The sequence below is a fragment of the Lathyrus oleraceus genome, chromosome 2, assembly GCF_024323335.1.
Source record: "Lathyrus oleraceus cultivar Zhongwan6 chromosome 2, CAAS_Psat_ZW6_1.0, whole genome shotgun sequence".
Lineage (NCBI taxonomy): Eukaryota > Viridiplantae > Streptophyta > Magnoliopsida > Fabales > Fabaceae > Lathyrus > Lathyrus oleraceus.
In genome coordinates, this window is record NC_066580.1 from 157,602,464 (window position 1) to 157,890,821 (window position 288,358).

Sequence of the window (288,358 nt, forward strand, 5' to 3'; positions counted from 1 at the left end):
TATTTAATGAAACACAAATCAGAGTCTTTTGAAAAGTTCAAGGAATTCAAGAATGAAGTACAAAACCAACTAGGTAAGAATATTAAAACTCTTCGATCAGATCGAGGTGGTGAGTATTTAAGCCTAGAGTTGGATGACCATCTGAAAGAGTGTGGGAACCTATCCCAACTTACTCCTCCGGGAACACCCCAATGGAATGGTGTATCTGAGAGACAAAATCGAACCTTGTTGGACATGGTCCGATCCATGATGTGTCACGCCGATCTTCCAAACTCCTTTTGAGGACATGCACTATTGACAGGAGCTTACACACTTAACCGTGTTCCATCCAAAAGGTTGAGAAGACACCATATGCGATATGGAGTGGTAAGAAACCACATATGTCTTACATGAAGATTTGGGGTTGCGAAGTTTATGTGAAATGACAAATTTCAACTAAGCTTGAGCCCAAATCTGACAAATGCTTATTTGTGGGGTATCCTAAAGAAACAAGAGGGTATTACTTCTACAATCCTTCTGAGGGCAAAGTGTTTGTCGCTCGAACTGGATTTTTCCTAGAAAGGGATTTTATTTCCAAAGGAACCAGTGGGAGGAAAGTATAGCTTGAAGAAATTCAAGAATCACAAAGCATCGATACACCTATGGAGGAACTAGAGCAGGAAACACAAGTAGTTGTGTAAGAGCAACCTGCTCAAGTAGAACAAGACCAGCGTAGGTCAGGCAACCTACCTGAGATATATGGATATCTGATAAAGGTGATATATTACTCATGGATCAAGATGAGCCTGTGACCTACTCATGGAATCTTCGTTTTGATGAAACAGTAAAACAGTATGGATTCATCAAGAACGAAGATGAGCCTTGTGTCTACAAGAAGGTTAGTGGGAGCATGATCGTATTCCTGGTATTATATGTAGATGACATATTACTCATTGGAAACGATATCCCTACCCTGCAACAAGTAAAGTCTTGGTTAGGGAAATGCTTTTCTATGAAGGACCTAGCTGAAGCAGCCTATATAATAGGAATCAGAATCTATAGAGATAGATCATAAAATGCTTGGCCTAAGTCAGAGTACATAGACAAAGTGATGAGACACTTTAATATGAATGATTCCAATGGTTATGTGTTTTGCTTAAATGGTGGCGCTGTGAGCTTGAAAAGTTCAAAGCAAGATACAATTGTTGATTCTACAACCGAGGCCGAGTATATTGCTGCCTCAAGTGCAGCAAAGGAAGCTGTTTGGATCAGGAAGTTCATTAGTGAACTTGCAATAGTCCCTAGCGTTGTGGATCCCATTGGTCTCTATTGTAATAACAATGGTGCTATCGCACAAGCTAAGGAGCCTAGATCTCACCAACGATCCAAACACATACTTAGGCGTTATTATCTCATTCGAGAGATAATAGATAGAGGAGATGTGAAAATAAGTAAAGTACCTACACTTGACAATATAAGTGACCCACTAACAAAGCCTCTTGCGCAGCAGAAGCATGATGGCCATACTAGATCAATGGGCATACGGGGTATGCCTGATTGGCTCTAGTGCTAGTGGGAGATTGTTGGTGTAAGCCCTAGAGGCCAATACTTTTGGTACTTGTATCGAATTATTTATTAATAATAAAAGATATTTTCTTTATTATGGTTGATTAATAAAGTCCCTGGAATAGATAGTCCGTTTAATGTATTAAGTGTGACTTAATCATGAGAGCACATTAAACATAAGGACACTATTCTTAAAGTATCCGTAGTCGAGCTTTAGTGTGAAGTGGGATAACATTAAAGCATTAAGACTATTATGTTTGTAGACTGATGATCACATCTCATGGATCATGGATAAAGAGTTATCAAGTCTTAAACATAGGTATGAATATTAGGAGTAATATTTATACCGGATTGACCCGCTATGAGAATACTATATAGAAAGTTATGCAAAGTGTCATAAGTTATTCTCATGGTGATAATAGTGTATACCACTCTTCGACCTGAAACGACTATGGATCCTAGATGTAGAGTCGAGTGCTTTATTGTTGATCCAACATTGTCCGTAAGTGGATAACCATAAAGATAGTTGATGGGTATTCCACGAAGCATGCTGAGGGACATGAGTGACCTAGATGGAATTTGCCCATCCTGCGTAACAGGATAAATGTCTATGGGCCCAATATTGAACTGGACAAGGATGACACGGTCTATACGTTGTGTTCAATATAGACATAAGGGCAAAGGGGTAATTATACACATAATTATTATCACAGGAGGTTTTGTCAGATCACATGACATTTTCGTGTCTTGGGTAGCAGTGATGTGTTGCTAGATACCGCTCACTGTTTATTATGTTAAATGCGTGATTTAATATAATTGCCAACATCGCGAAAACCTACAGGGTCACACACAAAGGACAGATTGATGAGAGATAGAGCAACTAAGGAACATCGTAAGGTACGATGTACTTATGTAGAATACGAAGTAGGGTAAGGTACCAAATACTTAAGTGATTTTGGCATATTATGAGATATGGGCCAAAACACACTTAAGTGGGCTTTTTGGCTTGAAGCCCACACAAGTGGTTCTCTAAATAGAACTCTTGTGCATAAGCATTGTATGGGAATACAACACAACTGAAGAGTTGGGATTTCTTATCTCTCTTTCTCTCACTCAAAGCCTTCATTCATAACAGCTATGATTGAAGGAATCCGTTCGTGTGGACTGAGTAGAGATGTTGTCATCGTTCAACGTTCGTGATCGCCTCGTGGATCTGTATCCAAGGTTTTGATCGTTACAAGAGATCTGCACCAAAGGTTTGAATTGCCACAAGAGGTAACGATTCTATCACTGATCATGCCCATTCGTAAGGATCACTAAATGGAGAAATTTTTAAATTCCGCTGTGCCTTGGATGGCCATTCTCCTTCAATAATGACATCTCCATCTTAGGTGTTTTCCTTTATGTTGTCTTTCTTGTGATGTTGAGACACCTGATGTGACATCTTTTGTTTGCTACCAGTGTGACTACACTCAGGAGTGGATTCATTGAACCTAAGGCCAGACTTGTCTCCTGCCATCTTTCCAGTCTGAAGGATTTTGTCTAAGGTGTCAGATCCACTGTTTAGCATTCTGACATACTTTATCATCTCATCAAGTTTGGAGTTCAGGAACACGACTTTGATCTTCAACTTAGATATGGTTTCTAAGTGTTCTGTCTTCTCATCCTCTAGTTGGGTTATCAATTTCTTCTGATTCTCCACTTGTTGACACACTTCTTCACTTCTGTAACACAACTTTCTGTAGGTAGTAGCTAATTCATCAAAGGTTACTTCTGAAGGTGAGAAAAACAAGAAAGGGGGGGTTTGAATTGTTTTGAAAAATAAGCGCTTTTCAAAAAGAAAATCACACAAGGATTTTATACTGGTTCGCTTATAACACAAAGCTACTCCAGTCCACCCGGCCAAGGTGATTTCGCCTTCAACAAGGACTTAATCCACTAATCTTGAAAGATTACAAACAACGTCTAAGAGAAAAATCTCTTAGTCCTCTCAAGTTTACAGACTACACTAAGTCACTTGAGGAAATCAACAAACAATAAATGAAAGATTTATGTAATCTAGAGTGCTTCTAAGAAAGCAAATATTACAATAGTATGAACAAAGTGATTCACGTTATAAGCAAAAGCTTCGTGAAGATTTAGAGAGCAAGAAGGTTTTCTTGTGTTGATGTTTCAGTATAATTTTTCCTTGTATGTGTAGTGTTGCTGAATGTTGATTTGCAATCCTTTATATAGATCAGTGAGGTAGTAGTTGAAACTGGTGGATATTGAGATGAAGTTACGCCATCACATAAACAGCTTCTGCAGGATAACTTTTTCTCCTTGAAATGACTACTTACCACAAGTAGTATCTTCTTTATTGAAATTGGAGATTAACGTCTCTTTCTCTATTAGGAAATCCATTTTGCAAATCTTTTCTTGACTTAAACGTTACTCTTTCATGATTAGCAATTCCATGCTCAGAGTATTTTGTGTTTCTGGAGAATCTTGAAATCTTGCTTCTGATGTTAATCTCTTTTGAGTTCTGATGGATTTCTTCAGATAGCGCTGAGAATTTCTGGAGTTAGACAACCGTTGTTCAGAGTCAGAACTTCTATAGCGTATTCTTGTTCAGATGCTACTAATGTATTGCTGTTTTGCTCAGAGTTAGACTTTCTTGAACGTGTCTCCACTTCAGATGCTTCTGATCATTTGATAATTTGTATCTGATCTAGTTTTGTATCTGATGACATCATCAGATTTCTTCCTTCTTTCTTTAGAATCCTGCACACTTAGAAACTTTTCGTTAGGGTGCCATTTTTGGTTTCATCCTTTGTTATCATCAAAATCAAGGAATCTGTTGTAGAACAATTTTGGTTCTTACAATCTCCCCCTTTTTGATGATGACAAAACAACCTTAATTAGCAAATGAAACATGAATAATATTAGATCAGATAGACAGAAGCTCCCCCTGAGATAATGCTAGGGAGTTCAGAAGTTCTTACCAGAGTTTCTTAAGTACAGAGGTTTCTGAAACTTTCTGCAATTTCTTAAGTCCAGGTTAGATAAATTTTATTTTTAAAAAAATATGTTGCAGAATGCTTAAGGTATTAGACAATGTTTTCATCAGAGCTATTAATGATTTCTCCCCCTTTTTGTCAGAATCAAAAAGACATAGTAAAAATAAATAAGTAAAGAGAAAAACTGAATTCATAGATAGAAGCACAAAGGCAACAAGAAAAAAACATCAGATTCAGAGAGATAGCAAAAACAAAGACAACAGGCAAGCCAAAAAATAAATCCTAAGTGCCTAAGGGTTTGGAGGCGGAGGCATTCTCTGAAGCAACATTGCAAGCATGCTCTGGATGTTTTCGTTGACAGTATCTTGCTTGTCCATTCTGGCCCGGAGTTCATTCTGATCTTGCTTGAGTTCTTTCAGAGTCTGAAGAACCGTAGGAATCACAGAAGAGGACTCCCCCAGAGTCAGAGCCTTCTGAGCTTCAGCTTCAGCAGCAGCTTGAGCTTCTGCATCTGCCAGAGCCTTTGCTTCAGCTTCCTTTTGCCTTAGGATTTCAGCTTCCTTAGCAAGTCTTTCTTCTTCTATCCTTCTTGCTTCTTCTGCTTCTCTGGCAATTCTCTCTTCCTCAAGCCTTCTGGCTTCAGCTTCTCTGGCAAGTCTCTCCTGGAGTCTTGCCTCAGCATCTCTGATGTAGCCATTTCTGACTTGTTCAGAGATGCCCTTCAGTCTAAAGGCCTCAGATGTCATCCAGCCAATGACTCTGTTCCAGTGTGTCCTTACAGATTTAGGATCATCACTGATTTCAGAGTTAGTGACCAGAGAATCGACCTTTTGAACTGAAGCCTCTGCAATCATCAAGATGGCTTCCTTCAGGGTAGGTTTAGAAAGGTCAGGTTCAGGTTCTGGTTCAGAGGTATGAGGTGGAGAGTTTGGAGGGCTGAGATTTAAGGTTTGAGGTGCAGATTCTGACTCAGGTTGAGGTTCAGATTCTGCTTCTGGTTGAAGTTCAGATGTTTGGGGTGAAGCATAAAGAGGGTTTAAATCTAAAGGTTCAGATTCTGGTTCTGGTTCAGCGGAGATGTTTGGTGGGTTGATATCAGAAGTGGGATGGTCAGAGGGTTGGTTTTCAGAAGGTATGGTGGTTGTTTGTTGTGGTGGAGGTGAAGTTGCTTCAGATTGTGTTTGTGTTTGCTGTTGTGAAGCAAGTCTATGAGCATAAAGTGTGGCTATGGTTGGGGAATCAGGGTCAGAAAGTTCTTGGTCAGAAGAGAGGGAGACATATGGAGGTGATTCTGGTTCAGAGGATGATGAAGATGAAGTGCTTTGGTGAGTTTGTGCAGGTTTAGAGGGAGGTATGAAGGTACGGGCTATATTTAGAACTGGTGTAGGTTGGGAGGTTTTGGTGATTGAGGGTGAAATATCAGAGGTGGTATAAATAGGTTGTGAAGAGAGAGGGTTAGAAGAAGCCATCAGAGGATTAGAGGTATTAGGAGGAACAGACTTACCAGTTGATATATTCAGAGGAGCTGAAGATTTGCTTCCAGAAGCTTCTCCAAGTCTGGCCTTCTTTGCCTGTGGTGCTATCTTCTTTTCAGAAAGACCTCTCTTGTATCTGACGAAGTCTTCTTCAGAGTCCAGACAGTCGTCGAGGCTGAAATCAGAGACGTCAACACCTTCTTCCAGCAGACGATGAAGATAGATAGCAACAGCGTCTCTGGGTTCATTCTTGAAGAATCTGGCAAGGCCATGAGGCATCTTCCTCTGATCTTTCAAACTATCCCAGGATGTATCCAGAGTTGGCCTGACTTGAATTTTCTTGATTATCCCCATACTCTTGAGGTTTCTGGCATTCAGAGGCTTCCCCACATCTATTGCCAGATCATCCATCAGTTTTGTCTTTTCCAGATGGTCTACCAGTCCATGCTCAATGAAGACATCAGATAGCAATCTTCCCAGAGGAATGTAGGATCTGGGCTTCATGTTGTTTCTGGTTTCTCTGACCGAATCTCTCAGATATCTGAAAAGGAGAACAGGGAGAGAGATCTTCACAGCCTTCTGAATGCAGTACAAAATGCATTTCTGGTCTGCATTGATGTAGTCAGAAGAGTTAGAGGTTGGACGGTGGTGAATGGTTCCCAGAATAATCTTCAGCCACACTCTGAGGTTCTGGTGTAGCTCTTTGTTTTTAGAAGGGTTTCCTTCAACGTTGGGTTTGAAGATTGTTGGGTTGATAACATCAGTAATGCGCTTTGACCTAGGAGGAATGTTGTAAATCCTTTTTCCTCCACTTCGCTCCATGTTCAACAAGGAGGCAATAGACCCTTCAGTAATAACAATCTTCACCCCCAGAACATATGAGACGATGAAGTTGTCATCTGCATCAGCATGTCTCCAGAACTCCTTGACGAGAAGTGGGTAAATAGGACCATAAAGCCTTTGGAAATAGTTTTCCCATCCTTGTTTACGAAGCTCTTCAGTGAGATCAACGCCATTCCTCTTCAAGTTTTCGAAATCAACAAGCGATTCGCACAACACATCCAAACCTTCAAAAGGAGTTGAAAGGTTGATATGGCGTTCTCGGTCAAGAACGTGAGGTTCTTTGTAAACAGGGGTGATGGTGACGCCTGTAACGGTTGGAGTTTGAGTGTTTGAGGTTTGAGCGGTAGAACTTGATTCCATTTGTTGTGAAAAGTTAAACACTTCTTGTTGTTGAGCGTCCATGGTGAAGAAGAAGATGAAGATTGCAGAACTTTCAGAGAATGCTTTGAGAGAGGTTTAGGGTTTTAGAGTGAGTGAGAGTGATAAGTGTGAAATGTGAGAAAAGTGTTTATATACTCTAAGTAAAACACATGCAAAACGACACACATTCCAGCGTTAGCACAAAAATCAAAATAGCACGCTTGGGGGGAAAAATGATTACAGCTAATTAATGAATGTCTAATCCCAACAGTATGCACACTGCTCTAGGAGATTTCAAACGTTCTGACCTTTGATTTCTCTTGACAGCTGTCTAGAAGTTCTAGGGTTAGACGCTTAGAGCTCCACGTGTTGATGTATCTGATCTTCAGGAATACCAAAGGATTGGTTTCTGAAGATTTCTAACTCAGATATCTTCTTAACTTGGTAGAAGTATCAGAGTCAGAGGCAGAAGTACATTTGTCTACATCAGAGTCACATTTTACATTTTCAGAGCCATATTTCACTCAGGGCAATTTTTAATGTTCAGATGTTCTAAGATAAAAAGAAATCTATCTTCAGCTAGAGGCTTAGTAAAGATATCTGCCCATTGATGTTCTGTATCAATGAACTTCAATGTTACTATCCCTTTCTGAACATAGTCTCTGATAAAATGATGTTTTATTTCTATGTGTTTGGCTCTGGAATGTAGAATGGGATTCTTACTTAAACAAATAGCAGCAGTATTATCACAAAAGATAGGAATGTTACTCTCAAAGATTTGTAGATCTTCTAGCTGATGCTTCATCCAGAGCATCTGAGTTGTGCACAGTGACGCTGAGATATATTCTGCTTCTGCAGTTGATAGAGCAATTGTTGATTGTCTTTTGCTAGCCCAGGATATCAGATTGTTTCCCAGAAGCTGGCAATTTCCAGAAGTGCTTTTTCGTTCTATTCTATCTCCTGCATAATCTGCATCACAATAACCCGAGAGTCTATACTCTGATGTTTTCTCATACATCAGGCCCAGGTTAGGAGTTCCTTTCAGATACTTAAGAATTCTCTTAACTGCTGTTAAATGAGATTCTCTAGGATCTGATTGGAATCTGGCACAAAGACAGACACTAAAGAGAATATCAGGACGAGTAGCAGTTAGATAGAGGAGAGAGCCTATCATACCTCGATAGAGCTTCTGACAAACCTTGTTGCTTACCTCTTCCTTTTCCAGAATGCAAGTTGGGTGCATGGGAGTTTTTGTAGAGTTGCATTCAGTCATGTCAAACTTCTTCAGAACGTCTTTAATGTACTTGCTTTGATGAACGTACGTGACTTCTGGAGTTTGATTAATTTGAATTCCCAGAAAGAACTTTAATTCTTGCATTAAACTCATTTCAAATTCTGCCTGCATTAACTTAGAAAATTCTTGGCAAACAGAGATATTAGCAGAACCAAAAATAATATCATCAACATAAATCTGGCATATCATGAGATCATTATTAAGGTTTTTACAGAAGAGTGTAGAATCAACTTTCCCTCTGATAAAATTTTGTTCCAGAAGAAAATTGCTTAATCGTTCATACCAAGCTCTGGGAGCTTGTTTGAGTCCATATAAGGATTTCTTAAGTTTAAAAACATGTTCTGGAAAATTTGAGCTTTCAAAGCCTGGAGGTTGATTGACATACACTTCTTCTGAAATATAACCATTAAGGAATGCACTCTTGACATCCATTTGATATAATTTAATAGAATGATTAATAGCAAAAGATACAAGAAGACGAATAGATTCTAACCTCGCGACTGGAGCAAAGGTTTCATTATAGTCAATACCTTCTTGTTGACTGTAACCTTGAGCTATCAGTCGAGCTTTGTTTCTGACAACTTCTCCTTTCTCGTTCAGCTTGTTTCTGAAAACCCATCTGGTTCCAATGACGTGAGTGCCTCTGGGTTTAGGAACGAGATCCCAGACATCATTCTTTGAGAATTGATCCAATTCTTCTTGCATAGCTGCCACCCAGTTGTTATCCTGAAGTGCTTCATCACAAGACGTAGGCTCAATCAGAGACACTAGTCCCAGAGTGGTATCTTCAGACGTTCTGAAGGTAGATCTGGTTCTGACAGGTTCGTCCTTGTTTCCCAGAATCAAATCTTCAGATACATTGATACGACTTTTGAATTTCTTTGGGATTTCTGGAGATTTAATTTCTTCAGAGTTTTGAGTGACAGTTGCTTCTGGAGTTTTATCAGATTCTACAAGAGTGATTTCCAAATCTGCAAACTTTTCAACTAGCTTTGACTTTTCAGGGTCAAGCTTATCATCAAATCTGACATGAATTGATTCTTCCACAATTTTGGTTTCTGTGTTGTATACTCTATAGCCTTTAGAGCGTTCTGAGTATCCTAACATAATACCTTTCTGTGCTTTGGAATCAAACTTGTTCAGATGTTCTTTAGTATTTAATATAAAACAAGAACATCCAAAAGGATGAAAATATGAAATGTTTGGTTTTCTTCCTTTACACAGTTCATAGGGAGTCTTTTCTAGAATAGGTCTTATAGAGATTCTATTCTGAATGTAACACGCTGTATTTACAGCTTCTGCCCAAAAGTGCTTTGCTACATTAGTTTCATTGATCATGGTTCTAGCCATCTCTTGGAGTGTCCTATTCTTCCTCTCTATAACTCCATTTTGTTGTGGAGTTCTAGGGCAGGAGAAATCATGGGATATTCCATTAGAATCAAATAATTCTTCAAAATCTTTGTTTTCAATTTCTCCACCATGATCACTTCTGACTCTAATAATTTTAGAGTCAAATTCTTTTTGCACTTTGGAACAGAAACTTGTGAATACAGAGTGAGACTCACTCTTGTGCTTTAGGAATTTTACCCATGTCCAGCGACTGTAATCATCAACAATGACTAGTCCATACTTCTTTCCATTAACTGATGCTGTTTTCACAGGACCAAATAAGTCAATGTGAAGAAGTTCCATAGGCTTAGAGGTAGAAACAACATTTTTCTTTTTAAAAGATGTTTTTGAAAATTTTCCTTTCTGACAAGCTTCACACAGAGCATCTGAAGAAAACTTCAGTTTAGGTAGGCCTCTGACTAACTCGAGTTTAGTTAGCTGAGAAAGTTTCCTCATGCTAATGTGTCCCAAGCGTCTATGCCATACCCATTGCTCTTCGTGAACTGACATTAGACATTTAACATTTTGATCTTTTAAATCAGAAAGATTTATTTTGTAAATGTTGTTTTTCCTCTTGCCTGTGAAAAGGACAGAGCCATCGTTCTGATTAATGGCTTTACATGTTTTTTGATTGAAGATTACATCATAACCGTTATCACTTAATTGACTTATGGATAACAAGTTATGCATTAATACTTCTACATAAAGAACATCAGATATAGAGGGAAGAGTACCATTACCAATAGTTCCGGAGCCTCTGATCCTTCCTTTCTGATCTCCTCCGAAGCCTACAAATCCAGCGTCTTTAAGTTCCAGACTTTGGAACATAGACTTTCTTCCCGTCATGTGTCGCGAGCATCCAGAGTCCAGGTACCATGACTGGTGTCTGAACTTTGCTGCATAGGATATCTGCAACATAGATAATCTTATCTTTCGGTACCCAGAATCTCTTGGGTCCTTTTAGATTAGTTTTCCCAGAGTTTCTTATAACTTTGGGTCTTCTAGCATTTTTAAATTTGTGTTCTTGTGTGTGTGTGTAGTGATATGAAAAAGGAGATTTAATTTGATCACTTGTAGAAGTTTTATCTTCCTTAGGATCATACCCAATTCCCCTTTTATTGTTCTGACTTACTCCATAAATCATGGATGCCATAATACTCCTATCTATCCCATTCTTCAGAAATTCTTGAAAGGCTTCTTCATATTTATAAATAATTTTATTTGAAGTTTGTGGTGCTTGAGACAACGCTTCTTCTAATTCTGAGCTTTTTGTTTTTGCTCCATCTCTTTCTAACGTTAAAGATCTGATTGTATCTTCATGTGCTAGAATTGTTATCTCAAGTTCATTACATTCTTCAAATTTTGTTTTAAGACAGCCTTTAATGTTTTTAAACTTTTGTTTTAATTTCTGATAAGAGGTAAGAGTTTCTGACAAACATGATTCTAAGTCAGATCGAGAAAGTTCAGAAAATACCTCTTCAGATTCTTCGTCTGAGCTGCTGGATGTGGTAGCCATAAGTGCTACGTTGGCCTGTTCATCAGAGTCAGATTCTGATGATCCAGATTCACTGTCGTCCCAGGTAGCCAACAGTCCTTTCTTTGTTCTGAAGATGTTTTTCTTGAAGCTTTCTTTTCTAGGGTTGTCCTTCTTTAGCTTAGGGCATTCATTCCTGTAATGACCTGTTTCTTTACATTCATAACAGGTAATATCTTTGTTAGCTTTACCTTTTGAAGTTGACTCTGATCGATCCCCTCTGGGTCTTGGTCTTCTGAAGTTGTTGTTCCTCTTTTTCCAGAGTTGCTTAACTCTTCTGGTTAGTAGGGACAACTCTTCTTCATCATCAGAGTCTTCAGGTTCAGAGTCGTCAGTATCTTCAGTTTCTGCCTGGAGAGCTTTGGTTCTGTCAGGTTTCCGTCTTTCAGATCTGGACTTTAGCGCTACGGACTTGTTCCTTTTCTGAGGTTCATCCTCCTCTAGTTCTATCTCATGACTTCTGAGAGAACTAACAAGTTCTTCAAGGCTGATATTGTTCAGATCCTTTGACAGCTTCAGAGCAGTAACCATAGGTCTCCATTTCTTTGGCAGACTTCTGACTATCTTCTTAACATGATCTGCAGTTGTGTATCCTTTGTCTAGCACTTTAAGACCTGCAATAAGAGTTTGAAATCTGGAAAACATAGCCTCTATAGCTTCATCATCTTCCATTTTGAAGGCTTCATATTTCTGGATAAGCGCCAGAGCCTTCGCCTCCTTGACTTGGGAGTTTCCTTCATGGGTCATCTTCAGAGAGTCAAGTATATCTTTGGCTGTCTCTCTGTTGGTGATCTTTTCATATTCGTTGTATGATATAGCATTTAGAAGTATTGTTCTGGCCTTGTGATGATTTTTGAAGATACGTTTCTGATCTTCTGACATCTTGTTTCTGGGAACTTCAGCTCCATTTTCCAAGACTGGAGGTGTATATCCATCTGTGACAATGTCCCAGAGGTCAGCATCATAACCCAGAAAGAAACTTTCGATTCTATCTTTCCAGTAATCAAATTTCTCTCCATCAAAAACAGGAGGCTTAGCATTGTAAGAATCTCTTTCATTTCAGTGGGCCATTGTTTTTCTCGTACTGGATCTCTCTACACGGTTAAGTGTTTGATTAGAAAATCAATAACAGAGCCGGAGCTCTGATACCAATTGAAGGTGAGAAAAACAAGAAAGGGGGGGTTTGAATTGTTTTGAAAAATAAGCGCTTTTCAAAAAGAAAATCACACAAGGATTTTATACTGGTTCGCTTATAACACAAAGCTACTCCAGTCCACCCGGCCAAGGTGATTTCGCCTTCAACAAGGACTTAATCCACTAATCTTGAAAGATTACAAACAACGTCTAAGAGAAAAATCTCTTAGTCCTCTCAAGTTTACAGACTACACTAAGTCACTTGAGGAAATCAACAAACAATAAATGAAAGATTTATGTAATCTAGAGTGCTTCTAAGAAAGCAAATATTACAATAGTATGAACAAAGTGATTCACGTTATAAGCAAAAGCTTCGTGAAGATTTAGAGAGCAAGAAGGTTTTCTTGTGTTGATGTTTCAGTATAATTTTTCCTTGTATGTGTAGTGTTGCTGAATGTTGATTTGCAATCCTTTATATAGATCAGTGAGGTAGTAGTTGAAACTGGTGGATATTGAGATGAAGTTACGCCATCACATAAACAGCTTCTGCAGGATAACTTTTTCTCCTTGAAATGACTACTTACCACAAGTAGTATCTTCTTTATTGAAATTGGAGATTAACGTCTCTTTCTCTATTAGGAAATCCATTTTGCAAATCTTTTCTTGACTTAAACGTTACTCTTTCATGATTAGCAATTCCATGCTCAGAGTATTTTGTGCTTCTGGAGAATCTTGAAATCTTGCTTCTGATGTTAATCTCTTTTGAGTTCTGATGGATTTCTTCAGATAGCGCTGAGAATTTCTGGAGTTAGACGACCGTTGTTCAGAGTCAGAACTTCTATAGCGTATTCTTGTTCAGATGCTACTAATGTATTGCTGTTTTGCTCAGAGATAGACTTTCTTGAACGTGTCTCTACTTCAGATGCTTCTGATCATTTGATAATTTGTATCTGATCTAGTTTTGTATCTGATGACATCATCAGATTTCTTCCTTCTTTCTTTAGAATCCTGCACACTTAGAAACTTTTCGTTAGGGTGCCATTTTTGGTTTCATCCTTTGTTATCATCAAAATCAAGGAATCTGTTGTAGAACAATTTTGGTTCTTACAACTTCATCATCACTTGAGTCTTCATCAGAACCCCATCTTCCAGTCAAGGCAGTCACAGGATTGGCAGACTCTCCTTCTGTTTCAATTTCATCAGACCAAGTAGCAGCAAGACTTTTCTTCTGTTTCTTGAGGTAGGTCCCACATTCAGCTCTAATGTGTCCATACCCTTCACATTCATGGCACTAAATTCCTTTGCCCTGTTTGGATTTTTCTTCAGATTTTGTTCTTCTTCCAGCATCATTGGACCTACTGATGTCAAATGAGTTGTTCTTGACATTAGACTTTGACCTTACATCCATCCTCTTCAGGAGTTTGTTGAATTGTCTCCCCAGTAATGCTACACCATTTGCTAGATCTTCATCAGTATCCTGACTGTAAGACCCTAATTTTGACCCTAAGATCCCTCATGGCATCATAACATTGCACTTACATGGCCTCAAGGATCATAAGCATCTTGGCTCCTTACCTTTGGGTGGGACCTCTTGTGAGTTGGTTTAAGATCACCAAGCATGCTTGAGTTATATATCATTGCTTTTCTCATTTTTATCTATTAACCAAAAGCACAAAAATATGTCACTAACATCTCTTATTTGTAGCTTGAGCAGTCACAAGGTCAAAAGCTTCTAGGAGATCCTATGTGCATTGGTATAGCCAAGAGAAGATGAAGGCAAGCATGGCTATGGTTCCTAAATATATCATCCACCAAATATGCCTTCCAAGTATCTCAATTCATCATTTTGACCAAAGCAAATCAGAGGGTTTGAGGCTTGTTTCCAGGAAACCCTAATCCATCTGTTCATCAACTATGCCTTGCTCATGAAGCAACCTCAACCCATGGTCAAAAACAATCAAGGGAAGTTCTTTAATTCATCATTTCATGCATATTTGAACTTATTTGAGTTTCCTCAATCATCAATTCATCAAGATATGAGGTTTGGACTTGAGAAGTTGATCAGTCAATTCATCTGACTATTTTGAAGTACACTGAGACCTAACTTTTTATGTGTTTGTCAAATGGAGATGAACCAAGATAAAATATGTTCTTAAGAACCATTTGAACAACATTCATGTTAATCAAAAATTGATTTGAAGCTTGGAAGGTCATCATCCATTCCAAGACATTATAAGTTATTTTGACTGAAACCCTAATTTTGGGTCAACTTCCCAAGGACATAACTCATTCATTTTTCATTATTTTGAAGTGAGACCAAATGAATTGGAAATCTTAAGATGTCTAATTCAAATGTTATGTTGAGAAAAATTTCAAAATCTCAAAAGAAATATATGTGATAATGCAAAACATTAGAGGTCACTTTGGACCAAATGCATTGAAAGGTGAAAAAGTCCAACTTCAAGTGCCTATAACTTCTTCATCAAAAATCCAAATGATGCAAAACTTAAGTCCAAATTGATTTCCTTGAAAATATCTACAACTTTCATGTTGAAGATTTTGTCATTTGGAGCTTTCATCCTTGAGACAAAAGGGCTTGAACTTGGGCCAATTTTGAAAATTCCACATATGCATGTTTTGCACCCTACACTTCAAGTTCAATTTTCATTAATTTCCAAGGCCCAAATGGAGTTTTGATCAACATAACATTTGTTCCTTATGGAATAAGATTTCCAACCATTACTCATAAGGTTGCATTTCAATTTTGGACATGGCATTTTCGAGGACTTGAATGTAATAGTGCATTTTTGGAAAATCATTTCAATTGCCATGCATGAGCTCATACAATCCAATCTGCACGTCCATTCTACTTACATCATGCATAAGCTTTCATTTCCAGTTGGAATTGGGCCCTCCATGCGCCTGTACAGGCCCATGCATGAAGGCCCTTTCCATTCATGCAAATTTGGATTCATGCATTCAGCATTGCTTCAGCTATAAATACAATGCCTTGGCCTCTCATTTTAGCAACCTGAAGGCGCCCCAATTGCTGCTGAATTGAAATCCTAGCCATCACTAAAGGAACTGTTTCATTTCTCTTCAAATTTTTCAGATCTGAATTTTGATTTCATTGATCAATCTTCAGATCTCAAAGTTCCTAAACCTTCCCCTCTTGATCCATAGTGCCTACTATTAGCAAAAGCATCCACATATCTTGAATCAAAGCCTTGCAATTCAAAGGTTTACTTCAACTGTTATTTGCTTTGAACCAGCTTGTATATTGCTCTATTTGCTTTGTTCTTGTGTGATCTGAAGTCCTCTGCATAGAGGCAACATTGCTATGCTTTCAATTTTTGAAAATCATGAAGTTCATATGAACACCACAGAATTTCCACTTCTGATTTCTCTCAATCTAGAGATCTAGAATGGAATTGAGTGGTACAGGGTGATGTACATCACCCCAGCTTTCGAATGATGTCTGGATTGTGCATTTTGGTTGCCATTTTTTCCTCTGCAATTTTTGAACCTCGCCGGAGCTGGCCGGAGAAGACGGTGGTGTTGGCCACCGTCTGGTCTCCAGATTAGATCTAGGCCTTCCATTTGTTTTTCCAGATCTAATCCTAAGCGCCCAAGGAGCATGGTAGGTGCGCGCGTGTGGACTCTCTGATCTGCCAGCTCAATTAATGAGCTCAGATCCAATTGCTCACGCTTTTTCTCTTTTTCTAATTTCTGATTTTAATTTCTTTTATTTCTTTTAATTCCATTTTATTTCTAAAATTCATATCTCTCTCATTATTGGTCCAAACATTATGGGACCAATTTCATCCTTCTCCTTTTAATTTCTACTTTCTAAAAATGATTTTTAATATTTTTTATATTATCATTTTAAATTTTTTAGTAATTTTCTCTTTTCTGGTTATTTTTAATTCATTCAAAATAGTTTTGGATATTCAAAAAATACAAAAATATTTTTATAACCTCTTTGAATAATGATAGATCTATGAAAAATATTCTCATCAATTTATCAATTGATTTTAGATTTATTTGAGATTTTAGTTCAATTAGGTTATTTTTATGCATTTTTAATTGATTTAAAATAGTTTCTGATTTTTAAAAATGCTGAAACTTTTTGTCAAACTTTGTTTGACCTTGTTGAACTTGGGATAATTCACTTGGACTTTTCAAAGTTGATTTGAAGTGAGTTTCAAGTTTGACCTTTCTTTATTATTTTAATTCAAGTTTTATTTTAAATATTAAAAATACCAAAAATATTTTATTTGTTTCTTGACTTCTAATTCTTATTTTGCTTCTGTTTTCTATTGTTTGACCTTGATCTTCTCTATCATTGGTCAACACTTGTTGATTAATACATACCATTTCCATTTATGCACTTTAATTCTTCATCATCTTCTTCTTCTTTTCTTTTTGATCAATGAGTTAAAGATTGGTGGTTAGCATTGATACATGGAGGTTTAATCTTCCTTGATTCAAATCTAATTCATCTTGATAATGGATCAAGTGAATGACTTTGCATTAAGGATAGATTGCTTCCTAAATCATGCAAAGAACCTAAATCAATACAAGATCATTTCTCACCTTCTTTTTGGCATGACAAGTTGTTGGAGTTTGATTCACTAATCAAGACCTCTAACTTGTGTTGTTGCCTACATTATTATTGACCGGCCTCAGATAGTTGTGACTTCTACATAAGTCCTATTACGATTGCTTAACATAACGCTAAATTTGCCTTATGGCACACTAACTACTAACATTAACTACTAACCATTAACATTTATTTCTTGCACTTTACATTTATGCAATTTACTATTCTTGTGCATATTATTCATTTGCTTTTCCCCCTTTCCTCATTTGAGCACATGTTTATGTTAATGCAATTTGCCTTTTGCTCACTTGAGCATATAATTGTGCATATATTATTGTGCTTGTGTTTTGTTTTGATTGTTGTGGACCAAATGCAAAGAAATGGACAAATGGACTTAGTTTCTAGGACATTCCCTATGCAAAATTGGAGTAAAAGGACCTTAATGTTGAAGATGGATTAGAAGGACCAAACCTCTAAACTCACTCTTGTCCATTCTTGATTTGCTTCATAAAACTCTTTGATGTGTGTGCTTTTGTGCTAGGGAATCCTATGTGAGCTCAAATTGAAGAAATATTGCCATGTCTATCCAAAGTGAAAGATACAAAAGCCATTGGGGATCTTCTAAGAGCTTGTTTGATTATGTTGATTGCTTGAGCTTACAATTATTTTGCTTGCATATTCCAAAGGATGGAAGCTACTTGGATCATCAATATGATCTCAAGAGAGGAACTCCATTTGTGGTCTTGTTTCTTATCCCTCATCTCTTGTATGATTAGGACTTTAGCCATTCTTCTTCTTCCCTCCACTCTAACCCAAGCCAAAACTTTTGTGAAAACATTTAACATTTGTTTTCAAACATTAGAAACCTAAGCCTTATGCTTTTGATTTTCAAACTTTTTTCATAACACTCATTTTGAATTGAATCTTTAAGTCAACTTTGACCATACTTTGTAAATACTTTTCATTGGTAAATATAACCCATTCAAATACTTTTGTGGTTTCAATGACCACTTTCTTAATCAAAACTTTTCATAACCTTTAGCTATTAGGTTTGAGTTATACTTGAGGTAAATGTAATACTCACCTATATCCTTAGTGATGGACAATGAGTCTTCCATACTTATTATAGGGTTAACCCCTCACTAGCATGTTGAAGCTATCCTCACATGGTGGATTTGTGGTTTTAGGTTGAGTTTTCTCCCTTGGATAACAAAAAACCTTAAGGCTTTTGGACCAATTAATTCACCAACTCATTTTGAGATTTTTACCCCGAACTACGAGGTTTTGATCCTAATCTTTTCTTAAGATGGTACGTAGGCAATGGGTTTATCCATCCAAACACAAAATGTAAATAATTTGTATATTCTCTTCTCATCTCTTCAATCATGTTTGCACAAACAAATTTTCACAAAATACCAACCTTACAACAAATGTGAAAAGGGCTCCCTAGGAGTACCTAGGATGTTTTGGGTGCTTAAAACCTTCCCATTGCATAACCAACGCCCTTACCCCGATCTCTGACATTTTTACTAGTTTTTGATTTGATAAAACTTTTAGGTTTTTGTTTGCTTTCTAACCATTCCTTTGGATAAATAGAAGTGTGGTGGCGACTCGACTTGTATGGTTTACCTTAGATTTAGTCAATATCTCTAATGGTAACGAATACCCCGCTACAAAAAAGTGGTGACTCTGCTGGGGACATTTGCCTAGTGGGTTTTGCCTACTTTTCATATTTGTTGTATTATTGTGTATACTGTTTTGTGACATATTTTTTGTGCAATTTGGGATTACTGTATTGTATGTAATGATTGAATTGCTTGAATATTAATTCCTTGTATGCTTGGTGATCTTTGTGAGATGAGTTCTACACCCGAACTCGAGTGCACTTAGGATAGGAGAATGGCATAGTCTTGTTGACTTGCAAGCCCATTCACTTGGTGGAGGTCATGTTGGGATCAATAATGTCACACAAGTAGTTGTGGTTAGACATTACTCTTTCCAATATAGACCTTAGAAGCCAAGGACCTTAGTTTACCAAGCCCATCTTGGCCTATTCTTAGGATGTAGTGCGAAAGTCATTCAAGTGTAAGATTTGATACGATTGTTACGCGATACTACACTCATAAGAGTCTCTCTTGAGAATATTTTTGGAATACGAGTAGTCGTTTATCTGATAATATCCGAAAGATGGGATAATGACTATGAGAACCTCTTGTAGAACATGCTTGGCAGGTTTAAACCCTAGTATACTCCCTTTGGGTGGTTCTTAACCGAGACCTCATGCTCGTGACTTGCAACAAACCCTTGATTCATGGTTGATCCGTTCTTGTATCCTTAATATCAATGGAACTTGGGTGTTGATAAGGTGTAAATTATAATCCATCAAAATGGATGATTGATATTAAGGATGACATGATCCGTCCCATGACCTTTGTTTGGTGTGCTTTGCTTGATCCTTGAGTGTGATTGTTGCATCCATGCATTCATGCACCCATTTGAATCCATATCATCAATAATGAGAAAATTTTCAAGGAACTTAAGAGGTCTATTTGCAAATTTTCAGACATGGAAAGACAAAGAAGGAATACAAAGAAGTACAGTTTCCGACAACCCGACTTGAAAGAGCTAAGGAATTTGACATCCTATGTATTAGATCCCTTGGGTTTCAAGGCTCGTTTTGGGAAGCTTCTATCTGTTCTGACTACTCAGGTGGACGAAGGTTTGATGAGTGTATGGGTGCAATTCTATGATCCCTTGTACCGTTGCTTCACATTTCCGGATTTTCAGCTTTTGCCTACGCTTGAGGAGTATGCCTACCTTGTGGGTATACCTATTCTAGACCAATTATCATTCAGTGGCTTAGAAAGTGTTCCTATTTATCAAGAGATAGTTGAGATGTTGCATATAGATGAATCTCTGATTGGTGCTCATATGACTACCAAAGGTGGAATTCAAGGTCTCCCTTCTGAGTTCCTCATTGCTCAAGCTACTATGTATGGGAAGGCCATGAGTGAGGACGCCTTTGAGGCCATATTTGTACTTCTCATCTATGGGCTAGTGTTATTCCCCAACATCGACAAGTTTGTAGATGTGAACGCTATTAGGATCTTCTCTACTCTTAATCCCGTTCCGACTTTGTTGGGTGACACTTACTTTTATTTGCATATGAGGAATGCAAAGGGTGGTGTTACCATTGTGTGTTGTTTGCCTCTGTTGTACAAGTGGTTTATTTCGCAATTGCCACATACGGTCGCCTTCAAGGAGAACAAAGGATGTCTACGGTGGTCCACGAGACTTATGTCTCTCACTAATGATGATATCTTTTGGTATAACCGTGTATATGATGGTGTGCAGATTATTGACTCTTGTGGTGAATTCTCCAATGTGACTCTTCTTGGTACATGTGGTGGGATTAACTACAACCCCATTTTGGCTCGTCGTCAGCTTGGGATCCCCTTAAAGGATAAACCCAATAACATTTTGTTAGAGGGTGTATTCTTTAAAGAGGGTAAAGATCCCCAAGGCTTGAAGGGCAGAATGGTTCGCGCTTGGCGCAAGATCCATAGGAAGGGAAGGAAGGAGTTGGGTTCGAAGAACTGTATCGCTTTGGAACCTATACCTCTTGGGTTAGGAGGAGAGCTTCCGAGTACCTCATGCCTTATGAGTATCCAAGACCTACACCTTTGGTTGTGGCTGGGCCTTCAACCATCCCTGACCAAGGAGTAGAGGAGTTGAGAGACAAAGACCATTCGCGTGCCTGGATCCGTGAACGAGAGGAGTTGCTTCAGCAGATCAGGGAGAAGGATGCTTTGATAGAGTTCCTTGAGCACCAAGTTATTGATGATCCTGATGATGCATGAACTTCTCTACTTCCTCAGTCTTCCAAGTTTTGGAAGAGGAAGTATGATCGACTCGCCAAAGAGAAGGCAATCAAGGAGGCAGCCTACGAGAGGGAGGTGAAGAGGCTTCGTGCATCTTATCTTCTAGTCTCCAGAGCTTTAGATGATTGCTTCTAGGGTTCCATAGGATGTTCATTTTCCTTCTCTCTTGTATTGTATTTGGTTACCAATACTGTACTTCTTTGGTGTAAAAATATTTCCATATGTGATAAATGTTCCAATATTTGCAAATAGAACTCTAAAGTTCCTCTGATAAATAAAAAAAACAAATCATATGCACAAGCATTGCATGCATCATGTGCATAAGCAGGTTTTGCTCCAGGCCTCTTGTTCTATGGTCTAACTCTATGTTCTTCATTTATTTTGAAGACAAGCTGACTCACCGGTACTACACCCGAGCCAACGCATCAAGACTAATGGATCATTTGGAACAAGAGAACCGTGAGCTTAAGGAGGAAGTAGCCAGATTGACTGCCCTGATGGAGTCATTCATGGCTGCCCAGAGCCAGTCGTCTCCGACATCTTCAACTCCTCCCCAGAGGACAGTCATCTATGAGATTGTCTCATCAACTGTGCCTGCGGCCAGCACCCACTTCGCACCAACAACCATGCCAGCCGGGTTTCCATGGGGGATGCCTCCCAACTTCATGCCTGAGGGTCCTGCACCCACCTTTGCTTCTCTGGCGGCATCTAGCCCGGTCCTAGCCGTTCCTCCTCCTGTCGTGCATACTATGCCCAGAGTAGACGACACCATCTATCATTCTGAGCCGTTTGAGGGCCCAGATGTCTATGAAAAGATGGATGCTATGAACGATTAGTTTCTTGAGCTCCGCAAGGAATTGAAAACTCTTCGAGGAAAAGACCTTTTCGGCAAGTCTGATGCTGAACTCTGTTTGGTCCCTAATGTCAAAATCCCTGTAAAGTTCAAGGTACCTGACTTTGAAAAGTACAAGGGAAATACTTGCCCTCTCAGCCACCTGGTCATGTATGCCAGGAAGATGTCGACTCAGACCGACAATGACCAACTTCTCATTCACTACTTCCAGGACAGTTTGTCCGGTGCTGCCCTAAGATGGTATATGGGTTTGGATAGCGTAAACATCTGATCCTTCAACGACCTTGGCGAGGCCTTCGTCAAGCAATACAAGTATAACGTGGATATGGCTCCCGATAGGGATCAATTGAGAGCCATGTCCTATAAGGACAAGGAAACTTTTAAAGGATACGCCTAGAGGTGGCGAGAGGTAGCAACACAGATTGTGCCCCCGCTGGAGGAGAAAGAAATGACCAAGTTCTTCATAAAGACCTTGAGCTTATTTTATTATGAGCGGATGATTGCCAGCGCTCCTTCTGATTTCACCGAGATGGTGAGCATGGGGATGCGTTTGGAAGAAGGAGTCAAGGAAGGGCGTCTGACTATAGAAGAAGGCTCTTCGGCCAAACGATATGGGGCGTTTGGAAAGAAGAAAGATGGCGAGGCACATGCTGTGACCTCTCATGCTAAACCAAGAAGACCCTCAGTGAGGAGGAAGACCGCGCGTCCTGCCGGTAACCAGCATCAGGTGGCTCACATAGCACCTATTTTCAGAGATAATCAGCAGTATCAGCATCACAACAATAATCAGCAACAACAACATCCGCAATATCAACAACAACAACACCGTCCTCAACAGCAGACCTACCATCCTCGAAACAGTAATCAAGCCAATACAAGCTACGAGAGGAAGAGGGTCACCTTCGATCCTATTCCCATGACATATGCAGAATTATATCCCTATTTGATAGAGAGGAAGTTGATTACTCCACGAGACCCACCGGTTATACTTACCAACCCTCAGTGGTGGTATAAGCCCGAATTACACTGTGTTTATCATTCCGATGCTCCCGGACATGATGTGGAAAACTGCTATCCAATGAAGACCAAGGTTCAAGACCTTGTGAGATGTGGTATTTTGTGTTTCGAGGACGTAGGTCCTAATGTAAAGAAGAACCCATTGCCCGAGCATGGGAAGTCTGTCAACATGGTCAAGGGCTGCCCTAGTAAATTCAAAGTCAAATATGTCAGCCATATTCGGCAATCTCTGGTCGAGATGCATAGACTGCTGTGTGAGTACAGTCATTACGAGCACGACCATGACAGATGCCGGGTTTGCACTGTCAATCAAAGAGGATGTCACCAAGTCCGCAAAGATGTTCAAGAAATGCTGGATGAAGGAGTCATTGAGATACTTCAGAACAAAAATGTTGATGAAGACGTTGATGAAGTCAATGTAATTTCTCCGGTGTTTCGGATCCCTGAGCCTGTTATTATCAAGTATGATGGTAGCAAGCAAAAGGCTTCTCCTTCTTTGATCATTAAACCGGCTGGCCCTGTGCCATACTCTTCTGAGAAGGTGGTAGCATTAGAGGATGGGAAAGAGGTGCCCTTTCCCTCTACCTCTGTTGTTAATATTTCCGACGTCAGCGGCCTGACCCGTAGCGGTCGTGTCTTCTCGGCTCCGCCAAAACCCCAAGCTGATGTTCGAAGGGATGATGCTGCTGATTATGCTGAACGCCCGGTTGGGATTGCTGTGAATGCTACGAATCCGACACTTGTTGTCAAACCTACCTCCGTTGTAAGAGCTCCTGTCTCTGCTGGCCAAAGTGGCAATGCGAAAGAAGACTGTGATGAGATGCCGAGGCTCATCAAGACAAGTGAGTACAACGTGGTAGATCAGCTTCTACAGACGCCATCCAAGATCTTTGTACTATCCCTGCTGATGAATTCAGAACCACACCGAGAAGCTCCGCAGAAGGTGTTGGACGTGGCGTATGTAGATCATGACGTCACAATAGAATAATTCGACAGTATTGTTGCAAACATCATCGCTTGTAAGAATTTAAGTTTTTGTGATGCTGATCTCCCCGAGGAGGGAAGAGACCACAACTTGGCATTACACATATCTATGAGCTGCAAAGATGATGCCATGTCCAATGTGCTGGTGGACACTGGGTCATCATTGAATATGTTGCCAAAGTCCACTCTTGCTAAATTGTCATATCAGGGGCCTCCCATGAGGCAGAGTGGAGTGGTGGTGAAAGCTTTCGATGGGTCCCGTAAAACTGCGATTGGAGAAGTTCAACTCCCAGTCAAAATTGGACCAAGTGATTTCCTGATCACCTTTCAGGTCATGGATATTCACCCATCGTATAGCTGTCTATTGAGCAGACCATGGATTCACGAGGCAGGCGCCGTGACATCCACCCTACACCAGAAATTGAAGTTTGTAAGATGGTGGTGGTAGGGGGAGAAAAGGCTCTCCTGGTTAGTCATTTGTCTTCCTTTTCTTACATAGACGCTGAGGATGAAGTTAGAACTCTGTTCCAAGATTTATCTATTGCTGAGCCTATTTAGAATGGAACTTCTTCATTTGCGTCCTATAAAGATGCTAAGTTGGCCATTGAGCATGGTACAACTACTGGATTGGGACAAATGATTAAGCTGGAAGACAACAAATCTCGGGCTGGCATAGGGTATTCTTCTGGCGTCTTCAATAAGCATGGGCTGTTCAAGAGTGGTGGATTCATCCATACCGGTCAAGATGAAGAGGCTGCTCCTATAATGGAAGATGATGAAGAGGAGGATTCTGGAAACTTTGTCATCCCTGGAGGGGTCTGCAATAATTGGGTCGCTATTGATGTTCCAACAGTTATCCATAAGTCAAAGTAATGTTCATTGTGTTTAAAAAACCCTCCTCCCATGCCAAAAGGAGGAGTGATGACATTGTTGGCTCATAAATACAATGATATTTTCATTCAATAAATTCATGTTAAATGTTTGTTTTTCCAATTGTTTTCACTTTTTGCTTTTTTGCATGAAATTGGTGATCACATAAAACTCTAAAAATAATAAAATTAAATCTAATCTTTTCATCTGCATAATGATTTGCCTTGTTTGAATTCTAAAATCTCTTTTATATCCAAAATCATTATGCAGGTTGATCAAACCCATTGAACATAATGATCCAACACCATCTCCCAACTTTGAATTCCCTGTATTTGAGGTGGGAGAGATGATGTTGAAGAGATTCCTGATGAGATTACCCGTCTACTTGAACATGAAGAGAAGATCATTCAGCCACATCTTGAGAATCTGGAAACAGACAACTTGGGGTTTGAAGATTGTGTTAGAGAAGTGAAGATTGGGGCACTCCGGGAAGAATCTGTTAAGAAGGGGTTGATTGAGTTGCTACGAGAATACGTCGACATCTTTTCCTGGTCGTATGAAGACATGCCTGGTCTAGATACTGATATCGTGCAACATTTCCTGCCGTTGAAACCTGAGTGCGTGCCTGTGAAGCAGAAGCTCAAAAGAACTCATCCTGATATGGCAGTGAAGATCAAAGAGGAAGTTTAGAAGCAAATTGATGTGGGGTTTCTGGTGTCTTCTACATATCCTCAATGGGTGGCCAATATTGTGCCCGTGCCTAAGAAAGATGGAAAAGTTCGAATGTGTGTGGACTATAGAGACTTGAATAAAGCTAGTCGGAAAGATGATTTCCCTCTACCACATATTGATATGTTGGTAGATAATACAACTAAATTCAATGTCTTCTCATTTATGGACGGATTTTCCGGATATAATCAGATTAAAATGGCACCCGAGGATATGGAGAAGACAACATTCATCACACCTTGGGGAACATTCTGTTATCGAGTGATGCCCTTCGGTTTGAAGAACGCCGGAGCCACGTATCAACGAGCTATGACTACCTTGTTTCATGATATGATGCACAAGGAGATTGAGGTGTATGTTGATGATATGATTGCAAAGTCGAGAACGGAGGTTGAACATGTAGAGCACTTGTTGAAGCTATTTCAGCGTTTGAGGAAGTATAAGCTTCATCTGAATCCTAACAAGTGTACATTTGGAGTCCGTTCTGGCAAGTTATTGGGCTTTATTGTCAGTGAGAGAGGTATTGAGGTTGATCCTGCCAAGGTCAAAGCAATACATGAGATGCCTGCGCCCAAAACTGAGAAGCAAGTCTGAGGTTTTCTTGGCCGCTTGAATTATATTTCCAGATTTATATCCCACATGACTGCCACATGTACGCCGATATTCAAGCTCCTCCGGAAAGATCAGTCTCATGATTGGACCGAGGATTGCCAGAAGGCCTTCGACAGTATTAAAGAGTATTTGTCTGAGCCTCCGATTCTGTCTCCACCTGTGGAAGGGAGACCATTGTATCTGACAGTTCTTGAATACTCAATGGGTTGTGTCCTTGGTCAGCAAGACGAATCAGGGAAGAAAGAGTATGTTATCTACTACCTGAGCAAGAAGTTCACCGAGTGTGAGTCTCGATGCTCGAGAAAACATGTTGTGCTTTGGCTTGGGCTGCTAAGCGCTTACGCCAGTATATGTTGAACCATACGACTTGGTTGATATCCAAAATGGATCCAATCAAGTATATCTTTGAGAAGCCTGCTTTAACTGGGAGGATTGCCCGTTCGCAGATGTTGTTATCTAAGTATGATATTGAGTATCGAGCTCAGAAGGCGGTAAAAGGTAGTATCTTGGCTGATCACTTGGCACATCAACCGATTGAGGATTATCAGTCTGTTCAGTATGACTTCCCAGATGAGGAGATTCTGTATTTGAAAATGAAATATTGTGATGAGCCTACGCTCGATGAAGGGCCAGAACCTGGTTCCCGATGGAGCATGGTGTTTGATGGCGATGTGAATCAATATGGAAATGGTATTGGGGCAGTGATTATTACTCCTCATGGCACACATATTCCTTTTACAGCAAGGCTAACTTTCAAATGCACGAATAATATGGCGGAGTATGAGGCCTGTATTATGGGTTTGGAAGAGTGTATTGATCTTAGGATCAAGCATCTTGATGTTTACGGTGATTCGGCCCTTGTTGTTAATCAGATTAAGGGTGAATGGGAGATGAATCAGCCTGGCCTCATCCCATATAGTGATTATGCGAGGAGGATTTCAACTTTATTTAATGAAGTTGACTTCCATCATATTCCTCGAGATGAGAATCGGATGGCAGACGCTCTTGCTACACTTGCTTCTATGATTGTGGTGAAATTCTGGAATGAAGTTTCCAATATCACTGTGATGCGCTTGGAAAGACCAACCCATGTTGTAACACCTCAAAATTTGCCCTCCTCTTCTTGGGACTAGTTTAGCATATTGCATTTCATTTTAGGACATTAGACATTGCATTTTGCACATCATATGAAAATAAGAAAGTCATCCTCCCAAGTCTTTTCAGAAGGTGGAGAGGTTGCCTGATTCAAGCCTGAGGGTTTCTATGAATTGATGACCAACCATCTGAGGGCATGGGCTTCAATTAGGGTTTTCTTGGTTCTTCAAGGAGGTTGAGCATTATCTTGGTTGCAAGGGTATATTATCATTATCATGGTTTTATCATCATCCAGGGTTTCATGATTCATGCTCAGGTTCCTTTGGATTAGGGTTTTGACCTCTGGTCAACCCTGATCATTGACATTCTTCCAGCCAGGGTTTCTCAAGAAGATGAAGCATTTTATTGGGATGAGGATTGTATGATCATTATAAAGATATTATATGAGCTAGGGGTTCATTTCTGAGCAAATTCCTCAAGTGGTAGAGCCTCAAGCTGATCAGAGCATTTCAAGGTCATCTAAGGACCAGAAAGTCAACTGTAAAGTCAACTGAGGGATATGAGGAGGGGAAATGAGTTTTAACACCTCAATCATGTTCAAAATAGGTTCATTTGTCATTTCAAACCTCTATTTTGAAGATTTTGAAGTCAGGGCAAAAGTTTCCAAAAATGGAAAGTGACCTGTAATTTCAAGTTTCCAACAATGGCAAGTTTTTGGTCCACATTCAACTTGACTTATCAATATCAAAGAAGCTTCAAATGGATTTTTGGTGAACATGAAAGTTGAATATATTTCTCTCCCCTTTTTAAAAAGTCCTATATCATGATCATCTGATGATTGGTTGAGAAGTTATGGCCAAATGATCACAAAGTGTACATGGAAGTTCAACATGGCATAACTTTTGATTCAAAACTCCAAATTGGACCACTCTTTTTGCAAAATGCTCCTTGTGACCAACACTTTCCAAATCAACCATTGCATTGCGGGAAAGAAGCTCATATGATCATGTGTTCATACATGTGCTTTTTGGAGGGAAAATCCATAATTTGAATTTGGTTGATTATAAAAGCAATTTAACCATTCCATGTTGATTTTTGGATGTTTTTAAGTGAGATTTAAGCCATTGCATGCACTGTTCACGTGCACATGTCCATGCATAACCTCATTTGCATGTTTTTTCACTTTGCTTCACATCTCCTTAATTTTAATTAACCAAGCCTAATTTGGATTAGCATTGTCATTAGCACATCATATATAAGCCTAATCATAACAGAATTTGCCATAACAACAATTCTAGATCTAGAATTCACATTTTCCCTCCAAAATTCTCTCTCCTTGAATTTCAAAATTCTTCACACAAACCTTGATTTTCCTTGCATATTCATGATTTTTGTGTAAACCTGAGCAAGAAGCAACCATTGGATTGAAGAATTTGATCAAGAATCAAGCCATTCAAGCACATGAACATGTCAATGGAAGTTTGAATTTGAGCAAGATCTAAGAGGATTCAATCATTCACTTTGGATTAAAGCTTCAAGGCAAGGTTATTGAAGCTGAACTGGATCATTTGGAAGCTTGAAAGACATGATTTCATCACTGCCATTCCAAATAGGTGAAATTTTCGTCCTCACCTTTTGATGTTTCATGTGCATGATTGTATAGATCCTGTTATGGTGATCATGCTGATGTGTTTAGATTTAGAAATGAGCAAGAAATGAGCATGTATGAGTGAATTAAAGTTTTGGTTACAATTATGTTTGCCTTCGATCTAGGAAATATAGGATGATTTTGATAGCATATTCGTGATCCTCGTTGCAAGGCGGTTCTAACCATGTATGGAACGTCCATTTCTGGGAAATTTGTTCTTGAGCTCCACCGCAGACAGCCGGAGAAGACGGTTGCTCCGCCGTCTGCAACTGGTTGTGTGGCTTAGGGTTTATGTCTACCTGGCTCCACGTGTATGCCTGTGTGTAGGAACCATTGGCCATTATACTTTTGACTGGCCTGCGTGTGCATGGACCACGCTGATTTGGACGCCAGCGCATTAGTGAAATGGTGCGTTTCACAAGCGCGCCTTGAACCTTCAACACCTGAGCTCGATACCTAGCGCGAGCATTTTTAATTTCCATTTGATTTCTCCTTTTGATTGAAACGGTGCGTTTCATGTTGAGCGCGCCTTGGACCTTGCTCACTTGTGTTCGATCCTGGCGTGCGTATGCTTTGGATTTAATTGTTGAATATTTGCTTGATCCGTCCATACCTGAGTTCGAGTCTGGCATATGCATTTTCTATTTCATTCAAATTTCATTTTTCACATGATTTTCATTTTTTATTTCATTTTGTTCATTCAACTTCAAAAAATCATTAAAAATAGTAAACATGTCCAAATTGATCCAAGTTTTTTTCACATGCTTGTGTTAATGTCTATTATTTTTTGATGTTATTTTCATGATTTTTGTGTTTCTGGATTTTTAATTGTGATTTTGTGACTAAACATGATGCCATGTTGATATGTTGCATTCATTTGATTGTAAAATGCTCATGGTTTATCTAATTGACTTGAAATTTGGCATGCTTGATCTTAACATGTGATGTGATTTTTTGGCTTTGGTGTGGAATTTTTATCATGTTCTATCACTGTTTTGGACACATGAACATGTAGTGTGATAGTTTGTGTCACATATTTGATGTTGCATTTGTGCATTTTCATTCCTATGCCATTTGAGCTCTTCTGGACCTAATATTTGGCATGATATATCTTCATAACATGTTGAATTCACATAAAAAATTTCATGATCATTGGATGCTTTTTTGTTCTAATTTGGATTTTCTTATTTGGATGTCCAACTTTGTGCATATTGATTGCCTTTGCATAACATTATTTGTTTGATGCATTTGCCTTATGAGTTAGTGTTGGTCCTTTTGAGGACTTTTTATTGATTGATTGAATGTGCTTCATGTGAGATATTGACTTCTGTTTTGGTCATTTGACTTGCCTTTGACCCTAGTCTTTGTACTAGTGGTTTGTACTCACCAATTGAGCTTTGTGTTTCAGGTTTGAGCATTTGGCACTAATGGTTGGTTGGGTTTCACTATTTGAGATGCAAGTTGCTTTGATTACTAACTCTTGTTGTCTTGTAGGTCAATTCATGTGATGAATTCACTTGAGTGCTTGCACTTGTGACTTGTATTGTGTAGATATTGAATAGTTCCACTGTTGACTGTTGGTTTTTCTGTCTGAGATACTAACTGGTTAGCTTTTGTACAGGTACATTAGTCGCTTGCTAGCTAGCTTGAGCTTTGCTTTGGAGTGTGGTTGATACACCACTGAGGTAGTTTAGCCTTCTCACTCCATGTAGTCTGGAAGCCCTGTCACTTTTTTGGCAGGCATTTGGCTGAAGTCCTCCTTAAGAGGCAATGTTTGTGTTTGTTTACATTTGTGCTAAAGACCTCCAAGTGAGGCATGTTACTTGTTAAGTCCTCCTAAGTGAAGAGGCAATTGACAGATAGAAGGGACTAGTAGCCAGTCCCCTGTTATTCAGTGAGTAATTCTTTATGCTCGCACTACGTGTTGATGCTCTTGAACATAACCCAAGATCTCTGTATAGAGTCAGTCAAGTGGAATAGGGTCCCTCTTTCTGGATCCCCATGCTTTCTTTGATTTGAGCTCACCCAGGCCAGGGTTAAGAGCATGAGGTGTCATCCTCATTACCACATTTCATCAGCTTCACCCTAACTCTCAATGTTAGTGGTTAAGAGCTTCAGCATACCCCTACAGTTTTGGCTTGTTTGTCGAGGTTGATATGACCCCTCTTGACTAAAGCCCAACCATTTGTCTGAGCCTCTTGTTTGTATATAGCGTGTGATGCTTGATCATTTGTGATTGGTGGTTATTTGTTGTTTGAACTGACTTGCTTCCTATGTGAGTTAGGTTCTGATTAGAGATCTCAACTTAGGGATTTGTTTGCCTGACCACTATTAGGCTCGAGTCAGGCTCCCTATTTAGTTTGTTATTCCCTGGTCTTTGGTTAGGAGAGAGTTTCTCCCCTGTTAAGGGGAACTACGTCGCCCTGATTCTCATACCAGATGAGATACGTAGGCAGGAGATCGAGCGAGATCTCTCCGGGCACCCTTTTGCTTTTTGTGTGTGTTCAACCCTTTTGTTTCTTTTGACGTCTCAGCGTCTCTTTGTGTTTTTGTGACAGCTTTTAGGCTCGAGTTCCAGACTCCCTATTAGCTTGTTAATCTGATAACCTTTTGCTTTGGTGTTCGCTGGTTAGCGTGTGCTATTGTTTGGAGTCGGATGTAAGTCCATGTATTGGCATTCTGTTTCCTTGTTTTTGGTGTTTGTTTGGAGTCGGATATAAGTCCATGTATTGGCATTTTGTTTCCTTTTGGTGTGTGTTGTTTGTTTGGAGTCAGATATAAGTCCATGTATTGGCATTCTGTTTCCTTGTTTGTTTGGAGTCGGATATAAGTCCATGGATTGACATTCTGTTTCCTGTTGAGTGTTTCTTTTGACGTCTCAGCGTCTCTTTTCAGTGTTTTGTTTAGGCGTGCGTTAGCCGAACTACGAGTGTTTTGATTCTTCTCTGGATAGAGAAGATACGTAGGCATAGGATGCGATGTCCTAGCGAGCATACTTCCCATTTTCCCGAACTACGTTGACTCTGATGTTTGTTTCTGACAAACTACGTAGGCCCAGGATGCGACATCCTGCCGAGTCCCCTTCCTCCATCTTCTTTCACCTGTTTATTCCAGTGCGTGCATTTTCTTTGAGCAGTTTATTAGCAACCTTTTCCTATTCTTTTGAGCGTGGATCCCGTCGAGTACGACAGACGTGAGGGGTGCTAATACCTTCCCCTTGCGTAACCGACTCCTGTACCTTGCAATCTCTGGTCGTAAGACCATTCCTTTCCCTTTCTTAGGCTAGTCCTGCGCTCCCTTTCCGTCATAGGATGAATAGCGCCGGTGGCGGCTCTGTAAACCTGTTTTTTTTTTCCGCCGGTTGTTTTTCGCGTTGCGATAGTTGGCGACTCTGCTGGGGACTTAAGTTGACCTCTTGCTGGTCCATCTTCCCTAAGCGAGTCAATCCTAGCGCTCTTTAGGGTAGTTTTGGTTGCTTTTATTGCTTTATTTATTGCATTTATGATTATTACACTGTGTATATATTTGCATATATGTTTGCATGCATCATATTATTACTGTGCTGGATTCTGGACAGGTTCGGTTCCTATGATTTGGGGTGGGTGTTCTGAGTGGGGCTAAAACCCAGGCCCGAGTATACACCTAGGATTAGCATGGTCTCACGTCTCCTCACATGTTGGATCAGTATGTTGTTGCGACGTGACATACCACAGCCGGACGAGGTTCATCTGAGAAAGCTCTTCCGGGTGGGGTATCCACTTTGGTTGGGTTACCTCTTTTGAGTTGTTGACTTCGGTGACCGTTCTTTCCCGGATCTTTGGTTTAGATGATCTTATGAGAGCTGCAGCGGCACACCCGAAAGGGCAAACCCGTTGAGTATCTTGTCCGATTGTCGAGACCATTATCCGCCTTAGGATGACCTTATAGAATTCACCTGTGAGGGGAGGGTTGATTCTTACAGATACAGGTTCTGTTTGTGACTTTCTGATGGTGACTTTGGTTCAGTCGGATTTATGGATATTTATTTCTGAGACGCCGGAATTCTGTCTGTGGTATTTATCAGCGGGTTCCGTTTATTTCGGATCCCTGTGCTGAATTTGGGGTTGCTTGTCCAGATGGTCAGTGATTTACCTGTGGTGAGGGTGGTGTATCCTTAGGTTCCATTTATTTCGGAACCCCGAGTTGGATTTATGGTTACTCAGGCCCTCAGATGGTTGTGATCAGTTCAGAGACCGGAACTCAGTGCAGTGGATGTTCAGATGACTTGGAGGATGGCACAGTGCATTGCATTCATGCATCAACATCATTCCCATTTTGCATTTATCCGCATCTAACTCATGTTTATCCATATGCAGGTGACATTCTTGATTGAGATCCTGGTTGAGAGACTTCTTTGTTCCGGATATGAGGGCCGGTTTGAAAGATGATGTTGTCTATAGTTTCTTTGATCCAGAGATTGATGTGCTGAAAGATATGATAGCATTGATTACGCCTGACCGTGTGGGGATGTTCCGTGAGACTTATGGTGGTATTCTGAAGATGGTTTTCAGGCTCACAGATTGGGATAGAAGCGCCCTACATACTTTTCTCTAGTTTTATGATCCTGGTTTGAGATGCTTTGTCTTCCCGGATTACTTGCTGGGACCCTTGATGGAGGACTATGCCGGTATCCTGGGTATTCAGATCAGAAACCATATTCCTTTCTACGTCACTAACGAAGAACCTGATGTTGGTGAGATATCTCGTGCTCTTTATTTGAGCCCCGAAGTGACTAAAGAAGGTCTGAAGGAGAAAGGAACATTGCCCGGTTTTCATCTGAGTTTCTTGGAGGCTAAAGCTAAGGAGCATGTTGTTTTGGGTGATTGGAAAGTTGTTTGTGCTCTGCTTGCTGTGAGCATTTATGGAATCATCCTGTTCCCTAATCAGAAGAACTTTGTAGACATTAATGCCATCCGGGTGTTGGTGCAGAGGAATCCTATTCCTACTTTGGTTGGGGATGTTTATTACTCTGTCCATAATCGGAACGAGAAGCGGCATGGGGGATTGATTAGATGTTGTGCTCAACTGCTATACAAATGGTTCATGGGATATTTGCCTTCTAGAGGTGCTTTTGTCTTTCTGGATCATACTGCCAAATGGTCAGTCAAGTTGATGGGTTTGCGAGCAAAGGACATAGCTTGGACTCACAATGGTATGGCTGGACAAGATTTCATTTGCAGTTGCGGGAGTTTTCCCAATGTGCCTCTTATAGGAGTTCAAGGTTGTATTAATTACAACCCGGTGCTTCTTAAGAGACAAATGGGGTTTGCTATGGAGGTTCCTCCTCTCAAGTGTGAGATTCAGGAGTCTTTCTACTTCCCGGCTGAGGGCAATCAGACATTGTTGAGGCAAGTGTCTGGAGCAGGGCGCCACATTCAGAGGAAGGGCAAGGTTCTTTTTGGTAGAGTTAATAGCAGTTCTTTTCCTCCGTTCGATGATTGGCTCAGAAAGAGGGTTGAGCTCACGCATCTACCATTTCCTGGGGGTGATCCTTGGTATCCGTTGATTGAGGGGCCACGTTCTTCTGTCAGTATGGAAGAGTTCATTGAGATAAAAGGGAGAGAGATCAGCTGCGAGCAGAGAAGACTGAGTTGGAGATGAGTGTTGCTAGGATTCAAATGGCTAATCAGGAAGTCAAGGGGAAAGCAGAAGACCAGGCTAAGAGACATGCTCTAGAGGTGAAGCGCTTTGAGATAGACACCGCTTATTATTGCAAGATCAGCCAAGCTTTAGAATCATCTACAAAGGAGCACAACATTACCAAGGAGAAGTTGGCTAGAGCTTTGAAGGTCATTGAAGATGAGAAGAGAAGACAAATCCTTGTGAAGACTCAGAGAGAAGTTAGAGCCAAAGCCCTTACTGTCGAGTGGGAAGCAAAGCTGAAGGTTAAGGGAGAAGAGCAAGTGAAGATTGTGGCTGAGAGAGATCATTATCTAGCTGAGAGGGACCATTATTTCCGACAGATGAAGATTCATCAGAAAGAGGTGGGAAGACTTCAGCAGGAGAACACTGAGCTCTGGTTCGCTGTGAAGTTTACTAAGATGGTTGATGATGCAGAGCCTTTTGTGGTACCTTCTTCAGTTTAGATTTTTATCGCAGTTATCATCATGTGTTGGATTACCGTCAGGCATGTTGACGGAATTCACTTGCTTGTATTTTCTTTCTGATTCTGGAGGATTGTAAACTTGAGTTGTATCAAGCTTGATGTATGACTCTTGCACGTGTTGTGCACTTTTGATATACAGTGGTTATTATCATTCAATGATTGATCTTCAAGCTTTATTTGCTTTTCTGCGTGCACTCACATAACACACACATGGTCGGGTGATATCTTTGCTAAATCATAACTCTCTGATCCGTATGATGAAACCAAGTGATTGATGTCAGAATGTTGCTGTCAAATTATTATCTGTCTCGATGAAACCAGGATCGAAAGACAGAGTGTTCCTCATATGGAAAGACATTGCATTCATGCACGAATCATAATAACTTGTCTTCTATTTTGCAGGTGTCGGTTTCTAACGTGTTTGAATGTTTCAGGAATCATTGCTCGCGCACGTAGAATCATTCCTTTGCACGTAGCTCGTCCGCACAGATACGCTACCAGGCGCAACAAATCCAAACTGATGGATCCACCCAACGCAGATATTCTCGAGTTGAAAGAGAAGATGGGAGAGCTGATCAACGTTATGCAAGGGTTCGCCTTGGGGCAGAAGGCACTTGTTGAGAAAGTGGAAAAGCTCGAGCGGGCTTCGACTGCCAACAGTGGTAATAATCTAGAGGGTGTTTCTAACAATGGTCTCGGTGGTTCTAGGGATGGTGGTGATCCCAGAAGGAAGATGACTACTGCTGGTGTGGTGATCAACAACGGTGGAGGTTTTGGTTTTGCTGCAGGCGGAGGGCTAGGTCCTGCAGGCAATCTGAAGGATAATCAATTTCCTCCTTTCTTTGGGGCCATGGAGGATAAAGAAGAAGATCAGTTCTCTGTGCTGAATGAGCAGTTTGGTCAGTACGATGTACAACCGCCAAACAAAGAAATTCAGGTGCTGGCAGAGAAGATCGGGGCTCTGGAAAGCCATGCTACTCCTGGGGCTATCAACATGACAAACATGGGGCTGGTTGAGGGGATTGTGATCCCGCAAAAGTTTAAACTGCCCACGTTTGATAAGTATAATGGGAGTTCTTTCCTGGAAACTCATCTCCAGGCCTTTGTCCAGAAAATTTCTGCCTATACTATGGATCAGAAGCTATGGATGTACTTCTTCCAGGACAGCTTGTCTGGCGGGTCTCTAGAATGGTATACCAAGCTGAGATCATCGGATATCAAGAGCTGGCAGGATTTAGGGGATGCTTTCTTTAAACAATACCAATTCAATGCTGACATGGCTCCTAGTCGTACCCAGCTGTAGGGTATGTCTCAGAAGCCAAATGAGGGGTTTAAAGAATACGCACAAAGGTGGAGGGAGTTGGCTTCCAGAGTTCAACCTCCGTTGGTGGATAGGGAAATGTCTGATTTGTTCATGGGTACCCTGCAGGGTACTTTTGCTGAGAGAATGGTGGGTTGTCCCGTCACTGGTTTTACAGACATTGTGGTGGCAGGTGAAAGAATTGAGAGCTGGCTGAAAATGGGGAAGATACAGGGAAGTGCTTCGTCTTCTGGGTCGAAGAAGCCCTTTGGTAATGGTCAGCGTAAGAAGGAGGGTGACACGAGTGCTGTGTATGCCCAGAGAGGACACGGTAGGGATCGTTACTACCAGCACACTGCTGCAGTAACAATTCCTGCTGATAATCAACCTGCACAACAACAACAACTGTCACAACAACGACAACCATTTCAACAGAGAACACAACGGGCCGTGTATCAGGTGAGAGGACGAATGACTGATGGTCAGTTTGATAGGCCGCCTGTGACATATTCATTTTTGTTGAAAAAGTTGAAAGATCTGGGGTTGGTTCAGTTGAGAACATTGGCTCCGTTGAGACCGGATCAGAGGCCTGCCAACTATGATGAGAACGCCAAGTGCGAGTTCCATTCTGGTTCCCTTGGACAGAATATGGAGAATTGTAAAGCTTTCAAGCATGTGGTTCAGGATCTAGTAGACTCCAAGGCCATTAATTTTGCACCATCTCCAAATGTTAATGTTAATCCCATGTCGGCGCATGGTCAGATGGGGGTGAATGCGATTTCGGAGGATGAGAGGATAATTGGGCTGATGAATGTAGATTAGTTGAGGACTCCATTGGCTGAGATCAAGAGACAATTGTTGAAGAATGGGGTTTTTCCGGGTTGTGATGATTGTTGTGCCGCTTGCACTGTCACTACCGATAGGTGTGTTTTATTGAGGGAGGTTGTTCAGAGGATGATGAATGAAGGAAGTCTCAGGTTTGAGAGAGTTGGTTTGGAGAGGGAGGATGTTTCCACCATAACCATCTATTTTGATCCTATCGACTTGTCAGCACTGGCAGATGCAGCTCCGGTTACCATCAAGGTACCGGGGCCTATTCCATATGAAAACGGTGATGTTGTGCCGTGGGATTATGGTGGAGAGGTATATTGTAATGGAGAGAAGCAGGAGGATCAGGCTGCAGGTGAAACCACCGTTTCAAAGGTGGATAATGCCGGACTCAGTGGTTTCACTCGCAGCGGAAGGTTGTTTGCACCCGACACATTGAGGAGTGGGGAGGCGGAAAAAGAAAAGAGAGATAAGGCCGAGGCTTTTGCCAGGGCAAGAGGGAAGCAGGTGGTGAGTGAGGGTACTTCTGTAGCGACACCGGTGCCTGTGGGGTCGGAAAAAGAACTGGATGATGAAGCCGAGGAGTTTCTGAGGATCATCAAGAAGTCTGAGTACAAACTTGTTGACCATCTGCAGCAGACTCCGTCTAAGATTTCGATCTTATCTTTGCTGTTAAGCTCTGAAGGGCATAGAGAGGCTTTGTTGAAAGTATTGAAGATAGCCTATGTCCCGCAGGAGATAACGATCAATCAGCTGGAGAGAGTGGTGTCTAATGTTAATGCCAACCATGGGCTAGGTTTCACTGATTTGGATCTTACGGTGGACGGGCGTAATCACAATAGGGCATTACACATTGCAATGGAGTGTAAAGGAGCAGTGCTCTCGCACGTTTTGGTGGATACCGGCTCATCACTCAATGTGTTGCCAAAGAAGGCCCTGGCAAAGCTGGATTGCGAAGGAGTAGTGTTGAGGCCTACTGACCTGGTTGTTAGAGCATTTGGTGGCTCTAAGAGGGCTGTGTTTGGGGAAGTGGAGCTCCCTGTGAAGATCGGGCCCGAGGTGTTTAAGTCTGTGTTTTATGTCATGGATATTCAGCCGGCATACAGTTGCTTGTTGGGTCGACCATGGATACACGCTTCTGGGGCAGTAACTTCGACTTTGCACCAGAAATTGAAGTATATCTGGGACGGGCAGGTCGTAACGGTTTGTGGGGAGGAGGACATCTTTGTCAGCCACTTGTCATCGTTCAAGTACGTTGAAATATGGGAAACACCGAGTCAGGCATTCGAAACCGTCAAGGTGGAGAATGCCATTTTTGCCAAGGGAGAGAAGAAGCCGTCTATTTCTTCGTACAAACAGGCCGCTGAGGTGGTGAAGAATGGAGAAGCCCCAGGTTGGGGAAGAATGATAGACATCTCCGCCAAGGAAGACAGGTTCGGGGTTGGTTATCAGCCGGGCCGAGGCTCGTCGGGACAGAGTAGAGGACGTCGTCAGCCATTCACGTTCACCAGTGCTGGAATGCTAGACCCAGATCACGTCTGTGCGGTGGGTGAAGAGATCAACAGTGACTACGAGCTTGACTCATGGATAAAACCGTGCGTACCAGGGATGGAGATCCAGAACTGGAAGGCCGAAAAGATCATCATTGTCACTCTACGTGAAGAGTAATATTTCTGTTTTTCAATTCTGTCTGCATGAAAACCATACGTTTTGCCCGAAACGTAATGGTTCATTGTAAGGGCCACCTCATGTTTTTCATTTTGCAATGATTGCATCATCAATAAAAGGATGTTTTTTCATTAAAAGCGGTGTTCCCTGTTTTTCATTTATTTTTGCAGTTTAATAAAAATGGCAATGTTTGTTTTCATTTTCCTTTTAATTTGCTTCGTTCCGGTTCTAAAAGAAATGCATGAATCAACATTCATGTAGATGCAATCATTCTCCGGATCTCATTGATAACAATCTTGTTACACCCTCATATGACTTCGACAATCCAATCTATCATGCCGAAGAAGAAGGCGAAGAAGATTGTGAACTGCCGGAGGAATTAGCCAGGATGTTGAAACAAGAGGAGAAGGTGATTCAATCGCACGAGGAGCGAGTCGAGATTGTCAATTTGGGTACCGAGGAGGTCAGAAAGGAAGTAAAGGTTAGGACCGCTTTGGAGGTGAACGTCAAGAGCAGAATGGTAGCCTTGTTGAAAGAGTATGTTGATATCTTCGCCTGGTCTTATCAGGATATGCCAGGGTTGGATACCGATATTGTTGTGCACAGGTTGCCATTGAGAGCAGATTGTCCTCCAGTGAAGTAGAAGTTGCGCAGAACTCGACCTGAGATGGCCATGAAAATTAAAGAAGAAGTGCAGAAGCAGTTGGATGCTGGTTTCCTCGCTGTCACTAATTATCCGCCTTGGGTTGCGAACATTGTACCAGTGCCGAAGAAGGATGGAAAGGTGAGGATGTGTGGACTACCGGGATCTGAATAGAGCTAGCCCGAAATATGACTTCCCATTACCTCACATCGATGTGTTGGTAGATAATACAGCTCAATTCTCGGTGTTTTCCTTCGTGGATGGCTTTTCTGGCTATAATCAGATTAAAATGTCGCCAGATGATATGGAGAAAACAACGTTCATCACACCATGGGGCACTTTCTGCTATAAGGTGATGCCATTCGGTCTCAAGAACGCCGGTGCCACGTATCAAAGAGCTATGGTGACTTTGTTTCATGATATGATTCATCATGAAATTGAATCCTATGTTGGTGACATGATAGCAAAGTCCCAAACAGAAGAGGGGCATCTGGTAGATCTGGCCAAATTGTTTGACCGATTGAGACAATTCAGACTGAGGTTGAATCCGAATAAGTGCACTTTCGGAGTGCGGTTCGGTAAGTTGTTGGGGTTTATTGTGAGTGAAAGAGGATTCGAGGTTGATCCTGCTAAAGTAAGAGCGATACGAGAAATGCCTGAGCCGAGAACAGAGAAGGAGGTTCGTGGTTTCTTAGGTAGATTGAACTACATTTCACGGTTCATATCTCATCTAACAGCCACATGTGAACCCATATTCAAGTTGTTGAGAAAAGATCAAACGGTCAGGTGGAATAATGATTGCCAAGCAGCATTTGAAAAGATAAAAGAATATTTGCAGGAGCCTCCGATTCTGATGCCTCCTGTGGAGGGACGACCGTTAATTCTGTACTTGACAATCCTCGAGGGGTCTATGGGGTGTGTACTGGGACAGCATGACGAGTTTGGTCGAAAAGAGCATGCAATTTACTACCTTAGCAAAAAGTTTACCGACTGTGAAACAAGATATTCACTGCTCGAGAAAACTTGCTGCTCTTTGGTATGGGCTGCTCGCCGACTGAGACAGTATATGTTGGTTCATACCACTTTGTTGATTTCCAAGATGGATCCGATCAAGTATATATTTGAGAAGCCAGCATTGACCGGACGGGTTGCGAGATGGAAAATGATTTTGACTGAATATGATATCCAGTATACCTCTCAGAAGGCAATCAAGGGGAGTGTATTGTCTGATTACCTCGCCCAGCAACCCATTGAGGATTATCAACCGATGAAGTTTGAATTCCCTGATGAGGACATCATGTTTCTCAAATCGAAAGATTTTGAGGAACCGATCCCGGAGGAGGGGCCTGACCTTGAATCCGAATGGATTCTGATGTTTGATGGGATCGTTAACGTGAATGGTAGTGGAGTTGGTGATGTTTTGGTTACGCCGAAAGGATCCCATATTCCTTTTGCTGCCCGGCTAACGTTTGAATGCACCAACAATGTGGCTGAATACGAAGCTTGTATCTTGGGTATTGAAGAGGCGATTGATTTGCGGATCAAGAACCTTGTTATCTATGGAGATTCAGCTTTGGTTGTGAATCAGGTTAACGGGAAATGGTATACGCATCAACCTCATTTAATTCCATACCGGGATTATACGAGGAGGTTGTTGACATTTTTCACCAAGGTGGAATTACGCCATGTGCCGAGTGAAGAAAATCCTCTGGCAGATGCTTTGGCTACTCTGGTCGCTTTGATTAAGGTGCAGTGGTGGAATCAGTTCCCTAGTGTTGAGGTGGGACGTCTGGATAGACCGACTTATGTGTTTGTTGTCAACACAGCGCCTGATGATGAAAAGCCGTGGTATTATGACATCAAACACTATCTGGAAACCCAAGAGTATCCCGAGGGAGCGTCTAAGAAAGACCGAAAGACTCTGAGGAGGTTGGCCATGGTGTTCTATCTAAACAGAGATGGGGTTTTGTATAAGAGGAATTTCGATTGGGTTTTGCTCAGATGCGTCGATGACAAGGAAGCAAGCCAATTGATGAAAGAGGTCCACGAGGGGTCGTTTGGTACCCATGCCAGTGGGAATGCAATGGTGAAAAAGTTGTTAAGGGCTAGGTATTATTGGATGACAATGGAGGCTCAGTGTTTCAACTTCGTGCGGAAATGTCATAAATGCCAGATTTATGCTGATAAAATGCATGTGCCTCCAAATCCGTTGAGTTTAATGTCGTCTCCGTGGCCGTTTGCTATGTGGGGCATTGATATGATTGGGAAGATCGAGGCTACGGCTTGGAATGGGCACCGGTTCATATTAGTGGCTATCGATTACTTCACCAAGTGGGTGGAAGCGGCGTCTTATGCTAATGTGACAAAACAGGTTGTTGCTAGGTTCCTGAAGAGAGACATCATTTGCAGATATGGGGTTCCTGAAAGAATCATTACTGATAATGGTTCTAATCTCAACAACAAGATGATGGCAGAACTGTGCCGAGAGTTCAAAATAGAGCATCACAATTCTTCTCCTTATCGTCCGAAGATGAATGGGGCGGTCGAGGCAGCTAATAAGAATATTAAGAAGATTGTGCAGAAAATGGTCGTAACCTATAAGGATTGGCACGAGATGTTGTCGTTTGCATTGCATGGGTATCGAACCTCGGCACGTACGTCTACTGGTGCAACGCCTTTCTCGCTCGTGTATGGGATGGAAGCCGTGTTACCGGTTGAGGTTCAGATTCCATCGTTGAGAGTCCTGATGGACGTGAAATTGGAAGAGGCTGAATGGGTAAAGACTCGGTATGAAGAGTTGAGCCTGATTGAGGAAAAGAGGCTGGTGGCCATTTGTCATGGACAGTTGTACCAGCAGCGGATGAAACGTGCTTTTGATCGAAAGGTACGACCCCGTGTGTATCACGTAGGAGATATGGTGTTGAAAAGGATCCTTCCTCCTTAGAACGATCGTCGGGGCAAGTGGACACCCAATTATGAGGGTCCATTCGTGGTCAAGAAGGTTTTCTCTGGCGGAGCCTTGTTGTTGACGACCATGGATGGCGAGGATTTTCCATCCCCTGTGAATGCGGACGCAGTTAAAAAATACTTCGTATAAGAGACCCGCTGGACGAAAAGAATAAAATAGTCCAGGCAAAAATGGGCATCCCGGCGAACCAGAAAAAAATGAAAAAGGTTCGGGCAAAAATTAGGGATAAAAAGAAAAAACTGTACACCCGGCAAGTCGAAAACCCCACAAGGGCGGCTTGGGCAAAAAAGGGTATCCCGGTGGACTGAAAACCCGAAAGGGCGGTCCAGGCAAAAGAGGGAATGAAAAGAACAACTGCGTCTAGCATGATCGTTGGTGTTTTGGTTAAGACACCTTGGATAATCCCCGACAGAGATCAGTCGGAAGCGTCTTGTTCAGAAGGCAGAAAGTGCGGAGAGTCTTGAGGACATATGGGGTGTAACCGAGTTGGAACTCGATGAGATCACGGTTTCTCATTGCCATTAGGATAGATTTTCCTTTTGTGCGCAATTACCTCTTTTCAGGGATTGCTTCCTTTGTATTGCTCAGTTAAGAGCCACCCTTTTCAATCAATAAAATGCATATTCAATCAAATAATTTTGTTTTTGTTTTCATTACCGCTTTGATTGCAAAAACATCCATTTATTTTGATAAAGAATCTTTGCATTTTAAGACATAGGGGTCCCTTCCAATGCATGTTATAGGATTAGAAACTTGAAATCTTATTTGGAAGGTTGAGTGACCTAGGTGTTGAAATTTTGTTACGCCTGGGGCACGTTTTTATCTAACGATCTCTTTTGCAGGTGCTGTTAGATGTTTTCACTCACTTGCAGGTTGTGATGTGAAGCTTTTTGACGAAAGATTCCTTTGAGATCCGATCAGGGACGAGGAATGGAAGAATGGTGTGAAGACGGCGAAAGAATTGCGACGATCCTAGAGGGTTAATCAAGAAGACTCTTCAAAGTCTGAGGATTGGAGAGTTGGCCCTAATCTGAGGAGATCGATTGTCTCGGAGTAGAGAGAAGTCGGGAATACAAGGTGATGAATCAGAAGAGACCAGATGAGTTTGGGAGCTCTCGAAAGTGTAAAGCCGACACTGTGATCAGATGGTGAATACCAGCGTTCGATGAGTCGATAGGTGTTCCGTGTCCAACATTCCGTATCTCCCCAGCGGGTTCGAGATCAGTATTTCCTCGGCAGCCAGGCCTGAAGGTTGTTGTTTCCCCTAGCAGGGTTGAGATTGTTATATCCCCAATAGGTCGGAAGATTGTTGTTTCCCCAGCGAAGTCCCCGAGCGGATCGGGTTCAGTGGAGGTCATCCTTAGTGAGGGTTGCTTTCCCTAACAACAGTGCTTTTCCCCAGCAGGTTGGAGATTGGAGAAATTTCGGGTTCCTCAGCAGAGTTGCTCGTGCAGTCCCCTGAGGGGGATACTTTTTATGCATTCATCATTTAAGAGAAGCATGGCATATTACATAACTCATTGCGTAGCATTTCCATGGTTATGGAGCATTACGCTATAAAAAAGAAAAAAAACTCATGCATTAGCATTGCAAGCATAAGCTAGTCTCAAGCCGTGGTTACCGTTTGAGAATTGGTTTTGTTGATTGGTGAAGATGTTACTCTGAGGAGCGCGACATCGTGATTCTGAATCAACGGTATTCCCTAGTAGTGCGATATTGGAGGAAGAATTTCTGTCGAGCGGAGATGGAAGTTGGAAGATGTTACTCTGAGGAGTTCGGCATCGTGTTTTTGAATTAGCAATATTCCCCAGTAGTGCGATATTGGAGGAAGAGTTTCCGTCGGGCGGAGATGGAAATGAAGAATGGAGAAAAGGAAGTGCTGGGCATTTTCTGGAGATCGGGGTTCAAATGGAGAAAAGGAAGTGTTGGGCATTTTCTGGAGAACGGGGTTCAACTGGAGACTGGAATTGAAGATTGTATCCGGGATGAGGTCCTCAGGATTGTCTTCTGATCATGTGTCACCTTAGACTTTGGCTGAGGCCGACAAAAGTTGTTATGGGTGTCTTCTGAAGAAGAAATGCACATGTTACCTTCTTTTCGTGAAGGTGTACCCTCTGGTTTGTCGCCATCAGAGTGGTGTTTGGTGTTATTTCTGGCGTTGCCAACAGAATTAGCACGGGAGAATGGAGAGCGGGGTCCAAATGGAGAAAAGGAGACACAAGGTGTTTTCTGGAGAATGGGGTTCACAACGACGATCGCGAGTTATCGTCAAGCGACTGGGGTTTCAAATGGAGAACGGGGTTCATTGTTTGGCAGGAGCGACATGAAGTTATCGGGGTTCAAATGCGGTGATTGGGGATCACTCGCGCGGAAAAATTCTGGGGTTCAAGAAAAGAAAAAAGAAAAAAATCAAAGAAGTTTTGGGGTTCAAGAAAAAGCAAAAAATATAATAATAATAATCCCCAGCGGATGCGGCATTCAGGCCATGGTTATTCCTGTGTTACCATTTATTTTGGTATCCAAGTTAACATTCTTCTCGGTATTCAGGCCGACTCTCACCATACCAGACGGATTTTTTCAAGATCACCTCTTTGTCGATTCTGACAGGCATTGTTAATTATTTCCCAGCGGAGCGCAAATTGTTCGTCTGTTCTTGGTATTCAATCACTCTTCACCCTGATCATCTGAAAGCCGAGGCAGTTCATATCGACAGGTTCACAGTGGATTGAATAGGGGCAACTGTAAAACCTCAAAACTTGCCCTCCTCTTCTTGGGACTAGTTTAGCATATTGCATTTCATTTTAGTACATTAGGCATTGCATTTTGCACATCATATGAAAATAAGAAAGTCATCCTCCCAAGTCTTTTCAGAAGGTGGAGAGGTTGCCTGATTCAAGCCTGAGGGTTTCTATGAATTGATGACCAACCATCTGAGGGCATGGGCTTCAATTAGGGTTTTCTTGGTTCTTCAAGGAGGTTGAGCATTATCTTGGTTGCAAGGGTATATTATCATTATCATGGTTTTATCATCATCCAGGGTTTCATGATTCATGCTCAGGTTCCTTTGGATTAGGGTTTTGACCTCTGGTCAACCCTGATCATTGACTTTCTTCCAGCCAGGGTGTCTCAAGGAGATGAAGCATTTTATTGGGATGAGGATCATATGATCATTATAAAGAGCTTATATGAGCTAGGGGTTCATTTCTGAGCAAATTCCTCAAGTGGTAGAGGCTCAAGCTGATCAGAGCCTTTCAAGGTCATCTGAGGACCAGAAAGTCAACTATAAAGTCAACTGAGGGCTATGAGGTAGGGAAATGAGTTTCAAAACCTCAATCATGTTCAAAAGAGGTTCATTTGTCATTTCAAACCTCTATTTTGAAGATTTTGAAGTCAGGGCAAAAGATTCCAAAAATGGAAAGTGACCTGTAATTTCAAGTTTCCAACAATGGCAAGTTTTTGGTCCATATTCAACTTGACTTATCAATATCAAAGAAGCTTCAAATGGATTTTTGGTGAACATGAAAGTTGAAGATCTTTCTCTCCCCTTTTCAAAAAGTCCTATATCATGATCATCTGATGATTGGTTGAGAAGTTATGGCCAAATGATCACAAAGTGTACATGGAAGTTCAACATGGCATAACTTTTGATTCAAAACTCCAAATTGGACCACTCTTTTTGCAAAATTCTCCTTGTGACCAACACTTTCCAAATCAACCATTGCATTGCATGAAAGAAGCTCATATGATCATGTGTTCATACATGTGCTTTTTGGAGGGAAAATCTATAATTTGAATTTGGTTGATTATACAAGCAATTTAACCATTCCATGTTGATTTTTGGATGTTTTTAAGTGAGATTTAAGCCATTGCATGCACTGTTCACGTGCACATGTCCATGCATAACCTCATTTGCATGTTTTCGCACTTTGCTTCACATCTCCTTAATTTTAATTAACCAAGCCTAATTTGGATTAGCATTGTTATTAGCACATCATATATAAGCCTAATCATAACAGAATTTGCCATAACAACAATTCTAGATCTAGAATTCACATTTTCCCTCCAAAATTCTCTCTCCTTGAATTTCAAAATTCTTCACACAAACCTTGATTTTCCTTGCATATTCATGATTTTTGTGTAAACCTGAGCAAGAAGCAACCATTGGATTGAAGAATTTGATCAAGAATCAAGCCAGTCAAGCACATGAACATGTCAATGGAAGTTTGAATTTGAGCAAGATCTAAGAGGATTCAATCATTCACTTTGGATTAAAGCTTCAAGGAAAGGTTATTGAAGCTGATCTGGATCATTTGGAAGCTTGAAAGAGACGATTTCATCACTGCCATTCCAAGTAGGTGAAATTTTTGTCCTCACCTTTTGATGTTTCATGTACATGATTATATAGATCCTGTTATGGTGATCATGCTGATGTGTTTAGATTTAGAAATGAGCAAGAAATGAGCATGTATGAGTGAATTAAAGTTTTGGTTGCAATTGTAAGAACAAAAATAGTTCTACAACAGATTCCAGGATTTTGATGATAACAAAGGATGAAACCAAAAATGGCACTCTAACAAAAAGTTTCTAAGTGTGCAGGACTCTAAACAAGAATAAAGGAATCTGATCGCAACATCAGATACAAGATCAAATCAGATACAAATTACCAGAAGATCAGAAGCATCTGAAGAAGAAACGCGCTCTAGAAGTTCTGACTCTGAGCAATGGTACATCATAACTCCAGAAGCTCTCAACGTCATCTGAAGACAACACTGGAAATTTAAAAGATCAGGACCATTAGAAGATCTGAAGCTATAGCTCAAGATCTCAGATTAACAGAGTAACGCAGACTCTGATAATGGATTTCCTTATCCAGAAAGAGTAACGATAACTTCAACTTCAAATGGAAAGAAACTATATTTGGAAAGAAGTTATTCAGGGAGACAAACTTGTTCTGGCAAGAAACAACGAAGTTATGGCATTAAACTCTCATCAAGACTAAATATCTGCCATTACTACAAACGGTCGTTTTTCACCTCTATATAAAGAACGGCGAACCTCATTGAGAGACACACCTGAACGCACAGAATTACTCTACCCTCTCTCTAATCTTTCACGAGCTTTTGCTCATAACATGAAACTTCTTATTTGCTCTAATTGTTGTAATACTTGCTTTATCCTAGAAGCACTCTAGATTACAAATTCTGTTTTTACCTCAATTGTTTTAATTCCTCAAGTGACTCTGCGCAGTCTGTATACTTGAGAAGACTAAGAGATTCTTCTCTTAGAGGTTGGTTGTAATAATCTTTCAAGATTAATGGATTAAGTCCTTGTTGAAGGCGAAATCACCTTGGCCGGGTGGACTGGAGTAGCTTTGTGTTATAAGCGAACCAGTATAAAATCCTGTGTGATTTTATTTTGTAAAAACGCTTATTTTCCAAAACAATTCAAACCCCCCTTTCTTGTTTTTCTCACCTTCAATTGGTATCAGAGCTTCGGCTCTGTTATTGATTTTCCAATCAAACACTTAACCGTGTAGAGAGATCCAGAACGAGAAAAACTATGGCCCAAACAAACGAAAGAGACAGTTACAATGCTAAGCCTCATGTTTTTGATGCGAGAAATTCGATTACTGGAAAGATAGAATTGAAAGTTTCTTTCTAGGCTATGACGCTGATCTCTGGGACATTGTCACAGATGGATACACACCTCCTGTAACTAATGCTAGAGTTGAAGTTCCCAGAAGTAAGATGACAGATGATCAGAAGCGTGTATTCAAGAATCATCACAAAGCCAGAACGATACTTCTCAATGCCATATCCTATAATGAGTATGAAAAAATCACCAACAGGGAAACAGCTAAAGATATACTTGATTCTCTGAAGATGACTCATGAAGGAAACTCTCAGGTCAAAGAAACAAAGGCTCTGGCTCTAATCCAGAAGTATGAAGCCTTCAAAATGGAGGATGACGAAGCCATAGAGGTAATGTTCTCTAGATTCCAAACTCTTATTCCAGGTCTCAAAGTTCTAGACAAAGGATACACAACTGCAGACCACGTCAAAAAGATAGTCAGAAGCTTGCCAAAGAAGTGGAGACCCATGGTCACTGCTCTGAAGCTGTCAAAGGATCTGAACAACATCAGTCTTGAAGAGCTTGTCAGTTCCCTTAGAAGCCATGAGATAGAACTAGAGGAAGATGAGCCTCAGAAGAAGAACAAGTCTGTAGCATTAAAGTCCAGATCTGAAAGACGCAAATCTGACAGAAACAAAGCATTCTAGGCCGAAACAGAAGATGCGGATGACTCTGAACAGGAAGATTCTGATGATGAAGAAGAATTGTCCCTCCTGACCAGAAGAGTTAAACAACTCTGGAAAAAGAGGAACAACAACTTCAGAAGACCAAGACCCAGAGGGGATCGATCAGAATCAACCTCAAAAGGTAAAACTAACAAAGATGTTACTTGTTATGAATGTAAAGAAACAGGTCACTACAGGAATGAATGCCCCAAGCTAAAGAAAGACAGCTCCAGAAAAGAAAGCTTCAAGAAAAATCCCCTCAAAACCAAGAAGGGATTAATGGCTACCTGGGATGATAGTGAATCTGACTCATCAGAATCTGACGCTGATGAACAGGCCAATGTGGCGTTCATGGCTACCACATCCAGGAACAGTTCAGAATGAGAATCTGAATCAGACAGCTGTCCAGAAGAAAATCAAGGGACAGACCCTTGAGATCTCCTCGAGCAGTGTGCGAACTGTTGGGATTAGACATCATTAATGAGCCATAATCATTTCTCCCTCTAAACGTGCTAACTTGGTTTTTGTGCTAAACTCTGATTTGCGTGTCGTTTTGCATGCGTTTCTGTTGGGTATTTATACACTCCTCTCACACTTTGCACACACTTCACTCTCACTCACTTGCTCAAACCCAGTTCTCTCAGGCATTTCTGCAAATAGTTCATCTTCATCTCGTTCTTCATCAACAATGGATTCTCAACAACAATCTGTGTTCAACTATTCTCAGCAAATGAACTCCAGCAACGCAGCTCAAAACACAAGCAATTCTACTCCAACCGTTACAGGCGTAACTACAACACCAGTATACAAGGAGCCTCACATTCTTGACTGTGAGCCTCATATAAATCTTGCAACTCCTTTTGAAAAACTGGGCGTGCTGTGTGAATCCCTGGTGGATTTTAACAACATGAAGAGAAATGGCGTAGACCTCACTGAAGAACTTCATCAACAAGGTTGGGGAAACTACTTTCAACGCCTCTACGGTCCAGTTTACCCAAATCTTATTAAGGAATTCTGGAGGTTTGCTGATGCTGACGATCATTTCATCGTCTCCTATGTTTTGGGTGTAAAAATTGTGATTACTGAAAAGTCAATCGCTGCCTTGCTGAACATGGAAAAAGCTGGAGGAAGAAGAATTTACAACATAAATCCCAGGGCGAAATACATTGCTCATGAAATCAACCCCACAATCTTCAAACTCAACACAGAAGGCAACCCCTCAAAGAACAAGGAACTACATCAGAATCTCCGGGTGTGGCTCAAAATCATCCTGGGAACTATTCATCATCGCCCAACATCAAACTCATCAGATTACATCAATACATATCAGAAATGTATTATGTATTGTATTCATAAAGGTCTGAAGCTTTGCCTCCCAACACTCCTCTTCAAATACCTCAGAGATTTTGTACGGGAAACCAGGAATAACATGAAACCCAGAACTTACATTCCTCTGGGAAGACTCCTCTCAGATGTGCTGATAGAAAATGGTCTCGTGGACCATCTGGTAAAACACAGACTCATGGAAGACTTGGCAATAGAAACTGGAAGGCCTCTGAACTCTAGGAATCTAAAGAGCATGGGGATTCTGGAGAAGATCCATGTTAAACCTACTCTGGACACCTCATGGGAATCCTTAAAAGATCAGAGGAAAATTCCAAATGGTCTCTGTATGTTCTACAAGGAAGAACCCAAAGAAGCAATTCTCCACTATCTCCAACGTCTAAAGGATGAAGGAGTGGACATCTCAGATTTCAGATTGAGCGAACTGCCAGAATCAGCTCCAGACTTTGTGAGGTTTAAAAGAGGTCCATCTGAGAAGACATCAAAGGCGAAGAAAGCAAAGCTAGGGGAATCCTCTGAATCAAGACCTCCAGCACCTCTGCAAGAGTCTTCTGATAAGTCTGCCTCTCCTGCTCCCTCTATACAGCAAGTTGCTTCGTCTTTTCCTCTACCAACACCCCTCTACACCACATCTGAAACCCCTCCTTCAACAACCAGAACCTCTCAAACACTACCAAAATTCAACCTTGCCAATACCTCCTTACCACTATCCGAAGCTGACGAAATGAATCAAACCACTTCCTCATCCTCAGCCCCAGAATCACCTCCCTACTTTGTCATCTCTTCTGACACAGAACCCTCTGATCCCGCCTCTCCCACTCTAACCCAACTTCAAACTCTAAACCGTGATTCACAACAACCACAACAACCTCCACCTGAACTTGAAGTAACTTCACCACCCACAGGAGAAACAACCGTTACTCCATCTGAAGTTCAACCCTCTGACCCCAATATCTCTGACATTACCCCTCCTAACACTTCCGCTGAACCTCCAACTCTCAACCTAAGCCCTCCAAACTCTCCACCTCAACAATCTGAACCAGAACATTCCCTGCCAACCCTAGAGGAAGCAATTATGCTGTTTGCAGGAGCATCAGTTGAAAAGGTCAAGTCTCTGACCATCAACTCTGGTATCAGTGATTATCCTGACTCTGTTAGGACACACTGGAGCAGAGTCATTGGCTGGATGACATCCGAGGCCTTTAAGCTGAAGCACATCTCTAAGCAAGTCAGAAACAACTTTATCAGAGACGCTGAGGAAAGACTACAGGAGCGCTTGGCCAGAGAAGCTGAAGAAGAAGCCAGAAGGAAAGAAGAAGAAAGAGCAAGACAAGAAGAACTTCAAAGGGTACGGGAAGCTGAAGCCAAAGCTCTAACTGATGCTGCTGCTGCTGAAGCTGAAGCAAAGGCTGCTGCTGAAGCCGCTGAAGAACAGCATGCTCTGACTCAGGGGGAGTCCTCTACTTTTTCCCCTCTAGTTCTCAAGACCCTTGAAGAACTTCAGAAGGAGCAGAAGGAAGTCCGAGCCAGATTGGATCAACAGGACACTGTCAACGCCAACATCCAGAACCTGCTGACTCAACTGCTTCAGAGAATGCCTCCTCCTCCCAACCCTTAGGCACTTAGGATGTTTGTTTTTGCTTGTTGTCTTTTCTTGTTTGCTTCTGATGTTTTGCTCTTATCTGGATATATCTATATACATTTTTTTTCTGCTTAAATTTTTTAAAATCTTTTTGATTCTGACAAAAAGGGGGAGAAATCAAATAGCTCTGATGAAAAATTGCCTAATGCCTTAAGCACTCTGCAAACATACTATTCTATAAATTAAATCTACCTAACACTTGACTTAAGAAATTGGAGAAAGGTACCGAGAAACTTCATTGCTTGGAAGCTCTGGTAAGAACTTCTGAACTCCCTAGCCTATCTCAGGGGGAGCTCACTTCTATCTGATATGATAAACTCTTAATTTTAAATGTTTCATCTGTCATTTGAGTTTGTTTTGTCATCATCAAAAAGGGGGAGATTGTAAGAACAAAAATAGTTCTACAACAGATTCCAGGATTTTGATGATAACAAAGTATGAAACCAAAAATGGCACTCTAACGAAAAGTTTCTAAGTGTGCAGGACTCTAAACAAGAAGAAAGGAATATGATCGCAACATCAGATACAAGATCAAATCAGATACAAATTACCAGAAGATCAGAAGCATCTGAAGAAGAAACGCGCTCTAGAAGTTCTGACTCTGAGCAACGGTACATCATAACTCCAGAAGCTCTCAACGTCATCTGAAGACAACACTGGAAATCTAAAAGATCGGGACCATCAGAAGATCTGAAGCTATAGCTCAAGATCTCAGATTAACAGAGTAACGCAGACTCTGATAATGGATTTCCTTATCCAAAAAGAGTAATGGCAACTTCAACTTCAAATGGAAAGAAACTATATTTGGAAAGAAGTTATTCAGGGAGACAAACTTATTCTGGCAAGAAACAACGAAGTTATGGCATTAAACTCTCATCAAGACTAAATATCTGCCATTACTACAAACGGTCGTTTTTCACCTCTATATAAAGAACGGCGAACCTCATTGAGAGACACACCTGAACGCACATAATTACTCTACCCTCTCTCTAATCTTTCACGAGCTTTTGCTCATAACATGAAACTTCTTATTTGCTCTAATTGTTGTAATACTTGCTTTATCCTAGAAGCACTCTAGATTACAAATTCTATTTTTACCTCAATTGTTTTAATTCCTCAAGTGACTTTGCGCAGTCTGTATACTTGAGAAGACTAAGAGATTCTTCTCTTAGACATTGGTTATAATAATCTTTCAAGATTAGTGGATTAAGTCCTTGTTGAAGGCGAAATCACCTTGGCCGGGTGGACTGGAGTAGCTTTGTGTTATAAGCGAACCAGTATAAAATCCTGTGTGATTTTATTTTGCAAAAACGCTTATTTTCCAAAACAATTCAAACCCCCCTTTCTTGTTTTTCTCACCTTCAACAATTATGTTTGCCTTCGATCCAGGAAATATAGGATGATTTAGATGATTTTGATAGCATATTCGTGATCCTCGTTGCAAGGCGGTTCTAACCATGTATGGAACGTCCATTTCTGGGAAATTTGTTCTTGAGCTCCACCGCAGACGGCCGGAGAAGACGGTTGCTCCGCCGTCTGCAACTGGTTGTGTGGCTTAGGGTTTATGTCTACCTGGCTCCACGTGTATGCCTTTGTGTAGGAACCATTGGCCATTATCCTTTTGACTGGCCTGCGTGTGCATGGACCATGCTGATTTGGACGCCAGCGCATTAGTGAAACGGTGCGTTTCACAAGCGCGCCTTGAACCTTCAACACCTGAGCTCGATACCTGGCGTGAGCATTTTTAATTTCCATTAGATTTCTCCTTTTGATTGAAACGCTGCATTTCATGTTGAGCGCGCCTTGGACCTTGCTCACTTGTGTTCGATCCTGGCGTGCGTATGCTTTGGATTTAATTGTTGAATATTTGCTTGATCCGTCCATACCTGAGTTCGAGTCTGGCATATGCATTTTCTATTTCATTCAAATTTCATTTTTCACATGATTTTCATTTTTTATTTCATTTTGTTCATTCAACTTCAAAAAATCATTAAAAATAGTAAACATGTCCAAATTGATCCAAGTTTTTTTCACATGCTTGTGTTAATGTCTATTATTTTTTGATGTTATTTTCATGATTTTTGTGTTTCTGGATTTTTAATTGTGATTTTGTGACTGAACATGATGCCATGTTGATATGTTGCATTCATTTGATTGTAAAATGCTCATGGTTTATCCAATTGACTTGAAATTTGGCATGCTTGATCTTAACATGTGATGTGATTTTTTGGCTTTGGTGTGGAATTTTTATCATGTTCTATCACTGTTTTGGACACATGAACAAGTAGTGTGATAGTTTGTGTCACATATTTGATGTTGCATTTGTGCATTTTCATTCCTATGCCATTTGAGCTCTTCTGGACCTAATATTTGGCATGATGTATGTTCATAACATGTTGAATTCACATAAAAACTTTCATGATCATTGGATGCTTTTCTATTTTAATTTGGATTTTCTTATTTGGATGTCCAACTTTGTGCATATTGTTTGCCTTTGCATAACATGATTTGTTTGATGCATTTGCCTTATGAGTTGGTGTTGGTCCTTTTGAGGACTTTTTCTTGATTGATTGAATGTGCTTCATGTGAAATATTGACTTCTGTTTTGGTCATTTGACTTGCCTTTGACCCTAGTCTTTGTACTAGTGGTTTGTACTCACCAATTGAGCTTTGTGTTTCAGGTTTGAGCATTTGGCACTAATGGTTGGTTGGGTTTCACTATTTGAGATACAAGTTACTTTGATTACTAACTCTTGTTGTCTTGTAGGTCAATTGATGTGATGAATTCACTTGAGTGCTTGCACTTGTGACTTGCATTGTGTAGATATTGAATAGTTCCACTGTTGACTGTTGGTTTTTCTGTCTGAGATACTAACTGGTTAGCTTTTGTACAGGTACATTAGTCGCTTGCTAGCTAGCTTGAGCTTTGCTTTGGAGTGTGGTTGATACACCACTGAGGTAGTTTAGCCTTCTCACTCCATGTAGTCTGGAAGCCCTGTCACTTTTTTGGCAGGCATTTGGCTGAAGTCCTCCTTAAGAGGCAATGTTTGTGTTTATTTACATTTGTGATAAAGACCTCCAAGTGAGGCATGTTACTTGTTAAGTCCTCCTAAGTGAAGAGGCAATTGACAGATAGAAGGGACTAGTAGCTAGTCCCCTGTTATTTAGTGAGTAATTCTTTATGCTCACACTACGTGATGATGCTCTTGAACATAACCTAAGATCTCTGTATAGAGTCAGTCAAGTGGAATAGGGTCCCTCTTTCTGGATCCCCACGCTTTCTTTGATTTGAGCTCACCCAGGCCAGGGTTAAGAGCATGAGGTGTCATCCTCATTACCACATTTCATCAGCTTCACCCTAACTCTCAATGTTAGTGGTTAAGAGCTTCAGCATACCCCTACAGTTTTGGCTTGTTTGTCGAGGTTGATATGACCCCTCTTGACTAAAGCCCAACCATTTGTCTGAGCCTCTTGTTTGTATATAGCGTGTGATGCTTGATCATTTGTGATTGGTGGTTATTTGCTGTTTGAACTGACTTGCTTCCTGTGTGAGTTAGGTTCTGATTAGAGATCTCAACTTAGGGATTTGTTTGCATGCCCACTATTAGGCTCGAGTCAGGCTCCCTATTTAGTTTGTTATTCCCTGGTCTCTGGTTAGGAGAGAGTTTCTCCCCTGTTAAGGGGAACTACGTCGTCCTGATTCTCATACCAGATGAGATACGTAGGCAGGAGATCGAGTGAGATCTCTCCAGGCACCCTTTTACTTTTTGTGTGTGTTCAAACCTTTTGTTTCTTTTGACGTCTCAGCGTCTTTTTGTGTTTTTGTGACAACTTTTAGGCTCGAGTTCCAGACTCCCTGTTAGCTTGTTAATCTGATAACCTTTTGCTTTGGTGTTTGCTGGTTAGCGTGTGCTATTGTTTGGAGTCGGATGTAAGTCCATGTATTGGCATTCTGTTTCCTTGTTTTTGGTGTTTGTTTGGAGTCAGATATAAGTCCATGTATTGGCATTCTGTTTCCTTTTGGTGTGTGTTGTTTGTTTGGAGTCGGATATAAGTCCATGTATTGGCATTCTATTTCCTTGTTTGTTTGGAGTCGGATATAAGTCCATGGATTGGCATTCTATTTCCTGTTGAGTGTTTCTTTTGACGTCTCAGCGTCTCTTTTCGGTGTTTTGTTTAGGCGTGCGTTAGCCGAACTACGAGTGTTCTGATTCTTCTCTGGATAGAGAAGATACGTAGGCATAGGATGCGATGTCCTAGCGAGCATACTGTTGGTGTAAGCCCTAGAGGCCAATACTTTTGGTACTTGTATCGAATTATTTATTAATAATAAAAGGCTTTTTCTTTATTACGTTTGTTTAATAAAGTCCCTAGAATAGCTAGTCTGTTTAATGTATCAAGTATGACTTAATCATGAGATCACATTAAACATAAGGACACTATTCTTAAAGTATCCGTAGTCGAGCTTTATTGTGAAGTGGGATGACATTAAAGCATTAAGACTATTATGTATATAGACTGATGATCACATATCATGGATCATGGATAAGGAGTTATCAAGTCTTAAACATAGGTATGAATATTAAGAGTAATATTTATACCGGATTGACCAGCTATGAGAATACTATATAGAAAGTTATGCAAAGTGTCATAAGGTATTCTCATGGTGATAATGGTGTATACCACTCTTCGACCTGAAACCACTATGGACCCTAGATGTAGAGTCGAGTGCTTTATTGCTGATCAAACGTTATTCGTAACTGGATAACCATAAAGACAGTTGATGGGTACTCCACGAAGCATGCTGAGGGACATGAGTGACCTAGATGGAATTTGCCCATCCTGCATAACAGGATAAATGTCTATGGGCCCAATATTGAACTGGACAAGGATGACACGGTTTATGCCTTGTGTTCAATATAGACATAAGGGCAAAAGAGTAATTATACACATAATTATTATCACAGGAGGTTTTGTCAGATCACATGACATTTTCGTGACTTGGGTAGCAGTGATGTGTTGCTAGATACCGCTCACTGTTTATTATGTTAAATGCGTGATTTAATATAATTGCCAACGTCGCGAAAACCTACAGGGTCACACACAAAGGACGGATTGATGAGAAATAGAGTAACTAAGGAACACCGTAAGGTACGGTGCACTTAAGTGGGAGACGAAATATGATAAGGTACCATGGGCTTAAGTGATTTTGGTCATATTATAAGATATGGGCCAAAATACACTTAAGTGGGCTTTTTAGCTTGAAGCCCACACAAGTGGTTCTATAAATAGAACCCTTGTGCAGAAGCATTAATTACGGTTGCATTATTTTCGTTTTCTCTCTCTCTCTCTCTCTCACTCAAAGCCTTCATTCGTACCAGCTAGCACTGAGACTGAAGGAATCCGTTCGTGTGGACTGAGTAGAGATGTTGTCATCGTTCAACGTTCGTGATCGCTCCGTGGATCTGCATCAAAGGTTTTGATCATCACAAGAGATCTGAACCAAAGGTTTCAATCGTCACAAGAGGTAAATATTCTATCACTGATCATGACCATTCGTAAGGATCTCTAAAGGAGAAAATTTTAATTTCCGCTGCGTTTTGGATCGCAATTCTCCTTCAGTGGTATCAGAGCCACTTACGAAACCATGACTCAGATAGCTGTTTATTTTCTGTATTAATATGATTAAAAGACAGAATGAATCAATTAATTAAACGAGTAAATAAATTTGGCATCATGAGTGTACGAGTTGGATGATTGATGTTGAGTATGCTTTGGTACCGACATTAGTATGGTGAAGCAGCGATACATCGATCGTCCAATAGGTTACGCAATTGAGACCGATCAACTTATATATGATATAAGTAATCCTAATGCAAAGTACGGTATATGTGATATACTGTTTCTGTTTCGTTCATTCAAACACTAAGTGGTTGTTTTCCTTTGAGCGATCAATGGTCATTAGCTTCGGAATCCGACATTAGTATGGTGAAGCAATGACCTGTTGATCAATCATACTGAATCAACAATCGAGGTGTGTTTGACGGTCTGAAATTGGCGCATTAGGGTTGGTGACGGCGCAAGGGTTGTGCCGTCAAAGAGTTGTGAATTTAAGGCTTTTTGGAACACGTCTGTTCACTGTTTCAAAATTTTGTTATTTTGGCCGCGTGACGTTCGTCACGAGCTTGTGACGATCGTAACAAGCTGGACGTGACGGTCGTCACGTGCGTTTCTGTTTTTGGCCCTGTGACGGTCGTCATGGGCATGTGACGGTCGTAACAAGCTTGTGATGGTCGTAACATTCTTGTGATGGTCGTCACATTCACAGAGTCAGAATTCTCGGGGTTTTCAGTTTTGTGACTGCGCAAGAGTTGTGTTGATGCAAAACAATGTCCATTTCAAAACAATGACCGGGCAGCGGAACCCCCGGCCAACTCTGCGTAGTATGATCGGTCGCCGAAATTTAATTTGGTTTTAATAAATTAAAGGAATTAAAATTAATAATAATAATGTGTTTATCATTATTGCCTTATGGTGATCAGTTATGGCCTTAGTCTTCCTTCATTTTGCTTTGGGTTTTTTTAAATACGACCTCCGTGTCATGCCTCTCCTTTTAATCTCTTAATGTAACTTCTTTTCTCATCTCAATCCCTCGTATGTTGATGCGTTGGAAAACTTGATGCGGTGTTCGCAAGTGTACGAACGCGTCAGAGTAATATAAAAGATTATCGAACCACAGAGACCAAGTGTCAATCTATCGTTATCTGTTGTTATGGTGCTTATCAAAGGCAATTAAAATAGGTGTTTTTGTAGTGTGCAATTGAAAAGTAAAGTTTTAAAATAAATTTAATTAATAAAGACAGGGTCGAATGTAATTCACATAATTAAATGATAATCCAAGTACTTGCTAATAGAACTACTTATGGGCAATGTTTCCTACTTTGAAAAGAACTAATTTAACAGGAACTGTCGCTTTCGCGTATTCAGAACCGAGTTGTACTCCCTAATCAAATCCTCTTATTGTCACTTATAAAAAGGCACGGATTGCGTTAGAGTAGTAAACCTATTTTTAAGAAATATAGTATCTTGACTAAGTTGAAAAGTATTATAACCTGGATTTCTTAACCAAAAGAGGTTCTCATGAACCAGACTCTAAACTTATAAACGCGTCCGAAAATAGTTTTAAAATCTCTTTTCTTCTTGATGTTAAAAACTCCTAATGAACTAAACAAAGCGCTTTCGCTGTTTTTGAAATAGTTAAAAACAATTAAGTTTATAAAGACGTTGGACGGATTTCGATCTTACCCAACGGAATTGAAGTGCGGGAAAACTTAAGTTGAAAGTTAAAATAGCCCTTTAAGTGTTCCTACGAACAATCGTACGGATTACTGGTTTAATTACGATCCTTACATTCTAGCCTTATAAATTTAGCTAGACATGGTAAAGTAAAAGTGCATTAAAATAAATAAAAGTAGTGCGAGTGCGGAAAGTAAATAATTTAAAGCGAGTGCGAGGAAATAAATAAAAGTAAAGCGAGTGCGGGAAATAAATAAAGTAAAGCGAGTGCGGGAAATAAATAAAGTAAAGCGAGTGCGGGAATAAATAAAGTAAAGCGAGTGCGGGAAATAAATAAAGTAAAAGCGAGTGCGGGAAATAAATAAAGTAAAGCCAGTGCGGGAAATAAATAAAGTAAAAGCGAGTGCGGGAAATAAATAAAGTAAAAGCGAGTAATAAAAACCTGCTCCAATCGGAGGGCTGAGTAAATTGCAATGCGGAAAAGAAAATGGCGGCAGGATTAACTTCCTTCCAAAGTGCTCCAAACTCGATTACAGACTCTATCACAGACTTGATGACACAATTGTGGTAACACTCCAATGCGAAGCGATTACCATTATAAAATACTGAATATATGCCTAAGTGAAACAAAGTTGCTTCTGAGTTTGCCTATGCTCTAAGTTTGGATGATTGTAAAACTGAATTCGTGTTTCTATTTATAAGCAAATAAAAAAGGTGGAATTTACTTGGATGCCCTTCAACTTGAAAATAGAGGAAACCGTTTCCTTCTTGTGGCGCCCGCCACAAGGCTATGGCGCCCGCCACAAGCACAAAGTGGGGCGCCTTAGTGGATGAAGTAGGGAAACGTGGGGGTTGAGGAAGTTGAACTTGGACATGTCATGGCTTGGTCTGTGGCACCCGCCATGGGGTAGGCCATAAGCACAAAATGCTGAATTTTAGGGTTTTTAGCCCTTTTTCGCTCCTTTTCTCGATCGGGGCTCCGATTAAAGTAAAAACCTGTAAACAAAGGAAAACACAGAAATAACACAACAAAATGACAATAAAACAACTAGAATGCATGTGAAATCGGAGTCAAAAATACGTAAATTTTAGTGTGATCAAACTCTCCCACACTTAAACCTTTGCTTGTCCTCAAGCAAAACATTGAAAAGCTCATAAAAGAAAATTTGTGAAAACGAGTGCTTCAGGTAAAAATTCTAAGTTACAAGTCGGGACGCAGTGATAGGTACTAACTGAGTGAACTAAGGGTATCATGATGAAACTAATCCTCAAATACGGACATAAACTTCATTTCTATATTAACCAACCCATATTATCCCATAATACCTAGGCCTGCCTCTTCATCTCTTTTTGTGTCCTTTTCATTCAGGCGCAATCACATTAAGCCCGTTATCCGTACATGCTTCATAGTAGAGTGGCCTGTTAGTGATTATGATCAGAGCTTGGGGTTTCTGGAACATAAACATGTGTAAACCCTTTTATTGGACCCAACTGTAGTTGTGGGGGATCGGATCGTAATCCGCCCTACCGAGTTCAGTGCCAGATACCTCTGAACCAACTAACAGTGAGTACTGCTTTTCTTTTTCTTTTTCTTTTTTCTTTTTCTTTTTGTAGCAATTTTTTACAATTCTTTGGTTTAAATGACTTTGTGAGGGTCACCTATACAGGAGTTGCCTTTTTGCTTTCTTTTATTTTTTTGTTTTTCTGGATCATTCACTTATTTGCATCGGTCCCCTACGTAGAGGATGCGTAGGCCGGAGCTGACTGCTGAGATAAACTACTAAGGACTTATATGGAAATGATGATTAAGGCCATGGTATATGGGGTTTCGGGAATGATTCCTATATTTACGAAGCTTATGGTGCTAAAACAGATACCGATGTTTCGCAAAGTTCTCCCAAGTCACCGCATCCTTACTCAAAACATGTCCTTAAAACCTGAAAACTTACGAAATAACACTATTTTCTTTTGCAAAAAAAATTTGGTGGGGCTAAAGGTATGGGGAGGTAGGATTGTACTAAGGATCTACTATATTTGGTGACTCGTCCGACTCATGCATTATACTAAAAAGCAAAATAAACAACTAAAAGGAAGTAAATTATCTAAAAACAACAAAGAAAAACGATAAAGGAAAAGCGAGAAAAACAATAAAGAAAAGATGATAGAGTCTCCTCCCACACTTAAATCGAACATTGTCCCCAATGTTTCGAAATAAGATAAGGAAGAGTTACCTGGAAACCTAATGCTGACCACTAGTGCCCTCGCCATCCTGAGGTGGACGACGGGATCGGGTACGACGACGATCTCTCTGATCCATCCTCGCCTGCAGGGCATCCTGAGCGGTCCTCACCTCTCGAAGGTTACCGATAATGGAACCTTGGGTGGCTTCAATTAGTGCCATGTGTCTCTGGTGGTATTGTTGCTGACGGGCTTGTGAGTCTGTGATCACTTGCAGAGACTGTAGAACAGTGTCGTAAGACCTGTCTGTCCTCCGCTGTGATTGTTGCATGAAGTTCATATTATCCGTCATTTGTTGCTGGAGGGCAGAGAGTAGGTCGTCACGCCTTTACTCTCTAGCCAGGTGGTCACACCACATCTCCTCTGTAATATAGAAGCCAGGAGTGGTACCTGTAGAAGAAGAAGATGGTGCGGTGTGTGGTGGTGAAGGATGATGGGGGGACACATGTGGTACGGGAGATCTCTCTCTCCGATCATATTCATCATCGGTGTCTGGTCCCGCCTCATCAGGAATGTTAGGGGGAAGAGGACCCAAAACAGGTGGAGCATCTAAATCGTAGGTCCAATTCCTCTCATTACGTATATCTGTACGTCTAGTGCAAGGTAGAATAACAGATGGGATGGCTACACCATGGATCATAAGTGTATAACCTCCTTCTCTCCTTGAGCGACACAATTTCATGTCTCTCAGAAATTTTAAGTTAATTGTGCGAGGAGGTAAGGGGTCTAGGGTAGCCATCTCATTGTTCAGGTTAAGTGCCCGAGCAATAGACGTAATCAATCCACCAAAAGAAATCGATCCCGCCTTATTCAGAGTTAAAACCATATGGGCGAGCATAAACGGAACCGAATTAATTTTCTTATTTGTGAGGCTTCCTTGCAAATAGAGAAGCTCTCTAGCATTAACCTTATTTGGATTCTCCCGGCCAAAAATAGTGCATGCCAACAGATATCTAAAAACTCTGATGGCCGGGTTATGGATAGTTGAGGCAAGAACTCCTTCAAAAGAGTTAATGGAAGTGTTTGATAAATGCTCCCAGAAGGAAAATACCTCAACAGACCATTTAGAATCCAAAGGGGCCTCACAAATATCACCTTCCCCATGAGGGATCCCTAACAGACTGGCTAGTTCATCGGTACTGAATTGGTATTCAACAACAAACATTCTAAATTGGACAGTACCGACTGTGCTAGCAGTGTTAGGGTTGACAATATAAATTAAGGAACTTAAAAATTCGATTGTCAGCCGCTCATAGGTGGGTTCTTTGTTGATAAAGAAATTATGCAAACCTAAGATGTTTAATAAATGGAAAATGCTATGGTAGATACCTAAAGTATATAGACAATTTTCGTCAACATACCTTGTCGGGAGAATTTCCCGATTTTGCAACCGTTCAATGATTTTTCTGTCTCTCCCCTGGTTTCCCTTCTCGAAGAATGAATCCGTTGAACTCCATTTGAATGCTCTTGAAATGTGGATGAAGAAGATGAAGTGGTTGGTGAAAAGGTTGGATTTTTACAAAATCCGGCGGATGAAATCGAAAATGGGAAGTCGATTAATGATTTGTGTGGTATGATGGTTAGGAAAGTATGAGCTTTTTGTGGGTTCAAGGGCTTTTTTCCAGGGTGAAAAAATGGGTTTTGGAGGTTGTAAGTTGTAAAAATGGTGAAGAAAAGTGGTCTGCCCCGACCATTTACAGACGTTGTGGCGGGCGCCACAAGGCAAAATCTGGCTGGGCCAGATTTTGGTCCTTTGGTTTGGGCTTCGCTTGTCTTTTGGCTTTGAGGGGTCTGGATAGCATTTGTCTTGTGATTCTCGTAGTTTCTTTGACTTGTATAATTTTATAAAAGTAAAAACGAAAAATAAAAAGTGAAACTGAAATAAAAACAAAAACAGAAATTAAATATAAATAAATAAATAACTGAAAAATTAAAATGCAAATAAAATATAAAACATATATAGATAAAAATAGGAATACTAATGTATAGTAGTAGTTTATATAATATCCAAATGCGATAATGTAAAATGAGTAATGCAAATACGATAAATATATAAAAGAGAAATAAAGTGAAATGAAATGGTGAAATCAGGTATTAGGGGTGTCGTCTGCCTGAGTGGATCCACGGAGCACGGCTATCTCCTGTCTGAGCTCTGCGATCTCCTGATATAGACAATCGGCTTCAGTAGCGTGGGTGAGATCAGACACTCCTATCTGTAAAGTTAGGTCCGTCATTTCCTGTCTAAGCTCTGCAATCTCTCTACGGCACTCAGCAATCTGGGTGCGTATGTCGGGTGTTTGCAATGAATGATTATTAGAGAGAACAGTGATTCTAGGAGATGGTGGTGCAGGTGTGTATTCAGCAACTGGGGGCGATCTCGGCTCCTCAACGGTCTCTCCCTGGCCCTCTAGAGCATAACTCCAATTCGCTGGATCATGCACACTGGTCATCATAGGGTCTGGCAATGTGAAGTAATGGATGGCCTCGTTGTCGACTAGCAGTCGGAACTGACATGGGTGGAAAGAGGCTCTCCTCATCAATCCTCTGGTCAAACAGAAATCGATGTCCATGGTAGTATATCCACAGTAGGTCCGAAGATGCAACAGCTTGCGAGACAGACCTAAAGCGACTTCAATCTGTGTGATGATTCCACCAACATAGATGACTCCTTCGGTGGATCTAGAGATACCGCTGAGATTATTCAATAAAAAGTTCCCACATGCTACTGGGCGAGAATGGGATGCGCAAAATAATAGGAAGATCTCCTCTTCACTTAGTAGTGTCTCTGCATCCTGTCTTCCCAAGAAGGAATGTGCTAATATCATCTGAAAATATCTGAAGGCTGGGTTATGTATGACATAAGATAACTGTGTAGATGGATCCTGGCTTCCGCCACCTGATATATCACTCCAAAACTTCTCCACTTCCTTACCCAGGAAATATCCCAAGGGTGTCTCCGGGATAGCATCAGGAGTAGTCTGGAAACCTAATAAGTCGTCGAACCCTTTCTGGCTGAAGGAGTACTCAACTCCAAAGAGCCTGAAAGCAGCATACCCATCTGGTCCAGAATATGGGTCGTAGTTGAATGAACTCAGGAACTCCAAAGTCAGGTTCCTATTTGTGTTACTCAAGTCATCAGCAAATTCGTCCCAGTGGAGCTGGTGGCTAAGGAATCGGATACTAGGCTCGATACCCAGTGCCTCCATACAATGCTGATCAGGGTAACGTGTGGGTGCCATAGGGCGCTGGTATAAAGCAATGTAGCGCTCCCTCTGAGCATTGTCTCTATAGGCAACATGCATGTCATCAAAACCCTGCATCCTGTAAAAGTTAGGAAAGTGATCCTGAAAAATACAAACCATTCAAACTTTAGTCTCAATCCAAAATAAGATAAAATAAAATAAAAAATAAAAATAAATGTAAATAAATGCGAAAAAAGTAAAATGAAAAGAAAAACCATGGGTTACCTCCCACTCAGCGCTTGTTTAACGTCATTAGCTTGACGGTTAGAATTTATACACCTGTAGTAGTATGAATCGGTGGATCAATCAGGGTGTGGCTCGAGTAGTATGCTGGAATGTCTCCTCCTTCATAGAGCTTTAGTCTTTGTCCATTTACAATGAATGGACTACATGTATCGTTCTTGATTTCTACGGCTCCGGATCTCAGAATCTTGGATACTTCGAAGGGACCAGTCCATCTTGAACGTAGCTTTTCAGGGAAGAGTCGTAACCTAGTGTTGAAAAGGAGAACAAAATCTCCTACATTGAAGTTTTTCTTTACTATTCTTTTGTCATGATAGGCTTTTGTCCTCTCTTTATATATTTTTGCATTCTCGTAGGCAGATTGCCTAAGTTCTTCTAATTTATGAATGTCTAGGGTACGCTTTTCTCCAGCAGCTAGGTAGTCTAAGTTCAAAGTTTTAATGGCCCAATAGGCCTTATGCTCTAATTCGAATGGTAAGTGACATGATTTTCCATAAACTAGTTGGTAAGGGGTAGTTCCTATAGGGGTTTTGAAAGCGGTTCTATAGGCCCATAACGCTTCTTGAAGCTTCTGAGACCAGTCTCTCCTAGAAATAGAAACAATTTTCTCTAGGATTTGTTTTATCTCCCTATTAGATACTTCTACTTGGCCACTAGTTTGTGGGTGGTACGGTGTTGCTACTATATGCCTAACTCCATATTTTCTTAAAAGTTTGTCAAATATTCTCGATATAAAGTGTGATCCTCCATCGCTTATGACTAAACGTGGTGTTCCAAATCTAGGGAATATATAGTTTTTAAATAGTTTGATTACTACCCTAGTGTCGTTTGTGGGTGCAGCTATAGCTTCAATCCACTTAGACACATAGTCTACAGCTACTAAGATATACCTATTTCCTAAAGATGGTGGAAAGGGTCCCATGAAATCTATACCCCATACGTCAAAGAGTTCTACTTCCTGAATGTTTCTTAGAGGCATTTCATCACGTCTTGAAATGTTTCCACTGTGTTGGCATCTATCACACTTGACAATGTAAGCATAGACATCACGCCACATGGTAGGCCAGAATAGGCCAGCTTGAAGAATCTTGGCGTATGTCTTTGAGGTGCTCGCATGTCCACCATAGGCTGCAGAATGACAATGCTCGATAATATTATTTACCTCTTCTTCTGGAACGCAACGGCGAAAAATGCCATCTTTACCCCTTTTGAAAAGGAGCGGTTCGTCCCAATAGAAGTTTCTCACATCGTGGAAGAATTTCTTCTTACGGTGGTAGTCAAGATCAGGGGGTACTATATCAGCAGCTAGGTAATTAACGAAATCTGCATACCAGGGTACGTTACTAATTGATAAGGAATTTTGAGGGTGCTCATAAGGATCTAGATTATTATCTTCAATGGTTTCTACTTTAGCTATTAGTCTATCATATGCGAAATCATCATTCATAGGTACTAGTTCAGGTTTTAGATGTTCTAGCCTAGAAAGGTGATCGGCTACTACATTTTCAGTGCCTTTTTTATCTCTTATATCTAAATCAAATTCTTGTAGTAATAGAATCCATCGGAGTAACCTGGGCTTGGCATCTTTTTTACTTAATAGGCAACGAATGGCAGAATGATCGGTGTAAACAATAATTTTTGCTCCTACTAGATAAGATCTAAATTTGTCTATAGCGAAAACTACAGCGAGTAATTCTTTTTCGGTTGTTGCGTAATTAAGCTGGGCAGCATCTAGGGTTCTACTGGCATAATAAATGGCATGTAATTTTTTATCTTTTCTCTGTCCTAGAACGGCTCCAACTGCGTAATCACTAGCATCGCACATTATCTCAAAAGGTTCCGACCAATCGGGTGGTCTCATAATGGGTGCAAAGATTAATGCTTGTTTTAAAAGATTAAATCCGTCATTACATTTTTCGTCGAAAATGAATTCGGCATCTTTCATTAAAAGTCCAGTTAAAGGTTTAGTTATTTTGGAGAAATCCTTAATGAAACGCCGGTAGAACCCAGCGTGTCCAAGAAAGCTTCGGACTTCTCTGATGGTTTTTGGGGGTTTTAGGTTTTCTATAACTTCTATTTTAGCTTTATCTACCTCTATACCTTTTTCGGAAACTATATGTCCTAAAACTATTCCTTCGGTCACCATGAAATGACATTTTTCCCAATTTAGCACGAGGTTCACCTCCACACATCTCTCCAGGATTTTCTCAAGGTTAGCAAGACAATTGTGAAAATTGAATCCGCAAACCGAGAAATCGTCCATAAACACTTCCATGATACCATCTAGGTAATCTACAAAGATTGACATCATGCAGCGTTGGAAAGTAGCTGGGGCGTTACAGAGGCCGAAAGGCATTCGTCTGTAGGCAAAGGTTCCATAGGGGCATTTAAAGGTAGTTTTTTCTTGATCTTCGGGGTGAATAGGTATTTGGAAGAATCCAGAGTATCCATCTAAATAATAGAAGTAAGAGTGTCTGGCTAGACGCTCCAACATCTGGTCTATGAATGGTAAAGGGAAATGGTCCTTCCTAGTTGCTTTATTTAATTTTCTATAATCTATACACATCCTCCATCCTCCTTCTAAACGTTTTGCTACATGTTCGCCTTTATCATTTTGCACGACTGTGATGCCTCCCTTTTTAGGTACTACATGCACAGGGCTCACCCACTTACTATCCGAGATCTGGTAGATTATACCTGCCTCAAGTAACTTAAGAACTTCCTTCTTAACAACATCACTCATTATAGGGTTTATTCTTCTCTGATGCTCCCTAGAGGGTTTTGAATCGTCTTTGAGCGAAATCTGATGCATGCATACGGATGGGCTTATACCTTTCAGGTCAGAGATATTATATCCTAAGGCTGAGGGATATCTTCGTAAAACGTCTAAAAGTTGGTTCGTCTCCTCTTGGCTCAAGGTAGCACTAACTATAACTGGACGGTTCATATTTTCATCGAGGAACTCGTATCTCAGGTTCTTAGGTAGTTCCTTAAGTTCTAAGGTTGGTTTCTTAGGGCATGGCATAGGATCTGGAGTAAGGGATAAACATTCGTAAAGGTTATCATCGATGTAAGGTTCTTTCAAGTCATCATCTTCCTTTATGGGGGTTGATGGTAACTTGATTGTTTTTATAATTTCTTTTTGTTCTAATTCTCTAACACATTCATCAATGATATCTAAGGCATAACACGAGTCTCCCATCACAGGTGCCATAAGAAATTTTGAAAGTATAAATTCTATTTTCTCGTCACCTACCTCAAATGTCAACTTTCCTTTCTTGACATCTATTATGGCTCCTGCAGTCGATAAGAATGGTCTACCTAGAAGAATTGGTATATCATTGTCCTCTTTGATGTCCATGACGACAAAATCAGTAGGGATAAATAACTGACCTATCCTAACAGGAACATCTTCCAAAATGCCTATCGGATATTTGACAGATCTTACGGCTAACTGAAGTGACATCTTAGTGGGTTGTAATTCTCCTAAGTTTAACCTCTCACAAACCGCTAAAGGCATTAAACTCACACTAGCTCCTAAGTCTAGAAAAGCTTTTTCGATGACATGATTACCCAAAAGGCAAGGAATGGAGAAATTTCCAGGATCTTTATCTTACTTTGCTAATTTGTTCTCGGAAATAGCATTACATTCCAAAGGCTTCGGATCGTCAAGTCTACGTTTGTTGGTAAGGATGTCTTTCAGAAACTTTGCATAACAAGGTATTTGGGTGATGGCTTATGTGAAAGGGATTTCTACATGAAGTTTTTCTATAACTTTAATAAATTTTTGATACTGTTTATTATCTGGGTTTGTTTGAGTCTTTGGGGATATGGTATAGGTGGTTTATATGGTGGGGGCGGTACGTAAATTTTATCTTTAGGTTCTTCTCCTTTATCTCGACCTTCCGGGTTTTCAGATTCCTCTGGTTCCTTTACTTCGTCCGGGGGTTTGGTACATTCCTTAGAAGTTTCGGGTTCACTTAATCTTAGGTTTGGTGGCTCATCATAAGCGTTCCCACTTCGTAGGGTCATGGCATTGGCTTGTCCTCTCGGATTTTGTTGAGGTTGTCCAGGGAATTGTCCTCCAGGTGTAGTCTGAGGGGTTTGGTTTAAAGCTACCTGAGAGATCTGGGTTTCAAGCATCTTGGTATGAGTAACTATTTGGTCAACCTTGGTTCCTAACTGAGTAATCAATTCGTTAACATGAATGTTTTGGTTCATGAACTCCTTGTTTTGTTGGGTTTGAGCGGTAATAAAATTTTCCATAATTTTCTCAAGGCTCGGCTTTGGTGGTACAGGTTGCATAGGTTGATTTGATCTAGGGGCTTGATAACTAGGTCTCGGAGGTGCATTATTTTGAATAGGGTTATTGTTTTTATAGGAGAAGTTCGGGTGATTCCTCCATCCAGGATTGTAGGTATTCGAGTATGGGTTCCCTTGGGTGTAGTTCACTTGCTCGGAGTGGGTTTCGTTCAATAGACTGCATTCTGCGGGTTGGTGTCCTTGGGTTCCACATATCTCACAATCCGACGAAACTGCAGCTCAGTATTCGGGTTTATGCACATATGCTCGACTTTAAGGGCTAATGCGTCCATTTTAGCCTGCATCATGTCTATAGAGCTTAGTTCATGCACTCCTCCTTGGGCTTCCTTTTTCTCAACTGTCGCTCGTTCGACTCCCCATGATTGATGGTTTTGAGCCATGTCTTCGATGAGGGCACTAGCTTCAGGATAAGGTTTGTTCATCAGAGCACCGCCTGGGGCAGCGTCGATGGTCATCTTTGTGTTATAATGAAGTCCATTATAGAAGGCTTGAATGATTAACCAATTTTCTAAGCCATGATGTGGGCATGCTCGTAACAACTCTTTATATCTCTCCCAAGCTTCGAACAGCGATTCCCCTTGGTTTTGGGTAAATCTAGTTATATGGTTTCGAAGAACGACGGTCTTACTCGGGGGAAAATATCTAGCAAGAAAAACTCTTCTAAGGTTATCCCAAGTCGTAATGGAATTGGGTGGAAGGGAATCTAACCATGATAGAGCTTTATCTCTGAGGGAAAAAGGGAATAATCTTAAACGTATTGCCTCAGGAGAAGCTCCATTGGTTTTAAAAGTATCTGCTAATTGAAGAAATATTTTTAAATGTTTGTTAGGGTTCTCAGTAGCGAGACCCGTGAATTGTCTCTGTTGCACTAGTTGTAACAGGGATGGTTTAAGTTCAAAATTATTGGCTGGGATGATTGGGTTTACTATACTAGAACTAGGTTCTTCGTTAGATGGTTGAGAGAAGTCCTTAAGAGGTCTTTGGTTTTGATCTTCGGCCATAGCTCTCTTAATTCTATGAAAGAATAAACGTGCGCGAGCGTAACGTTCAGGTTCCGCCAGAGGGTTTACTAAACTTAAACTTCCGGTGCTGCGAGTTCTTCGCATAGACCGGCGGGAAATAACCTAAGTCTAAACGATATAACAACAGGAAAATGAAATTTGACGAAATTGGTCCCCGGCAACGGCGCCAAAAACTTGATGCGTTAGAAAACTTGATGCGGTGTTCACAAGTGTACGAACGCGTCAGAGTAATATAAAAGATTATCGAACCACAGAGACCAAGTGTCAATCTATCGTTATCTGTTGTTATGGTGTTTATCAAAGGCAATTAAAATAGGTGTTTTTGTAGTGTGCAATTGAAAAGTAAAGTTTTAAAATAAATTTAATTAATAAAGACAGGGTCGAATGTAATTCACATAATTAAATGATAATCCAAGTACTTGCTAATAGAACTACTTATGGGCAATGTTTCCTACTTTGAAAAGAACTAATTTAACAGGAACTGTCGCTTTCGCGTATTCAAAACCGAGTTGTACTCCCTAATCAAACCCTCTTATTGTCACTTATAAAAAGGCGCGGATTGCGTTAGAGTAGTAAACCTATTTTTAAGAAATATAGTATCTTGACTAAGTTGAAAAGTATTATTACTTGGATTTCTTAACCAAAAGAGGTTCTCACGAACCAGACTCTAAACTTATAAATGCGTCCGAAAATAGTTTTAAAATCTCTTTTCTTCTTGATGTTAAAAACTCCTAATGAACTAAACAAAGCGCTTTCGCTGTGTTTGAAATAGTTAAAAACAATTAAGTTTATAAAGACGTTGGACGGCTTTCGATCTTACCCAACGGAATTGAAGTGCGGGAAAACTTAAGTTGAAAGTTAAAATAGCCCTTTTAGTGTTCCTACGAACAATCGTACGGATTTCTGGTTTAATTACGATCCTTACATTCTAGCCTTATAAATTTAGCTAGACATGGTAAAGTAAAAGTGCATTAAAATAAATAAAAGTAGTGCGAGTGCGGAAAGTAAATAATTTAAAGCGAGTGCGAGGAAATAAATAAAAGTAAAGCGAGTGCGGGAAATAAATAAAGTAAAGCGAGTGCGGGAAATAAATAAAGTAAAGCGAGTGCGGGAAATAAATAAAGTAAAGCGAGTGCGGGAAATAAATAAAGTAAAAGCGAGTGCACGAAATAAATAAAGTAAAAGCGAGTAATAAAAACCTACTCCAATCGGAGGGCTGAGTAAATTGCAATGCGGAAAAGAAAATGGCGGCAGGATTAACTTCCTTCCAAAGTGCTCCAAACTCGATTACAGACTCTATCACAGACTTGATGACACAATTGTGGTAACACTCCAATGCGAAGCGATTACCACTATAAAATACTGAATATATGCCTAAGTGAAACAAAGTTGCTTCTGAGTTTGCCTCTGCTCTAAGTTTGGATGATCGTAAAACTGAATTCGCGTTTCTATTTATAAGCAAATAAAAAAGGTGGAATTTACTTGGATGCCCTTCAACTTGAAAATAGAGGAAACCGTTTCCTTCTTGTGGCGCCCGCCACAAGGCTATGGCGCCCGCCACAAGCACAAAGTGGGGCACCTTAGTGGATGAAGTTGGGAAACGTGGGGGTTGAGGAAGTTGGACTTGGACACGTCATGGCTTGGTCTATGGCGCCCGCCATGGGGTAGGCCATAAGCATAAAATGCTGAATTTTAGGGTTTTTAGCCCTTTTTCGCTCCTTTTCTCGATCGGGGCTCCGATTAAAGTAAAAACCTGTAAACAAAGGAAAACACAGAAATAACACAACAAAATGACAATAAAACAACTAGAATGCATGTGAAATCGGAGTCAAAAATACGTAAATTTTAGTGTGATCATATGTAAAACGAGTTTCTTCTGCAATGTAATGTTATGAAGAAAGAGAAGAAGACAATGTTATGAAGTTAGAGAAGAATTCAATATCAAAGGAGGACAACCTTGAAGATCTTGCTTGGAGAAGCTTAGATCGTTATTAGGTTAACTTAGGTTCTCTCATTGGCTTGGGAGAACAATTGCGCTAGGGGCCATAACTGTTTCATTATGTATGTTGATGCATGTGTATATATGTTGATGCATGTGAATATATGTTGATGCATGTGAGAGACGATTTATATGATAAATAAGTCGGTGAGATCATAACAATTACAATTCCCTCAAATTAAATATTAAGTTTATGCTTTCCAATTTTAGCACTCATCAAGACTAGTATCGGATAATGTAGGTTTCGCCTACGCGAGGTGCATGTTCTATATTAGTAAGGTGCGATGGGATAATTGTAATATCCAATTTCTAAAACAATGGGTCAAACTTAACTAAATTAATTATAATAAGATTATATATGTTTAGAAGCAAGAGTTGGGAATGATCCATATGATGGATTGGAATAAGGAGTTATTCACCCAACTGAAATTTTCGAGAGTTGTATGAGATACAATTGGAAGGAGTTCCTACCTACCTAAATAACCTAGTTTTATGTAATCCGCCTACGCGAACTTAGAACAAAGTGAAATATGGATCTCGACCCACTAGAAAATCTTCCAACGGGATTTTCCGAATCAAATGATGAGGGTCATTTGTTTTGAGTAAAATAGTGGGAGCATATTTAATTAAAGGCCTAATTAAATATGTTATTGATACTTATATTTTCATTAATTCTTATGTAGATTACCATGACAACAAACACCTCTAACAACATCTTGCGATCAATCCTTGACAAGGAAAAATTGTCTAGGACAAATTTCCTGGATTGGCACCGAAACCTGAGGATTGTCCTCAAACATGATAAAAAGCTGTATGTCTTGGAGAAACCTGTTCCTGAAGAGGAACCTCCTAGTTCTGCACCTAAGGCAGAAAGAGATGCTTATAAGAAGCATATCTATGATGCCAATGAAACTGCTTGTCTCATGCTATCTACCATGAATTCAGAATTGCAAAAGCAACATGAGAACATGGCAGCGTTCGATATGATCGAACACTTGAAGATGCTCTATCAAGAGCAAGCAAGGCATGAGAGGTTTGAAGTTTCAAAAGCCCTTTTTCAAAGCAAGTTAGCTGAGGGAGCCCCTGTAAGTCCCCATGTGCTCAAGATGATTGGGTATGTGGAAAACCTTGAAAGGTTGGGTTTTCCCCTCGGAAAGGAACTTGCGACTGATTTGATCTTGCAATCGTTCCCAGATAGATTCAGTCAATTTGTCCTAAATTTCAATATGAATGATATGGATAAATCTCTTCCTGAACTGCTAGCCATGTTAAGAATAGTTGAGCAGAATCTGAAGACAAAAGGGAAGTCCATTCTGATGATCGGAAATGGAAAGAGACGGAACAAAAGGCCCACCAAGCAGGGTGATAAAGGGAAAGGCAAGGAAGTTGCCAAACCCAGACCCACTGTTGCTGCTTTGAAGCCTAGTGGAGGCATAGCAAAGGCAGGCACCTGCTTCCATTGCGGTAAGACCGGACACTGGAAGAGAAACTGCCCAAAGTACCTGGAAGATACGAAGAATGGAGTAGAGACTTCAACTTCAGCTATTTTTGTTATTGAAATAAATTTATCTACTTCTGCATCATGGGTATTAGATACTGGATGCGGTTCTCACATTTGTACAAATGTGCAGGGGCTAAAAAGAAGTAGAGATTTGGAAAAAGGTGAACTTGACCTACGAGTTGGCAATGGAGCAAAGGTTGCTGCTTTAGCCGTAGGAACTTATGTATTAACTTTACCTAGTGGTTTAATAATTCAGTTAGAGAACTGTTATTATGTACCTGCAATTAGCAGGAATATTATTTCCATTTCTTGTTTGGACAAGTTTGGTTTTTCATTTATAATAAAGAACAATTGTTGCTCAATTTATTTGAATGATATATTCTATGCTACTGCACAAATGAGCAATGGACTGTATGTCCTTGACCTCGAAATGCCTATATATAACATTAATACTAAAAGGATGAAACCTAACGAGTTAAATCCAACTTACCTTTGGCATTGTCGATTAGGCCACATAAATGAGAAATGCATTTCCAAACTCCATAAAAATGGACTCTTGGACTCTTTTGATTATGAATCATATGAGACATGCAGATCTTGTTTAATTGGAAAGATGACAAAGTCTCCATTCACAGGAAAAGGTGAAAGAGCAAATGATCTTTTGGGCCTAATACATACTGATGTATGTGGACCACTGAACATGCCATCCAGAGGAGGTTTTCAGTACTTCATCACATTCACTGATGATTTCAGTACATATGGTTATGTGTATTTAATGAAACACAAATCAGAGTCCTTTGAAAAGTTCAAGGAATTCAAGAATGAAGTACGAAACCAACTAGGTAAGAATATTAAAACTCTTCGATCAGATCGAGGTGGTGAGTATTTAAGCCTAGAGTTTGATGACCATCTGAAAGAGTGTGGGATCCTATCCCAACTTACTCCTCCTGGAACACCCCAATGGAATGGTGTATCTGAGAGAAGAAATCGAACCCTGTTAGACATGGTCCGATCCATGATGAGTCACGCCGATCTTCCAAACTCCTTTTGGGGACATGCACTATTGACAGCAGCTTACACACTTAACTGTGTTCCATCCAAAAAGGTTGAGAAGACACCATATGAGGTATGGAGTGGTAAGAAACCACATATGTCTTACATAAAGATTTGGGGTTGCGAGGTTTATGTGAAACGACAAATTTCAACTAAGCTTGAGCCCAAATCTGACAAATGCTTATTTGTGGGGTATCCTAAAGAAACAAGAGGGTATTACTTCTACAATCCTTCCGAGGGCAAAATGTTTGTCGCTCGAACTAGAGTTTTCCTAGAATAGGATTTTATTTCCAAAAGAACCAGTGGGAGGAAAGTAGAGCTTGAAGAAATTCAAGAATCACAAAGCATAGATACACCTATGGAGGAATTAGAGCAGGAAACACAAGAAGTTGTGGAAGAGCAACCTGCTCAAGTAGAATAAGACCAGCGTAGGTCAAGCAGGATACGTCAACTACCTGAGAGATATGGATATCTCATAACTGATCAAGGTGATGCATTATTCATGGATCAAGATGAGCCTGTGACCTACCAAGAGGCCATAACTGGTCCCGAGTCTGAGAAGTGGCTAGAAGCCATGAAATCTGAAATGGATTCCATGTACACAAACCAAGTTTGGACCTTGGTAGAGCATCCTGTAGGAGTTAACCCTATAGGATGCAAGTGGGTCTTCAAAAAGAAGACTGACATGGATGGTAAGGTACATACCTATAAGGCAAGACTGGTTGCAAAAGGATATAAACAAATTCATGGGATTGAATATGATGAAACCTTTTCACTAGTTGCAATGCTTAAATCTGTTCGGATTTTACTTGCTATCGCTGCATATCATGATTATGAAATATGGCAGATGGATGTCAAAACTGCTTTCCTTAATGGAAATCTTCTTGAGGATGTGTACATGACACAGCCTTAAGGATTTGACATACCAGAGGAAGCCCAAAAGATATGTAAGTTACAAAGATCAATCTATGGATTGAAGCAAGCTTCCAGAAGCTGGAATCTTCATTTTGATGAAACAGTAAAACAATATGGATTCATCAAGAACGAAGATGAGCCTTGTGTCTACAAGAAGGTTAGTGGGAGCATGATCGTTTTCCTGGTATTATATGTAGATGACATATTACTCATTGGAAACGATATCCCTACCCTACAACAAGTAAAGTCTTGGTTGGGGAAATGATTTTCTATGAAGGACCTAGGTGAAGCAGCCTATATATTAGGAATCAGAATCTATAGAGATAGATCACAAAAACTGCTTGGCCTAAGTCAGAGTACATACATAGACAAAGTGTTGAGACGCTTTAATATGCATGATTCCAAGAAAGGATTCATACATATGCAACATGGCCTGTGTCTATCAAAAACACAATCCCCTTTAACTAAGGAAGAAAGGGATCGCATGAATAAGATTCCATATGCATCTGCAATAGGATCTATCATGTATGCCATGTTATGTACTCGACCAGATGTCTCGTATGCTTTAAATGCAACGAGTAGGTACCAATCTGATCCTGGTGATGCTCACCGGGTAGCTGTCAAGAATATCCTTAAGTATTTGAGAAGGACTAAGGACTCATTCTTGATATATGGAGGTCAGAAAGAGTTTGCTGTAATTGGATACACCGATGCTAGCTTCCAGACAGATAATGATGACTTTAGATCACAATCTGGTTATGTGTTTTGCTTAAACGGTGGCGCCGTGAGCTGGAAAAGTTCAAAGCAAGATACAATTGCTGATTCTACAACCGAGGCCGAGTATATTGCTGCCTCAAGTGCAACAAAGGAAGCTGTTTGGATCAAAAAGTTCATTAGTGAACTTGGCATAGTTCCTAGCATTGTGGATCCCATTGGTCTCTACTGTGACAACAATGGTGCTATCGCACAAGCCAAGGAGCCTAGATCTCACCAACGATCCAAACACATACTTAGGCGTTATCATCTCATTCGAGAGATAATAGATAGAGGAGATATGAAAATATGCAGAGTACCTACACTTGACAATATTGCTGACCCACTGACAAAGCCTCTTGCGCAGCAGAAGCATGATGGCCATACTAGATCTATGGGTATTAAGGGTATGTCTAATTGGCTCTAGTGCTAGTGGGAGATTGTTGGTGTAAGCCCTAGAGGCCAATACTTTTGGTACTTGTATCGAATTATTTATTAATAATAAAAGTCTTTTTCTTTATTACGTTTGTTTAATAAAGTCCCTAGAATAGCTAGTCTGTTTAATGTATCAAGTATGACTTAATCATGAGATCACATTAAACATAAGGACACTATTCTTAAAGTATCCGTAGTCGAGCTTTATTGTGAAGTGGGATGACATTAAAGCATTAAGACTATTATGTATATAGACTGATGATCACATCTCATGGATCATGGATAAGGAGTTATCAAGTCTTAAACATAGGTATGAATATTAAGAGTAATATTTATACCGGATTGACCCGCTATGAGAATACTATATAGAAAGTTATGCAAAGTGTCATAAGGTATTCTCATGGTGATAATGGTGTATACCACTCTTCGACCTGAAACCACTATGGACCCTAGATGTAGAGTCGAGTGCTTTATTGCTGATCAAACGTTATCCGTAACTGGATAACCATAAAGACAGTTGATGGGTACTCCACGAAGCATGCTGAGGGACATGAGTGACCTAGATGGAATTTGCCCATCCTGCATAACAGGATAAATGTCTATGGGCCCAATATTGAACTAGACAAGGATGACACGGTCTATGCCTTGTGTTCAATATAGACATGAGGGCAAAAGAGTAATTATACACATAATTATTATCACAAGAGGTTTTGTCAGATCACATGACATTTTCGTGACTTGGGTAGCAGTGATGTGTTGCTAGATACCGCTCACTATTTATTATGTTAAATGCGTGATTTAATATAATTGCCAACGTCGCGAAAACCTACAGGGTCACACACAAAGGACAGATTGATGAGAAATAGAGTAACTAAGGAACACCGTAAGGTACGGTGCACTTAAGTGGGAGACGAAATATGGTAAGGTACCATGGGCTTAAGTGATTTTGGGCATATTATAAGATATGGGCCAAAATACACTTAAGTGGGCTTTTTAGCTTGAAGCCCACACAAGTGGTTCTATAAATAGAACCCTTATGCAGAAGCATTAATTGCGGTTGCATTATTTTCGTTTTCTCTCTCTCTCTCTCTCTCTCTCTCTCTCTCACTCAAAGCCTTCATTCGTACCAGCTAGCACTGAGACTGAAGGAATCCGTTCGTGTGGACTGAGTAGAGACGTTGTCATCGTTCAACGTTCGTGATCGCTCTGTGGATCTGCATGAAAGGTTTTGATCGTCACAAGAGATCTGAACCAAAGGTTTCAATCGTCACAAGAGGTAAATATTTTATCACTGATCATGACCATTCGTAAGGATCTCTAAAGGAGAAAATTTTAATTTCCGCTGCGTTTTGGATCGCAATTCTCCTTCACATACTTCCCATTTTCCCGAACTACGTTGACTCTGATGTTTGTTTCTGACAAACTACGTAGGCCCAGGATGCGACATCCTGCCGAGTCCCCTTCCTCCATCTTCTTTCACCTGTTTATTCCAGTGCGTGCATTTTCTTTGAGCATTTTATTAGAAACCTTTCCCTATTCTTTTGAGCGTGGATCCCGTCGAGTACGAAGGACGTGAGGGGTGCTAATACCTTCCCCTTGCGTAACCGACTCCCGTACCTTGCAATCTCTATTCGTAAGATCATTCCTTTCCCTTTCTTAGGTTAGTCCTGTGCTCCCTTTCCGTCATAGGATGAATAGCTTCGGTGGCGGCTCTGTAAACCTGTTTTTTTTTCTGCCGATTGTTTTTCGCGTTGCGACACATGTATTTGTAGTAGAGGAGGTGCAAGATGACAAGCCATGGTATTGTGATATTAAGTGCTTTCTTCAGAGCCAAATTTACCTGCTTGGGGCATCTGTGAAAGATAGAAAGACTTTGAGGAGATTATCAGGCAGTTTCTACCTCAATGGTGATGTGCTTTACAAAAGGAATTTTGACATGGTTCTGCTCAGATGCGTGGATAGACACGAAGCAGACCTGTTAATGACTGAGGTCCATGAGGGTTCATTTGTTACTCATTCCAATGGACATGCCATGGCTAGAAAGATGTTGAGAGCAGGCTACTATTGGCTGACAATGGAGTCTGACTGCTGCAAATATGTGAAGAAATGCCATAAGTGTCAGATTTATGCGGATAAGATTCATATTCCCCCGACACTTCTGAATGTGATTTCATCACCATGGCCTTTCTCCATGTGGGGAATTGACATGATTGGCATGATAGAACCGAAAGCGTCGAACAGTCACATATTTATTGTCGTAGCAATTGATTACTTCACCAAGTGGGTCGAAGCGGCGTCATATGCAAATGTGACCAGGCAGGTGGTTGTGAAGTTTATCAAGAATCAACTCATACACCGCTATGGTGTGCCGGATAAGATCATCACTGATAATGGATCTAACTTGAACAACAAGATGATGAAAGAGCTATGTAGCGAGTTCAAGATTGCGCATCATAATTCTTCTCCTTATAGACCCAAGATGAATGGGGCTGTTGAAGCTGCTAATAAGAATATCAAAACGATTATCCAGAAGATGGTTGTCACGTACAAAGATTGGCATGAGATACTGCCATTTGCCTTGCATGGGTATCGTACATCTGTCCGCACTTCAACAGGGGCAACCCCTTTCTCTCTTGTTTACGGCATGGAGGTTGTGCTCCCAATAGAGGTGGAGATCCCATCAATGAGAGTCTTGATGGAAGCCAAGTTGGCTGATGCTGAATGGGTTCAGAGTCGTTATGACCAACTGAATTTGATAGAAGAGAAGAGATTGACTGCCATGTGCCATGGTCAGTTATATCAGCAGAGGATGAAGAAATCCTTTGATAAGAAGGTCAAGCCTCGTGTGTTCCGAGAGGGTGACCTTGTGCTCAAGAAAGTCTTGTCTTTCGCGCCCGATTCCAGGGGCAAGTGGACTCCAAACTATGAAGGTCCATATGTTGTCAAGAGAGCCTTTTCAGGCGGTGCTTTGATACTTACAACTATGGATGGGGAGGATTTCACTCGTCCTATGAATTCAGATGCAGTCAAGAAATACTTCACCTAAAATAAAAACAGAATAGCTCACTAAGTTGAAAACCCGAAAGGGCGGCTTAGGCAAAAATGAGCGTCTCGGTGGATTGAAATCCCGAAAGGCGATCCAGGCAAAAGTTAGAGACATAAAAAATGAATATGTATCCCGCTAGATTGAGCACCTCACCCTGGGGCAATCTAGGAAAAAATTAGGGATTTGGCAAGTAACTGCATCCTGACAAGACTTTGTTCTACAAGCTGTCATTTGTCAAAGATTCTCGCTCAGTCATCTTCAACTGAAGCTTCAAATACATTGGATTCAGAGTTGGTGGAGAAATGGTCATTATGTTTAATGTAGCCCTTTTCCAATATATATCACCAATTTCAAATTTGTTAAGATCTATGGAGTCTTGCCATTTGCAGACTACCATCCCATCAAATAAATTTGAGCCTTTATCCAATTATTTGCACTTTTATTTGTTTCTATTCAACAAATGTTTTGCATGTTTTAATGGAGAAATATCGTTGTTTTAAATAAATAAAAGTTTTATATTTTGTTTTTAAACAAAGTGAACATTCACAATGACGAAAGGATACTTGGGATATCTTTAGTGCTTTCCCAAAGATGGTATGATCCTCAACAGGGTAGGACATTTGTTCATATTCCCGGTATGATTGTATCCCTTTCCCTCAGAGCCCGTGTGTGTTTTCCTCCGGAGCAGAGTGGTTGACGAAGAGGTTTATCTTCCCTTCAGCGGAGTAATAATCCTTCCTCCTCAGCAGATGTGATTTCGTCAATAATACAATATATGATGGTGACCCTGGAGACTTTTGATTGGTGGTTATTCCCCACAGAGTTCCATTATCCCCTCTGATAATTTCCCCAGTAGAGTTGCTTCCGCAGCGGATTTTATCCATGTGTGGCCCCTGTCCCCAGTCGGAATGACTGATGCTCATTCCCCTGCAGAGATCTTTGTTTCCTGGTATCTCTGGTCCCCGTCAGATTGGATGTTCTCCAGTGGGCATGGCTTTCTCTATTAAGATGTAGTAACGGATGTTTAATTTGTGAACTCGTTTGTGTTAGATATGTTTGTTTTGTTAGCATGCATCATACATAAACCACGCATTCATGTTGTATTATTTGCATATAATTTTGACATTCAAAATATTCATGTTGCATTATTTGCCATAAATACCTTTGTTTGTTGTCTCCTGCTATTCAGTGATACATATTTCACCAAGCAGATGTTTGTGTCTGATCTCCCATGTAGAGTCAGCTCCATAAACAGAAAGTGTTTATCCTTTCTTCCATATTCCCCACTGAGTTATGTCCTCATGGATGATAATTGTTTCTATTCCCTCCCAACACATATATTGGGACGGAGTTTCCCCTGAGTTATACCCTCATAGGGACGAGTTTTGTTTCATTGTGCCTATCTAGTTTGTTCCTAGATTGGCTTCTTGGGATTTTCCCGGCGCTTCCCCTTAGTTTAGATGAATGATTGCTCAGTAGCCAGTAATTGTCCATCTTTTCCCCGGCAAAGTCTGTGGCTTTCTACCCTCATATCGGTAGTTATAAGTCATATTTCTGTGATTTTCTACCCTCATACCGGTAGTTGTAAACCCTTTTTATCCCTTTTGCAGAGTTAACCTTATTACTGTTCTTCCTAACCAATGACGGTTACTCTTCCGTGGTTTTCTACTCAGTATTGGTAGATGTAATCCCCTCTTTGACGGTTATCTTTATCCAATATTCGGTATTGATATTCCTTCACCTTTTGAGTATATCTCCCGGATCATTGCCATTGTCAATGTATCCCCAACGAGTCATCTTTCATCTACCGATTGTCGGTAATGATTGTTTCTCCCTTTGATTTGGTCATCATTTTTATACCTAGTATTTGGTATCCCGATGCCTTTCTCTTTCGGTCTATTTATCCTTTATTAACCCAGTAGCCGGTTGTGGATAATCTTCCATGCGAGTATGTTATCTATGTTCTGACGGTAATAGATAATATATCTCATGCACTCGTTGGTCGAAGTCTTTTGGTCTTCCCCAGTCAAGTAAGATTCGTATCCCCTTTTTTGCGGAATCGAATGTCCATCCTGAAATCGAGTTTGCTTTTTAGCCCTCTTTCGGATGATGAGTGTCTTGAAAATATTCCCCAATTCACGCTTGGTCGGTCACCTATTATATGCCCAGTAACCGGTATCCCTGGTGTTCCTTCCCTTCTGCTCCCTATTATGACTTTTTGTCCCCTGTGGAGTTAGATTTTCCTAAGTTGAAATATACCTTTTTAGGTCCTCCTCAGATGATTGTGGATGTTTGATATCTCCCACCCTCATACCGGTCTTAGATACTCATTCTCCCCGAGCGTGTTGTTCTTTCACCCTTATACCGGTGTTTCGATCACATGTCTCCTTGAGCTTATTACCCAGTAACCGGTAATACCTCATCCTGTTATTCTCAGACAAGTCCTATTTTGGACATTCCCCAGTGAGTCCCTTAGTGGATATCCCCATCTGAGTCCGGATTTTGTCCGAAGTATCCTTTATGGATAGTTTTGCTGTATTGGCATGTTCCCCAATACATGCGCCATTGAGTCAGCTCGAGTCTTTCCTCTGATGTATTTTCATGGAATTCTTCTCCTGTCTCTCAGCAAGTTCTGAGTCATGACCTGCTCACGCAATCCCCATTAGATTCCATCATTGCTTTTGTTCTGGAATTAAAAACCCTAAACACTCTGTTGTTTGTTGAGTAACCCATAAATATTCCTTCATCACTCTTGGGGTCCATTTTTCTTCTTTGTTCACGATCAGCCAGGATATAACATTTACTACCAAACACATGGAAGTATTTGACAGTAGGTCTTCTTCCCTTCCAGACTTCATATAAAGTGGTTGGGGTCCCTTTCTTCAAGGTTACTCTATTGTGAACATAGCAGATCGTGTTCATAGTGTCGCATTACGCGAAAAACCGGCGGGAAAACGAAACAACAGAGCCGCCACCGTGCGTTATTTATCCCAAAAGAGGGAAAGGAAACGCTCGAAGTAAACCTGGAAACGACATGGTCTCGCGACCAGAGAAAGATGGGATCGGGAGTCGGTTATGCGAAGGGAAGGTATTAGCATCCCTACGCATCCGTCGTACTCGACGGGATCCACGCACAAAAGAATAGAAGAAAGGTTGCTAAAAACTGCTCAAACACTGCACAAGGCTGGAAGGAAACACAGAAAAAAGGAAGAAACCAACTCGGCAGGATGTCGCATCCTGGGCCTACGTAGTCTGTCAGGCACAAACATTAGAGTCGACGTAGTTCGGGACAGGGGAAACGTGCTCGCTAGGATGTCAGACTCCACACAAACAGGCAAACCTGGAAACCGAATGCCAATCGCTGGACTTACATCAGACTCCGAACCAACAAACACCCACACAGAAAACCAACTGCCAATCGCTGGACTTACGTCAGACTCCAAACACACACAAAGGGTTGAAAAAGACAAAGGGCGCCCGGAGAGATCAGCTCATCTCCTGCCTACGTACCTCATCTGGTATGAGGATCAGGGCGACGTAGTTCCCCTAAACAGGGAAAGAACTTCTATCCTAACCAGAGACAAAGGGAGACACAAACTACTAGGGAGACTACGACTCGAGCCTAGAAGTTGTCATGCATACAATCCCTATGTTAAGGTTTCTAGTCTAACTTGCACAGGAAGCAAGCTATCCTAAACAACACAGGAAAACACAAGCACAAAAGCAAGCACACACGCTATATATAAACAAGTGCCTCACACAAGGCTAGGCTTTAGTCAAGGGGTCAAATCAACCTCGACAAACAAGCCAACTGAAAAAGGGTGTGGTTAGCTCTTAACCCTAACATTGAGAGTTAGGGTGAAGCAGATGAAATGGGAAGTGAGGGTAAGACCTCACAACTCTTATCCCTGGCCTAGGAGAGCTTGACTCATAATAGAAAGTGTGGGAGTCCAGAATGTGGGACTCTTCTCCACATGACTGACACAACTGGATCTTGGGTTTTGATTCAAAGTGCATCAACACAATGGTGTGAGCAGGATGAATGACACAACTGAATAGTAGGGGATGGATTGCACATCCCTTTTATCTTCCAATTGCCTCTAAAGAGGTCTTTACCTGCTTGGCACAAAATTAAACATACACAAGCATTGCCTCTTAAGGAGGGCTTAGGTGCCTGCCCACATAATAGGACAGGTCTTCCAGACTACATGAAGTCAAAGGAATTATACCTCAGTGGTAAGCAAACCACAAGCTAGCAAGGCAAGTTCAAATGAACTTAAAGCAACTTAGGTACCTGTGAAAAAATCTAAACCAATCAGTTCAACTGTACAGACAAACAAACAACAGTTAATCACACAGACAGACAAAGCATCAGGCAACAATGAGCAAGGCACAAGCACAAGTGAATTTGTTCTCATATCCTACAAAATAACACAATGTTAGCCAACATCAACCAATCAATCAAACTCAAATGAGTGAGCCACTCCAATCATGGCAATGTGCATCTGAACCTGAAATCCACAATCCAAATAGTAAGTCCAAACCACTAGGTCAAAGCCTAGGGTCAAAGGTGGGTCAAAAATCCAAAACAGAACTTGATATTTATCATGAATCATCTTTATTCAATCACGAACAAATCTCAAAAAGTTCCACATCAAAATCATTAAGCATATTCATTTCATGAGCAAAACATGGCAAGGCATGCAAAAGCTAGTCACATAGAGACATCAAGAAGAAAAAAGGCACATCAAATCAAAAATGACTCAAGTAATCTTGGGAAAATTCATGAGTATACAAGACAAATAACATGATCATCATACAAAAAATCAGAGGCATTGGACATCATTTGGCATGGCAATCACATAGCACAAGTCAACCAATCAAATGTGTGACACAAATTGTCACACCAAGTTAGCACAATCACAAAACAGAATTGGAGTATGGGAAAAATATCAAACCAAAGCCAAAATGTCCAGCAATGCGTCAAGAAACTACATACAAAATTTCAGAGTCATTGGATTATTTTTGAGCATTTCACAAAAGGATAAGCAAGGCAAGGTCAAACAAGCATATGCATTCAATCACCCTAGCACAAATCAAATTTTCAACCAGGCACAACTTTCCAAATCATGATCATAAAAAAGTAGGCAGGATAAGGAGCATTGTGCAAAAAATTGGAGTGAAATTGATGCATTTTTCAATTTATAATGATTTTTGGAAGTTTGGGAAAAAAATTTGAAAGTGAAATGAGCAAGCATGGCAACACATGGAGGGAAAGTGATTAAATCATGAAGCATTTGAAATTGGTGCCAACCAAGGATCGAACCTGGTTGCTTTTCAAACTATGGCGCGCGTTTCCTAATGAAACACTGCGTTTCATTAATGACTGGGACGCCCAGTCACCAGTCAGCGCCCAGTCAAACGTTGTGGACCAATGAAACTGCAAGCAAGGCGCCAACGTGGTCCAATGATATTAAAACCCTAAGCCAACGTGGATACAAACCAGGAAACCGTTGTTGTACAGCAAAAGTGTTGCCTATGCATTTTCGTAGCTAATGGATGGATGTTCGTAGCAAAACCCTAGCAATTTCAAAGCAAAATCTGGAAACGCTAGGTTGAAGATGAAGATCATGATGATCTTCGTGGGAATTTCCAGATTTCACAAAAAGTGCCCAGAAATCATAAATAATAACATCATTCAACCGGTTTCTTCATGGTAAACGCGGATCCATCAATGAATCACTCAAAAACATCATATATTACTCAAATCGAAGAAATCAAAATTGAACACTCAAACTCCAATCGTACATAACTTTGCGTACAATGCATCATTTCACTCAAAATTTACACCAGCATCATCACCAATAAAAGCTCTACACAAATATCACAAAGAAATTGAGAATTAAAGAGGTCGAATCCTGACCTTCTTGATGAGCAGAACCTGGAATCGTATGCTACAAGCTCAGCAATGCTTTAAATCTCCTCCACAATGCTGAATGAAGTGTTTGATGATGAACTGGACGCTCTAACACAACTGAATCCAGCTCAATTTGCAATTTCCATGGAACCTTCAAGCTTTGCATATGATCCAAACTAGCACGATTGGCTTCGAATTCACGTCCAAACTTACTCAAATATGCTTCATGAACATGAATTCATCAATAGAAAAGGTCCTTGTGTGAAGAAATTGGAAAAAAAATTGAGAGAAAATTTTGAGTGATTTTGAGATTCAGATCTGAAAAGTGTGCTAATGACCAATACAGTTAGGATTAACAATATATACCTCATGCTAATGATGTTTAAAACCTACTTAAGCCTAATGCAATTAAGATTAATCACTTATGAGGTGTATGTGCAAAATTAGATTTTCACCTCATGCACTAGCTAGCCACGTGAACAGTACCAACTTTTGGCCCAAATCCTCTTAAAATCAGTCCATGCACCCTTTGGAATTGGTTTTGTATGCACATAATCATCCAAAATGGTTTTATGCAATTTTCTTCAAAAATCTACATGAATAAGCACATGCCCATGCAAAGGAAATTCATGTCATGTAATGGTATGCTTGGAAATTACATGTTATGAGGATCAAAATGCAAAAAGAACCACTCATTTTGGAGCTTTGGTTCAAAAGTTATGCCGATTTGAATTTTAAAACACACTTTGCCATGATTGGATCATATCTCCTCAAACACACATGAGAAATTCATGATCTTGGACATTTTGGAAATGGGAGAGAAAGATCTTCACCTTTCATGTTGGACAAAATTTCATTTGAATCTTTCTTGATGATGTAATCTTGAGTTGAAGTTGGTCCAAAACCTTTCCATTTTTGGAAAGTTCAAATTATAGGTCACCTGCTATTTTTGGAAAGTCTTGACCTGACTTCAAATTCTTCAATGTTGATGTTTGAAATGTCATATGAGACTTGTTTGAACATGACTGGAGCATCTCTAACCACTTCCCACCTCCAAATTCACAGTTGACTTTGCAGTTGACTTCTGTTGACTTCTATGGGCCTCAGATGATTTGCACATGCACTGATGAGTTCTGAGCCTTCAACACTTAGCCAAGCTACTTCAAAATGATCCTTGGGTCACATGAACTCATTGGAACAACCCTAGGGCTTTGATCTCAGGGAAAATGCTCTTGTTGCTTTGCATAGTTGAATCTCCTGACCAGTCTTGCCTGATGAGATGTATGGACTATGCAATGCTTATGACCTAAAAAATGAAATGTATATACAAATGGGAGGTGCAAATTTGAGGTGCTACACATAGATTCAGCCCAGAAATGGTAAGGCAACTTCTTAGCCTGAATCATTGCTCTAGCAGATTCTTAAAGAGTTATATTTATCCTTCCTACCACACTATTTTGCTGAGGAGTAATAGGAGATGAGAACTTATGACCAATTCCTTCAGATGAACAGAATTCAGCAAATTTACTGCTCTCAAATTCTTTCCCATGATCACTTCTGATTCTGATAACCTGACTCTCTCTTTCTCTTTGAAGTCTTAGGCAAAGATCTTTGAACACCTCAAACACATCAAATTTTTCCCTTATAAAATTTACCCAGGTATATCTGGAGAAGTCGTCCACCACAACATAAGCATACCTTTTCCCACCAAGACATTCCACCTGCATAGGTCCCATCAAGTCCATGTGGAGAAGTTCCAACACTCTAGATGTGGTGTCATGTTTGATCTTCTGATGTGACATCTTTGTCTGCTTCCCAATCTGACACTCACCACAAACTCTTCCTTCATCAATCTTTAATTTTGGGATTCCTTTGGCAGCTTCAACAAATATAATCCTCTTCATTCCTTTAAGATGCAGATGACCCAATTTTTGATGCCATAGTTTCACTTCTTCTTCTTTAGCTAGAGTACACATTGATGAATAACTAGTTTCTTGAGAATTCCACATATAACAGTTATCCTTAGACCTTACTCCTTTCATGATCACCTCAGTTTTTCCATTAGTAATCAAACATTCAGTTTTTGTGAAGTTCACATTTAGACCTTGGTCACATAGTTGACTGATGATGATCAGGTCTGCAGTCAATCCTTTAACAAGCAGCACATTATCAAGGTTAGGGACTCCAGAACAATTTAGCTTTCCAATGCCCTTGATTTCACCCTTTTCTCCATCACCAAAAGTCACATAGCTGGTGGCATGAGGTTGAAGGTCAATTAGCAGGTTTTTACTTCCAGTCATGTGTCTGGAAGCATCCACTGTCAAAATACCAGTCTTCTTTGGCTGAAACTCTGAAGGAAGTGTGAGCTATCAAGCTATTAGCACCAGCCCTAGGAACCCACTGTTTTCTGTTAACAGGGATGTGGTGTTTGGGTCTAGGTTGGTGATGAGTAGGACTAGGATATCCATTCAACTTAAAGCATAATGGTTTTATATGGCCAAATTTCCCACAATAATGACATCTCCATCTTTGGTGTTTTCCTTTATGTTGTCTTTCCTTGTGATGTTGAGACACCTGATGTGACATCTTTTGTTTGCTACCAGTGTGACTACACTCAGGAGTGGATTCATTGAACCCAAGGCCAAACTTGTCTCCTGCCATCTTTCCATTCTGGAGGATTTTGTCTAAGGTGTCAGATCCACTATTTAGCATTCTGACATACTTTGTCATCTCATCCAGTTTGGATTTCAGGAACACGACTTTGATCTTCAACTTAGATATGGTTTCTAAGTGTTCTGTCTTCTCATCCTCTACTTGGGTTATCAATTTCTTCTGATTCTCCACTTGTTGACACACTTCTACACTTCTGTAACACAACTTTCTGTAGGTAATAGCTAATTCATCAAAGGTTACTTCATCATCACTTGAGTCTCCATCAGAACCCCATCTTCCAGTCAAGGCAATCACAAGATTGGTAGACTCTCCTTTTGTTTCAATTTCATCAGACCAAGTAGCAGCAAGACTTTCCTTCTGTTTCTTGAGGAAAGTACATGTTATGCAATGGAAAGTACATGTTTCAATCTTCATGAATAAGCACATGCCCATGCAAAGGAAATTCATGTCATGTAATGGTATGCTTGGAAAGTACATGTTATGAGGATCAAAATGCAAAAAGAACCACTCATTTTGGAGCTTTGGTTCAAAAGTTATGCCCATTTGAATTTTAAAACACACTTTGCCATGATTGGATCATATCTCCTCAAAAACACATGAGAAATTCATGATCTTGGACATTTTGGAAATGGGAGAGAAAGATCTTCACCTTTCATGTTGGACAAAATTTCATTTGAATCTTTCTTGATGATGTAATCTTGAGTTGAAGTTGGTCCAAAACCTTTCCATTTTTGGAAAGTTCAAATTATAGGTCACCTGCTATTTTTGGAAAGTCTTGACCTGACTTCAAATTCTTCAATGTTGATGTTTGAAATGTCATATGAGACTTGTTTGAACATGACTGGAGCATCTCTAACCACTTCCCACCTCCAAATTCACAGTTGACTTTGCAGTTGACTTCTGTTGACTTCTATGGGCCTCAGATGATTTGCACATGCACTGATGAGTTCTGAGCCTTCAACACTTAGCCAAGCTACTTCAAAATGATCCTTGGGTCACATGAACTCATTGGAACAACCCTAGGGCTTTGATCTCAGGGAAAATGCTCTTGTTGCTTTGCATAGTTGAATCTCCTGACCAGTCTTGCCTGATGAGATGTATGGACTATGCAATGCTTATGACCTAAAAAATGAAATGTATATACAAATGGGAGGTGCAAATTTGAGGTGCTACACATAGATTCAGCCCAGAAATGGTAAGGCAACTTCTTAGCCTGAATCATTGCTCTAGCAAATTCTTAAAGAGTTATATTTATCCTTCCTACCACACCATTTTGCTGAGGAGTAATAGGAGATGAGAACTTATGACCAATTCCTTCAGATGAACAGAATTCAGCAAATTTACTGCTCTCAAATTCTTTCCCATGATCACTTCTGATTCTGATAACCTGACTCTCTCTTTCTCTTTGAAGTCTTAGGCAAAGATCTTTGAACACCTCAAACACATCAAATTTTTCCCTTATAAAATTTACCCAGGTATATCTGGAGAAGTCGTCCACCACAACATAAGCATACCTTTTCCCACCAAGACATTCCACCTGCATAGGTCCCATCAAGTCCATGTGGAGAAGTTCCAACACTCTAGATGTGGTGTCATGTTTGATCTTCTGATGTGACATCTTTGTCTGCTTCCCAATCTGACACTCACCACAAACTCTTCCTTCATCAATCTTTAATTTTGGGATTCCTTTGACAGCTTCAACAAATATAATCCTCTTCATTCCTTTAAGATGCAGATGACCCAATTTTTGATGCCATAGTTTCACTTCTTCTTCTTTAGCTAGAGTACACATTGATGAATAACTAGTTTCTTGAGAATTCCACATATAGCAGTTATCCTTAGACCTTACTCCTTTCATGATCACCTCATTTTTTCCATTAGTAATCAAACATTCAGTTTTTGTGAAGTTCACATTTAGACCTTGGTCACATAGTTGACTGATGATGATCAGGTCTGCAGTCAATCCTTTAACAAGCAGCACATTATCAAGGTTAGGGACTCCAGAACAATTTAGCTTTCCAATGCCCTTGATTTCACCCTTTTCTCCATCACCAAAAGTCACATAGCTGGTGGCATGAGGTTGAAGGTCAATTAGCAGGTTTTTACTTCCAGTCATGTGTCTGGAAGCATCCACTGTCAAAATACCAGTCTTCTTTGGCTGAAACTCTGAAGGAAGTGTGAGCTATCAAGTTATTAGCACCAGCCCTAGGAACCCACTGTTTTCTGTTAACAGGGATGTGGTGTTTGGGTCTAGGTTGGTGATGAGTAGGACTAGGATATCCATTCAACTTAAAGCATAATGGTTTTATATGGCCAAATTTCCCACAATAATGACATCTCCATCTTTGGTGTTTTCCTTTATGTTGTCTTTCCTTGTGATGTTGAGACACCTGATGTGACATCTTTTGTTTGCTACCAGTGTGACTACACTCAGGAGTGGATTCATTGAACCCAAGGCCAAACTTGTCTCCTGCCATCTTTCCATTCTGGAGGATTTTGTCTAAGGTGTCAGATCCACTATTTAGCATTCTGACATACTTTGTCATCTCATCCAGTTTGGATTTCAGGAACACGACTTTGATCTTCAACTTAGATATGGTTTCTAAGTGTTCTGTCTTCTCATCCTCTACTTGGGTTATCAATTTCTTCTGATTCTCCACTTGTTGACACACTTCTACACTTCTGTAACACAACTTTCTGTAGGTAGTAGCTAATTCATCAAAGGTTACTTCATCATCACTTGAGTCTCCATCAGAACCCCATCTTCCAGTCAAGGCAATCACAAGATTGGTAGACTCTCCTTCTGTTTCAATTTCATCAGACCAAGTAGCAGCAAGACTTTCCTTCTGTTTCTTGAGGAAAGTACATGTTATGCAATGGAAAGTACATGTTTCAATCTTCATGAATAAGCACATGCCCATGCAAAGGAAATTCATGTCATGTAATGGTATGCTTGGAAAGTACATGTTATGAGGATCAAAATGCAAAAAGAACCACTCATTTTGGAGCTTTGGTTCAAAAGTTATGCCCATTTGAATTTTAAAACACAGTTTGCCATGATTGGATCATATCTCCTCAACCACACATGAGAAATTCATGATCTTGGACGTTTTGGAAATGGGAGAGAAAGACCTTAAACTTTAATGTTGGACAAAATTTCATTTAAAGCTTTCTTGATGATGTAATTCTGAGTTGAAGTTGGTCTAAAACCTTTCCATTTTTGGAAAGTTCAAATTATAGGTCACCTGCTATTTTTGGAAAGTCTTGACCTGACTTCAAATTCTTCAATGTTGATGTTTGAAATGTCATATGAGACTTGTTTGAACATGAATGGAGCATCTCTAACCACTTCCCACCTCCAAATTCACAGTTGACTTTGCAGTTGACTTCTGTTGACTTCTATGGGCCTCAGATGATTTGCACATGCACTGATGAGTTATGAGCCTTCAACACTTAGCCAAGCTACTTCAAAATGATCCTTGGGTCACATGAACTCATGGGAACAACCCTAGGGCTTTGATCTCAGGGAAAATGCTCTTGTTGCTTTGCACAGTTGAATCTCCTGACCAGTCTTGCCTGATGAGATGTATGGACTATGCAATGCTTATGACCTAAAAAATGAAATGTATATACAAATGGGAGGTGCAAATTTGAGGTGCTACAGCTTCCCCTATTCAATCAACTGGGAACCTGAACGGATGAGAGCAACGGCTGTCAGACCTTCAAGGTAAACAGGGATTGAATACCAAAGAACCGTAGAAATTTGCACTCTGCGGGAGATAATGCGAAGAAAAGCCAGACCATTTACCGATGGCGGCTGCACAATACTACTTCAGGAAAGCGAAACCATTTACCGATGGTTACTTAGCTGGGAACTGGATATTTGATATTTACCGATATCAACTTCGGCGAGACCATTTACCGATGGCTGCTGGGAAACAACATCCAAAAGAAGCAAGACCACTTACCGATGGTGGCTTCAACTGGGAATTTGATATTAAAAGGAAGCAAGACCATTTACCGATGGTGGCTTCAAAACAACTTGATATTTACCGATATCAACTTCAGCAAGACCATTTACCGATGGCTGCTCCGACTGGGGATTCGATATTTACTGATATCGAAGAAAACGAGGCCATTTACCGATGGCGGCTAAGCTGGGAATTCGATATTTACCGATATCGAAGCAAAACAAGGCCATTTATCGATGGCATCTCCAACTGGGCAGGAAAAAGATATTAGCAACCGGAACCAGACAAGACGTTTACCGACGACTCTATTGGGGATCTTTGATTTTTATCAAAGGAAAGACACACGACCAGACATTTACCGATGACTGGGAAAAAGACACTCGATGTTTACCGACATCGAAATATGATGTTTACCGACATCAAAAAGGGATAACCAGACATTTACCGATGACTGGGAAAACAAGATATACAACCAGACGTCAGCGGACGACTGGGAAAAACTCGACGTTTATCGATACCAACGGCGAGGTGACCAGACATCAACAGACGACCTGGGGGAAAGAAATACAACTAGACGTCAACGGACGAATAGGAAAAACTCAACGTTTATCGACACCAACGGAGAGGTGACCAGACATCAACGGATGAATGGGAAAGGAGACAACTAGACGTCAACGGACGAAATAGGAAAAACTCAACGTTTACCGACATCGAAAGATGATGTTTATCGACATCAAAAAAAAATGACCAGACATTTACCGATGACTGGGATGAGACTCGATGTTTACCGACACCAAGGAAAGAACACACACGGGTGCAGACCTGACACTTACCGGTATCACAAGAATGACATCTTCAATACGTCAAGGCAAGGCTAAACACTTGCTGGGGATCTCACTGGGAAGAATCAAGCTTTCCTTTCACGGACGGGTGAGGAAATAAACCTCTCTGAGGGGATTATCAATCCTGAATGTTGTCAGGAACAACTGTAGCAAATATGTTATACAGATGTTGAACAATGATCCGTCTCTTCCGGGGATACGGTATGATTAGGTTTAACACATGAATGCATATGTTTGAATTTTTCTATGGCGTAATGCTCCATATTGAATGGAAATGCTACGCGATTTTGAGGATGCAATGATTACTACATGCAAGATGCAAAATGATGAAAACTCCTGTCGGGGAGCAAACGGATTGCTCTGTTGAGCATACAATCTGAATAGATTCTCCAACTCTGTGGGGACACGCACTGCTGGGAGTGCTCTGCGGGGAAATAACGCCAACTTCTCACTCATACTGGGGAATAACACTGCTGCTGGAGAAAGGATCCCACCGGGGACAACCTTCACCGAACCCAATCCACTCGGGGACTCCGCTAGGGGAACAACCAATGCTCACCTATGCTGAGGATAGCGACCAATCCACATGTAGGATAAACTCTACTGGGGATAATTTCCACCGAACCTGATCCACCTGGGGAACTCGCTGGGGAAAACCATCAACACAAACCTCTACTGGGGAGATCTGCTAGGGAAAACATTCACGACCCTGATGGGGAGAGGCATACTCTGTTGGGGAAATAATAGACCAGACCATGCTGGGGATACAGTACTTCGAACCCGAATGCTGAGGAATAAACTACTCCACTGACACCTCCGCTGGGGATACAACATCCTCCCGACTCGGTGGGGATTAACGATCTTCATACTAGATGGGGATAAACCCACCATCAGGCCTGCTAGGCAACTGCTGGGGAAGAACAGTTCTAATATCTTTCAGACTTGCTTGGGGAAACTAGCACTTCCAAGCCTGCTGGGGAAATATCCTCAATCTTGCTAAGGAATTCCTGATCTTGAATATGCTGGGTAGACAAGTCCTGAACTTGCTGCAACTGCTGGGGAAGATCCCATCCTCTCACACTACTGGACAGTGCTGACAACATCCCTGAACAAACCGTAGCTTATCTGCTCCATCCAGGAACCAAAGGTAATAACCTGCAAAACAGTAAGACAAACATGCCCCAGGGGATTGCATGGACAAGATACACCCAAGTGTACTCAACATTCAAAATGATTTTCAAATGTTTTATCTTTCTGCATGTTATTGTCTAGCCTTCATGTTTTTATATGCAATGTTTATCAAAAATTTGGACGTTTTTGCAAACAAACAGTAAAATAAAAACAAGAGAGCAATTTATCTGAATAACGACTTTTATTGATTGAAAATGGGCCTGAAAAGGCGAATACATCAGGAAGCAATTCCTAGGAAGAGGTAATTGCGCACAAAAGGAAAATAAACTATCCTAATGGCAATGTGAATACGACATCCACTATTTCCCAATTCTGTTATGACTCACAGATCATCAGTTTTCTCCCAAATTCCTTGCTTTCCGAGAAGAATGACTGGACCGATCACATCTTTCGAGATGGTAGACGAAGAAGCGCGATGAAGTACAGATAACTCAGACTGTAGTCTTCGCTCTAATCCCTCTTTTGCCTGGGTCGCCCTTTCGGGTTTTCAATCCACCGGGATACCCATTTTTGCCTAAGCCGCCCTTGCGGGTTTTCGACTTACCGGGTGTACAAATTCTTTTCATTCTTTATCCCTAACTTTTGCCCGAACCTTTTCTTCTTTTCTTTTTTTTTGGTTCGCCGGGATGCCCTTTTTTTCCTAGACTCTTTCTTTTTTGTCCAGCGGGTCAATTTATGCGAAGTATATTTTGACTACATCTGAGTTAACAGGGGACGGAAAATCTTCACCATCCATAGTTGTAAGCATCAAGGCTCCACCGGAGAAAACCTTCTTGACAACATATGGACCTTCATAATTAGGAGTCCACTTGCCCCTGTTATCTGTACCGGGAGGAAGGATCCTCTTCAAAACTAGATCACCAGTTTGATAGCTTCGAGGAAGCACTTTCTGATCAAAGGCCTTCTTCATCCTTCCCTGATACAACTGCCCATGGCATACAGCTGCTAACCGCCTTTCTTCGATAAGGCTCAACTCGTTAAACCTTGTTCGAATCCACTCAGCTTCGTCAAGCTTGACATCCAACAAGACCCTCAGAGAAGGAATCTCCACTTCAACAGGTAGAACAGCTTCCATACCATACACAAGGGAGTACGGGGTTGCCCCGGTCGACGTACGTACTGAGGTACGGTACCCATGCAAAGCGAAAGGCAGCATCTCATGCCAATCCTTGTACGTCACGACCATCTTCTGCACAATCTTCTTAATATTCTTGTTTGCCGCCTCTACAGCACCATTCATCTTTGGTCTGTAAGGAGAAGAATTGTGATGTTCAATCTTGAAATCTCTGCAAAGCTCTTTCATCATCTTGTTATTGAGATTCAAACCATTATTAGTGATGAGTCTCTCAGGAACCCCATAACGACAGATGATTTCCTTCTTGATGAACCGGGCAACCACTTGCTTGGTAACATTAGCATAGGAAGCTGCTTCCACCTACTTGGTGAAGTAATCAATCGCAACCAAGATGAAGCGATGCCCATTAGAAGCAGTAGGCTCAATCTTCCCAATCATATCAATGCCCCACATGGCAAACGGCCAAGGCGAATTCATGACATTCAGAGGGCTTGGTGGTACATGCACCTTATCAGCATAAATCTGGCATTTATGACACTTCCGAGTGTACTTGAAACAATCGGATTCCATAGTCATCCAGTAATAACCGGCTCTCAACAATTTCTTGGACATTGCATGACCACCAACATGGGTACCAAAATATCCTTCATGCACTTCTTGCATCAACATGTCTGCTTCGTGTCTATCCACGCATCTGAGCAGAACCATGTCAAAGTTCCTCTTGTACAACACATCATCCTGATTCAAATAAAAGCTTCCAGCTAGCCTTCTCAGGGTTTTCTTGTCATTCTTCAACGCTCCTTCAGGATACTCCTGGCTCTTGAGGAAGTTCTTGATATCATAATACCACGGTTTCTCATCCACAACAGACTCGGCTGCAAACACATACGCAGGCCTCTCGAGTCGATTCACCGCAACATGTGGCACATGATTCCACCAATGGACTTTGATCATAGAAGACAAAGTAGCCAAGGCGTCAGCCATCTGATTCTCATCTCGGGGGACATGATACAGCTTCACCTTCTTGAAGAAAGTCAGTATCCTTCTGGTGTAATCTCTGTAAGGAATCAAATGCGGCTGGTGAGTATTCCAATCTCCATTGACCTGGTTAATCACTAGAGCGGAATCTCCATAAATGTCCAGAGTTTTGATCCTTAGATCAATGGCTTCTTCTATCCCCATGATACAAGCCTCATACTTAGCCTCGTTGTTGGTTACATCAAAAGTCAGTCTGGTAGAAAAAGGTATCTGTGCACCTTTTGGATTAATAAGCACTGCCCCAACACCGTTGCCATTCACATTCACGGCCCCATCAAACATCAATGTCCACTTGTCATCAGGATCCGGTCCTTCCTCGACAAGAGGCTCTTCACAATCTTTCATCTTCAAATACATGATGTCTTCATCAGGGAACTCAAACATCATCGGCTGATAATCATCAATCGGTTGCTCGGCAAGGTAGTCTGACAGAATACTACCTTTGATGGCCTTCTGCGATGTGTACTGTATATCATATTCTGTTAAAATCATCTGCCAACGGGTAACACGTCCGGTGAGAGCCGGCTTCTCAAAGATGTACTTCACTGGATCCATCTTAGAAATCAATAAGGTGGTATGGTTCAACATATACTGCCTCAGTCGGCGAGCAGCCCAGGCCAAAGCACAACAAGTTTTCTCGAGCTGTGAATATTTGATTTCACAGTCGGTAAACTTTTTGCTAAGGTAATATATGGCATGCTCTTTTCGACCAGACTCGTCATGCTGTCCCAGTACACACCCCATCGAGTTCTCAGTCACTGACAGGTACATTATCAGAGGCCTCCCAGGAACTAGAGGTATAAGGATTGGAGGTTTCTGCAAATACTCTTTTATCTTATCAAAAGCTTTCTGACAGTCATCATTCCACCTGATTGCTTGGTTCTTCCTTAGCAATTTGAATATCGGTTCACACGTGGCAGTTAGGTGAGATACAAACCGTGCAATGTAGTTCAATCTCCCTAAGAAACCACGAACCTGCTTTTCAGTTTTTGGTTCAGGCATCTCTTGTATAGCTTTGACTTTTGTTGGATCAACCTCAATCCCTTTCTCACTGACAATGAAGCCTAACAGCTTACCGGATCTCACACCAAACGTACACTTGTTCGGATTCAGCCTCAGTTTGAATTTTCTCAGTCTGTCAAACAACTTCTGCAGATTTACCAGGTGCTCCTCTTCTGTCTGCGACTTCACAATCATATCATCCACGTACACTTCAATCTCTTTGTGCATCATGTCATGAAAGAGAGTCGTCATAGCCCTCTGATAGGTAGCACCGGCATTCTTCAGCCCAAATGGCATCACCTTATAGCAGAACATGCCCCAAGGTGTAATGAATGTCGTCTTTTCCATGTCCTCTGGCGCCATCTTGATCTGATTGTAACCAGAAAAACCGTCCATGAAATAGAAAACCGAGGATTGAGCCGTATTATCAACCAATACATCAATGTGAGGTAATGGGAAATCATCTTTCGGACTCGCTCTATTCAAATCCCGGTAATCGACACACATCCTGACTTTGCCATCCTTCTTTGGCACGGGAACGATGTTGGCCACCCATGGGGGATAAGTAGTCACTGACAAGAAACCCGCATCGAACTGCTTCTGAACCTCTTCCTTGATCTTGACATCCATATCGGGACTCGTTCGGCGAAGCTTCTGCTTGACTGAAGGACAATCTTCTCTAAGAGGTAGCCTATGCACCACAATATCGGTATCCAACCCAGGCATATCTTGATACGACCAGGCGAATATCTCCACATATTCTCTCAGCATCTCAATCAACCTGCTCTTGACATCTTCCTTCAAAGCAGCCCCGATCTTGATCTCTTTTATGGCGTCCTCAGTACCCAGGTTAATGATCTCCAACTCCTCCTGATGATATTGGATGACCCTTTCCTCCTGCTTCAATAATCTGACCAGTTCTTTAGGGAGTTCACAGTCTTCCTCACTCTCCTCTTCAGCTTGGTAGATGGGATTATTGAAATCATACTGAGCCATAACAGAACTGTTCATAGTGGAGTCTATAAGATCACCTCTGCATGTTTAATGCTTTATTTTAGAAAAAAAAAAGTTCAAGAAAGTCACAAAAAACAAAACATTGCCATTTTCATTTTTTTTGAAAAATGTGAAAGACAAAAACAGAAAGACAGGGATCACAAAATTGTTTGCAAAACGTCCTTTATTAATGATATCATTGAAAAACATGATGAGGCCCTACAATGAACCACTAAGCCTTGGGCAGAACGTAGGGTTTTGTGCAAAATGAAAAACAAAAGAAAATTGCTCTGTTTGAAGAGTAACTTGGACCACTTCTTCAGCTGTCCAATTGTTGATCGTCTCCCCTGGTGCACACGGGCGAACCCAGTTGTTCAAATCACAGTCACTGTCCCCGTCTTCACTACTGGCTGTAAAGACGTCACCATGATTCATCAGCCCAACGCTGGTAAAGGAACTCGGCCCCTTCTGCTCTTGAACACCTTGCTCTGCCTGCAGAGGTTGATAACCAATACCGAACTTGTCTTCTTTGACGGGCAGGTCCACCATCTTGCCCCAACCTTCTGCATTGCCCGAGTTGACAACCTCCATGGCCTGCTTGTAGGATGCAATTGAGGCACTTGGCTTCTTCTGCTCAGCGAAAGCCACTCTCTCAAGAGCAACAGTCTCAAACGCCTGGCATAGAGTTTCATGGATCTCGCCATCCACCTCCACATACTTGAAAGAGGATAAATGACTCACCAGAATGTCCTCCTCGCCACACACAATCACAATCTGACCGTTCCAGACATACTTCAGCTTTTGATGGAGAGTTGACGAAACTGCTCCTGCCCCATGTATCCAGGGACGCCCCAATAAGCAACTATATGCTGGTTGGATATCCATCACATAGAAGACAATACTGAACACCTCCGGGCCAATCTTCACAGGCAATGTGACTTCACCAAAAACAGACCGTTTGGATCCATCAAACGCATGAACAATAAGATCACTCGGAATGAGGACAACCCCTTCAACATCAATCTTGCTCAAGGTCTTCTTGGGCAGCACATTCAAAGACGAGCCAGTATCCACCAACACATGCGACAATATTGCGCCTTTGCACTCCATAGTGATATGCAGGGCCTTGTTATGGTTGCGACCTTCAGGCGTCAGATCCAAGTCTGTAAACCCCAAACCGTGCCTCGTGCTCACATTGGCAATCACACCCTCCAATTGGTTGACAGAAATCTCCTGAGGCACGTAAGCCAGATTCAACATTTTCAGCAAGGCGTTACGGTGTGCCTCAGAGCATAACAGCAATGAGAGTATGGAAATCTTGGACGGAGTTTGATTCAACTGATCTACAATATTGTAGTCACTCTTCTTAATGATCTTCATAAACTCCTCCACGTCTTTCTCAAACGAGCCCTCAGACGCCTCCTTCTGCACCGGTTCTTCATCAACCGCAGCTTGTTTACCCTTTGCTTTGGCGAGAGCCTCAGCATTGTTGTCTCTCAAAACCTGTGGTGCGAACAGACGACCACTCCTTGTAAACCCTCCTGGTCCCCCTACATTGTCCACAACTGGACTCACAGTCACAGGAGCTCTACTCGGCAAACCAATCGTTACAAGAACCTGATTAACTGGCCTGACCTGACTTTCAGCCCTTCTGTTGCTGCGATAAGCATTGTCATACTTCCACGGCATAGCCCTACTATTTTCAACAGCCCTTCTACCCGAAGCAACAATAGTAGTGGGAGCACTGACAGTTACTGGAGCAGAAATGGTAACAGGGGTACCAACAGTTGCAGGCGCATTAACAGTTCTCTGGCCACGTCCCTCAGACGGTTTGAAATAAATGGTGACAGTTGACACCATCCCACGCTCTTGCATAGCCCGACTAAACTGCAAACAACCCTCGTCAATCAGATTCTGGATACCAGCCCTCAACAGTATACAACCATTCTCTGAATTAACACAATCTGAACAGCCCTGATCACAGCCCGGGAACACTCCCCCACCTAACAGACGCTTTTTCACAACAAACAGCGACGTCTGAACATCTCCAACATCAACCACCAAGTCAACAGCTTCTCCATCTTCCACATTATTCACCCTATGCGCACCATGCTGTGGCATAGGGTTGTTCACAACATTCAGCACAGGAGCAAAATTGATTGTTTTGGCGTCAATTAAGTCTTGGACCTTATGATGAAAAGCCCGACAGTTCTCAATATGGTACCCCGGTGCACCAGAGTTGAAATCACAACGAACATTGGCATCATACCCAGGTGGTATTTTTGTCAACAGAGCCATCGTACGCAATTCAACAAACCCCAATCTAAGCAATTCGGGCAGCAATTCAGCGTAGGTCATCGGCAACGGTCAAAACGACGATCCGGCATCCTCTGTCTTGGCTGAAACGGACGTTGCTATTGTTGTTGTTGTTGTTGTGGTTGCTGAACTCTTTGTTGTTGCTGTTGTCGTGGCTGAGGTGCTGGAATAGTTACAGCAGCAACCTGGCGATATTGCCCTCTGTTCACACTTCTTCTACTGTGCACGGCATTAGTCTCACCCTCCCTCCTTCTGGGTGCCCCAGCAAACGGCTTCTTTGAAGATGAAGAACCAGCATCCTGAATCTTCCCAGCTTTAATGAGACTCTCTCTCCTCTCCCCACAAATCACAACATCGGAGAAGCTATCGAACGGGCAACTCCCCATCCGGTCCATAAACACTCCTTGTAAGGTTCCGATAAACATATCGGTCAACTCCTTCTCCAGCATAGGGGGTTGCACCCTTGCAGCTAATTCCCGCCATCTCTGGGCGTACTCTTTGAAACTCTCTCCAGATTTCTGACATAAGCTCTGTAACTGAGTTCGGCTCGGAGCCATGTCCATATTATGCTTGTATTGCCTCAGAAAGGCTTCACCCAGATCTCTCCAACTTCTGATAGATTCTCTTTTCAGCTTCATGTACCAATCCAAGGAAGCTCCAGACAAGCTATCCTGGAAGAAGTACATCCACATTTTCTCATCATCTGTGTAGGCAGAGATCTTTCTGTAATAAGCCTGCACATGGGTGCGAGGACAAGAAGTACCGTTGTATTTATCAAAAGATGGTGCTTTGAACTTATAGGGAATCCTCAGCCCTTCAACCAATCCCATATTTGTAACATCAAACCCCAGAGAGTTCTGACACTCCATGGCTCTGATCTTTTCAGCTAGGGCATCAACTTTCCGATCCCTCTCTTCAACTCTTACAACCTCATCATCTTCACTGAGCAGAGTAAACATGTCTTCCTGTCTGTTAACCAACGGAGCAGGATGGCGAACTGGAGCACGGGTTGCTCTGACATTAGCAGTCTCCGGAGCAATAGGTTGACCGTTGATTCTGATACCCCTCAACTCCTCACCCCCAGCATAATCATTGACGGGAGCAGCAGTAGCAACATTATCATTCACGAGAACACCCACTGGCGAAGCACGACTGGGAGGTGGGAGCACAACTTCCTGTCTCTGGGCTAAGGCACACAGCTCCTCTTGCCCTTGAACGACCCCTTGCATCATTGTCATGAATTGGGCCATGTTAGCCCTCATCTCAGCCAACTCAGCTTGCACTTGGTCCATGTTCCTCTGATGATTCAACCGGGTTGCGTAGCGGTGCGGACGTTGATCAGCAATCCTGCCTAAAACAGGAACCAGAGTGAGAAGTCTCGATCAAGAACACCTGTAATGCAAAATGATATGTGTATGATGCTTATGATGCGTATGATGCACATGATATGTTCATTTCTCAGGCATTCAAGAGCCCAATTCATCTTTCAAGAAATGGAAACCTGCAATACGAACAACAAAGAACCTACATAATATAATGAGCACAAGGTGAAACATCAACAATCTCATCTATAGACATGAGCAACAAGGATCATACAACATAAGGTTCAAATGATCAGAGTACAACAATGAATCCCATCCAACAAGCCTGGAGGTGATTCTCAACATAAACATCAAAGCTACAAACTAGGAAAGATGTCCTCCCGGAATGAGAGTCTTCAGGTACTGACACAGGTCTATCAACAGGTCATATTCTGAACACTCAGGCAAGGGAGTGAGCTTCTCCTTCAATTGTCTTCTGAGCTCTACAACTTCTCCTCCAAGCTGATTCTCTGATGCACGTCTCAAGTCTACCTCCTTCTTCAATTGGATGTCTTTGTCTCTGAGCTGCTCTTCCAGGTCTCTTATCTTCTTCTGATAACTGGCTTCCGCTCTCTGCAACCTCAAGCACTCACGGTGTTCTGCATTCAACAAAGTCTCCATCTCCTCATAGGACCTCTTCTTGCTCTTCAATCTAGCAACATCTTCACCCTGCATGCCCTTGAGTTGATGAGCCAAGTTCAATTTATCAGCTTTGGCTTTGTAAAGCTCCATCTGGGTATCTTGTTCTTTCTCCTTCAACCGACGATTCTCCATTAAGGCTTGCTTGTACTGCTCTGCAGGCACATTCTCAACAAGGATCAAAGGTGGTTGTTCTTGCAATGACTCTATCCTATCATAGGGCAACAACAAAGTCTCCACTCTCTTCTTGACCCAATCAAGGTAATCAGGCATAGCAACAACAAACTTCTTCCCCATAACAGCTCCATCCTTGACACCAATGGTCTTCCAAGTTCTTCCTACTTGCTCCAATCTAGCAGGGTCACTCCGCTTCTCAAAATACACACTTTCAGCTATCTCAGCGTCTAATGGTCTTCCATTCATCACAAACCCCAACTGTAGAAGAGAAAGAACCAGGTTATAATTGATGCAACCCTTAGTCCCTATAAGTGGCACATTACGAAACGCTCCACATCTCATGATGACATTGCGCACATCCATCCGGTAAGATTGCCACCTGATGTCATAAGAGGTAAGAGACATAACCCTCTGAGTCCACTTATGAGTGCTCTGAGCATCCATAAAAGGTCCACTGACTGGCAGGAGAGACAAGAACCATCTGAGTAATAATGGAAGACAACATCTGATAGCTCCACCCTTACCATGCCTGCTGTGAATAGCATAGTAAGTGTCAGCTAACAAGGTAGGAACCGGGTTTCCTCCAAGGAAGATAATGACAGCAGCATAGTCCACAAAGTTAGGCATACTCGAGAACAAGACAATCCCATAAATCATGATGGCCAACTGAGCATGAAAAGCTTCCCAATTTCCCTTCTTTGCTTCTTCTCTAGCCATCCTCACTAGGAACTTCAAAGGAAACCCTACCACATCACCACTCGACTTCCAATTGTCACTCACTTCCTTGATACTCAGATGAAAAGCTCTGGCAACAACCCTGAAATCAACCTCCTTTGGAACATCCAAGAAAGGCACCTGGTATCTCTGATTGGGACATTCATCAGGATGGAGTACTCTTCAAGAGTGGGCGCTAACTGATAGTCCTGGAAAGTAAAGCAACGGAGCTCTGGGTCATAGAACTGTAGAAGAGTCTGCAACGGTACTGGATCTACCACCATCTTCAGCAGTGTCAACAAATCCCCATACTGATCAACAAACACCTTCTGGTTACCGCCGGTCACAAAGTTGCTCAACTCTATCAAAGACGTCAATGGCTCACGGTGAAAACTGTAGGTGCAAGTCTTCCTCTTCAACTCGGGAACGGATGCCATCTCTCACAGTGAATAAACTCCTGAATGAACCTGAGAAATGATATGCATGAGGGAATCAGCTTTTTTCTTTTCTTTTTTTCATCCTTTTTTTTTTGCATTATTTTTTTGAAAATAAATATTCTATGATGCAAATGATGCAAACACGACTGGCTGATTGTGTATCTCGGAGCACAGGATCAAAGCTTCGGCTTGAATTTGGAACCACAAAAGTCATCTGAGACCCAAAGTCATCTGAGACCCATATCTCTGAACCAAGTCACCAACAGGACCCAAGAGTCACCAACAAGTCACCAACAAGTCACCAATTGTACCTGTAATAATGATCATTCCCTCCCCACTCACGGGTGTCATCTAGGCCAGGGTAAGGTCAAGAGAAACGCAGGATAAACAACCCTTTCATAGAATATCATCATGTACACACCAGATGTATGTACCGATAATACCCCATCAGGATCTAAACTGCTCGTGATATCAGGTTCCTCTAAGTGGCGCAATACCACCCGCTTCCCAAGAATCACTCTATTCCTAGGTGTCCTAGAGTTCACTCATAGCCTGGGTATTGGGCCTTTTACTTCATGTAACTCCCACCCCACAGAGAGACAGACAACCAGCCAGCACGGATGAAAATATGATGAATGCAAACATAAATACAAACATAAATGTAAACATAAATGTAAACATAAATGAATGAATGCAATAAATGAAACAGCAAAAGCAACCAAACCCTATCCTAGAGAGCGCTAGGAGAGACTCGCTTAGGGAAGATGGACCAGCAAGAGGTCAACTTCTCTTATTCCCCAGCAGAGTCGCCAGCTATCGTATTACGCGAAAAACCGGCGGGAAAACGAAACAATAGAGCCGCCACCGTGCGTTATTTATCCCAAAAGAGGGAAAGGAAACGCTCGAAGTAAACCTGGAAAAGACATGGTCTCGCGACCAGAGAAAGATGGGATCGGGAGTCGGTTATGCGAAGGGAAGGTATTAGCACCCCTACGCATCCGTCGTACTCGACAGGATCCACGCACAAAAGAATAGAAGAAAGGTTGCTAAAAACTGCTCATACACTGCACAAGGCTGGAAGGAAACACAGAAAAAAGGAAGAAACCAACTCGGCAGGATGTCGCATCCTGGGCCTACGTAGTCTGTCAGGCACAGACATCAGAGTCGACGTAGTTCGGGACAGGGGAAACGTGCTTGCTAGGATGTCAGACTCCACACAAACAGGCAAACCTGGAAACCGAATGCCAATCGTTGGACTTACATCAGACTCCGAACCAACAAACACCCGCACAAGAAACCAACTGCCAATCGCTGGACTTACGTCAGACTCCAAACACACACAAAGGGTTGAAAAAGACAAAGGGCGCCCGGAGAGATCAGCTCATCTCCTGCCTACGTACCTCATCTGGTTTGAGGATCAGGGCGACGTAGTTCCCCTAAACAGGGAAAGAACTTCTATCCTAACCAGAGACAAAGGGAGACACAAACTACTAGGGAGACTACGACTCGAGCCTAGAAGTTGTCATGCATACGATCCCTATGTTAAGGTTTCTAGTCTAACTTGCACAGGAAGCAAGCTATCCTAAACAACACAAGAAAACACAAGCACAAAAGCAAGCACATACACTATATACAAACAAGTGGCTCACACAAGGCTAGGCTTTAGTCAAGGGGTCAAATCAACCTCGACAAACAAGCCAACTGAAAAAGGGTGTGGTTAGCTCTTAACCCTAACATTGAGAGTTAGGGTGAAGCAGATGAAATGGGAAGTGAGGGTAAGACCTCACAACTCTTATCCCTGGCCTAGGAGAGCTTGACTCATAATAGAAAGTGTGGGAGTCCAGAATGTGGGACTCTTCTCCACATGACTGACACAACTGGATCTTGGGTTTTGATTCAAAGTGCATCAACACAATGGTGTGAGCAGGATGAATGACACAACTGAATAGCAGGGGATGGATTGCACATCCCTTTTATCTGCCAATTGCCTCTAAAGAGGTCTTTACCTGCTTGGCACAAAATTAAACATACACAAGCATTGCCTCTTAAGGAGGGCTTAGGTGCCTGCCCACATAACAGGACAGGTCTTCCAGACTACATGAAGTCAAAGGAATTATACCTCAGTGGTAAGCAAACCACAAGCTAGCAAGGCAAGTTCAAATGAACTTAAAGCAACTTAGGTACCTGTGAAAAAATCTAAACCAATCAGTTCAACTGTACAGACAAACAAACAACAGTTAATCACACAAACAGACAAAGCATCAGGCAACAATGAGCAAGGCACAAGCACAAGTGAATTTGTTCTCAAATCCTACAAAACAACACAATGTTAGCCAACATCAACCAATCAATCAAACTCAAATGAATGAGCCACTCCAATCATGGCAATGTGCATCTGAACCTGAAATCCACAATCCAAATAGTAAGTCCAAACCACTAGGTCAAAGCCTAGGGTCAAAGGTGGGTCAAAAATCCAAAACAGAACTTGATATTTAACATGAATCATCTTTATTCAATCACGAACAAATCTCAAAAAGTTCCACATCAAAATCATTAAGCATATTCATTTCATGAGCAAAACATGGCAAGACATGCAAAAGCTAGTCACATAGAGACATCAAGAAGAAAAAAGGCACATCAAATCAAAAATGACTCAAGTAATCTTGGGAAAATTCATGAGTATACAAGACAAATAACATGATCATCATACAAAAAATCAAAGGCATTGGACATCATTTAGCATGGCAATCACATAGCACAAGTCAACCAATCAAATGTGTGACACAAATTGTCACACCAAGTTAGCACAATCACAAAACAGAATTGGAGTATGGGAAAAATATCAAACCAAAGCCAAAATGTCCAGCAATGCGTCAAGAAACTACATACAAAATTTCAGAGTCATTGGATTATTTTTGAGCATTTCACAAAAGGATAAGCAAGGCAAGGTCAAACAAGCATATGCATTCAATCACCCTAGGACAAATCAAATTTTCAACCAGGCACAACTTTCCAAATTATGATCATAAAAAAGTAGACAGGATAAGGAGCATTGTGCAAAAAATTGGAGTGAAATTGATGCATTTTTCAATTTATAATGATTTTTGGAAGTTTAGGAAAAAAAATTGAAACTGAAATGAGCAAGCATGGCAACACATGGAGGGAAAGTGAATAAATCATGAAGCATTTGAAATTGGTGCCAACCAAGGATTGAACCTGGTTGCTTTTCAAACTATGGCGCGCGTTTCCTAACGAAACACTGCGTTTCATTAATGATTGGGACGCCCAGTCACCAGTCAGCGCCCAGTCAAACGTTGTGGACCAATGAAACTGCAAGCAAGGCGCCAACGTGGTCCAATGATATTAAAACCCTAAGCCAGCGTGGATACGAACCAGGAAACCGTTGCTGTACAGCAAAAGCGTTTCCTATGCATTTTCGTAGCTAATGGATGGATGTTCGTAGCAAAACCCTAGCAATTTCAAAGCAAAATCTGGAAACGCTAGGTTGAAGATGAAGATCATGATGATCTTCGTGTGAATTTCCAGATTTCACAAAAAGTGCCCAGAAATCATAAATAATAACATCATTCAACCGATTTCTTCATGGTAAACGCGGATCCAGCAATGAATCACTCAAAAACATCATATATTACTCAAATCGAAGAAATCAAAATTGAACACTCAAACTTCAATCGTACATAACTTTGCGTACAATGCATCATTTCACTCAAAATTTACACCAGCATCATCACCAATAAAAGCTCTACACAAATATCACAAAGAAATTGAGAATTAAAGAGGTCGAATCCTGACCTTCTTGATGAGCAGAACCTGGAATCGTATGCTACAAGCTCAGCAATGCTTTAAATCTCCTCCACAATGCTGAATGAAGTGTTTGATGATGAATTGGACGCTCTAACACAACTGAATCCAGCTCAATTTGCAATTTCCATGGAACCTTCAAGCTTTGCATATGATCCAAACTAGCACGATTGGCTTCGAATTCACGTCCAAACTTACTCAAATATGCTTCATGAACATGAATTCATCAATAGAAAAGGTCCTTGTGTGAAGAAATTGGAAAAAAAATTGAGAGAAAATTTTGAGTGATTTTGAGATTCAGATCTGAAAAGTGTGCTAATGACCAATACAGTTAGGATTAACAATATATACCTCATGCTAATGATGTTTAAAACCTACTTAAGCCTAATGCAATTAAGATTAATCACTTATGAGGTGTATGTGCAAAATTAGATTTTCACCTCATGCACTAGCTAGCCACGTGAACAGTACCAACTTTTGGCCCAAATCCTCTTAAAATCAGTCCATGCACCCTTTGGAATTGGTTTTGTATGCACATAATCATCCAAAATGGTTTTATGCAATTTTCTTCAAAAATCTTCATGAATAAGCACATGCCCATGCAAAGGAAATTCATGTCATGTAATGGTATGCTTGGAAAGTACATGTTATGAGGATCAAAATGCAAAAAGAACCACTCATTTTGGAGCTTTGGTTCAAAAGTTATGCCCATTTGAATTTTAAAACACACTTTGCCATGATTGGATCATATCTCCTCAAACACACATGAGAAATTCATGATCTTGGACTTTTTGGAAATGGGAGAGAAATATCTTCACCTTTCATGTTGGACAAAATTTCATTTGAATCTTTCTTGATGATGTAATCTTGAGTTGAAGTTGGTCCAAAACCTTTCCATTTTTGGAAAGTTCAAATTATAGGTCACCTGCTATTTTTGGAAAGTCTTGACCTGACTTCAAATTCTTCAATGTTGATGTTTGAAATGTCATATGAGACTTGTTTGAACATGACTGGAGCATCTCTAACCACTTCCCACCTCCAAATTCACAGTTGACTTTGCAGTTGACTTCTGTTGATTTCTATGGGCCTCAGATGATTTGCACATGCACTGATGAGTTCTGAGCCTTCAACACTTAGCCAAGCTACTTCAAAATGATCCTTGGGTCACATGAACTCATTGGAACAACCCTAGGGCTTTGATCTCAGGGAAAATGCTCTTGTTGCTTTGCACAGTTGAATCTCCTGACCAGTCTTGCCTGATGAGATGTATGGACTATGCAATGCTTATGACCTAAAAAATGAAATGTATATACAAATGGGAGGTGAAAATTTGAGGTGCTACACATAGATTCAGCCCAGAAATGGTAAGGCAACTTCTTAGCCGGAATCATAGCTCTAGCAGATTCTTAAAGAGTTATATTTATCCTTCCTACCACACCATTTTGCTGAGGGGTAATATGAGATGAGAACTTATGACCAATTCCTTCAGATGAACAAAATTCAGCAAATTTACTATTCTCAAATTCTTTCCCATGATCACTTCTGATTCTGATAACTTGACTCTCTCTTTCTCTTTGAAGTCTTAGGCAAAGATCTTTGAACACCTCAAACACATCAAATTTTTCCCTTATAAAATTTACCCAGGTATATCTGGAGAAGTCGTCCACCACAACATAAGCATACCTTTTCCCACCAAGACTTTCCACCTGCATAGGTCCGATCAAGTCCATGTGGAGAAGTTCCAACACTCTAGATGTGGTGTCATGTTTGATCTTCTGATGTGACATCTTTGTCTGCTTCCCAATCTGACACTCACCACAAATTCTTCCTTCATCAATCTTTAATTTCGGGATTCCTCTGACAGCTTCAACAGATATAATCCTCTTCATTCCTTTAAGATGCAGATGACCCAATTTTTGATGCCATAGTTTCACTTCTTCTTCTTCTTTAGCTAGAGTACACATTGATGAATAACTAGTTTCTTGAGAATTCCACATATAGCAGTTATCCTTAGACCTTACTCCTTTCATGATCACCTCATTTTTTTCATTAGTAATCAAACATTCAGTTTTTGTGAAGTTCACATTTAGACCTTGGTCACATAGTTGACTGATGATGATCAGGTCTGCAGTCAATCCTTTAACAAGCAGCACATTATCAAGGTTAGGGACTCCAGAACAATTTAGCTTTCCAATGCCCTTGATTTCACCCTTTTCTCCATCACCAAAAGTCACATAGCTGGTGGCATGAGGTTGAAGGTCAATTAGCAGGTTTTTACTTCCAGTCATGTGTCTGGAAGCATCCACTGTCAAAATACCAGTCTTATTTGGCTGAAACTCTGAAGGAAGTGTGAGCTATCAAGTTATTAGCACCAGCCTTAGGAACCCACTGTTTTCTGTTAACAGGGATGTGGTGTTTGGGTCTAGGTTGGTGATGAGTAGGACTAGGATAGCCATTCAACTTAAAGCATAATGGTTTTATATGGCCAAATTTCCCACAATAATGACATCTCCATCTTTGGTGTTTTCCTTTATGTTGTCTTTCCTTGTGATGTTGAGACACCTGATGTGACATCTTTTGTTTGCTACCAGTGTGACTACACTCAGGAGTGGATTCATTGAACCCAAGGCCATACTTGTCTCCTGCCATCTTTCCATTCTGGAGGATTTTGTCTAAGGTGTCAGATCCACTGTTTAGCATTCTGACATACTTTGTCATCTCATCCAGTTTGGAGTTCAGGAACACGACTTTGATCTTCAACTTAGATATGGTTTCTAAGTGTTCTGTCTTCTCATCCTCTACTTGGGTTATCAATTTCTTATGATTCTCCACTTGTTGGCACACTTCTACACTTCTGTAACACAACTTTCTGTAGGTAGTAGCTAATTCATCAAAGGTTACTTCATCATCACTTGAGTCTTCATCAGAACCCCATCTTCCAGTCAAGGCAATCACAAGATTGGTAGACTCTCCTTCTGTTTCAATTTCATCAGACCAAGTAGCAGCAAGACTTTCCTTCTGTTTCTTGAGGTAGGTCCCACATTCAGCTCTAATGTGTCCATACCCTTCACATTCATGGCACTGAATTCCGTTGCCCTGTTTGGATTTTTCTTCAGATTTTGTTCTTCTTCCATCATCATTGGACCTACTGATGTCAAATGAGTTGTTCTTGACATTACACTTTGACCTTACATCCATCCTCTTCAGGAGTTTGTTGAATTGTCTCCCTAGTAATGCTACACCATTTTCTAGATCTTCATCAGTATCCTGACTGTAAGACCCTAATTTTGACCCTAAGATCCCTCATGGCATCATAACATTGCACTTACATGGCCTCAAGGATCATAAGCATCTTGGCTCCTTACCTTTGGGTGGGACCTCTTGTGAATTGGTTTGAGATCACCAAGCATGCTTGAATTATATATCATTGATTTTCTCATTTTTATCTATTAACCAAAAGCACAAAAATATGTCACTAACATCTCTTATTTGTAGCTTGAGTAGTCACAAGGTCAAAAGCTTCTAGGAGATCCTATGTGCATTGATATAGCCAAGAGAAGATGAAGGCAAGCATGGCTATGGTTCCAAAATCTCTCATCCACCAAATATGCCTTCCAAGTATCTCAATTCATCATTTTGACCAAAGCAAATCATAGGGTTTGAGGCTTGTTTCCCAAGGAAACCCTAATCCATATGTTCATCAACTATGCCTTGCTCATGAAGCAACCTCAACCCACGGTCAAAAACAATCAAGGGAAGTTCTTTAATTCATCATTTCTTGCATATTTGAACTTATTTGAGTGTCCTCAATCATCAATTCATCAAGATATGAGGTTTGGACTTGAGAAGTTGATCAGTCAATTCATCTGACTATTTTGAAGTACACTGAGACCTAACTTTTTATGTGTTTGTCAAATGGAGATGACCCCAAGAGAAAACATGTTCTTAAGAACCATATGAACAACCTTCATGTTAATCAAAAATTAATTTGAATCTTGGAAGGTCATCATCCATTCTAAGACATTATAGGTCATTTTGACTGAAACCCTAATTTTAGGTCAACTTCCCAAGGACATAACTCATTCATTTTTCATGATTTTGAAGTGAGACCAAATGCATTGGAAATATTAATATGTCTACTTCAAATGTTATGTTGAGAAAAATTTCAAAATCTCAAAAGAAATACATGTGATAATGCAAAACATTATAGGTCACTTTGGACCAAATGCATTGAAAGGTGAAAAAGTCCAACTTCAAGTGCCTATAACGTCTTCATCAAAAATCCAAATGATGCAAAACTTAAGTCCAAATTTATTGCCTTGAAAATATATACAACTTTCATGTTAAAGATTTTGTCATTTGGAGCTTGCATCATTGAGACAGAAGGGCTTGAACTTTGGCCAATTTTGAAAATTCCACATATGCATGTTTTGCACCCTACACTTCAAGTTCAATTTTCATTAATTTCCAAGGCCCAAATGGAGTTCTGATCAACATAACATTTGTTCCTTATGCAATAATCTTTCCAACCATTACTCACAAGGTTGCATTTCAATTTTGGACATGGCACTTTCGAAGACTTGAATGTAATAGTGCATTTTTGGAAAATCATTTCAATTGCCATGCATGAGCTCATACAATCCAATCTGCACGTCCATTCTACTTACATCATGAATAAGCTTTCATTTCCAGTTAGAATTGGGCCCTCCATGCGCCTGTACAGGCCCATGCATGGAGGCCCTTTCCATTCATGCAAGTTTGGATTCATGCATTCAGCATTGCTTCAGCTATAAATACAATGCCTTGGCCTCTCATTTTAGCAACTTGAAGGCGCCCCAATTGATGCTGAATTGAAATCCTAGCCATCACTAAAGGAACTGTTTCATTTTTCTTCAAATTTTTCAGATCTGAATTTTGAGTTCATTGATCAATCTTCAGATCTCAAAGTTCCTAAACCTTCTCCTCTTGATCCATAGTGCCTACTGTTAGCAAAAGCATCCACAAATCTTGACTCAAAGCCTTGCGATTCAAAGGTTTACTTCAACTGTTATTTGCTTTGAACCAGCTTGTATATTGCTCTATTTACTTTGTTCTTGTGTGATCTGAAGTCCTCTGCATAGAGGCAACATTGTTATGCTTTCAATTTTTGAAAATCATGAAGTTCATATGAACACCACAGAATTTCCACTTCTGATTTCTCTCAATCTAGAGATCTAGAATGGAATTGAGTGGTACAGGGGTGATGTACATCACCCCAGCTTTCGAATGATGCCTGGATCGTGCATTTTGGTTGCAATTTTTTCCTCTGCAATTTTTGAACCTCGTCGGAGCTGGCCGGAGAAGACGGTGGCACTGGCCACCGTCTGGTCTCCAGATTAGATCTAGGCCTTCCATTTGTTTTTCCGGATCTAATCCTAAGCGTCCAATGTTATGACTTTCCATAATGCCACATGTGATGCATTGACCAAGGAGCATGGTAGGCGTGCGCGTGTGGACTCTCTGATCTGCCAGCTCAATTAATGAGCTCAGATCCAATGGCTCACGCTTTTTCTCTTTTTCTAATTTCTGATTTTAATTTCTTTTATTTCTTTTAATTCCATTTTATTTCTAAAATTCATATATCTCTCATTATTGGTCCAAAAATTATGGGACCAATTTCATTCTTCTCCTTTTAATTTCTACTTTCTAAAAATGATTTTTAATATTTTTTATATTATCATTTTATATTTTTTTAGTAATTTTCTCTTTTCTGGTTATTTTTAATTCATTCGAAATAGTTTTAGATATTCAAAAAATACAAAAATATTTTTATAACCTCTTTGAATAATGATAGATCTATGAAAAATATTCTCATCAATTTATTAATTGATTTGAGATTTATTTGAGATTTTAGTTCAATTAGGTTATTTTTATGCATTTTTAATTGATTAAAAATAGTTTCCGACTTTTAAAAATGCTGAAATTTTTTGTCAAACTTTGTTTGACCTTGTTGAACTTGGGATAATTCACTTGTACTTTTCAAAGTTGATTTGAAGTGAGTTTCAAGTTTCACCTTTCTTTATTATTTTAATTCAAGTTTTATTTTAAATATTAAAAATACCAAAAATATTTTATTTGTTTCTTGACTTCTAATTCTCATTTTGCTTCTGTTTTCTATTGTTTGACCTTGATCTTCTCTATCTTTGGTCAACACTTGTTGATTAATACATACCATTTCCATTTATGCACTTTAATTCTTCATCTTTTTTTTTCTTTTTGATCAATGAGTTAAAGATTGGTGGTTAGCATTGATACATGGAGGTTTAATCTTCCTTGATTCAAATCTAATTCATCTTGATCATGGATCAAGTGAATGGCTTTGCATTAAGGATAGATTGCTTCCCAAATCATGCAAAGAACCTAAATAAATACAAGATCATTTCTCATCTTCTTTATGGCATGACAAGTTGTTGGAGTTTGATTCACTAATCAAGACCTCTAACTTGTGTTGTTGCCTACATTATTATTGACCGGCCTCAAATGGTTGTGACTTCTACATAAGTCCAATTACGGTTGCTTAACATAGCGCTAAATTTGCCTTATGGCACACTAACTACTAACATTAACTATTAACCATTAACATTTATTTCTTGCACTTTACATTTATGCAATTTACTATTCTTGTACATATTATTCATTTGCCTTTCCCCCTTTCCTCATTTGAGCACATGTTTATGTTAATGCAATTTTCCTTTTGCTCACTTGAGCATATAATTGTGTATATATTATTGTGCTTGTGTTTTGTTTTGATTGTTGTGGACCAAATGCAAAGAAATGGACAAATGGACTTAATTTCTAGGACATTCCCTAGGCAAAATTGGAGTAAAAGGACCTTAATGTTGAAGATGGATTAGAAGAACCAAACCTCTAAACTCACTCTTGTCCATTCTTGATTTGCTTCATAAAACTCTTTGATGTGTGTGCTTTTGTGCTAGGGAATCCTATGTGAGCTCAAATTGAAGAACTATTGCCATGTCTATCCAAAGTGAAAGATACAAAAGCCATTGGGGATCTTCTAAGAGCTTGTTTAATTATGTTGATTGCTTGAGCTTACAATTAATTTGCTTGCATATTCCAAAGGATGGGAGCTACTTGGATCATCAATATGATCTCAAGAGAGGAACTCCATTTGTGGTCTTGTTTCTTATCCCTCATCTCTTGTATGATTAGGACTTTAGCAATTCTTCTTCTTCCCTCCACTCTAACCCAAGCCAAAACTTTTGTGCAAACATTTAACATTTGTTTTCAAACATTAGAAACCTAAGCCTTATGCTTTTGATTTTCAAACTTTTTTCATAACACTCATTTTGAATTGAATCTTTAAGTCAACTTTGACCATACTTTGTAAATACTTTTCATTGGTAAATATAACCCATTCAAATACTTTTGTAGTATCAATGGCCACTTTCTTAATCAAAACTTTTCATAACCTTTAGCTATTAGGTTTGAGTTATCCTTGAGGTAAATGTAGTACTCACCTATATCCTTAGTGATGGACAATGAGTCTTCCATGCTTATTATAGGGTTAACCCCTCACTAGGATGTTGAAGCTATCCTCACATGGTGGATTTGTGGTTTTAGGTTGAGTTTTCTCCCTTGGATAACAAAAAACCTTAAGGCTTTTGGACCAATTAGTTCACCAACTCATTTTGAGATTTTTACCCCGAACTATGAGGTTTTGATCCTAATCTTTTTTTAAGATGGTACGTAGGCAATGGGTTTATCCATCCAAACACAAAATGTAAATAATTTGTATATTCTCTTCTCATCTCTTCAATCATGTTTGCACAAATTTTTTTTCACAAAATACCAACCTTACAACAAATGTGGAAAGGGCTCCCTAGGAGTACCTAGGATGTTTTGGGTGCTTAAAACCTTCCCATTGCATAACCAACCCCCTTACCCCGATCTCTGACATTTTTACTAGTTTTTGATTCGATAAAACTTTTAGGTTTTTGTTCGCTTTCTAACCATTCCTTTGGATAAATAGAAGTGCAGTGGCGACTCGACTTGTATGGTTTACCTTAGATTTAGTCAATATCTCTAATGGTAACGAATACCCCGCTACACTGACCACTGTCTTCCTCTTTCTCTTCAGTGTTTGACATAAAGGCTATGCTTTTGGCTTTGTTTTCAGATCCATTACTCATTCCCAACTCGAATGTTTGGAGGGATCCAATTAGCTCATCCACTCTCATATTGCACATATCTTGAGATTCTTCTATGGCTGTCACTTTCATTGCAAATCTCTTGGGAAGTGACCTGAGAATTTTCCTCACAAGTTTTTCATCTGACATCTTCTTACCCAGTTCTTGGGAAGTTTTTCATCTCTTAGGCATTAGCAATTTCAAGGATATTCATATGTAAGTCATGAATACTTTCATCTTCTTTCATCCTCAAATTCTCAAACTTAGTAGTAAGCAGCTGCAATCTAGACATCTTCACTCTAGAGGTACCTTCATGAGTGGTTTTGAGAATATTCCAAGCATCTTTAGCCACCTCATAGTTGTTCACCAGTCTGAAGATGTTCTTATCAACCCCATTGAATATAGCATTCAATGCTTTAGAGTTTCCAAGAGCTAGTTCATCCTCCTCCTTGGTCCATTCTTCCTCAACCTTCTTGTCAGTTGTAACTTCTCCTTCCTTAGTAATGAAGGGATGTTCCCAGCCTGTTAGAACATCCTTCCAGCTTGACCTTCTTATCAAATGCTTTCTTCATTCTTTATTGATATAACTTGAAATTCTGGTATCAGATATGAGATGTCGAAGGTAATGTTACGACACTAATATTTGAACAACAACTAAAATATAAACAGGATAAAAGACAAAGAAACAATAGAACAAGTGACACAAGCAATTGTTAACCCAGTTCGGTGCAAACTCACCTACGTCTGGGGGCTACCAAGCCAAGAAGGAAATCCACTAAAAAGAATTAGTTCAAAGACTCTCAGTAAACAACTTCAAGTTACAGTCTTTTCACCTAATCTCTACTCATGTGACTTCTATCTAAGAACTCTTGGATATGAGAACCTACTCACTCCCCCTCAATCACAGCAGTGATATAAAAAAAAATATTACAAAGAAAGAAGACACTCTTCAAGAATACATACTTGATCTTGCTTAAAAGCTTCAACCAAGTAAACACACACTCATGCTTCAAAGCTTAGAGTGGACAAATTACAACATAAAAGTCAGTCCAATTCAATCATCAATAGGATGAATGAATGGCTCACAATACACAAGCTCACACAAGACCAAAACCTTGTAACTCTCTCACTATTTCGTTCGTTTTTCTTGTGTGTTAAAAACAGGTTTTACATGGCCTTTACATAGAAGCTTTTGAATGGGCCTGGGCATCATAAAACCCTAAATCTATTTTACTTGCGTATCTTCTTATTCACGACAGCTAATCATCCCTTATTGGAAAATAAATCAATCTGGTTTTAAATCAAATTACTCCTTGAATAGCGCATTCAATCTCCTCATAATCACACACAGATTTGCACGAAAAGCGCATTCTTAAGATACATAACTTTCATACTGAATGTTCTGTATACACATGTCTTAACATTGGGTCTGACATCTTAGCTAAATCTTGCACAACCATATTTAAACATCCTACAGGAAACTGATATCACATGTCAAGACAACACATGTGACAACTTGTGATAACTCTAGGTTTTACCAAAATTGATACCAACACATAGAACCAACATAAACGACCATGACACATGGCAGTCAATCTCTTCTCTTCAATCAAATTCAGGTGATCATATCTGGTCTGACACGATTCAGCTTCTGTCAACTTGGCTTCCATCAAGACACGCAATGATGGGATCTCAACCTCCACGGGGAGCACATCTTCCATGCCATAAACAGTAGAGAAAAGGGTTGCCCCTATTGAAGTGCGGACGGATGTACGGTACCCATGCAAATCAAATAAGAGCATCTCATGCCCATCCTTGTAGGTTTCAACCATCTTCTGAATAATCTTCTTGATGTTCTTATTTGCAGCTTCAACAACCCCATTCATCTTAGGTCTGTAGGGAGAAGAATTATGGTGTGCAATCTTGAAGTATTTGCAAAGAGCTTCTACCATGTTATTGTTCAAGTTTGATCCATTATCAGTAATGATCTTACTTGGCACACCATAACGACATATAATCTGATTCTTGATAAACCTCACAATAACTTGCTTGGTTACATTCTCATATGATGCCGCTTCAACCCACTTGGTGAAGTAGTCAATAGCCACCAAAATGAAACGATGTCTATTTGAAGCTTTGGGCTCAATCATACCAATCCTATCAATTCCCCACATGGAGAAGGGCCATGGAGAGGAAATGACATTCAATAGTGTCGGAGGAACACGAATCTTATCTGCATAAACTTGACACTTGTGGAATTTCGTCACAAACTTGCAACAGTCAGATTCCATTGTCAGCCAATAGTAACTTGCCATCAACATCTTTTTAGCCTTAGCATGTCCATTGGAATGAGTACCAAAGGAACCTTCATAGAATTCAGTCATCAATAAGTCTGCTTCGTGTCTATTCACGCATCTGAGCAAAACTATATCGAAGTTTCTTTTGTAAAGCACATCACCATTTAGGTAGAAGTTACCAGCTAGTCTTCTCAAAGTCTTCTTATCTTTCAAAGATGCCCCAGGCGGGTAAATATGACTTTGGAGGAAGCATTTAATATCAAAATACCACGGCTTCTCATCTTTGACCTCTTCAATAGCAAATACATGAGCTAGACTATCAAGACGCATCACAGTCAAGTTGGGAACTTCATTCCAAAACACTACCATAATCATTTAAGCGAACGTTGCAAGAGCATCTACAATCCGATTTTCATCTCGAGGGATATGATGAAACTCAACCTTGTAAAGAAAGTTGAAATCCTCCTCGCATAATCTCTATACTGTATCAAACCAGGTTGATTCGTATCCTATTCACCTTTGATCTGATTTACAACCAAAGCTGAATCTCCATAAACGTCGAGATATTTGATTTTGAGATCAATGGCCTCTTCAAGCCCCATAATGCAAGCTTCATACTCAGCCATGTTGTTTGTACACTTGAAAGTCAATCTGGCTGAAAACAGAAAATGAGTGCCGTGAGGAGTAATAATCATTGTCCCAATGCCATTACCATATGAATTAACAGCTCCATCAAATACCATGCCCCAACGGGAACCAGACTCTGGCCCTTCTTCAAGCAATGGTTCATCACAATCTTTCATCTTCAAGTACAAAATCTCTTCGTCAGGAAAATCATACTGTACTGACTGGTAATCTTCAATCGGTTGGTGAGCCAAGTGGTCAACCAAGACGTTGCCCTTGATAGCTTTTTGAGATAGGTATTCAATATCATACTCTGATAACAACATCTGCCAACGAGAAATCCTCCCAGTTAAAGCAGGCTTCTAAAAAATGTACTTGATTGGATCCATTTTAGATATCAACCAAGTAGTATGATTTAACATATATTGGTGCAGATGCTTAGCAACCCAAGCTAATGTGCAACAAGTCTTTTCAAGCCTAAAATATCGAGTCACACATTCGGTGAACTTCTTAGTGAGGTAGTAAATTGCATATTCTTTCTTTCCAGATTCATCTTGCTGACCAAGAACACAACCCATACTTTCATCAAGCACAGCCAAATACATGATCAATGGTCTTCCTTCAACAGGTGGAGACAGAATCGGAGGCTCAAGCAAATACTCTTTGATATTGTCAAAAGATTTCTAGAAGTCTTTGGTCAATCACAAGACTGATCTTTCTGAACAAGCTTGAATATAGGCGCACATGTGGCAGTCATATGTGATATAAATCTTGAGATATAGTTCAAGCGGCAGAGAAAACCTCTGACTTGCTTCTCAGTTTTGGGCGCAAGCATCTCTTGTATTGCTTTGACCTTGGCAGGATCAACTTCAATACCCTTCTCACTGACAATAAACCCCAACAACTTACCAAAACGAACACCAAATGTACACTTATTGGGATTCAAGCGGAGTTTGTACTTCCTCAAACGCTGGAATAACTTCAACAACTGGTTAACATTTTCTTCTTCATCACTTAATTTGGTAATCATATCATCAACATAAACTTCATTTTCTTTGTGCATCATATCATGAAAAAGACTGGTCATAGATCTCTGGTATCTGGCACCAACATTCTTGAAAACGAAAGGCATCACTCTATAACAGAATGTTCCCCAGGGTGTAATGAACGTGTGTAACACCTCAAAATTTGCCCTCCTCTTCTTGGGACTAGTTTAGCATATTTCATTTCATATTTTAGGGCATTAGGCATGGCATAGTTCATATCATGTGAAAATAAGAAAGTCATCCTCCAAAGTCTTTTTAGAAGATGGAGAGGTTGCATGATTCAAACCTGAAGGTCTCTATGAATTGATCATCAACCATCTGAGGGTTTGCACTTCATTTGGGGTTTCCTGATCCTTCAAAGGTCTTGAACATTATCTTGTTTGCAAGGATATATTACCATCATCATGGCTATGTCATCATCCAGGATTTCATTGTTCATCCTCAAGTTCTTTTGGATTAGGGTTTTGACCTCTGGTCAACCCTAATCGATGACTTTCTTCCAACCAGGGTTTCTCAAGGAGATGAGGCATTCTATTGAGATAAGGATCACATGAGTATCATAAGGAGCTTACATGAGCTAGGGTTTCATTTCTGAGCAAATTCCTCAAGTGGTAGAGGCTCAAGCTGATCAGGGCATGTCAAGGTCATCTGAGGACCACAAAAAGTCAATTGTGCAAGAGCTGAGGGCTATGAGGTGGGGAAATGAGTTGAGACACCCCGATCATGTTCAAAAGAGGTTCATTTGTCATTTCAAACATATATCTTGAAGATTTTGAAGTCATGGCAGAAGTTTCCAAAAATGGAAAGTGACCTGTAATTTCATGTTTCCAAAAATGGAAAGTTTTTGGTCCACATTCAACTTTACTTTTCAACATCAAAGAGTCTTCAAATGGATTTTTGGTGAACATGAAAGTTGAAGATCTTTCTCTCCCCTTTTCAAAAAGTCCTATTTCATGATCATATGATGAATGGTTGAGAAGTTATGGCCAAATGATCACAAAGTATACATGGAACTTCAAAATGCCATAACTTTTGATTCAAGACTCCAATTTGGTCCACTCTTTTTGCAAAATGCTTCTTGTGACCAATACTTTCCAAATCAATCATTGCCTTTCATGGAAAAAGCTCATGTGATAACTTGTTCATTCATGTGCCTTTTGGAGGGAAAATTCATAATTTGAATTTGGTTCAAGATATGTGCAAAATACCACTTCCATTGTGTTTATTAGATGATTTTAAGTGATTCCAAGCCCTAACATGGCACTGTTCACGTGTGGATTAGCCATGCACCCTCATTTTTCAATTTTGCATTTCACTTCAATTTTCCCTAATCATGTTTAGCCAAGGCTTAAGTGGGATTAGCAAAGTCATTAACACACCATATATAAGCCTAATCCTAACAAAATTTGCCATAACTAACTTTCTAGATCTCAAATTCATTTTTCCCTCCAAAACTCTCTCTCCTTGGATTTCAAATTTCTTCACACAACTCTTCAAGATTGTTGTAGATTCATCATCCTCATGGAATTTGGAGTAAGATTCATCCATCATTCGTAGCAATTGAGCAAGATTTGAGCAGGTTCATGAACATTTACATATTGATGGAAGATTCAAATTGAGTTGTATTCAAGGTGTTTCAAGTGCCAATTCTTGCATCAAGCTTCAAGTTGAGGTTAGAGGAGAAGATCTGGACATCGTGGAGGCTTGAACATGCGCATAAAGCTACTGCCATATCAAGTAAGTGAATTTTCGACCTTCACTATTTGCCTTTTCATTGCCATGAACTTGTAGATCTTGATCCACTGAGTATGCTGATATAAATTGTTTTGAATTTGGTTAAGTATTGAGTGAGATATGTGGATTTAAAGTTTTGATGTTAGAAATGTTTTTGCTCGATTTGTAAAATACATGAGGATTTAGGATTAGATGACATGAGATTCGTGATCTACGTTGCAAGACGATTCCAACCATGTATATATCATCAAATTCTGGAAAATTTTCTGGTGGCTTCGCCGTGTACACGGCCGGAGAAGACGGTGGAAACCACCGTCCGCCACCGTCTGGTGTTGAAGCTAGGGTTTGACTTAAACGCGGCGTTTTGGCAAGCATTTGAACCATCCAGGCGCGGGTTCGATACCTCGCTCGTGATATTTCTGCATTTTATTTTTGAGACGCTAGTTAACCTTGGGGGCGTGCGTTCGAATCCAGGTATTTGCGTTTTTCTGAATTAATTTTGAGCGCTCATGGACCTGGCACGCGTGGGTTCAAGTCCTGGCTAGGCACATTCTGATATTATTTGATTTCCATTTGAATTTCCATTTTCCACATTAATTTCCTATTATGTCATTTTATTTCTTCATGTTTAAAAAATAACTAAAAATTGTAAAATGCTTCAATTTGATCCAAGTTTTTTTCACATGTTTGTTTAAATGTCTAGTTTTCTTTCATATGATTTTTATGATTTGTTGAGTTCTGAATTTTTATTTGTTGATTTTTCATTGGACATTGTGTTATATTGATATGCTACATTCAATGCCTTGTGAAATGCTTATCTTTGATCCAATTGACCTGAGATTTGGCATGCTTAATCCCAACATGTGACATGATTTTTAAGATTTGGTTTGGCATTTTTATCATTTTCCATCACTGTTTTGGACACATGAACATATGGTGTGACAATTTGTGTCACATATTTGATGTTGCATTTGTGTATTTTCATTCCTATGCCATTTGAGCTCTTCTGGATCTAATTTTTTGCATGATGTATGTTTATAACATGTTGAATTCACATTAAAAAATTCATGATCATTGGATGCTTTTCTGTTTTAATGTGGATTTTCTCATTTGGATGTCCAATTGTGCGCACCTTGCTTGCCTTTGTGTTACATTGATTATTTGATGGCTTTGCTTCATGAATTGGTTTTGGTCCTTTTGAGGACTCTTTCTTGTTTGATTGAATGTGCTTCATGTGAAATATTGATTTCTGTTTTGGTCATTTGACTTGCCTTTGACCCTAGTCTTTGTACTAGTGGTTTGTACTCACCAATTGTGTTTTGTATTTCAGGTATTGAGCATTTAGCACTAATGTTTGGTATGTTCTCATTACTTGAGATGCAAGTTGCTTTGATTACTAACCTTTGTTGTGTTGTAGGTCCATTGATGTGATGAACTCACTTGAGTGCTTGCACTTATGATTTGCATTGTGTACAGTTGCATTGGTTTCACTGTGTGTTTTTTGATTGGTTGTCTGAGATACTAACTGGTTAGCTTTTGTACAGGTACATTAGCCGCTTGCTAGCTAGCATTTGCTTTGCTTTGGAGTGTGGTTGATACACCACTGAGGTTGTTTAGCCTTCTCACTCCATGTAGTCTGGAAGCCCTGTCGCTTTTTTGGCAGGCATTTGGCTGAAGTCCTCCTTAAGAGGCAATGTTTGTGTTTGTTTACGTTTGTGCCAAAGACCTCCAAGTGAGGCATGTTACTTGTTAAGTCCTCCTAAGTGAAGAGGAAATTGACAGATAGAAGGGACTAGTAGCCAGTCCCCTGTTATTCAGTGAGTCGTTCATTATGCTCGCACTACGTGCTGATGCTCTTGAACCTAATCCAAGATCTTTGTATAGAGTCAATCAAGTGGAATAGGGTCCCACATTCTGGATCCCCACGCTTTCTTTGATTTGAGCTCACCCAGGCCAGGGTTAAGAGCATGAGGTCTAATCCTCATTCCCATCTTTCATCAGCTTCACCCTAACTCTCAATGTTAGTGGTTAAGAGCTTCAGCATACCCCTACAGTTTTGGCTTGTTTGTCGAGGTTGATATGACCCCCACTTGACTAAAGCCCAACCATTTGTCTGAGCCTCTTGTTTGTATATAGGGTGTGATTCTTGATCATTTGTGATTGGTGTTTATTTACTGTTTGAATTGACTTGCTTCCTGTGTGAGTTAGGTTCTGATTAGAGATCTCAACTTAGGGACTGTGGATTGCATGACAACTATTAGGCTCGAGTTAGTCTCCCTTTTAGTCTGTTGTTTCCCTTGTCTTTGGTTAGGAGAGAGTTTCTCCCCTGTTAAGGGGAACTACATCGCCCTGATTCTCATACCATATGAGATACGTAGGCAGGAGATCGTGCGAGATCTCTCCGGGCAACCTTTTTTCTTTTTTGTGTGTGTTTTGTGTGGCAACTATTAGGCTCGAGTTCCAGACTCCCTATTAGCTTGTTGATCTGATACCCTTTTGCTTTGGTGTTCGCTGGTTAGCGTGTGCTTGTTTGGAGTCGGATGTAAGTCCAGGTTTGGCATTCTGTTTCCTTGTGTGTGTGTGTTTGGAGTCGGATGTAAGTCCATCTATTGGCATTCCGTTTCCTTGTTTGTGTTTGTTTTGAGGAGTTAGATATAAGTCCATGGATTGGGATTCGGTTTCCTTGTTGAGTTTTTCTTTTGACGTCTCAGCGTCTCTGTTTTGTGTTTTTGTTTCGGCGTGCGTTAGCTGAGCTACGAGTGCTCTGATTCTTACTCTGGATAGAGAAGATACGTAGGCATAGGATGCGATGTCTTAGCGAGCATGTTTCCCATTTCCCCGAACTACGTTGACTCTGATGTTTGTTTCTAACAAACTACGTAGGCCCAGGATGCGACATCCTGCCGAGTCCGCTTCCTCCGTTTGCTTCCACCTATTTTTATTATTCCAGTTTGTGCAGATTCTTTGAGCAGTTTATTAGCAACCTTTTCCTATTCTTTTGAGCGTGGATCCCATCGAGTACGGCGGACGTGAGGGGTGCTAATACCTTCCCCTTGCGTAACCGACTCCCGTACCTTGCAATCTCTGGTCGTAAGGCCGTTCCTTTCCCATTTCTTAGGTTAGTCCAGCGCTCCCTTTCCGTCATAGGATGAATAGCATCGGTGGCGGCTCTGTAAACTTGTGTTTTTTTTCCTCCAGTTGTTTTTCGCGTTGCGACAGTTGGCGACTCTGCTAGGGACTAAGTTGACCTCTTGCTGGTCCATGTTCCCTAAGCGAGTCAATCCTAGCGCTCTCTAGGGTAGTTTTGGTTGCTTTTATTGCTTTATTTATTGCATTCATGATTATTATACTATGTATATTTTTGCATATATGTTTGCATGCATCATATTACCATTATGCTGGATTCTGGACAGGTTTGGTTCCTTTGATTTGGGGTGGGTGTTCTGAGTGGGGCTAAAACCCAGGCCCGAGTATACACCTAGGATTAGCGTGGTTTCACGTCTCCTCACATGTTGGATCAACATGTGTGTTGCGACGTGACATACCACAGCCGGACAAGGTTCATCTAAGAGAGCTCTTCCGGGTGGAGTAGTCCACTTTGGTTGGGTTACCTCTTTTGAGTTGTTGACTTCGGTGACCGTTCTTTCCCGGATCTTTGGTTTAGATGATCTTATGAGAGCTGCAACAGCACACACGAAAGGGCAAACCCGTTGAGTATCTTGTCCGATTGTCGAGACCATTATCCGCCTTAGGATGACCTTATAGAATTCACCTGTGAGGGGAGGGTTGATTCCTACAGGTACAGGTTCTGTTGGTGACTCTTTGATGGTGACTAATGGTTCAGTTCTTGATCTGAGTCCTATTTATCAGTCGGATTATGGATATTTATTTCTGAGACGCCGGAGTTCTGTCCGTGGTATTTATCAGCGGGTTCCGTTTATTTCGGATCCCCGAGTTGAATTTGAAGTTATTTGTTCAGAGGTTCATGTTGTTATCAGATCAGTGGTTTTCCAGTGATGATGGTGGTATATCCTTTGGTCCCGTTTATTTCGGAACCCCGAGTTGGATTTATGGTTACTCAGTACCTCAGATGGTTGTGATCAGTTCAGAGACCGGAATCCAGTACAGTTGATGATCAGATGACTTGGAGGATGGCACAATGCATTGCATTCATGCATCCACATCATTCACATTTTGCATTTATCCGCATCTAACTCATGTTTATCCATATGCAGGGGACATTCTTGATTGAGATCCTGGTTGAGAGATATTCTTGTTCCAGATATGAGGACCGGCTTGAAAGATGATGTTGTCTTTAGTTTCTTTGATCCAAAGATTGGCGTGCTGAGAGATATGATAACATTGATTACGCCTGACCATGTGGGGATGTTCCGTGAGGCCTATGGTGGTATTCTGAAGATGGTTTTCAGGCTTACGGATAGGGATAGGAGCGCCATCCATACTTTTCTCCAGTTTTATGATCCTGGTTTGAGATGCTTTGTCTTCCCGGATTACTTGTTGGGACCCTTGATGGAAGACTATGTCGGTATCCTGGGTATTCAGATCAGAAACCAGGTTCCTTTCTTTGCCACTAAGGAAGAACCTGATGTTGGTGAGATATCCCGTGCTCTTTATTTGAGCCCTGAAGTGACTAAAGGAGGTCTGAAGGAGAAAGGAAAGTTGCCCGGTTTTCATCTGAGTTTCTTGGAGGCTAAAGCCAAGGAATATGCTGTTTTGGGTGATTGGAAGGCTGTCTGTGCTCTGCTTGCTGTGAGCATTTATGGAATCATCCTGTTCCCTAATCAGAAGAACTTTGTAGACATTAATGCCATCCGGGTGTTTGTGCAGAGGAATCCTATTCCTACCTTGGTTGGGGATGTCTATTACTCGGTCCATAATCGGAACGAGAAGCGGCGTGGGGGATTGATTAGGTGTTGTGCTCAGTTGTTATACAAATGGTTCATGGGATATTTGCCTTCCAGAGGTGCTTTTGTCTTTCTGGATCATACTGCCAAATGGTCAATCAAGTTGATGGGTTTGCGAGCCAAGGACATAGCTTAGACTCACAATGGTATGGCTGGACGAGATTTCATTTGCAGTTGCGGGAGTTTTCCTAATGTGCCTCTTATAGGAGTTCAAGGTTGTATTAATTACAACCCGGTGCTTCTTAAGAGACAGATGGGGTTTGCTATGTAGTTTCCTCCTCTTGAGTATGAGATTCAGGAGTCTTTCTACTTCCCGACTGAGGGTAATCATACATTGTTGAGGCAAGTGTCTGGAGCATGGCGCCACATTCAGAGGAAGGGCAAGGTTCCTTTTGGTAGGGTTAATAGTAGATCTTTTCCTCCATTTGATGATTGGCTCAGAAAGAGGATTGAGCTCACGCATCTACCATTTCCTGGGGGTGATCCTTGGTATCCGTTGATTGAGGGGCCACGTTCTTCTGTCAGTATGGAAGAGTTCCTTGAGATGAAAAGGGAGAGAGATCAGCTGCATGCAGAAAAGATTGAGTTGGAGATGAGTGTTGCTAGGATTCAAATGGCTACTCAGGAAGTCAAGGGGAAAGCAGAAGACCAGGCTAAGAGACATGCTCTGGAGGTGAAGCGTTTTGAGATAGACACCGCTTATTATTGCAAGATCAGCCAAGCCTTAGAATCATCTACGAAGGAGCATGACATTAACAAGGAGAAGTTGGCTAGAGCTTTAAAGGTCATTGAAGAAGAGAAGAGAAGACAAATCCTTGTGAAGACTCAGAGAGAAGCTAGAGCTAAAGTCCTTACCGCCGAGTGGGAAGCGAAGCTGAAAGTTAAGGAAGAAGAGCAAGCGAAGATGGTGGCTGAGAGAGATCATTATCTTGCTGAGAGGGACCATTATTTCCGACAGATGAAGATTCATCAGAAAGAGGTGGGAAGGCTTCAGCAGGAGAACACTGAGCTTAGGTTCGCTATGAAGTTTACCAGGATGGTTGATGATGCAGAGCCTTCTGTGGGACCTTCTTCAGTTTAGACTTTTATCGCAGTTATTATCATGTGTGGATTACCGTCAGGCATGTTGACGGAATTCACTTGCTTGTATTTCTTTCTAATTCTGGAGAATTGTAACTTGATTTGTATCAAGCATGATGTATGACTCTTGCACGTGTTGTGCACTTTTGATATACAGTGGTTATTATCATTCAATGATTGATCTTCGAGCTTTATTTGCTTTTCTATGCGCACTCACATAAAACACACATGGTCGGGTGATATCTTTGCTAAATCATAACTCTCTGATCTGTATGGTGAAACCAGATGATTGATGTCAGAAATGTTGCTGTCGAATTATTATCTGGCTCGATGAAACCAGGATCGAAAGACAGAGTGTTCTTCATATGGAAAGACATTGCATTCATGCATGAATCATAATAACTTGTCTTCTATTTTGCAGGTGTCAGTTTCTAACGTGTTTGATTGTTTCAGGAATCATTGCTCGCGCGCGTAGAATCATTCCTTTGCACGTAGCTCGTCCGCACAGATACCCTACCAGGCACAACAAATCCAAACTGATGGATCTACCCAACATAGATATTCTCGAGCTGAAAGAGAAGATGGGAGAGCTGATCAACATTATGCAAGGGTTCGCCTTGGGGCAGAAGGCACTTGTTGAGAAAGTGGAGAAGCTTGAGCGGGCTTCTGCTGCCAATAGTGGTAATAATCTAGAGGGTGTCTCCAATAACGGTCTCGGTGGTTCTAGGGATGGTGGTGATCCCAGAAGGAAGACGACTACTGCTGGTGTGGTGATCAACAACGGTGGAGGTTTTGGTTTTGTTGCAGGCGGAGGGCTAGGTCCTGCAGGCAATCTGAAGGATAATCAGTTTCCTCCTTTCTTTGGGGCTGTGGAGGATAAAGAAGAGGATCAGTTCTCTGTGCTAAATGAACAGTTTGGTCAGTACGGTATTCAACCGCCAAACAAGGAGATTCAGGCACTGGCAGAGAAGATCAGGGCTCTGGAAAGCCATGCTACTCCTGGGGCTATCAACATGACAAACATGGGGCTGGTTGAGGGGATTGTGATCCCGCAAAAGTTTAAAGTGCCCACGTTTGATAAGTATAATGGGAGTTCTTGCCCGGAAACTCATCTCCAGGCTTTTGTCCAGAAATTTTTTGCCTATACTATGGATCAAAAGCTTTGGATGTACTTCTTCCAGGACAACTTGTCTGGAGGGTCTCTGGAATGGTATACAAAGTTGAGATCATCGGATATCAAAAGCTTGCAGGATTTAGGGGACGCTTTCTTTAAACAGTACCAATTCAATGCTGACATGGCTCCTAGTCGTACCCAGCTGCAGGGTATGTCTCAGAAGCCGAATGAAGGGTTTAAAGAATACGCACAAAGGTGGAGGGAGTTGGCTTCTAGAGTTCAGCCTCCGTTGGTGGATCGCGAAATGTCTGATTTGTTCATGGGTACCCTGCAGGGGACGTTTGCCGAGCGAATGGTGGGTTGTCCCGTCACTGGTTTTACAGACATAGTGGTGGCAGGTGAGAGAATTGAAAGTTGGTTGAAGATGGGGAAGATACAGGGAAGTGCTTCGTCTTCTGGGTCGAAGAAGCCCTCCGGTAACGGTCAGCGAAAGAAAGAGGGTGACGCGAGCGCTGTGTATGCCCAGAGGGGACATGGTAGGGATCGTTACTACCAGCACACTGCTGCGGTAATCATTCCTGCTGATAATCAACCTGCACAACAACAACAACAACCACAGCAACGACAACCATTTTAGCAGAGACCACAAAGGGCCGGGTATCAGGTGAGAGGACGAATGACTGATCGTCAGTTTGATAGGCCGCCTGTGACGTATTCATTTCTGTTGAAGAAGTTGAAAGATCTGGGATTGGTCCAGTTGAGAACATTGGCTCCGTTGAGAACGGATCAGAGGCCTGCTAACTATGATGAGAACGCCAAGTGCGAATTCCATTCTGGTGCCCCTAGACACAATGTGGAGAATTGCAAAGCCTTCAAGCATGTGGCTCAGGATCTGGTAGACTCCAAGGCTATCAATTTTGCTCCATCTCCAAATGTTAATGCTAATCCCATGCCGACGCATGGTTAGATGGGGGTGAATGTAATTTCTGAGGATAGGAGGACAATTGGGCTGATGAATGTAGATCAGTTGAGGACTCCATTGGCTGAGGTCAAGAGACAACTGTTGAAGAATGAGGTTTTTCCGGGTTGTGATGATCGTTGTGCTGCTTGCATTGTTGCCCCTAATGGGTGTGTATTATTGAGGGAGGTTTTCCAGAGGATGATGGACGAGGGAAGTATCAGGTTTGAGAAGGTTGGTTTGGAGAGGGAGAATGTCTCCATCATAACCATCTATTTTGATCCGATCGACTTGTCAGCACTGGCAGATGCGGCTCCGGTTACCATCACGGTACCTGGGCCTATTCCATATGAAAATGATGATGTTGTGCCGTGGGATTATGGTGGAGAGGTATATTGCAATGGGGAGAAGCAGGAGGATCAGGCTGCAGGTGAAACCACTGTTTCAAAGGTGGATAATGTCGGACCCAGTGGTTTCACTCACAGTGGAAGGTTGTTTGCACCCGACATGTTGAGGAGTGGGGAGGGAGAAAAAGAAAAGAAAGATAAGGCTGAGGCTTTAGCCAGGGCAAGAGGGAAGCAGGTAGTGAGTGAGGGTACTCCTGTAGCGACACCGGCGCCTGTTGGGTCGGAAAAAGAACTTGATGATGAAGTTGAGGAATTTCTGAGGATCATCAAGAAGTCTGAGTACAAGCTTGTTGACCTTCTGCAGCAGACTCCGTCTAAGATTTCAATCCTGTCATTGTTGTTAAGCTCCGAAGGGCATAGAGAGGCTTTGTTGAAAATATTGAAGAGAGCCTATGTCCCGCAAGAGATTACGATCAATCAATTGGAGACAGTGGTGTCTAATGTTAATGCCAGCCATGGGCTGGGTTTCACTGATTTGGATCTTACGGTGGACGGGCGTAATCACAATAGGGCATTACACATTGCAATGGAGTGTAAAGGAATAGTGCTCTCGCACGTTTTGGTGGATACCGGCTCGTCACTCAATGTGTTGCCAAAGAAGGCCCTGGCAAAGCTGGATTGCGAAGGAGTAGTGTTGAGGCCTACAGACCTGGTGGTTAGAGCCTTTGATGGCTCTAAGAGGGATGTGTTTGGGGAAGTGGAGCTCCCTGTGAAGATTGGGCCCGAGGTGTTTAAGTCTTTATTTTATGTCATGGATATTCAGCCGACATACAGTTGCTTGTTGGGTCGACCATGGATACACGCTGCTGGGGCAGTGACTTCGACTTTGCACCAGAAATTGAAGTATATTTGGGACGGGCAGGTCGTAACGGTTTATGGGGAGGAAGACATCTTTGTCAGCCACTTGTCATCATTCAAGTACGTTGAAATGGATGGTGAAATATGGGAAACACCGAGTCAGGCATTCGAAATCGTTAAGGTGGAGAATGCCATTTTTGCTAAAGAAGAGAAGAAGTCGTCCATTTCTTCGTACAAGCAGGCCGCTGAGGTGGTGAAGAGTGGAGAAACCCCAGGTTGGGGAAGGATGATAGACATCGCCGCCAAGGAAGACAGGTTTGGGGCTGGTTATCAGCCGGGCCGAGGCTCGTCTGGACAGGGTAGAGGACGTCGTCAGCCGTTCATGTTCACCAGTGCTGGAATTCTAGATCCAGATCACATCTGTGCGGTGGGTGAAGAGATCGACAGTGACTGCGAGCTCGACTCATGGATAAAACCGTGCGTACCAGGAATGGAAATCCAGAACTGGAAGGCCGAAAAGATCATCACTATCACTCTACGTGAAGAGTAATATTTCTGTTTTTCAATTCTGTCTGCATGAAAGCCATACGTTTTGCCCGAAACGTAATGGTCCATTGTAAGGGTCACCTCATGTGTTTCATTTTGTAATGATTGCATCATCAATAAAAGGATGTTTTTCGCATTAAAAGCGGTGTTCCCTGTGTTTTCATTTATTTTTGCAGTTTAAAAACAAAAATAAAAATGGCAATGTTTGTTTTCATTTTCCTTTTAATTTGCTTCATTCCGGCTCTAAAGCAATGCATGAATCAACATTCATGCAGATGCGATCATTCTCTGGGTCTCATTGATAACAATCCTGTTACACCCTCATATGACTTCGACAATCTGATCTATCATGCCGAAGAAGAAGGTGAAGAAGATTGTGAACTGCCGGAGGAATTAGCCAGGTTGTTGAAGCAAGAGGAGAAGGTGATTCAACCGCACGAGGAGCAAATCGAGGTTGTGAATCTGGGTACCGAGGAGGTCCGAAAGGAAGTGAAGATTGGGGCCGCTTTGGAGGTGAATGTCAAGAGCAGAATGGTAGCCTTGTTGAAAGAGTATGTTGATATCTTCGCCTGGTCTTATCAAGATATGCCAGGGTTGGATACCGATATTGTTGTGCACAAGTTACCATTGAGAGCAGATTGTCCTCCAGTGAAGCAGAAGTTGCGCAGAACTCGACCTGAGATGGCCATGAAAATCAAAAAGGAAGTGCATAAGCAGTTGGATGCTGGTTTCCTAGCTGTCACTAATTATCCGCCTTGGGTCACGAACATTGTGCCGGTGCCAAAGAAGGATGGAAAGGTGAGGATGTGTGTGGACTACCGGGATCTGAATAGAGCTAGCCCGAAGGATGATTTCCTGTTACCTCACATCGATGTGTTGGTAGATAATACAACTCAATTCTCGGTGTTTTCCTTCATGGATGGCTTTTCTGGCTATAATCAAATCAAAATGTCGCCAGATGATATGGAGAAAACAACGTTCATCACACCGTGGGGCACTTTTTGCTATAAGGTGATGCCATTCGGTCTCAAGAATACCGGTGCCACGTATCAGAGGGCTATGGTGACTTTGTTTCATGATATGATTCATCATGAAATCGAATGCTATGTTGATGACCTGATAGCAAAGTCCCAAACAGAAGAGGGGCATCTGGTAGATCTGGCTAAGTTGTTTGACCGATTGAGACAATTCAGACTGAGGTTGAATCCGAATAAGTGCACCTTCGGAGTGCGGTCCAGTAAGTTGCTGGGGTTTATTGTGAGTGAAAGAGGAATTGAGGTTGATCCTGCTAAAGTAAAAGCAATACAATAAATGCCTGAGCCGAGAACCGAGAAGGAGGTTCGTGGTTTCTTAGGTAGATTGAACTACATTTCACGGTTCATATCTCATCTAACAGCCACTTGTGAACCCATATTCAAGTTGTTGAGAAAAGATCAAACGGTCAGGTGGAATAATGATTGCCAAGCGGCATTTGAAAAGATAAAAGAATATTTGCAGGAGCCTCTGATTCTGATGCCTCCTGTGGAGGGACGACCGTTAATTCTGTACTTGACAGTCCTCGAGGGGTCTATGGGGTGTGTACTGGGGCAGCATGACGAGTCTGGTCGAAAAGAGCATGCAATTTACTACCTTAGCAAAAAGTTTACCGACTGTGAAACAAGATATTCACTGCTCGAGAAAACTTGTTGCGCTTTGGTATGGGCTGCTCGCCAACTGAGACAGTATATGCTGGTTCATACCACTTTGTTGATTTCCAAGATGGATCCGATCAAGTATATATTTGAGAAGCCAGCATTGATCGGACGGGTTGCGACATGGCAAATAATTTTGACTGAGTACGATATTCAGTACACCTCTCAGAAAGCAATCAAGGGGAGTGTATTGTCTGATTACCTCGCCCAGCAACCCATTGAGGATTATCAACCGATGAAGTTTGAGTTCCCTGATGAGGACATCATGTTTCTCAAATCGAAAGATTGTGAGGAACCAATCCCGGAGGAGGGGCCTGACCCTGAATCCGAATGGATTCTGATGTTTGATGGGGCCGTTAACGTGAATGGTAGTGGAGTTGGTGCTGTTTTGGTTACGCCGAAGGGATCCCACATTCCTTTTGCCGCCCGGCTAACATTTGAATGCACCAACAATGTGGCTGAATACGAAGCTTGTATCTTGGGTATCGAAGAGGCGATTGATTTGTGGATCAAGAACCTTGTTATCTATGGAGATTCAGCTTTGGTTGTGAATCAGGTTAACGGGAAATGGTATACGCATCAATCTCATTTAATTCCATACCGGGATTATACGAGGAGATTGTTGACATTTTTCACCAAGGTGGAATTACATTATGTGCCGAGAGAAGAGAATCCTTTGGCAGATGCTTTGGCTACTCTGGCCGCCTTGATTAAGGTGCAGTGGTGGAATCAGTTCCCTAGTGTTGAGGTGGGACGTCTGGATAGACCGGCTTATGTGTTTGCTGTCGACACAGCGCCTGATGATGAAAAGCCGTGGTATTATGATATCAAGCGCTATCTGGAAACCCAAGAGTATCCTGAGGGAGCATCCAAGAAGGACCGAAAGACTCTGAGGAGGTTGGCCATGGTGTTCTATCTGAACAGAGATGGGGTTTTGTACAAGCGGAATTTCGATTGGGTGTTGCTTAGATGTGTCGATGACAAAGAAGCAAGCCAATTGATGAAAGAAGTGCACGAGGGGTCGTTTGGTACCCATGCCAGTGGGAATGCGATGGTGAAAAAGCTGCTGAGGGCTGGGTATTATTGGATGACAATGGAGGCCCAATGTTTCAACTTCGTGCGGAAATGTCATAGATGCCAAATTTATGCTGACAAGGTGCACGTGCCTCCAAACCCGTTGAGTTTGATGTCATCTCCGTGGCCGTTTGCTATGTGGGGCATTGATATGATTGGGAAGATTGAGCCTACGGCTTCGAATGGGCACCGACTCATATTAGAAGCTATCGATTACTTCACCAAGTGGGTGGAAGCGGCGTCTTACGCAAACGTGACGAAACAGGTCGTTGGCAGGTTCCTGAAAAGAGACATCATTTGCAGATATGGGGTTCCCGAAAGAATCATTATTGTCCGAAGATGATGGTAGAACTGTGCCGGGAATTCAAAATCGAGCATCACAATTCTTCTCCTTATCGTCCGAAGATGAATGGGGCGGTCGAGGCGGCCAATAAGAATATTAAGAAGATTATGCAGAAAATGGTCGTCACCTATAAGGATTGGCACGAGATGTTGTCGTTTGCATTGCATGGGTATCGAACCTCGGTGCGTACGTCTACTGGGGCAACGCCTTTCTCGCTTGTGTATGGGATGGAAGCCGTGTTACCGGTTGAGGTTCAGATTCCGTCGTTGAGAGTCCTGATGGACGTGAAATTGAAAGAAGTTGAATGGGTAAGGACTCGGTATGAAGAGTTGAGCTTGATTGAGGAAAAGAGGTTGGCAGCCATTTGTCATGGGCAGTTGTACCAGCAGCGAATGAAGCGTGCTTTTGACCGAAAGGTGCGACCTCGTGTGTATCATGTGGGAGATATGGTGTTGAAAAGGATCCTTCCTCCTCAGAACGATCGTCGGGGCAAGTGGACACCCAATTATGAAGGTCCATTCGTGGTCAAGAAGGTTTTCTCTGGCGGAGCCTTGTTGTTGACGATCATGGATGGCGAAGATTTTCCATCCCCTGTGAATGCGGACGCAGTTAAAAAATACTTCGTATAAGAGACCCGCTGGACGAAAAGAATAAAATAGTCCAGGCAAAAATGGGCATCCCGGCGAACCGAAAAAAATGATGAAAAAGGTTCGGGCAAAAATTAGGGATAAAAAGAGGAAAAACTGTACACCCGGCAAGTCGAAACCCCACAAGGGCGGCTTGGGCAAAAAAGGATATCCCGGTGGACTGAAAACCCGAAAGGGCGGTCCAGGCAAAAGAGGGAATGAAACGAACAACTGCGTCTAGCATGATCGTTTGTGTTTTGGTTAAGACACACGGATAATCCCCGGCAGAGATCGGTCGGAATCGTCTTGTTCAGAAGGTAGAAAGCACAGAGAGTTTTGAAGACATATGGGGTGTAACCGAGTTGGAACTCGATGAGATCACGGGTTCACATTGCCATTAGGATAGATTTTCCTTTTGTACGTAATTACCTCTTTTCAGGAATTGCTTCCTTTGTATTGCTCAGTTACGAGCCACCTTTTTCAATCAATAAATGCATATTCAGTCAAATAATTTTGTTTTTGTTTTCATTACCGCTTTGATTGCAAAAACATCTGTTTATTTTGATAAGAATCTTTGCATTTTGAGACATAGGGGTCCCTTCCAATGCATGTTCATAGGATTGAAAGCCCGAAATCTTATTCGGAAGGTTGAGTGACCTAGGTGTTGAAATTTTGGCACGCCTGGGGCACGTTTTTATCTAACGATCTCTTTTGCAGGTGTTGTTGGTTATTTTCACTCACTTGCAGGTTGTGATGTGAAGCCTTTTGACAAAAGATCCCCATGGAGTCCAATCAGGGACAAGGGATTGAAGAATGGTGAAAAGACGGCGAAAGACGTGCGACGATCCTTGAGTGTTAATCAAGAAGACTCTTCAAAGTCTGAAGAAGTGGAAAGTTGACACCATGGTTAGGTGGTGAATGCCAGTGTTCGACGAGTCGACAGGTGTTCCATGTCAAGTGTTCCGTATCTCCCCAGCGAATTCGAGGTCGGTGTCTCCTCGACAACCAAGTCTAAAGTGTGTTGTTTCCCTAGCAGGTTTGAGATTGTTATCTCCCCAGCAGGTTCGAGGTTGGTATTTCCTCAGCAGCCAGGCCTGAAGGTTGCTATTTCCCCAGCAAGTCTAAAGACTGTTGTTTTCCCAGCAGAGGGGTGTGTTGGTGGTTGTTTCCCCAGCAAAGTCCCCAAGCGGATCGATTTCAGTGGAGGTTATCCCCAGTGAGGGTTATTCTTTCCTCAGCAGTAGTGCTATTCCCCAGTAGGGTGGAGATTGGAGTGATATCGAGTTCCTCGAGCTCCCCAGTACAGTCCCCTGAGGGGGATGTCTTTTTATGCATTCATCATTTAGATAAGCATAGCATATTGCATACCTAATTGCGTAGCATTTCCATGGTTATGGAGCATTACGCTGTAAAAAAATCATGCATCAACATTGCAAGCATAAACTAGCCTCAAGCCGTGGTTACCGTTTGAGAGTTGGTTTAGCCGGTTGGTGAAGATGTTACTCTGAGGAGCTTAGCATCGTGACGTTGGGTCAACGGTATTCCCCAGTAGTGCGATATTGGAGGAAGATTTCTGTCATGCGAGATGGAAGTTGGAAGATGTTACTCTGAGGAGTTTAGCATCGTGACGTTGGATCAACGGTATTCTCCAATAGTGGGATATTGGAGGAAGATTTCTGTCGTGCGAGATGGAAGTTGGAAGATGTTACTCTGAGGAGTTTAGCATCGCAACGTTGGGTCAACGGTATTCCCCAGTAGTGCGATATTGGAGGAAGATTTCTGTCGTGCGAGATGGAAGTTGGAAGATGTTACTCTGAGGAGTTTAGCATCGTGACGTTGGATCAACGGTATTCCCCAGTAGTGCGATATTGGAGGAAGATTTCTGTCGTGCGAGATGGAAGTTGGAGGGTGTTACTCTAAGGAGTTTAGCATCGTGGCGTTGACTCAAGGGTATTCCCCAGTAGTGCGATATTGGAGGAAGAATTTCTGTCGGGCGGAGATGGAAATAAAAATCAAAGAAGTTTTGGGGTCCAAGAAAAGAAAAAAGAAAAAGAAAAAAAAAAGAAAAAAAAAAGAGAAAAAAGAAGATAAAAAAGAAAAAAATCATCATCAGAAGTTTTGGGGTTCAAGAAAAGCAAAAAAATAATAATAATCCCAGCGGATGCGGCATTCAGGCCAGGGTTATTCCTGTATTACCATTTATTTTGGTATCCAGGTTAACATTCTTTTCGGTATTCAGGACGACTCTCACCGTACCAGACGAATTCTTCTTTTTAAGATCATTTCTTTACTGATTTTGACAGGCATTGTTAATTATTTCCCAGCAGAGCGCAAATTGTTCGTCTGTTCTTGGTATTCAACCACTCTTCACTCTGATCATCTGAAAGCCGAGGTTGTTCATATCGACAGGTTCACAGTGGATTGAATAGGGGCAGCTGTAACACCTCAAAATTTGCCCTCCTCTTCTTGGAACTAGTTTAGCATATTGCATTTCATATTTTAGGGCATTAGGCATGGCATAGTGCATATCATGTGAAAATAAGAAAGTCATCCTCCAAAGTCTTTTCAGAAGATGGAGAGGCATGATTCAAGCCTGAAGGTCTCTATGAATTGATCATCAACCATCTGAGGGTTTGCACTTCATTTGGGGTTTCCTGATCCTTCAAAGGTCTTGAACATTATCTTGTTTGCAAGGATATATTACCATCATCATGTCTATGTCATCATCCAGGATTTCATTATTCATCCTCAAGTTCTTTTGGATTAGGGTTTTGACCTCTGGTCAACCCTAATCGATGACTTTCTTCCAACCAGGGTTTCTCAAGGAGATGAGGCATTCTATTGAGATGAGGATCACATGAGTATCATAAGGAGCTTACATGACCTAGGGTTTCATTTTTGAGCAAATTCCTCAAGTGGTAGAGGCTCAAGCTGATCAGGGCATGTCAAGGTCATTTGAGGACCACAAAAAGTCAAATGTGCAAGAGCTGAGGGCTATGAGGTGGGGAAATGAGTTGAGACACCCTGAGCATGTTCAAAAGAGGTTCATTTGTCATTTCAAATATATATCTTGAAGATTTTGAAGTCATGGCAGAAGTTTCCAAAAATGGAAAGTGACCTGTAATTTCAAGTTTCCAAAAATGGCAAGTTTTTGGTCCACATTCAACTTGACTTTTCAACATCAAAGAAGCTTCAAATGGATTTTTGGTGAACATAAAAGTTGAAGATATTTCTCTCCGCGTTTCAAAAAGTCCTATTTCATGATCATATGATGAATGGTTGAGAAGTTATGGCCAAATGATCACAAAGTATACATGGAACTTCAAAATGCCATAACTTTTGATTCAAGACTCCAATTTGGTCCACTCTTTTTGCAAAATGCTTCTTGTGACCAATACTTTCCAAATCAATCATTGCCTTGCATGGAAAAAGCTCATGTGATAACTTGTTCATTCATGTGCTTTTTGGAGGGAAAATTCATAATTTGAATTTGGTTCAAGATATGTGCAAAATACCACTTCCATTGTGTTTCTTAGATGATTTTAAGTGATTTCAAGCCCTAACATGGTACTGTTCACGTGTGGATTAGCCATGCACCCTCATTTTGCAATTTTGCACTTCACTTCAATTTTACCTAATCATGTTTAGCCAAGGCTTAAGTGGGATTAGCAAAGTCATTAACACACCATATATAAGCCTAATCCTAACAGAATTTGCCATAACTAACTTTCTAGATCTCAAATTCATTTTTCCCTCCAAAACTCTCTCTCCTTGGATTTCAAATTTCTTCACACAACTCTTCAAGATTGTTGTAGATTCATCATCCTTGTGGAATTTGGAGTAAGATTCATCCATCATTCGTAGCAATTGAGCAAGATTTGAGCAGGTTCATGAACATTTACATATTGATGGAAGATTCAAATTGAGCTGGATTCAAGGTGTTTCAAGTGCCAATTCTTGCATCAAACTTCAAGTTGAGGTTAGAGGAGAAGATCTAGACATCGTGGAGGCTTGAACATGCGCATAAAGCTACAGCCATATCAAGTAAGTGAATTTTCGACCTTCACTATTTGCCTTTTCATTGCCATGAACTTGTAGATCTTGATCCACTGAGTATGCTGATATAAATCATTTTGAATTTGGTTAAGTATTGAGTGAGATATGTGGATTTAAAGTTTTGATGTTAGAAATGTTTTTGCTCGATACCTCGCTCGTGATATTTCTGCATTTTATTTTTGAGACGCTAGTTAACCTTGGGGGCGTGCGTTCGAATCCAGGTATTTGCGTTTTTTTGAATTAATTTTGAGCGCTCATGGACCTGGCACGCGTGGGTTCAAGTCCTGGCTAGGCACATTCTGATATTATTTGATTTCCATTTGAATTTCCATTTTCCACATTAATTTCCTATTATGTCATTTTATTTCTTCATGTTTAAAAAATCACTAAAAATTGTAAAATGCTTCAATTTGATCCAAGTTTTTTTTCACATGTTTGTTTAAATGTCTAGTTTTTCTTCATATGATTTTCATGATTTGTTGAGTTCTGAATTTTTATTTGTTGATTTTTGATTGGACATTGTGTTATATTGACATGCTACATTCAATGCCTTGTAAAATGCTTATCTTTGATCCAATTGACCTGAGATTTGGCATGCTTAATCCCAACATGTGACATGATTTTTGAGATTTGGTTTGACATTTTTATCATTTTCCATCACTGTTTTGGACACATGAACATATGCTGTGACAATTTGTGTCACATATTTGATGTTGCATTTGTGCATTTTCATTCCTATGCCATTTGAGATCTTCTGGATCTAATTTTTTGCATGATGTATGTTCATAACATGTTGAATTCACATAAAAATTTCATGATCATTGGATGCTTTTCTGTTTTAATGTGGATTTTCTCATTTGGATGTCCAATTGTGCGCACCTTGCTTGCCTTTGTGTTACATTGATTATTTGATGGCTTTGCTTCATGAATTGGTTTTGGTCCTTTTGAGGACTCTTTCTTGTTTGATTGAATGTGCTTCATGTGAAATATTGATTTCTGTTTTGGTCATTTGACTTGCCTTTGACCCTAGTCTTTATACTAGTGGTTTGTACTCACCAATTGTGTTTTGTATTTCAGGTATTGAGCATTTAGCACTAATGTTTGGTTTGTTCTCATTACTTGAGATGCAAGTTTCTTTGATTACTAACCTTTGTTGTGTTGTAGGTCCATTGATATGATGAACTCACTTGAGTTCTTGCACTTATGACTTGCATTGTGTACAGTTGCATTGGTTTCACTGTGTGTTTTTTGATTGGTTGTCTGAGATACTAACTGGTTAGCTTTTGTACAGGTACATTAGCCGCTTGCTAGCTAGCTTTTGCTTTTCTTTGAAGTATGGTTGATACACCACTGAGGTTGTTTAGCCTTCTCACTCCATGTAGTCTGGAAGCCCTGTCGCTTTTTTGGCAGGCATTTGGCTGAAGTCCTCCTTAAGAGGCAATGTTTGTGTTTGTTTACGTTTGTGCCAAAGACCTCCAAGTGAGGCATGTTACTTGTTAAGTCCTCCTAAGTGAAGAGGCAATTGACAGATAGAAGGGACTAGTAGCCAGTCCCCTGTTATTCAGTGAGTCGATCATTATGCTCGCACTACGTGCTGATGCTCTTGAACCTAACCCAAGATCTTTGTATAGAGTCAGTCAAGTGGAATAGGGTCCCACATTCTGGATCCCCATGCTTTCTTTGATTTGAGCTCACCCAGGCCAGGGTTAAGAGCATGAGGTCTAATCCTCATTCCCATCTTTCATCAGCTTCACCCTAACTCTCAATGTTAGTGGTTAAGAGCTTCAGCATACCCCTACAGTTTTGGCCTGTTTGTCGAGGTTGATATGACCCCTCTTGACTAAAGCCCAACCATTTGTCTGAGCCTCTTATTTGTATATAGGGTGTGATTCTTGATCATTTGTGATTAGTGTTTATTTACTGTTTGAACTGACTTGCTTCCTGTGTGAGTTAGGTTCTGATTAGAGATCTCAACTTAGGGATTGTGGATTGCATGACAACTATTAGGCTCGAGTTAGTCTCCCTTTTAGTCTGTTGTTTCCCTGGTCTCTGGTTAGGAGAGAGTTTCTCCCCTGTTAAGGGGAACTACATCGCCCTGATTCTCATACCAGATGAGATACGTAGGCAGGAGATCGTGCGAGATCTCTCCGGGCAACCTTTTTCTTTTTTGTGTGTTTTGTGTGGCAACTATTAGGCTCGAGTTTCAGACTCCTTATTAGCTTGTTGATCTGATACCCTTTTGCTTTGGTGTTCGCTGGTTAGCGTGTGCTTGTTTGGAGTCGGATGTAAGTCCAGGTTTGGCATTCTGTTTCCTTGTGTGTGTGTGTTTGGAGTCGGATGTAAGTCCATCTATTGGCATTCCGTTTCCTTGTTTGTGTTTGTTTTGAGGAGTTAGATATAAGTCCATGGATTGGCATTCGGTTTCCTTGTTGAGTTTTTCTTTTGACGTCTCAGCGTCTCTGTTTTGTGTTTTTGTTTCGGCGTGCGTTAGCCGAGCTACGAGTGCTCTGATTCTTACTCTGGATAGAGAAGATACGTAGGCATAGGATGCGATGTCCTAGCGAGCATGTTTCCCATTTCCCCGAACTACGTTGACTCTGATGTTTGTTTCTAACAAACTACGTAGGCTCAGGATGCGACATCCTGCCGAGTCCGCTTCCTCCGTTTTCTTCCACCTATTTTTATTATTCCAGTTTGTGCAGATTCTTTGAGCAGTTTATTAGCAACCTTTTCCTATTCTTTTGAGCGTGGATCCCGTCGAGTACGGCGGACGTGAGGGGTGCTAATACCTTCCCCTTGCGTAACCGACTCCCGTACCTTGCAATCTCTGGTTGTAAGACCGTTCCTTTCCCATTTCTTAGGTTAGTCCAGCGCTCCCTTTCCGTCATAGGATGAATAGCGTCGGTGGCGGCTCTGCAAACTTGTGTTTTTTTTCCGTCGGTTGTTTTTCGCATTGCGACAACGTGGTCTTCTCCATATCTTCGGGTGCCATCTTGATTTGATTATAACCAGAAAATCCATCCATGAACAAAAAGATTTTGAATTTAGTTGTATTGTCTACCAACATGTCAATGTGTGGCAGAGGAAAATCATCTTTCGGACTAGCTTTATTCAAATCTCTATAATCAACACATATGCAGACTTTTCCATCTTTCTTCGGAACAAGCACAATATTGGCCACCCACTGTGGATATTCAGAGGTAACAAGAAAACCAGCATCAATATGATTCTGCACTTCCTCTTTGATCTTTGCTGCCATGTCAGGATGAGTTCTTCTTAACTTCTGCTTGACCGGTGGGCACTCTGGCTTCAACGACAATCTATGCTCCACAATCTCGGAATCCAACCCAGGCATGTCCTGATAGGACCAAGCAAACACATCAGAATACTCTCGAAGAAGATCAATAAACCCCTTCTTAGCCTCTGGACATAGTTAAGACCCAATCTTGACTTCCTTCACATCATCTTTGGAACCCAAGTTGACTAATTCAATCTGCTCTTCAAACAACTGAATGGCTTTTTCCTCATGCTCAAGTAAACGAGATAATTCATCAGATACTTCTTCATCATCAATTTCTTCCCCAGCCTCAAACACAGGGAAATCAAAGTTTGGAGAGGGAGTAGGATCAGTGTATTCAATGGGTTTGAGAACTAACCTGTATAATGATTTGATATTTTAATTTTAGAGAAGTGAATTGTTACCAAATATTATGCATATGGAAGATTGCTATTTATTTATGTTTTTTTGTGATTATCATTTTCAGAAAAAGCAAAAAGTAAAAATAAAACATCAAAGATGTGGATGAATAAAATAACATTTTATTGATGATAATTGAAATGCCCCACAATGTTCACTTCTCCCTTAGGCTTATGAGAAGGATTTTTATTAAAATGAAAAAAAAACAAATTACTTAGATCGGTGTATAACAGTAGGAACATCAACAACAACCCAATTGTTGCAAATCTGGCCATGCGTCACAAAGTTGGCGCAAGTTTCGCTTTCATCACCACTATCCTCGATCACAGCAGCTGAGTGTTGATCATTACCATGAATGAACCCTCCACTATGAAAACTCGGTTCCACATCTTCGGTTTTGACGTTGAACGGCCCTGGTTGAAATCCCAATCCGGCCCTATTCCTGTTCTCAACAATCTCTATCATTCGGCCCCACTGATCAATGCTGCCATCCTCAATAGCTTTCTGAGCATCCTTGAGAGAGGACAAAGGCACCCCAATTTTCTTCACTTCAGCAATAGACAAGGCTTGGAACAATGTCCCACCTCCTTCTCAGCTTCAACATATGAAAAGGATGACAGATGGCTCACTAATAGTGTGTTCTCTCCACCAACAATGACAAGCTTGTCGTTCTTCACAAATTTTAGCTTTTGGTGCAGAGTAGACGTCAATGCTCCTGCCTCATGAATCCATGGCCTTCCCAAAAAAAACTGTAGGCCTGATGGATATCCATCACTTGAAAAGTATTTTGGAAATCACTCAGACCTATCTTAACTGGAAGGTCCACTTCACCAATGACGGTTTTACGGGAACCATCAAATGCCTTGACAATTACGCCATTGTATCTCATTAGGGCGCCTTGATAGGAAAGTTTGGACAGAGTTGATTTCAGAAGCACGTTCAAAGATGTACTAGTATCGACCAACACATTAGACAGAGCGTCCTCCTTACAATTCATAGAAATATGGAGCGCTAGATTGTGATTTATGCCTTCCTCGGAAGCTCTTCATCGCAAAAACTAAAATTATTGCAAGAAGTGATGTTAACAACAATGTGGTCAAACTGATCCACAGTAACATCGTGTTTAACATAGGCTTGTTCAAGCACTTTCTGCAACGCCTCCCTATGTGCTTCCGAATTCATCAATAGTGACAACACAAAGGTATTTAACGGGGTTTGGAGCAGCTGCTCCACCACATTGAACTTGATCCTCTTAATCAGACACAATGTCTCATCATCATCATTAGTCTTCAGTTTGCTGGATTCACCAGACTGACATATTGGAGCACTAACTGGATTCACCATTGGAATTTCTACCTTCTTACTGGCTACAACATCCTCTACCTCTTTCAGAAAGACCGAACAGTAAACATGACCGCTACAACTCACCTTTGCAATATCGACTATATTTATCACAGAATTTTCTACTGGTAAAGGAACCTCTTGACCATTCTCCACCATTGTGGCATTATACTGATAAGGCACAACTTTATCGGATGTATACGGAACAGGGCCTGCTAGCCGTATTACCAACAGTGATACCGATCTATTGTTGTTGTTGTTGTTGCTACTATCAAACTGAATAACTACCCGCTTAGGGGTCTTGAACACATGCATGATTACATTCACATCATTTCCATCTCACGACTGATAAATTTGGATAAGTCCTTCATCCATCAACCTCTGAATATCCCTCTTGACAATAACACATCCACGAGGGTTTATACTGCATATCACACAACCATCATGATCTTGCTCATAGTCATTGACCAAGAAAATATCCTTATGAATTACCACCAAAGATTGTCTGATATGGAGAACACAATAAACCTTGTACTCACCAGGACAACCATCTACCATGTTGACAGAAGCATTACATTGAGCGGGCAACAGATTAACTTTCACATTAGGTGCTCGGTCCTTAAAGGACACCGTCCCACTCTTCACAAGCTTTTGTACCTCATACTTTAATGGATAGCAATTCTCTATGTCGTGGCCAGGGGCTCCATGGTGAAAAGCACAACGAAGCTCAGGTTTGAACCATCATGGAAGTGGCTCAGGAATCTTTGGAGGATTTCTGGGTTGAATAAGGTTCTTGAGAACCAAAGATGGGTATGATTTTGCGTAGGAAATATGAATAGGGTCAAAGGAGACTTTCTTCCTCTCAAAATTTTGTTGATTATTATTGTTGTTGTTGTTGTTGGTTCTTTGTTGCGGTTGTTATTGACATTGTTGCTGAATCGGAACAGATTGATTGTTTAAATTGTTGGAAAATACAGGAATCACTGAAGAAACTTGATTTTGGTGTTGACGAGGTTGAGAACTCTTTCTTATATGAGGCCTCATCTTCCTCCCTACAGATACTGAATTAGTCTCCCCCTCCTTCCTCTAGGAGAAACTACCACCGTACTTCTTGCTAGACGACGCTTCTTCTTTGAACAGACGTCCTTCACAGAATCCCTCTTCTAACCTCATCCCCATGTTTACCATTTCGGTAAAGTCATTGGGGGCACTGGCAATCATACGTTCATAGTAAAACAAACTCAGCATTTTCAAGAAAATCTTTGTCATCTCTTTCTCTTCCAATGGTGGACTTATCTGGACAACAAGCTCCCTCCATCTCTGAGCATACTCCTTGAATATCTCCTTATCCTTCTGAGACATAGACCTCAGTTGGTTTCTATCATGCGCCATATCAACGTTATACTTGTACTGCTTAACAAAAGCTTCACCCAAATCATTGAAAGTAAGGACACTTGCACTATCCAACCCCATATACCATCTCAAAGAAGCACCAGCCAAACTGTTTTGGAAGTAGTGAATCAGCAACTGATCATTATTAGTTTGAGTAGACATCTTTCTTTTGTACATCACTAGGTGGCTCAGCGGATAATCGTTTCCCTTATACTTTTCGAATTCAGGGACTTTGAACTTTATTGGGATCTTCACATTCGATACCAGGCAGAGCTCAGCAGCACTTTTCCCAAACAATTCCTTTCCTCTCAAAGTCTTCAACTCTTTTCGTAGCTTGAGGAAATGATCATTCATTTCATCCATCTTCTCATACATGCCTGGGCCCTCAGATGGCTCAAAATGGTAAATAGTGTCCTCAACACGAGCTAAAGTGTGAACAATTGAAGGAGGTAATGACATGACCGGGCTAGATGTCGACATAGAGATAAAGGTGGGTGTAAACCCTTCAGGCATAAAGTTGGTTGGCATTCCCCAAGGGAATCTAGCAAGCATGGATGGACCGGATTGGCAGGCAGCAATAGGAACAATAGAGGTAGCAACCTCAGAAATAACAGTCCTCTAGGGAGGAGTTGCAGGAGTTGGTGAAGATTGATTCTGCACAGCAAGAACAGGCTCCATCATAGCAATTAACCGTGCAATTTCATCCTTCAGGTCTTTGTTCTCTTGCTCTAAGTGCTCCATGATCTTGGGTTGATTAGCGTGAGTGTTGTATCGGTGAGTCAGCTTGGCTGAAGCATAGAAGAATAACCGATAAGACATCTGGCGGAAGAAAACCTGCTATGCAAATGATGCATGAAAATGCAAAGTTTTTGTTTATTTAATTTCAAGGAACATATGAAGTTCTATTTGCAAATATTAAATAATAACAATAGTAACAATTTGATTGACCATAAACATCTCTTTTTATTCATAAAATTTGGAAGGATTACACTGAGTACAATTTTAGAAACCAAAGTATACATACAAGAGAAAAGGAAACTAATCATCCTAAGGATCCCTTAGCAACGATATCATATGATCTGGCTGTGGGCACATACTTCCTTCGGATGCGTCAAATCTCAGACTCAAAAGATGCCTTCATATGAACCTTCTCCAAGACAAGCTGATCAATAATCTTCTTCCAAGTGCCGGAAGGCTGAGGCATACTAGAGGAAGATGGACCCTCTGGCTCTCTCTGTCTCTTTACTGCTCGGTCTTCAAGAAGTTCAATAAGTGCATCCTTGTCTTTCGACTCAAGTTGCAACTCTTCATGTTTTCGACTCAAAGCATGGAACCACTTTTCCCACATATCTTTCTCTTGCTTCATCTTGGTGAACGCGTCTTCCAACTCCTCTACATCTTTGTTAGGGAAAGTTAATGTCTCATCCACAACCAAAGACATAGGTCTCTCACAAGCATACGATGTATTCAGCTCCAAAGCTCTCTTCTTCACCCAAATAGTGTAAGCTTCCAAAGTTATACAGTTGCGGAGACCAAACTCGGATCTTCCTTTCCTATGCACCTTATGCCAAGCAAGTATCATCCTCTGCTTCAAATGTTTGGGATATTTACCCTCTTGATAGAAAAGACCTTCGAACTGAGTGTTATTAAGTTTGTCTCTCAAGGGGAACCAAAGTTGACGACGAGTCAAAGCAGGGTTGTACCAAACAATAACATCATTAATGAGAGACATAAGTCTCTGAGACCACCATAGACATTGTTTATTCTCCAAGAAAGTAGGCGTCTGAGGTAAGTTCGAAATAAACCACTTGTACAGAAGAGGAACCCATCACACAATAGTCCCACTACCTTTAGAATTTCTCAAATACAAAGAGAAGTACATATAATGGCGTTAACATCAACAAAACCGACAATGTTATAGAACAAAGCTAAACCATAGATGAGCAACACAAATATGGCTTCAAAAGCATCCACACTACCGGCTTGAGCAAAGACAGTAGCTTTACCAATGAGGAACTTAGAAGTCAGCCTCATAATACCTCATTTCTTCACCAAATGAGCCTCAATCTCATATTTCTTCACATGAAGAGCTTTAGCTATGATATGAGATATGGGAATCTCCTCCAATCCACTAAGAGGTACCTTGTCAGATACTAGTATTCCCAAGAGATGGGCATACTCTTCTAACATAGGCACAAGCTGATAATCAGGAAAAGTGAAGCATCGGTAGAGAGGGTCATAGAACTGAACCAAAACACTGAAAAGTCCTTCAATCACATCGGCAGATAACACAGGCAAAAGCTTCCTATGACGTTGCTTGAAGTCCAAGGGATATAATACAAAGGATGAAAACTTCCTTAGCTCTTTCAATTCAGGACATCTAAAACTATACTTCTTAGTGTTCCTTCGTCCATAATCCATGGTCTGAAAATATTTTCAAATGAGACCTTAGTTCCTTAAAAATTATTTTTCTGTGATGAATGTTATGATGTTCATGTATGCATGAATGCAACAATCACACACAAGGGATCACACAGAAGGCAGACACAAACAAAGGTCAAGGGATTGATCAAGTCATCATCAAGATTAATCATCCATTTTGGTGGATTATGGTTTTCACCTTAACTACACCCAAGTTCCATTGATATTGACAAGACTTGATCAGATCAGCTAAGAATCAAAGGGTTTGTTGTGAGTCACGAGCATGGAGTCAGGTTAAGAACCATCCCAAAGGAGTGTACTAAGGATAAAAACTTGTAGATCATGTTCTATGAAAGTTCCTAGAGTCTTAATCTCATCCATCGGATATTACAGGTTAGGATGACTGACTCATCAACCCATAATATTCTCAGAGAAACTCGTTTGAGTGTAGTATCGCGTAACAACTATTATCATGTCTACACCTGAATAGTCTCCACACTATGTCCTATATAGGCCAAGTTGGATTAATTGTTCTACGGTCCTCAGCTTTTCATACCCCGAATTAAAGAAAGTAATTCCTAACCACAAATAACTTGTGTGACATTAGCAACTCCAAAAAGGTCTCCACTGAGTAGACGAATCTCAAGTCAACTTGTTAAGGACTACTCCACACAAGTTGAACATGACTATACCATCTTCTTATCTTAATTGCACTCAAGTTCGGGTTAGAACTTATCTCACCACTCAGAGATCACCAAGCACAATAGACAAATTATATCATACAAACAAATATACAAAACATCAAATATACAAATATATACACATGAAAAAGTAGGCCAGACCCATTGAGGACTACTCCCCAGCAGAGTCGCCACTTAATTTTTGTAGCGGTAGATTCATAACCGTCAAGCTATGGATAAACTTGACGTCAATAAAACCAGAGTCGCCACCGCGCTTTTATTATTTCCAAAGGAAAAGGGAAAAGTATGAAAAAGAACCCAAAGATAAAAAGTTTTCAAATCAAAACTAATAAAATGCCAGAGATTACAGGTAAGGGGGTTGGTTACACAGAGGGAAGATGTTAGCACCCAAAGTGTCCTAGGTACTCCTAGGGAGCCCTTTTTTATGTGTGTATATGTTTTTGGTATAAAAGATGTTTGAGAAAAATAGAGTATGGGGATGAGAAAAGAATTCATTAATTATATTTTTGTGTTTGAAAAGACCTTCGGACTTGTGCCTACGTACCAACATAAAAATGAGGGATCAAAACCTCGTAGTTCGTGGTATCAATTTCAAAATGGGTGAGTTGCTTTTAATCAAAAGTTAAGTGAAAAGAGGCACAAAGGGCCCAAAAGTTTGAATGAGTGTTATTTCTTTTTGTCTTTTAAAATTTTTAGTCAATATAATTAGATTTGTTTACAAGTTTGACTTAAGAAAATAGTTTGAAAATTCATTGGCATAAGGCCAAAGTTTCTATTTAAAATAAGGTCTAAGTTTGAAATCACAAGCAAATAAATTTTTTGAAAAAGGAAAGAGATTTTGAAATTTAAGAAGTGGGATAAGATGAAGAGACTAATCCTAAGCCTAAAATTAAAAGTTAAGAGTTAAAAAGATCTGACCAATGAGGTGCAATCCAACAGACAAGAATGTCATATAGAAAACCCACTTACCCTTTAGACTTTGAATCATGTAATAATCAGCAAGCAATTAGCAATATTAGACATTATGAAGATCAAGACATCAAATAAAGATAGCCATATCCAAGCAAGCAAATCCCATAGCTAGCAGTCTTCTTTGTCTTCTCATGTATTAGATGAAATACTCTTTGATCCACATAGAATGAAGCATCGGACACAAGTTCAAAGTAATAGTTTGCATCAAGACCATGTAGTATATGAGTTCAAATAAATCCCAATACTTGCAATATATGAAGGCTCAATTCAATTTAACTTGGTCTCTGGAATGTTGGCATTGGCCAAGTCGTTTTTGCATAGGGAATGTTGCCTAGTTCTAAGTCCAAAAGTTCATATCAAGATGAACAGTCTACCAAATATTTTTTAGGGTTTTTTGTTGTTTATTAAGTCTTTTAAGGACCTAAGACCACAAACACAATCAAAATACACAAAAAAATACATACAATCACAAAATATGGCTCAAATGCGCAAAGTGAAAATAGCATAAATATAAACAAGTTAAATGAAATGTAAATGGAAATGAATGATAAATGACTAGAAATTAAATTGCATAAAGTAAATGACTTGAAAGTAAAGCAATATTAATAAGAGTTACTCAAATGTTAGTCAAGGTTAATTGAATGTTAGTGGTGTTTTGCTTTTTAATTGATTAAGTCATTCTTTGGAGAACACGCAACCATCTATTCACAAGCATGGATCCTTGAACCAAGACATCTTCCATAGGAAGGAAAAAGGCCAAATTACCATACAACACCATGAAATATGGGAGACTTACAATCTCACTTACTAGAATGTTATGCCTTTAGGGTCAAATTTAGCTCTATGTTAAGCAATCGTATTTGGACTTATGTAGAAGTCATAACTATCTGAGGCCATGCAATGAAAATTTAGGTGTTAATGCATGTTAGAGATTTGGTATAATGAACCAAACTCCTAAAACATACCACACACTAAAAGAAAAGATCAAAAGGGATTAACCAATCTCATCCATACTTATATTGGTTCATCTGACACAAAGTCATTGATGAACCAATTATCCTTAGGATATTGAGACTTCATTGGTCAATGAAAGAAATGGGAAAGAATAGGGATTAAGATTAAGAGGGAGGGGAGATGAGAAAAACACAAATTAGTCATGGGAGAAATTTTGTCAAATTAAAATCATTCATTCATTTTGGGAGATGAAATGTACATTTCATCAATCCCCTAAATTCAATGATTTTAATCCAACAAAAGTAAACTCAACCTTGACCAAGGCCCAAACAAATAGTCAAACATCACAAGACCATAAAAATGGCTCAACATAATTTTTACATAATTAATCAATTAAAAATACATTAAAATTCCATTTAATTTGGTCAAAAACTAAAATCTCTTCATAACACCAAATAAATGGACAAGATATTTATCCTAGGTCAAAAAAGTTCAAAGGACCTTAGACCAAAAATTTCATGATTTTTGAAAAGTCAAAAGTAGTTTTAAACAATTAAAAATATGCACAAAAACATTTAATTCATGAAAAATATCAAAATTAATCCAAAAAATGATTTTAATTCAGAAAATGAAAGAGAAAAATATTTAAAGACTTTTGCTGAAAGTCCCGTATTTTTTGGATTAAAAATGAAATTAATATGAATTAAACAAAATAAAGTAATTAAATGAAAAATCATAAAATATAAAAAAACAAGGGCCATCAGATCTCCCTCATTAATTGAGGTGGCAGATCTGATGGCCACGCGCGCGCTATCCATGGTGGACTTGAGTCAAAGCGCCACACGCATGGTAATCAAAACCAATCGCCAAGAGTAGAATGTTATACCAAGATTAGATGGCTGGAACCTTGCCAACACACCACCGGAGCCCTAGCTCTAGTCATCTTCTCAGGTGAGGACCATCGGACTGGTCCAACCTAAACTTCATTAAAAAAGGAAAACAAGGACACTAATTTGAAGAGAAAATACTCAGGATCACGAATCTGGTCTCAATTTTCTCCAATTCCAAGTATATAAAAAGATACAGGGGTTTGAATTTTGAGGATCATGAACTGGGTTGCTTCAATTTTACCTCAAAGTAACTCAATCTAGTTGCCTACATTGATAGGACTTCAGCCAACCAAAAATCACAAAGAATAGTGAAGAATTGAGAGAGAATCGAAGAGATGAAGTTTCTGAAATTTAACCTTCGAGTAGCTTCAATTCAGCTTGATCTTGATATGGATTTGCTTGATTCTTCCTCCTCTTGCTTGTAGTGATCAATTGAGATGAAAAGGGCAATGAATTCTTGGAGTTTGAACTTCAAAACATAAGGTGAAATTCAAACTCGATTTCAATGAAATCCTCAAGAAATTCTATGGAGTGAGGGGTCTGAGTTGTCTTGGCAAAGCTTGGGCAAGGTGTTGATCCATTTCTGAGCTCATGGCACTTGTATTTATAGGCTTTTCAAATTCTTTTTGGACACTTCCATTCAAACTCCAAAAATAGTAATGAACTCATGCAAGCTTGCATGGGCGTGTACAAAGCCCAAAGAATGATGTCAAAGGGTCCAAAATCATGCACATGTGATGCTAAAAGCAATTCATAAAGCCATGCAATGTGGAATGGAAATTGGTCATGAAAACCTTCCAAATGAGCCATGCGTTGCACCCATGCGCAAGTCCTTCAATTTTGATCCAAATGAGATGATCATGGACTTTTTGGAAAGGTGAGATCAAGGGAACAACTTTCATGTTGAACACTTCTCCATTTTAAGCTTGGATCATGATGAATTTTGAGGTGGAAGTTTGGAAAATCAAACATATTTGAAATTTTTCTAAGTACCAAGTCAAATGTTCACTTCTTCCATCTTGGATAACTTTTGCTATGGACTTCAAATGGAAACAGTTCCTTCATCAAAGTTGTATCTATTTCAGACCTCTTAAATTTGGTCACAAATTCGACCTAATTTGGATTTATGATGAAGGCTTTATGCATTTTAGAAGTTGAGGAAAATCACTTGTTCAATGGTAATGGCCCAAAATGACCTATATTATTTCCTCTTGGCACATGCATTTTAAAGTTGAATTCGAACTTCCTCCAAACATAAAAGTTGAAAAGGACACATTGAATTTTATCATGGAATTTGAATGGCTTTCATATCATAAAAATTGAGTAAGTTATGGTCCTTAGAAGTTGACCTCCTAACTAGGGTTCAAACAAAATGACCTATAATCTTTCACCATAAAAAATGAATTTCCAAGCAAAACTAGGTCTTGAATTAAACATGAAATTTGTTTTGAATTTCATAAGGAGTAAATGTTATCTTGTAAGAATTTTCATATGACAAAAAGTGTAGGAGATAGGGTCTAGGGAACCCCAGTTCTGACCAGTTGACTTTCTCTGGTCAACCACCATGAACCATCTTGCTAGATTGATATTCTCTTGATTTTTGGGACTCATGGAGGATCATATATGCATAAGATTATTTAATATGAAGTATCACTTGAAATATTTGATCAATTGATGAGGAAACTTGTTGAAGAAGTCACACAAGATACCCAGATGAGTTAGGGTTTCCAAGGCAAACAAGCTTCAAACTCTTGATGAATTCTTGATCAAAATGATATATGAAGATCATGGGGATCCATATATGATGTCTAGAACCAATGTAAACCATCTCTTGATTGATCTCCTTGCATTGAGGGTCTTAAACCCTAGATATGAGCTTGATGGAGCATGGGTGAACACACACACACTACCTACAAAAGTAACAAACTATACATAGACATATTTTTGGCATTTTGGTTAGTAAATAATGAAAACAAAGTATGATACAATCAAATGTACTTCGTGACCTCTTCCAATGCAAACCCAATGAATGAGAGGTAAGGAGGATGCCAAGGTGTGATCCCAAAGCTTATGCATATGATAAGATAGCATGAGGAATCTTAGGGTAAAAATTGGGGTCTTACAAGGACCCGATATCCACCGTGAAAGTCGAATCATACGAGCATGCATGAACTGAGCCTAGCTTAGGCGTAAGTCCATTTGGGGATTGATGTTTCGTGAGTCTGAATAGTGATTTAGTGAGTGGACGCACTCAAGTGACATGTTTCCATACATTGCAAATATCCCTCAGTTGCTCAAGTTCTAGTTATGTTGTGTGAGTGATACACAAGTAACAGAAGGTGAATACTTGAGTTAGAATCATGTAGCAAACCCTGTAGAGCCGAGCGGACCCATAGGATATGAGAACTCATTAAGATTATTATCTCATCCTATTGTCGTTGTTATTTTTCAAGTAAACCTTATAGGTGGAATTCACGAGGAGCTGTCTACTGATGTTTCAAGGGATGATGATTATTGTGGAGTTGTATACAATGAAGATACTGTACATAGTTCTTAGATTTTATTATTAGGCTTTATTGTATGATATGTCTTATTGAGGTTTTTAGTTTGGACATGTGCATATAATGATGCCATTAGGCACTTATGTTGTGACAATACCAAAATTTAACACTTGCATGATATCATTCTAGATATATATTATACGGGTCGTTAGAATTGGTATAAGAGAAAGTCGATTCTCGACCTAGCCTTGAAACATCATAAGTAACTCTATTTCTGCCTCATATGTGTGGTTTGCTAACAAGATTCTTAATGTCACATTATGTAAGATTGGGCCTAATCAACTTAATTCTATATGCGTGGTAGGTAGGATCATGATTGAGCGACCACGAGGACTCCAAAGTGTTGGTGGAACTTGTGCTCTAAGGGTAGACTCAAGTCAAGAGTTAGAAAGTAAGGAGAACCAGTGAACTCAATTGAAGTTGAAGTGGGGATTGTGATCCTTGTAATGTGGAATTGTTGGGGGTGTATGGTTCAAGCAATTATGTAGTGCTAATGAAGACGAGAAGTTGAGGAATATGGAAATTAGTTAGTAGGACAAGATTGAACCACAGGTATGGAGCGAGTATAGTAAGTAATTCCATACAATGAAGGAGGAAGGACAATTTTTTTGTATGTATGACATAAGGTTTGGAATTGAAGTTGGATCGACGTTCGATGTTTAAGGTCATTAGAGCATCGCGGCAGAACAAGAGTACTTTAGAGAATATGTTCAAAATGGAACCTTCCAAGAGGTTGAGAGCTTGATAGATAAGGATATTTGGTTTTTGTTAGGATCCTAAGGTAGTGGTGAAGTCTAAGGAGAGACTCGAGAACATGGTTTCCTATTCTAAGTGAAAATGGTATACACCAAATAAAGGTTAGAAGATAAACCAAGCATACCCAGTCTTAGAAGGGAAATCGAATTTAGGATGGTTAGTTGATATTCAATATTCAGTGAGAGACCGTTATGGAAATGTTCGGTTTCCCAAAGCTCTGTTGAAATGGATTTGTGTCGAAGAGAGAACAAGCATTATAAAACAACGAAAGCTCTAGAGGGATTGGTTGAAGGAGATATGTGTTGAGGAAAAGAACAAGTAATTTGGATTTAAGGAATTCTATTAAAATGGCTATATAATTGGAGTTGAGAGAATTACCATGGGAAGAGAAATGAATACAGACTGTGGAAGCAGTGTGAATGTTGCAATACAATTGTTGTAATGGGGTACATTTTAGATAAAGGCAAAATAGGATCATCAGGATTCATTAAGGTTAAGTTATGGGTGTGTAGTTGATGATTATTCACATATGAAGATTTCTGGAGTATGAAGTGGAGTGGAGAAAGTTATACCTTGGTATTATGAAGTATATTATAGTGAGATTATGGTCACGAGTATATGAAATTGACTAGCCTTCTTTGGGGTGGTTGTGGAGTATCACATTCTTTATTTTACTTTGAGCAGTGGGTTTTGTGTCTTCATGAGTTAGAGTCGTGGTAAGAAATGGAAGACAACCCAAGCTTGAATACGGAGCTAAGTGTGGAACGTGAGATAGACTACATTGTATGGGCTCATAAAGAGGAGATACGGTTTGTCATTAGCAGGTCATCTAGATAAGTGGATTATGTGTGATGAAGTGTTCAATATATATATATATATATATATATATCGGTTTGGAAGAGAATCCAAGTCAATAATTATGTGGTAGTGTCAAGGTTCACCTTGGGTGCATTTTATTTTGGTTGTAAAGAGCGGGAGAACTTCCCGTATATGTGAATGGTCGAAGTATTCAAATCTATCTTTTGTTGAATAAGAAAAGTTGTTATCTTAATCCTCAAAAAGGAATCAAGTGTTGACTATGGTGTCATTGTATGATTAATATTAAGTTATAAATTGTGTCGTGACACTACACCTGTGTCGTTAAACTGTATGCTGGAGATCTTGTGGATGTTAATCCATGAAGTTGAGATTGTGCTCTTACTGCACTATTCTTGTTGTTCTAATGTATTGCCTTGATTGGATTCCATTACGGTAATGAAAAAAAGTGGTGAACCAGGGTTGTAATTCTCGTGCAATGTTGAATTCATGGAGATGTGTGTGGGTATTTTAGGAAATGATTGCATATGGTTTAGAACGAATTCCTATTGGTTAGTACTAGTTGTTATTAATGGTATCCTTATCAGTAATTATACACCATAGAAGATTGAGGAATATTTAAGGATTTATCTTGTAAGTGTTAGTAACATGTAAGTGGTTATACATGTTGTGAATTGGATTTCCTCTGATGTATGGTCTCATAAGTGGATCTACCATGGAAGTGGTACCGAATATACACAATGCTACTATACTTTATCGGCATGATGTGTAACTTATTCTCCCAGGAGAGAGGATGGAAATGAGATATCCATAAGTGTAAGTGTGTAACTTGGATTGTATATTTGTAGGAGCATGAGCTAAGGTTCCCTTGAGATGAAGTTGGACGATAGAAAGGAATAATTATTGTCAGAAAGTGTTATGTTGTCCCAATATGTGTGACTGAGTTGTGTGACTCTGTGAGTAGTATTGGAAAACTCACAGTTACACCCCAGTTTGGTTAGGGTTCCTTATAAGTGTTTTAGTGTAGAGGACTTAGAATTCCAGGTTGGTATTATTTCTCTGGTTGGTTGTTGAAATTCTTCATCTATCTGTCAGTAAGAAGGTCATTCTTCCTGAGAATGATTGGTAAGGTTGTGGTAAGGTTTGGGGAGCAGGTGCTCAGAATGAAGTATGGATTTTCTATGAAGTCCTATAAGCTAGTCAGGGATACATGTGAGATCCAGGTGTTCCATGATGTTCAATTGGAGTTGAATAGTAAAGAGTTTCAGATAGGAAATAATTGTGAAGTCTTGTGGAGGACCCGAGAGGTAACTACTTGTAGGAATGAAAGTAATACAATCTCGTGCCAAGTGTGTTATCTTATTGGAATGGTACGAGAGAAGTGAAGCATCATGTGTAGACGATTGTAGTATATATTACTAGGTCAAGTTAAGTTAATAAGAAAATCAGTATACAGATTGTAAGACTTATTAGGAGTGTTGAAGACTTATAAGGAAAGATTCATCAGTATTGTTGCAGGTAATGGATCATTGGTTAATACCACGAATATTCGAGAATGTTAGGTATCCTATCAGAATAATGTATCGTGGTTATGATTTTGATTAGCTCAGTGCAAGAAAGTGGAAGTTGTGGATTACGGAGGGATTTTTGAACAAACAGTTTACAATGACATATCAGAAGAATTAAGTGGAAAAAAGGATTTGAAATAGAGGTATTATCAGATCAAAAAAATTGGATAAGTATTTGAAGAATGAAGCTTGCTAGTGAAAAAAATTGGAAGATTCGAGTATGATATAGGATTGAACTGAAGCAAAGTCGAGTGTTGACCTGAGTGGAGGAAATTCGGGGGCGAATTTCAATTTAGGGGGGGAGTGTGTAATATCCCATATTCCCTTAAATGCTCAATGGTTGTCAATTGAGATTGATTGGGTTCCCACATACTCTATTTCTTCTTAGTTAAGACAATTTGGGCTCCTAAATGCTCTAAAAGTTGTCAGTTGGGACCAATAGAATAACCAGTGCACTCAGAAGAGATCAATTATTATTAAAAAAGGATGACCATTATTAATAAGTACAAGAGGGAACATTTTGGTAACAATAATAATTGGTCAATTGATACTAGAAGACAGAATATCAATTGGAAATAATAAGAAGAAAGGTATGGATAAGAAGGAGAAAAAAAGGAGTTATCGGGAAGTAGGAAGATAGAAAAGGAAAGGTGGAAAGAGGAAAAGAAGGAAACATGAGAAAGAGGAAGAAAAAAGAGAAAAGAAGAAAAAAGAGCTTGGGAGGAAAAAGAAGAAAAACCATGGAGGATCATCTTCTAAGACAAGATGGAGGATTGTTGATTTTTTGTCAATTAATTGACATGAATTAATTCCTTGAAAAATGAAAATATGTCATCAATGGGGCTTGAACCTAGGACCTCCTTAGAATGGTACAAGACTTACCACTAGGCTAAGCTCTTGTTGTTAAATATTTATGCAAGAAATAAGTGTTAACCTATATTCTTGATTAAGTTAGATTGTTAGATTATTTGAGTGTTGTAACTCCATTTTGGACGCGGACGAATGCGTTAGAAAGATAACGTAAAAGACTATTACTCTTGTACCGTGTTATAGTATATTATGTGCCTTACAAATGCTATGAATTATATTATGATGAATGTTAAACATTGTTGTTATGTTGAATGTGAAATAACATGTTTTAAAACCTTATGAAGATGAGTGAGGAAACCTAGGAGAATAACTTGATTAATAACTTAGAAAGATAATCTAGGTTATGGAAATGGGTATATAGTGATGCTTGGATGCAACGGTACCTAGTTGTGTATCGTGGACAAGTATTCACCTGATAAAAGAATAAATATGCTTTGTATGGAACATGTGTGATTTTATGTAATGAGAATGGGTCATGTTTTGATGCCATGAAAATTAATATGATATCATGGAAATTGGTGGTTGTGAACACCTAATAATTGATGAGAATAATCATGAGTATGAGAACTAATCACGTATTCAAAATTAGTTGTGATTGTGTACATACCACTTCAAAGGCTTAGGTAAAGTGGTAAGTGGGGATGTGGCACCTATGATTCGTTCCTCAATTAGGTTTGAGCCCCAACAATGGCGGACATGGGGGAAAGGTGGGCACCTAAGTGGGTTAGAGGCCTATACGGTGAAAGATACCCTAAGTGGGTTAGAGGCCCATATGGGTGAAGGTCGCTTGAACTAAGGATTAAGCCTCATAGAGGACCCGATATCCACCATGAAAATATAATCATATGAGCATGCACGAGTTAAGCCTGGCTTAGACGTAAGTCCGTTCGGGGATTGATGTTTCGTGAGTCTAAATAGTGATCTAGTGAGTGGATGCACTCAAGTGACATGTTTCTATACATTGTGAATATTCCTCAATTGCTCAAGTCCTAGTTACATTGTGTGAGTGATACACAAGTAACGGAAGGTGAATACTTGAGTTAGAATCAGGTAACAGACCCTGTAGAGCCGAGTGGACCCATTGGATAGGAGAACTCACTGAGATTATTATCTCATCCCATTATCGTTGTTATTTTTCAGGTATACCTTGCAGGTGGAATTCATGAGGAGATGTCTGCTGATGTTTCAAGGGATGTTGATTATTGTGATCTTCCGATGTGGAGTTGTGTACAATGAATATATTATACATAGGTCTTAGATTTTATTATTAGGATTTATTGTATGACATGTCTCATTGATGTTTTTAGTTTGGACATGTGTATATAATGATTCCATTAGGCACTTATGTTGTGACAGTACCGAAATTTAACACTTGTATAATATCATTCTAGATATATATTATACGGGTCGTTACTAAAACACAACCAAGTTGCAATGCCAAGGCATCAACATTGCAAGTCAGTAGCCATAAGTTTCACAATAGTCACCACTACACAGCATAGCCAAATAATCAAATGGACATGATCAAAAGGATCCTGTAGCAGTTCATGTAAGCATAGAAGATTAGATGCTAAAACATGCCATGAAACAAAAGCCATAAGCCAAACCAGATGCCAAACTAAACCTACATCACCCAGCAACACAAGCTCTATAATATATTATTCATGAGCAAGCCAATGTCAGCCTGCAATCAAGCCTTACTTAAACTTCCAGCAAGCATCAACAAGACATGAAACCAAACACCTTGCAATGTATCATCAGAATAAACCACCCTTAAAGTTCAGTTAACAACAATACATCCAAATACTAAATTGCAACATGGAAATCAACAAACAGTCATTCATCACAAACCATATCATTTCACAACAACAAGTTGCAAAACACAAACAACTTAGAAGCAGTTCAACAATGCATAACAAGGTCTTAAACAAATCAATTCACCATATAACAAATTCATAAGCATTAACACAATCATTTTAATACATTCACATTTCAACCTATCACATTTCAACTAACTAATTGAACTAACCATCACAAGCTATCAACTAACTTAACTTATTATCACCTAACTGCAACAACTAACAGAATGTCACCTGAACAAAACCTGATTAACATTTCATATGTCAACTGGAATTGCATTGGAATCAACAAAAAATCAAAACATAATTCTAACTAACCTTGCCTCGATTTCACAAACTTCCTTAACTGAATTCTCATCAATCCCCAAGCAAATAACTACCTATATAATCCTCTCATCATTCATTTTTAACTGAACCTTGGATCATTCATCACAAAAACTCAAAATCACTCAATCATTCTTCACTATTGATCATTCAACAGAATTCAACCACTCTCTCTCTCTCTCTCAAATCCCCTGAACACTCACACTCATCACCATCATCATCAACCTCCCATCACTCACTCTCAAGTCTTCATTGATCAAAACATCTCAAAACCTCAACTCAACCTCTCGTTACTCAATTTCAGAACAACACACCAACAACTCAGAAGTAGTAAGAAAAAGAGAAAGAGAAGAATCGAGCCAGGGGAAAGAATCAAGGAACATACCTGTATCATCTTTGTAGTCGTCTCTAGACTTCAACTCACTGCAGCTCACCGTCCTCAGAGGTAGGTTCAAGTTTATTCTCTGTTCACCATTTTCTTGATTGTCATGGTGTAAAGTGTTGAGAGAGGATTCAAAGCCCCAATCTCTCGGGCTTTTAATCCTCAAGATGAGGATTTAATTTAGCTATTTATACATAGGGTTCTTGAGGATTCCTGATTTGGTTATAACTTTAGGCTTAAAATTTCTTGAAATTGATTGGAGATTTGGGAAGAGTGCAAGGAGACAAACACGGCGATGGCATCAATTTTCATTTTTGATGGCCATTGCCGCTAGAGGCGATTTCCAACACGGTGGCCCATTGTGGCTCTCACTTGAGTCATGCCTGAGCTGAGTTGATTATTTCCTGGAATGTTTTTTTTCTCAATTCAATTTAAATTCAATTTGAATCTTTTAATTACACACGTGACCAATTATTGATTATTGACTCCACATGTTCAATTGCTCAAATTCATTGCCTTGTTCTGGGCCAAACTGCATTGGGCCTAACCTATTCTACTGACTATCATCCCAACAGGATCCACACACCCCTAACTCAGCATGTAATTTAAATGGGCCTCTTGCCCTTAGGCCCACGCGCCTGGTCTCCCTCCTACACCCAATTCTAGCAGATTCACCCCTTTGCCCATTATATTATTTTAATTGTTTTTCTTGTTATTTTTATTCACTTTTTTTTGCATGATCTTGATTTTAATTCTTTTACCATATTGATTTCAAATGTTTTTTACCATATTGTAAGAAATAATGAAAAATGCATATTAATTATTTAGGTAATTTTCATTTAGAATTTAACATGTTTAGGTTTTAATTGCTTTGTTAATCATTTTGAAAATACCTTGAGGTAAATGATTCAATTAACATGTGTATGCTTAGCTTAGGGATTAGGTTAGGTTAGGTTAAAATTCCCTTGATCTTGATTTTAATTTCATGCTAAACCATGTTTTCCCTTGAACCATAATCACATGTGCCATGTTCATGTACTTTAATTCCATTTAATTTTTCATTTAGATTGTGGTTATTTGGATTAAATTGAAAATGTCATTTCAATTTATGTGATGTATGCTTGTGTATATCCATATTGTTTGTCAGGATCTTATCATCATTTTACCATCATGATCCATTCTCATTTCAATTAGCATTTGTCATTTAATTTATATTTAATTCATTTGTTTAATTTATACTAACTCCATATATTTATGTGTTCACATGTCCATTTAGATCTCAAGTAAAATCCAAGATATTATCCCTTTAATCCATTCATTTCACCTTTTATTGTGTGAGGATACCATGTCGCTTGATTGTTTTAGGCACGGTACTTGGTTTGTAACTTGTTTAATTTCCATTTCCTTTACTTTTTATTGTGTGGTTCCATTCCCCCATTGTGGATCATATGTCCCCCTATCCCATTCAAGTGTAATATCTTAGGTTTATTTTATTTTATAGCTTATCATACATGCTAACTAAAAATATAAAAACAAACGATAAAACAAAACTTTTCAAAAGACAAAAGGCATACTTGATTCAACGTCAAGTGTTTTTCAAATCAAACTCACTTCATAGAAACGCGAGTACTTGATCCAACATCAAGTATCTCTTATCCACGTCATTCTATTCTCAATCTATCTCATTCTATCTCATTCTATCTCTACCTTCATTCTTCACGCATATTTTTTCACAATAAATCCAAACACTTGATCCAACGTCAAATGCCTTTTTCAAAATAATTTCTCAACAAACCGGAATGCAAAAATGGGGTGTACTTGCTTGTACATAACATTCAATTACTTGGGTTGTCGGTCGTACCTAGCTTGAGGACTCGACACTTGACTTCCCCCTTAAAACATCTAATAATAAAACATGTTTATTCTAGGTGCTATGAGAAGAAAACAAGATAGTTAGGATACCATTGTCCTCTCGACTCCCGAGTATTCTAATTGTTGGCCATACTTAGTCAAGGGTAAGATATTTGTATCCCTCTAAGTTCCAATGATTATACTTGCCAAACTCTATCACAATTCAAATATTTTTTTGATGAAAAAGAGTGGTTAGGATATTGTTGTCCTCTCAACTCCCAAGTATTCATATTGTTGAATGTACCTAGCCAAGGGTCTGATATTTGTCTCTGTACTAAAATCAACCCAACCAACCAAATTAATTTTTTCCTTAGGGCATCATTCAAACCTTTTCAGAAAGGGTGTGTTACTTCCGTTCTACCGTAAACAATGCTTAAGCATCCATGCATGAGCAAGTAATGTTTAACTATTAGAGTTTCATCTAAGCGCATCCATTCTACCGCAAACAAACAAACATTTAACGCTCCCATGCCCAAGCATACAAGCAAGGGAATAGTAGAACGTGAATGCCAACACTAAAAACAACCAAACAAATACTTTGTTTATAAGCGGAACTACGGAGCTCTAATTTCTTCATTGCATGTATGAGGATATGTAGGCTCTTTCTCCCATCTTATTCTTCTTATCTCATTTCCCGATAGCAATCAACTTTCAGATAAAAAACATCCATATGCATTGATACATGTAAAGTGATTCCCATCGAGTACGATGGATGTTAGGGGTGTTAAAACGTTCCCCTTGCAAAAACGAGTTCCGAATCCGCTTTTGGTTGCGAGACCATTCTCTTTTTGGGTTTTATCGTTATTTTCCATTTCCTTTAGAATAAATAAAATATGGTGACGACTCTATATTTTTCACGGTGCGATAATGTTACATTTAAAAATAAAAAACAAAGTCTTCTAAAAATTAAAAAAAATTACATGTCTTTTCACATGTTACTGTTGCAGAAAAGATCATGCATATCATGCATTGTGTTGTTGAATTCGTTGTTCTGCCTTGTCCATTATGTGCGCATGTGGTTTCTCCTCTTTGCTTGCTCTTGATCTTGGTTTGTGAAGTAATTCTCCATTTCTTCAGCTGATACCCTCTATTGCATGATTTTCCATCCTTCTTTGAAATTTTGATGCTTGTTGACCTTGCATTGGTTATGGTTGTTTTTGCTCTTGTGGCTGGTTGAACTCTTCATCATTCCCTTGTTGATTTTCTTGTTGATCATTTTGAGCAGCTTCTCCTTGATGCATGTTTTGCAACCTCTTTATTATTGAAGCGTTTAGAGGTATTTTTGGACTGATCATCTCACCATCGGGGTAAACTGATTAACCCGCTCTCTTACATAATTCATTTATAACACAAAAATTTCCACAAGCCTTTTATGTAGCGTTAGCCATATATTTAATATTATCAGCAATTAACAGCCTCAAATTAATAGGTTCCCCCTTAAAAGAGCTAGTAAACCTAAACACCATTTCACAATAAATTTTGATTAATTAAATGAGTCCTCTAAAGTTAGAACAAAAAATGAGGCCCACACCCTAGGAATTCAGAAGAATTCGAAGATTTTGAGATGTAGTGCTAACCCACACTCAATCACCCTCACCGCCTCTGGCCTACAAAAAAGATCTAACATTACATGAGCCATTTCCTCGTTTATGACCTTGTGCTCTTACCTATAGTTCATGAGAGCACACACCGGAGGAGATTTCAAATTAAAAAGAGAGTTTATAGTAGAATGAGAATAGTCAATGTACTTACCTCTCACATCGGAGGTATAGGAGTTCACATCACCAAACGTCGCATTCACATAAAATTCTAAGCCAATACTCTTATTTGTTTCATGAATCAAATTATTAAAGCTTACACATTGCCTTCGTTGTAAATGCTCTCATATTTCTTTAAAACCTTGCAAATCATTCAAATTAAATGCTCTATTCTTTGCAATGTGGTAATCCACTATTTTGAGAAATTTTTTAGCATACGCCTCAGGTGAAAATTTGAGGTTTGGGAAGATTTGAGTACTAGGATTTTGGGAAGCCATTGATGATGAGCCTCTTGACATGCGTCCTCTTTTGGAATCCATAATACCTACAACAACAAAAACAATTCACACAGATAAAAAGAAGAAAAAAATTACGCATAGATAACTCAGAATGAAGAATATAAGGCATAGGAGTAGAAGAGAATTATGAGAAAAAAGTGATTTGATAAATCACTATTTATAGGCCAACTAATTGTTGCTCATCGCGCACATTATACTTGCATCTCATGTGCGATGGAAACAATTACTTCCAACGTCTCTCATAAACGGTTGTATCACGTGTATCATGACCTCATCGCACGCGCGATGCCAATGGTACACAGAATCTCCCCAACGTCTCTATCTCATGCGTGATGCCTATATCGTGTGTGCGATGAAGCCCTATCACGCGTGTGATAGGTTACGTGATGATACCAGGGGCTGAAACTTTCCTCTTTCTTTTCTTTTTATCTTTTCTTCCCTTTTTTTTCTTTTTTTTCTTCTTTACCTATTTTCTCTTCTAACAACATAACACAAAAATTGATAATGTTAGAAAGATAAAAATTCACAATGACATAAAAATAAATTCTTACTGATGGGTTGCCTCCCATCAAGTGTTTTTTTACGTCACTGGCTTGACGGTCCATGTCTAAGGCACGTCAGGCGCCAGAGATACCCTTACGCCGGTCACATCCCTTCTCATTGTTCCTTTGTCTACTTTCCAACCTTTTCCCTCTAGAAGGTAGCAAGTATCCAAATTATCCATATAAGGTGTCTAGTCATACACCTTGAAAACCACATTCCTTTTATTGAACTTCAAGATAAGTTCACCCATTTCTACATCAATCTTTTCTTTCCCGGTTGCCAAGAATGGTCGTCAGATAATAATAGATCCTCCTGAATATCTTTTTGCATCAAGCACAACAAAATTTGTTGGAAACCTTAATTCGTCGATATGTACTAACACGTCGCATAAAATACCAACCGATTAAGTAACAAATGAGTCAGCTAGAGTGAGAGTCGTGTTACTCGGTGTGATCTCACTCACTTTCAATTATTTCACAGTTTTTAGTGGCATGACATTTATGGTAGACCCCATATCACATAGAGCATGCAAAATATTCACTCCACCGATATTACAATAAATAGTAAACTTACCTAGGTCTTTTAATTTTGGTGGTAAGGATTGAGGTTTTACCACATCATCCTTTTCGGTCATGCTTACATGTTCCTTGATCACTTTCTATTTCGTCCCCTTTAGTAAGACCTTCATAAATTTAGAAAACTTAGGCATTAGTTCTAAAATTTCACATAACAAAATACTTACTTGGAGAGTATCTAACATTTAATTGAACTTTGCAAACCTTCATGCTTCATCATCTTAAACAAGTTTCTTTTTAATTATCGGGTACAATGGTTTTACATGATATGGTAAACGAGGATTTGGTTCAGTCAGGATCTTCTTCTTTGTTCTTCTTGAAGGAGAATCAAAGAGTTGATCAAGGGTGACACCTTTCTCCTCCTGGTCACCTTGATTAGTACTATCCTCGACCTCAATCATACCTTATTTAACTATCTCATCTTTACCCTTTTCAATAATGTATTCACAACCTTGCATGTTTCATTCTTAGGATTATCAACGGTGTTACCGGTGAATCCTCCATTTGAGCTTTGCAAAGTAGCTACTTGTTTGGATAATTGACCAATCTTCATCTCCAAATTTTTTATTGACACATCCTCGTTTCTACTCATTTCTTCATGGGCCTTATTTACCTAATCAAAGCTACTTTGAGTCACCTTAATGAAGTTCATCAAGGTCTCTTCCAACTATGACAACTTCATTTGAAATGGAGTTTGTTGCCTTTGTTGCATCCCTTGGTTAGCATTTTAATTCTGATTATTATTCCAACAGAAATTTGGGTGGTCTTTCCAACCTGGATTATATGTATTGAAATACGAGTTGTTCTTTTGAAAATTAGCAAATTAGACCTCCTCACTTATCCCTTCCAACAAACACCTTCCATTCGCATGTTGTCCACAGAAATCACACCTAAGTGCTTGTACCCGGCTCATATTAGCTTTAACTAAGCCGTTTTTAACTAGCTTTTTATTTAACAATTCAATCTGAGCTAAAAGAGACATATGGGTACAATAGCTAACATACCTTTAGGTGTGCCCACAATTTCCATCTTGACCGACCTTTTGCTTTTGGAATGATACTCGTTGGTACACATCTTCTCAATGAGATCTTTTACTTGTGGTTTGGTCATTTGTCGAATAACACCTCCAGTAGAATCATCCAATAACACGCGATTTTGACTCTTTAGACCTTTGATGAATTTTTCATCTGCTTCATATTATTCATATTTTGATTCGGGCATTTGCGTAACAAAAGTTTGAATCTTTCCCAAGAGTCATAAAGTGACTCAGTTTCCTGCTGCTCAAAACTCACAATTTCTGCTCGGCGTACAGTAAACTGAGTAGTAGTGAAAAATATTTCCAGGAATTTATCCTCAAATTCCTTCCATGTTCAGATTGTTCCATTTGGAAGGCAAAGTAACCAATCTTTCTCACTTCCAATCGGTGAGAACCCAAATAACCTCAATTTAACCTGGTCTTCAATGACATCAGTTGGTTTATGTTGAAAGTGTTTTTGGTGAGTATTTATTTTAACGTCTCCACATGGATTGATGCGATATTGTCGATGTTCTATAGTATAGAATGTCTTAAGTGATGGTTTATATTGGTTTTGGCTTGATGAAAGTAACATTCATAAGATTTTGTGGCAATGATAAAGTTTTAGAAAGATTAACGTTTTAAAATACATATCAAGACTAGATTTCATCAACCTATTTTGTATGTATTTGATTAATCAAGCATGTGAAATTTATTTATAATCAACATAACCACATATCGCTCATCTATACCGCTCATGTCTAAGACGGTATTGCAATTTTTATTGTATTGTTTAATCGATGATGTCTCAATCTATTAAACAATACAAATAATATTAATGATCCTATACAAAGTGAATATCAAATTCCACTTCCATGTCTAGACTTGGTCATTGATAAATGATAAACTTAGGTCAAGACTTAAAAGATCTTTCTCAATAATGATTTAAACCACAAATATTCAATAAAAGCAAAGGTTATCATCTACATTGATTATCAAGTTATTCACATATAAAAGATCATAAGAAATACATACAAGTTAAGATTGATTACATTTAATCTTGATACAAGAGGATTTAGCTGCCCATAACCATGGTAGCTTGCTTTATAGGAAATAAAGGGGGATGGATGAGCATCCAAGTTGAATAATAGATAATGGATATGAATCCAGCATCGATTAAATGATTGTAGCTTTAAATGCCTAAAACCGAGTTTTCTAGGGTTTAGTATCAAATGGAATGGTGTAATATTAAGAGATTGGGCAAAAATCAGCAAAATGACCTATTTATAGAAAGTTGTCATTGTCCTGTCTTGCCCAGCGAGGCTGAGCTCGCCCGAAAAAAATCACCTTTTTAGCTCATGACATGCCAGATTGCATCAAACAATATTAATGAAAATATTTGGTCTCGTCCGACTAACATGCGCTCGCCCGACGAACTCAATTGCTCAAACCCTCGCCGAGCAACCCACACGAGTTTTGCTAATGGATTTTGATCAGTTCTCCTCGTTCCGAGCTAACCCCTCTCACCGAGAAAGCTCTCTTTTTGCTCGCTACGTGTCGTCGGGCGAACTATCTTAAACTCAACATATTTAGCTTTGCTCCTACTTCATTATTTTGTGTCCTTTCTCTTTGGTTTCTTGGAGAAATTCCTACATACTAGAATACACATAAGTAATACCAAAGCCACATGCAATTATTATGATATTTCACACAAACTTATGGATTTAAACAATCGAAAACACCAAAGAGTTAAAAAATTCCAAGTTTTAATGAGAAAATTTAGTCAAGATTGGCATTAAATAGTTTGCACATTGAAGTTGTTTCAGAGATTTTCTTTTAAACCTGAAAGTACATAATTTGTAATGTCAAAGTTAGCAGGGTCTACCGGTATAAACCCTCTCGAAACCTATTGTTCATTGGTTCACTTACACTAATCCCCCATAGTTAGGGGTTGTGTAACTGCCATGATGACTTCCTCTTCAGATTCAAAAGAAATTGATAGTTTCTCTTCTTCTGGTATTCCACTGTCCAATCCTGCTTCTCTAACTACTTTTCTGAGAGCACATGTGGTCCTTTCAATTTCTGGATCTAATGGTATTAATGTTGATCCCAAATTGCATATACACAAACAAAAATAACTCAATAGTACTATGATGAACAAGAAAATAAAAAGAAAATTAAAAATACTAAAAATAAAATATTGCACAACATCGCCTTGTTGAAAAATTAACAGTCCCCGACAACGACGCCAAAAACTTGATGACTTCTCGGCAAGTGTACTGATACTGACGAAGTAATAAAAAGATCGAATTTACAAGGATTTCCTTCAAGCAAGACAAAATGTGTGAAATGTATAGAAAACTAGTAAAAAAGGGGAAGGGGTGATCAATCACCATTTTGACTATGTTTTCATTACCTATCCGACAAGAAACCAAGGATTCAGGAACACTTTATGCATATTATAGTACCTTTTGAGTTAGTTTTCATTCCCGTAAGTATTTAAGCATTTTATCAGTTTTTAGTTTTATTTTGTGTTTTCGGGATTTTATGCTTTGGTTGTCTGTGTTTATGCCCTCCAGGTCCATGTAGAAGATCTAACAGACTCAATGCAAGAAAGTGGCAAGTTCCAGCATTCGAGGAAAGAAGATTTCTCAACACAGGGGACCTGACATGGCCACCTGTGTCACCTGACACGGCCACCCGTGTCACCTAACACGGCCGTATCAGGATGAAAGCAAGTCAAATACAAGGAACAGCCAAGACAGGGGCCTGACACGGCCACCTCTGTCAGATGACACGGCCCGTCTCAGGTCACCTGGGGCATGTCAGGATAGAATTGGCAAGGCAAGGAGCTGACATGGGCCGTGTCAGAGTAGGCACAAAATCTTCCAATTTTTGGGATTTTTACCCGGGCTTGAGCTACAAGGACGTTTTGGGGACTTCCAACCTTTGCCAAGGGAATTTTCACTATTTTAAGAGAGTTTACACGAGAGAAGAAGACACTTTGGAACAAGGAGAACACAGAGAATTGTCAGACGATCGAGAATTACAAAGATCAATGAATTCGGAGAGCGGAAGATTTTCATGAGTGGAAGCAATTGAAGATCCAAGTCATCAAATTACTTGTAATGTGTATTTTTTTCATCTTGAATATGTTTTGAACAATATGAGTAGCTAAACCCCCCAATGCTATGCGGGTGTCCCTGATTTAGATATGTAATGACTTTGAGTTTATGATTGCATTGATAACATTTTTTTACGATAATCTTTTGATGTGTTTAATGCTTTCTCTTTCGAACCAATCGAGATTGTTGTATGGTTATCAACTAGGATGAACCGTCATCGGTAAGGTTTTCATAAGACTACTCTGCAGTAGATATCACCTAGGACTAGGGATACCCTGTATGAACCAGAGAATTCTTGGTATAATAAGGCTTAATTTCACCGTTAATTTCCTATGGACATAGAACTTAGGGTTGAATGATTAAAGGTTTTCTCGCCAAGGAATTAGGAGAAAATACCCTTGAGAACTGGTAGTAATTGATATTTGTTAATGCAATAGTGACTCAGAGTTGTTACAGAGACAAATTATACACCTTCCCTGGCATTGTTCCTCTTCCCTTACAAACCCTTATTTTACAGTATTAATTTCCTTTGCCTTTATTTTTATAATTTTGAATTTAAAAACCCCAACACTAGTTTTTGTTTAATTGAACAATGAATTGAACTCAATATTAACTTGCAGTCATTGAGATTGACATTCAGGGAATTTCCCCTTTATTACTACAAAAGGCAAAATAGTACACTTGCTATATTTTGGATCAAGTTTTTGGTGTCGTTGCCGGGGACTGCCAAAATATAGAGTTAATTTTAGTACACTTACTATTTAACCTCTTCTTGAATATCCAACACTTTAAATTGTCATCCGTTACTCCAACTTCTACCACCACCTTGGTGAATCGGTATTTATACTAATGCATATTTCTTTATATTTTTTTGGGTCCCACTAAGTACAATGTTATAGTAGATTTCTATTTTCGTGCAGTGAACTAGGTTGTGAAGGAGTCGTAAAGCTCCTTTTGGGAATTTATGTAGCCATTAAGTAGGGTCTTAAAACACGCCATAGTGGCTCCTTTGAGATTCAACACAAATAATTTACACTTTACAACTCCACGAGTGTGGTAGTAATCAAGGCCAATGTCTTTGTGCTAAATGTGTTTATCTAGATCTCCCTTGCCATTATAGATATTCAACGTCAGAGATTTCTCGAGACATTTTGGGATCCTATTGTCAAGTATGTACCTAGAGAGTGGCTTCCTCCTCCAAAATGGAACCTATAATTCATATTCTCTCTTATCCCCTATATAGGAATGGTTTAATGGTAATCGTTTGGGATGATAATCCCCTGCTGGAGTGTGATTGACTCATTTTCCTCTATAATTGTATGGAAGAGTCTGGTGTTCTCGATGCCTAATATGATATGGTGATATATGGGCCCCTTTATGCAAAGAAACAATATCCACAAGGATTAATTCTAGTGCGAATCTCAGGTTGTTGAGCGAAGCTTCTTCACATATAGAGTGGTCCATATGAGAAGCGTATTATATATTCACTCTGATTCAGAGTACCCTTACAGCCAATAAGTGTGAGTTTTGTTGTTGTATAAGTTCGTAAACATTGTTAATCATATCATTTTCACTTTGCATTCCTAAGCTAGCTTGTAGTCGTTAGAGGTTCTAAAGCCTCTCCTCTATGAGATTTATGGTTGTGGCAGAGATTGTTTTTAGGTTTGACTTAGAAGTAGTTGCTGAGAAGATTAAAATATTGGTAGAATTTGCAATGTGCTATGTGTCGCATTACGCGAAAAATCGGCGGGAAAAGACACAGAGCCGCCACTGTGCGTTATTTATCCCAAAGGAGGGAAAGGAAACGCTCGAAGTAAACCTGGAAAGGAATGGTCTCACGACCAGAGATTGATAGGATCGGGAGTCGGTTATGCGAAGGGAAGGTATTAGCACCCCTACGCATCCGTCGTACTCGACGGGATCCCCGCTCAGAAAGAATAGAATAAGGTTGCTAAATAACTGCTCAAAAACTGCACAAAACTGGAATAAAACACAGATGAAAGAGGATGGAAGAAGATGACTCGGCAGGATGTCGCATCCTGGGCCTACGTAGTTTGTCAAACACAAACATCAAAGTCGACGTAGTTCGGGGAAATGGGAAACGTACTCGCTAGGATGTCGCATCCTATGCATACGTATCTTCTCTAACCAGAGAAAGAATCAGAGCACTCGTAGCTCAGCTAACGCACGCCAAACAAAACACTAAACGGAGACGCTGAGACGTCAAAGCAAACTCACAACAGGAATCAGAATGCCAATCGATGGTCTTACATCCAATTCCACACAAAACAACCACGAACGGGAAACTGACTGCCAATCGCTGGACTTATGTCAGACTCCGAACAAACAAACACAAACAGGAAACCAAATGCCAATCGCTGGACTTACATCAGACTCCAAACAAACACCCACACACAGGAAACCGACTGCCAATCGTTGGACTTACGTCAGACTCCAAACACACACAAGAGGGTTGAAAAAGAAAAAGGGCGCCTGGAGAGATCAGCTCATCTCCTGCCTACGTACCTCATCTGGTATGAGGATCAGGGCGACGTAGTTCCCCTTAACAGGGAAAAAACTTCTATCCTAACCAGAGACTAGGGAGATAACAGGCTACTAGGGAGACTACGACTCAAGCCTAGAAGTTGTCATGCATACGATCCCTAAGTTGAGGTCTCTAATCAGCACCTAACTCGCACGGGGAGCAAGCTAGCCTAAACAGCAAATAAGCAAACACAAGCACAAGAGAGCAAGCACACACACTATATGCAAACAAGTGGCTCATACAAGGTTGGGCTTTAGTCAAGGGGTCATATCAACCTCGACAAACAAGCCAATTGGAAGGGGTGTTTTGAGCTCTTAACCCTAACATTGAGAGTTAGGGTGAAGCAGATGAAAGGGGAAATGAGGGTAAGACCTCATAGCTCTTATCCCTGGCCTGGGAGAGCTTCAATCAATGAAAGTGTGGGAGTCCAGAATGAGGAACTCTTCTCCACATGACTGACTCGATAGACAATGATCTTGGGTGTTTATTCAAAATGCGTCAGCACGTAGTGCGAGCAATATGAAAGACTCAATTGAATAGCAGGGGATGGATTGCACATCCTTTCTATCTGCCAATGCCTCTTCACTTAGGAGGTCTTTACATGTACAAGGCACAAAGATAAACAAGCACAAACATTGCCTCTTAAGGAGGGCTTCAGACAGGTGCCTACCAAAAGAACATGACAGGTCTTCCAGACTACATGGAGAAAAGGAAGTTACCTAGGTGGTATGCCAACCACAAGCAAAGCAAAGCAACTCAAGCAATGAGTTAAAGCTGCTAAAGTACATGTGTAAACAACCAAACAATCAGTATATTATTCAGACAAACAGTCAACAGACAAACAATAGTGATTTCCAATATACACAACAAACAAGTCAAATGCAACTCAAGTGAGTCCACCCAAGGACCTACAACACAATCAAATGTTAGCAAGCAAAGAAAATATCAAAGCTCAAGTGATGAGGCAACATCAACCATGGAGATTAGATGCTTGATCCTGAAATACACAGCTCAAATGTGAGTTCAAACCCCTAGGGCAAAGCCTAGGGTCAAAGGTGGAGTAAAAAGTCAAAACAGAAACTAACACTCAACATGAAGCATGTATAAACAAGTAAGAAGATGTCCTAAAAAGGACCAAATCAAAAGCATTAAGCAAGCTCATCATTCAACCGAGAGAAGGCAGGGCAAGCAAAAGGTGCACACAATTGGTCAACAAGAATCAAAATTCCATATTAAAACAGAAATGACTCAAATAATTCTGGAAATTTTTATGAGCAATCAACATGTCAAACATAATCATCATGCCAAAAATTATAAACAGAGGAGCTCAATTGGCAAGGCAATAAAAATGGAGAAGATCAACATCAAATTGTGTGACATGCATTGTCACACCATATTAACACATGCCTAAAACATAAAAGGAAAATGATAAAAATGCACAACCAATCCTCAAAAATCACACAACATGTTAAGAATCAGCACACAAAATTTCATGGCAATTGGATCATTATTGAGCATTTCACAATAAGATGAATGAAACATGTCACATATGCATACATGTTCAAAGAGTCTAGCACAATCAATATTCCAGCCATGCACAATTTCAGAAATCCACATCAAAAAATAGAAGACATCTCAAGGATCAAGTAGAAAAAAATCTGGAATTAATTGGATCATTATTCTATTTTTTATGATTTTTTGAATATCATGCATAAAATGAAATTAAAATTGCCAAAACATGAAGAAATAATGAAATGAATTGAAGAAATGTGGAAATGCGCCAGGCCAGGATCGAAGTGAGTACAGGCTTCACAAAACTACGTCGTTTGGCTCAAGGAATCACCAGCAAAATGCTGCGTTCAATTAATTGACATGGCATCCAGTCAGCCAGTCAATGCGCATGTGGCATGGTCAAAAGAACGTAGGCCTATGGATTCGCCAACAGGATGCACACGTAAGCGCTTAGCAAGCAGAATTAAAACAAAGAAAATGTTACAATGAAGGATCGAGCACGCGAGCCAAGCCTGAAAGGCGCTTCCACAGTATCATTTGCATGAACGAACCAGAGGTGCCCTAGCCTGTACAGGCGCGGTGGTACACGGTGGAAACCACCGTCTTCTTCATGAAGACGGTGGATGAACAGTATCATCACCAGAAAAAATTTCCAGAATTAGCCAAAATGTACATCATTCGAACCGTTATGCAATGAGGAACATGAATCCATCATCAAATCATACTAATTCATCATAACAAATGCAAATCGAATCAAAACAGTTTGACATACAAAACTTCTAATCATCATATCTCAGCCAATAATGCACCATTTCACACGAAATTTTCACCAGATTGATCAGCAACAGAAGGTCTACACTACCATGGCAAAAGTTTGGAGAATTGAAAGCTTCGAAAAACCTACCTCTTGAAGATCAAATTCTGGAATCAGCAGTTTCAAGGCCTGGCAAGCTTCAAATCCACTCCTCTTTCACTGTTATGAAGCTTTATGAAGAAATTGGATCTTGGAGAGGCTTAGATCTTGCTCAAATATCAATTGCCATTGCTATGTTCTTGAGCTTGGTATGCTTGATTTCTGCTCGAATTCCATGATCCAATGCTTGATCTACACTAAATCAATATCAGAGAACAAGAATATGGAATAAAATCACAGTGTTATGTGGAAGAAATTTGAATTTCAATGGAGAGAGAAAAATGGAGGGAAGAAGAATTTAGATCTAGAAATGGTGAAGGAGCTACAATTCTGTTAGGATTTAGTTTATATACTATGTCCTAATCATGCTGAAAATGTAATTAGCAATTGGTTAATGCAAAATTAGTAAGAATGAGGTGCATGGCAACTTTTGCAAAAACACCTTATGCATGGCAAGGCACACGTGAACAGTGTTGTATGGAGGGTCAAATTCACTCAAAAATCTCTTATGAACATGTTGGAATGTTTAAAAAGTCCACATGATGCACCAATTTTGAATTCATGATTTTCCCTCCAAAAATCACATGAATAAGCAAATGATTATGTGATGAAATTTCATGCAATGCCTTGATGGATTTGGAAACTACATGTCATGAGAATAAATATGCAAAAAGAGGCACTCATTTTGGAGTTATGAGTCAAAAGTTATGGCCTTTTGAAGTTCCATGCACACTTGGCAATGATTTGGTCATATCTTCTCAACCATTCATCAGATGCTCATGATCTTGGACTTTTTAGAAATGGGAAATAAAGATATTCAACTTTCATGTTGGACAAAATTTCATTTGAAGCTTCTTTGATGTTGGAAAGTCAAGTTGAAGTTGGTCCAAAAACTTGCCATTTTTGGAAACTTGAAATTACAGGTCACTTTCCATTTTTGGAAACTTTTGATCTGGCTTCAAAATCTTCAAGGTATGAGTTTGACATGTTGAATAAACCTCTTTGGGACATGAATGAAGTGTCTCAAACCATTTCTCCACCCCCTAGCCCTTAGTTGACTTGCAGTTGACTTTTATGGGCCCTAGATGACCTGAAACTGCACTGTGGACTTTGAGCCTCTAGCACTTGGTCAAATTGTTTCAAAATGAACCTTGATTCATGTAAGCTCTCTAGAACAACCATAGGGCCTTTATCTCATGGAAATGCCTAGTCTCTTGCACAGATGAATTCTCTTGATGTCAGTCTTGACTGATGAAATGCAATGTGCTATGCAATGTTAATGTAATGTCAATGACCTAAAAATGAAATGAATGCATGAATGGGGGGTGCAAATTTGAGGTGCTACACTATGCTCGATCATTAGAGGAATTGGATTCAGAGGAGTATCAACAGAAGGATAAGTTACCAGAACTCGATCATCTTCAAATGATGGATGAAATGAAGCCTTCCATGCTAGATCGGGAGCGCTGACTTTAGGGATGGAGACAACATTGAGCGGGTAATTGAGTAGATTTCAATGTTGCCATAGTTTCATGAGATCGGACAGTAATTCGAATAGAAAGAAAATTAGTTATCCAAATAGGAAAGGTTCAAATGTTTGCCAACTTGCGACAAGATATAGTGTTTTATCGCGGAGATTTGTGGGAGTTATAAATCAATTCCCATAGACGATGATAATGTTCCATGGTTGAACTAGAATATTAGGTGAGAAAGAGAAACAAAGTTTTCTGATACGATGGTGAACACTTATGATATGGCCATGCGGGATGGATTTTCAAAGTTAACACTCCAACGTCCAAGTCAGTGAAGTATTCGGGAAGCAGTTTAAGAGTGAAAATAAAATGAATACCCGAAACTAGTGCATGCAAAATGTATATAGGATGAGCGGTTAAAACCATTTCCATGTAATCTGACACATTGGGTAAATTTTCGTTAGATTAGATCTGATAGTGAGAGGTAGGTTAGAGGTTGAGATTGTGTGTCTCGCGCTCGGATGGAATCTCACATGTTCTTTATCGGTCACTTGCTAATTCCGTATAGAGCTTCGCATTTGGGCATTAGACATGAGTTTTTCGAGCGGCCCATAACAAAAAGACCTTGAAAAAAACTCTTGGAATATATAACTTTAATGCTTCGAAGAAATTATTTTCTAATAATTATAACAACTATAGAGAATAAGTTTCCACAATCTTAATACAACAAAAATCCTTTTTTAGTAGATCAAACTTCAAAAGCATTGGTAACCCAAACCAAAAACCGTTTATGGCCCAATTTCATCAACAATGATTAGACATGACAATGAAGTGGGACAAGACAAATTTTACCTTTTCTGTACCCAAACTTAGATCCTAGTTAAAAACTTGTTTTCCCACCCCTAAATCCAAATAGGAATAAATGTTACTTTCTTTCAAATGGTGAACCATCACGCCGCCTCCAAAGTACCCCAACTCATGCACCACTACTTTAAAATAGGAATAAATATTTGGAAGTGGAATAATTTTTTAGTTGTTTGTTATGAGTGAGAGGGAAAAGAAAGTGAAAGGAAATAAAGATATACTAATATAAAATGACTAAAATAACTCTTTTTTAATTAATAAAAAATATTTAAATAGTCTTAATGTAATTTTATTTTATCATTGTTAAACAATATTTATTTTATTATTTTATATAAATGCAGTATGTATTATCAATGTATTAAAAAATGACTAAAATAATTTATTTATTTTTAAATATAATGTTCTGATGATATATTTTAGATATGATATATCATGCTTGGAGCCATATATGAAAAACAAATTAATTGGTGAAGTAAAAAATACACATAAGCAAATACTTTTTTTTAAAAAGTGAGGTATATTTTTGTATTTTAAAAAAATTGAATGAACAATTTATATTTTCTTCTCATATTTGAAGAGAAAGCTTTTATTGACGTGGGACTCATAAAACCTAGTAGTACTTTCTTTCCTACGTGACATTACATTCAAAAACTGGAGATTTTTTTAAATAACCTATTTTTTCAATTAAAATGCTAAAATAACCGTTTTTAAAAAATATTTACTGGAATAACCACCTTTCATGAAGCATGCGCCAGTTAGACTGACACATCTATTTTCTTATTAAGCATAGGCACACATACCATTGACGGATGCATGCAATAAAGCCAATGTAATCGACGCATACACACAATACATCATGTGTATGTGTCATTGCATGTGGCGCATGCTCTATATATTTTTTTTAAATTTAAATTATATATTTATACTTATAAATAATTAAATTAAATATGTAAATGAAAAATAATTATTAATATTATAATATAAAGTTAAAATACATAACAATTTACAAGAAAATAAATGACCTACCCGATTGAAACGCCCCATGTTCTACATCCCGATGCATTAGCCTGTTTTCGAGGTCTCCCACGATTTCCCTGAGGTGTTTGGGGTCTTTGAGTCCTGACATGATGCAATGGTGACTAATGTGAAGGTCTGGTGGAAGAATCAGAGGTATTTAACAGATTTGTCATAATTTCTCCCTAATAGCTTGGGGGGAGGGGGGTTATCGCCAACGGTGCTTCCGTAATTGAGTTTGATGCTCATGTTGTCGTAGTTGGGTTTTTGTGATTAGGTGGTATATGGATGGTATGGTTGCCCGAATTCGGACATTGAATCGTTTTAGAAATAAAGCAATGATTCTTGTGATGTATTAAAGTCAAACAATGGTTGGGTGTTGTGGCGATGGGATGTTTGGATGTTCATAAGTGGGGGGATATGATGGCATGATGTTGAATCGTATGAATCATCTGGGCTATAGACAGATGTGGTGGCTGCGTATGATTGTTGGTGGTTAGGGTTTGTAAGACCCCAATTTTGACCCTAAGATCCCTCATGCTATCTCATTATATGCATTGGCATTGGGACCAGACGTTAGCATTCTCCTTATCCTTCATTCATTAGGTTTGCATTGGAAGAGGTCACCAAGCACTTTATATTGTATCATACTTTGTTTTTCTTTATTTACTAACCAAAATACCAAAAATATGTCAATGTATACTTTTTGTTGCTTTTGTAGGTAGTGTGTATGCTCACATATGCTCTATCAAGCTTATATTTAGGGTTTAAGACCCTCAATGCAAGGAGCTCAATCAAGAAATGGTTCACATTGGCTTTAAGTATCATATATGGATCCCCATGATCTTCATATGTTATTTTGATCAAGAAATCATCAAGAGTTTGGAGCTTGTTTGCCTTGGAAACCCTAATTCATTTGGGTATCTTATGTGACTTCTTCAATAAGTTTCTTCAACAATTGATCAAATATTTCAAGGGATACTTCACATTACATAATCTTATGCATATATTATCCTCCATGATTCCCAAAAGTTAAGAGAATGTCAAGCTAGCAAGATGGTTCATGGTGGTTGACCAGAGAAAGTCAACTGATCAAAACTGGGGTTCCCTAGACCTTATCTCCTACAATATTTGTCATATGAAACTGATTCCAAGAGCAAAGTTACTCTAAATGACATTCCAAACAACTTTCATGTTTAAGTAAAGACCGGTTCGGTGAGGTCCACCGGAGAAGAAGACCAAAGCTCTGGCTCTGGTGATGTGTTGTCATACATCTCAACCATATGATCCCTTTAAAATGTTTTAATCTCATGCGTTGCTTTTGAATACCAGGCCTATGCCACATTGACTGCAGTGCACCATGGAACGCACGCTTTCATCCATCTGATATGCCACCTCAACTAATGAGGGAGATCAGATGACTCTCATTTTTTTGAATTTTTTATTATTTCATTTAATTGCTTATTTTTTATTTATTCATATTAATTTCATTATTAATCAAAAAAATATGGGACTTTCACCAAAAAAATTCAAATATTTTACTCTTTTATCTTCTGAATTAAAATTACTTTTTGGATTAATTTTGATATTTTTCATGATTTAATTATTTTTGTGCATATTTTTAATTGTTTAAAAATACTTTTGACTTTTCAAAAATAATGAATTTTTTTGGCCAAGGTCCCTTAACCTTGTTCGACCTATGATAAATCTATTGGCCATTTATTTGGTGTTTTGAAGATGTTTTAGGTTTTTTGATCAAACATAATTTAATTTAAATGCATTTTTAATTTATTAATTGTGAATAAATTGTGTTGAGCCATTTTTATTGACTTGTGAAGTTTGACTACGTGTTTGGGCCTTGGTCAAGGTTGATTTGACTTTTGTTGGATTAAAATCATTGGATTTAAGGGATTGATGAAATGTACATTTCATCTCCCAAAATGAATGAATGATTTTAATTTGATAAAATTCCTCCCATGACCAATTTGTGTTTGTCTCATCTCCCCTCCCTATTCATCTTCAATCCCATTATATCCCATCCTTTCCATTGGCCAATGACATCTCAATATCCTAAGGCTAATTGGTTTATCAATAACTTATGTTAGATGAACCAATACAAGTATGGATGAGATTAGGTCCATCCTTTGATCATTTTCTTTTTGAGTGTGGTATGTTTTAGGAGTATGGTTCATTATACCATATCTCTAACATGCATTAGCACCTAAATTTATATTGCCTGCCCTCAGATAGTTGTGACTTCTGCATAAGTCCAATTACGATTGCTTAACATAGCGCTAAATTTTGACCCAAAAGGAATAACATTCTAGTAAGTGAGATTGTAAGTCTCCCTCCTCTCATGGTATTGTGTGGAAACTTGGCCTTTTTTCCTTCCTTTGGAAGATGTCTTGGTTCAAGGATCCATGCTTGTGAATAGAGGGTTGAATGTTCTCCAAAGAATGACTTAAACAATTGAAAAGCAAAACTCCACTAATATCTAATCAACTAACATTTGACTAACTTTTATTCTTATTGCTTTTAATTTTAAGTCATTTACTTTATGTCATTTAAATTCAAGTCATTTACCATTTTCCATTGACATATCATTTAACTTGTTTATGTTTTTGCTCATTTGAGCCATATATTGTGATTGTATATATATTTGTTTGTGTATTTTGTTTGTATTTTGTGTTTGGGTTTGTAGTCTTAGGACTTTAAAATACATAAAAAATGTTTGTGTGGACTATTGGATATGATCTGAGCTTTGGGCTTAGAATTAGGCAACATTCCCTATGCAAAAGGACTTGGCCAATGCCAACATTTCTGAAACCAAGTTCATGTGATTTAAACTCTCATCTGATGAAAGTATTGGGATCCACTTGAGTTCATCTGCTACATAGTCTTGATGCAAATATTACTTTGAACCTGTGTCTAATGCCTTATTCTGAGCCATTCAAGGAGTATGTCATTTGATACATGGTAATATTATGAAGAAGACTGTGAAGTTGCTAAGCTTGGACGTGGCTATCTTTATTTGATGCCTTGCTCTTCATCTCTGCTACTTGTTTATTGATATTTCTTGATTCTAAAGTCCAAAGGAGAAGTGGGTTTCTATATGACACTCTTGTCTATTGGATTGCATCCCACTGGGCAGATCTTTTCAACTCTTAACTTTTAATTTTTGCTTAGGATTAGTCTCTTCATCTCCTCCCATTTCTTAAATTTCAAATCCCTCCCCCATTAAAAATCTTCTTTGCTTATGATTTCTGAATTTAGACTTTATTGCAAATTAGAAACTTTGGCTTTATGCCATTGTATTTTTAAACTCTTTTCTTAATCAAACTTGTAAATAAACTTAACCATATTGACTTAAAATTTCAAAAGACAAAAATAACTAACACTCATTCAAACTCTTTTAAGCCCTTTGTGCCTCTTTTTAAAATTTAAATTTTTGTTAAAAGCAATCAACTCACTTTGAAATTGATACCACGAACTACGAGGTTTTGATCCCTCATTTTTATGTTGGTACGTAGGCACAAGTCTCAAGGTCTTATCAAACACAAAAATATAATTAATGAATTCTTTTCTCACCCCCACACTCTATTTTTTTTCTCAAACATCTTTTATACCAAAAACACATACACACATAAAAAAGGGCTCCCTAGGAGTACCTAAGACACTTTGGGTGCTAACACCTTCCCTCTGTGTAACCAACCCTCTTACATGTAATCTCTGGCATTTTATTAGTTTTGATTTGAAAACTTCTTATCTTTGGGTTTTATTCATACTTTTCCCTTTTCCTTTGGAAATAATAAAAGCGTGGTGGCGATTCTGGTTTTATTGACGTTAAGTTTATCCATAGCTTAATGGTCAAGAACTTACCGCTACAGAAATTAAGTGGCGACTCTGCTGGGGAGTAGTCCTCAGTGGGTTTAGCCTACTTTTTTATGTGTATATATTTATGTATTTGATGTTTGTATATTTGTTTGTGTGATATAATATGCTTGTTATGCTTGGTTATCTCTAAGTGGTGAGATAAGTTCTAACCCGAACTTTAGTTCAATTAAGATAGGAGGATGGTATAGTTATGTTCGAGTTGTATGGAGTAGTCCTTAACAAGTTGGATTGAGACCCATCTACTCAGAGGAGACCCTTTTGGAGCTATTGATGTCACACAAGTTATTTGTGGTTAGGCATTACTTTCTCTGATTTAGGGTCCGAGAAGTTGAGGACCATAGAATATTTAACCCAACTTGGCCTATTTAGGACGTAGTGCGGAGACTGTTCAGGTGTAGACTTGATAACAGTTATTACGCAATACTACACTCAGACGAGTTTCTCTTGAGAATATTATAGGTTGATGAGTCAATCATCCTAACCTGTAATATTTGATAGATGGATTAAGACTCTGAGAACTTTTTAGAACATGATCTATAGGTTTTTATCCTTAGTAAACTCCTTTGAGACAGTTCTTAACTTGACTTCATGCTCGTGACTCACAACAAACCCTTGATTCTTGGTTGATCCAATCAAGTCTTGTCAATATCAATGGAACTTGGGTGTTGATAAGGTGAGAACCATAATCCACCAAAATGGATGATTGATCTTGACAATGACTTAATTCATCCCTTGACCTTTGTTTGTTTGCCTTGTGTGTGATCCCCTATTTGTGATTGTTGCATTCATGCATTCATGCACATCATAACATTCATCACACGAAAAGTAACTTCAAGGAACTGAGGTTTTATTTGCAAAATATTTTTAGACCATGGATTATGGATGAAGGAACACTAAGAAGTACAGTTTCAGATGTCCCTATTTGAAAGAGCTAAGGAAGTTGTCATCTTTTGTATTAGATCCCATGGATTTCAAGCAACGTCATGGGGAGCTTCTATTTGTGTTATCTACTGATATGGTTGAAGGACTCTTGAGTGTGTTGGTTCAGTTTTATGACCCCCTCTACCGTTGCTTCACTTTTCCTGATTATCAGCTTATGCCTACGTTAGAGGAGTATGCCCATCTCTTGGGAATACTTGTTTCTAGCAAGGTGCGTTTTAATGGATTAGAGGAGATTCCCAGATCTCATATTATAGCTGAAGCTCTTCACTTGAAGAAGTATGAGATTGAGGCTCATTGGGTGAAGAAAGGAGGAATGTTTGGGTTGACTTCTGAGTTTCTCATAGGGAAAGCTATTGCCTTTTCTCAAGTCGGTAGTGTGAATGCTTTTGAAGCTATCTTTGTGTTACTCATCTATGGTTTGACTTTGTTCCCTAACATTAACGGTTTTGTTGATGTTAACGCCATTAGAATCTTCTTGATTGGGAATCGTGTGCCTACTATGTTAGGCGATGCGTACTTCTCTTTGCATTTGAGGAATTCTAAAGGTGGTGGAACTATTGCGTGTTGTGTTCCTCTTCTATACAAGTGGTTTATTTCGCACTTGCCTCAGACGCCTGCTTTTATGGAGAACAAACAATGTCTACAGTGGTCTCAGAGACTTACGTCCCTCACCAATGATGATATAGTTTGGTATGACTCTGCATTGGGTAGCTTGGAGATTATTGATAGTTGTGGTGAGTTCTCTAATGTGCCTCTCATAGGTGCACAAGGAGGAATCAACTACAACCCTGTTTTGGCTCGTCGTCAACTTGGGTTCCCCTTGAGAGAAACACCTAATAACACTCAGTTAGAAGGTCTTTTCTATCGAGAGGGTAAAGATTCCCAACATTTGAAACAGAAGATGATACATGCTTGGCATAATGTGCATAGGAAAGGAAGATCCGAGCTTGGTCCGCGCAACTGTGTAGCTTTGGAAGCTTACACTACTTAGGTGAAGAAGAGAGCTTTAGAATTGAAGATGTCGTATGCTTGTGAGAGACCTATGTCTTTGGTTGTGGCTGAGCCATCAACTCTCCCTAACCAAGATGTAGAGGAGTTGGAAGACGCACTCGCTAAGATGAAGCAGGAGAAGGATATGTGGGAAGAGCGATTCCATGCTTTGAGCCGAAAGCATGAGGAGTTGCAGCTTGAATCGAAAGACAAAGACACGCTTATTGAACTTCTTGAAGAACGAGCGATGAAAAGACAGAGAGAGCCAGAGGTTCCATCTCCTTCTAGTATGCCTCATCCTTCCGGTGCTTGGAAGAATATTGTTGATTAGCTTGTCCTCGAGAAGGCTCAGATGAAGACTTCTTTTGAGTCCAAGATTCGACGCATCTGAAGGAAGTACGCGCCTGCAGCCAGATCATTTGACGTTGTTGTTAGGGGATCCTTAGGATGATTAGTTTCCTTTTCTCTTGTATTTGTATTTTGGTTTCTGAAATTGTACTCACTGTAATCCTTCCAAAATTATATGAATAAAAGAGATTTTTATGGTCAATCAAATTATTATTGTTATTATATACTTTCAAATAAAATAGTATATTCCTTGAAAATAAAACAAAAACATTTCATTTCATGCATCATTTGCATAAACAGGTTTCTTCTGTCAGATGTCTTATCGGTTATTCTTTTGTGCTTTAGCCAAGCTGACTCACCGATACAACACTCGCGCCAATCAACCAAGAATCATGGAACATTTGGAGCAAGAGAACCGAGAACTTAAAGATGAGATTGCTCGTTTAACAGCTATAATGAAGTTTGTTCTCACATTTCAGAATCAGTCTTCTCCAACGCCTGCAACTCCTCCTCCTCCTTAGAGGACTGTCATTTTGGAGGTTGTTACCTCAAGTGTGCATGCTACTCAACCGGGTTTGTCTATGCCTTCCAGATTCCCATGGGGAATGCCACCAAACTTTGTGCTTGAAGGGTTTGCGCCTACCTTTGCTTATATGCCTGCATCTAGCCTGGTCATGTCTGTTCCGCCTCTAGTTGTTCACACTCTGCCTCATGCCGAGGACACCATCTACCATTCTAAGCCGTCTGAGGGCCCAGATGTCTATGAGAAGATGGACGAGATGAAAGATCAGTTCCTTGAGCTGCGAAAGGAATTGAAGATGTTGAGAAGAAAAGATTTGTTCGGTAAGAGTGTTGTTGAACTTTACTTAGTGTCGAATGTCAATATCCCGATGAAGTTCAAAGTCCCTGACTTTGAAAAGTATAAGGGAAATACTTGTACACTTAGCCATCTTGTCATGTATTCCAGGAAAATGTCAACGCAAACTGATAATGACCAGTTATTAATTCACTATTTCCAAGACAGTATGACTAATGCCGCTCTGAGGTGGTACATGGGACTAGATAATGCAAGTGTTCACACATTTAATGATTTGGGCGAAGCTTTTGTGAAACAGTATAAATACAACGTGGACATGGTTCCTGATAGAGACCAGCTAAGGTCTATGTCTCAGAAGGACAAAGAGACATTCAAAGAGTATGCCCAGAGGTGGAGGGAGCTTGCTGCTCAGATCAATCCTCTGTTGGAAGAAAAAGAGATGACCAAGATTTTCCTTAAGACCCTGAGTTCGTTTTATTACGAACAAATGATTGCTAGTGCCCTCAGTGATTTTACCGAAATGGTGAACATGAGGATGAGGTTGGAAGAAGGAGTCCGAGAAGGACATTTGTCTAAGGAAGAGGTATCATCGAGCAAGAAGTATGGAAACCGTTACGCCAGAAATAAGGAAGGTGGGACCAATGCAGTGTCAGTAGGGATGCAGAGGAGGCCTCATGTCAAAAGAAATCTGCAACCGCATCAGCATCAGCATCAAGTTTCGTCAGTTATTCCAGTATTTTCAAACAATCAATCAGTACCAGTTCAACAACAACGTCAACAACAACCGCAACAAAGAACAAACAACTACAACAACAACACCAATAATCAACAACAACAACAGAGTTTCGAGAGGAATAAGGTCTATTTTAACCATATTCCCATGTTATATGTCGAATTGTATCCATCTCTGGTTCTCAAGGACCTACTTCAACCAAGAAATCCTCCTCAAATTCTAGAACCACTTCCGTGGTGGTATAAGCCAGAACTCCGTTGCACCTTTCATCAAGGAGCTCCTGGCCATGATATTGAAAACTGTTATCCATTAAAGTATGAGGTCCAAAAGCTAGTGAAGAGTGGGATGATGTCCTTCGAGGACCGTGCACCGAATGTGAAAGCAAATCCTTTGCCCGCTCATGGTAATTCCGCTATTAATATGGTAGATGGTTGTCCAGGAAGTTTCTGAGTGTTTGATGTGTGACGTATTCGTCGACCATTGGTAGAGATGCATAAGACCATGTGTACCATCAGTGATTGTGAACACGACTATGACGGTTGTGCAATTTACAGTGTAAACCCCCGTGGGTGTTCAATCGTCAAGAGAGATATCCAGAAGTTGATGGATGATAATGTAATCCAGATTCAACAATTGAGGGATATAGATGATGTGAATGTGATAGTACGAGTGTTTAAGACCCCAGAGCAGGTAGTGGTTCAGTTTGACAGCAGTAACAGTAACAATGTCAATAGATCGGTATCGCCGTTAGTGATACGGTTAGTGTAACGCCCCGATTTTTATTAAGTGTTATTATTATTATTTTTATAATATTTGATTTATAATTATTTCAGTAAAATATTTTATTGTGTGTTAATATATTATTAGAGTTTAATTATGAGAATTATGGTATAATAGCTATTGGGCCTAGTGGTGTATATAGTAATTAAGGGAGGTGTAACAATTAAGCCCATTAGTTAGTTTTTATTTAATTAAAACAAAGAATAGAAATAGAATAGAAATAGAAAGAAGAGAAATAGAAAGAAGTAGAGAGAAGGAGGAGAAAAGAGAAGAAAATAGAGAAAAGTTAGGGTTTGGAGGAGGAAGAGGAAATTGGAGAAGAAAAGCATCATCTTGATCAACCCAAGCTTGCTAGAACACTATAGAGTAACTCAATCATCATCTCTAAGGTAAGGGTTGGAGTTATCATTTCCTATAATTATGAAAATGATGGGTTTTATGTGGGTAATGGTTGTTAGAGGATATTGTTGGGTTTTTATGTTGTGATTGGATTCCTTGCTTTGAAAATATTGTATGTGTTCTTGATGTAGTGTTGATTGTTTGTGATTATTGAACATGTATCAATTCTTTGCAAAATGTTAGGGTTAGGTTTAGAAGAATGATAAATAACATTGTGTGTTGTGTTGTTGTTGATGGTTTGGGGTTGATGTATGTTGTGAAAAATATGCTATTGTGTTGATGAATCAAAGTATGAGTAATTTCACAAATTGTGAATTTATGAAGTGTTGGAAATTAATTGAATGATGTTTAGAATGATGAAATAAAAGTTAAATTGTGGTTAGATTGACTTTGTAATATTGAAAATATTGTAGTTCGTTGAATTCTGAGAATGAGACTTTTTACGGAATCGAAATCGGAGGTTCGGAAGGTATTTAAGGGTCAAAAACGCATTTTCTATGTTGCTAAATTCGCGGCGAGAAAGAGAGTTCGCGGCGCCAACTGAGTTGAAAACATAATTCTTTTGTAAACTTCAAAAAGTCATAACTTTTGAACCGTGACTCCGTTTTGGTCCCCGTTCGAAGCGTTGCGAAGCTTATGAAATTTTCTACATGTTGTTGATGTTTATAGGCCATTATAAGGGCTTATTTTAATAAGTGATTATTTTGGAAAAGTGATTAATAATTGATATAGTAGGAAGCCTATTTGATTAATGAGGAATACCACTTAACTATAGTGTGTAGGTGTGCGATGTAAATAAACATAGCATGAGGTTAAATTACCTAAGAGATTGTATGATGAAACAATTGATTGTGATGAATATTCTCATTCGTTTTATATATAAACATATGTATAAATGTTGGTGAGGATGATGTTGTGTGAATGCTTTTATGCATGTGAATGGCGACGTGGCCTAAATGGCAATAGCGATGTGGGCTTCGGCCATTGTGATGAGTTATGTTGATGCGATGATGATTTTGGTGTATGTGTATCATTTATCATGGAGTCACATACATTTGCATAAGCGACGTGGCCTTTTGGCAATAGCGACGTGGCCTTTTGGCAAAAGCGAAGTGGGCATAAAGCCTTGGCCTTGATGGCAAAGCGACGAGTCGGTACCGCATAGCATTTGCATAGTTGAGTCACATATGTTGGTTATGTTTATTTCCGCATTTTGTGATAATTGTTGTTATGTGACGGTTTATGATGTGCGGTGATATTTTGCGATGATGCGATAATTCATAATGTTTTATGATGGATTGATGAAATGTTAAAGTGATGAGATGCTATGATGTAACATTGATGTTGTGGATGATTATTGACTTTGTTTATGATTAAATACATAAGCATTCAAGTGAAGGATTGTGCGATGTGGTAACAATATTTCTAACTTTCCGAATTTACTTATATATTGCTTATCATTATCTTGATTATATGATTTGAGTATCTCACCCTTTTGTTGTTGGCCGTTACCTTTATATTGGTAACGTGCAGGTGCTCCGCGTTGAGAGGAGGATAGTGGTAGCATACTTTTGGCATCATTGCTCTGATTAGGATTGTAACACTCAGGGGTTAATTAACGCTTTTCATGATTTTGATAGTAACAATGCCCTTTTGTATATCATTGTATATGATAGTTGTGATGGGCATTTGTTTGCTTGTTTTATTTTGAATGTGTAAATGTACGACTCAACTTAATTATCTAAATGATTTCCGTTGCGATGTTTTGTGTATTGCTGCTATATGGACTAGGTGAATCCATATACAGTGTTGTTTATTATTTAACAAGGACTAAGTGAATCCTTGCGCAATTGCCGTGTTGTGTAATTTGTTTAAGTGTTGATGAAATGATATATGTGATGCCTCAATTTTGTGTGAAATTTGTTTACTCTGATTTTTAATTGAATTTACGACGGGTAGAATTGGGGTGTTACATCAGTGGTATCAGAGCAGGTCGGTCCATCCGACCATGTTGTTGAGTCTTTTGTTGTTTAACGACCTTGTGTTGTTAATTTGTTGTTAATCCTTGTTTGTGTTGTGAGTAGAAGTGTAAGATGGCCGGAAGAAACGCTGGGAGGAACGATGAGGCTCTTACTGCAGCTATGCAGGCAATGGCTCAGGCGTTCCAGAACCCACCCAATGCTGACGAGAACGTGGGGTCTCGTAGTCTGGCGACGTTTCAGAGGGAGAACCCGCCTACTTTTCTGGGTAGGTATGATCCTGAAGGAGCCTTTGCTTGGTTGAAGGAGATTGAAAGAATCTTCAGAGTGATGGATTGAACTCTTGTGCAAAAGATCCATTATGGAACTCATAAGTTGTCAGGTGAAGCCGATGATTGGTGGGTGGACACTCGTCTAAGGTTGGAAACTGCGGGCGAGGAGATTACTTGGGAAGTGTTTCGTAGAGAATTTCTGAGAAAGTATTATCCAGAAGATGTGCGAGGAAAGAAAGAGATTGAATTCCTCGAGTTGAAGCAAGGGAACTTGTCAGTCACGGAGTATGCTGCTAAGTTCACTGAATTGGCTAAGTTCTATCCTCACTATGATGGAGCCAATGCCGAATTCTCTAAGTGCATCAAGTTTGAAAATGGATTGCGTCCGGAAATTAAGAAAGTTGTGGGATATCAAAAGATTCGCGTCTTTGCGGATCTGATTGATAGTTGTAGAATCTTTGAAGAGGACAACAATGCACACTATAAGATCTTGTCTGAGAAGAGAGGAAGGGGCCAACACAGCCGTGGTAAGCCATATGAAACTCCGGTTGGAAAAGGGAAACAAAAAGTGATTCCGGGTCGAAGAACAAGTGGGGGAGATGCTCCTGCTAATGTTATCTCTTTCAAGTGTGGAAAGCCGGGTCACAAGAGTAATGTGTGTAGGCTTGGTGAAACGAGATGTTTCTGTTGTGGTATGCCGGGACATGCGGCTCGTGATTGTAAGCAGAAGGATGTTGTTTGCTTTAACTGTGGGGAAGGAGGACATATCAGTGCTAAATGTCAGAAGCCAAAGAGGGGACAAGAGAGTGGTAAAGTGTTTGCTTTGTCGGGAACTCGGACTACAAATGAAGATGGACTTGTTCGAGGTACTTGTTTCATTAATAACATTCCTTTAATTACTATTATTGATACCGGTGCCACACACTGTTTTGTTGTTGCGGATTGTGTTGAAAGATTGGGTCTTTATTTGTCTTCCTTGGGTAGAGATATGATTGTTGAGGTTCCCGCTAAGGGAACGGTATCTACGTCTCTTGTGTGTAAGAGTTGCCCCTTGTCAATATTTGGTAAAGATTTTGTAGTTGATCTTGTTTGTTTGCCGCTTGTCGGGTTAGATGTAGTATTGGGTATGGACTGGTTGAAATCCAACTATGTTCATATTAATTGCTACAACAACACTGTGAGGTTTTCTTCTGCCGAAGAAGAGGGAAGAACATAATTGTTATCCAAGAAACAATTGAAGGAGTTCATAGAAGAAGACGCGTTGGTGTTCTTGTTGATGGCAAGCTTGTCTGTGGAGAGTCAGGCTGTAATTGCGGACTTGCCGGTGGTGTGCAATTTCCCTGAAGTTTTTCCCGATGAGATTCCTAGTGCACCGCCAGAAAGAGAAGTTGAGTTCACTATTGACCTTGTACCTGGTACTAGACCCATCTCTATGGCGCCGTATAGGATGTCAGCATCAGAGTTGGTTGAACTGAAGAGTCAGCTAGAGGATTTGCTTGAAAGGAAGTTTGTGAGACCTAGTGTATCACCTTGGGGAGCTCCAGTTTTGCTGGTGAAAAAAAAAAGAAAAAGACGGAAGCATGCGACTTTGTATTGATTATAGACAATTGAATAAGGTGACGATTAAGAATAGGTATCCACTCCCAAGGATCGATGACTTGATGGATCATTTAGTGGGTGCTCGTATTTTCAGTAAGATTGATCTAAGGTCGGGCTACCATCAAATTAAGGTGAAAGATGAGGACATTCAGAAAACTGCTTTCAGGACTCGTTATGGACACTACGAGTACACGGTGATGCCTTTCGGCGTTACTAATGCACCGGGAGTATTCATGGAGTATATGAATCGCATTTTCCATCCTTATTTGGATCAATTTGTGGTGGTGTTCATAGACGACATTTTGGTTTATTCTAAGTCGGAGGAAGAGCATGTGGAACATTTGCGTATTGTTTTGCAAGTGTTGAAAGAGAAGAGATTGTATGCTAAGTTGTCTTAGTGTGAGTTTTGGTTGAGAGAAGTTAGCTTTCTTGGTCATGTTGTTTCCGGTGACGGAATTGCGGTTGATCCATCGAAGATTGATGCGGTGTTGCAATGGAAAGCTCCTACGTCAGTTACCGAGATAAGAAGTTTCCTAGGCTTGGCAGGTTACTATAGGAGGTTTATAGAAGGCTTTTCTAAGTTGGCACTTCCTTTGACTAAGTTAACTTGTAAGGGTACTGCTTTTGTGTGCGATGTTCGATGCGAAGAAAGTTTCCTTGAGTTGAAGAAAAGGTTGACAACGGCTCCGATTTTGATTTTGCCAAATCCCGAGGAACCGTTTGTGGTTTATTGCGATGCTTCGAAGATGGGATTAGGAGGTGTACTTATGCAGAATGGTAAGGTGGTTGCTTATGCTTCTAGACAATTGAGGATTCATGAGAAGAACTACCCTACGCATGATTTAGAGCTTGCGGCGGTTGTGTTTGTTTTGAAAATTTGGAGACATTACCTTTATGGATCTAGATTTGAAGTCTTTAGTGCCCATAAAAGCTTGAAGTATTTGTTTGATCAAAAAGAGTTGAACATGAGACAAAGGAGATGGCTGGAATTGCTAAAGGATTATGACTTTGGGTTGAACTACCATCCGGGAAAAGCGAATATGGTGGCCGATGCTCTAAGTAGGAAGACTTTGCATATGTCGACCTTGATGATGAAAGAGTTGGAGTTGATTGAGAAATTCCGAGATATGAGCTTAGTGATCGAGGTGGCACCAAGAAGTGTGATTTTGGGTATGTTAAAGATTAACAATGATTTTCTTGATAGCATTAGAGAGGCTCAGAAGTTGGATATGAACTTTGTTGATGTGATCATTGGACTCAGACAATCTGAGAATGAGGATTTCAAATTGGATGCACAAGGTGTGTTGAGGTTTTGTGATAGGATTTGTGTTCCCGATGATGTGGATTTAAAAAGGATGATCTTGGAAGAATGCCATAGGAGTAATTTGAGTATTCATCCCGGAGCGACTAAGATGTACCAAGATTTGAAAAGATTATTTTGGTGGTCGGGAATGAAGCGTGAAGTAGCTCAGTTCATGTATGCGTGCTTGACTTGCCAGAAATCAAAGGTGGAGCATCAAAAACCTGCGGGGTTGATGCAACCGTTAGAAATTCCTGAGTGGAAGTGGGATAGCATTTCCATGGACTTTGTGATGGGTTTACTGAATACATCTAGAGGATGTGATGCTATTTGGGTGATTGTTGATAGGCTTACGAAGTCGGCAAACTTTATTCCTATTAACATAAGTTATCCGGTGTCGAAGTTGGCGGAGATTTATACCAATGTTATTGTGAAGCTGCACGGTGTTCCTCTTTGTATTGTTTCGGATAGAGATCCGAGGTTCACTTCAGAATTTTGGAAGAGTTTGCAAGAAGCTTTAGGTTCCAAGTTGAGGTTGAGTTCGGCGTATCATCCTCAGACGGATGGTCAAACGGAGAGGACTATCCAATCCTTGGAAGATTTGTTAAAGGCGTGTATTCTTGAACAAGGAGGTTCATGGGATACTCACCTTCCGTTGGTGGAGTTTACTTACAACAATAGTTACCATTCAAGTATTGGAATGGCGCCTTTTGAAGCTTTGTATGGGCGGAGGTGTAGGACTCCATTGTGTTGGCATGAATCTGGTGAAAGTGTGGTACTTGGACCCGAGATTGTTCAAGAAACTACCAAGACGGTTAAGATGATTCGGGATAAGATGAAGATTTCTCAAAGTAGGCAAAAGATTTATCATGATAAGAGGAGAAAGGATTTGGAATTTCAAGAGGGTGATCATGTGTTTCTAAGAGTTACACCTACGACCGGTGTTGGACGAGCATTGAAAGCTAAGAAGTTGATTCCTCGTTTCATTGGACCGTATCAAATTACGAGTAGAGTGGGAAAAGTTGCTTATAGAGTGGCGTTACCGCCAAACCTCTCGAATTTGCATGACGTGTTCCATGTGTCTCAACTTAGGAAGTATATTCCGGATCCGTCTCATGTGATTCAAATGGATGATATTCAAGTGCGCGATAACCTTACGATTGAGACGATGCCTTTGAGGATCGAAGGTCGTGAGACGAAGTCCCTACGGGGAAAGGAAATTGATTTGGTGAAGGTTGTTTGGATTGGTGCAGTCGGAGAAAGCACGACATGGGAATTGGAGAACAGGATGCGCGACTCCTACCCCGAGTTATTCGAATGAGGTAATTTTCGAGGACGAAAATATTTAAGTGGGGGAGAGTTGTAACACCCCGATTTTTATTAAGTGTTATTATTATTATTTTTATAATGTTTGATTTATAATTATTTCGGTAAAATATTTTATTGTGTGTTAATATATTATTAGAGTTTAATTATGAGAATTATGGTATAATAGCTATTGGGCCTAGTGGTGTATATAGTAATTAAGGGAGGTGTAACAATTAAGCCCATTAGTTAGTTTTTATTTAATTAAAACAAAGAATAGAAATAGAATAGAAATAGAAAGAAGAGAAATAGAAAGAAGTAGAGAGAAGGAGGAGAAAAGAGAAGAAAAGAGAGAAAAGTTAGGGTTTTGAGGAGGAAGAGGAAATTGGAGAAGAAGAGCATCATCTTGATTAACCCAAGCTTGCTAGAACACTATAGAGTAACTCAATCATCATCTCTAAGGTAAGGGTGTGAGTTATCATTTCCTATAATTATGAAAATGATGGGTTTTATGTGGGTAATGGTTGTTAGAGGATATTGTTGGGTTTTGATGTTGTGATTGGATTCCTTGCTTTGTGTTCTTGATGTAGTGTTGATTGTTTGTGATTATTGAACATGTATCAATTATTTGCAAAATGTTAGGGTTAGGTTTAGAAGACTGATAAATAACATTGTGTGTTGTGTTGTTGTTGATGGTTTGGGTTGATGTATGTTGTGAAAAATATGCTATTGTGTTGATGAATCAAAGTATGAGTAATTTCACAAATTGTGAATTTAGGAAGTGTTAGAAATTAATTGAATGATGTTTAGAATGATGAAATAAAAGTTAAATTGTGGTTAGAATGACTTTGTAATATTGAAAATATTGTAGTTCGTTGAATTCTGAGAATGAGACTTTTTACGGAATCGAAATCGGAGGTCCGGAAGGTATTTAAGGGTCAAAAACGCATTTTCTATGTTTCCTGCTAAATTCGCGGCGAGAAAGAGAGTTCGCGGCGCCAACTGAGTTGAAAACATAATTCTTTTGTAAACTTCAAAAAGTCATAACTTTTGAACCGTGACTCCGTTTTGGTCCCTGTTCGAAGCGTTGCGAAGCTTATGAAATTTTCTACATGTTGTTGATGTTTATAGGCCATTATAAGGGCTTATTTTAATAAGTGATTATTTTGGAAAAATGATTACTAATTGATATAGTAGGAAGCCTATTTGATTAATGAGGAATACCAATTAACTATAGTGTGTAGGTGTGCGATGTAAATAAACATAGCATGAGGTTGAATTACCTAAGAGATTGTATGATGAAACAATTGATTGTGATGAATATTCTCATTTGTTTTATATATAAACATATGTATGAATGTTGGTGAGGATGATGTTGTGTGAATGCTTTTATGCATGTGAATGGCGACGTGGCCTAAATGGCAATAGCGACGTGGACTTCGGCCATTGTGATGAGTTATGTTGGTGCGATGATGATTTTGGTGTATGTGTATCATTTATCATGGAGTCACATACATTTGCATAAGCGACATGGCCTTTTGGCAATAGCGACGTGGCCTTTTGGCAAAAGCGAAGTGGGCATAAAGCCTTGGCCTTGATGGCAAAGCGACGAGTCGGTACCGCATAGCATTTGCATAGTTGAGTCACATATGTTGGTTATGTTTATTTCCGCATTTTGTGATAATTGTTGTTATGTGACGGTTAATGATGTGCGGTGATATTTTGCGATGATGCGATGAATCGTAATGTTTTATGATGGATTGATGAAATGTTAAAGTGATGAGATGCTATGATGTAACATTGATGTTGTGGATGATTATTGACTTTGTTTATGATTAAATACATAAGCATTCAAGTGAAGGATTATGCGATGTGGTAACAATATTTCTAACTTTCCGAATTTACTTATATATTGCTTATCATTATCTTGATTATATGATTTGAGTATCTCACCCTTTTGTTGTTGGCCGTTACCTTTATATTGGTAACGTGCAGGTGCTCCGCGTTGAGAGGAGGATAGTGGTAGCACACTTTTGGCATCATTACTCTGATTAGGATTGTAACACTCAGGGGTTAATGAACGCTTTTCATGATTTTGATAGTAACAATGCCCTTTTGTATATCATTGTATATGATAGTTGTGATGGGCATTTGTTTGCTTGTTTTCTTCTGAATGTGTAAATGTACGACTCAACTTAATTATCTAAATGATTTCCGTTGCGATGTTTTGTGTATTGCTGCTATATGGACTAGGTGAATCCATATACAGTGTTGTTTATTATTTAACAAGGACTAAGTGGATCCTTGCGCAATTGTCGTGTTGTGTAATTTGTTTAAGTGTTGATGAAATGATATATGTGATGCCTCAATTTTGTGTGAAATTTGTTTACTCTGATTTTTAATTGAATTTACGACGGGTAGAATTGGGGTGTTACAGTTAGCGGGTCCCGTCCCGTATGCATCTGATAGAGCTGTTCCGTACCAATATAATGCTACAATGGTGGCGAATGGTCAAGAAGTTCCGTTACCTACGACCAATTATGTTGTAAACATTGTTGATGTTACGAAGGTGACCCGTAGCGGTCGTGTTTTTGGTCCCGTTTTCCCGAAGGATGTAGAAGATGTCGGTAAGAAAGTTGAGGTACCCGCAGTAAATCTGGTTAGTACTCCAATGTGTCAGTCTGGCTAGTCCAGCAAATTGAAGCCTAATGATGATGATGAGGTACTGAGATTAATTAAGAAAAGTGGATTTAATATGGTGGAGCAGCTGCTCCAGACTCCTTCAAAGATTTCAGTGTTGTCTCTGCTTATGAATTCTGAAACGCACAGAGAAGCATTGCAAAGGGTGTTGGAGCAAGCCAACGTAGAGCATGATGTAACTGTGGATCAGTTTGACCACATTGTGGCTAACATCACTTCCTGCAATAACTTGAGTTTCTGTGATGAAGAACTTCCTGAGGAGGGTAGAAATCACAATTTGGCGCTACACATTTCAATGACTTGTAAGGCGGATGCTCTGTCCTATGTGTTGGTTGATACCGGTTCTTCTCTGAATGTACTCCCCAAGTAAATTTTGTCCAGATTATACTATCAAGGTGCCCCGTTGAGGTATATTGGTGTAATCGTCAAAGCTTTTGATGGTTCTCGCAAGACTGTTATAGGAGAAGTAGACCTTCCAGTGAAGATAGGTCCGAATGATTTTCATATTACTTTTCAAGTAATGGATATCCACCCGGCCTATAGCTGCTTGTTGGGTAGGCCATGGATCCATGAAGCTGGAGTCGTAACGTCTACTATGCACCAAAAGTTGAAAGTTGTAAAGAATGGTAAGCTTGTCATTGTAGGTGGAGAGAAAGCGTTGTTGGTAAGCCATCTGTCATCTTTTACATATGTGGAAGCTGAGGAAGAGGTAGGAACTCTGTTCCAGGCCTTATCTATTGCTGAAGTTAAGAAAGCTGGGGCACCCATGTCCTTTTTCAAAGATGCGCAGAATATTTTTAAAGATGGCAGTATTGATCAATGGGGTCGTGTTGTAGAGATTGTCGAGAACAAGAGTAGAGATGGATTGGGATTTCAGCAAGGGTCGTCTCATGTTAGAGCTGAAGATGTGTAACCGAGTTTCCGTAGCGGGGGGCGGGGGGGAGGGGGGGTCATCCTTAGTAATGAACAACACTCAGTTGCTATGATCGAGGGTGACGAAGACGAAGATTGCGCCAATTTTGTGACGCATGGAAAGGCTTGCAACAATTGGGTTGTTGTTGATGTTCCTGTTATTATCCATCGCTCTAAGTAATTTGTCTTGTCATTATTTTGAGAAAATCCTTCTCCTATGCCTAAGGGGGAAGTGAACATTGTTGGGCATTTTTTCAAATTATCATCAATAAAATGCAATTATATTCATCCACAACTATGAGGTTTTTATTTTTGCTTTTTTCTTTTTTGAAAATGGTAATCACAAAAAACATACATAAATAAATAGTAATTGTCCATCTGCATAATATTTAGTCACAAATCACTTCTCTAAGATCAAAATATCAATCATTATGCAGGTTGGTTTCTAAACTCATTCAATACAATGATTCTACTCCTTCTCTAAACTTTGATTTCCCTATGTTTGAGGCTGAGGAGGAGACTAATGAAGAGGTATATGATGAATTATCTCGTCTACTTGAGCATGAGGAAAAAGCCATTTAGCCATTTGAAGAGAAGATTGAGTTAGTCAACTTGGGTTCCGAAGATGATGTGAAGGAAGTCAGTATTGGGTCTCAACTATGTCCAAAGGTTAAGAAGGGGTTGGTTGATCTTCTTCGAGAGTATTCAGATGTGTTTGCTTGGTCCTATCAAGACATGCCTGGTTTGGATTCTGAGATTATGGAACATAGATTGTTGTTGAAGCCAGAATGCCCGCCAGTCAAGCAGAAGTTGAGAAGAACTCATCCTGATATGGCAGTGAAAATCAAAGAAGAAGTGCAGAAGCAGATTGATGCTAGTTTCCTTGTTACTGCTGAGTATCCGTAATGGGTGGCCAATATTGTGCTTGTTCCTAAGAAGGATGGAAAATTCGGTATGTGTGTTGATTATAGAGATTTGAACAAAGCTAGTCTGAAAGATGAATTCCCTCTACCACCATTGATATGTTGGTAGACAATATAGATAAATTCAAAGTCTTTCCATTTATGGACAAATTTTCCGGTTATAATTATAAGACCCCAATTTTGACCCTAAGATCCCTCATGCAATTCCATCATAAGCATTAGCATTGGGATCATACCTTGGCATCCTACTCACCCCTCTTTCATTGGGTTTGTTTTGGGAGAGATCACCAAGCACTTTATGATTATATCATACTTGTATTTTATCATTTCACTAACCAAAATACCAAAAATATGTCTTTTCATTTGTCTAACTCTTTTGTAGAAAAGACATGATTCCATTGATTCATCAAGTTCACATCTAGGGTTTGAGACCCTCATGAACAAAGAGCACAACCAAGAATTGATTCAAGAATGGTTATGAATATCATATATGAGTCCCAATGTTCTCTACATGTTATATTGATCATGTTTTCTTCAAGAGTTTCAGGGTGATTTGCCTTAGAAACCCTAGTTTGACTGAGTATCTTGAGTAACTTCTCCAACATGCTATCTCACCAATTGATCAAATTCCTCAAGGGACACTTCAAATTTAATCATCTTATGCATATATTATCTACCATGAGCCAAGAAAGTCAAGATAATTGGAAGTTAGCAAGTTGGTTGATGGTGGTTGGCCAGATGGATTCATCTGGTCAAAACCGAGTCTCCCTAGACCCTATCTCCTACAAAGTTCATCATATGAAAATGATTCCAAGAGAAAACTTACTCTAAATGACATTACAAACAACTTCCATTTTAAGACCTAGAGATAGTTTTGCTTGGAAAATCATTTTCTATGTTGAAATATTATAGGTCATTTTGTCTAATCCCTAATTTGAAAGTCAACTTCCCAAGGCCATAACTTGCTCAATTTTTATGATATGAAATATTTCCAAGTTGCATAATCGAATTAAATGTGTCTACTTTAACTTTTATGCTTGGAGTGGGAGCTAATTCAACTTTTTTGAGCATGTGATATGAGGTTACATTATAGGTCACTTTTGACCTATACCATTGATCAAGTGATTTTTCCAAACTTCAAAAATGCATAACTCTATCATTTCAAATCCAAATGACATGAAATTGGTGACCATTTTGAAGGTCTTTTATAGAGATACAACTTTGATGAAGACATTTTTCTCATTTGAAGCTCCTATAAAAAGTTAAGCTTTGGTTGTGAATCAAATTAAAGGTGAATGGGAGATAAATCAACCCGGTTTGATACCATATAGAGATTACGCGAGGAGGATTTCAACTTTCTTTACAAAAGTTGAGTTTCATTATATCCCTCGAGATGAGAACCGGATGGCAGATGCTCTTGCAACGTTGGTATCAATGATTGTAGTGAAGTATTGGAATGAAGTTCCCAATTTGTATGTAATGCGTCTTGATAGGCCAACTCATGTGTTTGTTGTTGAAGAGATCAAAGACGAGAAGCCGTGGTATTACAACATCAAAAGTTTCCTCCAAAGTCAGATTTACCCGCCTGGGGCATCTTTGAAAGATAAGAAGACTTTGAGAATATTAGCCGACAATTTCTACTTGGATGGTGATATACTGTACAAGAGAAACTTCGACATGATCTTGCTCAGATGTGTGGATAGACACGGAGCAGACTTGTTGATGACCGAAGTGCACGAAGGTTCCTTTGGTACTCATTCCAATGGACATGCAATGGCGAAGAAGATGTTGCAAGCAGGTTACTATTGGCTGACAATGGAATCTGACTGTTGCAAGTTTGTGAAGAAATTCCACAAGTATCAAATTTATGCTGATAAGATTCATGTTCCTCCGACATTATTGAATCTTATCTCTTCCCCATGGCCCTTCTCCATGTGGGGAATTGATATGATTGGGATGATTAAGCCCAAAGCTTCAAATGGACACCGTTTCATTTTGGTGGCAATTGACTACTACACCAAATGGGTTGAAGCGGCATCGTATGCAAATGTAACCAAGCAAGTTGTTATAAGGTTTATCAAGAATCAGATTATATGTCGTTATGGTGTGCCAAGTAAAATCATTACTGATAATGGACCGAACTTGAACAATAATATGGTGGAAGCTCTTTGCAAAGACTTCAAGATTACACATCATAATTCTTCTTCCTACAGACCCAAGATGAATGGGCTTGTTGAAGTTGCGAATAAGAACATCAGGAAGATCATTCAGAAGATGGTTGTAACATATAAGGATTGGCATGAGATGCTCCCATTTGCTTTGCATGGGCATCGTACATTCATTCGCACTTCAACAGGGGCAACCCCTTTCTCTATTATTTACGGTATGGAAGCAGTGCTCCCCGTAGAGGTTGAGATTCCTTCATTGCGTGTGCTCATGAAAGCCAAGTTGACTAAAGCTGAATGGTGTCAGACCAGGTTTGACCAGTTGAATTTGATTGAAGAGAAGTGGTTAACTGCCATGTGTCATGGTCAGTTGTATCAGCAAAGAATGAAGAAAGCTTTTGATAAGAAGGTCAAACCTCGAGTGTTCAGAGAAGGTGACCTTGTGCTCAAGAAGATTTTGACATTCAAGCCAGATTCCAGAGGAAAATGGACTCCCAATTATGAAGGCCCATATGTTGTTAAGAGAGCCTTTTCAGGCGGTGCATTGATTCTTACAAATATGGATGGTGAAGAGTTCACTCGTCCGGTGAACACAGATGCAGTCAAGAAATACTTCGCCTAAAAAAAGAAAAGAAAAGCTCGCTAAGTTGAAAACTCGAAAGGGCGGCTTAGGTAAAAATGAGCGTCTCGGTGGATTGAAAACCCGAAAGGGCGATCCAGGCAAAAATTAGAGACATAAAACAGAAAGAATTTCCCGATAAGTTGAGTACCCCACCTTGGGGAAACTTATGCAAAAATTAGGGATTATGGCAAGTAACTGCATTCCGCTGATCTTTAATGATTTTGAAGACTTGTTTGAACACAAGGGTTGACATTAGTTCATCTCCAGCAGTGGTCAAGAGCACAATGGATATTAAGAGTTGGTAGAAGGGATTAAGGATCATTTGTATTCAATGTAACCCTTTTCCATGCAAATTACCATTTTCAACTTTGTAAAATCTATGGAGTCTTGTCGTTTACAGACTACCGTTCTATTAAATAAAGTTGAGTTTTTATCCAATTGTTTCTACTCTTATTTATTTCAGCCAAAAGTTTTAAATTTTATTATGATCATTTTGAAATTAAATTTTTAAATCAAAATCAAATTTTCTTTAATAAGAAAGCAAGAATTTTTTCAAAGCAAGTAAAAGGAATATCAACAGTATTTCAATAAATAGAAAGTCCTTAGGTGCGAAGCATCAGTGGTTCCCCGAGTAATCAACCCTTCGGGTATCCCTAGACATTAGTGTTGATTCAATTCCTCGTTGGAATTTCTTTGTCCCCAGCTGATTTGGTTGATCCAGATACCCTGTGGCGTGTTGTTATCCTCAGGAGATCTCCTTTTTCCCCAGTTAGGTTTGAACCTTTGGGATGTTGATCCCTCTGTTCTCCGGAAGTTGTCTCCATATTTTGTGGATTGACCGAGGATTGTACCGGTGGTTCAATTTCTTTGTGACACCTCTGTATCCTTTGTGATCGTTTGGTCAGCATAACCATCACATATACATATACATCCATGTAATTTCATAATTTGCATATCCTGCATCTTCATATTTGATTTGTTTGAGATTCTCATTCTCTGTTATGGCGGTACTTTATCCCCATACCAAATCTGGTGTCTGTCCTCCTTCAATTGTAGAGTGTCAGCCCCTTAAGCAAAAAGACTTTAACCTTTCTCTGTTTCCCCACTGAGTTTGTTTCCTCGTGGATGACTGTCATTTCAGTTTCCTCTCCAGTAGATTTTCTGGATGGAATTACTCCCCTTGAGTTATATCCTCATTGGGTTGAGTTTTGATTGACCTCTTTCTTTCTAGCTCTTACCTAGATAGATATTTTGGTCCCCTGACAGTCTATTACCCAGTAACTAGTAATATTCTTCTTAGTTTGCAGTTTGCCTCTTTTTGCCCAATACCCGGCGAGAGTACTCTTTTTCTCCTCAGTGGAGTCCCCAGGAAATATATCCTTGATATGTTCATCTTAACCGGTGATGGATATCTTTCCTTCCCCGGCAAGAGTCTATCCTTGATAAGTTCACCTTAACCAGTGACGAATATTCTCATCTTCGGTATTCTACCCAGTAAAAAGGTAGTTGTAATCCCAATTTTGTTCCTTAAAGAGTTAATCCTTGATATGCTCATCTTAGCCGATGACGGGTTTTCTTCTCCTTGTGGTTTTCTACCCAGTAACTGGTAGTTGTAAATCCTACTTTTCCCCTGTGAGGAGTCTATCCTTGATATGTTCACTTTAACCAGTGACGGATATTCTCATCTTTGGTATTCTATCCAGTAACTGATAGATGTAATCCCTATTTTTGCTCCCCTTTTCAGAGTCTATCCTTGATATGTTCATCCTAACCGATGACGGATACTCTCACCCTTGGTCTTTCGCCCAGTAACTGGTAGTTATAAATCCTATTTTCCGCAGTTTCCCCAGTAAGGTTATTCTTACCCGGTAACCGGTAATGAATTTCCTCTCCTGGAATCCTCAGTGAGTCATCCTTGATGTGTTCATCCTAACCAATGACGGATGTTCTCTCTGTCAGATCTTTATTATCTCCATACCCAGTAACAGGTAATAGATAATAGATTTCTGCTCCTCCTGTGTTGAAGTTTATTTCTTCCCCAGTTGAGTTGAGTGCGCATTTCCTTAGTAAAATCGCTTTCCCCTGCATGATCTGAGTACCTCAGTTTTATCCTGACTTATTCGTATCCCCTGCAGATGTGGTTGTTTCCCCGGCTGAGTCTTTCCATTTTGTGTGGAATCCCTCTAGTCCCTCAGTAGTTTTAAGTCGTAGCCTGGCCTACGCGTAAATCCTTTTATCCCTAGAGTCTATGTCTCCCTAGTGAGTTTTCCTTATGGAATGCATTATACTCCTGCGAACTTTTGGTCTCTCTGATTTCTTTTCCTTTGTGGCAATATTCCCCCCGCAAAGAATTTACTTTTGCATTCATATCATGTGCATCACGAGGTCTCTTAGGGACAAAAATTTGTTTCTCTATATTGTTATTTAAGCCCATTCTACTGAGTCGATACGAAGATTTTAACCTTCACCTCCTCAGTTAGAATTTCCTTAAATAGGGGCAGCTGTAAGACCCCAATTTTGACCCTAAGATCCCTCATGTAATTCCATCATAAGCATTAGCATTGGGATCATACTTGGCATCCTCCTTACCCCTCTTTCATTAGGTTTGTTTTGGGAGAGATCACCAAGCACTTTGTGATTATATCATACTTGTATTTTATCATTTCACTAACCAAAATACCAAAAATATGTCTTTGTATTTGTCTAACTCTTTTTTAGAAAAGACATGATTCCATTGATTCATCAAGTTCATATCTAGGGTTTGAGACCCTCATGAACAAAGAGCACAACCAAGAATTGATTTAAGAATGGTTATAAACATCATATATGATTCCTAACGTTCTCAACATGTTATATTGATCAAGTTTTCTTCAAGAGTTTCAGGGTGATTTGCCTTGGAAACCCTAGTTTGACTGAGTAACTTGAGTAACTTCTCCAATAAGCTATCTCACCAATTGATCAAATTCCTCAAGGGACACTTCAAATTTCATAATCTTATGCATATATATGATCTACCATAAGCCAAGAAAGTCAATAGAATTGGAAGTTAGCAAGTTGGTTAATGGTGGTTGGCCAGATGGATTCATCTGATCAAAACTGGGTCTCCCTATACCCTATCTCCTACAATTTTCATCATATGAAAATGATTCCAAGATAAAACTTACTCTAAATGATATTCCAAAATAACTTTAATGTTGAGACCTAGAGCTATTTTTGCTTGGAAAATCATTTTCTATGTTGAAACATTATAGGTCATTTTGTCTAAACCCTAATTTGAAAGTAAACTTCCGAAGACCATAACTTGCTCATCAATGTGTCTAATTCAACTTTTATGTTTGGAGTGGGAGCTAATTCAACTTTTTTGAGCATGTGATATGAGGTTACATTATAGGTCACTTTTGACCTATACCATTGATCAAGTGATTTTTCCAAACTTCAAAAATGCATAACTCTATCATTTCAAATCCAAATGACATGCAATTGGTGACCATTTTGAAGGTATTTTATAGAGATACAACTTTGATGAAGACATTTTTCTCATTTGAAGCTCCTATAAAAAGTTAAGAAAGGCGGTATATTGAGACATATGGCTTGACACTTAGAAAAAATTTGATATGCCAAAAATTTCCAAACTTCCACCTCAAATTTCTCCAAGTTCCAAGCTCCAAATGAAAAAGTAATGAACATGAAAGTTGTTTCTCTTGATCCCACCTTTCCAAAGAGCTCAATTGCTGCTATAAATAGAGCTTCAATTGCTCAGAAATGCACACACATTCACGCCAACTTTGATTCCCCATCTCAAACCCTCACTTTGCAAAGGATAAGCCTGAGAAGTTCTCTTGAATTTGAGGTTGAATTTCAACTGTTTTGAAATTCAAATCTCCAGGAATCCATAACCTTTCAAGCATCTAATCCTTCTTCTGCAAGCAAGTGGAGTGAGATCAAGCACAAGCAAGATCAAGATCAGTTGAATCCAGACCTCCATTGAAGGTATTTTCCAGAAATTTTGAACTTTTCGATTCTCTCAAATTCTTGCTTAATTCTATTGATTATTTGGTTGTCTGAAGTTCTACCAATGTAGGCAAGAAGATTGAGTTGCTTTGAGGCTAAATCGAAGCAACTCAATTCATGTACCTCAAATTTCAACTCCATGTATCTCTCAATATACTTGGAATTAGAGTGAATTGAGGCCAGATTCGAGCTCAGTGCCATTTTTACTTTAAAATCATGTCCTTGTTTTTCATTTTGGTGATGGTTGATGGTGGACCAGTCCGGTGAGGTCCACCGAAGAAGACGACCGGAGCTCTGGCTCCGGCGATGCGTTGGCAAGTATTTGAACCACATGATCCATTCCTTTTGTTTTAATCTTGAGCGTTGGTTTTAATTACCACCTGTGAAGCACTGTTGACTCAAGACCATGTGGAACGCGCGCTAGGGACCATCTGATCTGCCACCTCAATTAATGAGGGAGATCAGATGGTCCACGCATTTTTGATTTTCTGAATTTTCATTTTATTTGCACTATTTTCAATAATTCATATTAAATTCAATATTGATCCAAAAAATATGGGACTTTCACCAAAAAAATTCAAATATTTTTCTCTTTCATATTCTGAATTAAAATTACTTTTTTGGATCGTTATTAATATTTTTCATGAATTAATTGATTTTGCATTTGTTTTTAATTGTTTAAAAATATTTTTAAATGTCCAAAAATTATGAATTTTTTTCTCCAAGGTCCTTTGACCTTGGTTGACCTATGATAAATCTCATGGCCACTTCTGTGGTGTTTTGATGAGATTTTAGGAATTGGACAAATCATATTTAATTTAAATGCACTATTTTAATATTTTTAATTTGAATAAATGTCAAATAAATTTGTTGACCAATTGTGATGACTTTGTTTATGTTTGACTCTTGTTGTTGGGCCTTGGTCAAGGTTGATTTGACTTTGTCAAATTAATATCATTGGATTTAGGGGATTGATGGAATGTACATTCCATCTCCCAAAATGAATAGATGATATTAATTTGGTAAAAGTCCTCCTTTGACCAATTTGTGATTTCATTCATCCCCCTCCCACTTCATCTCATTCCTCTTCTTCATTCATTCATTCCATTTGGCCTATGACATCTCAAAGTCCTAATGCTAGTTGATTGAAAAATTGACATGAGTCTGGATGAGATTAGGCCACACCGTTTGCATATTCTTTTTGTGTGTGGTATGTTTCATGAGCATAGTCCATTATACTATGTCTCTAACATGCATTAACACCAAAATTCTATTACCTGACCTCAAATAGTTGTGACTTCTACATAAGTCCAATTACGATTGCTTAACATAGCGCTAAACTTGTGACACAAAAGGCATAAGCATTCTAGTTAGTGAGATTGTAAGTCTCCCCTCTTTCATGGTATTGTGTGGAAACTTGGCCTTATTTCCTTCCTTTGGAAGATGTTTTGGTTCAAGGATCCATGCTTATGATAAGTGGGTTGAGTGTTCTCCAAAGAATGTCTTGAAATGAAAAGCAAAAGCAAAACAATACTAACTTCTAACCTAATTAACTACTAACTTTTAATTTCAAGCCTTTACTTTAATGCCATTTACTTTTAGCAATCTATTTCATTTTGCCATTGTTCATATCATTCTAATTGTTTATGTTAATGCAATTTTCACTTTGTCCACTTGGACCATATTGTGTGATATATTTTATTTGTGTATACTTTGCTTGTTTGTATGGTCTTTGACCAGTAATGTACATAATAATAACAAAAACCCTAAAAACTTTGGAGTGGACTGTTGGCTTGATCTTGGACAAATGGACTTAGAATCTAGGCAACCTTCCTAAGCTAATGGACTTGGACAATGCCAACTTGTTAAATAACCAAGTGCTTGCAATTTAAAATTCATCTGATACATCTCTGAAGACCTCCCTAAGATTCATCTGCAACATGATCATTGTGAAGCTGTTATTTTGAACCTGTGACTTGTGGAGTTCATCTGTTACATAGGTTATTGTGAAGAAGATCATGGAATGGATAAGCTTGGATGTGGCCATCTTTATTTGATGTCGTGCTCTTCAAGATAACATAATTGTGCATTTGTGTGTTGCTTGATTCTAAAAAGTCCAAGGGAATTCTGGGTTTCTATTGACATTCTTGTCTATTGGATTGCTACCCATTTGGTCAGATCTTTTCAACTCTAAACTTTTAAATTTTTGTACATAGGATAGTCTCTTCATCTTCTCCCCATTTCTTTAATTTCAAAATCTCTCCCTCCATTTTTCAAAAAATCTTCTTTGTGTGAACTACTTTTTTTCTAAACTTCGACCACTTTTGCAAAAGATATAAACTTTGGCCTTATGCCATTGCATTTTCAAACTTCTTTTCTAAATCAAACTTGTAAATAAACTTAACTATACTTGACTTAAACTTTCAAAAAATCAAAAAAGAATTAACTCATTCAAACCATTTTTAGGCCTTTGTGCCTTTCAAACTTAAATTTTGTTAAAATCAATGCATCCACTTTGAAATTTGTATCACGAACTACGAGGTTTTGATCCCTCATTTTTATATTGGTACGTAGGCACAAGACCGAAGGTCTTGTCAAACACAAAAATATAATTAGTGAATTCTTTTCTCATCCCCCCATTCTATTTGTTTGTAAACATCACTTTGTACAAAATACATATGCACACAAAAAGGGCTCCCTAGGAGTACCTAGGACACTTTGGGTGTTAACACCTTCCCTCTGTGTAACCAACCCCCTTACCTGTGATCTCTGACTTTTATTAGTTTTTATTTGAAAACTTTTTACTTTTTGGGTTTTGTTCGTACTTTTTCCCTTTTCCCTTGGAAATAATAAAAGCGCGGTGGCGACTCTTGTTATTTGATCTCTAGCTTGTCAATAGCTTGATGATCATGAATTTCCCGCTACAGAAATTAAGTGGTGACTCTGCTGGGGAGTAGTCTCCAGTGGGTTTAGCCTACTTTTTGTGTGAATATATTTGTATATATGTGATGTTTGTATATATGTATGGGTGATATAATCTGCTTGTTGTGCTTGGTGATCTCTGAGTGGTGAGATAAGTTCTAACCCGAACTTGAGTGCGATTAAGATAGGAGGATGGTATAGTCATGTTCAACTTGTGTGGAGTAGTCCTTAACAAGTTGGCTTGAAATCCATCTGCTCAGTGGAGACTGTAACACCCTTCTAAAATACCCCAAAATTAAATTAAAACATCAAAACATAAATCAGAGTAGATATGCAATTTAAGGGTGTCACACTTGACACTTCACACCAATCGTCAAATATCCTGTCATGCTCATTTATTTAATTAAAATAAAACATTTGCATAATTCACAGCGGATAAAGTCTAACAACAATGCAAAACATGTAACACATTACATGTAAACTTGTTCAACAATCATCAAAAAAACAAGTAAAACATCCCGTCCCGATGTTACATCTACCAGAGCATGACCCACTAAGGAACTACACTAGACTCCAATCACTAGCTTCTACTCAATCACTGCTCGTTACCTGAAAACATAGTTGTAAGGGTGAGTTCCTCAATCGATATAATAAGCATTATAAAATATCATGTAATGCTAAGTAAATTAACACATTTCATCACCCTAATCATATCACACATTCAACAACGGTAACATCAACTCATAATCATCATCATACTCAACTCAACACAAAACACACGTATAATATTGGAATACATCCATTCATATTATACGCCATACATACATTATGCAATGAGACTCCATGCATGCGGTACCGACTATTCGTGAACATATAGTTCAACCTCACCGATCAAATCCAGATACGGCTACCAAGCTCACTAGTCCCACTCATTTGAGACCTAGTGACTCACTCACTAATTCCTCACCATGGGAATTAGCTACCACCCCAAGGGCTATGATATGCACGCTAATCACCTAGCATGCAAACATCAACAACAATCCATAACAACTCACTCACTAATTCCTCACCATGGGAATTAGCTACCACCATAAAGGCCATAATATACATGCTAAATCACCTAGCATGCAAACATCAACAACAATTCAAAATAGACATATGCTCACACTCTAAGCCATAAACAGTCCATTCACAATTGCATACATAACAGATACATTCACAGTATTATGCATACCATCATACATCATCAGCATGTTTATCACAGAATCATATCATATCATGCTAAATAATAAATCACCGTATTAGCACACTCTACTAATACCTACACTGCTCAAAACAACGGGAAATGATCCCTACTATATCATACATCAGCTAAATTACATCACCCAGCTGCAATGACCAAAACTGCACAACAACATCTCAAAAAAATCACAATTCTGCCCATACGCGTATTGCCTAGTCTCATACGCGTATGGCCCATTTCTCAGCCAATCCCATACGCGTATTGTCTGCCTCATACGCGTATGCTACGCGTACCACTTCCTCATACGCGTACCAACAGAGACAAAACCACGTTCAAAACATCATCTTCCTCATCCATACGCGTATTGCCTAGTGCCATACGCGTACCAGACCATCTCATACGCGTATTGCCTAGTGCCATACGCGTATGACCAGAAACCAGAATTCCAGATCTGCTATGGTTTTCTCTGCTACGAGATTCTCAGATCCAACCTTCCACATTCCAAATTTTTACACAACATTCAATCATATTGTCTAACACAGATCATACTGTATTCGATTTTGCAATTCTAACTTTATTACATCTAATTCCTACGAATTTCCTTCAATTATAACCCATATTTCGTTCATCCAATATTTCACGAATTTCAGTATACATCATTCTAATCAGAGTCAAATCAAATGGTTTATCACTACCCATTACATGTTAACCCATAATACCCATTAAACGACGATAAACCCCCCTTACCTGAGTTAATCCGGCAAATCTCTGAGCTTCAAGCTTTTCCTTCCTTCAACCCTCGTTCTCTTGCTCTTCCTCTTTGCCTCTTTCTCACTTCTGTCGCTTCTCTGGTTTTCACGTGAAAAACCCTTTTTACCAAATGGAACTCTTTATATATTTTCCAACTTATTATTCCAATAATAATAATTCCAATAATAATAATCCAATTATTTAATTAAATTAATAAATATATTATTAACTTATTTTAAATAATTATCTTATTTTTATCGGGGTGTTACAACTCTCCCCCACTAAAAGAGTTTTCGTCCTCGAAAACATACCTCAAGTGAATAACTCAGGATAAGACTCCTTCATCTGACTCTCAAGTTCCCAAGTCACATTGCCACCTGCTGGTCCTCCCCAAGCTACCTTTACTAAAACAATCTCTTTACCCCGCAACTGCTTCAACTCTCGATCCTCGATCCTCATAGGTGATGTTTCAACAGTCAGGTTATCTCTCACCTGTACATCATCTACTTGGACCACATGCGACGGATCAGGAATGTACCTCCTCAACTAAGACACATGAAAAACCTCATGCAAATTCGCAAGTGACGGCGGTAAAGCGATACGATAGGCTACCTCCCCTATCCTCTCCAAAATCTGATAAGGACCAATAAATCGAGGTGTCAACTTCTTCGACTTCAAAGCTCGACCAACCCCAGTTATCGGAGTAACACGAAGAAACACATGATCTCCCTCTTGAAACTCAAGTGACTTCCTCCTCTTGTCGTGATAACTCTTCTGACGACTCTGAGCAATCCTCATCTTCTCCTGAATCATCTTAATCTTTTCCGTAGTTTGTTGAACAATCTCCGGTCCAACCACAGCACTCTCACCGGACTCATACCAACATAAAGGTGTCCGACATCTCCTACCATACAAAGCTTCAAACGGTGCCATACCAATGCTCGAATGAAAACTATTGTTGTAGGTAAACTCAATCAAAGGTAAATAACAATCCCAAGTACCTCCCTTTTCCAAAACACAAGCCCTCAACAGATCCTCCAGTGACTGAATCGTCCTCTCAGTCTGACCATCAGTCTGAGGATGATATGCATAACTCAATCTCAGCTTAGTTCCCAAAGCCCTCTGCAAACCTTCCCAGAACTTCAATGTAAATCTAGGATCTCTATCCGAAACAATACTCGACGGAATACCATGCAAACTTACAATCTTCTCAATATACAACTCAGCTAATCTCTCTAACGGATAATCCATTCTGATCGGAATGAAATGAGCCGATTTTGTCAATCTGTCAACAATCACCCAAATAGCTTCAAAATTCTTAATTGTCCTCGGTAAACCAGAAACGAAATCCATACTGATACTATCCCACTTCCACTCTGGAATAACCAACGGTTGCATTAGCCCAGACGGCTTCTGATGCTCAATCTTTGACTTCTGACAAGTCAAACAAGAATAAACAAAACTCGCAATTTCTCTTTTCATTCCCGGCCACCAAAATAACTTTTTCAAATCATGATACATCTTCGTAGCCCCAGGATGAATACTCAAGCCACTACGATGTCCTTCCTCAAGAATACTCTTCTTAAGCTCGGTAACATCCGGAATACACACCCGATTACCAAATTTCAAAACACCATTCTCATCAACTCTGAATTCACCACCTTGACCTTGATTCACTAGAGTCAACTTATCAACCAAAAGCACATCGGATTTCTGACCCTCTCTAATCTCATTCAGAATACCACTCGTTAACTTCAACATTCCCAATTTAACACTATTGTGAGTACTCTCACACACCAAACTCAAGTCTCTAAACTGCTCAATTAAATCCAATTCCTTAACCATTAACATAGACATATGCAATGATTTCCGACTCAATGCATCAGCCACTACGTTTGCTTTACCCGGATGGTAATTCAAACCAAAGTCATAATCCTTCAGAAACTCTAACCATCTCCTTTGTCTCATATTCAGCTCTTTCTGATCAAACAAATACTTTAAACTTTTATGGTCACTGAAAACCTCAAATCTTGACCCGTATAAGTAATGCCTCCATAACTTCAGAGCAAATACCACAGCTGCCAACTCTAAATCGTGTGTCGGATAGTTCCTCTCATGAACCTTCAGTTGTCTCGAAGCATAAGCTACAACTTGCTTATTTTGCATCAAAACACCACCCAAACCCAACAATGAAGCATCACAGTAAACCTCAAATGGTTCCGACGGACTTGGTAATATCAGAATAGGAGCAGTAGTTAACCTTCTCTTTAACTCTTGAAAACCTTCTTCACATTTTGAGTCCCAAACAAACGCTTGCCCCTTTCTAGTCAACATCGTCAACGGTAACGCCAACTTAGAAAATCCCTCAATAAATTTCCTATAATAACCTGCAAGTCCAAGAAAACTCCTTATCTCAGAAACTGACTTCGGAGCTTCCCACTTAGATACCGCTTCTATCTTAGAAGGATCAACAGCAATACCACCTCTTGAAATCACATGACCAAGAAAACTAACCTCTTCTAACCAAAATTCACACTTAGACAGCTTAGCAAATAACTTCTTTTCTCGTAGAACTCCTAAAACCACTCTCAAATGTTCAGCATGCTCTTCTTCAGATTTCGAATACACCAAAATATCGTCAATAAACACCACAACAAACTTGTCTAGGTACGGATGAAAAATCCTATTCATATACTCCATAAATACCCCAGGCGCATTAGTCACACCAAAAGGCATTACAGAATACTCATAATGTCCATACCTTGTTCTGAAAGCAGTCTTCTGAATATCCTCAGTTTTCACACGTATCTGATGATACCCCGATCTCAAATCTATTTTGCTGAACACACTCGCACCAACCAATTGATCCATCAAATCATCAATCCTCGGCAAAGGATACCGATTCTTGATCGTCACTTTATTCAGTTGCCTGTAGTCCACACACAACCTCATAGTACCTTCTTTCTTCTTAACCAACAACACTGGTGCACCCCACGGTGACACACTCGGACGAATAAATTTCTTATCCAACAGATCTTCCAGCTGACTCTTCAATTCAGTTAACTCAACAGCAGACATACGGTACGGAGCCATCGATATCGGCCTAGTACCAGGTACCAAATCAATCGAGAACTCAACTTCACGCTCTGGCGGTAATTCATTCACTTCTTCCGGAAACACATCAGGAAAATTACACACCACGGCCAGATCGCAAATCACCAGTTTATCTTTCGCCTCCAAAGTCGCTAACAACATAAACAACTCCGCCCCATCTGCTATTGCCTCATTCACCTGCCTTGCTGATAGAAACAAACTCTTTCCTTCCTCAATCTCAGGAAGGATCACAGTCTTATCAAAACAGTTGATATATAAACTCGGTTAGACACCAACCAGTTCATACCCAGGATAACATCAATCTGCACTAGTGGAAGACACACAAGGTCCATCCCAAAGTCTCTACCAAAAATACTCAAAGGACAATTCAAACAAACTGAAGTAGTAGTCACTGAACCCTTCGCAGGAGTATCAATCACCATACTTCCATGCATCTCAGATATCTCTAATTTAAGTTTCACATCACAATCCAAAGATATAAAGGAATGAGTCGCACCGGTGTCAATAATAGCTACAAGAGGAAAGCCATTAATATAACACGTACCTCGGATCAAACGATCATCTGCAGAAGTCTCAGAACCCGATAAAGTAAAGACCTTGCCTCCCGACTGGTTCTCTCTCTTCGGCTTAGGACACTGTGGGCTGATATGACCCACTTCTCCACAGTTGAAACAAGTCACAGTCTTCAACCGGCACTCTGCAGCCAAGTGACCACCTTTTCCACACTTAAAACACTTCTTCTCATTACTGGTACACTCATGGATACGATGTCCAGCCTGACCACATCTGAAACACTTAGCAGGGGCACTGGAGTCTCCCCCACTAGGCCTCTTCATCCCACTCTGTCTCTGGAAACCTTTGCCAGCTGCATACGGTTTCCCACGATCATTCTGATTCTTGCCTTTCCTATCAACCCTTTGCTGATAGCTCTCCGCTCTGGCCTTGGTATCCTGTTCAAAAATCCTGCAACAGTCAACCAAGTCAGAAAACACTCTAATCCGCTGATACCCAATAGCCTGCTTGATCTCGGGACGTAACCCGTTCTCAAACTTCACACATTTCGAAAATTCCCCAGTAGCCTCGTTATAGGGAGTGTAATACTTCGACAGCTCTGTGAACTTAGCAGCATACTCAGTAACAGACCGGTTGCCCTGCTTCAATTCTAAGAACTCTATCTCTTTCTTTCCTCTGACATCCTCTGGAAAGTACTTCCTCAGGAATCTCTCTCTGAACACCGCCCAAGTGATCTCAGCACTCCCAGCAGCTTCCAACTCAGTGCGGGTAGCAACCCACCAATCATCTGCTTCCTCTGACAGCATATGCGTACCGAACCTGACCTTCTGGTTATCGGCACACTCAGTCACTTGGAAGATCCTCTCGATCTCCTTCAACCACTTCTGAGCACCATCTGGATCGTATGCTCCCTTAAACATTGGAGGATTGTTCTTCTGGAACTCACTCAGTTGACGAGCAGCTCCCAGTCCCACAACATTCGGATTTCCTCCAAGTACTCCAGCTAGCATACCCAGAGCCTCAGCAATCGCAGCATCATCTCTACCTCTTCCAGCCATCTCTATTCTGAAAACCCAACAAGCTAAAACAATAAGTACTGATAGGGTTACACAACACCTATCACGTACAGGGAAACAGAATAATTACGACTCGACTCGACCGACTATGCTCTGATACCACTAATGTAACACCCTTCTAAAATACCCCAAAATTAAATTAAAACATCAAAACATAAATCAGAGTAGATATGCAATTTAAGGGTGTCACACTTGACACTTCACACCAATCGTCAAATATCCTGTCATGCTCATTTATTTAATTAAAATAAAACATTTGCATAATTCGCAGCGGATAAAGTCTAACAACAATGCAAAACATGTAACACATTACATGTAAACTTGTTCAACAATCATCAAAAAAACAAGTAAAACATCCCGTCCCGATGTTACATCTACCAGAGCATGACCCACTAGACTCCAATCACTAGCTTCTACTCAATCACTGCTCGTTACCTGAAAACATAGTTGTAAGGGTGAGTTCCTCAATCGATATAATAAGCATTATAAAATATCATGTAATGCTAAGTAAATTAACACATTTCATCACCCTAATCATATCACACATTCAACAACGGTAACATCAACTCATAATCATCATCATACTCAACTCAACACAAAACACACGTATAATATTGGAATACATCCATTCATATTATACGCCATACATACATTATGCAATGAGACTCCATGCATGCGGTACCGACTATTCGTGAACATATAGTTCAACCTCACCGATCAAATCCAGATACGGCTACCAAGCTCACTAGTCCCACTCATTTGAGACCTAGTGACTCACTCACTAATTCCTCACCATGGGAATTAGCTACCACCCCAAGGGCTATGATATGCACGCTAATCACCTAGCATGCAAACATCAACAACAATCCACAACAACTCACTCACTAATTCCTCACCATGGGAATTAGCTACCACCATAAAGGCCATAATATACATGCTAAATCACCTAGCATGCAAACATCAACAACAATTCAAAATAGACATATGCTCACACTCTAAGCCATAAACAGTCCATTCACAATTGCATACATAACAGATACATTCACAGTATTATGCATACCATCATACATCATCAGCATGTTTATCACAGAATCATATCATATCATGCTAAATAATAAATCACCGTATTAGCACACTCTACTAATACCTACACTGCTCAAAACAACGGGAAATGATCCCTACTATATCATACATCAGCTAAATTACATCACCCAACTGCAATGACCAAAACTGCACAACAACATCTCAAAAAAATCACAATTCTGCCCATACGCGTATTGCCTAGTCTCATACGCGTATGGCCCATTTCTCAGCCAATCCCATACGCGTATTGTCTGCCTCATACGCGTATGCTACGCGTACCACTTCCTCATACGCGTACCAACAGAGACAAAACCACGTTCAAAACATCATCTTCCTCATCCATACGCGTATTGCCTAGTGCCATACGCGTACCAGACCATCTCATACGCGTATTACCTAGTGCCATACGCGTATGACCAGAAACCAGAATTCCAGATCTGCTATGGTTTTCTCTGCTACGAGATTCTCAGATCCAACCTTCCACATTCCAAATTTTTACACAACATTCAATCATATTGTCTAACACAGATCATACTGTATTCGATTTTGCAATTCTAACTTTATTACATCTAATTCCTACGAATTTCCTTCAATTATAACCCATATTTCGTTCATCCAATATTTCACGAATTTCAGTATACATCATTCTAATCAGAGTCAAATCAAATGGTTTATCACTACCCATTACATGTTAACCCATAATACCCATTAAACGACGATAAACCCCCCTTACCTGAGTTAATCCGGCAAATCTCTGAGCTTCAAGCTTTTCCTTCCTTCAACCCTCGTTCTCTTGCTCTTCCTCTTTGCCTCTTTCTCACTTCTGTCGCTTCTCTGGTTTTCACGTGAAAAACCCTTTTTACCAAATGGAACTCTTTATATATTTTCCAACTTATTATTCCAATAATAATAATTCCAATAATAATAATCCAATTATTTAATTAAATTAATAAATATATTATTAACTTATTTTAAATAATTATCTTATTTTTATCGGGGTGTTACAGAGACTCCTTTGGATTTGGAAATGTCACACAAGTATTTATGGTTAGGTATTAATATCTCTTATTGGGCCTCAGAAGCTGAGGACCTTAGAACATTTAACCCATCTTGGCCTATTTAGGACGTAGTGCGGAAACTATTCACGTGTAGACTTGATAACAGTTGTTACGCGATACTACACTCAAACGAGTTTCTCTTGTGAATTTTATGGGTCGATGAGTCAGTCATCTTAACCTGTAATAACCTCGTGTATTCAGAGAAGGTGACCTTGTGCTCAAGAAGATTTTATCTTTCAAACCAGATGTTAGGGGCAAATGGATTCCTAATTATGAAGGTCCATATGTTGTTAAGAGAGCCTTTTTAGGTGGTGCGTTGATTCTTACAACTATGGATGGTGAAGAGTTCACACGTCCTATGAATATCGATGCAGTCAAGAAATACTTTGCCTAAAAAGAAAAGAATACCTCGCTAAGTTGAAAATCTGAAAGGGCGGCTTAGGCAAAAATGAGTGTCTCGGTGGATTGAAAACCCGAAAGGGCGATCCAGGCAAAAATTAGAGACATAAAATAGAAAAATAATTATCCCGATAAATTGAGTACCCCACCTTGGGGCAATTTATGCAAAAATTAGGGATCATGGCAAGTAACTGCATCATGTTGATCTTCGGTCTTGAAGACATTCTTGAGCACATCATTGAGTTCTGATTCATCTTCAACCAAAGCCAAGAGCGCAATGGATATTAAAGAAGGTAGAAGGATTAGTGATCATTGTATTCAATATAGTCATTTTCCATGTAAATTACCATTTTTCAACTTTTGTAAAGATCTATGGAGTCTTGTCATTTAAATACTACCATTCTATTAAATAAAGTTGAGCTTTTTATCCAATTGTTTCTACTCTTATTTATCTTTCAGCCAAATAAAGTTAAATTTTATGATGGTCATTTTGAAATTGAATTTTAAAAATCAAAATCATGTTTTCTTAAATAATAAAATTAGTTACTTTTTAAGAGAAATCGATTTCATTTCAGGAATATCAACAGCGGTCTGAGAACTGGTGAGCCCTAAAATGCGAAGCATTGTTGGTTTTCCCCAAGCATTTGGCGTGATCTTTGTTTCCTCCCCAACAGCATTCAGCATCTCCAGCCGAGTTTTGTTGGCTTCCCCAGCTGAGTTTGTAATTACCTCCCTTGGTTTGTAGGTACATTTTCTCAACAGTTTGCATAGATCCATCACAGGATTTTGTTTCCCCTCAAGTCGCTAGCGGATTTCATTCAGCACTGATTCTAGAGCAGTATGTCTGATCCTCTGTAAGGTTGTCTTCCCATTTGGTATGGTGTTGACCTAAAATTCCCCGCAGAGTTGATGGTGCAGATCCTCGGCATATCTTTTCCTTTTCCCCTCCAGGGTTGAGCCTTTGAGATGGATCATTCACGTTCATCCTTTACCTCTCTTTCTCCAGTTGATTCCCTCCTGTTGAGATTAGCTGAGTGTTGTATTGATGATTCAAATCGGTGACGTTTGTATCCTTTGTGATCGTTTTGTCAGCATAATCATCATATATACATATACATATGCATTCATGGATTTCATTATTACGTTATTGCACTTTGTGACTCATTGTTTCTCTGATCCTCTGCTATGGTGGTATCCTTTCCCCCCGCGCAGTTTCGGTGTGTCTGTCCTCTTTCAATTGTAGAGTGTCAGCCCCTTAAGCAGGAAGAATTTAACCTTTCTCATTCCCCCACTGAGTTCTTTCCTCGTGGATGATTATTATTTCAGCTTCCTCCCCAGTTGATTATCTGGATGGAACCACTCCCCCTGAGTTATATCCTCATTGGGTTGAGTCTTTGATTGACCTTTTCTTTCTAGATCTTGCCTAGATAGATGCTCTTGAGTCCCCTGAGAGTCTATTACCTAATAACTGGTAATATTCTTCTTGATTTGCGAGTATTTTACTCTTACCCATTACTTGGTAAAAGTAATCTATTTCCTTTATTCTCCCCCAACAGATCCATTTTCACGCTTCCCCAGAAAGTCTATCCTTGATATGTTCATCTTAACTGATGACGGATTTTCTTTCATTTTTGACTTTATCCTTGATATGTTAATCTTAACCCATGACGGATATTCTTGTTTTGGTTTTCTACCCAGTAAAAAGGTAGTTGTAATCCCTATTTCTTTCCCCAGAGGGTTAATCCTTGATATGTTCATCCTAATCGATGACGGGTTTCCTCCTCTTTGTGGTCTTCTGCCCAGTAGCCGGTAGTTGTAAATCCTGTTTCCCCTTGCGGAGTCTATCCTTGATATGTTCATCTTAACCGATGACGAATATTCTCGTTTTGGTATTCTATCCAGTAGCTGATAGATATAATTCCTATTTCTCCCCTCGGAGTCTATCCTTGATAAGTTCATCTTAACCGATGACGGATATTCTCATTTTGGTATTCTATCCAGTGACTGATAGATGTGATTCCTACTTTTTTCGGCAGTCTATCCTTGATATGTTCATCTTAACCGATGACATATATTCTTCCTTTTGAGTCTATCTTTGATATGTTCACTTTAACCGGTGATGGATATTCTCTCTTTTTGGTCTTCTGCCCAGTAACCGGTAGTTGTAAATCCTATTTTGGCTTTTCCCCAGCAAGTTATTCTTACCCAGTAACTGGTAATGAATACACCTTCTGGTTTCCCTCAGCGAGTCATCCTTGATATGTTTACCCTAACCGGTAACAAATTCCCTTTCTGACATATTTTGTTATCTCTTTACACAGTAACCGATAGTGGATAATGTACATCTATTACTCCTGTGTTAAAGTTCTTTTCTTCCCCAGTTGAGTTTGAGTGCGTATTTCCTCAATGGAATCGTCGTCCCTTAATTGGTTCAGGCATTTCAGCTTTATTCTGATTTACCTGTTTCCCCTGCAGATGTTCCTTTTATCCCCGGCTGAGTCTTTCCATTGATTTATTTTCATGGAATCCCTCGTGTCCCCCAGCAGTTTTAAGTCGTAGCCTGGCCTACGCATAACTTTTTATCCCCTAGAGTCTCTGCCTCCCCAGTAAGTTCTCCTTAGGGAATACATTATGCTCCTGCGGACTTTCAGTCTCTCCGGATTCTTTTCCTTTGTGGCAACATTTTCCCCACAGAGATTATTTTTAACATTCATAGCATATGCATCATAAGATCTCTTAGGGACCAAAATTTGTTTTTATTGTTGTTATTTAAGTCCATTCTACTAAGTCGATACGAAGATTTTAACCTTCATCTCCTCAGCTAGAACGTCCTTAAATAGGGGTAGCTGTGAGACTCCAATTTTGACCCTAAGATCCCTCATGCTATCTCATCATATACATTGGCATTGAGACCACACTTTGACATTCTCCTTATCCTTCATTCATTTGGTTTACATTGGGAGAGGTCACCAAGCACTTTAGATTGTATCATACTATTTACCAACCAAAATACCACAAATATGCCAATGTATATGTTGCGGCTGGAAAAATGACAGAGTCGCCACCATCCTTTATTCGTTCCTAAGGAACAGGGAAATAATGATAAAACCTAATAATTAAGAGTAAGAGACTAGGTTCGGGAGTCAGTTAAGTAAGGGGAAGGTGTTAGGCACCCCTTACCTCCATTGTACTCAATGGGATCCTCCTACAATTTTAGGGCTAGTGTGTGTTTCTGAAGTGTTTGCTTTAATATTTATTAATTATTAATTATTTATCTATTTACAGAATGTATTACTTTTAAATGGACAAGAGACCCAAAAATACTTTCATAATTGTACTCGCTAGAGTTTACAACTCTATGCCTACGTACCTTCGCATTAGGCGAGGGATCAGAGTACCGTAGTTCTTCTTAAAAATTGTTGGTTGGTTGGTTATTTTTATCCCTTAAAAGTTCTCACGCATCGGGGGCGGAGAAGTAATCTTAGAAAATGCCTCAATACACTAGGGTAGAGGTCTTATGATTTGAAGTGAGTTTGAATTGACTTTATCCCTTTATCCCTTGCGAAAAATGTTGTTTTAATTTATTTGGGAAAATAAATTAAGAGTCATAGTTATGTATGAAGGTGAGAAAAACAAGAAAGGGGGGGGTTTGAATTGTTTGAAAAATTAAGCTCTTTTGCAAAATGAAAATCACACAAAGATTTTATACTGGTTCGCTTATAACACAAAGCTACTCCAGTCCACCCGGCCAAGGTGATTTCGCCTTCAACAAGGACTTAATCCACTAATCTTGAAAGATTACAAACAACCCCTAAGAGAGAAGAAAATCTCTTAGTCCTCTCAAGTCTACAGACTACAACAAGTCACTTGAGGAAATCAAATAAAAAAAAAGATACAAGATGTGTAATCTAGAATGCTTCTAAGAAGGCAAATATTACAAACTTAAGAACAAATTTTTCACTTGATAAGCAAAAGCTTAGTGAAAATCTTTGAAGAACAAAGATGTTTTTCTTGAGCGTGATATAATTTCAGTATAGTTTTGGCTAGTGATTTCTTCGTATGTACTGAATGAGATTTCTTCTCTATTTATAGGAGTTGAAGTAGAGTTGAAGTAGCGTTGAATCTATTGGATATTGAGATGTAGTTACGCCATTCCATTTATAGCTTCTGCAGTAGACTTTTTTTACTTAGAAGTGACTACTTACCACAATTAGTAACTTCTCTCTTGGAAGTGGAGATTAACGTCTCTTTTCTGATTGAGGAAATCCATTTGCAGAACTTTAACTTGGCTTAAACGTTACTTCGTCATGATTAACAATTCTGATTAGAGTCTTTGTGTATCTGGAGAAATTTGCTTCTGATGTTATTTCTTGAATGTTCAGATGGCGCTGATAACTTCAGAGTTTGCAGAAGACATTTGTTCAGAGTCAGAGCTTCTAGACTTTACTTCCTGTTCAGATGCTTCTGATACTTGCAGTTTTGTCCAGAGTTTAGAGCTTCTTGAATGAGATTCCTCTTTAGATGCTTCTGATACTTGAGATTTTGCATCTGATCTTGTTTTGCATCTGATGACATCATCAGATTTATTTCTTCTTTCTTTAGAACCCTGCACACTTAGAAACTTTTCGTTAGGGTACCACTTTTGGTTTCATCCTTTGTTATCATCAAAATCATGGAATCTATTGTAGAACTATTTTTGTTCTTACAATCTCCCCCTTTTTGATGATGACAAAACAAATAAAATTATCAGATGAAACATGAAAAATATTAGATCAGATAGACAAAAGCTCCCCCTGAGTTAGCGCTAGGGAGTTCAGAAGTTCTTACCAGAGCTTTTCCAAGTAATTAGGTTTCTGAAAACTTTCTGCAAATGCTTAACTTTAAAGTTAGAGTTATTTAATCAGAGCTATTATTTAATCAGAGCTATTTATATCAGAACTATTTCTACAATTGTTGCAGAATGCTTAAGGTTTTAGACATAGTTTTCATCAGAGCTATTTAATAATTTCTCCCCCTTTTTGGCATAATCAAAAAGGCATAAAACATAAAAAAAGAGAGAAAAACACTTCATTAAACAGCACAAAGGCAAACAGCAGTCAAAAACAACAGATTCAAAAGAATATCAGAGCTAAAAAAGAAAAGACAGAAGCAAAAACACTAGGCAACCAAAAATAAATCCTAAGTGCCTAAGGGTTTGGAGGAGGAGGAAGTCTCTGTAGTAGCATGGCAAACATATTCTGGAGGTTTTCATTCAGAGCGTCTTGTTTGTCCATCCTTGCCCGGAGCTCACTCTGATCTTGCTTGATCTCTTTCTGATCTTGCTTGATTTCTTCAGAGTGTTAAGAATCAGAGGGATCGCAGAGGAAGACTCCCCCTGAATCAGAGCCTGCTGAGTTTCAGCTTCAGCAGCAGCTTGGGCTTCTGCATCTGCCTTAGCCTTGGCTTCTGCTTCCTGAATTCTCAGAAGTTCTGCTTCCTTTGCCAGGCGTTCTTCTTCCAACCTCTTAGCTTCTTCTGCAGCTTCCTTAGCTAATCTTTCTTCTTCCAATCTCTTAGCCTCAGCTTCTCTAGCCAGTCTCTCTTCCTCTAACCTTCTGGCCTCAGCTTCTCTAGCCAGTCTTTCCTGGAGTCTTTCCTCAGAGTCTCTGATGTAGCCATTTCTGACTTGTTCAGAGATACTCTTCAGCCTATAAGACTCAGAGGTCATCCAACTAATAACTCTGTTCCAGTGTGTCCTAACAGATTTAGGATCATCACTGACTTCAGAATTTTTAGCCAGAGACTTGATCTTCTGGACTGAGGATTCTGCAACCTGCATAATGGCCTCCTCAAGGGTAGGTGTGATAATTTTAGGTTCAGGTTCAGGTTCAGGTGAATGAGGTGGAGAGTTTTGAGGGCTGAGATGTAGAGGTTGAGGTTCAGTTTCTGGTTCTGGCTGGGGTTCAGATTCTGCTTCTGGTTGAAGTTCAGAATCTGGGTCTGGTTGAAGACTGGGGGATGAAGCATAAAGTGGGTTTACATCTAATGGGTCAGAGTCTGGGCTAGGTACAGCGGGAATTAATGGTGGAGTGATATAAGGTTCAGATGGTTGAATCACAGGTGGTTGGGTTTCAGAGGGTGTGGTGGTTGTTTGTGGTGGAAGGGAAGTTTGAGTTTCAGAGGTAATGGTGGGTGTTTGTTGTGGAATAGAAGTTCGGAGGGAGAGGTTACTTCAGTTTGTGTTTGAGTTTGTGGAGCGAAATTTTTAGCATAAATTTCAGCTATTGTTGGGGAGTTTGGGTCAGAGTGTTCTTGATCAGAGGACTCATGATCAGAGGACTCTTGGTTAGAAGAAGGGGAAAGGTAAGGTGGTGACTCATACTCAGAGGATGAGGAAGAACTGTGGTGATATAGTTGATTAGGGTCAGAGGTTGTTGTAAAAGTACGGGCAATATTTAGAACAGGTGGAGGTTGAGAGGTTCTAATGGTAGAAGGTGGTATTTCTGAGGTTGTAAAAATTGGTTGAGAGGAGAGAGGGTTAGAGGAAGCCATTACAGATTCAGAAGAGACAGGAGGAATGGACTTACCAGAGGAAGAAGAGACTTTCAGAGGAGCTTTGGTTCCAGAGGATTCTCCAGTTCTGGGTTTCTTTGCCTTCCTTGCTTCCTCAGCTATCTTTTTCTCAGAAAGGCCTCTTTTGTATCTGACCAGATCTTCTACAGAATCCAGACAGTCTTCAAGGCAGAAATCAGAAACGTCAATGCCTTCATCCAGACGATCCTGAAGGTAGATGGCAATGGCATCTCTGGGTTCATTTTGAAGAACCTTTCAAGGCCATGAGGCATCTTCCTCTGATCCTTCAGAGCTTCCCAGGTCACATTCATAGTGGGCTTGACTCTGATGTCTTTGATGATTCCCATACTCCTCAGATTTCTGGCATTCAGAGGCTTTCCAACGTCAATTGCCAGATCATCCATACATCTGGTCTTCTCCAGAGCATCTACCAGCCCATGCTCAATGAAGATGTCAGAGAGCAATCTTCCCAGAGGATGTAGGATCTGGGCTTCATATTGTTCCTTGTTTCTCTGACTGAATCCCTCAGATATCTGAAGAGAAGAACAGGGAGGTTGATTGGAATACCCTTCTGAATACAGTAGAGGATGCACTTCTGATCAGCATTTATATAATCTGAAGAGTTGGAGGCTGGACGATGATGGATTGTTCCCAGAATAATCTTCAACCAAACTCGGAGGTTCTGATGAAGCTCCTTGTTCTTAGAGGGGTTTCCTTCAACATTTGCTTTGAAGATTGTAGGGTTAATGACTTCTGTGATGCGCTTGGACCTTGGAGGAATGTTGTAAATCCTTTTACCTCCAGTTCTCTCCATGTTCAGCAAAGAGGCAATAGATGCTTCTGTGATGATGATCTTCACTCCCAGAACAAAAGAAACAATGAACTCATCATCAGCATCTGCACATCTCCAGAACTCTTTCACCAGAAGAGGATAGATTGGACCATACAATCTGTTGAAGTAGTTTTCCCAACCTTGCTTGCGAAGATCTTCAGTTAAATCAACGCCATTTCTTCTCAAATTCTCAAAATCTACCAGCGATTCACATAGAACATCCAAACCTTCAAAGGGAGTTGAAAGGTTTATGTGTTGTTCGCGTTCCAAAATGTGAGGTTCTTTGTAAACTGGGGTTGTGGTAACATCTACAACCATGGGTGTTTGAGTGTTTGAGGTTTGGGGGTTAGAAGCAGCTTCCATTTGTTGGGAGAAGTCAAAAACAGATTGTTCTTGAGGATTCATGATGAAGATTGATGAAGAAGATGAAGAACTGAGAAGGTTGCAGAGAAAACTTCGAGAGAGGGTTTAGGGTTTAAGAGTGAGTGAGAGTGATAAGTGTGTGAAATGTGAGAAAAGTGTTTATATACCTAAGGGTAAAAACACATGCAAAACGACACACATACCAGCGTTAGCACAAAAACCAAAATGGCACGTTTGGGAAAATGATTACAGCTCATTAATGAATGTCTAATCCCAACAGTAAGCACACTGCTCGAGGAGATTTCAAGCGTTCTGACCTTTGATTTCTCTTGACAGCTGTCTAGAAGTTCTAGGGTTAGACGCATGTTCCCCACGTGTTGATGTTTCTGATCTTCAGGAATACAAAAGGATTTCTGAAGATTTCTAACTCAGATATCTTCTTAACTTGGTAGAAGTATCAGAGTCAGAGGCAGAAGTATATTTGTTTTTATCAGAGTCTCATTTTACATGTTCAGAGCCAAATTTTACTCAGGACAATTTTTAATGTTCAGATTTTCTAAGATGAAACGAAATCTATCTTCAGCTAGAGGCTTAGTAAAGATATCTGCCCATTGATGTTCTGTATCAATGAACTTCAGCGTTACTATTCCTTTCTGAACATAGTCTCTAATAAAATGATGTTTAATTTCTATGTGTTTGGCTCTGGAATGTAGAATGGGATTCTTACTTAAACAAATAGCAGCAGTATTATCACAAAGGATAGGAATGTTACTCTCAAAGATTTGTAGATCTTCTAGCTGATGTTTCATCCAGAGCATCTGAGTTGTGCATAGTGACGCTGAGATATATTCTGCTTCTGCAGTTGATAGAGCAATTGTTGACTGTCTTTTGCTAGCCCAGGAGATTAAGTTGTTTCCCAGAAGCTGGCAATTTCCAGATGTACTTTTTCGTTCTATTCTATCTCCTGCATAATCTGCATCACAATAACCAGAAAGCCTATACTCTGATGTTTTCTCATACATCAGGCCCAGGTTAGGGGTACCTTTCAGATACTTAAGAATTCTCTTAACAGCTGTTAAATGAGATTCTCTAGGATCTGATTGGAATCTGGCACAAAGACAAACGCTAAAGAGAATATCAGGACGAGTAGCAGTCAGATAGAGAAGAGAGCCTATCATACCTCGATAGAGCTTCTGACAAACCTTGTTGCTTACCTCTTCCTTCTCCAGAATGCAAGTTGGATGCATGGGAGTCTTTGCCGAATTGCATTCAGTCATGTCAAACTTCTTCAGAACGTCTTTAATGTACTTGCTTTGATGAATGTACGTGACTTCTGGAGTTTGATTGATTTGAATTCCCAGAAAGAACTTTAGTTCTTGCATTAGACTCATTTCAAATTCTGCCTGCATTAACTTAGAAAATTCTTGGCAAACAGAGATATTAGCAGAACCAAAAATAATGTCATCAACATAAATTTGGCATATCATGAGATCATTTTCATGATTTTTACAGAAGAGTGTAGAATCAACTTTCCCTCTGATAAAATTTTGTTCCAGAAGAAAATTACTTAAGCGTTCATACCAAGCTCTGGGAGCTTGTTTAAGTCCATATAAAGATTTCTTAAGTTTGAAAACATGTTCTGGAAAATTTGAGTTTTCAAAACCAGGAGGTTGATTTACATACACTTCTTCTGAAATATAACCATTTAGAAATGCACTCTTGACATCCATTTGGTATAATTTTATAGAGTGATTAATAGCAAATGATACAAGAAGACGAATAGACTCTAACCTTGCGACTGGAGCAAAGGTTTCATTATAATCAATACCTTCTTGTTGACTATAACCTTGAGCTACCAGTCGTGCTTTGTTTCTGACAACTTCTCCTTTCTCGTTCAGTTTGTTTCTGAACACCCATCTGGTTCCAATGACATGAGTGCCTCTGGGTTTAGGAACAAGATCCCAGACATCATTCTTGGAGAATTGATCTAACTCTTCTTGCATAGCTGCCACCCAATCATTATCTTGAAGAGCTTCATCACAGGACGTAGGCTCAATCAGAGACACTAGTCCCAGAGGAATATCTTCAGGAGTTCTGAAGGTAGATCTGGTTCTAACAGGTTCATCTTTGTTTCCCAAAATCAAGTCTTCAGATACGTTGCTACGACTCTTGACTTTCCTTGGAATTTCTGGAGATTTAATTTCTTCAGAGTCTGGAGTGACAGGTGCTTCTGGAGTTTTCTCAGATTCTACCAGAGTGATCTCTAAATCTGCAAACTTTTCAACTAGCTTTGACTTTTCAGGGTCAAGCTTATCATCAAATCTAACATGAATTGATTCCTCCACAATTTTGGTTTCTGTGTTGTATACTCTGTAGCCTTTAGAGCGTTCTGAGTATCCTAACATAATACCTTTCTGTGCTTTGGAATCAAACTTGTTCAGATGTTCTTTAGTATTTAATATAAAACAAATGCATCCAAAAGGATGAAAATAAGAAATGTTGGGTTTTCTTCCCTTACACAGTTCATAGGGAGTCTTATCCAGAATAGGTCTAATAGAGATTCTATTCTGAATGTAACACGCTGTATTTACAGCTTCTGCCCAAAAGTGCTTTGCTACATTTGTTTCATTGATCATGGTTCTGGCCATTTCTTGGAGTGTCCTATTCTTCCTCTCTACAACTCCATTTTGTTGTGGAGTTCTAGGGCAGGAGAAATCATGGGATATTCCATTAGAATCAAATAATTCTTCAAAATCTTTATTTTCAAATTCTCCACCATGATCACTTCTGACTCTAATAATTTTAGAGTCAAATTCTTTTTGCACTTTAGAACAGAAACTGGTGAATACAGAGTGAGACTCACTCTTGTGCTTTAGGAATTTTACCCATGTCCAGCGGCTGTAATCATCAACGATTACTAGTCCATACTTCTTTCCATTGACTGATGCTGTTTTCACAGGACCAAATAAGTCAATGTGAAGAAGCTCCAGAGGCTTGGAGGTAGAAACAACATTTTTCCTTTTAAAAGATGTTTTTGAAAACTTTCCTTTCTGACAAGCTTCACACAGAGCATCTGAAGAAAACTTCAGTTTAGGTAAGCCTCTGACTAACTCAAGTTTAGTTAGCTGAGAAAGTTTCCTCATGCTAATGTGGCCTAAGCGTCTATGCCATACCCATTGCTCTTCGTGAACTGACATTAAACATTTAACATTTTGATCTTTTAAATCAGAAAGATTTATTTTATAAATGTTGTTTTTCCTCTTGCCTGTGAAAAGGACAGAGCCATCGTTCTGATTAATGGCTTTACACGTTTTTTGATTAAAGATTACATCATAACCGTTATCACTTAATTGACTTATGGATAACAAGTTATGCATTAATCCTTCTACATAAAGAACATCAGATATAGAGGGAAGAGTACCATTACCAATAGTTCCGGAGCCTCTGATCCTTCCTTTCTGATCTCCTCCGAAGCCCACAAAGCCAGCGTCTTTAAGTTCCAGGCTTTGGAACATAGACTTTCTTCCCGTCATATGTCGCGAGCATCCAGAGTCCAGGTACCATGACTGGTGTCTGAACTTTGCTGCATAGGATATCTGCAACATAGATAATCTTATCTTTCGGTACCCAGAATCTCTTGGGTCCTTTCAGATTAGTTTTCCCAGAGTTTCTTACAACTTTGGGTCTTCTAGCATTTTTAAATTTGTGTTCTTGTGTGTGTGTATAGTGGTATGAAAAAGGTGATTTAATTTGGTTACTGGTAGAAGTTTTATCAGAATCAGAATCATACCCAATTCCCCTTTTATTATTCTGACCTACTCCATAAATCATGGATGCCATAATACTCCTATTTATCCCATTCTTCAGAAATTGTTGAAAGGCTTCTTCATACTTATAAATAATTTCATTTGAAGTTTGTGGTGCTTGAGACAACACTTCTTCTAATTTTAAGCTTTTTGTTTTAGCTCCATCTCTTTCTAACGTTAAAGATTTGATTGTATCTTCATGTGCTAGAATTGTTGTCTCAAGTTCACTACATTCTTCAGATTTTGCTTTAAGAAGATCTTTAATGCTTTTAACTTTTTGTTTTAATTTCTGAAGAGAGGTAAGAGTTTCTGATAAACATGATTCTAAGTCAGATCTAGAAAGTTCAGAGAATACCTCTTCAGATTCTTCATCTGAGCTGCTGGATGTGGTAGCCATAAATGCTACGTTGGCTTGTTCATCAGAGTCAGATTCTGATGATCCTGAATCACTATCGTCCCAGGTGGCCATTAATCCTTTCTTTGTTCTGAAGGCATTTTTCTTGAAGCTTTCCTTCTTAGAGTTATCTTTCTTCAGCTTGGGGCATTCATTTCTATAATGACCTGTTTCTTTACATTCAAAACAGGTAATATCTTTATTAGGTTTACCTTTTGAAGTTGACTCTGATCTATCCCCTCTGGGTCTTGATCTTCTGAAGTTGTTGTTGTTCCTTCTTTTCCAGAGTTGCTTAACTCTTCTGGTTAGTAAAGACAGTTCTTCTTCATCATCAGAGTCTTCAGGTTCAGAGTCGTCAGTATCTGCAGTTTCTGCCTGGAGAGCTTTGGTTCTGTCTGACTTCCGTCTTTCAGGTCTGGACTTCAGCGCCACTGACTTGTTCCTTTTCTGAGGCTCATCCTCCTCTAGTTCTATCTCATGGCTTCTGAGAGAACTAACAAGTTCTTCAAGGCTGATACTGTTCAGATCCTTTGATAACTTCAGAGCAGTAACCATAGGTCTCCATTTCTTTGGCAGACTTCTGACAATCTTCTTAACATGATCTGCAGTTGTGTATCCCTTGTCTAGCACTTTAAGACCTGCAATAAGAGTTTGGAATCTGGAAAACATAGCTTCTATAGCTTCGTCATCTTCCATCTTGAAGGCTTCATATTTCTGGATCAACGCCAGAGCCTTCGTCTCCTTGACTTGGGAGTTTCCTTCATGAGTCATCCTTAGAGAGTCAAGTATATCTTTGGCTGTCTCTCTGTTGGTGATCTTCTCATATTCGTTGTATGATATGGCATTCAGAAGTATTGTTCTGGCCTTGTGATGATTTTTGAACTCACGTTTCTGATCTTCTGACATTTTACTTCTGGGAACTTCAGCTCCATTTAAGGTTGGAGGTTTGTATCCATCTGTGACAATGTCCCAGAGGTCAGCATCATAACCAAGAAAGAAACTTTCGATTCTATCTTTCCAGTAATCAAACTTTTCTCCATCAAAAATAGGAGGCTTGGCATTGTAAGAATCTTTCTCATTTGAGTGGGCCATTTGTTTTTCTCGCACTGGATCTCTCTACACGGTTAAGTGTTTGATTTGAAAATCAATAACAGAGCCGGAGCTCTGATACCAATTGAAGGTGAGAAAAACAAGAAAGGGGGGGGTTTGAATTGTTTGAAAAATTAAGCTCTTTTGCAAAATGAAAATCACACAAAGATTTTATACTGGTTCGCTTATAACACAAAGCTACTCCAGTCCACCCGGCCAAGGTGATTTCGCCTTCAACAAGGACTTAATCCACTAATCTTGAAAGATTACAAACAACCCCTAAGAGAGAAGAAAATCTCTTAGTCCTCTCAAGTCTACAGACTACAACAAGTCACTTGAGGAAATCAAATAAAAAAAAGATACAAGATGTGTAATCTAGAATGCTTCTAAGAAGGCAAATATTACAAACTTAAGAACAAATTTTTCACTTGATAAGCAAAAGCTTAGTGAAAATCTTTGAAGAACAAAGATGTTTTTCTTGAGCGTGATATAATTTCAGTATAGTTTTGGCTAGTGATTTCTTCGTATGTACTGAATGAGATTTCTTCTCTATTTATAGGAGTTGAAGTAGAGTTGAAGTAGCGTTGAATCTATTGGATATTGAGATGTAGTTACGCCATTCCATTTATAGCTTCTGCAGTAGACTTTTTTTACTTAGAAGTGACTACTTACCACAATTAGTAACTTCTCTCTTGGAAGTGGAGATTAACGTCTCTTTCTGATTGAGGAAATCCATTTGCAGAACTTTAACTTGGCTTAAACGTTACTTCGTCATGATTAACAATTCTGATTAGAGTCTTTGTGTATCTGGAGAAATTTGCTTCTGATGTTATTTCTTGAATGTTCAGATGGCGCTGATAACTTCAGAGTTTGCAGAAGACATTTGTTCAGAGTCAGAGCTTCTAGACTTTACTTCCTGTTCAGATGCTTCTGATACTTGCAGTTTTGTCCAGAGTTTAGAGCTTCTTGAATGAGATTCCTCTTTAGATGCTTCTGATACTTGAGATTTTGCATCTGATCTTGTTTTGCATCTGATGACATCATCAGATTTATTTCTTCTTTCTTTAGAACCCTGCACACTTAGAAACTTTTCGTTAGGGTACCACTTTTGGTTTCATCCTTTGTTATCATCAAAATCATGGAATCTATTGTAGAACTATTTTTGTTCTTACAATGTATTAGATGTAATCTTTTATCCCGATTTTATCCCCAATTTAACCCTTGGAAACAAAAGAGTTTTATCCCACATTGTATCCCGCATTCTTATCCCATTAAGTTTAAAAAAATAATTTAATTTAATTAATAAAAATAAATTAATTTAGATATAATAAGATATATCCCTTATCCCAATTTTATCCCTAACAATTGTTATAGATTTTATCCCATGTTGTGTTATAAAAATAAAAATATTTAATTTATTTAAGAAAATAAATTAGTGATTATAATCAAATATTTAGACATAACCCTTATCCCTAATTTTGTCCATAAATTTACCCCTTGAAAACTTCTAGAACTTTATCCGATGTTTGTATCTCATGTCCTTCTCCCATTTGATAATATAGTTTAATTTAATTAAGAAAATTAAATAAAATGTAATAAGATAAATCCTCTATCCCAATGCTATCCCTAATTTAAATCCCTTAAAATCTTAGAAATTATCCCTAAATTTTATCCCATAATTTTATCCCTTATTTTTATCCCATAATTTTATCCCTTATTTTTATCCCTTATTTTTATCCCATAATTTTATCCCTTATTTTTATCCCTTATTTATCCCTTATTTATCCCTTATTTATCCCTTATTTATCCCTTATTTTTATCCCTTATTTTTTTATCCTTTTGTAATTGTTATTTTATCCCATAAAATTATCCCATAAAATAACCTTAATTGATTAATATCCCATAATTAACCCTTTTATTATTTATATTAACCCATTTAAAAGTTAATCCTTAATTTTAATATGCTTAATTATAGAATTAATTCTAATCTCAACTTAAACCCCTAATTATATTTTCCATGTTAATTATGAATATTTATAACCAATATAATTATTCACAAAATAATGAAAATATTATAAATAAAAAAGAAGACTTATTTACCTGTTAATTAATTCTTTACAAAAAAAAGAGAAACTAAAATAAGCCGGAAGTATATTATGTATTGAGTTTTTTATATAAAAAAAATATGGAATGTTCAATGTTAACAATTTAGCCCTTTTTTAAGATGTGTTTGAAATTGTGTTAGTGTGAGAAAGTTTGTAAACTCACTGAAAAAGAAAATGCAGGTTTGTTTTATTAGGCTTCGTGAGATTTTGTTTTAGGTTATTAGAATTATGTTTATGAGTTTTGGCAAGATAATATGTTAATTAGATGTAAAACAAAATTGTGATAATTGTATAATTTTTTTTTACGGGGAATAGAATTTTGTAAAGTTAGGTTATTTTATTTTATGATGATAATTAAACTTGATTATATAAAAATTTAATAAAAGTTAATCTTACACAAAAACAAAATTAAGTATATACAACATCAAATTAATTAAATACTCAAATACATAATTATTTAATAATAAAACACACAAAAATTAATTCAGACCCCAAATCGCAATCCAAACAAGAATTCAAGAATGAATATATACAATCGATAATCAATAGTATGAAAATACCAACCTGAAGTGTTGTGACCCACATAAGCCGCTGCTTCCTTCCTCCTATTCCTCGCGTTCTTCCTTTTTCTTTCGATATTTCTTGATCAACTTGATTTTAGAGTCTAGGATTTATTTGTTGTTGTTCTTCGATGTGAAGAGCAACAATTTTAGGATAAGAATATGTAAATTATGGATGATTGGAAAGTGTGAATATGTGTACTATTTATAGATAAAATTAGGTTAAATTAAGAAGGAAACAAATTAATTTTATTCAAACAATTAATTAAAACAATCCAAAAGTCCAGAAAAAGCATATTTCATTTTATTTGAATTTCAATTATTTTTATTAATTAAATTGATATTTCCTAAAGTTCTATATTTATATTTAAAACATGCTAAAAATGAAGTCAATCAAATAAATGACATATTTTTCTGATTTTTGTTTTACTAATAATACATAAAAGTACAGAATAATAATTTTTAAAAATCATCTAAAAAGGAAAACCGAAAGTTAAGAAATAAACTCATTTTTTTAGCTTTAGAAACTAGTAATGTTGATTATTTCCAAAATAAAAAATAAAAATAAAAGTATTATGGAATAATTTAAAAAGAACAAAATCACTTAATATTTTTTGTATATATTTTTTATATTAAAAATCGATTTAAATTACTATCCTAAAATGAAATGTTAAATGAAATTGAATTACTATCCTAAAATAAAACATAAACAAAATATTTCCAATTTTTTTTTATTTTACGATATTTTGAGATTTTAGGCATAAAATCATAATTTTAATGAAAAAATTAATGTTTTTAATTAAATGATAAAAAATGATTTTTTTTGACTTGATGTTTGATGATAATAATCTGGATAATTGATGATGATAATCCGGATAATTAATGATAGTAAATCAATAATAATTAAAGGGATCAATACTAATAATAAAGATATTAATGATATCCTCAAAAAACATTTTATGAATTTTGCTTATAAATAAGAATAATAATTGATAATAATAATAATAGCAATGTAAAAAGATTTTGATTTTTTCTATTTTTATTTGGGAAGAAAAATGAAGTTTTGATCTGGTTTTAATTTGAGGTTGATTTTGAAATGTTTTTGTAGGATTGAGGAAGGACAAAAATTATTTTTTATTGCAAGATCTTGTACTATTATTTTTTTATATTTGGGATATTTATTGGTTAAATAGCATAATAATAATAATAATAAATGACTATAATTTAAATTAATAATAATAATATCAAAAATAATTATTCAATTTAATAATAGTAATAATGATAACATAATTCTTTTTTCTTACTTTTTTTTCCTTTTAATACTAATAATAACAATATTTAAGACAATGATAATACTATGCCTAATGAAGTTAATAGTAAAATTAACTAACCGAGATTTGTTTGATTTTTTCTTTTAATAATAATAACAGTACCTAATGTTACTAATAATATCAAAATATAATAATAATAGTTATAATAATAAATAAATAAATAAAAAGAAGAATAGAAAATGAACTAAAATAAGAAAAATGAGAAGAAATAAAAATTAATAAAATATCCCAACATAATTCAAACCTAGGACCCTATGTTTGCCACTCTTCATACTTAAACTCTCATCAGCTGAGCTATTATAATTATTTGAAATAAAATGGAGCAAAAATACATATGACCATAAAACTTTTTTTTTATATTTTTTAATCTTTTTAAATAAAAATGCATAAAGTCGAACAAGTAATCTTAATGATATTTTTTGGATATTTTTTTACTCTTTTTAAATAAAAGTTCATAAAAATGGAAAGATTGTATTTATCTAAAAATATTAAATCAAAAATCAAAAATAAGAATGTAAATTTTTTTTTATTTTTTTGTGAAAGGTAGAAATAACAGAAAAAGAGAAAAATGTACTAAAAAAAATGAGAGTTGGGATTTGAACCCAAGACCTTATGATTGTACTCCTTACACATGCTCTCTTACCAAATGTGTCATTTCATTTATTTGAAATAAAATGGCACTAGAAAACATATGAAGTGTGGGCAAAATTTGGGGTACGACAGTATAGTTTGTTGCTTTTGTAGGTAGTGTGTATGCTCACCTATGCTCTATCAAGCTCATATCTAGGTAATAAGACCCTCAATGCAAAGAGATATATCAAGAAATGGTTCACATTGGCTCTAAGTATCATATATGGGTCCCCATGATTTTCACATGTTATTTTGATCAAGAAATCATCAAGATTTTGGAACTTGTTTGCCTTGGAAACCCTAATTCATCTAGGTATCTTATGTGACTTCTTCAACAAGTTTATTCAACAATTGATCAAATATTTCAAGGGATACTTTACATTACATCATATTATGCACATATGACCCTCCATGAGTCCCAAAAGTTAAGAGAATATCAAGCTAGCAAGATGGTTCATGGTGGTTGACCAGAGAAACTCAACTGGTCAAAACTGGGGTTCCCTAGACCCTATCTCCTACAATTTTTGTCATATGAAAATTATTCCAAGCGGAAAGTTACTCTAAATGACATTCCAAACAACTTTAATGTTGAAGTAAAGAGCTATTTTTGCTTGGAAAGTCATTTTTTATGGTGAAAGATTATAGGTCATTTTGTCTGAACCCTAGTTTGGAAGTCAACTTCCCAAGACCATAACTTGCTCAATTTTTATGATATGAAAGGCATTAAAATTGCATCATAAAATTAAAGATGTATAATTAAACTTTTATGTTTGGAGGAAGTGAAAATTCAACTTTTAAATGCATGTGCCAAGAGAAAACATTATAGGTCATTTTGGGCCAATACCATTGAACAAGTGATTTTCCTCAACTCCTAAAATGCATAACTCCTTCATGCCGAATCCAAATGAGGTCAAATTTATGACAAAATTGAATAGGTTTGAAATAGCTACAACTTTGATGAAGTAATGTTTCTCATTTGAAGTCCATAGAAAAAGTTATTCAAGGTGGAAGAAGTGAACATTTGACTTGCGACTTAGAAAATTTTCAAATATGTTTGATTTCCCAAACTTCCACCTCAAAATTCATCATGATCAAAGCTTCAAATGAACAATTGTTCAAAATGAAAGTTGTTCCCCTTGATCTTACCTTTCCAAAATATCCAAGATCATCTCATTTGGATCAAAATTGAAGGACTTGCACATGGCTTCATTATGGAAAGTGTTTTGGCAAGATTGGATTTCAAGTGATCAAATTCTTTTGCATGCTTACACATGATGCATTCAGCACACTTTATACACGAATTGGGAGTGGATTGCATCATCCCTAAGGCCCAAATGATTTCTCATGCACCCATGCAAAGGAGTTTCCAAATTTGTTCAAATTTCAAGTGGTGCAAATATCAAGTGCATTGCCTATTTAAACAAGCGTAAGGCTTCATATTCATGATCAATACCTTGCCTAAGCTTTGCTAGACCAATTCAAACCCCCACTGCCATAGAACTTCTGAAGGTTTTTTTTGAAATCGAGCTTGAACTTCATCTTCTGTTTGGAAGTTCAAACTCCAGAAATTCACTTCCCTTTTCATCTCATTTGGTTTCTACAAGCAAGAGGAGGAGAAAGCAATCAAATCCAGATCAAGATCAAGTGGAATTGGATCAACTAGAAGGTGATTTTTCAGAAACTTCTTCTCTTCGTTTCTCCCTCAATTCTTCAATATTCTTGTTGATTTTTGGTTGTCTAAAGTCTTATCAATGTAGGCAAGAAGATTGAGTTGCTTTGAGGTCAAATCGAAGCAACTCAGTTCATGATCCTCAAAATTCAAATCCCTGTATCTTTTTATATACTTGGAATTGGACAAAATTTAGGCCAGATTCGAGCTCCTGGGCATTTTTTCTTTAATTCCATGTCTTGCTTTTCATTTTGGTGATGGTTGATGGTGGACCAGTCTGGTGAGGTCCACCGACGAAGAAGACTGGAGCTCTGGCTCCGGTGATGTGTTGTCATGCATCTCAACCATAAGATCCCTTTAAAATGTTTTAATCTCATGTGTTGCTTTTGAATACCAAGCCTATGCAGCATTGACTGCAGTGCACCATGGAACGCGCGCTTTCATCCATCTGATCTGCCACCTCAATTAATGAGGGAGATCAGATGGCTCTCATTTTTTTGAATTTCTGATTATTTCATTTAATTGCTTATTTTTAATTAATTCATATTAATTTCATTACTAATCCAAAAAATATGGGACTTTCACCAAAGATTTTCAAATATTTTCCTCTTTCATCTTCTGAATTAAAATTACTTTTTAGATTAATTTTGATATTTTTCATGATTTAATTGTTTTTGTGCATATTTTTAATTGTTTAAAAATACTTCTGACTTTTCAAAAATAATGAATTTTTTTGGCCAATGTCCTTTGACCTTATTTGACCTATGATAAATCTCTTGGCCATTTATTTCGTGTTTTGAAGAGGTTTTAGGTTTTTGATCAAACATAATTTAATTTAAATGCATTTTAATTTGATTTTTAATTGATTAATTGTGAATAAATTGTGTTGAGCCATTTTTATTGACTTGTGAAGTTTGACTATGTGTTTGGGCCTTGGTCAAGGTTGATTTGACTTTTGTTGGATTAAAATCATTGGATTTAGGGGATTGATGAAATGTATATTTCATCTCCCAAAATGAATGAATGATTTTAATTTGATAAAATTCCTCCAATGACCAATTTGTGCTTGTCTCATCTCCCCTCCCTCTTCATCTTCAATCTCATTCTATCCCATCCTTTCTGTTGGCCAATGACATCTCAATATCCTAAGGCTAATTGGTTCATCAATAACTTATGTTAGATGAAGCAATACAAATATGGATGAGATTAGGTACATCCTTTGATCATTTTCTTTTTGAGTGTGGTATATTTTAGGAGTATGATTCATTATACCATATCTCTAACATGCATTAGCACCTAAGTTTCTATTGCCCGGTCTCAAATAGTTGTGACTTCTACATAAGTCCAATTATGATTGCTTAACATAGCACTAAATTTTGACCCAAAAGGCATAGCATTATAGTCAGTGAGATTGTAAGTCTCCCCATTTTCATGGTATTGTATGGAAACTTGGTGTTTTTTCCTTCCTTTGGAAGATGTCTTGGTTCAAGGATCCATGCTTGTGAAGAGAGGGTTAAGTGTTCTCCAAAGAATGACTTAAACAATTCAAAAGCAAAACTCCACTAACATCTAATCAACTAAAATTTGACTAACTTTATTCTTATTGATTTTAATTTCAAGTCATTTACTTTATGTCATTTAAATTCAAGTCATTTACCATTTGCCATTGACATATCATTTAACTTGTTTATGTTTATGCCATTTTCCCTTTTGCTCATTTGAGCAATATATTGTGATTGTATATATATTTCTTTGTGTATTTTGTTTGTGTTTGTAGTCTTAGGACTTTAAAATACATAATAAACAACAAAAACCCCTAAAATATGTTTATGTGGACTGTTGGATGTGATTTGAGCTTTGGACTTAGAATTAGGCAACATTCCCTATGCAAAAGGACTTGGCCAATGCCAACATTTCTGAAACCAAGTTCTTGTGATTTGAACTCTCATCTGATGCAAGTATTAGGATCCACTTGAGTTCATATGCTACATAGTCTTGATGCAAATGTTACTTTGAACCTGTGTCTAATGCCTTATTCTGAGTCATTCAAGGAGTATGTCATCTGATACATGGGAAGATTATGAAGAAGACTGTGAAGTTGCTAAGCTTAGACGTGGCTATCTTTATTTGATGCCTTGCTCTTCATCTCTGCTACTTGTTTATTGATATTGCTTGATTCTAAAGTCCAAAGGAGAAGTGAGTTTCTATATGACACTCTTGTCTATTGGATTGCATCCCACTGGTCAAATCTTTTTAACTCTTAACTTTTAATTTTTGCTTAGGACTAGTCTCTTCATCTCCTCCCATTTCTTAAATTTCAAATATTTCCCCCCTTTAAAAATATTCTTTGCTTGTGATTTCTGAATTTAGACTTTATTGCAAATTAGAAACTTTGGCCTTATGCCATTGTATTTTTAAACTCTTTTCTTAATCAAACTTGTAAATGAACTTAACCATATTTACTTAAAATTTCAAAAGACAAAAATAACTAACACTCATTCAAACTCTTTTAGGCCCTTTGTGCCTCTTTTTAAAATTTAAATTTTTGTTAAAAGCAATCAACTCACTTTGAAATTGATACCATAAACTACGAGGTTTTAATCCCTCATTTTTATGTTGGTACGTAGGCACAAGTCCGAAGGTCTTGTCAAACACAAAAATATAATTAATGAATTCTTTTCTCAACCCCACACTCTATTTTTTTCTCAAACATCTTTTATACCAAAATACATGCACACATAAAAAAGGGCTCCCTAGGAGTACCTAGGACACTTTGGGTGCTAACACCTTCCCTCTGTGTAACCAACCCCCTTACCTGTAATCTCTGGCATTTTATTAGTTTTGATTTGAAAACTTCTTATCATTGGGTTTTGTTCGTACTTTTCCCTTTTCCTTTGGAAATAATAAAAGCATGGTGACGACTCTGGTTTTATTGATGTTAAGTTTATCCATAGCTTAATGGTCATGAATTTACCGCTACAGGGTTTGGTTCCTGGTTTTGAGTTTTGGTGTGTGGCATGAATTGGTTGCGAGATTGGGTTTTTGGTGGTTAGGTGTATATGGTAGGGTGATAGTGTGAGGTTGGTCGTTGGGTTTGGGTGAGTTGACATTGTTCTTGGGAAGGGATTTGTTGTTGGGCGTTTGATGATGAATCTCGTTGGCGTGGATTAATCAAATACCTTGGCTCAGACACAAACTATGGAGTTGTAATCGACCTAAACCATGTCATATAATGTTGAGTTGGTCTAGCACCATGTATGACTGGTTCGTTTAAGATGTGTTGTTGTCGATTCCTCCAATGAAGACATATCTCTTTTGTAAAGTGCCTCCAATACGAATAATCCCATTGGTCATAGACTCTTTTTGATGCCAACCTCCCAAACACGTCGAAGGTTCTACAATTTATTGTTGCATGCCGAACTGCAGTTTTACACGGTCACTCTGGTGCATCTCCACAGTAGTGAACCGAATGATTGGTGTTTTTGCTGTCCAAACTGCATCATCATCATGGTTAACCTAATGATCAAGACCCATATATGGCCTCTAGATAAACTATATAAGAATTTGACATGATTATAGGATATGTAATTGGATGATTTTTAAAAATCAAAAGTAGAGTTGTTTAGTAGTAATGCATCTTCTGGTCCAATATGGTCTAAAAGATTGCGATAGACTACTACAACGTGTTTGGGACACCTGTTGTAGTTCATCCCCTTAACCGACCACCTAGATCAAAAAGATTGCAAATATAATAGTTACAGTTAGTTGTAGTATAAAGTCTAACAAATTAAAAGATTTAAGATAAACTTACTTTGTTGCACAGGGGAATGTGAATGGCTTCTCGTTGACCAGGGTGAGTGACGACATTCTTAACCAACCCCATGCTTGTAGTAAATAGGCGCAAGAATAAAACATACAAGTATTTTTTTTTTGGAATTTTTACACAACGAACTATATAGATGGGACAAAATAGATGAACCCCAACTATATTTGCCCACTTTATTTATGTTTTGTAACAACAACAAATACATAATATTTACCGTATTACCAGTACTTTCAGGAAATAAAAAATTACCAAATAGAATCATAATATAAAATCGAGCTTTAACTATCTTTCCATACTCAGTAGATTCTTCGTTTAGTGTTATACTTGAATAATACTGTTTAAGATATTTTAAATTAATACCTTGACCCCTAGGTTGACCCGAAGTTTGTCTCGTAGTTGTGTCTTCACGCAAAGGGGAACCCAACAATTCCTCGCATATATAGTTATCTTGGTTAACTCTACCATTTACGACCTTACCATCGATAGGTAGACCTAATAATATGTAGACGTCCTTAAGTGTGATGGTACACTCACCGAAAGGAAGGTGAAATGTGTGGGTCTCGGGTCTCCATCTTTCTAACAAAGCAAGAAAAAAATTGTAGTCAACTGAGTATGAGACTATGTTGAGTAGATTATCAAAACCGCATCCTCGAAGATATGGTTCTATCAAAGGAACGTGTGGTACATATTCATGTACACGACATCGAAATGTCTTTGGGTCCTAACAAAAGATAATTAAGAAATAAGTAAGAATAAGTAATAAACAATAAAGACATTTTGTTAGGAAATAAGAATAAGTAATAAACAATATAGAATAAGTAATAACATAAAAATGTCGCAATATTATCGATTGTTCCTCGATGTTCATCACCCATGGTCAATAGAGACATATTGTTGCAGATAGATTGAGTGTTACAGATAGGTTAAGTGTTGCAGATAAGTTGAGTGTTGCAAATAGGTTAAGTGTTGCATTATTTATAGATGTGAAAGTAAGTTGAGTGTAAGCTTGATGGTAAGTTGCAATCACGGGAAAGTGTATTTTGCATGTGATGTATGTGAACGCGCCATTGGTAAGGGAACATGAACGTATTTTTGCATGTGATGCATGTGAACATGCGCCATTGGTAAGGGCGCATGAATGTCTTTTTGCATGATGCATGTGAACATGCACCATTGGTAAGGGCGCATGCCTTGTCTTGTTAGGGCAGGAGAATCCTGCAGAGAATCATGTAGTGCGCCATTGGTAAGGGTGTAACACCCTGATTTAATTTTTGTATTTATTTATTAGGTGTTTATTTTAATTAATCATTATTGGGTGTGATAATTAATTAAATATGTGTTCTGGTGATTATTTAAATTATTTGAATATATGTGTTATTTGAATAATTGAATTTTATGAGTAGAAATAGCAATTGTCTAGTAATGGGCCTAATTAATAAGAATGAGTGGATAAGTGGATTAAGCCCATTATGAGTTAAAAAGATACTAAGGGTTTTAGAGATTAAAGTTAGTTTTGTAAAACAAGAGAAGGAGACATAATATAAGAGAAGAGAAGAGAAAGAGGAAAAGAGGAAACTAGAAGAAGAAGGACCTAGAAATTTCATCTATACTAAGGTAAGGGTGGGATTTCAAGTGGTTATGGGTAAACATAATGTATGTAATGTATGTTGGTTAGATATCATGAACTTAGGATTTGGGGATTTTGATTTTTGAGAAACCCTAACATGTGTTTATGTTTTAATCCATGAAATTGATGTTTATGTTATGCTATGATGTTTCTATATTGAATTCCATGAATGGGTATGTGTATAGAACATGATTTGATGTATAATTACATGTTTGAGTTTAACTTGAAAATGGTTGATTTGGGATTTTGGTAAAAATTAGTGGAGCTTAGAATCTTGTTTCTATGATCCTAATAGTTGCTATATATATATATATATATATATATATATATATATATATATATATATATATATATATATATATATATATATATATATAGGTTGTATAACTATTTATTTCATGAAAAATGATGTATTAATGTGGTTTTATGATGAAAATTCATGATGGACAGTAGCATTTTTGCAACAGCAGTTTTTTTGGTTTTTGACAGTATTTTTGCAACAACAAATTTTCTGGTTTTGACAGCATTTTGAAAAACTTGTAAATTCAATAACTTTTGAATCGTAACTCCGTTTGAGGTGCCGTTTAGACCGCTACGAAGCTAAGAATATTATCTATAACGTGATATTCATTTTAATTATAGTAGATTAATATTTTATCAAAAGAATCCTAATACGGATATATGTTGTATGTGTGGTGAATGTGAATGACATGTTTTCTATTGTTTGGCATGTATTGGATGGTTTTAGATGGATTTTGTGAAGAAACATAATACTTGAAATTATGTATGTGATGATGTGAATTGGTGAATTTAATGAATAACATGAATTGGCTTGTTTGCTTTATGTTAATGTGTTGTGATGAGATGATGAATGCTATTTGATGTATTGTTTGGAATTGAAGTCATGTTAGGTATATGTTGTGCAAATGTTGGATGTGGTATGCTTATGTATGATTAAGTGGTTACGATCGTCTTAATTTCACGAGTCTTGTTGTTATTGCACACTTACACTAGCATGAGTCTATGAAAGAGGCAATGTTGGGTAATCTCGCGTAGATTATTTGCTTGTCCCAAATCTAACGCCGAATGGGGTTTGAAAGCTTAAGGCTAAATCAAGCTTTAGAGGTGGTTATCTAGTCTATTTGAGAGACGCTCGACAAGTCGGAAATGATAATGGATGGGATCCACATGCATATCGCATTGAGTCATACATTGAGTCACACGTGTCAGTGTGAATTGTTGTTTGTGTGATTATGTGATATGATTGTGTGGATATGATTTTGGTAGATATGCATATACGTGGATTTTAGGTGATCCATTTGATATTAATTGTTGATGTGTTGTTGATGTGATATGTGTGCATATTTGTGATATATGTGATGAAATGGTGACTTGTATACATTATGGAATCATGTGAAAGTTGTATACATATTTGATGATGATTTATAAATGATGATGGATGATAATATGTACATGAAATCGATATGTTGTGAAATATGACTTTTGTACATCGTTTAGTATTTATAAATAAATACTTGTGGATTGTTGAGCCATGTCGTATGATGGTAAACATGTGATTCTTTAATAAGATGATATGATGCATGTTTGTGTGAAGCGTGACGAATTCTAATAATATATGTATGTTTGTTATACATTTCATATTATTATGTTTTTCTATAATGATTTGAATTCTCACCCTTCTGTTGGAATGATGTTCTATCGTGACATCGCTCAGGTACCAGAGATAGTGCTACTTCGCACAAGGATTAGATTCGGAGGCTAGTTCTTGTTGTGTTTTGACTAGGTAGTCTATAGTGCTCTGGTCATGTAACACTTGGGTTTATGGGATTATTTGTATTTGTTTTGATGTTGAGAGATATTGTTGTGCTCTCTTTTATCTTGTTATTTGGATATGTTAGTTTTAATGTTGAGTGGCCTTAGAGCCCAAAACGATATTTTATGGTAGATGATTTATGGGAATCATCATTATTTAGCATTTATAAAGAGATATGTTATTCCACTGTATGAGTTTGCATGTTGGTTATTTGGTTTTGATTTATAATTCGTGTTACTTGTATGTGACCATGACATGTGTTGTTTCTGGTAGAAGTGAATGTGATGCCCTCGTGTATGCATGCTTTAATTTACTATGACTATGCAATTGTATGTTGTATTTTAGTAGTAATAGTTTGGGGGGTGTTACAAAGGGCGCATGCCTTGCCTTGTCTTTTGCATACAGGATTTGTGGCAGAGATTCTTGTAGCCTGAACCCTAGGCTTGTGATGCAAGATTCTTTGTATAAGCCACTGCAAATGACACCTAAGTTATATCGATATACCATGCGTCAGTCCCTTTGGCACATACCTTGAACTATGGTTGTTCACCATCTACCCTATTTAACTACATGCTAATACGTGATCAATGCACTCACCATCAAACATTAAACTTGCATCTTAAAAAATGTCTTCATCACCACATTACATGATTAATGCCTATACCGATGGTGAAATATTTGTGTCAGTTATTCGGATTTTGTTTTCGCAACACATAAGTAACTCAGTTTACAATAGACGATCAAATTTTTCACATTTTAACCAAAGAATAGAAAAGAAATTACAGTGTAGTCAGGTGGGACAAATCATCTACAAAATTCGGTGTTTTTTTTGCAGACAACCAAGTAAAGTTTTATCAGTTGAAGATTCGAGATGATGACGATGTTCACCATATGTTTCTAAGTCATGAACAATATGGGTTCAATGATATTGAGTTATATATATTAACATAACAAAATCAGTTAACTCAGTTTGTTGATCCGTTAGAAGTGATTTATGAAACTGATGACGACGAACAAGCTGAAGTCGATGTTGTTGACAAGGAAGAGGAAGAAGATGAGTTATTGGTGGATGAAATGGTGAACGATGAAGCTGTCGACCACCAGTAAGAGCCATTACCATCTAGTCATGTATATTGTCCATCTTAACACATGACAAGCTTTAATTTGGGTACAAATGAACCTTCATCAGATATATTTTACAATCCTGATGTGCAAATTCAAGGATCATTGAAAGAAGGAGACAAATTTCGCACAAAAGAAGACTGTGTCAGAGCCATTAAAAAGTATCACATTGAATTATCAACTGATTATATGATTGATCAAACTAATGCAACGATGTATAATATTTATTGTCGAAATGAGCTCTACGTGTTCCGGTTGTCAGCATCTTACCGGAAGAGGAGTGATTCTTGGGAGATAGGTTCTATGGGTTCAGTTCACACATGCTTAATCACGAACCCAATGCAGGACCATCGCAAACTCAACTCTCAGTTAATATACGATGAAATTTTGTCTGTCATTAGCGACAATCCGTCGTTAAAGGTGAGTACAATAATCTCACATATTGTTACACAATACAACTATACCCCATAATACAGGAAGGCATGGATAACCTGGACTAAGGCAGTTGAAAAAGTGTTTGGAAATTGGGATGAGTCATACAAAGAACTTCCAAAATACTTGGTGGCACTTAAGCATTATGCTCCAGGGACTATTGTCAATTTAGAAACGTTGTTGGCGTATACCCCAGACGAGACTTGTGCTAGTGGTAATGACATATTCAACCGACTCTTCTTGGCGTATCAACCATGCATCAAAGGTTTTGATCTATGTAAACCTATTAAACAAATTGATGGTACATGGTTGTACGGGAAATATAAAGGAACGCTACTGATGGCAGTGGCACAAGATGGAAATAAAAATATTTTTCTAATCGGCTTTGCACTAGTTGAAGGGGAGACTGCTAGGGGATGGAGTTTTTTCTTAAAAATTCTTCGATTGCACGTTGCTCCTCAGCCTAACTTATGTTTGATCTCAGATAGACACCCTTCAATAGTGAGTGCATATAAAAACATTGGTAATGACTGGTAGGATCCTCCTTCGACTCATGTTTATTGCATTAGACATATCGCTCAAAATTTCATGTGGGAGATCAAAGACAAAACGTTGCGGAAGAAGGTTCTCAATGCAGGGTATGCATTAACAAAACCTTCTTTAAAATACTACCACTAAGACATCATATTGTCAAATGCGGATGTAGTAAGGCGGATTGGCAATATTCCATTGGATAAATGGACTAGGGCATACGACAACGGTCAACGATGGGGCCACATGACAAAAAATCTTGTGGAATCAATGAACTCTATCTTCAAAGGCATATGAAACCTACCTATAACCACTCTAATTCAAGCAACCTATTTTAGGCTATGGGCGCTGTTTGAGATCAAACATTCCAAATGGAGTTCAGTGTTATAATCTAGACAGTTGTTCAATGATGCTTCAATGAAATTCATTAAAGAGGAAGATGCCAAAGCCAACACACATGTGGTCACGATGTTTGACCGTACTAAAGGTTACTACAATATTGCTGAGTCAATGGATCACAATGAAGGCATGCTGAGGGGACATTATCGAGTGGAACTAGATAAAGGGTGGTGCGACAACAGAAAGTTCCAAGTCTTTCGTATGCCCTGATTCCATGCCATAGCGGCATGTTCAAAGGTTCGGCAGGATCCTTCTGACTTACTACCCGACGTTTAAAAATCATAAACCTTTGCAATGTTTACAAAATTAGCTTTTCGGTAGTAACAAAGGAGGATTACTGGCCTGCATATCAAGAGGACACTCTCTGGCATAATGAAATAATGAGAAGAAAGAAAAAGGGTCGTCCAAACAACACCCGTATTCAAACCAAAATGGATACGGTGAACAAAATGGTTAGATTATGTAGTTCATGTCGTCAGCCCGGTTATAATCGTACTAACTGTCTTAGTGTTGGAACAAGCACAACAAGATAATTTTAATTGTAACTCTTTTGCTTTATATTGAAAACAACATTCATTTCATATGATAAGCAGAACAAATACAATAATTAAACAACAACACAAGAAACTACAACAAATAAAGTAACATCACAAACAAATACAACACATAAATAACATAACTATGCGATTACAACCATCAAAATAATTTTGTGAGAAGTATACATCATCTTGTCAACGTCTCTATTAGTTTTGATATTGATCCATAAACGAACTTCTCCATTTTGGTTGAACGTCGTATCAAGCCATTGAATTCTTATGATCCTTTCACCATCTGCAATGTCTCCATCTAACCAACGGTCCAAGATCATGTTAAGATGTTCAAACATATATACATTCCAAAGTCGGATCTTCATCGGAGGTTGCACTGCTGAAAAGATTAAATTGACATTTCTCTTGTAAATATAATAAGGACACAAGTATGAATATGCAGACATTTTAAAGAAAATTGAAGGAGATTGAAGGAAAATGGAAGGAAAGGGTAAGAAGTGTGAAAAATTATGGGAGGGCGATGCTGTATTTATAGATGAAGTGGTGGAGCAATAGCCACATGCATTGGTGCATACATAGAGTGCACTATGCATGCGCCATTGTATGTGGCGCCTACATACGGCCTACACATGCATGCACCATTGCATGTAACGCCAATGAATACCATTTTCATTGGATGCGGCAATGCAACTAGCACCTAGGTTGGATGTTTTTTGAATAGTTATCTTGATAAATATTTGAAAAAATAATTATTTTAGAATTTTAATTGAAAAAGTAATTATTTTTATAAAAAAAAATCAAAAGTGGAATGGAAACACATTTCAACAAATTTTTCTTTTCTTCTAGCTTTCTATCCACTCATTATACCTAGAACCAAACAAGATGTAAAGGCTTGTATGGTAAACATCTTCTAATGTCACTTTCCAACATGTTAAAGAGTAAAAAAAGCCTTCAATCATCAATTCAATCCCAAAAACACGAAAAAGTCATCTCAACCATCATAACATAAACAGAACCAAAAGATCCACCGAATCCAACCTTGTCCCCAAACACAAACAAATTCATCTATCTCCTCCTATAATCCGAATCTCAAGATCTCTCTTTTCCTTTCAATTTTCAAACTCTTTTTTAATTTAGTAATCAAAATCAAAATCCACCCTCTCTTCTTACTTTCCGAGAATTTGATACTTTCAGTTTTATTTTCAATCTTCTCCAATGGAAACTGTGTTGGATCAAGCTACTATCATTTGTTCTCACTGGTAAAACACCTCAAATTCTCTACAATTATTTTATTATTATTATTTTATCTATGTATAGTTTTATATTTATATGAAATTGGGATTGTTTGTTTGGTGGGTGAAACTAGAAACATGTGAAAATTGTTGTAATCTTAGAAAGAAATCTGATGATGATGATTTGTTTTTTGATTTGATGGTTTCAGTGATCGAGCTATTCCTGTTGCAAATGTTGACTTGCATAATGCTCATTGTTCAAGGAACCTCCAAAAGTGCAAAGTTTGTGGTGATATGATTCCCAAAAAAAATGCTGAGGAGCACTATTTAACAACTCATGCACCAGTATGTCAAGTTTTTGATGCTTTTACCTTTTCGTTTTCTTCCACTGTTCAGTTTTTCAGAAAGTTGTGACATTGACAAATCTATTAAGTTCATGTTATTAAGAAATTAAGAAAAAACAGGGAACATACATTTCTTATTAATAGGGTAAACCCAGGGGTTGGCATGATGGTGAAGGCTTGGATCCTGAGAGTGTGCTCCTCTCAAGGTCTCAGGATCGAATTCCGCTAGATGCAATCAATCTCTATGTTGGGCTAGTCTATACAGAGCTTTGTTCTGGCTTTAAAAGGGCCTATTTCTGCTAGTGGACGGTGGGGTTGGTCCCTTTGAATTAGTCTGTCGCAAGACTGAATACCAAGCTTTAATAAAAATAGGGTTGCAGGTTTAACCGTGTTGTCAAATAGCGGCACTATAGTGTAGTGGATTTTGATGAATCCAATATGAAAATCGTGACGCCGTCCTAGTTTTGCTATTAGGGAAATTGTGGACGCCATTCTTGTTTCCCCTGTTGATGGAGCAACAATTGCGAAAATAAGAGAACTCCGTTGTTTCACCGTAATATTTAAACTTTTCAGTGTATAAGTTATGTCCCCCATTCCCTTTTTTATGTGTATGCAACATGCGTTACTGCAATCGCTATGCGGTTTCCGCTATTTATCCGCAATGCTATATGGTATTTCACATTGCAGACTTTTGGCATTTTTGTGTAGGTTTCATGTTCATTGTGCAGTGAGAAAATGGATCGTGATATTATAAATATCCATGAAGGTGAAAATTGCCCGAAAAGGATTGTCACTTGTGACTTCTGTGAATTCCCACTGCCAGCAGTTGATCTAGCTGAGCATCAGGTTCTGCTTACGAAAAACTTCTGAGTTAGACGATTTTATTCACGGATTTTCTTTCGCACTAATCTCAGCTTATAATACTTACCTCACAGGAAGTATGCGGCAATCGAACAGAACTGTGTCACCTTTGTAACAAATATGTTAGACTTCGTGAAAGATACAATCATGAAGCTAAGTGCAATGGCGGCATCATTCAAGATAGCACTGTTGACTCTTCAAGGTAAGAAATATCACCATTCACGTTATCGAATTTTCTAATACATTGGTTAGTTTTTTCGCTTGTAAACTAGATAATATGTTGACTGAATTATGCAAATTTTCTAATACATTGGTTATTCTTTATGTTTTCTATAATACAATAATAGATTCTGTAGCATCAGACACATCTGAAAAAAGATGTGTCCATGGTGTCTGTGTTGGACATCTGCACCAAAACTTGTGATGACATTTAATTTATTTATTTTTTCAAATTATTATCGGTGTCTCCTTGTCAGTGTCAAAGTCATGTTCGAGGTGTATATGCTTCATAAGGATCAGAATTATCATTGCGAAATTAGATTATACTGAAACTGAAGAAGCCACAACAAAGGAAACTTTGCTATTAGTCCAACATAGTTACATTCAAGTATTTCACTTTCTCAAAACACGAATTCAAGTATTTCACTTTCTCAAAATACGAATGTTGATGTGTCAGTGTCGTGTCGATCTCAATTCTTCATAGATAATTGTTCTCTATGCATACAAGCTCATAGAGAATTTGTCGTCTTTACTTGCACTGTGATAAAGCTAATGTATGTATGTTTTGTTTGAAGGAATGTGAGGGAACCTGAAAGAGACGAAGGCATTCAACGGAGGCGGCGGCCGCGGCCGCAGAATGAGTTCTCAACTAAACTCGTTCTTTTCTCAATAGCCATCATTGGTATTGCTGTTATACTTGGATCTTTCCTCCTGCAGAGAAAGGCAGATCCAAGTGAGGTCCATTAACAACAGAGATGAAACATTTTTGCATCTCTCATATCTGCTTTTTCTGTATAATCCATTTGCTTGCTTCACAAGTCTTATGAGATATACTTTTTTTTCTTCTAGTGTGTTCATTATAACACATCGGCATTGTCATCATTATATAATTAAATATCAGAAAACTATATATACATAATCCATTATTGTATTTGAAGATGACTAATATAGTTCTGCATTTGATGGAAATAAATTAAAGTACGTTTATATGAATATTCTACTTTGTGTATTTTTTTTTTTAATTTTAGAAGAGTCAAAAGCAATTTTAGAAATGGTTTGGTTTTAATTTTAAAAGAGTCAAATTGATTTTGATGTATTTGGTTTTTCTATAATATAATTGATTAGATGTACAGAAATGATATATTTAAAATTTATATATTTTCAATTTAAAAAATTTGATTTAATATTTAAAATTTTGAGTTTTGAATTGTAGATGATAAATGTTTAATAGAAAAAAAAAGTATAGAAAAGAATATTGTTGTTAAAGATTGAACCATAAATCAACCATTTGTTAATGTCCAGTAAATATTTATGATAATTAAAATATATTATTAATTAATAAAAATAATCAGATAAAATGATATTTTTATTTGATATACTTTCTTACAACTGTTATTTTAAAATGAAAAGAAAAGTAATAAATATTACTGTTATTTTAAAATGGAAAGAAAAGTAGTAAATACAAAAATATAAATTACAATAATCATAGTATCAAGTTATTTTTAAGTAGGATTAACTTCTTTTTGAGAATATTTTTTATCTATTTATGGAAATTATACTATAAACTATTAAGAACACATCAAGTTTGTGCGATGGGCAAGAAATGAAATGTGAAATTTGTGACTTGTTCTCAAGTGCCATGATCTAATGCCATAATATAGGATCATGCCTTATGTTATACTTGTACCCCAAATCAAGATAAGCACCGAGTGGTATAATGTATGTGAAAATATATGTATTCACATGTATTTTTTATTTTCTCTCCCGGTCGTTTGCAAGGTCTAATAGTAAAGTTGCGAATTGAACTGATATTGAAACTCTCTTATTTAAACACTACTTTATAATTTTCATATTGATTTGAACTTTTGATTGCTAATCTTGCAGAGCAATTCCCTCTCCACCACATCGAAAGTTTAAAACTACAACAACGAATCCCGAATCCTTACTTTTCGATCAACTCTAGTTTCGCCATGGAATATTGTCGCCGTTTGTGGAAATCGATTTCTGATTTCTGCAATTTTTCAGGATAAACTTTTCATGATTCAATCAAATTTCCTCTATTAAAACTTTAGATATCATCCATTCGAAGCGCAAATCTCCATTTCTCAATCACTTTTACTGAATTCCAACTTCTTCAAATCTTTCATCAGATCCATTGATAATGGTGACCTTTTAAAAGTTATTCGTCCCATTGTCCAACGGCAAGTTGCCGCAACCGTTGTTGAGAATGTCAAAGATCCACCACCTCCTTCTTAAGGGAAGAATGATCATGTTCTGGTGGCTTTTCAATATGTTCCTTCACGACAAGATCATGTCCAACCTAGGACAGTTCAAGGAGCATCTCAACCTCTTATATTCCTTGGATATGCTCCACAGTTTCACTAGGGCAAGCCTTCACTCAGACCTCCACCACTACTTATAATGTCGGGACAAGAAATACTTCCCAACCTTTAACCAGTGCATGCTAATCTTGGCGTGAATCGAACAAATGAACTATTGAACATTGTTTACCACATGGTGCAACAATAGAATTCTCGGGCCCTAAGAGAGAAGTTATTCCAGATTAAAGATAACTTATACCATGTCAATCCGAGGAACAACATTGTACAAGAGGAGAATTCGCTAAAGAACCAAGCCATTATCCCTAAACCAATAAGGAATCAATAATAAATCCAGAAGTCTCCAAGTCGTTGACGATACCATAAATATCATATTCCTTCCCCTGATCTTGAAGGAGGAAAAGGTAGTTATACCTCTCTCGAGGTCCACCGTCTTTAGAGGAGGAAAATATACGAATAAGACGCTCCTGCCTAGGTGCGGAAGAAAAATCCCATATCCTCCTGCATCTTAGATAGTAAGATCCCAAGGTCATTGGAGAAGTCATTGAAACTCTAGAGTTACGACTGAATTGGGGATCAAGGGGAACATGTGGAGCATGTTGATGACCGCATGGACCACTATCATGCCAGCGGGGCCTTAACGTGCAAGATCTTCGCACTAACCCTCATAAGATTAGTCGTGGCCTGTAGGGATGGAAATGAGTCGAGTCGAGTCGGACTCGCCTCAGTTCCACTCGACTCTTTAAGAATTCGTTCAGCTAAATCCCACTTCGAGTTCGACACAAACTCTTTTTTAAGCTCAAACTCGATTTGTTATAAGTTCACAAACAAATTGGTTCAACTCGTTATGTTCTTCTTACTTGCATCACAAATTTAAAAAACATTTTTTTTAGTTAATATGTTTTTTTTAATTATTAAAATAAAATAAAAATTAATAAATTAATAAATATTTCATATTTAAATCCTTGAATTTAAATAAGTTTTCAAAACAATATAAAAGGTATATGTTACAAATTTTAAAAATTATTTTCTTAAAGATAATCTTAAAATAAATTAAAGTTATATGTTTTTTTTTTTTAATTTAAAGATATTTTTATATGATGTAGATTTTCTTAGAATATATTTAGAAGATATTTTTTAAATTAAAAGAAATTTAGAAGATATTTTTTTATTAAATTTAAATAAATTTAGAAGATATTTTTAAAATTAGAAAATATATGTTGATTTTATTTGTATAATTATTCTTAAAATATATTTTGCTCACTTGAGAATAGAAATTATCAATTAAAATTATTAGATTAAAATAAGTTATATGGCTAAGATTTTAAGTACATCTTTAATCCTACTTATAATGCAAATATATTCCATCTTATATATAATCGAGTTAACTCATGAACCTAACGAGTCAACCTATGTATAGTTCAAGTTCAGCTCATTTAGTTAAAAAAAATAGTTTTTTTTGCTCATATTCAGCTTATTTGGTTCATGAAACAAAAAACCATGGTCGTGCTTAGAAAAATTACGCAAGGTAAGAAATAAAACTTGTGGTGGTACATTGATCGTCTTATCAAAGTGGTCGTGATCGTTGTAGGCTCAAATGAAAGCCTGAAGTGATGGATCTTCGAAAGGGGCCTTAGATTAGATTATGCATTACGAGAAAACTTAGGGCGCAAAGAGGCGCATAATCTGAAGGACTTGTTGAGTAGAGTGCAATCATACATCAACAACAAAGAAAAACTCTTGGTCACCAGGGTGAGGTGGGGATTAAGAAGTGCTTAACCCATCCGACCATCAAAGAAATACATTGGCCTGTCCAAAGAAGAAAATGAGCGTGATCTCGCTCTAGGTTTGATACTTACACTCCTTTGAACAATTCATAGGAAAAAAATCTTGAAATAATGCGCGAGCACGAAGTTTAAAGAAGTAGGGATATGGGACTTGTATCATGTTAAGAAGTCCTCCCGGGAAAATAAGTCCAAATACTTATGTTTTCACATGAGTCATGACCACAACACAAATGATTAGATTCGGCTGAAGGATGCAATCGAAGGGATGATCAAGAAAGGGAAGTTGTATGAATACACTAAGGACGGAAAGATGGGTCAGGAAGAATCCCCAAAGAAAAAAAAATCCAAAAAAACGTTTGAAGTTGTGTCCATGGACAAAGGAAATTATATAAGTTGTGGGGAAGAAGAAAGACACAAGGGGAAGTGCAAATACATCACTTCCATTAGAAGAGTTTCCCCGAGAGCAAGCAGCACGTTTAAAAGTACAGAGAATCAGGAGACTCATGAGCTAATGGTTGTTAGCAAGAAATAAGGAAACACCTCGACCAATATTTTGGAGAGGCCAATCCTCGGAATCCAGGATAACGAGTTAATTTGAAGATCTCGAACGAGATATTTCCTTTGGTCATAATGACCTAAATCGCCAATTTTAACATCTTTGGGGCACTTATTTGATGGGATAAACTCCCGTGACATCATATAATATGATCTCTTTGAGAATATGGAGTTAAAAAGGAGAAGTTATGACCTACAGGCTTTCGACGACAATGTAACCCATCCTTGGGGATACATCGAGTTGATGGTCACCTTATAAGAAGTAATGGATACTAGAACTATTGACTCCAAAATCATGGTAGTTTGTTGAAGGAGTGTCTACATCTACAACCTAGGTTGACCCTTCGCATAAGCCATAGACGATGTAGCCTCCCTGGTCCATCACAAGTTAAAGTACCACAATGCCCATGACAAATCGATGACGATAATCGTCAACCTTTCTGGAGCAAAAAGAATTTACAAGTCTTTCCAACAAGACCATAAATAAGGTGAAGTCAAAGTCATGGAGATCAACGTGACCTCCATGATCGAAAATCTAATGGACATGGCGATTCAACCCCCTATAGGTAAGGCATGTCGTCTCGACCAAATAAGCAGAAGTTGTTGATCTAGTCGAAGTCCAAAACAACTATCACACCTTATGTTCAACAAGCAGTGGCATAACCACTTAGTTATTTTGTTCCAAGTTTTCTTTTGTAAAAATCAGTGACATATTACCATAATACAGTATGTTTGCTTAATTAAAGAAGGAATAAATTTTCACTAAAATATTTTTTCCTTTGTGATTATGAAAGGAAAAAATGAGTCTCGAGTATGACTAGAAAAATCAAAGCCTCATCACAAAGACTCAAGGATGTTGTCACAAACGCCACAGACATATGACTGAAAAAGTCAAAATTCCAAGAAGCCAATGCAAACGTACAAAGAAAAAAAATCCACAAAGTGGCAAATAATCGATTGTGCCCCTCTTGGTATCTAGCCACTCCATAGGCCATGGTGAGCCTACCATACACCGTCCTCAAACCAGGTTTTCACCTGGGGGCATGAAAGGGGTAATGACCCATGGTTGGGTGTGATTTAAAGAGACGTCTAATAAACTTCGAGCATAAACTCGAAAAAAAGTTTGAGTCCTATAGAAACAAACCCGGGAATTGGAATCAGCACCACTGATCAGGTAAAACTCAAGTAAGAAATAAACTAAACTATATATGTTACAGGGAAAAAACAACAAAGATTCACATATGCCCAATACAAGTATGCCGATAAAAAAAGGGCACACTAGTCCAGATACCACTTTCCCATCCTTGATAACCTAACTAAGATGAACTCGATCTCGGGAGACCAACACGGTAGGGCAAAAACATTAAACTTGTTTCAAGACACTCTCAAAGGCATCCACGACAATAGAAAGAATTTATTGCAATGACTTGGCCAACTTCTTAGAGAGATTAAGATTCTCTTGGCCATCTCCCAAAGGCCGTCGTCATCCTTATTTTGACTCTCCTGAGACTTTTTCAAAGACTTATATTGTTCTTATATATTTCTCAAGATAGGATCTAAAGATCTGTTTCCTTCTTCGAGAATAGCCTCCAACTTAGAAAAAGATGCTTGGGTGGAAACCAAAGCCTCTTTTATTTCAGTTACTTCACGGGTAAGCAACTTCACCCTTTTAACTAGGGTGCCAGAGTACTAGAAAGACTCCACAAAGGACTCCATAGCTAGGAATGAGTTATAAGCACCTTGGATCTCCTCCGGATACTGATTCTGTTCAACTATAAGGTCATCAAATTGTTCATTGAGCTTCTCGAATTCTTATCGAAGATAGTCAGGTAAGAAAACATGTTCCTAGCCAACAACCCCAAACACCAAAATGGTCGATGCCCAACGAGTATGGTAAGACAACTTAGCCAATTCCCTTTTCCAAGCTTCCTCAGAGAGATTCAAGAAGTAAGTATAATCTTCATCACAAATTGAAGACCAAAATTCCTCATTCGTCCTCGGGCCAGGACCAAATAGTAATACAGGTTTTGACTACACCAGAATGAAAGCCTAACTCCTGCATATCTAAGTCGGGGATGCTTATGAGGAGGTTTCTCAACCTTAATTTATTTTAACTCCAAGATATAAGCCAACTCTTCCTCGGCCTCATGCTGTGGAAATGGTAAGATTTCATCTACTACGACCCGGTCAGAGAAACCCAAACTTTTGCTCGAATAGGGGGAGGCGTAGTCTAAACAATCTTCCCAAAAATTAAATGAAAAAGAGTCTCAACATGTGCACCCAAAGCAAAAGCTCCCCCCAACATAAGGCGTACTCGAAATGCCAACCAAAATAGAAGCAACCAGAATCTCATTCCTTATTCATCGCATAACATCTCCACTCTTCACGCATCTGCATAATCAACAAAGGAGACATCAAAGAAGAGTCAAGAAAATGAAACAGAGAAAATAAGGCTTTTAAGAAACTTTTTGAATATTCTCTTCCTTTCCTCCTTTGATTTGGCGTCCACCAACCATCAGGTCAGGATGCACCTTTTTCAACCTTTTTTTGACGCCCTCTAAAAAGAGAAATCTCCACCAAAATATCTAAGCTCCTTACAAAAGGCCACCAGTTGGGCCTTCAAGTATAACTCCTTCTGAGACAAGCCTCCCTCCTTATAGAGATATGATCCCACCTCCGTCAAGTAATGACTTTGGTTCAAATACTCACGAAATACGTTCGTGCATACGGGTGTATGACTAGGTTCTAAGTGGGAGATCTTCACACGAGCTTCTTAATTAAGAGGAGTAACCAGGTAAAAGTGGTCTTTGAAATGCTTAATGTAATCGATAAAAGTATTGAAATATCCAATGTTTTTCCTCATGGAGAGTAAACTAGAACCATTCTTCTAGTTAGAGATGTTTTAGGTTTTAAAATGACGAAAAAACAACGTCACAATCAACTTACCCCCTTATACTCACACCAATGTTGGAAAACTTCAACAAATTCTCAGTTCAGTGGATGTAATTGCGAAGGGAAAATAAGAAAATGATTTAATACACTGACACCAAACTCATTGAAAGGTGATAGCCTATGAAGGTGAATAGACATTCATGAAAAGGATAACACACCCATTGTATTGGTTGCAGATCCTCTTGTATTCGTCTTGGGTAAATACTCAACAGTCAGTTGCAGGACCCATGTCAGTCAATATTTGGTAAAAAAACATCTTCACGAACAAAAGAGAAAACAACCCCAGTATGTTTGGATCTACCCAATTGCCTAAAATATCCTTACCGTCCTTCTTGGTCAAAGTTAACATGATCACCATGATTAAAATATGTTGTGAAAGAAAACAAATTCAGGTACAATGTAGCAAGCGAGCAAGCTTGACCGCTCACTATCTTAGAAACCCTAAAAAAGGGAATGGGAGAAAAAAGATAACATTGAACTTTGGGACTCAAAGGAAGGAACAATTAAACATGCAAGACCAGTTCCAATGAGCAAAGTTTTATGAACTTAATACAACACTAGAACAAGAACGCTCTCAGAGAAGAACGATAAAAGAAGTAGACAAATATTATTTTTGCAGGTCGTTAACAAAAAAAAAAGGTAAAATGACGCTTCGAGAGCCCTTTATACCCCACTCGAGCATTAGGGATCACACGATCACCCGCATTATCAATGGTAAAGATCTCCTTAAAATAGTTCAAAAGGCACTTGAGTACTTTAAAGAAAGGTAAACATCATTATTGACTAGTATATGGAGACATGTCAATCATTCCCGACATTATGTAACGTCTTACAAGAGGGAGACATATAATGCGCATATTCCCAAGAACGACGACAACTTATATAGAACTTCCACGCCGATAGACTTCGTGTCCGAGTAAGAATACGCGTCACAAACCCTCGCTCAGCGAAGCAGAAACAAGGATTTGGGAGCAACTATTATGGATTGTCTGCAAGACGCAGAAGACAAAGGCCCAATAGTGAAACAGCGAAACAATGAAAGTCAAACATATAGATCCTTTCATTCTATTGAGAAAATAATCTTTCACGTGAATGTCATAACAACCACACATATCAATCTAACGACTACTTGTATTCCACGTTGTCTAACGTGTTATGTTGCCAACAATCTCTCATATTTAAAGAAGAAAACACGTCATTGCACAAATATTCAAATTTTCTCTCATTGAAATACCACTTTACTATACTGACTTGTTTTTACATGCCAACACTTCCCATTAGAGTGAATTTTGAATCCTTACTTTCCAAAATTTCAAATTTGTATTGTTCATTTATTTATTACAACTATCCGCCTATAAATCTTCACTCCCTTTTGGTTCAAGTTAAAACAACTATCCATTTTTATAAAATGATTGTTAACCTTTAAGCGTCATTCTTGTCCCCACAATCCTAAACGTACACGACTACATTAGCGATGGAGTAAAGAAATGACCATGAAAACCGAATTAATTTACTTAATCATTTTACACACATCATGTACCATATAGCATTATGAACTTAAAACTCTTATTCTCTTCTTCAGTTTTTCTCTGGTTTTATGTGTGAGTTTGTGTTAAATTACAAACATGTCCTCACAAGCAGTGCAGTTGTATATAGAGAAAAATGATGTAAGTTTATAGAATTTAGGGTAATATTATAAATTTGTAGCATATTGAAACTTTGACCTTGGAATTTCAGGTGGTTATGGACAATGGTTTAGTAAAAGTGTATTTCTCAAATCCTGGTGGATTTGTGACTAGAATACAATATAATGGCATTGATAATTTGCTTGAAGATCTTAACCAAATGAAGAATAGAGGGTATGTATTTATATATAAACCAAGATTAATTTTTTTTGTATACTAATTATGCAATTATAACATATAGTTGTTTGTTCTCAATGCATTAATAGATATTGGGATGTTGTTTGGAGTGAAGCTGGAACTACAGGAACACTTGGGACATTTGAGAGGTATGTGACAACGGAATCAATTATTTTCCACTTAATTAGACATTTAATTATTTAATTTAATTTATAGTTGTGGGAATAATGCAGGGTTGTGGGAACAAGTTATAATGTTATAATGAAAACAGATGAACAAGTTGAAATCTCATTTACTAGAATATGGGATCCATCTCTAAAGGGAAAGCAATCACCTCTAAATATAGACAAAAGGTACTCCTAATGATTATTTTGAGAAACAAGCTTAAATATATATTTAAACAATTAATTAATTAATTAATGATTATGTAGGTATGTGATGCTACGTAATTCATCAGGATTCTACTCTTATGCTATTTTTGAACACTTGAAAGAGTGGCCAGCTTTCAACATACCTCAAATAAGAATTGTTTATAAACTTCGTAAAGACAAGTAAGAAATAATTAACTATTTAATTATGATTAATTAACTTAATGAGAATATTAATAATTGTTAATGGTGTTAAACGTTTAGGTTTCATTACATGGCTTTGGGGGATGATAGACAAAGGTTTATGCCTCTACCTGATGATCGATTACCTGGAAGAGGAGAAGAACTTGTTCCTCCAGAAGCTGTTTTGCTTGTTAATCCTGTGGAACAAGAGTTCAAAGGAGAGGTATTTCTTTTTGAAAAAATAGTAGGTCACTAAACACAATTTAACACCTAATATATCTTAAAATACATATATGAAACAAATATTATTAGATAAAATTAACAAAAAAAAGGAATCATTATATAACAAAAATGTTTATGGTAGATGTTCTTAGATTTGACAAAGATGAAATATCAAGAATTATTCATTCATATTAAATCCATTTAAGACAAACTATTTTTTTTAAAGTTCGATTTTTTTTATGTGAATAAATTTTTAATATTTATAATTCAACAATTAAAAAAAAAAAATAGGTAGAGAACTAAAATAATTTTTTTTTTATCTTTTTAAAAGATAAAAAGGGGTTTCATGTATATTATTTTTATAGTTATTAAAATTTTCTATTGACTTAAACTATTGAAGGTTGATGACAAGTACCAATACTCAAGTGAAAATATAGACCTTAAGGTCCATGGATGGACAAGTTCAAAATCTGAAACAAACCAAGCAATAGGGTTTTGGGTAATCATACCCAGCAATGAGTTCCGATCAGGTGGCCTTGTCAAACAAAATCTCACCTCTCATGTTGGCCCTATCACTCTTGCAGTAAGTTTTTTTCTTTGCAAATATATCAATCTTATTCACAATATTTACTCATTATTATTTTGAGTCAAATTGTTTAATGATATACAATTTAATGATTTATATATGTAGTTGATGGATGCTTAATTTTAATAATGCAAAAAAAAATTACATGTATTTAAAGTATATATAACCTAAAAACAAAGAGTTTGCAATATTTTTTGTTTTGTCTACAGATGTTTCTTAGTGCTCATTATGCAGGAGAGGACATAGTTCTTAAACTCCAACCCAATGAGCCATGGAAAAAAGTTTTTGGGCCAACTTTTGTCTATCTTAATACCATTTTAGATCATCATAAGGATTCACTAGAGCTATGGAAAGATGCCAAATATCAGGTTCATAATCAAAATCAGTCGATAAATTTTGGTTTTATTTATGAATGATAAATCTAACAAATAGTTATTACTAGTTATTTAAGTACTAATTAAGATCACTTAAAATGACTTCAAGATGAACAAGGAAGTTCAAAGTTGGCCCTATGATTTTCCAGCTTCGATTGATTTTCAAAAGTCTAGCGAACGAGGAAGTGTTAGTGGCACGTTATTAGTTCGTGATAGGTAAGACAAAGTTAATAACATAATACTTCCGATAACTCTTCATCACATATTTGTATAATAAAATTCACGGTTAAATTAAAAATTATTATCATATAGATCATCTATATAAAAATTAACATCAATAAAAAAATCATTTGATATGTCAATGAAATACATAAAAATTAACGTTTTACAAAATTCTATCATAACCATTAATTTTTAGGTTTGTAAGTGATAAGGACATAAAAGCACAAGATGCGTACATAGGTTTGGCACCACCCGGAGATGCTGGATCTTGGCAAAGAGAATGCAAGGTTTGTGGCCAAATATAAATAAATCTAAGGAACCAACGAGTGAGATGATTAGATAGAAATTTTTACTCACAATATCTTTTTTTAGGGATACCAATTTTGGTGTAGAGCAAACGAGGACGGATACTTTTCGATAGAAAATATACGAAGTGGGAATTACAATCTATATGCATGGGTTCCAGGTTTCATCGGAGAATATTCGAACAATATTGTCATCAACATAATCGCGGGTTAATATTATTATACATGTTCTCACCATTTAATACACCAATGTTCATGTGATATTGAATATTATACGCAACATGCAGGTTGTAAAATAAACTTTGGTGACATTATTTACGAGCCTCCAAGAAATGGTCCAACATTATGGGAGATCGGAATCCCTGATCGCTCTGCTGCCGAGTTCTACGTTCCAGACCCTAATCCAAAGTTCATAAACAAGCTCTTTATAAATCATCCAGACAAGTTAGTTACTCTTTCTTACAAAACATTTTAGACAACATAAAAAAAAAATTCAAAAATATTATAGTGTAAATTTTAAGCTATTTTTTAACTTGTTTTAATAAGTCTGGTTGATTAATCAAGGTATAGGCAGTATGGCTTGTGGGAAAGATATGCAGAGTTATATCCAAATGAAGATTTAGTTTATACTGTTGGTGTTAGTGACTACACAAAAGATTGGTTCTATGCACAGGTTACAAGGTACACTTAAAAATAATAAGTTTAAAGATTGGTTCTATTTTTTATTCACATAGATTAATTGTTATTATGTATATGAAATACAGAAAGAAAAATGAAGATATTTATGAAGGAACTACATGGCAAATAAAGTTTAACCTAGATGACGTGGGAAAAAGTGAAATATATAAATTGCGATTGGCTCTTGCAAGTGCAAATGTCTCTGAATTACAGGTAAGGAACATGATGATAAAAACACATTCAATTATTTTTACAATATAATCATGAACTTATAAAATACCTATATTTTATATTATCATGGCTCATTCAATTATTTTTGGTTTTGAATTTAAAGGTTCGAGTGAACAGTATTAAACAAGATCCTCCAATATTTACTACTGGGGTTATTGGAAAAGATTATGCAATAGGTAGACATGGCATTCATGGACTTTATTGGCTATTCAACATTGATGTACCAAGTCTTTTGCTATTCAATGGAGATAATACTATTTTTCTAACACAAACTATGGCTTTTGGTCCTTTGGCACGCTTTCAGGGAATAATGTATGACTATATTCGTTTAGAAGGTCCTGAATCTTGTTATTCATATTAAAAGAAAACTAAGGTTTTAGTTGTATTGTGTGTGAAAAATAAGTTGTTATGGTATGATATTTTTAATTGTTTTTGCTAAATTATGAATATTTTGAATTTTTAAAAATATGGTCCAACAATTAATAGTTTATACGATTAGTAAAAAAAAAAGAGATGATGTGGGTGTTATTTTTGAGCCTATTTGGATTTTCTAAAGTTTATTTGTTTATTATTAATACTTATGAGATTATTTATAGTAGTTTATGAAGTGTAGTTCAGGTGAAAATAGTTTAATATATTATGGAAATAATTTACACTTAAATGTTTATATGATAAACAGTAAGGGTTTCTTTGATTTGATTTTGTAAAATTATTTTTTAGTTTTTAAAATTTTAAAATTATAAAATTTGTTTGGTAGTCTAGTTTTATAAGATTATTTTTTATTTATAGGTTTTAAAAACTAAAAAAGTTAAAATAGATTTTAGAGATTTTTTATTTTGGTTTTGAAAATTAGAAAGAGGAAAGAACAACGAAAACATATTAAGGAAAACATATTTTCTTTTAAAATTAGTTTACAAAATAGATTTTAAAATTAAAAATTAAAATTCATTCAAATAAGCGGTTAATTAAGTAGTTTTGAAAAAAAAATTGTGATCTAATAGTTATCTAATATGTCATGACATGTTAGCAAAAAGTATTGTTAAGTTTTGTGAAAATGCTAATACTTCGTCGTGGTTGGGTAAATTGTGGACGGTATGGTTGTCCGAATTAGGACATTGAATCGTTTTGAAAACGAATCAATGGTTTCTGGGGTGTACTATAGTCAAACAATGGTTGAGTGTTGTGGCGATGAGATGTTTAGGTGGTCATTGGTGGGGGACTACGATAGCATGACGCTGAATCGTATGAATCATTTAGGCTATAGACTGTTGTCGGTGGTTAGGGTTTGATTCTTGGGTTTAGGTGTGTGGCATGAATAGGTTGCGAGGTTGGGTGTTTGGTTGTTGTGTGTATATGGTAGTATCATACGGTGAACTGACTTGGGGTGTTTTGCTTTTTATCGCAATGTCGCGGATAGCAAGAGTCGCCACCGACTTTTCTTTTATCCAATAAGGAAAGGTGGAAAAGAACAGGAAAAACCTCAATAGATTTTGGGTTCGGGAGGTACATTATACAAAGGGAAGGTGTTAGCACCCTTTGTATCCATGGTTATCCATGGGCTCTTAATTGCTGGATCACTTATATTTTTGTCTGAAAAGTATTGGTGAATTGTTTGAAAATGTTTCGAAAAGAGAGTTTAACTTTGTAATGATTCTCGTATGAATGTATACAAAGTATTTATCTCGTTTGCTTTTGAAAAACAGTTTAGAAAAATATAACTTGGTAATGATTCTAGTATGAATGTATACCAAGTGGTGATTTTCTAGGACTGGCAAAGTGTGAGGGGTGGAAAATGTTTTAGGTTATGATCCAGTAATTGAGAGTTATACCTTCCTAAGGTCGTTATGGGCATTTCCTATCCTTAGGAGGGTAAACTGTCCTTACTATTGAGAAGTAAGTAGTTTTATCCTTTGGATGTAAAAGGGTCATCGTAGGGTCATCGATTGGTCATTGAAGGCAACAGTTGTAAGGATACCTTAGCATTCGAAGGGACGATCATCATTTAACCGTAGGCTACACCGAAGGGTCATCGAGGGACAAAATCGTATTTTCGAAGGCAACATCCGAGGTACCATGATTTATTTTATGATGATTTAACCGAAGGGTCTTTGCTAAGTGTATCCCTACATTCGCGGGACATGACCGTAGTACCGAAATCGTGGGGTAACAAAGAGAGGTCCAAGATCACTTATTTAAAGGCAATGTGTTGTGATTACTTAGATAGCCGTAATCAATTAGGTAATTAGGTCCATATTAAAATCAATACATTAAGATCAATTAAGCCATTCGGGTGAATCTTTGCCATGAAATGAATACATTAAAATCAATTGAATAATTCAGGGTGAATCTCCATAAGGATCTCCCACACCTAAAGTGGGATACCTAGCCGGCCGTTTCCTCGGGAATATGTAAACCTTTGCACAATTCAACACACGGGTTAGAGCATCAAAGTAAAGTACAATTGAAAATTGCACTACAACACAACAGTCATAATCTCAGGCCAAATGATGCAGAATTATAATAAGTCTTGGTTAGATAGACATAAGGCATAATAGAAAAGAAACAAAGCAGCCACTGTCCCGTTTGCCTCTGCTTCGCCTGGCGAAGGCTCAGCGAATGCTCGCTACAAGCTCGCTTAGCGATGTGCTAGCGAGCGACCACGGGTTTGGAGTTTGACAGCAGCATGACCTCCGAAAACCTGAACTTGTATGGCACTCGATTACAGGAATAACATGGACAAACATTCATGATATTCAAGCATATTTAAATTCGCATGTGAAATCAAATTACATATTCGAAACTTCAATCATGATGCTTTATGTATATAGAGATTACCGATTAAAAGCATAAAACAATAGTGATGCGCAAACCTGCTTGCAACTAAGCTGCTATGTTGAAGAGACTGATCGCTTTTGGTATCGGATGGAGTTGGGCGGCGGTAGCTTCGGAGCGGAGGAGCGGCCTTCAGGGTTTCTTCACTCGGACTTCTCTAAAGTAGCCTCCAGGGTTTCTGTGCCAGGGTTTCCGTCCGTCTTCCTCTGTTTTTCGTCCCTTTTCGTGACTGAAGCTTGGCTATTTATAATGCTCTTGTTGTGACCTAATGGGCTCAGAATGAAGCCCGAAAATTCTGATGTCTGCCAGCTTCGCTAGGCGAGCGTGTAGCGAACGTTCGCTAGGCGAAGGATTTGCTCGCCTAGCGAGCAGGCCAGTTTGGGGCCATTTTCTGGATTGGGCCACCCGTGAGCTGGGTCTTTGTTCCTTTAAGGTCAGTGCCTTGCAGAATAAGTTGGAGTGCTTTGAGAAATGTTTGGCAAGATTAATGGGCAAATTTTGGGGTATGACAGCTGCCCCTGTTCAATATTCTTGAACCGAGAGAGTTAGGACGGCGAGTGTGCCGTTCGTGGTCTGGAGGTGGAAGATTATTGAACACTTAGGATGCCCCAAAAATTTGCACTTGTCAATTAGTTAGTCTTGATGGAGATGGGTTTAAAGATGCCATCTAGGAAGTTTGATGATGAGAGCTTCAGAGTACGTCGTACGTTAGAAGATATCTGAAGTCATGGGTGTCACTGGGTCATACGCTAGACTGTATAGTGAGTCATTCATTAGGCCGTCGACTTCACTGGGGAGTTAGAATGGGTCATACGCCGCTGGGGATAACAGATCAGAATGGATCATACGCTAGATCGTATCTGAGTTGCAGAATGGGCCGTCTGTTAGGCTGTATCTGACGAAAAGTAGTCATACGCTAGACTACACCTCGGGATGTACCGTACGCTAGGTAGTATCTGAGGAAGGAAGATCCTAATGGGTCGTACGCTAGACCGTATTGTTGGAGGAGTAATATGTTGTGCCGAATCAAAATGAGATAAGAATCCGAATGAGTCATACACTACTGGGGATAAAGGATCAGAATGGATCGTACGCTAGATCGTATCTGAGTTGCGGAACGAGCCGTCCGTTAGGACGTATCGTTACTGGGGGTGAAGGATCAGAATGGATCGTATGCTAGATCGTATCTGAGTTGTAGACTGAGCCGTCCGTTAGGCTGTACCTGATGATAAAGGGGGTAGTCATACGCCAGACTACACTTCAGAATGTACCGTACGCTATGTAGCATTTGAGGCCTTGAAGGTCCAAATGGGTCGTATGCTAGACCGTATTGGAGTTGTTGAAGGTCGGAATGGATCGTACGTTAGATCGCATCTGAGTTGAAAGAGTCATATGTTGAGCTGAATCAGAATGAACCGTACGCTAGGCTATATCTGATAGTATTTGTATATGTTGTATTTGCAATAAATGTCTGGGATGGGCTTATAGATGCCATCGTTAGGAGGATGTCATAATGAATGTTGACATGGAGTATATCTGAAAGATGTAGTTGAATCCTGAACGTAATTGATGAGGATGTCCGTCTGAATGGACCTTTGTTTTGACTGTATCAGGGGAATAATTAACCTGAAAAATAAAGTTAGCTTCATGCCATGTCATGATGCATGAGATGTTTTATGCTTTCGAAAATAACTGCGAACGATGTATGCATGCGTATGCTGTGAAATGATGTAATGAATGAATTATGCATCTGAAAAGTTCTTCCAGAGGACTCTACTGGGGAAAACAAATCTCAATCTTCTGGTTGGGAGATACTGGTATCGATGACCCTTTCTTAGCCGGGGATGCTTGATTTCTGTCTGATGGTAGAAATGTTCAACAGAAGCCTGGCTGGGGGTGGAAGAGATGACCCATTTGTCTAGTAATGCCACTCTCTTCTGGGAATGACTGGCTTTGCTGGGGGATAGGATTAGAAACGGATTCATTGGAAAGCATGATTAGACCTTCTCCTCGATCCTGAAGTCTAGTAGTAATCGCTATTTCTATTTTATGCACGCATTTTTGGTAAACATCGATCATATCCAAATGCATATATTAATTCGAATTAAATCAATGGACGCTTATGCAAACAAAACAGAGAAAGTAAAACAAAAGCATTTTTTTTTGAAACTAAAATTATATTGATTTCGAAAGAGGGCCTATAAACAGGCAATTTGTGTACAAGGAGACAGAAATCCTAGTAAGAGGAAATTGTCAAGAAAACAAAGAGAAAGCTATGCCGAAAACGTCCTATTGACTCTAATTCTGCCACTGTCATTATGTCTTCAAGCATCTCATCTCCTGCTGTCGGATAGAAGTGATTGGCTTGTTCAGTCCCTTTGACTTGGGTGAAGCTGACCGAGAACGGGACATAGTCATACGCTTTAATCCCTAATTTTTGCCTGGACCGCCTTTTCAGGTTTTCAGTCCACCAGGATACCCTTTTTTGCCCAAGCCGCCTTTTCAGGTTTTCGACTTGCCGGGTGTACATGCGTAGTATTTCTTAACTATGTCCGTGTTCACGGGATGCGGGGACTCTTCGTCATCCACTGTAACAAGCATCATGGCTCCACCAGAGAATACCTTCTTAACTACAAATGGCCCTTCGTATGTGGGAGTCCATTTGCCTCTAGAATCACCTTGTGGTAGAATGATACGCTTTATTACTAAGTCGCCACTTCGGAATTATGGTGTTTTATTTTGAACTGCGTGCAGAGTTCAGTAATCATCTGGTTGTTCAAATTAGCACCATTATCAGTGATAGCTCTTTCAGGAGATAGCAGATTTCGCAAATGTGTATTTGATAAGATCCATCTTAGAAATCAATAAAGCGGTACGATTCAACATATACTGTCTTAGTCGGCGAGCAGCCCAGGCCAAAGCACAGCAAGCTTTCTCGAGCCGTGAGTATCTTGTTTCACAGTCGGTACCTTTTGCTGAGGTAGTATATTGCATGCTCTTTTCGACCAGACTCGTCATGTTGCCCCAGCACACACCCCATAACACGGTCAAGTACATGATTAGAGGTCCTCCTTCAACTGGTGGCGTCAGAATTGAAGGTTCTTGGAGATTTTGTCTCAGTAATTTGGGGACGGATTTGCAAGTAGCGGTCAAATGGGAGCTAAATCGGGCGACGCGGTCCAGATTTATGATTTCGATCGATGCCCCATGCGGCTGAATAATCTTTTCTTCTTGCAGTAGTCTGGCAAGCTCTCCAGGTACTTCACAATCTTCCTCACTTCCATCCTCGGCTTGGTAGATCGGATTTTCAAAGTCATAATGAACAGTGGTAGAATTATTATCAACAGGATCCAGAGTGGATATGGATACGCAATTTGTTACGTGAGTGTGTGCAAGAATACATAGCTTTGTTTAAAAGATGACAGGAAAGATAAAGAGCGCAATATTTGAATGCAAAAAGTCCATTGATTTATTGAATGTGAATATGCTTATGAAAATGACAAAACCCCTTTGAAAAATTAGCTATTATGCCCCGGGTATAGACACAATGCTTTAAAACACTAAAATAGCAATAACAATTACTCCTGACTAAAGGAAATCGGGATAGTGTCTTCAGTCTTCCAATTATTGAGTCCGTCACCAATTGTTGGGGAAATCCAGCTATCCAAGTCATAATCGTTATCAGTATCTTCCACAGCATTGACAGTCTCGTCGTGATTCGGCGGAGGAGCAGTGATGACATCAGGAGTTTCCGGAGGATCAGAGGTAGCCACCGGTATCTTTCCACTTCGAATGCCGCTTTCAACATGTTCACCGGTCACTATAAGTTCAGTGAAACCCAATGAGGAACTCCTTAATAGATGGCTGTAGAATGGGCCAGTCAGTGTGCTCATGAACATGTCCACTAATTCTCGATCAGTCATAGGGGGTTTGACTCTTCCAGCCAAATCTCTCCATTTTTGAGCATATTCTTTGAAGCTTTCTTTAGATCCCATAGTCATATTCTGCAACTGTAGCCGAGTAGGCGCTAGTTCAGAATTATACTGGTAGTGCTTGTAGAAAGCTGTCGCTAAATCAGTCCATGTGTGGATGTTAAGCTCTCGAGCTGATAGTACCATTCTAACTGTGTGCCAGACAGACTCTCCTGGAAGAAGTGGATCCATAGTTTCCTATCAGTGGTATACGGCTGAATCTTTCTCACATAAGCTCTCAGGTGCATCTGAGGACAAGATGCCCCATCATACTTAGTGAAAGCGGGGACTTTGAATTTGCGGGGAATGACCACATCAGAGACCAGACCCAAGCTTTCGAAATCCAAACCGGGCGCCTTCTGGCCTTCCATAGCTAGCATACGTTCTTCTAGCAACTTGTACTTGCCATCTCTTGGAGAGCACTGTTCATTCTCATAATCTTCATTGTCGTCCTCAGGGTTGAAGAGATCAACATTCTCATCTTCTGAATCTGTCTCTGTTTCCTCTTCTTGATCCTTCGGAATTCTGATTTTGACTCCTGTGGCCTGTCCTTTAAGCCTTCTTCCCGGGTTGATGTAACTCACAGGTTTCTTGTCCTTTTTCTTCTCGAGCAAGAGAGTCTTCAGTTCCTCCTGCCCCTTGGATAAGTTCAAGATCATCTCCTGGAGTTGAGCATTCTGAGCATGGAGATCTTTGACAGTTTGTTCGAGGTCCATTTTTCTGCTTGGAGGAAAACCGTGAGAACATTGATCCCTTAGAGTACCTGTTATGCAATGTTATGTCATGCTATGCAATGTATGAAACGTTTTCAATGTTTAAAGTCCTTGAAATGGTTAGTACAATGCCATGATGTCATGATGTTATGATGTTATGATGTTATGATGTTATGTAAATAACAAGCACAAGCAAGTCACACAATCATCATTCCTAAGTTTTAAGGTTTGCATGAGTTCCATAGGTAAGTACCCTCCCCACTGAAGTTTGGTTGGTTCAACCTGTCCTAGAATAGTAACCGGGTTCTAGAAGGATCTCAAATCATCGACCTTCCTTTAAGTCCACTTCAGTGCAACACCAAGTGGTTGACCGAAGCTTCCCCAAAGTCCAATCTCAAAGAGTGTAGTATCGAGTCTCAACCAACCCCAGTCGGAACCGAAGTCAGTTATCTCACTACTTTCTAATGGCTAGGATGAGTCAATTAGGGTTCTAAAGGTCTGGTTAATGCTTTGATGACACCACGCGAATGCCAAATTTTTCCTCAAGTAAACATGAGGAACATCAGGACATCCAAAGCGTCACATTAACCGTAGCCATCATTTTAACCATTCCAGTATACGCCGGATAGTCGCGATGATCTATTGCTACTTACCTAAGGTACACTAGATCCGGGTGTAGGATCTTTCACTCAAGCATAAAATACCCAAGCAATCCCGTAAAAGTAAATCAGACAATTTAAATAAGTGATCTTGTTTTTAAGGTAACCTCTCTTTTTAAGTCCCCAGCAGAGTCGCCAGTTCTGTCATACGGTGAACTGACTTGGGGTGTTTTGCTTTTTATCGCAATGTCGCGGATAGCAAGAGTCGCCACCGACTTTTCTTTTATCCAATAAGGAAAGGTGGAAAAGAACAGGAAAGACCTCAATAGATTTTGGGTTCGGGAGGTACATTATACAAAGGGAAGGTGTTAGCACCCTTTGTATCCATGGTTATCCATGGGCTCTTAATTGCTGGATCACTTATATTTTTGTCTGAAAAGTATTGGTGAATTGTTTGAAAATGTTTCAAAAAGAGAGTTTAACTTTGTAATGATTCTCGTATGAATGTATACAAAGTATTTATCTCGTTTGCTTTTGAAAAACAGTTTAGAAAAATATAACTTGGTAATGATTCTAGTATGAATGTATACCAAGTGGTGATTTTCTAGGACTGGCAAAGTGTGAGGGGTGGAAAATGTTTTAGGTTATGATCCAGTAATTGAGAGTTATACCTTCCTAAGGTCGTTATGGGCATTTCCTATCCTTAGGAGGGTAAACTGTCCTTACTATTGAGAAGTAAGTAGTTTTATCCTTTGGATGTAAAAGGGTCATCGTAGGGTCATCGATTGGTCATTGAAGGCAACAGTTGTAAGGATACCTTAGCATTCGAAGGGACGATCATCATTTAACCGTAGGCTACACCGAAGGGTCATCGAGGGACAAAATCGTATTTTCGAAGGCAACATCCGAGGTACCATGATTTATTTTATGATGATTTAACCGAAGGGTCTTTGCTAAGTGTATCCCTACATTCGCGGGACATGACCGTAGTACCGAAATCGTGGGGTAACAAAGAGAGGTCCAAGATCACTTATTTAAAGGCAATGTGTTGTGATTACTTAGATAGCCGTAATCAATTAGGTAATTAGGTCCATATTAAAATCAATACATTAAGATCAATTAAGCCATTCAGGTGAATCTTTGCCATGAAATGAATACATTAAAATCAATTGAATAATTCAGGGTGAATCTCCATAAGGATCTCTCACACCTAAAGTGGGATACCTAGCCGGCCGTTTCCTCGGGAATATGTAAACCTTTGCACAATTCAACACACGGGTTAGAGCATCAAAGTAAAGTACAATTGAAAATTGCACTACAACACAACAGTCATAATCTCAGGCCAAATGATGCAGAATTATAATAAGTCTTGGTTAGATAGACATAAGGCATAATAGAAAAGAAACAAAGCAGCCACTGTCCCGTTCGCCTCTGCTTCGCCTGGCGAAGGCTCAGCGAATGCTCGCTACAAGCTCGCTTAGCGATGTGCTAGCGAGCGGCCACGGGTTTGGAGTTTGACAGCAGCATGACCTCCGAAAACCTGAACTTGTATGGCACTCGATTACAGGAATAGCATGGACAAACATTCATGATATTCAAGCATATTTAAATTCGCATGTGAAATCAAATTACATATTCGAAACTTCAATCATGATGCTTTATGTATATAGAGATTACCGATTAAAAGCATAAAACAATAGTGATGCGCAAACCTGCTTGCAACTAAGCTGCTATGTTGAAGAGACTGATCGCTTTTGGTATCGGATGGAGTTGGGCGGCGGTAGCTTCGGAGCGGAGGAGCGACCTTCAGGGTTTCTTCACTCGGACTTCTCTAAAGTAGCCTCCAGGGTTTCTGTGCCAGGGTTTCCGTCCGTCTTCCTCTGTTTTTCGTCCCTTTTCGTGACTGAAGCTTGGTTATTTATAATGCTCTTGTTGTGACCTAATGGGCTCAGAATGAAGCCCGAAAATTCTGATGTCTGCCAGCTTCGCTAGGCGAGCGTGTAGCGAACGTTCGTTAGGCGAAGGATTTGCTCGCCTAGCGAGCAGGCCAGTTTGGGGCCATTTTCTGGATTGGGCCACCCGTGAGCTAGGCCTTTGTTCCTTTAAGGTCAGTGCCTTGCAGAATAAGTTGGAGTGCTTTGAGAAATGTTTGGCAAGATTAATGGGCAAATTTTGGGGTATGACAGGTAGGGTGATGGTGTGAGATTGGGCGTTGGGTTTGGGTGGGTTGACATTGTTCTTGGACGGGGTGTACTATAGTCAAACAATGGTTGAGTGTTATGGCGATGAGATGTTTAGGTGGTCATTGGTGGGGGGCTACGATAGCATGACGCTGAATCGTATGAATCATTTAGGCTATAGAATGTTGTTGGTGGTTAGGGTTTGATTCTTGGTTTTGAGTTTGGGTGTGTGGCATGAATAGGTTGCGAGGTTGGGTGTTTGGTTGTTGTGTGTATATGGTAGGGTGATGGTGTAAGATTGGGCGTTGGGTTTGGGTGGGTTGACATTGTTCTTGGACGGGGATTTGGTGTTAGGCGTATGATGACGAAGTTAGTTGGTGTGAATCAATCAAATACCTTGACTCAGACACAAATTACGGCGTTGTAACTGACCTAAACTATGTCATATAATGTTGAGTTGGTCTAGCACCCTGTATGTCTGACTCGTTTAAGATGTGTTGTCGTTGATTCCTCCAATGACGGCACATCTCTTTTGTGAAGTCTTTTCAGTCAGAATAATCCCATTGGGCATCGACTATTTGTTGATGCTAATCTCCCAAACACGTCAGAGGTTCTGGAATTTGTTGTTGCATGTCGAACTACAGTTTTACACGGTCATTCTGGTGCATCTCCACAATAATGAACCGGATAATTTGTGTTTTTGCTGTCTAGACTGCATCATCATCATGGTTAACTTGATGATCAAGATCCAAATATGGCCTCCAGATAAACTGTACAAGAATATGTTAGGATTAAATGATATGTAATTGGATAATTTTTTTCTTAAATCAAATGTAGAATTGTGTAGTAGTATTACATCGTCTGGTCCAATGTGGTCCAATAGATTGCGATAGACTACTACAGCGTGTTTCAGACACCTGTTGTAGTTCATCCCTTTAACTGACCACTTAGATCGAAAACATTTGAAAAATATTATTTACAGTTAGTTGTAATACAAAGTTTATTTGTGTTATTTTTTAGCCTACTTGGATTTTCTAAAGTTTATTTGTTTATTATTAATACTTATGAGATTATTTATAGTAGTTTATAAAGTGTAGTTCAGATGAAAATAGTTTAACATTTTATATTATGGAAATAATTTACACTTAAATATTTATATGATAAACAGTAAGGGTTTCTTTGATTTGATTTTGTAAAATTATTTTTTAGTTTTTACAATTTCAAAATTATAAAATTTGTTTGATAGTTTAGTTTTACAAAATTATTTTTTATTTATCGGTTTTAAAAACTAAAAATTTAAATAGATTTTAGAGATTTTTGATTTTGGTTTTAAAAATTAGGAAAAGGAAAGAACAAGGAAAACATATTTTCTTTTAAAAATAGATTTTAAAAAAAACTAAAATTAATTCAAATAAGCGGTTAATTAAGTAGTTTTGAAAAAAACTTTGTGATCTAATAGTTATCTAATATGTCATGACATGTCAGTAAAAAGTATTGCTAAGTTTTGTGAAATTGCTAGTACTTCGTAGTAATTTTTTTAAATAATCAATGCTTTCAAATAAAATTTTAAAATAATCATTTTTTTTTTTAAATTATTTTTTTTATTGATGCGCTAGTTGAACTGACGCATCCAACTAAGCTAGAGAGGAGGTGCCCAGAGTTTTGTTTCATGCATGCAAAGCTAATACATGTAGGCACCACATGCATTAGCGCATGCATGCCTTGATGCCACATGCATTGACGCATACATACACTACATAATGTATGCGTTAATGCATGTGGCGCATGCTCCTTTCACTTTTTTTTTTAATTTTAAATCTTAAATTTATAGTTAATTAAATGAAATACTGAAAATGAAAATTATATTACATTTTAATGAAAAATTACATAGAATTGATAAGAAATACAATGACCCGCCCGATTGAAACGCCCCCTATTCCACATCCAGATGTGTTAGCCTGTCTTCGAGGTCTCCCACGATTTTCCTAAGGTGTTTGGGGTCTTTGAGTGCTGACATGATTCAATGGTGGCTGGTGTGAAGGTCTGGTGGAAGGTCCAACGGTATTTGACATATGTTTCATTATTTGTCCCCAATAGCCGAGGGGTTGTCGTCAATGATGCTTCCGTAATTGAGTTCGGTGCCCATGTTATCGTAGTTGGGTCGTTGTGGTTAGGTGAATTGTGGACGATATGGTTGCCCGAATTAGGACATTGAATCGTTTTGAAAACGAATCAATGGTTCCTGGGGTGTACTATAGTCAAACAATGGTTGGATGTTGTGGCGATGAAATGTTTAGGTGGTCATTGGTAGGGGGCTACGATAGCATGACGTTGAATAGTATGAATCGTTTGGGTTATAGACTGTTGTGGTGGCTGCGTATGATTGTTGGTGGTTAGGGTTTGATTCTTGGTTTTGAGTTTGAGTGTGTGGCATGAATGAGTTGCGAGGTTGGGTGTTTGGTTGTTGGGTGTATATGGTAGGGTGATGGTGTAAGGTTGGTCGTTGGGTTTGGGTGGGTTGACATTGTTCTTAGATGGGGATTTGGTGTTGGGTGTATGATGACGAAGCTAGTTGGCATGAATTAATCAAAGACCTTGGCTCAGACACAAATTGTGGCATTGTAACTGACCTAAACCATGCCATATAATGTTGAGTTGGTCTAGCGCCCTGTATGTCTGCCTCGTTTAAGATGTGTTGTCGTCTATTCCTCCAATGACGACACATCTCTTTTGTGAAGTCTCTCCAGTCAGAATAATCTCATTGGGCATCGACTCTTTGTTGATGCCAATTTCCCAAACATGTCAGAGGTTCTGGAATTTGTTGATGCATGTTGAACTGCAGTTTTACACGGTCATTCTGGTGCATCTCCACAGTAGTGAATCAAATAATTGGTGTTTTTGCTGTCCAGACTACATCATCATCATGGTTAACCTGATGATCAAGATCCAGATATGGTCTCCAGATAAACTGTACAAGAATATGACATGATTAGATGATATGTAATTGGATGATTTTTTTAAATCAAATGTAGAGTTGTGTAGTAGTATTACATCGCCTGGTCCAATGTGGTCCAATAGATTGCGATAGACTATTACATCGTGTTTCAGACACCTGTTGTAGTTCATCCCTTTAACTGACCACCTAGATCGAAAATATTTGAAAAATATTATTTACAGTTAGTTGTAATATAAAGTATAATAAATTAGATGGTAAAGTTTTAAACTTACTTTGTTGCAAAGGGGAATATGAATGGCTTCTCGTTTACCGGGGCGAGTGACGACATTTTTGACCAACCTCATGCTTGTAGAAAATACGTGCATGAACAAACGTACAAGTATTTTCTTTTGGCATTTTTACACAACGCCAAAACAGATGAACCCCAACTATATGTGCTTACCTTATTTATGTTTCGTAACAACGACAAATACATAATATTTACCGTATTACCAGTACTTTCAAAAAATAAAAAATTATCAAATAGAATCTTAATATAACACTGAGCTTTAATTATTTTTTCATACTCGGTAGATTCTTTGGTTAATGTTATACTCGCGTAATATTGTTTGAGATTTTTTAAGTTAATACCTTGACCCCTAGCTTGACCAGAAGTCTCTCCCGTAGTTGTGTCGTCACACAAAGGGACACCCAACAATTCATCGGATATAGAGTTATCCTGGTTAACTCTATCATTTACGACCTTACCATCGATACGTAGACTTAACAACATGTAAACGTCCTCAAGTGTGACGGTACAGTCACCGAAAGGAAGGTGAAATGTGTGGGTCTCGGGTCTCCATCTCTCTAACAAAGCAAGAATAAATTTGTAGTCAACCGAGTATGAGACTATGTTGAGGAGATTACCAAAACTGCATCCTCGAATATGTGGTTCTATCAAAGGATCGTGGGGTACATATTTATGTACACGACATCGAAATCGCTTTGGGTCCTAAGAAAATATAAGTAAGAAATAAAGTAAGAAGAAGTAATAAACAATAGAAACATAAGTAAGAAATAAGTAAGAAGAAGTAACAACATACAAATGTCGCGATATTGTCGATTGTTCCTCGATGTTTATCACCCATAGTCAATAAAGACATAATGTTGCAAAGGTTGAGCGTTGTATAGATTAAGTGTTGTCGAGGTTGAGTGTTGTATAGGTTGAGTGTTACAGAGGTTGATTGTTAGTGTTGCAGATGTAGAGTGTTATGAGTTGATGCCTTATTTATAAATGAGATAGGCAGCATGTGAAGCATGGGATATGGGTAAGGCTAGGGAGCATGCATGTGAGGAAGGGCCTAGGAGCCAAGGCAAGTGGCGCATGCCTTGTTTAAGACATGCATGTGTAACACCTCAAAATTTGCCCTCCTCTTCTTGGGACTAGCTTAGCATTGTGCATTTCATATTTAGGACATTAGGCATTTGCATATCGCATATCATGTGAAAATAAACAAGTCATCCTCCAAAGTCTTTTCAGAGAAGGAGAAGTTGTGTGGTTTAAGTCTGAGGATCTCCATGAATTAGTGATCAATTATCTGAGGGCATATGCTTCAATTAGGGTTTCCTGATCCTTCAAGGAGGTTGAGAATTATCTTGGTTGCAAGGATATATTACCATCATCATGGTTATGTCATCATCAAGGGCTTCATGATTCATGCTCAGGTTCCTCTGAATTAGGGTCTTGACCACGAGCCAACCCTAATCAATTGCGTTCTTCCAACCAGGGATTTTCAAGGAGATGAGCTATTTTTATGGAATGAGGATCACATGATCATTATATTGAGCTTACAAGAGCTAGGGTTTCATTTCTGAGCCATTTTCTCAAAAGGTGGAGGCTCAAGCTGATCAGAGCACTTTTAGATCATCTGTCAACCAAAAAGTCAACAGAAAGTCAACTGAGGGCTAGGAGGGGGAGAAATGAGTTTCAACATCTCATTCTTGTTCAAAAGGGGTTCATTTGTCATGTCAAACACATACCTTGAAGATTTTGAAGCCAGATCAAAAGTTTCCAAAAATGGAAAGTGGCCTGTAATTGAAAGTTTCCAAAAATGGAAAGTTTTTGGTTCAAATTCAATTTTATTTTACATCATCAAAGAAGCTTCAAATGAAATTTTGTCCAACATGAAAGTTGAAGATCTTTCTCTCCCATTTCCAAAAAGTCCTATTTCATGGATTTATGATGAATGGTTAAGAAGTTGTGGCCAAATGATCATCAAGGGTGCATGGAAATTCAAAGTGCCATAACTTTTAACTCAAAACTCCAAATGAAGCCACTCTTTTTGAAAATTTCTTGTCTTGACCTATGCTTTCCAATTCAAGCATTGCATTGCATGAAATTTAATCACATGATCATGTGTCCATTCATGTGCCTTTTGGAGGGAAATTGAGGAATTTAAATTTGGTGCAAGCTACAAGCCTAATTCCAATCCCATTATGTTTATTAGGTGATTTTGAGTGAAAATGGATCATTGCATGCTACTATTCACGTCCAAATTAGGCCATGCACCACACTTTTCCAAATTTTGCAAAACACCTCTCATTACACTAATCTTAATTAACCAAGTTCATTTGTGATTAGCATGGTGATTAGTGAATGATATAAAACCTTAATCATAACAGAATTTGGCATAATCACACATTCTAGATCTAGAAAAAAATTTCCCTCCAAAATTCTCTCTCATTGGAATTCAAATTTTCTCCACACAAACACACATTTTCTTGGTAGATCCTTCATCATCATGGAGTTTTGAGCAAGATCCATACATTTTTTGAAGAAATTGGTGAAGATTTGTGCACCTTCAACACATGAGCACATCAATGGCGAGTGCAAATTAAGCAAGATCTAGGTCGTGGCAAGCATCCATTTCTACATCAAGCTTCATAACAAGAGTGGAGAAGGAGATTTGGAGGGTTAGGAAGCTTAAACACACTATTTTCATCCACTGCTCTTCAAGAGGTTGGAAATTCGAATCTCATAAATCTTGATTTTATGTACATAAACTTGTAGAGCTTTCATCACTGGTTATTCTGATATAAATTTCATGAAATTTGGATGAAAAATGAAGTTATGTTGAATTAAAGTTTAGATCTAGAAACTTATTTCCTTCGATCCAGAAAATATGTTGAGAATTAGGCTTAGCTTTTATGATATTTGGAATGTACTCATCAAGACCTTTCCAACGATATAAATTTTATAAAATTCTGCACACAAAAAAAAAGATGAACAGTAGCACCACCGTCTTCACGAAGAAGACGGTGGAAACCACCGCATGAACCACCACTGTGAACAGTAGCGCCGCCACCTGCAACTTGCGCTAGGGCAAGCCCAAAACGACGTCGTTTTGGGAAGCGTTGTACCTCACTTCGATCCCTGGCTGCTGCATTTCCAACTTTTATCATTTTCCATATTATTTTTTCATTTTATTCCATTATTTTTCTCCAACTTCAAAAAATCATAACAAATTGAAAATTAATCCAAATAATTCCAAATTTTTTCTCACATGCTCCTTGAAGTGTCTACTATTTTATGGTGTTGATTTTATGATTTTATCATTGCTGGAATTTGAAATGTGATTGATTATTTGAACATGTATGCAAATGTGACATGTTGTACCAATTCTTTTGTGAAATGCTCATACATTGGCCAATTGATTTGAAATTTGGTATGCTGATTGCCAACATGTTGCATGATTTTTTAGGCTTGGTTGTGCATTTTTAGAATTTTTCATCTCTGTTTTAGACACATGAATGTATGGTGTGACAATGTGTGTCACACATTTTGATGTCATACTTGTTCATTTTCATTGACATGTCAATTGATCTCTTCTGATTCCAATTTTTTTGCATGATGCTTGTGTTTAACATGTTGTGTGCACATAAAACTTTCCATGGTTATTTGATTCATTTCTGTTTTAATATGGAATTTCTACTCTTAATGTCCAATTGTGTGCTTTGAAATTGCCTTTGCCTTAGCATGACCATTAGATGGATTTGCCTTAGGATTTGAGTTTGGTCCTTTTTAGGACATGTTCTTACTTGAATAAATGTGCTTCATGTTGAAAATTGACTGCTGTTTTGACTTTTTGCTTTGCCTTTGACCCTAGTCTTGGTACTAGTGGTTTGTACTCACCTTTTGAGTTTTGCATTTCAGGTTCAAGCTTCTAGTCCTAATGGTTTATGTTGATCTCATGACTTGAGATGCAAATTCTTTGTCCACTTACCTTTGTTGTGTGTAGGTTCATTGAGAATAGTGAAATCTCTTGAATGCTTGCACATAGAGCATGACTTGTGTACATATAGAACCACTGTTGACGGTCTGTTTGATTTGTCTGAATATGAATACTGACTTGTTTGACTTTCTTACAGGTACTTTAGTAGCTTTAACTCATTGCTTGAGTTTCTTTGCTTTGCTTGTGGTTGACATACCACCTAGGTAATCATCCTCTAACTCCATGTGGTCTGGAAGCCCTGTCGTTTTTGTTTGGCAGGCATTTGGCTGAAGTCCTCCTTAAGAGGCAATGACTGTGTTTGTTTACTTTTGTGCCATGTACTTCAAGTCCTCCTAAGGGAAGAGGCAATTGGCAGATAGAAGGGATTTGCAATCAATCCCATGCTATTCAGTCGAGTCTTTCATCTTGCTCGCACTACATGCTGATGCATTTTGAATAAACACCCAAGATCTTGTATATAGAGTCAGCCATTGTGGAGTAGGGTCCCTCATTCTGGATCCCCACGTTTTCATTGATTGAAGCTCACCCAGGCCCGGGTTAAGAGCTATGAGGTCTTACCCTCATTACCTTTCATTTGCTCACCCTGACGGTCAATGTCAGTGGTTAAGAGCTTCTTGATATCCCTTCCAGTTGGCTTGTTTGTCGAGGTTGATATGACCCCTTGACTAAAGCCCAGCCTTGTATGAGCCGCTTGTTTGCATATAGTGTGTGATACCTGTTCACCTGTGATGTTTACTTGCTGTTTATTTGCTATTTCAACCTGCTTCCTGTGCGAGTTAGGTTCTGTTTAGATACCTCAACCTAGGACTATTGTGGATTGCATGACAACTATTAGGCTCGAGTCAGTCTCCCTTGTAGTTTGTTATTTCCCGGTCTCTGGTTAGGAGAAAGTTTCTCCCCTGTTAAGGGGAACTACGTCGCCCTGATCCTCATACCAGATGAGGTACGTAGGCATGAGATCGTGCGAGATCTCTCCGGGCAACCTTTTCTTTTTTAAGTGTGTTTGTGTGACAGCTATTAGGCTCGAGTTCCAGACTCCCTATTAGCTTGTCTGTTTGATAACCTTTTTGTTGTGTGTTTGGAGTCTGATGTAAGTCCAGTGATTGGCATTCGGTTTCCTGTTGGTGTTTGTTTGTTCGGAGTCTGATGTAAGTCCAGCGATTGGCATTCGGTTTCCTGTTTGTTATGTGTTTGGAGTCTGATGTAAGTCCAGCAATTGGCATTCGGTTTCCTGTTTCTGTTTCTTTGTTTGGAGTCTGATGTAAGTCCAGTGATTGGCATTCTGTTTCCCGTTTGTTTATTTTGTGAGGAGTTGGATGTAAGTCCATTGATGGGCATTCCATTTCCTGTTGTGTGTTTCTTTTGACGTCTCAGCGTCTTTGTGTTGTGTTTTGTTTCGGCGTACGTTAGCCGAACTACTGTAGCTCTGATTCTCATTCCAGATGAGATACGTAGGCATGGGATGCGATATCCTAGCGAGCCCGTTTCCCATTTCCCCAAACTACGTCGACTCTGATGTTTGTGTCTGACAAACTACGTAGGCCCAGGATGCGACATCCTGCCGAGTCCCCTTCCTCCATCCTCTTCGCCTATGTTTCATTCCAGTGTGTGTGCATGTTTTGAGCAGTTATTCAGCAACCTTATTCTATTCCTTTCTGAGCGTGGATCCCGTCGAGTACGATGGACGTGAGGGGTGCTAATACCTTCCCCTTGCGTAACCGACTCCCGATCCTTGTAATCTCCGGTCGTAAGACCATTTCCTTTCCAAGTTTACTTCGAGCGTTTCCTTTCCCTCCTTTGGGATAAATAACACACGGTGGCGGTTCTGTTTGTTTGTTTTTCCCGCCGGTTGTTTTTCGCGGATGCGACAGCTGGCGACTCTGCTGGGGATGAACAAAAACAAACAGTCGACTTGATATACGCGGATATCAAGGAAAGCGAGGCCATTTACCGATGGCGTCTTGAAACAGTCGACTTGATATACACTGATATCAAGGAAAGCGAGGCCATTTACCGATGGCGGCTTGTGGAACAGTCAACTTGATATACACTGATATCAAGGAAAGCGGGGTCATTTACCGATGGCGGCTTGAAACAGTCGACTTGATATACACTGATATCAAGGAAAGCGAGGCCATTTACCGATGGCGACTTGAGGACAATCGACTTGATATACACTGATATCAAGGAAAGCGAGGCCATTTACCGATGGCGGCTTGAAACAGTCGACTTAATATACATTGATATCAAGGAAAGCGAGGCCATTTACCGATGGCGGCTTCGACTAGGGAGCATGCATGTGAGGAAGGGCCTAGGAGCCAAGGCAAGTGGTGCATGCCTTGTTTAAGACATGCATGGAAATAGGCGCCAATGATAGTGGCGCATGCATGCCTTTTTATCCATGCAAGGAATAGGTACCAAGGCAAGTGGCACATGTCTTGCTTTATGTGTCATTGATAAGGGAGGTTGCCTTGGATTATTAGGGAAAAAGCATCTTCTTTGCAGGCGCATGCTTTGGCTAGTCTTGGATTATTAGGGCATAGAATCATACAGGCGCATGCTTTGCATTGTCTTGTCTCTGTATGGATTATTTGTATTGCATTGTCTTGTCTTTGCAGATTATTTGCGTGATCAGTGCATACACTGTCTCCCCTATTTAACTGCATGTTAATATGTGATCAATGCACTCACCATCAAACACTAAACTTACATTTAAAAAAATGTCTTAATCACCACATTACATGATTAGTGCCCATACCGATGGTGAAATGTTTGAGCATCAATTATTCGGTTTTTGTTTTCGCAACACAGACGTAACTCGGTTTACAATAAATCGACGATCAAATTTTTCACATTTGAAACAAAGAATAGAAAAGAAGTTGCAGTGTAGTCAGTGTTGGTGTAAGCCCTAGAGGCCAATACTTTTGGTACTTGTATCGAATTATTTATTAATAATAAAAGGCATTTTCTTTATTATGGTTGATTAATAAAGTCCCTAGAATAGATAGTCCGTTTAATGTATTAAGTGTGACTTAATCATGAGAACACATTAAACATAAGGGCACTATTCTTAAAGTATCCGTAGTCGAGATTTAATGTGAAGTGGGATAACATTAAAGCATTAAGACTATTATGTTTGTAGACTGATGATCACATCTCATGGATCATGGATAAAGAGTTATCAAGTCTTAAACATAGGTATGAATATTAGGAGTAATATTTATACCGGATTGACCCGCTATGAGAATACTATATAGAAAGTTATGCAAAGTGTCATAAGTTATTCTCATGGTGATAATAGTGTATACCACTATTCGACCTGAAACCACTATGGATACTAGATGTAGAGTCGAGTGCTTTATTGCTGATCCAACGTTGTCCGTAACTGGATAACCATAAAGACAGTTGATGGGTACTCCACGAAGCATGCTGAGGGACATGAGTGTCCTAGATGGAATTTGCCAATCCTGCGTAACAGGATAAATGTCTATGGGCCCAATATTGAACTGGACAAGGGTGAAACGGTCTATACCTTGTGTTCAATATAGACATAAGGGCAAAGGGGTAATTATACACATAATTATTATCACAGGAGGTTTTGTCAGATCACATGACATTTTCGTGACTTGGGTAGCAGTGATGTGTTGCTAGATACCGCTCACTGTTTATTATGTTAAATACGTATTTAATATAATTGCCAACGCCGTGAAAACCTATAGGGTCACACACAAAGGACGGATTGATGAGAGATAGAGTAACTAAGGAACACCGTAAGATACGGTGCACTTAAGTGGGAGACGAAATATGGTAAGGTACCAAATACTTAAGTGATTTTGGGCATATTATAAGATATGGGCCAAAATACACTTAAGTGGGCTTTTTAGCTTGAAGCTCACACAAGTGGTTCTATAAATAGAACCCCTTGGGTAGAAGCATTGTCACTCCAATCCACTCAGACAGAAATTCAAGTAGAGACTTGGAATTTTGTTTCCCTCTTTCTCTCACTCAAAGCCTTCATTCATAACAGCTAGCACTGCGATTGAAGGAATCCGTTCGTGTGGACTGAGTAGAGACGTTGTCATCGTTCAACGTTCGTGATCGCCCCGTGGATCTGTATCAAAGGTTTTGATCATTATCAGAGATCTGCACCAAAGGTTTGAATCGCCACAAGAGGTAACGATTCTATCACTGATCATGCCCATTCGTAAGGATCACTAAATGGAGAAATTTTTAAATTCCGCTGCGCCTTGGATGGCAATTCTCCAACAGTCAGGTGGCCCAAATCATCTATAAAAATCTGGTGTGGTTTGCAGACAACCAAGTAAAGTTTTATCAGTTGAAGATTCAAGATGATGAGGATGTTCATCATATGTTTGTCAGTCATGAACAATCTGGGTGCAATGATATAGAAGTGTCTCGGTTCGTTGATCAGTCACAAGTGTTTTGCGAAAATGATGATGAACAATCTGAAGTCAATGTTGTTGATGAGGAAGAAGAAGAAGTTGGATTATTGGTTGATTCAATGGTGAATGATGAAGAAGGAGAGGAGCCATTACCAGCTAGTCATGTATATTATCCACCTCAACACATGACAAGCTTTAATTTGGGTGTCGATGAACCTTCATCAGATATATTTTACAATCCTTATGTGCAAATTCAAGGATCATTGAAAGAATGAGGCATATTTCGCACAAAAGAAGACTGTGTAAAAGCCATTAAAAAGTATCACATGGAACTATCAGCTGATTACAAAGTTGATCAAACTAATGCAATGAGGTATAAGATTTATTATCGAAATGAGCGTTGTCTTTTCCGATTGTCAACTTCTTGCCGGAAGATGAGTGATTCTTGAGAGATTGGTTCCATAGGTCCAGTTCACACATGCATTCTCACGAACCCAATGCAAGACCATCACAAACTTAACTCTCAATTAATATGCGATGAAATTTTGTCTGTTATTAGCGACAATCCTTCATTGAAGGTGAGTATAATAATCACGCATATTGTAACACAATACAACTATATTGCATCATACAGAAAGGCTTGGATAGCTAGGACAATGGCGGTTGAAAAAGTGTATGGAAATTGGGAGGAGTCTTACAAACAACTTCCAAAATACTTAGTGGCTCTTAAACAATATGCTTCATGGACTATTATCAAATTGGAAACGTTGTCGGCGTATACCCCATATGGGACTTGTGCTATTGGAAATGGAATATTCCACTGTCTCTTCTGGGCGTATCAACCATGCATCAAAGGTTTTGTTTTCTATAAACCTATTATACAAATTGATGGTACATGGTTGTACGGGAAATATAAAGGAACGCCACTGATGTCAGTGGCAACAACAACATTTTTCCAATCTCCTTTGCCCTAATTGAAGGGAAGACTGCTGATGGATGGTGTTTTTTCCTAAAAAATCTCCGATTTTACGTTGCTCATCAACCTAACTTATGTTGATCTCTGACCGACACCCTTCAATAGTGAGTGCCTACAAAAACATTGATAATGGCTGGCAAGATCCTGCGTTGACGCATGTCTACTGCATTATACATATCGCTCAAAAGTTTATGTGGGAGATCAAAGACAAAATATTGTGGAAGAAGGTTGCCAACGCAGGTTATGCATTAACAAAATCTTCTTTCAAACACTACTGCAAAGACATCAGATTGTCAAACGCATATGAAGTACAGTGTATCGACAATATTCCATTGGAGAAGTGAACTAGGGCATACGACAACCACGTGACAATAAATCTTGTGGAATCAATGAACTTTGTCTTCAAAGGCATCCGAAACCTACCTATAATCGCTTTAGTGCAAGAAACATATTTCAGACTAGGGGCGTTGTTTGAGACTAGACGTTCCAAATGGAGTTTAGTGTTATAATTTTGGCAGGTGTTCAATGATGCTTCAATGAAATTCATTAGACACAAAGCTGTCAAAGCTAACACACAAGTGGTCACGGTGTTTGACCGTACTAAAGGTTGGTACAGTGTTGCTGAGTCCATGGATCATAATGAAGGAATGTCGAGGGGACAATATAGAGTGGAACTAGATAGAGGTTGGTGCGACGACGGAAAGTTCCAAGCCTTTCGTATGCCCTGCTCCCATGTCATAGTGGCATGTTCAAAGGTTCGACATGATCCATCCTACTTACTATCTGACGTTTACAAAGTCATAAGTTTGTTCAATATTTACAAAATTAGCTTTTCAGTGGTAGTAAAAGAGGATTATTGGCCTGAATATCAAGGGGACATTCTCTGGCACAATGAACTAATGCGAAGAAAGAAAAAGGGCCTCCCAAAAACACCTGTATTCAAACGGAAATGGATACAGAGAACAAAATGGTTCGATTATGTAGTTCATATCGTCAGCCCGGACACAATCGTACTAATTGTCCCAACGTTGGAACAAGCACAACAAAATAATTTTAATTGTACCTATTTTGCTTTATATTAAAAACAACATTTATTTCATATGATAGCTTTGTGAGGAAATATCATCACAAATAAATACAACACATTCAACACACAAGCAACACATAAACAACAATACAACAGACTATAACAAATAAAATACCATTACTATAACTATGCGATTACAATCATCAAAACAATTTTGAACATATTATACATCATTTTGTGAACGTCTCTGTCAGTCTTAATATCCACTCATACATTCATTTCTCCATTTTGGTTGAACGTGGACTTAAGCCACTGAATTCTTCTAATCCCTCCATCCTCTGCAATTTCTTCATTTAACCAACGATCAACGTCCGATTAAGACGTTCGAATGATTCTATATTCCAAAGTAGAATCTTTATTGGAGGCTACACTGCTGAAAAGATTAAATTGACATTTCTCTTGTGAATGTATTCAGACATGGTTAAAGAACACAAAATTGAAGGAGATTGAAGGAAAATGAAGGAAAATGGAAGGAGGGTAAGAAGTTGTCTGGAAAAAATATGGAGATGCGCATGGTATTTATAGATGAAGTCATGCATGCATGCACGCGTCAATGTCTTAGGCGCCACACACACATGGCACAAGCATACATGCATGCGCCAGATGCATGGGCACACACACTCAACCACACATGCATGCACTAGCTTCAATGACGCCTAAGTGCAATGTCATTGCAAGCATGTGCCAACTCCAATGGCGTCTCCTTTGAATGGTTATTGGATGTGCTAGTTCAATTGGCGCATCAGTAGGGAAAAATGATTATTTTGGTAATTTTTAATTTAAAAATTTGATTATTTTGGTATTTAAATTGAAAAAAATAATTATTTAAAAAAATCCTTCATAGTATATCACATATTGAATTGTATTAGTAATTAAATATTATAAGAATTATTGGGATCACATTTATGTTTTTAATAGATTGTAATTTCATACGATTTTTTTTTACTTATGTTAGATTAGATATTATTTACACCTAAAGAATATTAAAGTTGTTAAGTTAAAATAAAATAAAAAAACTAAATTAAAGTTTGAAAATAATATATATAAAATAGACTTACACTACGCCAAAAACTGGAATAGAAAGCGCACCTTAGAGGGCGCTTTATTACAAAAGCGCACTCTAAAGTGAAGTAAAAAAATAAGGAGCGAACAATTGGAATAGACAGCGCACTTTAGAGGGCGCTTTTGTAATAAAACGCCCTCTAAGGTGAAGCGAAAAAATAAGGAGGAGATAGAGGGACAACAATACAGGGCGATTTTTAGAAAGCGCCCTCTAAGGTTACCCTTAGAGGGCGCTTTTAAAAAAGCGCTCTATAAGTCCATGTGCATTTCCAGTTTATAAAGCGCTTTTGGAAATCCTTAGAGAGCGCTTTCATAAGCGTCCTCTTAGGCCCCCTTTAGAGGGCGCTTTTTTTCCACAAGCGCCCTCTAAGGTCCCCTTTAGTAAACATTAAAATTATAACATACTGCGCGTTTTGTTATTTCACTCTCTATTATTTTCGTTCTTTTTCACGTTAGGGTTCTCACTGCTACGATTTTCGCTACTTCTAAGGCGTTCTCCTTCCACCTCTGTTAGATCTACGACATTTCCTCCTTCTATTAATTCGTTGTTAGTTGTTCGATTTTGACACCATAGGTATTTTTCTAATCTTCATATTACTTGGTTTCTCTTCTGACGTTCACTATTGTTCATTTTTGGTTTCATTTTTCTTGGTTCATACATTTATTGAGTAATCTCAACAATAATTATTGTGTTGCAATGCTAGCAATGGAGACTAAGCATTATGGGTTAAATTTCACCAACTGTTCCATTTTTTTTAGTTCTTTATTATTAACTATGATTAAAATGACTCTTTATTTATTGATTTATTGATGTTATATATATATATATATATATATATATATATATATATATATATATATATATATATATATATATATATATATATATATATATATATATATATGGTTAGGATGAAACTTTTTTCGAATTGATGCAGATACTTGTGTCCTGAACCCTATCCGGAGGAGAATTTGGAGTTTCTTAAATCACAGAATATTCGT

At 38.8% G+C, this 288,358-nt stretch overlaps 5 protein-coding genes and 1 non-coding gene across 7 annotated transcripts in view; all 6 read left to right on the plus strand.

Annotated features, from left to right (window-relative positions):
• Positions 1-37,267: 37,267 nt before the first annotated feature.
• Positions 37,268-190,857, plus strand: LOC127122395 (uncharacterized). Its single transcript, XM_051052734.1, has 3 exons — positions 37,268-37,453; positions 189,475-189,637; positions 189,752-190,857. Exons 1-3 carry the CDS (start codon positions 37,268-37,270, stop codon positions 190,855-190,857), a joined length of 1,455 nt encoding a protein of 484 aa, XP_050908691.1.
• On the plus strand, positions 69,552-69,658 carry LOC127124070 (small nucleolar RNA R71). Its single transcript, XR_007803710.1, has one exon. It is a non-coding gene; the product is annotated as a small nucleolar RNA R71 (small nucleolar RNA).
• A 60-nt stretch (positions 190,858-190,917) lies between the features above and the next one.
• LOC127122396 (uncharacterized) lies at positions 190,918-193,861 on the plus strand. Its single transcript, XM_051052735.1, has 5 exons — positions 190,918-191,231; positions 191,335-191,619; positions 191,665-192,177; positions 192,445-192,717; positions 192,856-193,861. Exons 1-5 carry the CDS (start codon positions 190,918-190,920, stop codon positions 193,859-193,861), a joined length of 2,391 nt encoding a protein of 796 aa, XP_050908692.1.
• A 54,037-nt stretch (positions 193,862-247,898) lies between these two features.
• Positions 247,899-250,635, plus strand: LOC127118650 (uncharacterized). The gene is made up of 5 exons (XM_051048884.1): positions 247,899-248,245; positions 248,428-248,563; positions 249,271-249,408; positions 249,498-249,625; positions 250,218-250,635. The coding sequence occupies exons 1-5, from the start codon at positions 248,202-248,204 to the stop codon at positions 250,387-250,389; spliced, it is 618 nt and encodes a 205-aa protein (XP_050904841.1). The 5' UTR covers positions 247,899-248,201; the 3' UTR covers positions 250,390-250,635.
• Positions 250,636-258,805: 8,170 nt separating this feature from the next.
• On the plus strand, positions 258,806-262,746 carry LOC127118651 (probable rhamnogalacturonate lyase B). Of its 2 annotated transcripts, none has more exons than XM_051048885.1 (15): positions 258,806-258,942; positions 259,013-259,134; positions 259,227-259,286; positions 259,371-259,490; positions 259,569-259,688; positions 259,770-259,911; positions 260,311-260,493; positions 260,706-260,864; positions 260,980-261,086; positions 261,289-261,379; positions 261,465-261,606; positions 261,685-261,841; positions 261,962-262,078; positions 262,162-262,288; positions 262,410-262,746. In XM_051048885.1, exons 1-15 carry the CDS (start codon positions 258,901-258,903, stop codon positions 262,665-262,667), a joined length of 1,947 nt encoding a protein of 648 aa, XP_050904842.1. In that variant the 5' UTR covers positions 258,806-258,900; the 3' UTR covers positions 262,668-262,746. The 2 variants fall into 2 exon arrangements, with proteins under 2 accessions (XP_050904842.1, XP_050904843.1); XM_051048886.1 differs by having other exon boundaries at positions 261,968-262,078.
• Positions 262,747-284,887: 22,141 nt separating this feature from the next.
• Positions 284,888-288,358, plus strand: part of LOC127122397 (tyrosine-protein phosphatase DSP5) — a 4,608-nt gene continuing 1,137 nt past the window's right edge. Inside the window, exons 1-2 of the mRNA XM_051052736.1 lie at positions 284,888-285,006; positions 288,295-288,358. The exon at positions 288,295-288,358 is cut by the window's right edge and continues 30 nt beyond it. Of these exons, the coding sequence (XP_050908693.1) occupies positions 284,888-285,006; positions 288,295-288,358 (183 nt within the window). The remainder of the gene's footprint in view (positions 285,007-288,294) is intronic.

Coding starts and splice junctions, on each gene's coding strand:
- LOC127118651 (XM_051048885.1), top strand. CDS start 258,901: ATGTCCTCACAAGCAGTGCAGTTGTATATAGAGAAAAATGAT. Junction 258,943..259,012: donor TGTATATAGAGAAAAATGAT/GTAAGTTTATAG, acceptor TTGGAATTTCAG/GTGGTTATGGACAATGGTTT. Junction 259,689..259,769: donor TATAAACTTCGTAAAGACAA/GTAAGAAATAAT, acceptor TTAAACGTTTAG/GTTTCATTACATGGCTTTGG.
- LOC127122395 (XM_051052734.1), top strand. CDS start 37,268: ATGAATGAAGGAAGTCTCAGGTTTGAGAGAGTTGGTTTGGAGAGGGAG. Junction 37,454..189,474: donor CGTGGGATTATGGTGGAGAG/GTATATTGTAAT, acceptor TGTTGTGAGTAG/AAGTGTAAGATGGCCGGAAG. Junction 189,638..189,751: donor GAACCCGCCTACTTTTCTGG/GTAGGTATGATC, acceptor ATAAGTTGTCAG/GTGAAGCCGATGATTGGTGG.
- LOC127118650 (XM_051048884.1), top strand. CDS start 248,202: ATGGAAACTGTGTTGGATCAAGCTACTATCATTTGTTCTCACTG. Junction 248,564..249,270: donor ATTTAACAACTCATGCACCA/GTATGTCAAGTT, acceptor ATTTTTGTGTAG/GTTTCATGTTCATTGTGCAG. Junction 249,626..250,217: donor AGCACTGTTGACTCTTCAAG/GTAAGAAATATC, acceptor TTTTGTTTGAAG/GAATGTGAGGGAACCTGAAA.
- LOC127122396 (XM_051052735.1), top strand. CDS start 190,918: ATGGCAAGCTTGTCTGTGGAGAGTCAGGCTGTAATTGCGGACTTGCCG. Junction 191,620..191,664: donor GTGTTGAAAGAGAAGAGATT/GTATGCTAAGTT, acceptor GAGAGAAGTTAG/CTTTCTTGGTCATGTTGTTT. Junction 192,718..192,855: donor CGTGAAGTAGCTCAGTTCAT/GTATGCGTGCTT, acceptor GAATACATCTAG/AGGATGTGATGCTATTTGGG.